Source organism: Salvelinus alpinus, chromosome 1, assembly GCF_045679555.1.
Source record: "Salvelinus alpinus chromosome 1, SLU_Salpinus.1, whole genome shotgun sequence".
Lineage (NCBI taxonomy): Eukaryota > Metazoa > Chordata > Actinopteri > Salmoniformes > Salmonidae > Salvelinus > Salvelinus alpinus.
In genome coordinates this window covers 44,055,743-44,259,910 of record NC_092086.1, presented here as the reverse complement: position 1 = coordinate 44,259,910, position 204,168 = coordinate 44,055,743, and the positions used below count along the sequence as shown (strand labels likewise).

General features: G+C 44.4%; 4 protein-coding genes across 12 annotated transcripts; 2 read left to right on the top strand and 2 right to left on the bottom strand.

Moving 5' to 3' along the window:
• The first annotated feature begins 11,905 nt into the window (after positions 1–11,905).
• LOC139577160 (E3 SUMO-protein ligase ZBED1-like) lies at positions 11,906–14,816 on the top strand. The gene is made up of 3 exons (XM_071404046.1): positions 11,906–12,043; positions 12,604–12,948; positions 13,065–14,816. Exons 2-3 carry the CDS (start codon positions 12,612–12,614, stop codon positions 14,672–14,674), a joined length of 1,947 nt encoding a protein of 648 aa, XP_071260147.1. The 5' UTR covers positions 11,906–12,043; positions 12,604–12,611; the 3' UTR covers positions 14,675–14,816.
• A 4,275-nt stretch (positions 14,817–19,091) lies between these two features.
• Positions 19,092–20,047, bottom strand: LOC139577156 (gamma-crystallin M3-like). Its single transcript, XM_071404034.1, has 3 exons — positions 19,984–20,047; positions 19,568–19,807; positions 19,092–19,412 (listed from the first exon to the last, which is right to left on the bottom strand). Exons 1-3 carry the CDS (start codon positions 20,008–20,010, stop codon positions 19,137–19,139), a joined length of 543 nt encoding a protein of 180 aa, XP_071260135.1. The 5' UTR covers positions 20,011–20,047; the 3' UTR covers positions 19,092–19,136.
• Positions 20,048–38,922: 18,875 nt separating this feature from the next.
• LOC139577113 (protein TANC2-like) lies at positions 38,923–176,643 on the top strand. Of its 7 annotated transcripts, XR_011675213.1 has the most exons (30): positions 38,923–39,312; positions 78,887–78,987; positions 107,735–107,831; positions 132,791–132,973; positions 150,897–151,042; positions 152,908–153,103; positions 153,473–153,730; positions 160,120–160,245; positions 161,521–161,556; positions 161,985–162,266; positions 163,134–163,255; positions 165,022–165,253; positions 165,459–165,709; positions 165,914–166,111; positions 166,277–166,608; positions 166,799–166,907; positions 167,036–167,158; positions 167,257–167,493; positions 167,711–167,896; positions 168,011–168,104; positions 168,201–168,334; positions 168,498–168,621; positions 168,840–169,015; positions 169,229–169,361; positions 170,005–170,034; positions 170,883–170,974; positions 171,094–171,240; positions 172,225–172,325; positions 172,843–175,990; positions 176,206–176,643. XR_011675213.1 is itself a non-coding variant. In XM_071403945.1 (29 exons), the coding sequence occupies exons 3-29, from the start codon at positions 107,768–107,770 to the stop codon at positions 174,803–174,805; spliced, it is 6,075 nt and encodes a 2,024-aa protein (XP_071260046.1). In that variant the 5' UTR covers positions 38,923–39,312; positions 78,887–78,987; positions 107,735–107,767; the 3' UTR covers positions 174,806–176,643. The 7 variants fall into 7 exon arrangements, 6 of the variants coding, with proteins under 6 accessions (XP_071260046.1, XP_071260077.1, XP_071260068.1 ...); XM_071403945.1 differs by having other exon boundaries at positions 172,843–176,643; XM_071403954.1 differs by lacking the exon at positions 38,923–39,312 and adding an exon at positions 74,777–74,911 and having other exon boundaries at positions 172,843–176,643.
• Positions 176,644–176,708: 65 nt separating this feature from the next.
• LOC139577141 (transmembrane ascorbate-dependent reductase CYB561-like) lies at positions 176,709–185,064 on the bottom strand. Of its 3 annotated transcripts, XM_071404021.1 has the most exons (7): positions 184,620–185,059; positions 183,862–183,884; positions 183,436–183,653; positions 181,746–181,844; positions 179,885–179,988; positions 179,518–179,675; positions 176,709–178,574 (listed from the first exon to the last, which is right to left on the bottom strand). In XM_071404021.1, the coding sequence occupies exons 3-7, from the start codon at positions 183,644–183,646 to the stop codon at positions 178,379–178,381; spliced, it is 768 nt and encodes a 255-aa protein (XP_071260122.1). In that variant the 5' UTR covers positions 183,647–183,653; positions 183,862–183,884; positions 184,620–185,059; the 3' UTR covers positions 176,709–178,378. The 3 variants fall into 3 exon arrangements, with proteins under 3 accessions (XP_071260122.1, XP_071260106.1, XP_071260113.1); XM_071404005.1 differs by lacking the exon at positions 183,862–183,884 and having other exon boundaries at positions 184,620–185,064; XM_071404012.1 differs by lacking the exon at positions 183,862–183,884 and having other exon boundaries at positions 183,436–183,649; positions 184,620–185,061.
• Between the last annotated feature and the right edge of the window lie 19,104 nt (positions 185,065–204,168).

The following is a 204,168-nucleotide window of genomic DNA, read 5'->3' as shown; positions in this document are numbered from 1 at the left end:
TAGATTAGGGTTTAATTAATCCATTTAAATTGGCTGATTTCCTCATATGAACTGTAACTCAGTAAAATCTTTGAAATTGTTGCATGTTGCGTTTATATTTTTGTTCAGTATATATTTTCTTAGTTAACATTTGCTAAAAAAATAAAACATTCTAACGAAGTTTACTTTGAAATTAGAAAGCTGTTAGTTTGTGGTGCGTAGTAGCCTAAACATACTGTACAGTAGTACCTGCAAACTTACTATTCAAGGTAGCCTAATAAGTCACAAGAATCTTGGTCCAAGTGTGATATGAATGCATTCTGGCAATGTGCCAAGGCTTTAGATGCCAGCTTTTGGTTTAGAATGTTGGATTTACTATCCTGTATATTGTGCTATACTGTATGCCTACTGTAAGGTAATTATTACGATAACAGAGGACAAGAGTCATCAAAACGTATATTAACTTAATAATAATAACTGTTTTACTGAGGTAATTGCTCCCAGGACAGGAGCTATCCACTTATCTGTGGTGTTGACTGTGGTGATTATCTTTAGCAATATTACATAATGTTGCACTGTGAACTACTTGAAATAGTGGGTAGGATACAAATGGAGATAATGACTACAGCAAAACGAATGAATCCATCTTAACGTCAAGTTGCAACAGACTAAAATTGCCTGGCAGCCTGCCATCCTTGCATTGTAGAAATAGGCTTCATCAAGAAGTCTGGATTAAGCCAAAGACAAAGATAGCTGACCATCTAAATCTAGGCTATACCTACCTAATCTCTTCAATAGGAAATTAAATCACAGAGACAAAAGCAATACAGATAAAGCTGAAAGAGGTTTCACTGTCTTATAAAATAGGTTTACAACAGTGTCCTCATCAGTCATGTATTTTTGTCTGATGATGAACTCAGTAATAGGGGGTTGGGTTGTGTGCAGATTTAGTCAAGGAAGGGTAATAGCATAGTGGTTATAGGAAAGGGTGTTTATTCATGTCTGTTTGACACATCTCACAAATTCTCATCAGTTACTTGTGATATAACACAGTAGTAGCATATCACTCAAAGCTTAAGAATAGATATGTAAAACACACCCAGTAGGTACATTATCGTCATCAGTCACTCTCCACCACAGACACACACATTTCCTCCATTCCAGGTTTAGCGTGTCAGGCCATTCCAGGGTTAACGTGAGCACCCTGACACGGACCGAGGCCTCATCTTAGCAGGTTTCCGGGATGAAGAGGAAGGAGCGGCTTAGCGTTGTGTGGCCAAGTGATTTCAGGTCACATTATCCGAGTGCCACACACACCTTACTGTTGACTTGTGCGATATACTGACCCCATTCCCTTCACACTAAGGATTCCAGCCAGGGAAGTTCCAGTCAGTGTCTCCCCAGCCAGTGAGAGCATGTGCTACGGCTTTGATTCCTGGGTAGACCGGGGTGTGTTGCCATATGCTTACAATCCCTGACACAGACACTGATGAAGGTGCTCAGCCTACCTCTGTAAAACACAAACAGCCCGACAGACAGACAGAGGGCCAGTGACTCTTTGTTTATCCCCTCCTCATGAGTGTGTGCGTGTACGCCTATGTGTGTGTGTGTGTGTGTGTGTAAGAGATTGCACCTTGGAGATAGATAGCTCAAGTCCGAGCACCTGATATAGCCCTCACAACCACTGCCAGGAGACTTAAACTAGCCGTCCCCCACCTGTCACATGAGCTTCACAGAGAGGCTGTGTGGATCAGGGGAGAGGAGCAGTCAGAGGGGGAGCTTATCTGCAGGAACACATTGCTCCTATGGCAGCAGACGGCCACCCACGAATGCTAATCACTCATGTTTGATGAGAGCTTCTGCAGAGTCATCTTTCCAGAAAAGAAGAGTAGCACAGAAATCCCCATGAAACAGCATGGAAATGGGTCACACGGTAGACGACGTGCTAATCGCAGCGCTCTTCACAATTCCAGCTAAAAAGCAGCGCGTCGTCCTCCCTTCTCTGTCTGCTGTCTCTGCTGCTGTATGGTTTGTTTATCTCCCGTCATGAGGCGGGCAGTGCAATACACTCTGTTCTTTTCTGCTTTAGCTGACACGGGGCAGGCGGCAGGGCCTTGACAGGGGAATAATAAACAGAGGTCCTATTTTTTGAAGGTCAAGGAAATTGATATGATATGACATTAAAAGCTTAGTGGCTTTTGCAACTTTTCCAAGGGCTTTAGCAATCCTCATAAATGCCTGCCATAAGTCTGTGAAAGTGTATTCCAACATACACAGAGGGAAGCTCACCAGTTGGAAAGCAACGTGAACTGTTGAGTGTGAACAGAATATTAAAGTGTGCACTTAGGTGGGATGATAATATGTAGCCTAGTAATAACACAATAATCCAGTTGTAAACAAGGCATTGGGTGAATATTGCCAGGTTGTTAACATAATCAATAAACATGGACAAGTAGCACGCCGGTCATACAATTTCTCAAGCAGGGCCCGCATGCAAGTACAAAAGCTACGGCTCTTTCAGACAGAAGAGGGATAAATACATTCAAAGTGAGTGGGCTTTTTAGAGAGGCCGCCTTTCGTTGGATGCTAATGACCATCACTATGCACATACCCTATATTATCCCTGGCCAATTCCAATATTTTTTCCACTAACTGGTATTCATCAGCTCGTTTCTCATCAGATCTTTTTCAGAGCTAACCAATTAGATCAGCTCTGAAAAAGATCTGATGAGAAAAAATCTGGTGTGATTGGTCAAAATACCAATCAGTGAAAAAAATATCATAATTGGGCTGCCTGTCTAAACGCAGCCTAAGGTGTCCATCGCTGTGTCCCAATACTCATAAATGGCTCCCAATCCTTGCCTCGCCTCCTACTGTAGGTCACCAACGCTCCAATAAAACTGAGTATGTGACAGCAATACTGTGAAATTCCCACTTAACCTACTCATGTGGTAAATTAAGGACATATGTTCCCCGCTCTTGTTAAAGTATGTAATGACATAGTACTGTAATGTAGAACTACACTTGTACTTGGAATGCATTGATGTTGCCACCTAGTGGGCTTATCTGGAACAACACAGACCCATGTTGTAAGGCTGCATCTCAAAGTCTGCCTACACTGCTCTGACAGAACAAAATAAAAAATGGAGTAGGGTCACATCTACAACTCTTCTCTTTACAGTCAACAAGTCACACATCAGCATGTGGGAGTGTGTGTCAACTCTGGAGCTACAACAACAGGGCTAGGTGGCTTTGTTGTTTGCTTTCACTGATGTATGAACTAACCATTAAGCCCTATTAACCAATGTTTTATACTGAGTTTAAGCAGTGCTTCATTTGAGCCGGATGGTTTGCGCAACGTTGTAGCCCAAATAGACCAACGCGTGGCCATTGCTGTGATGAGAGAGAGAAGTGCGCCTCACAGAACTAGAATGAGAGTCACTTTCTATTATCTCTTTCCCTGCTCTGATATATATCAGCATGCAACTCTCATCTCTCCAGCTTTACACTTAATAATTTATTTCCTTATAGAATCATAGCCGCGGGAAGGATGCTGGAGGTATCACAGATACATTTAAATACATTTTGCCAAAGTTATAGAATTACTGCTGTCAGCCAAAACAGGCTTTTTACGATATTTCAAATACAATCGCGGGACAACACAGATCCTGATGAATAGAGAAGACTATTCTGTCTGTAGGCTAGCAAGTTATCAACTTCCAAATAGACCTATTGAGCGAACAGCATTGTTTTACAAAGTAAAACAAGAGAGAGGTACGCTTTTGGCACGAGCGCATCGGCCATCACCGGTGAGTGAGCTGCGTATCGTTGAGTGAGTCAGTGAAACGAAAGCTTTTTTAGGACAAATTTATTTTGTACAATATGTGTGTGTGTCTCCACACACCTAGGCCTGGGCTATTGATGGATTCAAGACAAGGTCGTTGTCATTGATTTCAGATTCTCAGTTTGTCAGTGTCAAAGTACAGCCTGTCATTTCGATAATTTGTGAGGTATTAAAAAATATTCGGCTAAAGTCTCCAGTCATCTAAAATCATGTAGAATTGTATGAAATGCGTTTAATGAAGGCCATTTTTCCCGGACCCTAGGCCACTAAACATTTCCCCAAGTGTGTAACTTCTGCAATCGCCTCTCTATACTCTACTGCTCTATGCCAGTACGCAAAGGCGATGATAATGCATGCAATGCTTTATTATAAAAGTGATTTTTATTTTCATGCGTTCTTGAGCTCTTGGGCTACAACGTTGCGCAATTTACAAATTAAGCAGTGAGCTTAAGTTAGTAAAAGTGTGCTTATGTTCCTAGGGAAAATATATCAAATGTGTGAAAATAATAAGTATGTTTTTGTGGAGGCAGAAATTCACAAGACTCCATCCAGATTGTGACTATATTTTGGATAATGGTTCCCTTTCTAATGAGACAGGAACAAACCCACATTCAAAGGAGGGAAATTGTTATTCTGTTTTGTTATTCTGATTAGCTTTTGCCTAACTTGATGTTGACAAAATAATCAGCTGACAAGCGAACATGGCAAACAAGTCATATTTGATCACAATATTGTTAGATAGACACTAAACACATGTCTCACTGGTGATTTCTGTCAGTGCCTGCTTTGAGTCTGTATGAAGCACTATTTTGTGTCAATCTCGTGGGAGGCCGTCATTGTGTGTTGTTTTCAGTAGGCTTACACACTTCAAGACTCTTGGCATACATTAGGGACCCATCACAGTGGCTTTCAGGGCAAAATGTGAGCCAGAGTCAAGGGTTACCAACTTACCATCTTGAACATGGCCATCTGAACATCTTGGCCATGTTCTGTTATAATCTCCACCCGGCACAGCCAGAAGAGAACTGGCCACCCCTCATAGCCTGGTTCCTCTCTAGGTTTCTTCCTAGGTTTTGGCCTTTCTAGGGAGTTTTTCCTAGCCACCGTGCTTCTACACCTGCATTGCTTGCTGTTTGGGGTTTTAGGCTGGGTTTCTGTACAGCACTTTGAGATATCAGCTGATGTACAAAGGGCTATATAAATACATTTGATTTATACCAGGACCCTGACGCAGGTGATTGTAAATGTAGGCTACTGTCAGGGCCACTGTCCAGAGGGAAGTACTTACATTTTAGTCATTCAGCAGACGCTCTTATCCAGAGCAGCAGTTAGTGCATTCATCTTCAGATAGCTAGGAGGGACAACCACATATCACAGCACAGGCATAGAAAGTACATTTTTCCTCAATAATGTAGCTATCAGTAGAGAGCTAGAAAGGGGCGGGGTCAAGTAAAAGTGCTGTTTAATTTTAATACTTCATTTTGGGGTGGTGGGTCGAGGTGAGGAGGAGGATTATTTAAGATACTGTTTGAAGAGGTAGGGTTTCAGATGTTTTCAGAAGATGGGCAGGGACTCTGCTGTCCTAGCTTCAGGGGGAAGCTGGTTCCACTATTGGGGTGCCAGGACAGAGAATCAAATCAAATCAAATTTTATTTGTCACATACACATGGTTAGCAGATGTTAATGTGAGTGTAGCGAAATGCTTGTGCTTCTAGTTCCGACAATGCAGTAATAACCAACGAGTAATCTAACCTAACAATTCCACAACTACTACCTTATACACAAAAGTGTAAAGGGATAAAGAATATGTACATAAAGATATATGAATGAGTGATGGTACAGAACGGCATAGGCAAGATGCAGTAGATGGTATCGAGTACAGTATATACATATGAGATGAGTAATGTAGGGTATGTAAACATAAAAGTGCATAGTTTAAAGTGGCTAGTGATACATGTATTACATAAAGATGGCTAGATGCAGTAGATGATATAGAGTACAGTATATACATATACATTATATTAAATGGCATTGTTTAAAGTGGCTAGTGATACATTTTTGATCAATTTCCATCAATTTCCATTATTACAGTGAGCTGGAGTTGAGTCAGTATGTTGGCAGCCACTCAATGTTAGTGGTGGCTGTTTAACAGTCTGATGGCCTTGAGATAGAAGCTAAGAGTGGGCTAAGCGGGAATTGCAAAAGACCTGAGGTGGCAGAAGTGCTTGGATTGAGGTGTAGGGTTTGAGCATAGCCTGAAGGTAGGGAGTGGCAGTTCCTCTTGCTGTTCTGTAGGTAAGCACCATGATCTTGTAGTGGATGCGAGCTTCGACTGGAAGCCAGTGTAGTGTGTGGAGGAGTGGGGTGACATGAGAGAACTTGGAAAGGTTGAACACCAGGCGGGCTGCAGTGTTCTGGATAAGTTGCAGGGGTTTAATGGCACACGCGGGGAGCCCAGCAAACAGCGAGTTGCAGTAGTCCAGACGGGAGAGGACAAGTGCCTGGATTAGGACCTGCGCCGCTTCCTGTGTGAGGTAGGGTCGTACTCTACATATGTTGTAGAGCATGAACCTGCAGGAGCGGGTCACTGCTTTGCAGAGAAAGACAGAGGGTTGTCCAGGGTCACACCAAGGTTCTTTGCACTCTGGGAGGGCAACACTGTGGAGTTGTCAACCATGATGGAGAGTTCTTTGAGCGGGCAGTTCTGTCTTGTCGAGGTTGAGATATCTGCCAGGCACGCAGAAATGCATGTCGCCACCTGAGTGTCAGAAGGGGGGAAGGAGAAAAGTAGTTGAGTGTTATCCTCATAGCAATGATAGGAGAGACCATGTGAGGATATGATGGAGCCGTGTGACTTGGTGTATAGAGAGAAGAGGAGAGGGCCTAGATCCGAGGCCTGTGGGACACAGTAGTGAGAGAGAGTACGTGGTGCAGACACAGATCCTCTCCACGTCACCTGGTAGGAGTGGCCTGCAAGGTAGGATGCAATCCAAGAGTGTGCAAAGCCTGAGACGCCCGGCCCTGAGATGGTGGAGTGGATGATCTGATGGTTCACGGTGTCAAAGGCAGCGGATAGATCGAGGAGGATGAGAACAGAGGAGAGAGAGTCAGCTTTGGCAGTGCGGAGAGCCTCCGTGACACAGAAGAGCAGTCTCAGTTGAGTGACCCGTCTTGAAGCCTGACTGGTTAGGGCCAAGAAGATCGTTCTGAGAGAGATAACGAGAAAGTTGATCAGAGACAGCATGCTCAAGTGTTTTGGAAAGAAAAGAAAGAAGGGATAGAGGTCTATAGTTGTTGACGTCAGATGAGTCGAGTGTTGGTTCCTTGAGGAAGGGAGCAACTCGGGCCGTTTTGAAGTCAGAGGGGTCAGGGATGAGTTGATGAGGGAAGTGAGAAGGTCTCCAGAGATGGTCTGGAGGAAAGAGGAGGGGATGGGGTTGAGCGGGCAGGTTGTCGGGGGGCCAGACCTCACTAGTCGCAGGATGTCATCTGGAGAGATAGGGGAGAACGAGGTCAAGGCGTAGGATAGTTCTGTGTGAGGGAGACCAGGGGACTCAATAGGCTGAGTGAATGAGTAGCGGATGTCGTCAACCTTTTTGGTTGTGGTTGACAAAGTCGTCCGCAGAGAGGGTGGAGGATTAAGGTGGGAGGAGAAGGTGGAAAAGAGTTTCCTAGGGTTAGAGGCAGAAGCTTGAAAATTAGAGTGGTAGAAAGTGGCTTTAGCAGCGGATACAGAGGAAGAGAACGTAAAGAGGAGGGAGTTAAAGGATTATTTTTATTTATTTTATCTATTTAACCTTTATTTAACTAGGCAAGTCAGTTAAGAACAAATTTATAATTACAATGGCGGCCTACCAAAAGGCAAAAGGCCTCCTGTGGGGACAGGGGCTGGGATTAAAAATACAAATACATTTAAAAAATATATAGGACAAAACACACATCATGACAAGAGAACACAACACATAAAGAGAGACCTAAGACAACAACATAGCATGACAGAAACACATGACAACACAGCATGGTAGCAACACAACATGGTAGCAGCACCTAACATGGTATAAACATTATTGGGCACAGACAACAGCACAAGGGGCAAGAAGGTAGAGACAACAATACATGACGCAAAGCAGCCACAACTGTCAGTAAGAGTGTCCATGATTGAGTCTTTGAATGAATAAATTGAGATAAAACTGTCCAGTTTAAGTTTAAGTGTTTGTTGCAGCTCGTTCCAGTCGCTAGCTGCAGCGAAATGAAAAGATGAGCAACCCAGGGATGTGTGTGCTTTGGGGACCTTTAACAGAATGTGACTGGCAGAACGGGTGTTGTATGTGGAGGATGAGGGCTGCAGAAGAAATCTCAGATGGGGGGGGGGGGACGGGGTGAGGCCTAAGAGGGTTTTATAAATAAGCATCAACCAGTGGGTCTTGCGACAGGTATACAGAGATGACCGGTTTACAGAAGAGTATAGAGTGCAGTGATATGTCCTATAAGGAGCATTGGTAACAAATCTGATGTCCGAATGGTTAAGAACATCTAGCTGCTTGAGAGCACCCTTACCTGACAATCTATAAATTACGTCTCCGTAATCTAGCATGGGTAGAATGGTCCTCTGAATCAGGTCCTCCGGAAGTTTCGTTTTCCTCGCTCAGCTGCCCGCAGCCCTGTTCTGTACCCTCGCAATGAGTCACTCAGCCACAGAGCAGGAGGGGAGCGTAGAACTGGCAGGAAGAAAAGGGGACAGTGCGAGTCATAGGATGCAGAAAGGGAAGAAAGTAGGTTCGAAGAGGCAGAATCAGGAGACAGGAGGGAGAAGGATGGAGCAGAAGGGAGACATGATAGGTTAGAAGAGGACAGAGTAGTGGCAGAGAGAGAGAGCAAAGATTGCGACGGTGCATGACCATCTGGGTAGGGGTTGAGTGGTTAGGGTTGAAGAAAAGGGTGACAGAAAAGGAAACAAAGTAGTGATCAGAGACCTGGAGGGGGGTTGCAGTGAGATTAGTAGGCGAGCGGCCTCTAGTAAAGATGAAGTCAAGCGTATTGCCTGCCTTGTGAGTTGGAGGGGATTGGGAAAGGGTGAGGTGAAAAGAGGCAAGGAGGGGAAAGAAGGGCAGCATAGGCTGAGATGAACTCGGTGTTCTTGACCGCAGATCGGCAGTTCCAAACGCTGCCAGAGACCCAGAATTTTACATGTGTTGTGCACGCAGGGTACACTAAATTAGAAGGGTTGAAGCCAAGGGGTGGGGAGCGTCTTTAACGTCTACAGAGATTTTGAAAACACACACATAGTTGGCAAAGCTACTAAAGAGCAAAATGAGATCATCTGTAAATAACTAGCAAAAAGACAGTACTAGACCACAACAGATAAAGACAAAAAATAAATATACTTATCACTCCTGGAGATATCAGGAGTCCTCTAGATATAGAATGAAGCACTTGACTCTAATAGGTAAAACCTTGTTTGAAGAGTTGTGTACTGTGCTCAAGTGAGTTATGTATGGAATAGCACTGTGTAGGTGTATCTCATAGGTTATTAGAGTATGCAATAAAAAAAATATGATTTTGATAGCGCAGTGAGGGTGGGGGAGATTAGTCCTCAGAGGGAATCCTGAGCGCTGCCTCCCGAACTTAGCCTTAAGATGCTTTTGCGAAACGGCCCAGGTTAGTAGAAAAATATAGGGCAGCGTTTTCCATTAGCCAATCTGTAACGTTGACTATAGAGCCATCATATATCGGCCTTACAAGGCGTAGCTTTAGGGCATATCCATCTAAAAGGACCCATGAGCACCAACATGTGAAGTTCATAGGAGCATATCAAATTGTGTGTCAAATGAAAGCTACACTACATGGCCAAATGTATGTGGACACCTGCCCGTCGAACATCTCATTCCAAAATCATGGGCGTTAATATGGAGTTGGTCCGCCCTTTGGTGCTATAACATCCTCCAGTCTTCTGGGAAGGCTTTCCACAAGATGTTGGAACATTGCTGTGGGGACTTGCTTCCATTCAGCCACAAGAGCATTAGTGAGGTCGGGCACTGATGTTGGGCGATTAGGCCTGGCTCGCAGTCAGCTTTCAAATCAAATCACATTTTATTAGTCACATGCACTGAATACAACGTAGACCTTACAGTGAAATGCTTACTTACGAGCCCCTAACCAACAATGCAGTTAAAAAAAATACGGATAAGAATAAGAAATAAAAGTAACAAGTAATTAAAGAGCAGCAGTAAAATAACAATAGCGAGACAATGTGCGGGGGCACCGGTTACTTGAGGTAATATGTACATGTGGGTAGAGTTATTAAAGTGACATTCATAGATTATAACAACAGAGAGTAGCAGCGGTGTAAAAGAGGGGGATGGGGGGCAATGCAAATAGTCTGGGTAGCCATTGGGGGTAGAAGCTGTTTAGAAGCCTCTTGGACCTAGACTTGGCGCTCCGGTACTGCTTGCTGTGCGGTAGCAGAGAGAACAGTCTATGACTAGGGTGGCTGGAGTCTTTGACAATTTTTAGGGCCTTCCTCTGACACCGCCTGGTGTAGAGGTCCTGGGTGGCAGGAAGCTTGGCCCCAGTGATGTACTGGGCCGTTCGCACTACCCTCTGTAGTGCCTTGCGGTCGGAGGCCGAGCAGTTGCCATACCAGGCAGTGATGCAACCAGTCAGGATGCTCACGATGGTGCAGCTGTAGAACCTTTTGAGGATCTGAGGACCCATGCCAAATCTTTTCAGTCTCCTAAGGGGGAATAGGTTTTGTCGTGCCCTCTTCACGACAATTCATCCCAAAGGTTTTCGATGGGGTTGAGGTCAGGGCTCTGTGCAGGCCAGTCAATTTCTTCCACATCGATCTCGACAAACAATTTCTGTATGGACCTCGCTTTATGCACGGGGGCATTGTCATGCTGAAACAGGAGAGGGCCTTCTCCAAACTGTTGCCACAACGTTGGAAGCACAGAATAATCTAGAATGTCAATGCATGCTGTAGCATTAAGATTTCCCTTTCCATAATAATGCTTTTCTGTATTGTACAGATCAGGAACCCATGATGTAATTCTGTTACCTTAATTCCGTTACCGGATGTAAATCCACTTCACCTACTGTAATTCAATAACCAAATGAAATGTATTTAAACTCAAGGTGTCATGTCATAGCTGACATCCCATTCTTTCTACAGACATCTTTGAATTTTAATTCGGAGCAGATATATATTTTTTAAACATGGTCGCATAAAAAAACTGAGGGAAATTTTACCATAATTCTGTTACCAAACTTTGCATCTGCACAGTTCTTCCAGTGAATGTGCTTTTGTGAAATGTTCTGTGTAAATTGTTAAAAGTAGTCATTGTGCAAAGAATTGTATGGTTTGTTAAACTTTGAAATCAATGTTTTTTGTTAGGAATACATTTTAAAGTGAAAAATCTTAGTCAAAGCCTAATTCCCTTATCGTGGAATTCCCAGCCTATAGGGTCTGGGTTGAGCAGTCCCAGCACATAGACTAACTGTGACAAAAGTTTACAATACAGACTGTCAATAGATGTCAATAGATTAATGAAAATTAATATACTTGAAACTAAGATTTGAAACAACTTTTTCTAATGTCAGAAAAGACATGGGACACGTTTGAGTAGTAAGGCAAAAGACAAGTCAAGGAGTGAAGTCGGTGCATCTGTGACATCCGAAAGTTGGACACTAATGTGGTATTCCAACAGCAAGGCTCAGATCAACATGGAAGTGTTGATAAAGAAAGTTTCATTACAATGTCGAAATAAACATGGTTCCAAACCCCATATTACACACTCACAAACTGAAATCATATGTGTGTTCATTGTACAATCAATTACTGTTTCAGTCATGTCTTTGGTCACATTCAGGTGGGTCAAACAACACTGTATTGACTGGTTGACACTAGAGCCTGCCATAATTCAGGCGATGGCTGCAGGATGAAGTTGGTGAAGAGCATATGCAGAAACTTGCTGTCGACTGCAGTCAAAACTTAATGATCTTTGATCACATGATTTCTGTAAAGTTAATGCAGTCGACATGTAGGCGCTAGACGGACAATGTTATCCCCATAATGTAACTCACTTTGAAAGGCGGTGACCATCGGACTTGACATAAAGTCGGAGGTGACGTAATTCTGCGACGTACATCATCAAACCGCGCGCTCAGAAGCACACAGCGCTCAATGACTATATTTTACATTCATACGAATAATCAAAGAAGGTAAGTTAATATTTGCAACCACGCACTCCTGTTGTTTTAAAATAAAATGACGATGCCAAACACAGACACAACGCTAGCTACTTGTCCGACATTTACCTTGTCCAGCAGACCTAAGCCTTGCTCAACATACCCACACAGTTAGCTAACGTTAACTAGTTACTAGCACCATAGCATTAGAATGGATCTCTATGGCTAGTACAGACCTAAACGTGTGAACCCCATCATGTCAGCTGAAGGTGTAACGTTGTGATTTCCAATCCTGATCCTTTTATTTCATTTTCTGCCATGTTTGAGGTTTATGTTTGTCATGTTTGAGCTAGCTACAAACAAGCGCTGTTCAGATTAGTAGAAATGTAACGTTAGCTAGATTTCCAGCTTTTCCTTCGTATTGTAAATCACGCCCACTACACATTTTCTAATAACGTTACACGTAGCCCACACAAGCCTAATTATTTACACCTAGTAACAGTTGTTTCCCATCAGCAACCAAAATAATTTCGATCTGTTTACTACATTGCTGCGACAAGATGATTGATGAAGTTGTTTATTTTATTTTGCAGGCCAGACGATGACTGAGTTTAAGAGAGCCTTCTCACTGGTGTGGGACCACTTCACTCTAGTGACACCCAATAAGGTCCAGTGCGCCCTCTGTTCACAACGGCTTAGCTTCAACAAAAACACCTCCGCCATGTTAAGGCACCTACGATCAAGGCACCCAAGCGAGGCTTGGTACAGCAACTCAACATCTGGAGCCCACTCAAGCACAAGCAACTCAACATCTGGAGTCCACTCAACGTTCTCTAACTCAATAATTAGTAGTTCTGGAGTCCACTCATCGTTCTCTGGTACTACAGGACTAAACTCAATGTTTACAAACAATGCTGCTGCTGGACACCACATCCAAGGTATGTTTCCTTTAGGATTGATGGTTTCATCCTGTTTCAATCAATTATTATATTTAGATTAGCATTCATTGTACATCTAATTCAATTTGAATTGATTATACTGTTTTATTTCACAGTCAGGACCACCAGACAAGAGGACCTGGATGATGCCCTAGTCAACATGTTGGTTAAAGACACCCAGCCATTTTCAGTAGTCGAGGAAGAGGGATTCGCTGCTTTCGTCCAAAAGCTAGACCCAAGCTACAATCTTCCAAACAAGCAAGCGCTGAAGAAAATGGTGGGGTCTCGGTGTGAATTCATCAATGATAATGTTGTTTCTCAGATGGTAATTTCTGACTTTGTCAGCCTGACTTCGGACATGTGGACATCTATAGACAAGCACAGTTACATTTCAGTGACAGGGCATTTGGTAGCAGAAAATGCCCAGTTATCCACTTTCCTCCTTGGGATTTCTAAGCTGCCTGAAAACCACAAAGTGATCCACATTGAGGAGGCCAAAAACCAACTGGTGGCGAGCTGGGGTCTCCACAGCAGGGTTGCTGCATTTGTCACAGAGAACAGCGAAAATATGGTAGCCACGGTTCAGAAACTAGGAATCCTCCAGTTGCCCTCTTTTGCACACGTCCTGAACCTTGTGATTAAGAGGTCCATGGAGGCTACTTTGGAGCTGCAGGACATCCGCTCCCAAGCGCGAGCTATCGTGGCTTTCTTCAAGTCGAATCAGAACGCAGAGATGAGGTTAGCCGAGGTGCAGGGGCAGCTAGGCAGGCCGGAGCAGAAGCTGATCCAGGAAGTGGACTCGAGATGGAACAGTAGCTTTTCTATGCTGGAACGTGTCTTTGATCAGAGGGAGTCTGTGGCTGCTGCTCTCAGCACCCTGGACACGGACATCATCCCTCTGGGATCTGCTGACTACGAGGTCATCCACCAGTGTCTCGGAGTGCTGGGTTCCTTCAACCAGGCCACAGCTGAGCTCGCCTCAGAGAAACGCGTCTCGGCCTCCAAGGTCATTCCTCTTGTCCGGATGCTGAAGATAACACTTGAGAAGAAGCACGGTGCCATCATACACCCTACGGCTACACAGCTGGCGTCTAACCTACAGAGGGAGCTTCAGATGAGCTGCAGTATGGTGGAGACCGAGCCAATCCTGGCTCTCTCTGCTCTCCTAGACCCGCGCTTTAAAATGTTGGCCTTCGGGAACCAAGGCTACGCTCAGGAGGCGGTGAAGCTCCTCACCTCCGAGTGCGCCTCGTTAATCCGGATAAATCCGGACAAGGACGACACTCTGCCGCCGTCCACCACCGGGTCGACGACGCCCTCCACGACATCACCCCACACCTCCTGGGCAATGGAAACCGCTTCCGTCTCCATGGCAACATCTCCGTCTAAGTCCCACGATGGGGGTCTGTGGGAGATGTTTGACAGTAAAGTGGGCGAGACACAGAGTGTTCAGAGCAGCACGGCAGACGCAGCGGTGGAGGTACAACACTACCTCAGTGACCCGTACCTGAACCGAGTGGAGAACCCCATGCACTACTGGGAGAAGCACTCCAAGGTGTACCCGCACCTGTTCCAGCTGGCTCGGAAATACCTCAGCGTTCCCGCTTCGTCTGTGCCATGCGAGCGCATATTCACCAAAGCTGGAGATGTGTTCAATAAAAAGAGGAGTTGCCTCAGTATGAAGGCTGTAGAGCAGATAATGCTGTTGAATAAAGGTCTAGTATAGCGCAAGCAGCATACTATCCACAGTGCTTCTCATGCTGTTTGGCCTGTATGTAATGGACTATTAAATGTACCAAATGCATTGTAATGTATTGTTCCTGGTTTGTGTATAAAGTATGTTAAAATATACTTTTTTTTAAAGAGAAGTGGTCTTCTACATTTTGAACATTTGTCAGTAGGCCATTTATCCACTAGAGGGCAGTGCTGCACTGGCTAACAACCGGGCACACTTGGGTGTACATTTCAAATCAAAGTTTATTTGTCACGTGTGCCGAATACAACAGGTGTAGACCTTACAGTGAAATGCTTACTTACAGGCTCGAACCAATAGTGCAAAAAATGGTATTAGGTGAACAATAGGTAAGTAAAGAAATAGAACAACAGTAAAAAGACAGGCTATATACAGTGGCGAGGCTACATACAGACACCGGTTAGTCAGGCTGATTGAGGTAGTATGTACATGTAGATATGGTTTAAGTGACTATTCATATATGATGAACAGAGAGTAGCAGTAGCGTAAAAGAGGGGTTGGCGGGTGGTGGGTGGCAGGACACTGCAGATATCCCGGTTAGCCAATGTGCGGGAGCACTGGTTGGTTTATGGCTCTCAATTACATTTTATTTATTACTGGGTGGACTGAATTCAATATTGCCTATACATCACTATAAGTGTTAAAAAAATATTTTAAAACATATTTAAAAATCACTGAATACTATTTTGCATTGTCATGTAATCGTGATGGTTGTTGTGCAAAGTGCAATTGATGTTATTTTACATTCATATCATCACGTATGGAGTTCTCTTGATGCTTTTTGAGTGCTTTTTAAGGTCAAGAAAATATTATTTAACTTCTGATGGTTTATCCAATGCATATTGATGCAGTTGGGGATGATGCTGAATGGCATTTTCACTGGAGGTACCTTAGTGATGTATGCAAGTCAGACAAGGAAGTCTGTAGCTGGTATACGACTTACAATTGACACTTATAAAGGGCAATGTGCGTTTGAAAAGGTTCGTGTTTGAAAATTAAGAGGGGAAAATTGCTTGGAGGCGTTCCACAGTTTTTTTTATTTAACTAGGAAAGTCAGTTAAGATCAAATTCTTATTTACAATGATGGCCTAACCCAGACAACACTGGGCTAATTGTGCACTGCCCTATGGGACTCCCATTCACAGCCAGATGTGATGCAGCCTGGATTTGAACCAGTTATTGCAGTGATACCTCTTACACTGAGATGGAGTGTCTTAGATCACTGTGCCACTCAAGAGCCCAAGTTTGAAATAGCAACAGGTGAATAAATGAAGTGGTTGCCAAGGAGACCTCAAATGGCTACCCAGACTATTTGCCAAGGGAACTGTTGTTGAGCCAGTCATTAAAAAGTAAGGAGCACACATTAATAATGGATTTTCAATTTACTCTTAAAACGATACATATTTCACAGACCTTTACTGTAATATGTAAGCACAATGGGAAGGCCATTGTAAAAATGTGTACAAGAATACTTCATATTTGTCAGTGACAATAGCATTTTGGTTGGGATGACAAGTTTTTACTATGTAAAAATCCCTGAAGACTGCTCTGAATGCTGTTGAGCTTCTGCCTTTCAGTCTTATCAGAGATACTTCTTGGCTTGTTGAGTTTTTGCAAATGGTGTGCCTGATATCGATGCAGCAAAAGCTTGTTATTCTGCCCATTTTTTAGGTTATCTACATAACACGCACGTTTTTGTGGATTGAAATAAGCTCTATTTTGAGCTAAATTCATTAAATGCTTTTTCTTTACTTGGACTGAGAAGAAGTACACCGTTTTCCAATGAGGCAAGGCCATTAAACATCAGCATATTGCTGCGTTGGACCCACAATGAGTGCTGCTTGGACCCACAATCAGTTGCACGGTGGTGATTTCAACTAATGGAGCACGTCCTTGTGTTTTGTATGTGAACACAAAAACAATGAAATTGCCACTGAGAGCTTTTGGAAGTCTTCATGAATTGTAAACAGAAAATCTAAAATATGAAACATGTAGTGCAACCACAAACAAAGGCTGTCATAAGGATTATGTTGAAAACATACAGAGGGGGATGTTTTCCCCCTCTGTTTTCCCCCATATGGTTTCCATATGTGTTATTTCTGTCACGCCCTGGCCACAGAGAGGCTTTGATTCTCTATTTTGGTTAGGCCAGGGTGTGACTAGGGTGGGCACACGGGGAGTGTGGCTGAGTCAGGTTGGAGACCTGAGCCAACTCCCCGTGCTTACCGTGGCGAGCATCGTACTGGTCAGGCACCATGTTATGCGGTGGAGCGCACGGTGTCTCCAGTGCGCGTGCACAGCCCGGTGCGCTACCTTCCAGCTCCCCGAATCAGCCGGGCTAGAGTGGGCATCCAGCCAGGTCGGGGGATGCCGGCTCAGCGCATCTGGCCGCCAGTACGTCTCTACGGCCCGGGATATCCTGCGCCGGCTCTGCGCACTGTGTCTCCGGTGCGTCTGCACAGCCCAGTGCGTCCTGTGCCTGCGCCCCGCATCTGCAGGTCGAAAGTAACCATCCAGCCAGGACGGGTTGTGCAGGCTCCTAGCTCGAGACCTCCAGTGCGCCTCCACGGCCCAGTGTATCCGGTGTCTCTGCCTAGGACAGTGCCTCCTGTATGTCTCTCCAGCCTGGTGAGTCCTGTGCCTGCGCCTAGAACTAATCCTCCCGTATGTCTCCCCAGCCTGGTGAGCCCTGTGGCAGCTCAACGTACCAGACTGCCCATACGTCTCCTCCCTCCAGTGATGATCCATGGCACGAAGCCTCCAGTGATGATCCATGGCAAGAAGCCTCCAGTGATGATCCATAGCAAGAAGCCTCCAGTGATGATCCATGGCACGAAGCCTCCAGTGATGATCCATGGCAAGAAGCCTCCAGTGATGATCCATGGCACGAAGCCTCCAGTGATGATCCATGGCAAGAAGCCTCCAGTGATGATCCATGGCACGAAGCCTCCAGTGATGATCCATGGCAAGAAGCCTCCAGTGATGATCCATGGCACGAAGCCTCCAGTGATGATCCATGGCAAGAAGCCTCCAGTGATGATCCATGGCACGAAGCCTCCAGTGATGATCCATGGCAAGAAGCCTCCCGTGATGATCCATGGCACGAAGCCTCCAGTGAGGAGTCATGGAACGAAGGCCTCCAGTCCGGAGCCTCCAGCAACGGCCCCTGGAGCCTCCAGCGACGGCCCCTGGAGCCTCCAGCGGCGGCCTCCAGCGGCGGCCTCCAGTCCGGAGCCTCCAGCAACGTTCTCCAGTCCGGAGCCTCCAGCGACGGCATCCAGTCCGGAGCCTCCAGCGACGGCCTCCAGTCCGGAGCCCCCAGCGAGGGTGCCTGGAGCCTCCAGCGACGGCCTCCAGTCCGGAGCCTCCAGCGACGGCCTCCAGTCCGGAGCCCCCAGCGAGGGTGCCTGGAGCCTCCAGCGACGGCCTCCAGTCCGGAGCCTCCAGCAACGTTCTCCAGTCCGGAGCCTCCAGCGACGTTCTCCAGTCCGGAGCCTCCAGCGACGGCCTCCAGTCCGGAGCCCCCAGCGAGGGTGCCCAGTCCGGGGCCTGCAACGAAGGTTCCCAGTCCGGGGCCCGCAACGAGGGTGCCCAGTCCGGGGCCCGCAACGAGGGTGCCCAGTCCGGGGTCCGCAACGAGGGTGCCCAGTCCGGGGTCCGCAACGAGGGTGCCCAGTCCGGGGTCGGCGGTGAGGGTTCCTTTCACCAGAGGCGCCACCAAAGTGGGGGGAGCCAGAGGCGGAAGGGGGTCTACGTCCCGCACCAGAGCTGCCGCCGTAAAGGAAGCCCACCCGGACCCTCCCCTTTAGAGTCAGGTTTTGCGGCCGGAGTGGGGAGGGGGGGGGGTACTGTCACGCCCTGGCCATAGAGAGGCTTTTATTCTATATCTTTGTTAGGCCAGGGTGTGACTAGGGTGGGCATTCTAGTTTCTTTATTTCTATGTTTTCTATTTCTTTGTGTTTGGCCGGGTGTGGTTCTCAATCAGAGGCAGCTGTCTATCGTTGTCTCTGATTGAGAACCATACTTAGGTAGCCCTTTTTTCCACCTGTCTTTGTGGGAAGTTGACTTTGTTTGTGGCACATAGCCTTAAGCTTCACGGTTTGTTTTGTAGTGTTTATTGTTTTGTTGGCGTATTCACCTAAATAAAAGAAAATGTACGCTGACCCCGCCGCACCTTGGTCCTGTTCCTTTGACGGCCGTGACAATTTCATAGTTTTGATGTCTTCACTATTATTCTACAATGTAGAAAATAGTAAAAATAAGAAAAACCCTTGAATGAGTAGGTGTTCTAAAACTTTTGACCGGTAGTATATATAATTGGCCTATATTATATCATACCTACAGATGGAAACACAAAACAACAAATATTGAAATGATGTAGCACACTCAATTTTTACGAATTACCAATCACTTTTATTTGGTCAACATAACATATCTAGCACATATCAGTGATACGCCTCATGCTCATGAACCTCATGCCACTCATGCCCATATCCCTGAAGTTCCTGTACTCTCCGGGCCTCATGTAAATCATCCTGCCTCTGAAGTGGGGCTGCTCGTACATCAGCCAGTGGCCATCCATCACGTTGCAGGACTGGCAGTCGGACATACGGTAACGGTCCATGATGGAGTCACAGTCGTCCATCATCTCGTGCATCTGACCTCCGAAGTTATCTCTCTCGTAGATCCTCATTCTGTAGGATCCTCTGTGCTGTTAGGAGCAAATAAGAATATGTTGAATGAATTACTGAGTACATCAGACTGTTGAAAAGCGTCACAGAGCCAATATGATTAGTGTGATTATGGACATCACAAAGCTACTTCGAGTGGGGCTGTTAACAGCAGACTAAATATCATATGGCCTACCATGGGGATCGTGCGGCAGGACCTGATATCAGTCATTCCCATCATATTCTGGAAGTCAGAGTACTCTCCCCTCCTCATGAAGTACTGGTTTCCCATGTAGTTGTTGCGGTCATAGACCATGAAGCAGCCGCTCTGAACCCTACAGGAGTGGCACCTGCTCAGGTAGGAGGACATGTCAGCGCAGTCGCTGCTGCACTCATAGGAACGACCCTGGAAGTTCCTGTCCTCGTAGAAGACGATCTGAAAATAAAAAGGGATAATTTCTATGAACTAAAATATTTTATGAAACAAACATTTTTGAGAAATGTAGGAACTTTAAAGAACTTTAATGTTGTAGTTGGGGGTGCTAGAACACTAGAGGTATTTTGCATAACAATTTATGAAAATGTAAGTATATATTTTGGTTTTAAACTTACCCTGCCCATGTTCATGCTGGTGGACATGTTTGCTAACTGTGCTGCTGGTTGCTGCTCCTGAACTGATTCCTACCTGGTTTAACCCTTTCTTTTATACCTGACCAAACCTAAAGAATTCCTAGCTCCGTTGTTCAAACCCCTGACCCAGCAACATGCTATAGAAGCCTGCAGAGGCCACGGAGGTTACATCCACATTTCCAGTGACTGGATCCCTCAGTGTCTTTAGAAAGACTGTTTCTCAATTGTCTGTTTCTCAAACAAAGTAACATATAGCCTTTTGAGAGTTTACAACAGCTAGTAACAGCCTTGAAAAGGAATGTTCTCCATACAGTACATGTCACAATGCTTTTCTACGTTTTGTAATCTTATTTGAAAGATACGATAAAATATTGGTGATACATGACTCAATGTTATATTGTAAGCTCATTTGGTTTAAGACATTTAGCAGAAATCACACATATTGAATGAAGAGTGAAAATCTGGGTTTAACCTGTTAGTTTAAAATATGTATTTATATCTCATCTTTTGTTCAGTGGGCTGATTTAACCGTTCTTAAACCTCAGTGGACTTCACGTAGACCGGCATTCCTAAAAAATCAATACATCATCAAAAGTGAGTCGAACTTAACTAACATTTATGGTTCATAACATGATACTACAGAAATTGTTACAAAACGTTAAATTGTATTGAAAAATATTTCAAATATATACATTTGTTCATTTCTCTTGAGTTACAAAAAGAAAAAAAAGAGTTGACATTTATTTTAAAGAAGCCTTTATGAGGGATTTATAAAAGGGTTGTAACAGTCCTGACCTGTTTTATGTTGTTTTTTATGTGTTTTTGGTCAGGGCATGTGTTTTGGGTGGGCAGTCTATGTTATTCGTTTCTATGTTGGTTTTGGTTTGCCTGGTATGGCTCTTGATTAGAGGCAGGTGGTTTGCGTTTTCCTCTAATCAAGAGTCATATTTAGGTAGGGCATTCTCACTGTTTGTTTGTGGGTGATTGTCTCCTGTGATGTCTTTCGTCGTTGTCGATGTTATTCACTATCGGGACTGTTTGGCTGTTCGTGTGTTTCGATGTAACGTTCCTGTTCGTGAGTTTACGTTTGTCATGTGAGTTTATGTTCAGGTTCCGTTCTACGTCGTTTTGTTATTTTGTAAGTTTTGTAAAGTGTTTGTTTTCGTGTCATCAGTTTTCGTATTAAAAATAAAGATGGCATATTTCCCTGACTCCGCATTTTGGTCCGAAGATCCTTCTCTCCTCACCTCATCCGAGGATGAGGAAAGCGACAGCCGTTACAGAATCACCCACCAACAAAATGTGACCAAGCGGTATGGGAATGCTCGACGGAGCAACAAGGACTTTTGGACTTGGGAGGAGATCCTGTCTGGTAGAGGACCCTGGGCGCAAACTGGAGAATATCGCTGCTCTCGTGAGAAGAGTGAGGCAGCCACAGCCCAGGAGCGGTGGTTTAAGGAGGCAGCTAGGAGACGTGGATGGAAGCCGGAGAATCAAGCTCGAAACCGGAATTATGAGGGGACACGTCTTGCACGGAAGCCCGAAAAGCCCGTGAGTAACTCCCAAAAATTTCTTGGGGGGGGGCTAAAGGGTAGTGGGCCAAGGGCAGGTAGGAGACCTGTGCCCACTTCCCAGGCTTACCGTGGAGAGCGGGAGTACGGGCAGGCGCCGTGTTACGCAGTAGAGCGCACGGTGTCTCCTGTACGAGTGCATAGCCCAGTGCGGGTTATTCCACCTCCCCGCACTGGTAGGGCTAGATTGAGTATTGAGCCAGGTGTCATGAGGCCGGCTCAACGCGTCTGGTCTCCAGTGCGTCTCCTCGGGCCGGCATACATGGCACCTGCCTTACGCATGGTTTCCCCGGTTCGCCTACATAGCCCGGTGCGGGTTATTCCACCTCCCCGCACTGGTCGGGCAACCGGGAGTATTCAACCAGGTAAGGTTGGGCAAGCTCAATGCTCAAGAGAGCCAGTACGCCTGCACGGTCCGGTATTTCCGGCGCCACCTCCCCGCCCCAGCCTAGTACCTACAGTGCCTACATTACGCACTAGGCTACCAGTGCATTTCCAGAGCCCTGTTCCTCCTCCACGCACTCTCCCTATAGTGCGTGTATCCAGTTCAGTGCCTCCAGTTCCGGCCCCACGCACTAAGCCACCTGTGCGTCTCCTAAGTCCTGTACACACTGTCACTTCTCCCCGTACTAGTCCTGAGGTGCGTGCCCTCAGCCAGGTGCCACCAGTGCCGGTACCACGCACCAGGTATAGAGTACGCTTTGAGAGTTCAGTGTGCCCTGTCCCTGCTCCACGCACTAGTAGGAAGGTGCTTATCATTAGCCCGGTGCCTCCAGTTCCGGCACCACGCACCAGGTCTACAGTGCGCCGTATCCGGCCAGAGCCATCCGTCTCCCCAGCGCCATCTGAGCCATCCGTCTCCCCAGCGCCATCTGAGCCATCCGTCTCCCCAGCGCCATCTGAGCCATCCGTCTCCCCAGCGCCATCTGAGCCATCCGTCTCCCCAGCGCCATCTGAGCCATCCGTCTGCCAGGAGCCTGCAAAGCCGCCCGTCTGCCATGAGCCTGCAAAGCCGCCCGTCTGCCATGAGCCTACAGAGCCATCCGCCAGACAGGAGCCGCTAGAGCCGTCAGCCAGACAGGAGCCGCTAGAGCCGCCCGCCAGACAGGATCTGCCAGAGCCGCCCGCCAGACAGGATCTGCCAGAGCCGCCAACCAGACAGGATCTGCCAGAGCCGCCAACCAGACAGGATCTGCCAGAGCCGCCAACCAGACAGGATCTGCCAGAGCCGCCAACCAGACAGGATCTGCCAGAGCCGCCAATCAGACAGGATCTGCCAGAGCCGCCAGCGAGCCATGAGCAGCCAGAGCCGTCAGCGAGCCATGAGCAGCCAGAGCCGTCAGCGAGCCATGAGCAGCCAGAGCCGTCAGTGAGCCATGAGCAGCCAGAGCCGTCAGTGAGCCATGAGCAGCCAGAGCCGTCAGAGCGCCATGAGCGTCGAGAGCCGTCAGCCTGCCATGAGCGTCGAGAGCCGTCAGCCTGCCATGAGCGTCGAGAGCCGTCAGCCTGCCATGAGCGTCGAGAGCCGTCAGCCTGCCATGAGCGTCGAGAGCCGTCAGCCTGCCATGAGCGTCGAGAGCCGTCAGTCTGCCATGAGCGTCGAGAGCCGTCAGCCTGCATGGACCTGCCAGAGCCGTCCAAACAGGACCTGCCAGAGTCCTTCAGCCGGGATCTGCCCCTTGTCCCGGTGTTGCCCCTTGTCCCGGTGCTGCCCCTTGTCCCGGTGCTGCCCCTTGTCCCGGTGCTGCCCCTTGTCCCGGTGCTGCCCCTTGTCCCGGTGCTGCCCCTTGTCCCGGTGCTGCCCCTTATTCCGGTGCTGGTCCTTATCCTGGTGCTGCCCCTTGTTCTGGTGCTGCCCCTTGTCCCGGTGCTACCCCTTGTCCCGGTGCTACCCCTTGTCCCGGTGCTGCCCCTTGTCCCGGTGCTAGCTGTTTATTTAGGGGATGGTAGTGTTAGGGTGGTCAGTAGAAGGGGTAGACAGAAGAGGGGAGTGACTATGGTGGTATGGGGACAGCGTCCTGAGCCGGAACCACCACCGTGGTCAACTGCCCACCCGGACCCTCCCCTGGACTTTGTGCTTGTGCGCATCTTGAGGGGGGGGGTACTGTAACAGTCCTGACCTGTTTTATGTTGTTTTTTATGTGTTTTTGGTCAGGGCATGTGTTTTGGGTGGGCAGTCTATGTTATTCGTTTCTATGTTGGTTTTGGTTTGCCTGGTATGGCTCTTGATTAGAGGCAGGTGGTTTGCGTTTTCCTCTAATCAAGAGTCATATTTAGGTAGGGCATTCTCACTGTTTGTTTGTGGGTGATTGTCTCCTGTGATGTCTTTCGTCGTTGTCGATGTTATTCACTATCGGGACTGTTTGGCTGTTCGTGTGTTTCGATGTAACGTTCCTGTTCGTGAGTTTACGTTTGTCATGTGAGTTTATGTTCAGGTTCCGTTCTACGTCGTTTTGTTATTTTGTAAGTTTTGTAAAGTGTTTGTTTTCGTGTCATCAGTTTTCGTATTAAAAATAAAGATGGCATATTTCCCTGACTCCGCATTTTGGTCCGAAGATCCTTCTCTCCTCACCTCAAGTGAGGATGAGGAAAGCGACAGCCGTTACAAGGGTCTGTAAATAGTTAATAAGGGTTAATAATACTTTATAGACTGTTATAATACTTTATAGATTTTACAGTATAGTTAATTCACACACAATGGTACTCTCTGCCCTCTAAAGTCAATATTAAGATAGTTTTTACAATATTGAGGTTATGAAAACATAATATTTTCCTCTGATCTACAATCTGGGCTCATTTAGGCAAAGCAATCATACACGCAAGCAAGCACGCACGCACGCACGCACACACACATACACACACATACACACACACACATCTCTCTATTAACCACTCCCTTCTTAGATATCCCACACACATTGTGATGACAGAGAAAGGCATGCTAGAAGGGCTATCTGCCATGGCCTGTATCTTTCACATATCCTCTGTGGGAGCTTTTTATAGTGCAGAAATGTTCTGCTTTGCATCAAGTACCAACTATTTTTAACATCGCACATTCCCAAGATACTTTGGAGTACCAGGCGTGTTGCATTTTACCGCGGAGTCTGGGTTACCAGCTGGGAAGGTTCTTATGTAAAAACACCCGCCTGGATTGACCCGGTGCTAGGCACCGATCCAGTTAGAGATCCAGTATGTAGATACTGTAGATATTTAGAGGTGTGGTGTGGAGCTAAATTTGGCACCTATTGTTTTGTTATGCCAGGTCAGGTCATCACTCTACTGTGCTGATAGAGGCCTCATGCAGTCCTTCCTCTTCGTCTGAAGAGGCAATTCGTTCACAACTAAATCAATTACCTGCTCGCCGGCCAAAAGCAACATTCTTCCCCAGTAAGGTAATCAATGTTTCTTTTTTGTTTTCTTAATTTTTTTGATCTCTCTACACAATCAAAAAATAGCTCCATCCATGATTTTCCCTCTCAAACAGAACCCCATGTTTGGATGTGGAGCTTGATGTCCAGATAGGCTTTTACAAGAGCCTTTTCATGTACCTGACTGACTCACATACGGTTGGTTGAATGTGGTGGAGAAGTTTTCGGCACCTGTTCCTCTTCTTGCCAGTGGAGGCCAGCAAAGGGTCACCACTTCTCTCCTCCTGTTCTGATATAGTGATGACAATTGTCCTCTTACCCTCCTACCACTGACTGTAGTCAAAACTGAAACAAGACTTCAATGGTAAATGTACTGTACCACCAAACAATCAGTGGTTTGAACCTGTCTAATAAATGCATATACACTGACACTACTGTATGTTTAGAGGGAAAACACCAAGGGGGACTGGCCACCCCTCATAGCCTGGTTCCTCTCTAGGTTTCTTCCTAGGTTTTGGCCTTTCTAGGGAGTTTTTCCTAGCCACCGTGCTTCTACACCTGCATTGCTTGCTGTTTGGGGTTTTAGGCTGGGTTTCTGTACAGCACTTTGAGATATCAGCTGATGTACGAAGGGCTATATAAATACATTTGATTTGATTTGATTTGATTCAGAAAGGACAGCCCTGTAGATAATTCACTATTCTCCGTGTTGATCCAAAAATAAACCCAAATCCACCCGGCTGCTGTCCTGACATTTGCACAATAATTGTTATCAGTGTGAAGTCAGATGTGCCAATGGAGACTGGGTGGTACCTAGAAAGGGTGTCACAATTACCACACCCTCACTTGTGTGTGTTGGCATCTCGCCCTTCAATGAGACAGACGCCCACATCCTGCCCCCCTCCAGGACCCTCTTCCACTGAAGCTAATGGTCCCCGTCGTCTGTACCGTCAACCTCCACATACTGGTCACCATGGCAACAGGTTTGTGGCATGCGATAGCCCACTGTCACAGGGGAATTCCTCCTTTTAACGGTTCACTTGCCAGAGACTCACGTCAACACCACGGGGGGGGGGGGCGCCTTAGCCCCAGTCCCTAGCAACTGGTTGCTATGCTACCCCGTTGCCATGCAGAGAGTGCCATGTTTTTTTAACAGTTGGTGATGATCACCTCTCCAACACACAGAATCACACACACAGTGACCACACACACCGTCACTATTGCATACCATTCAGAGAGAAGACACCTTGTCCCTCTTTATTCTTGTGTCACAGTAGCAAGACAGCAACTACAGTTCCACTGATCAAGTTGAGAAGACACAAAGTGACTGTGAGAGACTTATGGACCAGCGTACAGTATGACCTGACCGAACACTCTTCAAATGAAACCATTTTTGCATGCCTTATTGGATGATGATGTAAACTCGGACAAAACAGAGATGCTTGTTCTATGTCCCAAGAAACAAAGAGATCTTCTGTTGAATCTGACAATTAATCTTGATGGTTGTACAGTCGTCTCAAATAAAACTGTGAAGGACCTCGGCGTTACTCTGGACCCTGATCTCTCTTTTGACGAACATATCAAGACTGTTTCAAGGACAGCTTTTTTCCATCTACGTAACATTGCAAAAATCAGAAACTTTCTGTCCAAAAATGATGCAGAAAAATTAATCCATGCTTTTGTTACTTCTAGGTTAGACTACTGCAATGCTCTACTTTCCGGCTACCCGGATAAAGCACTAAATAAACTTCAGTTAGTGCTAAATACGGCTGCTAGAATCCTGACTAGAACCAAAAAATGTGATCATATTACTCCAGTGCTAGCCTCCCTACACTGGCTTCCTGTTAAGGCAAGGGCTGATTTCAAGGTTTTACTGCTAACCTACAAAGCATTACATGGGCTTGCTCCTACCTATCTTTCCAATTTGGTCCTGCCGTACATACCTACACGTACGCTATGGTCACAAGATGCAGGACTCCTTGTTGTCCCTAGAATTTCTAAGCAAACAGCTGAAGGCAGGGCTTTCTCCAATAGAGCTCCATTTTTATGGAATGGTCTGCCTACCCATGTGAGAGACGCAGACTCGGTCTCAACCTTTAAGTCTTTACTGAAGACTCATCTCTTCAGTAGGTCATATGATTGAGTGTAGTCTGGCCCAGGAGTGTGAAGGTGAACGGAAAGGCTCTGGAGCAACGAACCGCCCTTGCTGTCTCTGCCTGGCCGGTTCCCCTCTCTCCACTGGGATTATCTGCCTCTAACCCTATTACAGGGGCTGAGTCACTGGCTTACTGGTGCTCTTCCATGCCATCCCTAAGAGGGGTGCGTCACTTGAGTGGGTTGAGTTGCTGACGTGGTCTTCCTGTCTGGGTTGGCGCCCCCCCCTTGGGTTGTGCCGTGGCGGAGATCTTTGTGGGCTATACTCGGCCTTGTCTCAGGATGGTAAGTTGGTGGTTGAAGATATCCCTCTAGTGGTGTGGGTGCTGTGCTTTGGCAAAGTGGGTGGGGTTATATCCTGCCTGTTTGGCCCTATCCGGGGGTATCATCGGATGGGGCCACAGTGTCTCCTGACCCCTCCTGTCTCAGCCTCCAGTATTTATGCTGCAGTAGTTTATGTGTCGGGGGGCTAGGGTCAGTCTGTTATATCTGGAGTATTTCTCCTGTCTTATCCGGTGTCCTGTGTGCATTTAAGTATGCTCTCTCTAATTCTCTCTCTTTCTTTCTTTCTCTCTCTCGGAGGACCTGAGCCCTAGGACCATGCCTCAGGACTACCTGGCATGATGACTCCTTGCTGTCCCCAGTCCACCTGGCCGTGCTGCTGCTCCAGTTTCAACTGTTCTGCCTGCGGCTATGGAACCCTGACCTGTTCACCGAACGTGCTACCTGTCCCAGACCTGCTGTTTTCAACTCTCTAGAGACAGCAGGAGCGGTAGAGATACTCTCAATGATCGGCTATGAAAAGCCAACTGACATTTACCCCTGAGGTTGCACCCTCGACAACTACTGTGATTATTATTATTTGACCATGCTGGTCATTTATGAACATTTGAACATCTTGGCCATGTTCTGTTATAATCTCCACCCGGCACAGCCAGAAGAGGACTGGCCACCCCTCATTGCCTGGTTCCTCTCTAGGTTTCTTCCTAGGTTTTGGCCTTTCTAGGGAGTTTTTCCTAGCCACCATGCTTCTACACCTGCATTGCTGTTTGGGGTTTTTAGGCTGGGTTTCTGTACAGCACTTTGATATATCAGCTGATGTAAGAAGGGCTATATAAATACATTTGATTTGATTTGATGATTTGGGGAGAAATCTAGCCTCTTCTCCATTCACACTGTGAAATGACACAAGATTGTCATGATGAAAACCGTAGTAAATAAATAAATCATATAGTCAATAACTGCATTCACAATGACCTTCACAACGGCAAAGTCATATGCATACACAGGCTACATAGTGCATACCATACCAATGAATATGAATTGAAGGACAATTATTTTTTTAAATTACAAGACAGTTCCTGCTGAAGAGAGATAATTTAGCAGTTATATCCATTTCAATCACAACTTTTGATGTGACACTGATGGCTGGCCCAAATTCCTCCAAAACAGATATACCAGAGTGGGATAAAATGATTAGCAGGATCAATTGGCATGTGCTCCGTCTCTGATGGTGCTTAGCTGGCATGGACCAATAGGAAGGATGCTGCCTGGAGCTCAAAATAAGCCTTCTATCTCCAGCACCCACAAAGGGGGGCTCCACCAATGTCATCTTAACCACCCCTGAGGTTGGTTCTTCCAAGGAAGAAAGAGAATATCAACAGGATAAGCAACATCCGAAACTCCCCAAAATATTCAACCTTCCTTCTGCTATCTTGTGGCTAATGCTGCAACATGTTGTAAAACCCACTCAGTTCAACATGAAGAGTAATGTTGTCATGAAGATTCAACCTGATTGAATTGAACTGATTTAATTTTCCTGATTAAGGGCACACAGCCTCAATACAGTGAGCTAGGAGACCTCTTGTTCCTCTACTCATCTGATAGACATGTCTTAAATCCCCTAACTAGATATTGGCATAAGATCTATAGTTTATGGGAATGTTTATATAATTGTTTTAAGATTTATATTCATAGCCCTCAAATCTGACATAGAAACATGACAGATGATGTTAGACACATGACAAATCATTGACAAATAATGAATCCAACTGTGCTTGAGTGAGCCTTAAGGTTTGTTTATATTTTGAGCCTGTTACTAAGGCTACCATACTGTTTAATCATGGACTCAGGAGAGGTTCAACAGGGGACAGGAAGTAAACAGCAGCAACTTGCTTTGCCATGTTGCTTTGTTGAATCCATCCAGGGAGGGCTGGCAGGGTTTCCTCTCCAGGGGCCAGGGCAAAATAAATGAACTGGGCGGGCTAGATTAATAGATAGTCAGACACCCAGGGAGATCTGACTCGGAGGGTATGAAACGTGCAGCCTTGAGGAAAGGAAATCCAATTTAGATTATTGCAGCAGTCCCCGATACCCACCTGGGGGACCTAATGGTGCTAAAAATGGAAATGCTGAAAAAAAGAATAGACCTTAATAACGTGTGTGTAATGGGACTGGGGGTCTGGAGCATGTGTAATCTATCCTGTGATCAAAGGAACCAACAAACGTAAACAACTTAATCATTTTGTGTGTTGCAGATATGTCTCAGAGGAATGAAGAGGCCTACTGTGTGTGTGTGTTGTGTTGTGTTGTGTGTATGTGTGAGGAGACTTACATGTAATTCAATTTGGCCTCAGGTTGTATTGATGTGGGAGGATGGGTCGAAGATTCCTTAAACAGCCCATTCAATTTTTCCATCAGAGTTTGCCTTTTCATCCCAGGCAGGTGGGAAGTGACATTTTGTTAGGGCTCCCTTAACTAGATATATGGGGCTCGTGACCTTCTCAGGTATTACTTTTATTAAGAGAAGCAACTTAAACCAGTAAGTCAATGTCAACCGACTGACGTTGATGGAACGGCTGCCTACTGCATGCTGGCAGCCATTGTCTGTTGAGCGGAGTTGGACTCCAGGAATTTCCAGTATCAATTTCAAATCAAGATAGGTTGAATTGTGGACCTTATACAGTAAAACGGAGAACAATCTATTGAAATCTACAGGGAAATACACAATGTTTAACATATCCAACAAATAATATTTAAGTAAGCACGGTTCATTCCCTGTTCTCTCTATTTCAGTCACTACCATGTTATGGGTGTTTTTATTTATTGTAATTATCTGCCTGCCTGGCTCCACTGTCATATTTAATGTGTTCCTCTTTTCTATAACCTCTCTGTACTTGGCTATACTCCAAGTTATAGAGCAGAGATGCAAATCATGCATTGACATCGTAATAAACAGAATTTGACACATTCAATACAATGTTTTGGGTGTATAGAAATGTTAAGATATAGTGTAGGCAGCTAACAAACAGCACAGCTTGGTAATCATAAACACAATTTGAAGGCGCTAAGAGCTGATTTGGGACTTTCACAAAGAGGAACTGGTCATCAGTCTTTAGCAAGAAATGGTTTGGAAACACTGCGGTAAAGCATTAAAATCCCATCCATTCTTTCAGGCCAGTTCAAAGCCTCAGCCAGCAAACCCGACTTATCAATCACCGCTGTTTTATTCAATTAAGCATTGGCACTGAACAACTGGGAATCTAATCTATTTTGCGTTAGGCTTTTTCCTTACTTTGTCCATTACTTTGGCCTGGCACAGTCTTTTGACTCAACACATTGCATTTCAAAAGGAATGTGTCTTTCTTTGTTAGTCTCTGTATGCATGTAAATCACAGATGGAAGGATGTGTGTGGATACTTTGACCAGACATGTTGTCACATGATTCACTTGATTTACATAAAGAGTAAGTATGTAGGCCACGGTATTGTTGACGGTTAATTTGTGTGCTGAAGAACTGGTTCAGTGGGTTTGCAAAAATGGCTTCAGTAAGCTATAGTATCTATTTTTTGGGACAGCATGGCATGTGTGTGGTCCTTGGAGGACTTACAAAAATAGAATAAATACATTCTAGAACATAACTATCTTTTGTTTGAGTCCACTGAGAGGGAATAGGCCATTGTTAGGTAATTAATGTCCAACCCCAGATGTATTTCGTACACTGTGTTCCCATGAACGATTGGCATCTCTCAAACATAGTCCAGAGACCAAGAGAAATGGCATTCCTATCTCTGGTTTGTGATAAGGGAATCATACATTTGCATTATGATGAGAAGATAGCACAGAAATGCATCCCAGCCTCGTCTGCATGTCTCTCTTCACCTTACCTCCAGGTGCAGGCCTTCAGAAACCGTTGTTGTTTGATCAACCCCTAGGACTGATCCAGATGTTTACATTCTTTCCAAAATTAAAATAATTTGATTTATGTCTTTTAGATCTGTAGGCTACACTTGGCAGCAGGGCAAGGATCATTTCTCTACCCTCTGTCAGAAGGTGAGTGTAGCTGGTGCATGAAGTCAGGCGCAGGAGAGCAAAATGAGTGAGCAACGTACTTTACTCAAACAATGAAGGCACAAGGTAAACAAATACACTTGACCAAAAATCAACGGTAAATATTACGCACGGGTGAACACAGCACCCGTCGAAAAACCAGCCATAATGAACCGAACTGAACATAGAAATAATCACGCACAACAAACATGGGGGAAACAGAGGGTTAAATACATGAACATGTAATTGGATAACGAAAACCAGGTGTGTAGAAAATAAAGACAAAACCAATGGAAAATGAAAGATGGATCAGCGATGGCTCGAAGACCGGTGACGTCAACCGCCGAATGCCGCAAGTACATGGAGAGTGACCGACCTCGGGGGAAGTCGTGACAGTACCCCCCCTTGACGCGCGCCGACACCGGCCTCGGGGGCGACCCGGAGGGCGAGGCGCAGGGCGATCCGGATGGAGACGGTGGAACTCCCACAGCGTCGATGGGTCCAACACGTTCTCCACCGGCACCCAGCATCTCTCCTCCGGACCGTACCCCTCCCACTCCACGAGGTACTGAAGGCCCCTCGCCCGACGCCTCGAATCCAGTATGGATCGAACTGCATACGCCGGGGCCCCCTCGATGTCCAGAGGGGGCAGAGGAACCTTCCGCACCTCAGACTCCTGGAGTGGACCAGCCACCACCGGCCTGAGGAGAGACACATGGAACGAGGGGTTAATTCGATAATCGGGGGGAAGCTGTAACCTGTAACATACCTCGTTCAGTCTCCTCAGGACTTTGAATGGCCCCACAAACCGCAGGCCCAGCTTCCGGCAGGGCAGGCGGAGGGGCAGGTTTCGGGTCGAGAGCCAGGCCTCACTGCGGTGGCAATCTGCGCAGGTTTTCTGGCGCCTCATGGCCCGCTGAAGGTCTCAGGTCTCCTCAGCGCGCCTTAACCAGTTATCCACCGCAGGAGCCTCGATCTGGCTCTGATGCCAAGGCGCCAGAACCGGCTGGTACCCGAGTACGCACTGGAAGGGGGAGAGGTTAGTGGAGGAGTGGCGGAACGAGTTCTGGGCCATCTCTGCCCAGGGCACGAACGCCGCCCACTCCCCCGGCCGGTCCTGGCAATAGGACCGCAGAAACCTACCCACATCCCTGTTCACTCTCTCTTCACTCTCTGCCCGTTACTCTCGGGGTGAAAACCCGATCTAAGGCTGACCGAGAACCCAGACGTTCCATGAACGCCCTCCAGACGTGAACTGGGGACCTCGATCAGATACTATGTCATCAGGCACCCCGTAGTGCCGGAAGACGTGTGTAAACAGGGCCTCCGCAGTCTGTAGGGCCGTAGGGAGACCGGGCAAAGAGAGGAGACGACAGACTTAGAGAAACGATCCACAACGACCAGGATCGTGGTGTTACCCTGTGATGGAGGAAGATCCGTTAGGAAATCCACCGACAGGTGCGACCACAGCCATTGTGGAACGGGTAAGGGTTGTAACTTCCCTCTGGGCAAGTGCCTAGGGGCCTTGCACTGGGCGCACACCGAGCAGGAGGAGACATAAACCCTCACGTCCTTAGCTAAAGTGGACCACCAGTACTTCCCACTAAGACAGCGCACTGTCCGACCGATGCCCGGATGACCAGAGGATGGTGACGTATGGGCTCAATAGATCAAACGGTCGCGGACAGCAGACAGAACGTACAGACGCCCAGCTGGACATTGGGGGGGAGTGGGCTCTGTACGTAATGCCCGCTCGATGTCCGCGTCCAGCTCCCACACTACCGGTGCCACCAGGCAAGAGGCCGGGAGTATGAGAGTGGGATCCATGGGCCGCTCCTCTGTGTCATACATCCGGTACAGTGCGTCTGCCTTCGCGTTCTGGGAACCTGGTCTGTAGGATAGGGTGAAAACAAAACAGGTAAAAAAATATGGCCCACCTTGCCTGGCGAGGATTCAGTCTCCTCGCCTCCCGGATGTACACCAGATTGCGGTGGTCAGTCCAGATGAGAAAAGGGTGTTTAGCCCCCTCAAGCCAATGTCTCCACGCCTTCAAAGCCTTGACGACAGCCAACAACTTCCGGTCCCCCACGTCATTGTTTCGCTCCACCGCGCTGAGCTTCTTCGAAAAGAAGGCACGGGGCGGAGCTTTGGTGGTGTGCCCGAGCATTGAGAGAGCACGGCTCCTATCCCAGCCTCGGACGTGTCTACCTCCACTATGAACGCCAAAGAGGGATCCGGATGAGCCAGCACGGGAGCCGAGGTAAACAGAGCCCTCAGCTGACCAAAAGCCCTGTCCGCCTCAGCTGACCACTGCAAACGCACCGGTCCTCCCTTCAGCAGTGAGGTAATGGGAGCCGCTACCTCACCAAAGCCCCGGATAAACCTCCGGTAGTAGTTGGCAATCCCTAGAAACCACTGCACTTCCTTTACCGTGGTGGGAGTTGGCCAATTACTGTCACGATGTTCGTAATAATGAAGGTCGGACCCAAGGCGCAGCGTACGTTGAGTTCCACATAATTTTAATGAAAGTGAAACTTAAGCAAATACAAAAACAAAATAAAGAATAAACGAACCGTGACGACAATGCAGTTGTAACGATACTCTAAATCCTCCTCCTCCTCAGACGAGGAGAGGAGAGAGGGATCTGAAGACCAATGTGCAGCGAGGTATGATGACATGATTTATTTAAGACACGACAAAACAACGAAGACAGAAAACGAACTATACTTGAATAAACTACAAAACAAATAAACGATGAAAACAGACCTGGACACGAACTTACATATAACGTGAAGAACGCACGAACAGGTACACGACTACAAACAAACGCTACAGTCCCGTGTGGCACGAACATACATACAGACACAGGAGACAACCACCCACAACGAACACTGTGAAACAACCTACCTAAATATGACTCTCAATTAGAGGAACGCCAAACACCTGCCTCTAATTGAGAGCCATACCAGGCAACCCTTAAACCAACATAGAAACAGACAACATAGAATGCCCACCCAAACTCACGTCCTGACCAACTAACACATACAACAAACTAACAGAAATAGGTCAGGAACGTGACAGCAGTGCTAAACAGGCAACTACACAGAAACATAAATAATATCCATAACCCACAGGTGGAAAAAATGCTACTTAAGTATGATCCCCAATTAGAGACAACGATAACCAGCTGCCTCTAATTGGGAATCATACAAATCACCAACATAGAAAATCAAACATAGAACCCTGCATAGAAAATATAAACTAGAACAACCCCCCAGTCACGCCCTGACCTACTCTACCATAGAAAATAAAAGCTTACTATGGTCAGGACGTCACAATTACGCATGGCTGTAATGTGGTCACTCTCCATCTCCACCCCTGAAGTGGAAATGCGGTAACCTAGGAAGGAGACGGACTGTTGGGAAAACAGGCATTTCTCAGCTTTGACGTACAGGTCATGCTCCAACAGTCGACCAAGCACCCTGCGCACCAGGGTCACATGCTCGGCGCGTGTAGCGGAGTATATCAGAATGTCGTCGATATACACCACTACACCCTGCCCGTGCAGGTCCCGGAAAATCTTGTCTACAAAGGCCTGGAAGACTGATGGAGCATTCATCAACCCGTACGGCATGATGAGGTACTCATAGTGCCCTGAGGTGGTACTAAATCCGTCTTCCACTCGTCCCCTCCCGGATACGCACCAGGTTGTAAGCGCTCCTGAGATTACATTTTGTAAAGAAGTGCGCCCCGTGCATTGACTCAATCGCACTGGCTATGAGAGGTAGGGGGTAACTGTACCTCACCGTGATCTGGTTGATGCCTCGATAGTCAATACACGGGCGCAGACCTCCATCCTTCTTCTTCACAAAAAAGAAACTCGAGGAGGCAGGTAAAGTGGAGGGCCGAATGTACCCCTGCTCCAGGGATTCGGAGACATATGTTTCCATAGCCGCCATCTCTTCTTCTGACAGGGGATACACTTGACTCCTGGGAAGTGCTGCGTCAACCAGGAGATTTATCGCACAATCCTCCCCGTGGTGGTAATTGAGTCGAGAGCCAAATCGGCATATTCAGAGGGGAAGCGCACGGTGGAGACCTGGTCTGGACTTTCCACCGTAGTCGCATCGACGGAAACCCCTAAACACCTCCCCGAGCACTCTCGTGACCACCCCGTGAGGGCACTCTGTTTCCTCGGAATAGTCGGGTCATGACATGCCAACCAGGGTATACCCAGCACCACGGGAAACGCGGGAGAATCAATAAGGAAAAAACAGATTTTCTACTTGTGATCCTCCCGCGTCACCAGGCCCAGTGGAGCGGTGGCCTCCCTAAATAGCCCCGACCCCAATGGTCGACTATCTAGGACGTGAACTGGGAAGGGCATATCCACTGGAACAATAGGGATCCCTAAACTATGGGCAAATGATCTGTCAATAAAGTTCCCAGCTGCGCCTGAATGTACGAGCGCCTTATGCTGGGAATGCGGGGAAAACTCAGGAAAATTAATATACACAAACATGTGTTTGAGGGCTCTAGGTGAGCCTGGTGCCGACTCACCTGGGGTGACAAAGGAACCTCTCCAGCACCGACCGGCAGTGTGCCCTCTGCGGCCACAGATGGTGCATGGACCGGGCCCTCCTCCGATCGCCCTACGTGCAGCACATCCCAGCTCCATGGCCGTAGGAGCTGTGGTGCTGGAATCGACAGACCCCAATCTGGACATCCGCGGGTAGCCAGCAGGTTATCCAACCGGATGGACAGGTCCACCAGCTGGTCAAAGGTGAGAGTGGTGTCCCTGCAGGCCAATTGCCGACGGACATCCTCGCTCAAACTACAACGGTAGTGATCGATCAGGGTCATTCCATCCCGCGCTGGCGGCCAGGGTCCGAAAGTCCAGAGAGAACTCCTGTGCGCTCCTCGTCCCCTGCCTAAGTTGGACGAGCCGTTCACTTGCCGCTCTACCCTCAGGCGGGTGGTCAAAAACTGCCCGGAAGCGATGGGTGAAATCTTCTAATTGGTCCAACACCGCTTCTCCTTCCTCCCATACGACATTGGCCCACTCCAGGGCTTCCCTGAGAGACAGGAGACGAGGACGGACACACTCTCTCAGCCCGAAGGAGCCGGGTGGACGGTTGCTAGGTAGAGCTCCAGCTGGAGTAGGAACCCCTGACATCCCGCAGCTGTCCCATCATACTCCTTCGAAAGATTGAGCTAAATCCCACTGGGACCGGGTGAGGAGGGGTGAGTAGTGGTGTCCTTGGTGATGATGGTGGAGGCACTGGAGGAACTCCTCTTCTCTCCCAGTGGTCCAGATTCTGCAGGACGCGATCCATGGCGATGCCGAGATGTTGTAACATGGCCGCATGCTGCTGGACGCGCTCCTCGACCCCTAATTCGGGGTTGTCTGCTCCTGCTGACTCCATATGGTTTGGTGTGTGATTCTGTCAGAAGGTGACTGTAGCTGGTGCATGAAGTCAGGCGCAGGAGAGCAAAATGAGTGAGCAACGTACTTTACTCAAACAATGAAGGCACAAGGTAAACAAATACACTTGACCAAAAACCAACGGTAAATATTACGCACGGGTGAACACAGCACCCGTCGAAAAACCAACCATAATGAACCGAACTGAACATAGAAATAATCATGCACAACAAACATGGGGGACACAGAGGGTTAAATACATGAACATGTAATTGGATAATGAAAACCAGGTGTGTAGAAAATAAAGACAAAACCAATGGAAAATGAAAGATGGATCAGCGATGGCTCGAAGACCGGTGACGTCGCAAAACCAATGGAAAATGAAAGATGGATCAGCGATGGCTAAAAGACCGGTGATGTCGACCGCCGAACGCCACAAGGAGAGGGACCGACCTCGGCGGAAGTCGTGACACCCTCATTATCTTATCACATTCATTCTGGTAATATACAATAGGTAAGAGGTAGTTGAATCAAAAGAAAAAGGAAATAGTTAGGAAATAGTTAGCTTAATGTTCCAACTTGTGACTGGCAAAGTAAGCATTTCACGGTAAGATCTACACCTGTTGTATTCGGCGCATGTGACAAATACAGTTTGATTTGATGGGTGAGAGGATGTTAATTTGTTAGATTGTACATTGTAGTGTTCCATCTCTATAGTATGTGGGTATTGCGATATGTGAGTATTATAGTATTTCCCACACAAAGATTCACAGAGATTACACACATGTAAAGCAGGAGTAAGCAAGGTATGTGGATCTCAGACAGATATCATCATCTTCGCTATGAGAAAACTTTCCTAGACAAAACAAAACTCTGAGATTGCAGCAGTGTGTGTGTGTGTGTCAGACGAAGCCAGCATGACTCATTCCGAGATTGGAGACACTGGCTACGTAACCCACAAGACCTCCCTCCACTTGTGTAAATAACCTCTATTGCAATTACATAGCAGGTTCTATGTACCTACAATGTTGTTACTACAGAGTTATTCCGTAAATAATGTACATTTGATTGACATGACCTTGCATTTTACAGTATGCTACTTTGACAATGCTGCATTCATAACCAAGTGGGAAGGTGGAAATGACCAGTTATGAAGTTGTAATTACTAGTTGGATGCGTGCACATGCTTTGAACTCATTGAGATACGCCGATTGACTAATGGCCAACAAGCTACGTCAAGCATAAACTAAAAGCACAACTATCATGCTTGTAAACAAATTATAGTGTTCAAAAACCATATTAATAGATTGGTTTTAATAAATAATATTTTGTTGTTGCATTTAACTGCCAAAAATGCTGTTATCGAGGTATCCTAATTTTCTTAGTAGGTGACGTGAGGTCAGCATGTGGGAAAAGTTGTAGCTCAGGGATGATAGAGTTGGAGGGGCGTTCAAGTGGACACTGTCAAAAGCACAGCATAAGGGAGGCTAGGGCGACACCGTGTGCTAGCTAACAAGCTAACTTGATAGTTAGCGACACCATGTGCTAGCTTGCTAGTTAGCTAGCACACGGTGTTGCCCTCGCCTCCCGCCTGCTGTGTACCGGAGTCCTCCTTAGGACTAGCTGGCTAAACTAGCACACAGTGTCCTTCACTCCCGCCTCACGAACACCTGCCCTCGTTTCGTCAACAGAACTGCGAAGAAAACAGTGCCCGACAGGGGGGGGGGGGGGGGGGGGCGAAGGACGCTGTCTACCACTGGTGTACGGCTAGCTAGCTACCATTGTCGCCCCCGCCCCTTCTTCTGTGGGGTTTATCGGCAGCTGATATCCAAAGTTATTGTGCATTAACGCCACCTACTGCCTTCCACCTGTCCTAACTTAAAAATGGACCAATAAAAGTATAGGGAGGAGTTCCTGCAGATTCAGGAATGCCCACGTGCAGGAACGCCCCCACATTGTGGGCTGCAATTGCACCCTTCTCGAAAATATCACCTTCCCACTTGTTTTTGAACGCAGGATCTGAGCACCCGCCCCCTCATGAATAATTCAGCAGCCCCTCGAGCCTCATGCGACATTATGATAGCGTTTTCAACAACACACACAAACATCTTCGTAGCAATGTTTGGTCCTTCTCATGCAGTCGCATAATGAATAGTATATCGTTCTTCTTCACTGGGTGGTTATTATTGGAGGCAAATTGAGCGCAATTCCGGGATTTTATCCTCCCTCAAAATCTGGAGTAGGAGGTGCCTCAGTGAGAGAAGGACGGAACGATCGAACACGTCGAATCTTTACGCACCCTCGCGAAGGCTGTGTTGTGGTCCAGCTGCTTACTGGAAATCTTGCTGAAACGTTAGCTAGCCATTGCACTGACGTTTATCTACGATACTGACACGGGTTTAATGGTCAGTGGGACGTTCTTGCCTCGGCTTATTTGACAGTGGAGGAGGTGAAAAAAATCAAGGTACGTGACAGCGAATGACAATGCTACATTTGAAACACGAAATTCGAATGAGTTGGCTGAATAACGTTAGTCCTAGCCAAATAATGTGATGTTCTTTAGCGTTCGGTGTCTTCTGTGCTGCACTGTCTTAGCTAGCTAGCGCTTGCTATATATCCGCATCGCAGAGTCCCAATCATCTATTGTATTGCAGGTAGCTAGCAAACTAACATAGTTAGCATTCGCTATTTGACATCCATGTAATTTTCGAACATGTTTTTTACTGTAGTTATATTTAGCTGCACAACCTAAAGCCACACAGTGAACAATGTGGCCATTCAGTTAAACAAAGAAACCCCTTTTGTGTATTTTTTATTGACGAATATCCCTTCGCCATACGCCTCAAACTGGCTTGCTGAACATCTTTGAATTTAGAATGACAGCTACCTCCCTGGCTAACGTTAGTTAAATAGAGAAGATGTGTATTAAGAGTCATTATACCCTTGGTGAATTATACCATGGCATTTGCTGAATGGCTCTGTAAACCAAATGTATAAATGCTTAATCTTAGTGCAGTCAATGTCCTAGCGCCAGTTTACTTTAAAATGCATGGGGGTTGTGAATGCATTACTGCCATTATGGGTTATGTGTTAATTACATTTCCAGTGGTGACAGAACTGGGTCTGGTTTCCCAAAAGCATCTTAAAGAGAAATGTAATCTCTAGCACCACACCAACATCAATATATGTCAAATGGCGTGTTTCTAGGTTTTGTTGATGTTGTGGTGGTGCTGGAGATTATGAAGTTGAACAATTTAGAAATGGCACTTTAAGGTTAAATTCGTCGTTAGAACCTTCGTAGGAGCATACTTAAATCTCTGAGCTATTTCCCTATTTCCCGTTGCACTTGAAAACGATTAATCTAACACACCGCATGTGTGTTTGCGCCATCGCGCCCATGTTGATTTTGCCCCTCCACACCAGATGCGATCAGGACAAGTTGAAATATCAAAACAAACTTTGAACCAACTATTAATTTGGGGACAGGTCGAAAAGCATTAAACATGTACGGCAATTTAGCTAGCTTGCTGTTGCTAGCTAATTTGACCTGGAATATAAACATTGAGTTTAACCTAAATAAAAAAAAAAAAAAATGTAATAAATATTTTACCTTTATTTAACTAGTCAGTTAAGAAAATATTCTTATTTTCAATGACGGCCTAGGAACACTGGGTTAACTGCCTCGTTCAGGGGCAGAACGACAGATTTTTACCTTGTCAGCTCGGGGATTCGATCTTGCAACCCTTAGGTTACAAGCCACTAGGCTACCTGCCGCCCCAGTAGCACACAAGGTCCTCTACTCCGACAATTAATCCACAGATAAACGGGTAAACCGAGTTTGTTTCTAGTAATCTCTCCTCCTTCAGGCTTCTTCTTCTTTGGATTTTATATGGCTGTTGGCAACCAACTTTAAGGTGCATTACCACTACCAACTTTGCACTACCAACTGCACTGGAGTGTGGACCTTAGTTCATCTTTCAATCACCCACGTGGGTATATGCTCCTAAAAATATATATATACTTAAGATGAAAACCGAGTTGACTGCATTAAAATATAAATACAGTAGGCTATAAGCTTATTTCAATCATATGTGACCCGTTTCAAGAAGCTAGGCGTATGTCTCATGTCACTACTTCATGGGAGGGGCATTTGAACTTATTTTTTTCTAAATAAATAAAAATTATATTAATTTTTTGGGCAGAAATGCCTTCTGGAATATGTGAACTTTCATTTGCCTTAATAACAAACTTGTATGCCGTCTGTAATCAAACATTGCATACAAAATAGCATGATAAAACACTTAGAATACATAACATATGGCAATCATATAAAACGAAGACTTAAACACATACAGTACATTCGGAAAGTATTCAGACCCCTTGACTGTTTCCACATTTTGTTACAGTACAGCCTTATTCTAAAATTGATTAAATAAATAAAAATCCTCAATCTACAGACAATACCCCATAATGACAAAGCAAAAACAGGTTTTTAGTAGTTTTAGAAAATGTATTAAACTTAAACAGATACCTTATTTACATAAGTATTCAGACCCTTTGCTATGACACATGAAATAGAGCTCAGGTACAACCTGTTTCAATTGATCATCCTTGAGCTGTTTCTACAACTTTATTGGAGTCCATGTGGTAAATTCAATTGATTGGACATGGAAATTCCCATTCCTGTCTATATAAGGTCCCACAGTTGACAGTGCATAACAAAAACCAAATCACGAGGTCGAAGGAATTGTCTGTAGAGCTCCGAGACAGGATTGTGTCGAGGCACATATCTGGGGGAGGTTTCCCAAAAATGTCTGCAGCATTGAAGGTCCCCAGGAACACAGTGGCCTCCATCATTCTTAAATGGAAGAAGTTTGGAACCCCCAAGACTCTTCTTAGAGCTGGCTACCCAGCCAAACTGAGCAATTGGGGGAGAAGGGCCTTGGTCAGGGAGGTGCCGAAGAACCCGATGGTCACTCTGACAGAGCTCTATGGTTCCTCTGTGGGGATGGGAGAACCTTCCAGAAGGACAACCATCTCTGCAGCACTCCACCAATCAGGCCTTTATGGTAGAGTGGCCAGACGGAAGCCACTCTATAATAAAATGCACATGACAGCCCGCTTGGAGTTTGTCAAAAGGCACCTAAAGGACTCTCAGACCATGAGAAACAAGATTATTTTGTCTGATGAAACAAAGATTGAACTCTTTGGCCTTAATGTCAAGCGTCACGTCTGGAGGAAACCTGGCACCATCCCTACAGTGAAGCATGGTGGTGGCAGCATCATACTGTGGGATTTTTCTTCAGCGGCAGTTACTGGGAAAGTTGTCAGGATCGAGGGAAAGATGAACGGCACAAAGTACAGAGAGATCCTTGATGAAAACCTGCTCCAGTGCGCTCAGGACCTCAGACTGGGGTGAAGGTTTACCTTCCAACAGGACAATGACCCTAAGCACACAGACAATGGAGGAGTGGCTTCGGGACCAGTCTCAATGTCCTTGAGTGGCCCAGCCAGAGCCCGGACTTGAACCCGATCGAACATCTCTGGAGAGACCTGAAAATAGCTGTGCAATCCCCATCCAACCTGACAGAGCTTGACAGGATCTGCAGAGAAGAATGGGAGAAACTCCCCAAATACAGGTGTGCCAAGCTTGTAGCAATCATACCCAAGAAGACTCTAGGCTGTAATCACTGCCAAAGGTGCTTCAACAAAGTACTGAGTAAAGGGTCTGAATATTTATGAATGAATGGAGAAAAATATATTTTTGTGTCAAATTGGCAACCCATCCCTTATGGGATTAATTGACGCATAAACAAACATTATAATAATTCACTATGGTAATTAAATGATAATTCTTCTTCCGGTGTTCTCTGCATTGCATATCGCATATTTTTTTTAAAATCAATACATAATTGTAAGGTTATCCAAACAATAATTGCATCCCTAGAGCAGTACAATAATATACACATACATACATACCATATACAGACATACAGAAATCATATTTACATTTCTATTTAATTTTTTTGCAAAAAACCCCCCTGCTTTGTCATTATTGGGTATTGTGTGTAGCTTGAGGGGGGGTGGACTATTTGAATCGATTTTAGAATAAGGCTGTATTGGATCGAATGGGGGAAAAAGTCATTGGGTCTGAATACTTTCCGAATGCACTGTTATAGGCTACAGAACATTTCTTCTCTTGATGGGAAAACTGTATTGATGACTTTGAATAGCCATAAATCATTTAAAGAGCTACAGCGAGCTGTTGAGCCTATATTCTGGAATAATTTTCAGCACAGAGCAACTATTGTAACGACACATCGTTAACACTCGTAAGCCTAAATTCCATCGCTATTGGGAAACTGGGCCTGATCTGCCCTGGAAAGCCTATGTAAATTACGATCGCCAGAACGGACATTTTTTGGGGGGGGACTGCCATTTGTGCTCTAAAATTAGAACTGGGTCTGGTTTCCCAAAAGCATCTTAAAGAGAAATGTAAAAAAAAAAATCTACTTCATAGTCATCATCTCCAGCACCACTCCAACATCAATATATGTCAAATGGCACGTTTCTATGTTTTGTTGATGTTGGGATTGTGCTGGAGATTATGAATATGAAGTCGAACAATTTATAAATGTCCCTTTAAGGCTAAGTTCATCGTTAGAACCTTCGTAGGAGCATAGTTAAATCTCTAAGCTGTTTCCCAAAACCATCATTATCAACGTTGCACTAGAAAATGCGTAATCTAACACCCTGACCAGACCGCACGTGTGTCTGCGCCATCTCACGCATGTTGATTTTGCCCCCCCCATACCAGAAATGATCAGGACAAGCAAGTTGAAATATCAAAACAAACTCTGAACCAATTATATTAATTTGGGGACAGGTCGAAAAGCATTAAACATTTATGGCAATTTAGAAAGCCTATGTAAATTACGATCGCCAGATCGGTCTTTTTAAAAAATATATAGGACTGCTGTTTTGGGCTCTAAAATTAGTTTGATCCCCACAGTGAATTATTTTATATTTCGTTACAAATCGAGATATTCAATGAAATATTGATCTATTCTGACTACTACATTTGTCGTCACACAGGACCACGTGCTGACACAGAACTATTACGGACTGGCAGGCTACGGGGAGGCTCACGCCCCCATGCACGCTCTTTGCATGTGCACCCAGCAGCGTTGGGTTGACTCTCTCAAGCAGGATGAAATCGACTACATCGACCATGATCCTTTGCTAGTTACTACCGCTTTCACCATAATCCTTAGCGTTTTTTGTTGTTGTTGCCATTCAGTTCAATTCAGCAGTATGGCGCACTTCAAATTCAAATACTTCTGGCTTCATGCGTCATCGGGAGTTTTGCATAGCAATACGCGGATGATGTCAGCTCTATCACTATCTACTGGTTTTAATGTCTATGCTTGCAGGTGACAGTGGTTCAAATGATTGACAGGTGGAATGCACGCTCAACAGTGAATTCACCTGCGCACATGCTTGATGGCTTGACCTAGCAGCTGAGAATGCTTCAGTAGGCTACTGTACAATCATTATTTGACATTCAGTGATCAATTATTCACTCAAACGACTCTTTGCGACCTCCTTTATTCCCAAAACTTTTCCTCAATCACTCGTCACAACTTTTCCTCAATCACTCCTCAATCTTTCTTGAAGTGACCGTTATGGATAGGCTACCTACAGTGGAGTAGTCCATGGACACTGACACAGGGACCCAATATTTGGGTTTGTTTACTTATTCTGCTAATCCAGTTTCCTAACAGCAGTCTCCAACAGCATGCTCAAATTGCCTCATGGTGACGCCATAAAATGAGGTAGCCTAAAATCAATAAGATAAAGTGAGTTTGTGTTTTGGGTGAACCATCCCTCTAAACAGCTAAAGCCCCCTTTCTCCTACTTATAAACATTGTTGGGCCATGAATCAAATACTGTCAGACAGCCTACTGGCTAGGCTATCTTAACTAAAACACAACCCAGATTAAATAATCACAGTTGGCCAGTGCCTCCAGGGTGAGATTTTTTATGACTGACGCGTAGCAATTTCTTTAACTTTCATTCACGTGCCGGAGGGCGGCTGTGGAAAAGTGATTAGGGAAATGGATGTGCAGTTTGGGGTCTAGGGTTGGGGGCTTTAACAAGGTACTTCACAGAAATAGGGCCAGCTGTCGCAGCAGACAGCAGCAATGATGAAATTGTCCCAGATTGGGGTGTCTGTTGAGGAAATGACAAAATCATAATTCAGTTCAGCCAATTGATTTACCGGCTGGAGTGGCTGCTTGGATCTTTATGATGAATGAGTATGGAAGGGCCTTAGCAAAACAATAGTGAACTGGGACCCCACTAGACCAAGTTTTATGACATTGACTTACTTTTATTAATTCTACCTTTTAACATGCAATAAGTGAAAATATTTTGTACAGGCTGCTGAGGGAAGCCATCTGATGTACAATAAATAGCAGTCCTGAGCAGTGTAATTTCTCAAAGTTGCTAGTCTTGATGCCATAGGCCTACTTGTATACTTTCTTTCTTCTTATATATTTGATCATGTTTTCTCACCAATTTTGTGGTATCCAATTGGTAGTTACAGTCTTGTCTCATCGCTGCAACTCCCATACGGGAGAGGTGAAGGTCGAGAGCCGTCCTTCCTCCGAAACACAACCCAAGCTTCTTGACACAATGCCCACTTAACCCGGAAGCCAGCCCCACCAATGTGTCGAAAGAAACGCCGTGCACCTGGCAACCGTGTCAGCGTGCACTGCGCCCAGCCCGCCACAGGAGTTGCTAGTGCACGATGGGACAAGGACATCCCTGCCGGCCAAAACCTCCCCTAACCCGGATGATGCTGGGCCAATTGTGCGCTGCCCCATGAGTGTCCAGAGCCTGGACTCGAACCAGGATCTCTAGTGGCACAGCCTTAGACCACTGCACCACTCGGGAGGCCCTCCTACTTGTATACTTACAGGTTTACAAGGTTACCTTAGTTATGTTGAATACACAGATTTTTTTTTTCTCCCTAAGCTTATTGCTCTAATAAGCTCTTCTGACTGAGGTTAAATGGGTTTTCCTTAAATGTCTGAAGAGAATGCAGTCTCAGGAAGCACCTCTCCTGTGAAGAGTGCACTACCACTAACACCTGGCTGCTACCAAGATATACCGCTATGATGGGAAAGTAAAGTCAACACAACTGAGACTGTTGTGCCAAGCAATTTAATGCATCCTTTTAAAAATGTCTGAAACCATTTTCCAGTAGAATGTTATGAAACAATGTAAGATTGATTTAGATGTTTTTTTTATACCTCAGTTGCAGCCCAATCATATAGCCTAGTAGAGTATTTGATTGATAAATGGATTCTTTGCACAACATTATAAAGGGGGGCATTGTTATGGATTTGTCACGGCTGCTATTCTTCGTTTAGGGGAACCTTGATTATTAAACAGTCACACAGTCTGTCTGCAGTCAGATATGTAAATTTAAGTCTGTGCTGCGTGCCTGGTGAGCTACTGTGACTCTCGCATGTAGTAAGTCCCCATAACTGCCACACCTCCAATGCTTAGAGGAAAACTTGAGCTGCTGCCATGCCTTTACTGCAGGGTCATTAAAGGCCATGCCATGAAGTGAAGCTGCATTCACTAACACCATCTCAATTCATCCCTTTGTCCCAAGCCTCCCACCTCAGGTTTATCTTACTGGCTGCCTGTTTGTTAGACTCACGCACACCTTTCTCCCTTTGCTTTGATTGGGATGAGATTATCAATGGTCACAGCTGTTTCACCTTTTGGTGTTTGCTGCAGCGATAAGATGGTTGAGAATCTGACATGCAAGTAGATTTTCCTCTTGAGTCACATTTGGAGATGGCATATTGCTGTGCTCAGCGCAGTATGACGGACTGTATGTTCGAGCAGCATGTTTGGCTTGTCCTACTATTCCGAAATGGGCTTTCAATACATTTAGCTGAATACTGTGAAAGGACAGTCTTTCTCAGAAGTTTTCCCATTTATGTCATTTATTACATAATGTTATTACGGAATTGGGTGCCTATGCATCCAAACTATGGAAAGACAATTGACATCTCTCCTTAAAAATGTTTGTGTGGAATCACAATAAAAGGATTGTAACCGACTGTAACCATCAACATAACCTAAAGAGGTCCTTCAAGTTCAAAAAGCAGGAAGTTGTTGTAAGTGACCGTTTTTTGTAGTTGAATCCAGGCCAACTTGTGAGAGAGCCTGACCCCCTGACTCTCAATTACCCACAACCTCCTACAGGTGGGCTCTCTGCTGTCGCCTGGCTCTTATCTCCATGCCCAATTTGACTTCCTACAGGACACAATTCAGCTGGCCCCATAGACAGAGTGGGAGGAGGGAGGTTTTTGGCGTCAGGCACTTTTTTTCTCTCTCGTCTAGGGCTATGCAGCATGCAGTCCTGTGGGCTAGATTTAATTGTCAGTGCCACTCAACTAGCGCTAATAATATCGAGGAGGCTAAAAGTTCCTGTTGAGACCACACATCAGGGTCAGTAATGCTTTGTTTGCTTTGGCTCTGTGGTTTTGTGTGTGTGTGCGCGCGCACATGTCTTCCGTTTGTTGTTTCTTCTATGTGGGCCAACGTCAATCTGGTTCCAAGATACCAGCAGACAAGACTTTTGGTTACAATGCTGTATTATTTCCTGATATCGAATCCTGAGTCACCATCCTGAGTGAGAGAGAGAGAATGTTTGGATTATTTGGGGTTACTAAAGCACAGACCAATACCCCTCCCTTATAATAATATGATAAGAACTGGCCCTAGTCAACCAAACTCGGTTTCTTGTTTCAATTGCCAAAGATTTTTGTGTTGCCACACAGTTAAGGTGGCATTTCACAGTAGTAGAGATGACCAGGGACGTTCTCTTTATAAGTGCGTGAATTGTACCATTTTCTGTCCTGCTATGCATTCAAAATGTAAAGAGTACTTTTGGGTGTCAGGGAAAATGTATGGAGTAAAGAGTACATTATTTTCTTTAGGAATGTAGTGAAGTAAAAGTTGTCAAAAGTATAAATGGTAATGTACAGGTACCCCCAAAAACTACTTAACTTCACTAGGGTAGGGGGCAGCATTCGGAATTTTGGATGAAAAGCGTGCCCAAATTAAACTGCCTGCTACTCAGGCCCAGAAGATAGGATATGCATATAATTAGTAGATTTGGATAGAAAACAATCTAAAGTTTCCAAAACTGGTAAAATAATGTCTGTGAGTATAACATAACTGATATGGCAGGCAAAAACCAGAGGAAAATTCAACCAGGAAGTACTATTATTTTGAAAGGCTGTTTTTCCATTGAAAGCCTATCCACCATACAAAGACTTAGGACCCAGTTCACGGTCTCTATGGCTTCCTCTACACGCGGCCAGTCTTTAGGCATTGTTTCAGGCTTTTACTCTGAAAAATGAGGGAGATACAGCACTTTCAATCAGTGGCCAGTGGAAATTTCCATTCATCAGCCATGTGCCTGATCGGGAACGTGCCTTTCTTGTTTGTCCTTTCCTATTGATGAAGCTTTTCTCCGGTTGAAATATTATTGATTATTTATGACAAAAACAACCGGAGGGTTGATTTTAAACATCGTTTGGCATGTTTCTACTAACCTTTTATTGTACTTAAAAAAAATTTTTGTCTGGACTTATTAGTGCACGCGCCTTAAGCATTCGGATTACTGGACAAAACGCGTGAACAAAAAGGAAAAGTCATAAAGAGGGACATTATCGAACAAAACAAACATTTATTGTCTAACATGGAGACCTGGGAGTGCCACCAGATGAAGATCATCAAAGGTAAGTGATTAATTTTAATGCTATTTCTGACTTTTGACACTCTCCTTGGCTGGAAAATGGCTGTATGGGTTTCTGTGGCTAGGTGCAGACCTAACATAATTGCAAAGTGTGCTTTCGCCGCTAAGCCTTTTTGAAATCTGACACAGCGGTTGCATTAAGGAGAAGTTTATCTTTATTCGTATTTTTAACACTTGTATCGTTTATCAATGTTTATGATGAGTATTTCTGTATTTTGATGTGGCTCTCTGCACTTTCACCGGATGTTTGTTTGAGACGATGCATTTCTGACCATAACGCGCCAGTGTAAACTGACATTTTTGGATATAAATATGAACTTTATCGAACAAAACATACATGTATTATGTAACATGAAGTCCTATGAGTGCCATCTGATGAAGATCATCAAAGGTTAGTGATGAATTTGATCTCTATTTCTGCTTTTTGTGACTTCTCTTTGGCTGGAAAAATGGCTGTATGGTTTTCTGTGATTAGGTGCTGACCTAACATAATCGCAGTGTGCTTTCGCAGTAAAGCCTTTTTGAAATCAGACACTGTGGTTGGACTTACAAGAAGTTTATTTTTAAAATGGTGTATAATACTTGTATCTTTGAGGAATTTTAATTATGGGATTTCTGTTGTTTTGAATTTGGTGCCCTGCAATTTCACTGGCTGTTGTCGAGGTGGGACGCTAGTGTCCCACTTGTACCAGAGAGGTTAAGTAGTACTTTAAAGTTTATTTTTTTTACTTAAGTACTTTACACCACTGAACTCTGCTAATTGATAGTCACATTGTATGCACAAATTTTACTTGGGGGTCATGTTGTGGACTTCAAGAGAATGCTGAGTTACCTTGCATGTTGACATATAAGTGGTTCCATTGTATCCTCTCCTTCCTCAGTAAGCAATTTCAAAACAACTTGATTTGAAGAAGTGTTGACTTGCACCATAAGAGCTCAGCTGAATGATGGGGGGGAAATAATTCAGCTAGCGTCAGACAACCAAGTCTCTGGTGCAGTGCAATTTTGTTTTTAGAAAGAGTTAAAGAAATACATCCCTCTATTTATTTTTCTGTCGCACAGCAGTTTAATTTAAATGGACCACTGAACAATACTGTCTACACTACAGCAAGCAATGTGTCACCTGCTATGCAGAGGAGAAAAACAGCTGTGAATGCAGCCGTTTTCACTGGACCACAGCGTTTGCCTAATGGAATAGATTTGTAAATTCTCATATGTTATCGGTGAGGGATGACTGCAGTCACTCCAGGAAGCGGCACTTGTCACCGCTCATCATCAGGAGGCCAGTGTGATTCAACCATGTCAAGGTGACACGGCTGCCGGCTCCATCATGGAATTAGCCTAATTTACATCAGCTCAAACATTCATATCTTTCAGTTTCACAAATTATCCGTTTGCTTATATTCTACTTTTTGAGACCAATTTAATTCAAGTCTCCTCATTAACAAAGCCATAATTGTTCTCCTTTTTGTCTTTTTTCCATGTTAAAATTAAGCCGACTCAAGCTCAGGATTAGAACAAAAATAAACGGTAGTGTCATCTGGCGTATGTTGCACCTAGCACTGCAGGTAGACTGAAACTGAAGAGGAGTATCTTACAGATCCTTTCTGGCAACCTCACCCCCAGGTTTAAACAAAAATCCAGAAAATCACATTGTATGATTTTTAAGTAATTAATTTGCATTTCATTGCATGACATAAGTATTTGATCACCTGTTCTCATCGGTCTTTCTAAGTTGTTACATTGGACAGTAACCTCTTTTACCAGACATATTGCTGTCACCTCTAAACACCTTTGCCCGAGGGGGTACAGATTGTGGTTTGCATGGTGGTTGGCATTGACATAGTCTATCTGGTCAAGCGACATATTTTAATATGTTGGATATTATTTATAAAATTACTGGAGTGCATAGAATTTGCTTCTAGATGTATATTGGCCTAGCCTACATTTGAACTGAAGCACTTCAGTGCCTTCCTTTCTCCCTGCACTTGAAAATACAGCCTCTCCATGGCTCGGAATTACTTCCATTTGAAAAGCTGATTTCTAGATAATCTGTTATTGATTTCAGAACATCATGCACCAGGTAAGGCTGTGTGTGTGCGCACATTTTATGTGTGTGCTTTTGTATGGTTGTTTTTTTAAAGAGCCTAGTCAGACACTCCGCTTCCTGGTAGAACCAATCAAGACTGACCATTAAAGAGCAATCTTGTGCATTCCTGTGGAAGGCTATCTGTGGTGCATCTGGAGGCTACACTAATCTGTGATGATTGGTCGTACTCAGTATGAGAACACAATCCGTTTTGATTGTTCTAGAGAAACATCTAATCCAATAGGCTATTTCTCTTTTGGGTGTAAGTTTCAATCTCTAATATCTCAATTTGTAAATATGTTCTCCAAATGGGTAATTATGAGCTCATGTATTGATTCTTTCATCTGCACCTCTCTAATTCTCTCTGATGGATAGGCCTAAACAGCAAGCATCTAGCCCATGTTTGTTGGTGTTTGCGGTCTTCGAAATCTGAGCTTTTCGACCTTCACCCGACTTTACATCCCCTTCAACTTCTGAAGTAACAAAAAAAAAAAAAAAAACTTCAAGATGGCCATGATTTATTTTCCCCTCCAGTTTTATAGAGTAGACCCTGAATATCTGTTTTCAAATCAAATTTTATTGGTCGCGTACACATTTTCCAGATATTATTGCAGGTGCAGTGAAATGCTTATGTTTCTAGCTCCAACAGTGAAGTAATATCTAACAATAGACACTGTCTCAAAACACTGTCTCCCTTTATTGATGTCACCTGTTAAATCCAGATGAAGGGGGGGAGACAGGTTAAAGAATGATTTTTAAACCTTGAGACAATTGAGACATGGATTGTGTATGTGTGCCATTCAGAGGGTGAATGGACAAGACAAAATATTTAAGTGCTTTTGAAAGGGATTCGGTAGTAGGTGCCAGGGCAAAAGGGGGTGCAACTCAATAATAGGAAGGTGTTCCTGTTTTGTACACTCAGTGTATATGTAGATAATGGTGTGTATGGACAGTATATGAGTAGAAAAGGTGTGTACGGCAGTAGTTATATAGGATGAGCGTTTTACCACTAGACATCTGTTTCCTTTTGCAGATAATCAGAAACTGACATGATCCCCAAACAGACAGCTGTTATAGTTTTCGGTAGCACCGTCCGGGTATCTGCTTTAGTGGTCCCCTGCAGGATTGAGTTGTAAAGAGCAGGGCTGGACGATACATCTCTATATTACGGCATACGCTGCACTATGCTAGACACAGTGCACACATGGGATTCTTGTCTGTTCCATGAAGGAAAACCATATCATAGTGCTGAAGACTGGATAGAGATAAAATGTCTTCAAATCAGGTTCAGTGAGTGGATGCGCCACCGAGCCATGCTGTTTTAAGGTTTAATGCCTCACATGGGCATGGAACCTAATTGCTTTATACGGCGGCCTTGCGAAAGCGACCACCACTTTTAGCCCATTACCCTGCATAGAATGGTTGATTTTTGCCTCCTATCTTTCCTCCCACATCTACATAATGTGTCCATTTGTGCGTGGTGCTAGGAGATGGCCATTGTCCATATACACTGGCAACCCGCAGTGACCACTGCTCCCCATTCCCTCCCCTCATTACAGAGGTAATAGCATCAGCCTCTGTCCCCTGAGCACACAGCCTTCCATACGTTTCTCATCAGCTCATTCCCACCAAGCCTTCCATAAGCCTCCAGTGATCATTGACTTTGAACTACCTCCAACGAGCCCATGTGATCAGCACGGGCCTGTTTATTATGCAGGTTTATAGGGGGGGTGAGCTCCACCACATCCCCATTCTGTTGCTTCCGCTGGAGACAGGGAAGGAAAAAAGGAGACAATCTACTGAAATTCAGAGTAGAGGGAGGATCTGGGCTCTTTCAGAAGCCTTTGTTTTTATTGCTGCATTTCTCTCTTCATACCATCTATACCTAACACTAGATTACAGAGGAGTGCTGGTTTTAATCTAGGCTATATAACTGCTATAGCTAACGTATGTAGCGTCTCCACCGTTTGTCTATATGAACGGAGGAAAGCCAGCCAGTTCTGTATCTCCTACTGGTGGAGTGGAGCAGTGACCTCCCACTGGGGCTGGTGGATTTCTGCACTCTGCTGTATAATTAATGAGATTGTAGCAGAGAAAGGGCAGGGACAGGGAGGGGGCCAACATACAATACCCAGACAGAGATACAGAACAGAGAGGGACAGAGAGAAGACTGGCAAATATGTACTGAAAAGAATGGGAGAGGGTAAAAAGAAAACACTCCCAAAAACATGGTGGAGGAGATGGAGAGCTTAGTGCTGTAATGGAGGATCATGGGCTGAGTTACAATTGGCCTACACTACATAGCTCTTTAAACAGTGGAGACTTCTCCTCCATAGACTGCAGGCAGGTCTGACCACAGCCAGCCCCATAGGCAGAACACTATCTTAAAGTATTCACCAGGTGTTTATACAAGAAGACACCATTCTGTGTGTGTCACCTGTTTCTGTTTTAGGGTGTGGCCCTCCTACAATAGGAGAATAGACAGATGTAGACTATGCCCTCTGTTTACACGACCTGTTCCTAAAACCGGCTTCTGGTGCACTTCTTCTACTGTTTACGTAACAGCTGCTGCTTTATCAGTCATTTATCTAATTTATTCCCATAAATAGCCCATAACCTACTTGGAAAGAAACATACAGATTTTCAAAGAAACATCATAGTATGTACCATACTACCATTGTATGAATATTAACAGTACTACAGTAAAGACTGTGGAGATTGGCCAACAGGCTGTGGAACTACAGTATAGACCAGGGGTAGGCTACTAGATTGAACCACGGGACAATTTTTGTCGGTGCGGCTGTTCAGGGGTCCAGGACATGATTATAATATTTGTACACTGCAAATTCACCACAACTAAGTCCAAAAAGAGTTTGTATTTGAAATAAAAGTAATTTCATACCTTGATTATGTTGCTATATACAGCTGTAGTCAGAAGTTAGAAATACACCTTAGCCAAATACATTTTCAACTCAGTTTATCACAATTCCTGACATTTAATCCTGGTAAAAAGTCCCTGTCTTAGGTCAGTTAGGATCACCACTTTATTTTAAGAATGTGAAATGTCAGAATAATAGTACAGAGAATGATTCATTTCAGCTTTTATTTATTTTATTACATTCCCAGTGGGTCAGAAGTTGACATACTCAATTTAGTATTTGGTAGCATTGCCTTTAAATTGTTTAACTTGGGTCAAACGTTTTGGGGAGTCTTCCACAAGCTTCCCACAATAAGTTGGGTGAATTTTGGCCCATTCCTCCTGACAGAGCTGGTGTAACTGAGTCAGGTTTGTATGCCTCCTTGCTCGCACACACCTTTTCAGTTCCAGCCACAAATGTTCTATGGGATTGAGGTCAGGGCTTTGTGATGACCACTCCAATACCTTGACTTTGTTGTTTCTCAATCAACTGGCCCGCGGCCGGTCTGCCCAATCAGCTCTGAATCACCAGGTTTTGTAACTCTGGGCTACAGAGTGCCCTGGTGCATTTCCCTCTCTTCTGGATCAATATGGCCACTACTGTTGTTATGAAAGGTACCACCAATGAATATCCTGCTGGTGTTTATCAGATCCTGGTCTTGGAGGCCTGAGGCTGAGTTTAAGATGTAGGTCAGCAGCATCAGAACTACAGTTTGAAGGGATATTTTCCCAAAACCATTATGTAAATGAGGTATGGTCAATTCAGCTGAAACAGGCTGCATGTTATTGTTTTGGATGAAGCGAGAACAATACTCCTTTTGAGGCATCCGAAACTAGGTTGCACCAATAATTCTACTATTTGTGTTCATTTGCATCACTGTCAATGACATACTTTTATTTTGAAGGCAATCCTCAAATTCCACTATTGTGCCTAATCCTTATTGTGGCTAGCTTCACAACACACAACCTGATTTGTCATAACCTGATTTTAAACAACTCTGGTTTAAAACCACCTCCAAACAGAGAGATGGGGATGAAATTAAGATTAGAGAGGAGAGGTAGACAGAGAGGACACCGCCAGTCACGGGCTGATCCTTCTGCCTGGACTGGAATCAGTAGGGTAATAGCCAGAAGGGACCTGGAAGGCACCAGCATGGAGCCTCTGCAGCCTGTACTGGAATTGATCTCCCAATATTTATTTAATCTCTGCTTTATGGTGCTGGCTGTGTCAAACCTTGGTGAATTTGCTGATTCTGCAGCGTGCGCACTTCATCAACACTGTAGTCAAACAGCTGACCAATCTCTGATACGAAGATGTCTTTGCCAGCCCGCATTGGACCTCTTTGATATGACAATACATTAACTTTGAGAGTATGCATTTATCATAACTATAACATAGAAACGGAGGGCTCTACCGCAAGCTGTCACTAGGAGTCTTTGATGGCTTTCTGTTGTAGGCACAACATATTTTTTGATATAGTGCAAACACCCTTAGGCTTATGTGCGTTATGGGGGTACATTTGTTTTGGCTTTTTCGTAGCTGTGTGTAATGTGTTTTACTGGTACGACAAGAAAAATACAGACATGCAGTGTCTGAAGCCAGCACTACAAACAACACCCTGTTGGCCCTCAGACACATTGCTCCGATAGAAGCAGAGCAGAGACATGGCGAGCAGCATATCTTTGTGTGTGTGTGTGCGAGAGTGCACTTTAACAAGATGGTAAAACTGGAGTTTCTTACCAAGGCTTACAAGCAGCATTAGCCCCAGGGCAGATAACATCTGTAGTGGCTCAAGTCACCACTCAAAGGCTGCCTTATATTCTCTCTCAAAACAGTGGCTCCTAAGAAGCTCTGGCTAGGGTGCTGGTCAGGGGAATCGACAGGCTAACATGAGGCCAGGGCTTTTTCGTTTGGTTTTTACTCGCTTTAGGCTACATCCCTCATTTTCTTGGCTGTTCTCTGAGCACGAGTGAGGGATTGTTCAGCGTTGTACCCAAGGGATTTTAAAGCTTGGTTTGACTAGGAGTCAAAAAATGAAATTATACAGGAGGACAAATGATCTGTTATGAAGGCAGATGGATGGAGCTTTCCAACCAGGCAGACACAGAGGGCCCTGATGATATTCTCTGGTCATACATAATAGCTAGGCCTATTTCCATTGATATGTAAAAAAACTGTTTTGTCCTGTTTTGGAACATAGACTAGTATTAGATTAGTATTACTGTTGCTTTGTTCCCTCAGCCATTAGCATTGGGCACAGGCTAAGAAGGCGCTTAGAGGCGCGATCCTATCATCCCTACTCTCCTCTTGTATGCAGAGATTAGCACACTGACACACATTGGTGGCTTGCCTCGTTTCAGCTATAAGCTCAATCAATGAGGGCTGTTTACCTTGACACACACTCTCCTACGTATTTATTTGGACAGTGAAGCTAAAACCTTTTAATTTGGCTCTGTACTCCAGCATTTTGGATTTGAGATCAAATGTTTTGAGGCTACAGTACAGAATGTCACCTTTTTATGTGAGGGTATTTTCATGTATATCTGTTTTAGAAATATCATAACCCCCCCCAATTTTTTTTTTTTTAACCTCCCCTGTTATTGTTAATGGTGAGGTTAGCATGTCTTGGGGGTATAATTTTGCGTTTCTAACTTTTGCACTCATCATTAGCCAGGATTCATTCATTTATTTATTTAACCTTTTATTTAACTAGGCACGTCAGTTAAGAACAAATTCTTATTTACAATGACGGCCTACCCCGGCCAAACCCTAACGACGCTGGGAAAATTGTGTGCCGCCCTATGGGACTCCCAATCACGGCCGGTTGTGATACAGCCTGGAATCTAACCAGGGTCTGTATTGAGATGCAGTGCCTTATACTGCTGCGCCACTCTGCATTCATGATTATAGCATCCACATTAAGTGTTAAAAAACATTCTATTCACAAAAAAGTGACTCCAAAATGAGCTAACTTCAAATGGATCTAACAAGTTTGTAGAGTTACAAGCTTGAAGTAGTCATTGCGTGTTAGGAATATGGAAGCAAATACTAAACTTTCGACTACTTTAATACACGTGAATTTTTCCAAATACTTATGACAACTTCAGAAGGTCAAGTGCTTTCATTTGTAAATGGTAAAACAGATATGTATGAAAATACCCTAAAATAAAAGGGGACATTATGTACCCTCATATGAAACATTTGCTCTCAAATCCAAAATGTATGTTTTTGCTTCGCTGTCCAAATAAGTACGGAGTGTATGAACAGACACGAGATGCACTCAAATATAGAAAATGGGTTGCTGGAGACTGATATTGCAGCTTTCACTCTTGCTGATGCGCAAGTGTGTGCTCTCATAGGCCATTTATTTATAGACATATTAGCATAAGATATTTCAGACTTCATGGCTCTTCTCAGAATGGTTTAAACATTAGAATCAAGGCATAGGCAGATAATGCAATTTATGTGTGCCATTTTGGAGGCATAAATATAAATTGGATTAGGCCTACATTTTCCTCTTAGAAAAAATGCAGTTAAACATCATCCTGGACAGAATATTAGAGATAAATGTATCTTCATCTTTATCGGTGTCTCTAGACGTGACACCGGCTCCCCTCTTTAAAGCCTTTTCCTCAGGGGCTACAGAAATGTAATTTTCTTCTGAATATATATTTTTTTCTCTCTATTCCAATCTCTCTCTCCCTCTTCCGGATGGTGGATTTTGTCCTTGCTAGGGCACAGGACTCTCTGCTGTTTCAGCACACGGTGCTGGCTAAAAATACCCCTCCGCCCCTCTGGTCCAGCATCCAATCCTCAGCGTGGGACTAGGAAGAGAGATAGAGGTAGAGAGAAGCGATAGAAGAGGGTGCGGTGGAGGGAGGGGGAGTAGGCTGCGTTTCGCCCTGGGTTGCACCGGAGTACAGAGACACTGAAGCACCTCCAACGCAGGAGCTCCACAGCCTACTCTGCTAAAGCTCTCCTCTCCGTCATCCAGAAGCTCAGGTCATTATAGATGTGGGAGTGGAGAAGGGATTGGCCACTTCCATGAACAAGTCAGTATACACTGTGGATGTGATACAGGCTGCTACTTCAGTGCAGCCATGCAATCAAAAGGATGTTTCACAAATGATTTAAAGCTAACTTGTGTCATTCATGTTATTCTTGCCACACTAATATACTCTTATCTGCTTTTCCACGTCCTAAAACAAACCTCAGACCATTGCAAGAAAATAGGTAGATGCACTGCAACTGAGCTCTCCCTGTTCTTTGATCTTGATGGCTCACTCAGCAGCAGCTATTAGAGCAAAGATCTGCCAGGTGATCTTCTTTGATTGAGATCTTCCTGGTTGGTACAGTAGGCTACCCCAAAAGGCTTCTCCCTCTAAGGTCAGGGTCATTAAGTCAGGAGAGAGAGTCTTACACCTTGGTTACACCGGGTGTGTGTGTGTATTTTTTTTCTATCCCCACTAGTTGTGATCATGGTACACAGGTTCAAATACCAGAACCAACTACACAATTTTTTATTTAACCTTTATTTAACTAGGCAAGTCAGTTAAGAACAAATTCTTATTTACAATGACGACCTACCCCGGCCAAACCTGGATGACGCTGGGCCAATTGTGCACCGCCCTATGGGACTCCCAATCACGGCCGGATGTTATACAGCCTGGATTCGAACCAGGGACTGTAGTGATGCCTCTTGCACTGAGATGCGGTGCCTTAGACCGCTGCGTCCATGTTATGTGTTAACTGTTTAACTGTACTAGAATGCTTAAAATGCCGCAAAAATATATCGGTTATCAGTATCATCCAAAAATGTATTCAATACATCACTAGTCTGAGAGTCTTTAGGTGCCTTTTGGTAAACTCCAAGCGGGCTGTCATGTGCCTTTTACTGAGGAGTGGCTTCCGTTTGGCCACTCTACCATAAAGGCCTGATTGGTGGAGTGCTGAGGAGATGGTTGTCTGGAAGGTTCTCCCATCTCTACAGAGGAATTCTGGAGCTCTGTCAAAGTAACCATCGGGTTCTTGGTCACCTCCCTGACCAAGGCCCTTCACCGATTGCTCAGTTTGGCTGGGCAGCCAGCTCTAGGAAGAGTCTTGGTGGTTCCAAACTTCTTCCATTATAAGAATGATAGAGGCCACTGTGTTCTTGGGGATCTTCAATGCTGCAGAAATGTGTTGGTACCCTTCCCCAGATCTGTGCCTCGACACAATCCTGTGTCAGAGCTCTACAGGTAATTCCTTTGACCTCATGGTTTGGTTTTTGCTCTGACATGCACTGTCAACTGTGGGACCTCTTTATAGACAGGTGTGTGCCTTTCCAAATCTTGTCCAATCAATTTAATTTACCACAGGTGGACTCCAAGCAAGTTGTAGAAACATCTCAATGATGATCAATAGAAACATGATGTACCTGATCTCAATTTCGTGTCTCATAACAAAGGGTCTGAATAGTTATGTAAATAAGGTGTTTCTGTGTTTTTAATTTCTGTTAAAAAAAAGTCTAAAAACCTGTTTTCGCTTTGTCATTATGGGGTATTGTGTGTAGGTTGAAGTAAAACAAAAAAAATTCATTTTAGAATAGGGCTGTAACGTAAGACATTTTGGAAAAAGTGAAGGGGTCTGAAAAACCTTCTGAATATACTGTATATTAATTTATGGACATTTAGCTAGATAGCTGTTGCTAGCAGTTTGTTCTGGGAGATGAACATTGGGTTATTATTTTACCTGATCATGCATATGGTCCCTTTTTTATCTGGTTATTTTTTTTTACACACAGAGAGCGTATATAGAGAGAGAGGGGGCCTCAGGGCCGATGTCCGCTAATGGATGGGCTAATGAGTTCTTAATTGACTTTTAGAGGAATGGCTCCTACTTTCCCACTCCAATCTAGTGCCATCTCCAGGAGAGCACTGGTGAGGCCCGCTCAGCAGATGTCCCCCTGAGGTTACTGTGGGTTTCATTAGGAAGATGCACCTAGGGAAGACATGCCAACCATATCCCCATGCTTTAGGGGCAAAGGAAATGGATAAGACACTGTTTCCAGGAGATGAATTAGGCCTAGTAAAATCTCTTAGCAACATTGGAGCTCAGCTCCAGCTCAATCTCATTTTTAACCATCATTGAAGCTCACTATGTGTCTGTCTACCACAGAGTTAACAAAGGTCAATGTTTCTGAAGATGTCATCCATTTCCCTTTCCCTCCATTATCCTCACCTTTACAGTGAGAAAAATGACAGTGAGTGTTTCATGGTTTTAATTGTTATTTTACCTAAAAGAGTAGATTCTATTTATCTTGTCTATTAAAAAAAGTTAAATGCTTGAGCAATCAAAGGGAAAATGAAAAAGCTATGAATATCTTTCCACCATTATTTTTGGTTTGTTTGTACGCGCTAGCATGAACAATGCCTTCTGGGGATGGTGGCAAACAAATTGTCATGCAAATTAAAGAAACAAATTCATGCACCTCCTTATCTCGTTCAGTGGGTTAGGCCTCACATTAGGGGTGTGAACGTTAAAACGATTAAACGAAATCAGGATCGCCCCACAAAATTACAATCACAGTGCAGTTATCACACAACTTTATTTTCCTTGTTATAGCCTAACTAGATGATAGGCTATAAAGGGCTGGGGAAAGTTGTGTAATTTAAATAAAACCAGAGAGGAAGAGGAACTTTAGGCTACTTTGGTGAATTTGGGAGGCATGCAAGACAGATTACCAAGACGGATGCGCACCACGTTTCTTCAGCCTTTTTTTTTTTTTGTCTTCTTTTTTTTGCTGCTAGATAGTCAGAACCATGCACTAGGCCTGTCTGCCTGGTGGCCGACCTGCCTATACTGTACCTCTCTCTCTCGTCCCTTACTAGCTCGCTATGAAAGATGCAAGTGTTTTGATTGTTCTCGGAAGTACAGCAACTAGTCTCTTCCTTTCCAAAAATATGGAATTTAAGAGTCGATTCCTAGTGGATTCTAATCTTGACACTCCGAAATGGGAGTCGACACTGGTAGTCGACATGCAAGGAGTCAACTCTCCACCATTTGTTGTTAACCTCTCTGGGATATGTGGGACGGTAGTGTCCCACCTGGCCAACATCCAGTGAAAATGCAGAGCGCCAAATTCAAATAAATTACTATAAAAGTTAAACTTTCATGAAATCACACATTCAATATACCAAATTAAAGCTACACTTGTTGTGAATCCAGCCAACGTGTCAGATTTCAAAAATGCTTTACAGCGAAAGCAAACAATGCTATTATCTGAGGATAGCACCACAGCTAACAATCACAGACCATCATATTTCAAAACTCCCGGCGCGACACAAAATGCAGAAATATAGATATAATTCATGCCTTTCCTTTGACGAGCTTCTTCTGTTAGCACTCCAATATGTCCCATAAACATCACAAATGGTCATTTTGTTCGATTAATTCCGTCGATATACAGTGGGGAGAACAAGTATTTGATACAATGCCGATTTTGCAGGTTTTCCTACTTACAAAGCATGTAGAGGTCTGTAATTTTTATTATAGGTACACTTCAACTGTGAGAGACGGAATCTAAAAAATCCAGAAAATCACATTGTATGATTTTTAAGTAATTAATTTGCATTTTATTGCATGACATAAGTATTTGATACATCAGAAAAGCAGAACTTAATATTTGGTACAGAAACCTTTGTTTGCAATTACAGAGATCATACATTTCCTGTAGTTCTTGACCAGGTTTGCACACACTGCAGCAGGGATGTTGGCCCACTCCTCCATACAGACCTTCTCCAGATCCTTCAGGTTTCGGGGCTGTCGCTGGGCAATATGGACTTTCAACTCCCTCCAAAGATTTTCTATTGGGTTCATTGAGATGCTTCTTACGGAGCCACTCCTTAGTTGCCCTGGCTCTGTGTTTCGGGTCGTTGTCATGCTGGAAGACCCAGCCACGACCCATCTTCAATGCTCTTACTGAGGGAAGGAGGTTGTTGGCCAAGATCTCGCGATACATGGCCCCATCCATCCTCCCCTCAATACGGTGCAGTCGTCCTGTCCCCTTTGCAGAAAAGTATCCCCAAAGAATGATGTTTCCACCTCCATGCTTCACGGTTGGGATGGTGTTCTTGGGGTTGTACTCATCCTTCTTCTTCCTCCAAACACGGCGAGTGGAGTTTAGACCAAAAAGCTCTATTTTTGTCTCATCAGACCACATGACCTTCTCCCATTCCTCCTCTGGATCATCCAGGTGGTCATTGGCAAACTTCAGACGGGCCTGGACATGCGCTGGCTTGAGCAGGGGGACCTTGCGTGCGCTGCAGGATTTTAATCCATGACGGCATAGTGTGTTACTAATGGTTTTCTTTGAGACTGTGGTCCCAGCTCTCTTCAGGTCATTGACCAGGTCCTGCCGTGTAGTTCTGGGCTGATCCCTCACCTTCCTCATGATCATTGATGCCCCACGAGGTGAGATCTTGCATGGAGCCCCAGACCGAGGGTGATTGACCGTCATCTTGAACTTCTTCCATTTTCTAATAATTGCTCCAACAGTTGTTGCCTTCTCACCAAGCTGCTTGCCTATTGTCCTGTAGCCCATCCTAGCCTTGTGCAGGTCTACAATTTTTTCCCTGATGTCCTTACACAGCTCTCTGGTCTTGGCCATTGTGGAGAGGTTGGAGTCTGTTTGATTGAGTGTGTGGACAGGTGTCTTTTATACAGGTAACGAGTTCAAACAGGTGCAGTTAATACAGGTAATGAGTGGAGAACAGGAGGGCTTCTTAAAGAAAAACGAACAGGTCTGTGAGAGCCGGAATTCTTACTGGTTGGTAGGTGATCAAAAACTTATGTCATGCAATAAAATGAATTACTTAAAAATCATACAATGGGATTTTCTGGATTTTTGTTTTAGATTCCGTCTCTCACAGTTGAAGTGTACCTATGATAAAAAATTACAGACCTCTACATGCTTTGTAAGTAGGAAACACTGCCGATTTTGCAGGTTATCAAATACTTGTTCTCCCCACTGTATATCCAAAATGTCAATTTATTTGGCGCGTTTGATCCAGAAAAACACCGGTTCCAACTTGCACAACGTGACTACAAAATATCTCAAAAGTTACCTGTAAGCTTTGTCCAAACATTTCAAACTACTTTTGTAATACAACTTTAGGTATTTTTTAATGTAAATAATGGATAAAATTGAAGACGAGATGATCTGTGTTCAATACCGGAGGAAAACAATGTGTAGCATGCTTTCTGGTCACGCGCCTCTAACAAACAGTACACTTCACTGGAGCCTCATTCTGAACATGGCTACTTCTTCATTTCTCAAAGGAAAAACCTCAACCAATTTCTAAAGACTGTTGACATCCAGTGGAAGCGATAGGAACTGCAGGAAGGTCCCTTAGAAATCTGGATTCCCAATGAAAACCCATTGAAAAGAGTGACCTCAAAAACAAACAAAAAGTCTGAATGGTTTGTCCTCTGTGTTTTGCCTGCCAAATAAGTTCTGTTATAGTCACAGGTATGATTCAAACAGTTTTAGAAACTTCAGTGTGTTCTATCCAATACTAATAATACTATGCATATATTAGCATCTGAGACTGAGTAGGAGGCAGTTTACTCTGGGCACGCTTTTCATCCAAATGTGAAAATGCTATCCCCTATCCTAGAGAAGTTAACAGTTGGAAAAATGGTGGCGAAAGGCAAGCGACAGCAGCGAAGTCCTATATGGCAATACTTTGAGCAGTTAAATGAGAAGGAAATGTAAACTTTATGGTGGAATTGAGGTACAGTAATGGTAGTACAGGTGCAATGCTTAACCATCTGAAATGGATGCACATTTTTCATTTGACACATCCCTAACACACACACACACAGTCACGGCCACAGCTTCCCAACATGTGTGCTGCCATCTTGGCTCACAGTGCTACAACTCTCTATAGAGCCATGCATTGGATTGCTGCAATAATAACCAATCACTGTGTGTAAGGTCATCTATCTTGTACTGTCGTTCTCCCGGTATGTCCCTGCGTGCTTAGAATGGAAGCATGCACGGGTCTGAAATACAAAAGGATTCTATTGAAGAACCACATTATGTTCTTGAGATCAGGAGATCACACTCTGGAGGAGGTTGCTTATCCTGTTCCACAGAAGAGCCACTGAAATACTTACATTTGGAATGGTGGAGAATAGGGCTGGGAATTGCCATGGACCTTACAGTACGATATTATCTCATATACTTGAGTGCATGATATGTACTGCGATTCTCACAATTCTATATGTATTGCGATTTGGTACTGTGATTTTATTGTGATTCGATGTTCCAAACATTGTTCTCCTTGTCTGCTGCAGACGGACAAGGGCCGTGAAAAAATCATTTTTGCTCAATCATGGAAATAAAAGTGCTGTAAATAAATTGGCTCCCTATTGTAAAAAGAAGAGGGAGAACAAGCTATGAAGGAAAAATAATTGAGTTTTGGTGCTGGTACAGCCAACTAGCGCAAAAATAGTATTGTGATATTCTCAAAACGATACAAAATATCAAAAATAATATCCCGATATGTTACTGTATTGATTACCATCACTAGTGGCGTAACAGTCTAAGCCTATATGAAAATAATTACATCTATCATAGTTTACTGATACCAAAAACCATTACAATAGGCTGTTTTAATAACCTGGATGACTTCAACCTCGAGGAATGAAGAGAAATCAGAGAAATGCAATGACTCATTTCATTCACTCAAGTTTCAGTTTAGAAGGACATCACGGAATAGAGTGATATCATGACGCTCCAGTTTAGAGTAACTGAGAGCTTGTTCCTCATGGGGGAAAAAATGACATTTGAGATTATTCAGTAGAATACACTTTTTCCCCTCTAAGGGCTTTGCATGTCAGGAAATGAACACCTCCCAGTTGGAGGGATATCATTAATTTGTTTGGGCTTAGCTTGAGTGGCTTTAAGCCTAGTGGTTAGAGTTGGGCCAGTAACCGAAAGGTTGCTGGATTGAATCCCTGTGCTGACAAGGTAAAAATCTGTCTTTCTGCCCCTGAGCAAGGCAGTTATCCCACTTCCCTGGGCACCGAAGATGTGGATGTCGATTAAGGCAGCCCCCCGCACCTCTCTGATTCAGAGGGGTTGGGTTTATTGCAGAAGATACATTTCAGTTGAAGGCATTGAGTTGTACAACTGACTAGGTATCTCCCTTTCCCTTTATATGGCCAGTAGATTTCTTGGCAGCCTCCCCTTTCTTATGCAGCCAGTCTTCTCCCTGACCCAGTTGTCAGACACAGACCATCAGGTGTGAATCCCCATCCTCTCACACTTCCTGTGGCAACGTCTGACTACAGTACTGGCGTCTTCTGCCACCTTCCAACACTGACTTACTATCCCCTCAGGCTATTCAGAGCAAGACATGTCAAAATTCTCCAGGCTTCTATGACTTTCCTCATCCTTGACTGCTCACACTGAGACTTCAGTCTCGCCAGGCAGAGTGCTACTCCTCACAGTCCCAAGGGACTGACTGTGAAATTGCAATTTTCCGCTCTAGTGGCACGCCGATGTGTAATTGACTTAATGAGATGGATTTTGGAAGGGATGGTAAAGGATGTGGGATGGCTAATTTTAAAGGAGGTGCCAGTAGAGCTCCTCCAGCCCAGATAAGGCTCTTATCTCATCATACTCTGGTCCTTCTCTGGCACATCCTGACCCACAAAGTAGTCTCACATAATTTCTAGTGTCCTATTGTCTACTTGACATCTTTGGACTGTTGGTCTTGAGGATCACTCAAGGAATGACCCAAGTCCTCAGGATAGACCAGGGATATGTGTTGTTTGGATATGCCGTCAATGTCATGGGACGTTTCTGGTCTGAACACCTCACTGCAAATTTGAGACTGGATTTATAGAGATATCAGATGCATTTCTGACCTCAGAACATTTTTTTTGCTGTACACTGGAGAACTGGCAACAACTCAGAACCCCACAGATGAAGGTCCAGGTCTCTGCTTAGGCATCAGACTTATATGCACGAGGCAATTCACTGATTTTGAGGTATCTAAATAATGTCTTTATATTAGTTCAGAGCAAACAATGTGTTGTTCAGCAACTCCTGAAATGATTTGTTTATGATGACTGGTGCCATATGCTATCGGAGCTGGAGAGAATCATTGTTGCCCTGATGGGTACCTCCAAGCTCCCGGTTGGTACTTTCTGTGTTAACAGTAATTAAGTTTGCTACTTGCAGTCTGCTATTGCTGGGTGTGAGAGAAAGATGCTTACTAGTTGTTTTTTTTATGTAGTGTTTTTTTTGTGGGATTAAATTTGCAGGACTGAGCTGTGGTAACTCTTATACTGACAGCCTTTCTCTAGGGATTTGAAACTACATCTAGCTTTACAACCTCAGTGTAGTTAAACGTGGTAACACTAAATCAAATCAAATCAAATTTATTTATATAGCCCTTCGTACATCAGCTGATATCTCAAAGTGCTGTACAGAAACCCAGCCTAAAACCCCAAACAGCAAGCAATGCAGGTGTAGAAGCACGGTGGCTAGGAAAAACTCCCTAGAAAGGCCAAAACCTAGGAAGAAACCTAGAGAGGAACCAGGCTGAGAGGTGGTCAGTCCTCTTCTGGCTGTGCCGGGTGGAGATTATAACAGAACATGGCCAAGATATTCAAATGTTCATAAATGACCAGCATGGTCAAATAATAATAATCACAGTAGTTGTCGAGGGTGCAGCACGTCAGGAGTAAATGTCAGTTGGCTTTTCATAGCCGATCATTAAGAGTATCTCTACCACTCCTGCGGTCTCTAGAGTTGAAAACAGCAGGTCTGGGACAGGTAGCACGTCCGGTGAACAGGTCAGGGTTCCATAGCAGCAGGCAGAACAGTTGAAACTGGAGCAGCAGCACGGCCAGGTGGACTGGGGACAGCAAGGAGTCATCATGTCAGGTCGTCCTGAGGCATGGTCCTAGGGCTCAGGTCCTCCGAGAGAATTAGAGAGAGCATACTTAAATTCACACAGGACACCGGATAAGACAGGACAAGTTCTCCAGATATAACAAACTGACCCTAGCCCCCCGACACACAAACTAATGCAGCATAAATACTGGAGGCTGAGAAAGGAGGGGTCAGGAGACACTGTGGCCCCATCCGATGATACCCCCGGACAGGGCCAAACAGGAAGGATATAACCCCACCCACTTTGCCAAGGCACAGCCCCCACACCACTAGAGGGATATCTTCAACCACCAACTTACCATCCTGAGACAAGGCCGAGTATAGCCCACAAAGATCTCCGCCACGGCACAACCCAAGGGGGGGCGCCAACCCAGACAGGAAGAACACGTCAGTGACACACCCCTCCTAGGGACGGCATGAAAGAGCACCAGTAAGCCAGTGACTCAGCCCCTGTAATAGGGTTAGAGGCAGATAATCCCAGTGGAGAGAGGGGAACCGGCCAGGCAGAGACAGCAAGGGCGGTTCGTTGCTCCAGAGCCTTTCCGTTCACCTTCACACTCCTGGGCCAGACTACACTCAATCATAGGACCTACTGAAGAGATGAGTCTTCAGTAAAGACTTAAAGGTTGAGACCGAGTCTGCGTCTCTCACATGGGTAGGCAGACCATTCCATAAAAATGGAGATCTATAGGAGAAAGCCCTGCCTCCAGCTGTTTGCTTAGAAATTCTAGGGACAATTAGGAGGCCTGCGTCTTGTGACCGTAGCGTACGTGTAGGTATGTACGGCAGGACCAACTCGGAAAGATAGGTAGGAGCAAGCCCATGTAACGCTTTGTAGGTTAACAATAAAACCTTGAAATCAGCCCTTGCTTTAACAGGAAGCCAGTGTAGGGAGGCTAGCACTGGAGTAATATGATCAAATTGTTTGGTTCTAGTCAGGATTCTAGCAGCCGTATTTAGCACTAACTGAATTTTATTTAGTGCTTTATCCGGGTAGCCGGAAAGTAGAGCATTGCAGTAGTCTAACCTAGAAGTAACAAAAGCATGGATACATTTTTCTGCATCATTTTTGAACAGAAAGTTTCTGATTTTTGCAATGTTACGTAGATGGAAAAAAGCTGTCCTTGAAACAGTCTTGATATGTTCGTCAAAAGAGAGATCAGGGTCCAGAGTAACGCCGAGGTCCTTCACAGTTTTATCTGAGATGACTTTACAACCATCAAGATTAATTGTCAGATTTAACAGAAGATCTCTTTGTTTCTTGGGACCTAGAACAAGCATCTCTGTTTTGTCCGAGTTTAAAAGTAGAACGTTTTCAGCCATCCACTTCCTTATGTCTGAAACACAGGCTTCTAGCGAGGGCAATTTTGGGGCTTCACCATGTTTCATTGAAATGTACAGCTGTGTGTCATCTGCATAGCAGTGAAAGTTAACATTATGTTTTCGAATGACATCCCCAAGAGGTAAAATATATAGTGAAAACAATAGTGGTCCTAAAACGGAACCTTGAGGAACACCGAAATGTACAGTTGATTTGTCAGAGGACAAACCATTCACAGAGACAAACTGATATCTTTCCGACAGATAAGATCTAAACCAGGCCAGAACTTGTCCGTGTAGACCAATTTGGGTTTCCAATCTCTCCAAAAGAATGTGGTGATCGATGGTCTAGTAGCACGAGGACAGATGCAGAGCCTCGATCTGACGCCATTAAAAGGTCATTTACCACCTTCACAAGTGCAGTCTCAGTGCTATGATGGGGTCTAAAACCAGACTGAAGCATTTCGTATATATATTGTTTGTCTTCAGGAAGGCAGTGAGTTGCTGCGCAACAGCTTTTTCAATTTTTTGGGGGAGGAATGGAAGATTCGATATAGGCCGATAGTTTTTTATATTTTCTGTGTCAAGGTTTGGCTTTTTCAAGAGAGGCTTTATTACTGCAACTTTTAATGAGTTTGGTACACATCCGGTGGATGGAGAACCGTTTATTATGTTCAACATAGGAGGGCCGAGCACATGAAGCAGCTCTTTAAGTAGTTTAGTTGGAATAGGGTCCAGTATGCAGCTTGAAGGTTTAGAGGCCATGATGATTTTCATCATTGTGTCAAGAGATATAGTACTAAAACACTTAAGTGTCTCTCTTGATCCTAGGTCCTGGCAGAGTTGTGCAGACTCAGGACAGCTGAGCTTTGGAGGAATACGCAGATTTAAAGAGGAGTCCGTAATTTGCTTTCTAATGATCATGATCTTTTACATTTACATTTAAGTCATTTAGCAGACGCTCTTATCCAGAGCGACTTACAAATTGGAAAGTTCATACATATTCATCCTGGTCCCCCCGTGGGGAATGAACCCACAACCCTGGCGTTGCAAGCGCCATGCTCTACCAACTGAGCCACTTCTTTTCCTCAAAGAAGTTCATGAATTTATTACTGCTGAAGTGAAAGCCATCCTCACTTGGGGAATGCTGCTTTTTAGTTAGCTTTGCGACAGTATCAAAAATAAATTTAGGATTGTTCTTATTTTCCTCAATTAAGTTGGAAAAATAGGATGATCAAGCAGCAGTGAGGGCTCTTCGATACTGCACGGTACTGTCTTTCCAAGCTAGTCGGAAGACTTCCAGTTTGGTGTGGCGCCATTTCCGTTCCAATTTTCTGGAAGCTTGCTTCAGAGCTCGGGTATTTTCTGTGTACCAGGGAGCTAGTTTCTTATGACAAATGTTTTTAGGGGTGCAACTGCATCTAGGGTATTGCGCAAGGTTAAATTGAGTTCCTCAGTTAGGTGGTTAACTGATTTTTGTCCTCTGACGTCCTTGGGTAGGCAGAAGGAGTCTGGAAAGGCATCAAGGAATCTTTGTGTTGTCTGAGAATTTATAGCACGACTTTTGATGCTCCTTGGTTGGGGTCTGAGCAGATTATTTGTTGCGATTGCAAACGTAATAAAATGGTGGTCCGATAGTCCAGGATTATTAGGAAAAACATTAAGATCTACAACATTTATTCCATGGGACAAAACTAGGTCCAGAGTATGACTGTGGCAGTGAGTAGGTCCAGAGACATGTTGGACAAACCCCACTGAGTCGATGATGGCTCCGAAAGCCTTTTGGAGTGGGTCTGTGGACTTTTCCATGTGAATATTAAAATCACCAAAAATTTGAATATTATCTGCTCTAACTACAAGGTCCGGTAGGAATTCAGGGAACTCAGTGAGGAACGCTGTATATGGCCCAGGAGGCCTGTAAACAGTAGCTATAAAAAGGGATTGAGTAGGCTGCATAGATTTCATGACTAGAAGCTCAAAAGACGAAAGCGTCATTTTTTTTGTTGGTAAATTGAAATTTGCTATCGTAAATGTTAGCAACACCTCCGACTTTGCGGGATGCACGGGGGATATGGTCACTAGTGTAACCAGGAGGTGAGGCCTCATTTAGCACAGTAAATTCATCAGGCTTAAGCCATGTTTTAGTCAGGCCAATCACATCAAGATTATGATCAGTGATTAGTTCATTGACTATAACTGCCTTTGAAGTGAGGGATCTAACATTAAGTAGCCCTATTTTGAGATGTGAGGTATCATGATCTCTTTCAATAATGGCAGGAATGGAGGAGGTCTTTATCCTAGTGAGATTGCTAAGGCGAACACCGCCATGTTTAGTTTTGCCCAACCTAGGTCGAGGCACAGACACAGTCTCAATGGGGATAGCTGAGCTGACTACACTGACTATGCTAGTGGCAGACTCCACTAAGCTGGCAGGCTGGCTAACAGCCTGCTGCCTGGCCTGCACCCTATTTCATTGTGGAGCTAGAGGAGTTAGAGCCCTGTCTATGTTGGTAGATAAGATGAGAGCACCCCTCCAGCTAGGATGGAGTCCGTCACTCCTCAGCAGGCCAGGCTTGGTCCTGTTTGTGGGTGAGTCCCAGAAAGGGCCAATTATCTACAAATTCTATCTTTTGGGAGGGGCAGAAAACAGTTTTCAACCAGCGATTGAGTTGAGACTCTGCTGTAGAGCTCATCACTCCCCCTAACTGGGAGGGGGCCAGAGACAATTACTCGATGCCGACACAGCTTCAGCGTGTAAATCAGCTAGAAAGATATGTTGCGCTTGGTGACCTCTGACTGTTTCGTCCTAACATCGTTGGTGCCGACGTGGATAACAATATCTCTATACTCTCTACACTCGCCAGTTTTAGCCTTAGCCAGCACCATCTTCAGATTAGCCTTAACGTCGGTAGCCCTGCCCCCTGGTAAACAGTGTATGATCGCTGGATGATTAGTTTTAAGTCTAATACTGCGGGCAATGGAGTCGCCAATGACTAGGGTTTTCAATTTGTCAGAGCTAATGGTGGGAAGCTTCGGCGTCTCAGACCCCGTAACGGGAGGAGTAGAGACGAGAAGGCTCGGCCTCAGACTCCGACTCGCTGCTTAATGGGGAAAACCGGTTGAAAGTTTCTGTCGGCTGAATGAGCAACACCGGTTGAGCATTCCTACAGCATTTCCCTCCAGAAGCCATGAGAAAGTTGTCCGGCTGCGGGGACTGTGCGAGGGGATTTATACTACTAGCTGTACTTACTGGTGGCACAGACGCTGTTTCATCCTTTCCTACACTGAAATTACCCGTGCCTAACGATTGCGTCTGAAGCTGGGCTTGCAGCACAGCTATCCTCGCCGTAAGGCGATCGTTCTCCTGTATATTATGAGTACAGCGACTGCAATTAGAAGGCACCATGTTAATGTTACTACTTAGCTTTGGCTGTTGGAGGTCCTGATGAACCGTGTCCAGATAAAGCGTCCGGAGTGAAAAAGTTGAATGGGGGGAAGAATTTTTTTTTTGCATAACTTTACGCAAAATTAAGTAGTTATTATTGGACTCTGAGAGGAGCTCTTCCTTAATTACGTCTTTATGAAACCAAAGCACAGATGGATATAATGCACAGATCACGCTGTGATCACGCAGAGACAAGGATCCAGGAGAAGGGAGGCATGGCTAAAATGTGGGTCTAAGCCCAGGAACAAGAACCCCCTGCTGGGAAAGACTGATATTAAATGTGCTCGGTACATACAGACAAGGAAATCTGGTGGAGCGACCGCAGGAAGGTCGGTCCTGACTGACACATCTGACACACCCTTGGCTATGTGTTGGGTCCTGGCAGAATGCTAAGAGGATGGAGGACTGGGTGTCTGCCTGTCACCTCTCCTTCCCTTTTTTTCTGCTTGTCCTCGTGCATCAGCCCTGACAGGGTCTTTTTACTGACCTGTCACTGACCACAGAAAGAACCGGGCTTGCTTCTCGCCAAGCCCTTCCCTCGCCACAGACCCCTTGCCCCTCTGCCTGTTGTGTTAACCCTGCTAAGCCCCCCTGGCAGGGGCACAGCAGGCCAACAGGAAATAGGAGCAGATCAGGCTGCTTTTAAGGGAATGAGAGATGAAGTTGGATGGCTGAGAGGGGTGTCAGGGGGAACATAAGGGGTAGGAGTGGGGGGACCAATGTTATTTCATACTAAGGGATGACAAATGCAGTCTGCCAAGGGGGCAGTGGGTACTGAATAGCAGCGGTGCTCTGAGGAGGAAGAGAATCTGCTTCATTGAGTTTCATTCTGTGTGGAATGAGTCTTCTCTTATTTGTTTTCTTGTCTGGCTGTCACCTCCGGTCTGATAGCCAAGAAGGCAAGCAATAAATTAAACCCTTTTGAAAAGAAAATCATGCAGTCAGAACATGAAAAATAGAATGAGGAACCAGAATATTCTGATGGCTCATCTCGCCAGAGATATTAAAGCTTAGTGTCTCTCTGTCCACCACAGATATTTAGTTTTGTTTTTAAGTTGCACAGAAATTATACTTGGCTGAAGTGACTGCAAACACTGGCCTATGTGGCTATTGTGACAGCAAGGACGGGGTTTTGTACTCCCCTCAATTCTTCATCCCCATATATATTTATCCATGTCGTGCTTGTCCTCTGACCTTCTGTTGCCCAGTGCCCTTGACGCAAACAAAGAGTGGCCTAAATATATATACTATGGGTAGCAAGTAGGGGGGCAGGCATTGGGTCAAGTACCCTGTTAAGGAGATACAGGACCATTTAGTGATTTATTGATAAGTCTAAAATCTATAAATTTCAAAATGGTCAACCAGGACACATCGAGGGCCATTTAAAATCTGAAGTGCACTTCCTGGAGAAAGGATGCAAGTTTTTGGTGTACACTACAGAGCATACTATCCTCTCATCACAAACATGAATGGTACACAGGATGTATCTGTTGAATGCATCCTATGACCCATGCGTTGTGGGTTATTCAGTAGTGTTTAGGATGAATATCCTAAAGATGCAGGCTATCCGACTCCCACTCCACATCATCTTGTAATCAAGATTTTGATCAGCTCGAAGACAGATGGTTTGCCTGAGAGCCCCCTCCCCCCTTCCCTTCCTCCGATCCTGAGCTTTAGTGTGCGTGTCTAGACCAGAGTTATCCAGACTTACGGAATGACACCCACCTTCCCTCCATCTCCACCTCCCTCTCTCACCCCCCCCCCCCCCCCCCAACTTCACTGAGCCTTGGAGTCACCAGGGAGTTGGGGTCATCCATCTAACACTCGAGCTGTGCTAAAATTAGTGGAGCACTTGGGAAACTTAAGCTGGCAAAGTGCCAAGTCATTGTGCTCTGCTGAAACTGTGATATCTATTGTATCTACAAGGTGTTGGGTTTTTCAGCACCTTCAAAATGTTTTTAACACAAATATATCTAATCCTGGTAACATCTCATTACTGAGCTGTTTTTTGTATCAAAACACAAATGGACCGATAAGGTTTTTGCAGCGTAAAAGATCATCCCGGCTTCATTTCACAAAAAAGACATCCAAATGTAGGCTAACCATTGCTCAGCTTCTGGAGTGCCACATAATGCTACATCTGGGGACCAGGCCAGATACTGGAAACAATTGACTCTTTGCCTCTAACGTCTCTATTCTTCAGTAAATGTCCCCAGTAAGAATGAGGATCTGAATGAGAATCTATTCACTGTTGGCTGTGTGGTTTGGTTTGCCGTACCTCATTATCCTTCTGTCTGCATACCATTATACAACTCACTTCAGCCAGCTCTACTCTGAGGAAGCAACAATCGAGGCTTTCATACCGTAAGTGCAATATACACACTGCCACCCAAACGTCTGGAGCTTAGAAGTTATTTTCATCACTCTGTGTAGGAGTATGGTGCCCACGCAGAAAGAGGTTTGGATGTGGCAGCCCTAGAACAGCCTCTAGTCTCCTTTACCTCAGGACTGCTGATGACAACTCAAGAACTGGATAGCCTTCCATAGCCATGTCCCATCTCGTGATGTTAATTAGCTAGTAGGCCTACATTTGGTATGTAGCACGAGTTGAAGCTGCTTTTGTAAGAGCTATTTGATTCCGTTGTGAAGAGACTGTGACTAGAGTTGCCACGCTTCACTGACTTGGAGGTCTTTGGTGCCCTGTGGTCGAGAGGGGCTCTGTTAAACACAGGACAAACAAACACCTCAGAGCTTCTCCAGTGTGGAAATCCCAGTGCTGTGCTCAGCGACTCCAAACCCTCACCCCCTTCTTTCCAATCCTGTCGTAATGGCAGCGTGACCCTGCGGTTGTGCTCCCTGCTCAAATCCCAAATCCCAGGGTGCTCAGTCTCACAACATGTTTTGGATTCCTGATGCTGTCGTGTGTGTGTGAATTGTACAGTATGTGTGGATTGAGTATCTGTCTATGGGTGGGTGGAGATTTTTTTTCTCCTTTTGACTTTGTCCATTGTGCTGTGTGTGGCTTGTCTCATTCTCTGTGGTTTCTTTGAGCATAGCGTTTGTGTGTGTGTGTGTGTCCAGGTGTGTGCGTGTCTGCCCCTTCATCTGGGTCTTTCATCTTCATGTGCAGCCTGTTTTATAACTTCCCCTCGTTTTTTTGTATTTATCTCCACTTCACTCATCCTTGCTCTCACCACCCGAATCTCCCTCTCTCTCTTTCCTATAAACTCTTCACATAATGTCTGTATTGTTCAGAGCGCCCAGCGACTCGTAGCCAGGATTTGCATATGTGACAGATCCCATATTCTCTCCTCCACGCCCGGGGCCAACACCCGCCAGAAGATGTAGGAGTCAAGGGCTGCCCTCTCAAACAAAGTGAATGATCTCTCTATCGCCTCTCAATCCTTCCCCAGCAATTCAGTTGCCCTCTCATTCAACTGATTAGGGACCCACGGATCGCAACCCACCAACACATCGGCCATTTTGTGGCTTGAGTAAGAATCAGTATGCATTGTCAGAGTGAGTATTGGTTGAAGCATTCACTGTAATATGGCTAACTCTGGCCTTGCTATTGTCTAGTGGTGGGTGGATGATGGTGTAGGCTACTTGAAGTTTTGCTGCCAACCTGTTGTACGTTGTCCAGATTTCAACTCGATACAACTCAATTGTCCAAGCACCTTCCTTTCCTTTGTCTGCGCTGATGTGTGGAGGTGAAAGATAATTTCCAGTAGCTTTTAGGCTAAATTCTTTAATCTTTTCTGCTTTTTAAATTCAGTCAGAGAGCTACTTTAGACTATGGAGATGCATCCTCTTACTTTCATTCTCTGGTTTGGATGACTGAACTTGTGGGTGAGTGGAGGGGCTCTAAGCTTACTCCCTCAGCCAAAGACAAATAACCTAACTGGAAAATCACCCCATTCCCCTAGTGGATTCAGGGTATTGAATAATATCCCACTGTGTTCGCCTGTGCATGTGTGTTGGTGCGTCTCCTTATATGTAACTTATTTCTTGGGGGAAATATCTCTTCACTTTGACTAGTATTGGATCACTCTGCACTGTCAACAGCTATAAAGCATAAATAACAAAGGCATGCCTCTCTTGCTCTGTCCTCACTTTTCTCTCTCTCCCTTCTGCTCTCTGCCTTTCCTGGCCAGTTTAATAGCCAAGAGTACTGCTAAACATTGTTTGAATTCGACTAGTACCTGAATGCGAAAATACCACATCAATTCCACATGAGATGTCAGCCAGTACAGTTTGTGCAAGCCTCTTGAGTCTGAGCATTGTGTTAGTCTTCCACATGTAGTTATATTTCACTCGACCATACATGTGTAACGCAGCCTTTCTTTTGTTATCATAAAAGCCAGTGCTGCAAGAGATTGGGACCTTTGATGCCTTGGGGGAAATCATGACATCATAGAGGATGTGCAGCTTTCTTGCAGTTGAGCAGGTTCGGGTGTCACTTACTTGAAATCCCTTGACTCGCTCCAGTCTACCGGGCTGCTTCTCAGCTGTCATCTCTGGTGTTTTGGCTATAGCTCAGTCGTATCTGTATCACACACCGCAATAACGTGTTGCATGCACAAAGGAGCCTAGCGTTGCCCGTGAGTTCACTTTTAGAAACCTGAGGTAAGGCCCCTTATGAATGTCTCCTCTTGTGCGGAACATTTGGAAACTTTCCATGCACTGTAACACCGTACCCAAACCGGCCCCGAGCCATCGAGCGCAAGTTGATTTTGTCCCCCCACACCAAACGCGATCAAGACACGCAGGTTAAAATATCAAACAAACTCTGAACCAATTATATTAATTTGGGGAAGAGTCGAAAAGCGTTAAACATTTATGCCAATTTAGCTAGCTAGCTTGCAGTTGCTAGCTAATTTGTCTTATTTACCTAGCTTGCTGTTGCTAGCTAATTTGTCCTGGGATGTAAACGTTGAGTTATTTTACCTGAAATGCACAAGGTCCTCTACTCCGACAATTAATCCACACATAAAACGGTCAACCGACTCGTTTCTAGTCATCTCTCCTCCTCCCAGTCCTTTTCTTCTTTGGACTTACAGTTGAAGTCGGAAGTTTATATACACCTTAGCCAAATACATTTAAACTCAGTTTTTCACAATTCCTGACATTTAATCCTAGTAAGAATTCCCTGTCTTAGGTCAGTTAGGATCACCACTTTATTTTAAGAATGTGAAATGTCAGAATAATAGTAGAGAGAATGATTGATTTATTTCAGCTTTTATTTCTTTCATCACATTCCCAGTGGGTCTGAAGTTTACATACACTCAATTAGTATTTGCTAGCATTGCCTTAAACAATTAAACCTGGGTCAAACATTCCGGGTAGCCTTCCACAAGCTTCCCACAATAAGTTGTGTGAATTTTGGCCCATTCCTCCTGACAGAGCTGGTGTAACTGAGTCAGGTTTGTAGGCCTCCTTGCTCGCACACACTTTTTCAGTTCTGACCACACATTTTCTATAGGATTGAGGTCAGGGCTTTGTGATGGCCACTCCAATACCTTGACTTTGTTGTCCTTAAGCCATTTTGCCACAACTTTGGAAGTATGCTTGGGGTCACTGTCCATTTGGAAGACCCATTTGCGACCTAGCTTTAACTTCCTGACTGATGTCTTGATGTTGCTTCAATATTTCCACATAATTTTCCATCCTCATGATGCCATCTATTTTGTGAAGTGCACCAGTCCCTCCTGCAGCAAAGCACCCCCACAACATGATGCTGCCACCCCCGTGCTTCACGGTTGGGATGGTGTTCTTCGGCTTGCAAGCCTCCCCCTTTTTACTCCAAATATAACGATGGTCATTATGGCCTAACAGTTCTATTTTTGTTTCATCAGACCAGAGGACATTTCCCCAAAAAGTATGATCTTTTGTCTCCATGTGCAGTTGCAAACCGCAGTCTGGCTTTTTTAGGATGGTTTTGGAGCAGTGGCTTCTTCCTTGCTGAGCGGCCTTTCAGGTTTGTACCTGTTTCCTCCAGCATCTTCACAAGATCCTTTGCTGCTGTTCTGGGATTGATTTGCACTGTTCACACAAGTACGTTCATCTCTAGGAGACAGAACGAGTCTCCTTCCTGAGTGGTATGACGGCTGCGTGGTCCCATGGTCTTTATACTTGCGTACTATTGTTTGTACAGATGAACGTACCTTCAGGCGTTTGGAAATTGCTCCCAAGGATGAACCAGACTGGTTTCTTTTGATTTTCCCATGATGTCAAGCAAAGAGACACCGAGTTTGAAGGTATGCCTTGAAATACATCCACAGGTACACCTCCATTTGACTCAAATGATGTCAATTAGCCTATCAGAAGCTTCTAAAGCCATGACAATTTTCTGTAATTTTCCAAGCTGATTAAAGGCACAGTCAACTTAGTGTATGTAAACTTCTGACCCACTGCAATTGTGACACAGTGAATTATAAGTTAAATAATCTGTCTGCAAACAATTGTTGGAAAAATTACTTGTGTCATGCACAAAGTAAATGTTCTAACCGACTTGCCAAAACTATAGTTTGTTAAAAAGAAATTTGTGGAGTGGTTGAAAAAACGAGTTAATGACTCCAACCTAAGTGTATGTAATCTTCCCGACTTCAACTCTATATGACAATTGGCAATTAACTTTCAAAAAAGGTGTATTACCACCACCGACCTCCATTCGTCTTTCAGTCACCCACATGGGTATAACCAATGAGGAGATGGCACGTGGGTATATGGTTCAATAAACCAATGAGGAGATGGGAGAGGCAGGACTTGCAGCGCGATCAGGGTCACAAATAGAACTGACTTCGACTTTAGCCCTTGGCAACGCAGACGCTTGTTGGTGCGTGCAAGCAATGTGGGTGCAATAATTTAATAACATGCAGGTCTAAATTAATTTTGCAACGCGAGCGGTGTAGTCAGCATGTAAGGGGTCAAGGTGCGCCTTCGAGGAAAAAAAAGACACGAACACCAAAATGGAGGGAGGAGAAAGAGTAAAAGAACGAAGGATGTCCAGGAACGGGGCCAGAATGTTGAAAAATGATTCTGACAGATCTGAGTTTTTATTTTCTTTACGATGTTTTTCATGGCTCGGCCTTGGCAGAATCTCTCCCTCTCTCTTCTCCCAGGGGAGGAGTCAATCAATCAAATGTATTATGAAGCCCTTTTTTACATCAGCAGATGTCTCAAAGTGCTATACAGAAACCCGGCCTAAAACACCAAACAGCAAGAAATGCAGGAGTCTGTGGTGTGTGTCCACATGCTGACTTCACCATGTGTTACTGTGCCCCATATTCATATGAAGCTAATGTCTTAATTAAAAATCCTAAACTCCTATGTTGTCTGCCATGCAGTCTGAGAATATAAACTTTAATCGGAAATGAGACTTGTGTTTTTCAGTTAGCGGGTTATGCAAAGGTTGGCTGTAATGCTGACAGTTGACACTGAATCACTGACTGATGTTTTCTCTTTTGCAGATACACCAGAGTGCATCAGTTGGGAGATGGGAGAAGGGCTTAGGCTTGAGCCTGTCGCTGCCCCACCCGTCTCACTGTGAGGCCTTTGTCTCCCACTCATGGTAAGTCCCCACAGCCTACATCCCAGAAACTATTTTTTTAATGTAATGTGCGTGTCATGTGCTATTGTTTAGATGTTATACGACAGAAAAAGTCTTGGGACAGTCGCTACAAACAATGGCAGTTTTGTCTGAGCACAGGGACAGTGTTCATGACTGTGAGAAACTGAATATCTGGTTGAAGTTGGTCCATTGTGAGTAGCCTAACTGTCCATCAAACTGTCAACTCTACAAAACCACGTTTGACATTTTTGATAGGGAAGCAACAGCAGGGTATGGCCCCATTTTATATGGTCTGGATGAAACTGTTCAACTTCTATAAATGTACATCCTCTCTCAGGTCCAAACTTCTCTTTCTCTACACTGTTCCAACTACGACCAAGAAATGGTAGAAGTTCCCCAGATAGAACTGTTGGCAGTGGTAAGGTAGGCAATGGTAATAGTTCCCCAGATAGAACTGTTGGCAGAGGTAAGGTAGGCAATGGTAATAGTTCCCCAGATAGAACTGTTGGCAATGGTAATAGTTCCCCAGATAGAACTGTTGGCAATGGTAATAGTTCCCCAGATAGAACTGTTGGCAGAGGTAAGGTAGGCAATGGTAATAGTTCCCCAGATAGAACTGTTGGCAGAGGTACGGTAGGCAATGGTAATAGTTCCCCAGATAGAACTGTTGGCAGAGGTACGGTAGGCAATGGTAATAGTTCCCCAGATAGAACTGTTGGCAGAGGTAAGGTAGGCAATGGTAATAGTTCCCCAGATAGAACTGTTGGCAGAGGTACGGTAGGCAATGGTAATAGTTCCCCAGATAAAACTGTTGGCAGAGGTACGGTAGGCAATGGTAATTCCACATGTGTTGCAGTTTTATATTCCTCGTGAAAAAGAATGCACTATTTTTTGCATTTAAGCCTAAATACACTTTACCTTAAATTCATAAAAAGTTACATTCTCTACAGAAACTTCAATGTCTATTGGAAAATTGGAGCAGTCAAAGATGATGGGTCAGTTGTATATCCAGCCATACACTTAGCCCATCTCTCACAAATGTACACATGCTATGTCATTTACATGTACCTGGTATTTCAAAACAGCAGCAAGGCAGGTACTTAACAAAGCTCTCCTTTCAATGTTCCTATAGCCACAAGCTAGAATTCATTATCAAACGATATCAAACGACTCCAATAACACACAAAACTGCATGGAGCAACAACCAGAAAGACGAAAGAATTGCCACACATCCCTTACTCATTTAATGCAATAAAGCGACAAGTGAGACCCAAACAAAGCCAGCCCTGTGTTGAGCTCAGTAGCCCTCTCCCTAGCCTCTCTTTAGAGAACACTGTCTTGTTTTCTTCTCACAGAGCTGAGGCGAGCGTCACCATGTCCACTCAAGGCTCATCTAATTATCCAGTGGCCGCCCAGCCGTGAAATTGGTGTTTTGCTGTGAAATGGAGCCAGTGTGGCTGGAGGAGACCTTGGCGTTTTGAGAGACCGTCGCAAGGTCCCTTTTCTTTAGAACGGACAAGGGCCGGGCGAGGAGGAGGATACAACGAATGGCGTATCCAGCCCGGCCAATTCAAGGCGGCCATAATGAGCATAACAACAGCGATGGCAGGCGCACCACAGTGGATTGGCAGAGGATTATTACCTTTGATCTGTTATGAAGAGGGAGGAGCTAGGTGAAGGGCAATTAGCTGAGAGGCAGCCGACTGACTTCTTTCTTTTGTAGCTGTTGTCAAGGGGAGTAAGAGATACGGTGCTGTTTGCATAAGACGTGATGGCTGAATGGGGTAGTGTGAAAGAAACCGACAGGGACTGGATTTTCATGATGGTGGTGCATATGTAGATGGAAATCCATAAAACAAAGACTGTTTTGAATGGTTTCTGGTGTATTTCTATCTTAAATGAATATGTATTAATGTAACAATTCTGATTTCTAGAGGCACTTCTGTAGTAGGCCTATGTTTTATATAATCATACCGGCTAATGGAGAGAATAATTGGAAAAGTCTTTCACTGTGTATTTTCAGTGACTCGTTTTATTGACATGTCAAATGAACAGACAGGCTGGTGCCTAGCTAATTGTTTGACCATTTCTTGGGGATTCCATGAGATTAGAACGTAAACCTCGCATGATTTGCATGTGGTTTGATCTGTTTGTTACTCACGAGGACATGATGGGGCATGGAGGGATGAAAACATTACCAATGTTTTATGTGAAGGTTTAGATGCGAGTGTCGGAATTGAAATTTTCTTTCGGCCTTTCTCAGTTTAGAGGCACGCCGTTAACAGTAGCAATTTTTTTTCCAAAATTCCATTTGGAAATTCAAATGTTGAGTTGATTGAAAATTCTGAGGAAAGTGGGTAAATGACGAGAAACGAAGCTACAAGTTGAAATTTTAAGCGACGGGTATAAATTTGACATCGGCGCGTTCGGAATCCATTGAGGCTCGATAAAATATAAAAAGTTTTTGCCTGCGACCAAAAATGAAAAAGTTAAATTTGGGGGTTTACACCGGCTAAGGTGTAAATTTTCCATACAAAACTTATGGGCTCATATGAAAGAGGAGGTCAAATAAATGACAACTGGGGTCAAAGGTTAAAAGATAGAACTGTTGGCAGTGGTAAGGTAGGCAATGGTAATAGTTCCCCAGATAGAACTGTTGGCAGAGGTAAGGTAGGCAATGGTAATAGTTCCCCAGATAGAACTGTTGGCAATGGTAATAGTTCCCCAGATAGAACTGTTGGCAGAGGTAAGGTAGGCAATGGTAATAGTTCCCCAGATAGAACTGTTGGCAGAGGTACGGTAGGCAATGGTAATAGTTCCCCAGATAGAACTGTTGGCAGAGGTACGGTAGGCAATGGTAATAGTTCCCCAGATAGAACTGTTGGCAGAGGTAAGGTAGGCAATGGTAATAGTTCCCCAGATAGAACTGTTGGCAGAGGTACGGTAGGCAATGGTAATAGTTCCCCAGATAAAACTGTTGGCAGAGGTACGGTAGGCAATGGTAATTCCACATGTGTTGCAGTTTTATATTCCTCGTGAAAAAGAATGCACTATTTTTTGCATTTAAGCCTAAATACACTTTACCTTAAATTCATAAAAAGTTACATTCTCTACAGAAACTTCAATGTCTATTGGAAAATTGGAGCAGTCAAAGATGATGGGTCAGTTGTATATCCAGCCATACACTTAGCCCATCTCTCACAAATGTACACATGCTATGTCATTTACATGTACCTGGTATTTCAAAACAGCAGCAAGGCAGGTACTTAACAAAGCTCTCCTTTCAATGTTCCTATAGCCACAAGCTAGAATTCATTATCAAACGATATCAAACGACTCCAATAACACACAAAACTGCAGGAGGTCAAATAAATGACAACTGGGGTCAAAGGTTAAAATTTGGCGTAGTTCGTGTGAGGCTGTTGAGACTGACCTAATGCCTTTTAAAGGGGTTAATAATGACTTCTCACAACCTTTAGAATCAGGTAAGCGTGATAGATCCCTAGGGTCCACTTCCATGGATAAAATCGCTCCGCAAGATTTCGTAACCCATGCTCAAGTGGTCCAACTCAGCGCCACTGCTGCATACCTTTCCTTGATGACATAGCTACTGCGTTACTCATACGAATAACCTAGTAAATGCTTTCAAGCTTTTGCTAATGATGTGTTTATGAAAAGTATCAGAAGGACTATTCATCTGCTCAGCATTTAGCATTAGCCTTTAAAACATTATGGCGCATTAAAATTGTTAAAATCGCCCGCCGAGAACCACTGTGACGTCTCATTTTTGAGCACCGCTGTGATTAAGGTGTTAGCTCGCCACCTGTGATCAAGTGACAAAGCTATTGTGTGTTATTTTAAGCTCAGGCATCTGTTTCTCAAATGTCTGCTGTTTTTAATTGTCTTGAAGCAAGTCAGCCTGCTTTTATGCACATGAATTAATTTAGACTTAACTGTTCTACCCTTCGCTGTTGTCATGAGCAGTTCAATTTCAAATGCTGTCAAACCAAATAATCTTCACCTATGACCTGCATATCTTGTAGGTTAAGTGAATTGTTTTCTCCCCTGTATGATTTGCAAAACAAGCCGTCCTTGACGCATACTGTATTTCCCCCAGCATGATTGTGCTGTCATGTACATTCACTACAACTAACAATTTATTTAGCTCCGATAGCCAATTAGACTGTCTGCATGAGGCCCGGTCTGTTTACTCAGACCCACTCAGGCGTTGGAGTGCTTATTAGTTATCGGTCTTCTTGGGGGTCTGGGTGGACAGCAAAGCATTTTGGATTGACAGAGCGCCTCAGCCCTCGTTTTCCAACCGTTTACATTGTGTCATTGGATGCTCATGTCATTGGAAGCTCACACTGCCACTCAAGATTAGACAATCCTTCCAGGTCCAGGATTGGTGAGATGTCACTCATCGGGCCGGCAGCAACATGAGCAATTATCATGTTCTTTTAGTTGCAAATCGGAGCAGGCCAAGCCGCTGTTAAACTGCCTGCCTCTCGCTTCATACAGCAGGAACATTACAACTCTGGCTCCTCAGGGATAGGAGCTCATGGTGGACATTTTGTCTGACAATTCGTGCCATAATGGCCGTTGACATAGTCACAGCCCTCCCTCTCTTTCTCACACATCTTTCTCGGTATTCGCTAACACCTCCTTCCATCTCTCACGCTACTTCTCATGCTGTAACTCGCTAGTTCTCGGTTCCTGTTCTCTCATTCCCTTTTTATCTTTTAATATCCTCCCTTTCTCTCTTATTCTCTTCACCCAATCACTGAACATAACAGCACAGACACAAGTGAGGAGAGATGATGGAGAGGAAGTGCGGAGAGGGAGAACGAACATACGATTGGCGTAATTACAGAGCACCCTGTTTTTCATGGTCAGGAGGACTGAGTGTCTGAGTACAGCAATAACAGTAAACCGGCTTTGTATACAGAGAGCCGCGGCATGAAGCAGATTTGTTTTCGAGGCGGTTGGATACACAGTGGAAGCAGGAGTGGGCGGTCGCTCGGCGGGGGTCTCACCTGATGCAGACTGCAGCAGATCTGTCTGGCGTTATTTCACGTCGTTTACGTGACTGCTTAGTTGATGGGTAAGACATATGTACTGTCAGGAGGTTTATCCACTCAGGTGTGTAGTAGTACACTCCCACGAAATATACACACCATAGACAAAGCCCCCCCACACCGGCACATTTCCAAATGGATGCCGTTTCCCCCTCCTGTTTGATCGCTTGAGTGATGAAGCCAATGTAATCCCACTACCACTCTTTTCAAACCCCCTCATCACCCTCCACACCCACAGCCCTTATGCATCTATAGGCCACTCAACACCCCCTAGGGGAGGTATAGTAATCCCCTGAATTCCCTCATCTCATTGTACATCTTTCCCTTGAGTTCAGTGCTCACAAAGAATGTACTTTATCTACTTCAGTTGTCCAAGATCAGTCACTATTCTAGGTCTCTTCTACTGCTTCTTTCTCTACCCCCCCCCCCCCCCTTTCATCTCTCTTTCTGTTTTTCACCTTACCTCATCTTGTCCTCATGCATCATTCTGACCGGCTGCGTAAGCTGAAACCTTGGCTTCTGGTCCTCCCACAATGCCTGTAAACTCCAGAACACAACTGTACTGAGATGATCTGCCAGGCTGCAGAAAACAGATTATTTTCTGAGAACCTGGGCATTCTGTTACGGGTTGAACGGGTCTGATGATGATAATGTGGATGATGTTGATGTTGGTTACATTTGTTATTGATGATGATGATGGGGGATTATGATGAATATACTCTCTGCTCTCTACCAGTGTATGGGTACAGAAATATCTGATTTGACAACCCACTGAGCACCTAAACCCTCCTCCACCTGAAAACAAAAACTCCAGCAGCGAAGAAGAAGAATCGAAATCTATGAATAATTTAAACTAAAAATAGAACCCTAGCTGTCAGATATTTTTTGTATTTCCTTCTAATGCCCTCGTGTTGCAGCGGATTGAATCAGCCAGTGTCTGGTGTTGATAGTCAAGTCTTACTGACAGACCTGACATGCATTCCTACAGCCCATCTAGTATTCCTCAAAGACCTCTCAATGGAGTGTCCAGTACCTCTGTCACTCCCACTAACTTGATCTGCCGGTCAGTCACCTGTGCCTACGTGTCATTTTAGTCCTTATGTTTCAGTGCCAGTACTTAACCCCTGTAACCAGTGCTTAATTTGTAAATCATTATTATTGACATTAACAAGTCCAATACAGCAAATGAAAGATACACATCTTGTGAATCCAGTCAACATGTCCGATTTTTTTAAAATGTTTTACAGCGAAAACACCACATATATTTATGTTAGCTCACCACCAAATACAAAAAAGGACAGACATTTTTCACAGCACAGGTAGCATGCACGAAACCAACCAAACTAACCAAGAACCAACCAAACTAACCAAGAAACAACTTCATCAGATGACAGTCCTATAACATGTTACACAATAAATCTATGTTTTGTTTGAAAAATGTGCATATTTGAGGTACAAATCAGTTTTACATTGCAGCTACCATCACAGCTACCATCAAAAATAGCACCGAAGCAGCCAGAGTAATTATAGAGACCAACGTGAAATACCTAAATACTCATCATAAAACATTTCAGACAAATACATGGTGTACAGCAAATTAAAGACAAACATCTTGTGAATCCAGCCAATATTTCAGATTTTTTAATTGTTTTACAGCGAAAACACAATATAGCATTATATTAGCTTACTACAATAGCCTACCACACAACCGCATTCATTCATCAAGGCACGTTAGCGATAGCAATAGGCACGTTAGCGTTAGCGAATAAACCAGCAAATATATTAATTTTCACTAACCTTCATAAACCTTCATCAGATGACAGTCCTATAACATCAGGTTATACATACACTTATGTTTTGTTCGAAAATGTGCATATTTAGAGCTGAAATCAGTGGTTATACATTGTGCTAACGTAGCATCTTTTTCCCAGAATGTGCGGATATTTCTATTAGACTCTCACCTATTCTGACCAAATAACTATTCATAAACATTACAAAAAAATACATGTTGTATAGGAAATGATAGATACACTAGTTCTTAATGCAATCGCAGTGTTAGAATTCTAAAAATAACTTCTTTACGACATAAGGCTTACGTTATGGCGAGATAGTGACCAAAACCTGGGCGCAAAACTAATAGTACACAGTTCGACAGATATATGAAATAGCATCATAAAATGGGTCCTACTTTTGATGAGCTTCCATCAGAATGTTGTACAAGAGGTCCTTTGTCGGGAACAATCGTTGTTTGGTTTTAGAACGTCCTTTGTCCCTCTTGAATTAGCAAGCACACTCGCCAAGTGGCGCGAAGCTCTCCTTCCTGAACAAAAGCACCCAACGCAACACGCCTAACGTCCCGAATAAATTTCAATAATCTAATAAAACTATATTGAAAAAACATACTTTACGATGATATTGTGACATGTATCAAATAAAATCAAAGCCGGAGATAGTAGTCGCCTATAACGACAGCTTTCCAGAAGGCAATTCCAGGTCCATCTTCGCGCTTTCCAGAAAACAGGAAATGGGTGACTCGTCGTGCCAAGAGGATTTATTCCACCTCAGACCAAGATAAACACTTCATTTCTTCTCTCACTTCCTCTTGACATCTAGGGGAAGGTGTATGACGTGCATGTATACTAATACGTATCATGCCCATTTATAGGCAGGCCCTTGAACAGAGCATCGATTTCAGACTTTCTACTTCCTGGTCAGGAAGTGTGCTGCCAAATGTTCTGTTTTACTCACAGACAAAATTCAAACGGTTTTAGAAACTAGAGAGTGTTTTCTATCCAATAGTAATAATAATATGCATATTGTACGAGCAAGAATTGAGTACGAGGCCGTTTAAATTGGGCACGATTTTCCCCCAAAGTGAAAACAGCGCCCTCTGTCCTCAACAGGATAAATATTCAATAACGTTCCAACCGGAGAATTCCTTTGTGTCTATAGAAGTAATGGAACGCAAGTCGATATCATGTGGAATGCGCATGACCAGGACCTGGCTCTCTGCCAGACCACTGACTCAAACAGCTCCCATCCGGCTCAACATCACAGTAGAAGCTTCATTCAACGTTCTACAGACTGTTGACATCTAGTGGAAGCCGTAGGAAGTGCAACCAGATCCATATCCCACTGGGATTTCAATAGGCGATGAGTTGAACATCGACCAGCCTCAGAATTCCCACTTCCTGTTTGGATTTTTTCTCAGGTATATGTCTGCCATATGAGTTCTGTTATACTCACAGACATCATTCTAACAGTTTTAGAAACTTCAGAGTGTTTTCTATCCAATAGTAATAATAATATGCATATATTAGCATCTGGGACAGAGTAGGAGGCAGTTCACTCTGGGCACGCTATTCATCCAAAGTGAAAATGCTGTCCCCTATCCCTAAAACGTTAACCATCTTTTTCAGGATTTTTGGACTTCAAAAATGTCATTAAACTCGATTGCCTTTTCTTATCTGTTTTTAATTTGGCTTTCCCACGATTCAAATTCAGTAGAGAGACGACTAGCCTCGGCTACATAATATGATTACGTAGGGACCTCTTCACTAGTTGACTACCAAGACCTGCTGTGTCAAGATCAGTTAATTACCCAACCAGCCCTCCCCATAACCTCTATGTACAAATAAGAGACCAGGTCTGAAATCAGTGTGTTAGGAGAGGATGATTACACAGAAGGATAGGATCACTGTGCTTTTACATGGTCTTTCTGGGGGTGGGATAAATAATTAGAAGGCAACTTGATTTAACGCTGATTGCTTTCATTAGAATGTCTACAGTACAAACAATTAATAAATCATGAGATACCGGATCCGGGCAAATAGGTGCCGGAATAAAGTAAAATCCGAGAGGTGCCGGATCCTGTTTGATCCTGATCCGGCAGGATCCGGCTTAAATTAAGCACTGCCTCTAAACCTTTATCTTGGTCAGGGTTGTCTCCCTATTGGTCCTCTCGGTGACTACAGGGAGTTTGTGACTGTTGACATGCTCATATAGATGTACTCGCAGGGGGAGAAGGAACACATTTTACCAGGTAGAAAGGCATTGACTCCACATCAAAGGACATACGATGGCAGCTAGAGGATCCTGTGAAGCTCTTGCTAGGTACAGAACCTTTGTTTAGTTCCGCATCACAGTGGTAAAAGTAATCTGTTTGTAGTCAAATAATATTTAGGCTAGCTAGGAATCCAAACAGTCCTTGTATCTGTGTGGTTTTTGGCTCACTGTGTCTATTCCTGCCAAGGACACTTCATTTTCGGATAAACACATGGTTTCCATTAGGAGGTCCAGAAGTGCCAGTGTCAAGCAAGGTTGTTTATCACCAAATGAAGATAGCAACTAGGCTACCTGACAGCCAAGCTATGTCCAGATGGAGACACACCAATTCGGTACAATCAGTTGTTCCAAAATCTAAGCTTCTTCTCCTTTTTCAGATTAGAAAGTAAGTCATTTGTGAAGGCTTCTGGTTGCTATTTGCATGTTGTAAGTTATAACATTAAAAGTAATTAGTCCCCCTCCCAGTGTTGTCTTTAACACTTCTGAGTAGGGTACTTTGTAAACAATGTAGCATGTATTTAGCGCTTAGAAGCTCATTAGTGAGAAGTTGATTTTGGAAATTGTGCCAATTTCTCCCTGTTCATCTTTTTGTCCACTGGGTAAGCATTTAGTAACATCATTTCTTATTTCCTTACCCCAAATAGCTTCTGGATCTTATGCTTAAGGCTAATTAATTGATGGCTAATTAGCGTTGCATTAACCTCTGAGATTTGAAACCTCACTAACGATATGTTACCAGGAACACCCAGACTCTTGAGTGATCGACCAAAAAGCAAGGCCCTTTCTGTACCTCGCTTCCTCTTCTTTTCAACGAGCTTAATGTTTTAGTGCTGCTTAACTTTAATTAGAGGTGCTGGCTGGCCTCGTCTGGTTCCACTCAGTCACTACTCTGTCACACAGCCAGACAGAGCCAGGTCTCTAATAGCAATATTGGAGCAGCAGTGAAAGGGTGCGAGGCGTTTTACATGCAAACAACATGGTTTCTTCCTCTCCCTCTCTTATTATCCCTCTGCCTCATGTTTTGAATGTGTTTGTGGTTAGCCTATTGTTTGTATCCACACAAACCCGCGCCCATGTTTGGCCTGTAGAGGAAAGAGTCAAGTTCTCAGTCAATAAGCCCTTCAAACTACAGTATGTGGGGGTGTGTTAATCTGTTTTGGACGGTTGCTCCCTCACCTCTGAACCATGGTTACCTTGTCTGACTGCAAATGTAATTATAAGCAAGTTAAATGCAGTTTCCTAAGCAGAAAAGCCAATTCTGTTTCAGAGAAACACAAGAGCGGGAAAGCTGGCGTTATAGTCTTAGCAGTAGATGGTTTGCCTGTGGACAGACATTTTTCTCTTTCCATTTCCTGAGCTCCAAAGGACTGTGTTTGCTGGGCTACTGGACAGAGGACGGAATGGGGGATTGCTTTTGGAAACTAATTTCACCCCTGCTCCGCTTTCAGAGATCCTTGAATAACGGCTTCACTTGCAGCCCCACTCTTCTCATCATGTCAGTGGCCTGCTTGTTGCTCCACACAGACATCTTGTAAACATGGGTGTCACTCGCTTGAGCAGCAGTGTTCAAAGCAGACCCCTCACTAATTGCTGTATGAATGCCTAGGTTTTTCGCCCCAGGGGCAAGGATGTGGGAAGTCAATAGTTTCAGAGAGAGGGCTCATTAGACTGTACAGAGTTTACGACAGAGGCCCACAGAATTTAATGCTGCAGTTTGTTGGGGCTACAATTACACCTTGCACACAACGAAGGCTCCTCACCATCAACCTGCTTCTCTCAGAAAGAAAGGAACCTATTTGCTTTTGACTTCAAACCATTCTTGTTGGTAGGCCACAACCATAGTAAGTGCAGCGAAGACGGTCCTTATCCCATACTGTCATTTGTCTAAGCTGCTGAAATACACACACTCATGTGGTTCTGCTGCAATCAGGCTGAAGGTTCGGTCTCCTACTTCACCTCTGGGATGCCTGTAATAGTTAACATTTAACCAGGGCTCACCTCGTAACCACAACCTCTCCAGAGCTCACTGCCATCGGGTTCAAGGGTTTTGCCTACAGCCTAAGCGGAGGCTGTCTCACGTAGAGAAGACTCATCCTCCTAATAGGGTTTAACATATCTCTCAGGGAATGGACACAACCTTTACCAGGCTGTAGGAACCATCTACAGACCCTTCTCTACCCTTGCATTTCTTCTTTGGATCAAGGCCTGATGGAGGAGCACATCAGACTGACTTACATCTAAATGATGCATCCATTGTTCTGATTACAGTACGGCTAGTGAAGAAATTCTATGCCAAGTCATCCTCAAATGAGACGAGACATTACAGTATTTCTAATGTTATAATTAGCAAGTAGCCTAGCATCTGAACATTTGACAGATTCCATCGTCACCGTAATAACAGACACAGCAGTGATGAGAAAGATCCTCTGTATTCCAAAGCTCCCAATCTGTACATTATCGACAACACTTGCCTCAAACCTTTCATATTTTTTTATTTTCCATTTTCTTGTTCGCTCTTTAAAAAATATATATATATTCTCTCTCAGCCCTCTCTTGCTCCATATCCATAGGTCTCTGTCTCGCTCACACACACACATATATATATATATATATATATATATACACACACACACACCCTCTATCTCAGCATCGTCACATTCTGTGAGATGTGGGTTTGTGTGTCTGTCAGAGCCTTGAGAGACACGCCGTCTGGCCCATGTGATTGATTAATAGCTAGTGTGTACTAAAGCCCCCCTGGGATGTTGTGGCCATCAGTGGTGTTTTATATAGGCCTGCTCCCTGAAGACATCAGATTTCACATAGCTTTTCACAATTTACCGAATCTAATTTGATTGAATGTGAGTTCACTACTCTATGAAAAATGACATGAAATCAGGCTATAATGGCACACAAACTGCCTCAAATTGGTTCCCTTTGATACGGTATTAATTGAACGTTTTTTTTCCCTTCTTGTAAATCAGTTCATATTCTGGTATACAGTATAGCACGAGGGTCTAATGCTGCTATGCACCTAGTTTCTCACTAGCTATACACCTATTTTGTTAAGTGTTATGGGAATCTTTTTGGGGCGATCTTACAGGCATTGTGGATGGTAGGTTATCCCCCTAAGGCCGCGCTCCCCCATGGAAATTCAATTAGCATAATAACAAATTGTCAGTTTAAGCTAGAAATCTCTTCTTTTTGCATTGGATGCATCGCAATCTACCACATCCGCCAATGTCGCACTTCCGCAACTGCGGTGGAAGGTGACAGAGCTAGAGCGGTGTTTGTCAGACCATGAGACATCCCTAAAATCGGTCTTCTCACAAAATCGTCTGAACTGTTTGGCCTACACACTAATATGAACCATCTGTGGAAAGGTGAGACTCTCACAAACACGTCAGTTTAGGACGTCCACGGGGCTCACAAGACTCATCTGAGGTCCCCCGGTCCCTGTTGAAAAAACATGTGGAAGCATATATAGAGTTTGTTTAGTGCCAAAATAAGGGGTTAAATACATGTAAAAAATAAAATTAAAACTATGTTTCCTGATCTTTCTTATATCTCTCAGATATAGGACAGACACTTCAGAACTAACTTCCTTTAGTCCCCCCAAAAATCTGTTGTTCCATGTAGTGAATCTGTTATTCAATGCATTTGTATGGGCTAATAGCATAAGTCCCCCAACATTTTTCATCAAGTATTTTTTTAAATTGATTTTGGGGGATACTTCAAGGGGTCTTAAAATTCCAAATCAAATAGCAACGATTCCATATAGCATAGTAGTACCCCCAGCTTAGACAGGTCTTAGACTCTTATGGGTTATACACAGAGCAGCTCTCTCTCTGTCTCTCTCTCTGTTTCAAATCCACTACGGTTCTTTGTACTTCGAGTGTAGACTGCTAAGCCTGTAATAACAGGGCCCCCCTGTCTTTAATGTCGCGCTTGACAACAAAAACTATTCTGGCTGAAAATCAAATGTTCTATTATCTGCACACTTCTGAGACATCCCCATGGCGATGACACTTTTCATCTGCACCTCATTGTTGGTGACAATATAGCATTCCATGATGGGATTCTAGAAGCCCCACAGGAGTTATGGTGTGGATGTGAGGGACACGCAACGTATTATCCTTGATCTTGTTTAATGAGACACAGTGCAGCAATCAACGTCACTCTCTTTTTACAGTACAGGCCTCGGCTACTGCAGATCTGTTGATCTGTAGGGCCACTCTGACAGGGGTAAAGATGTTGCCAAATGGCTTTACAAGCTGTCAATGCAATACACACCATAGCACTGTAATGTGCGCAGTGAAGGTGGTTTTTACTCTGCTACTGTATCTGATAGTGCTGTGCTCTGCCAAAGGGTGCTAGACTGGATGGTGCCAGACTCCAGGGTGCTTTATCAACCTATTTTGTCAATGCTGGAATAAGGCATTTTATAGCACATTCTGTGGTAGTGGTTTTGTGTTGATGGCTTGACGAGACTTTAGTGGTTCAAGACGCTTTGTGTTGCCACCAGACTGCTTAGAGTTCTGAACATAACGCACAGAATTTCCCCTGCCGTGCTCCGTCTCGCCTTACAGATCAAGATGTAAACGGAGAAATACTAAAAACCATACAATGCTAAATGGAGTTATATTGCCCAAAGTGTGTGGTAAGTCGAGCCATTCTTTGATAACAGCTCATGATATTATTATCTTGTTCTGGCCAGTGCTGCTGGCCTTCCCTTGCTTGGCCAGGTCTAGCTTAGCTGGAACAGGGTGTTGGCTCAACAAGTCAATCCGCTAAATAGATCACAGCTGAGCCACCAAAACACACCTTCACATTGAGGATAAAGCAAGTGACACTTGGGGGTCTGAAAGCGAGCAGACATCTACTGCCGCTATCGTCAGATCCAATGAGGTTGTCTACCTGTTTCCTGTCCTATCCTTTCTATCAGGGGCTTGTGTCAATTTATTTTATTTATTTATTTTACCGTTATTTTACCAGGTAAGTTGACTGAGAACACGTTCTCATTTGCAGCAACGACCTGGGGAATAGTTACAGGGGAGAGGAGGGGGATCAATGAGCAATCCAGACAGCCTGGCTAAAAGGACCTGTTTGCACTGCCTCCCAACATCACCACCCCTACTGACTAGTATCCCAGTAGACACTGGTTTGAATTACATTATTTCAATCCAGTTTTGCCCTCAGGGAATGTGCTGACCCAGCATAATGTAAAATGCAGCTTTTTGTTTACCTCTCCCTAGTAACTACAGCACACTGCTGCCCATTTATCTTGCTAGACCAAATCACATTATACATCAACCCAGATGATAAAAGGACCATACCACATTTTATTCCAAACCCCTGGTTGTCTTGGGGAAAATATATATTTTTTGTTCTGGTGTAATGAATCAAGACAGTATTATCAATAGCCCTGGATCTGCTGGTTTCCGTGAAGAAAAGAAAGTAGGTCAGGCTCCAGAAAATGATGCATTGATTCTGGTGACTGTCCATTTACAGCCATTAGCTGCGGGGGGTGGGGGTTGTTACTGCAGGTTAGTTATTACACACATCACCTTGAGGCCACTGACAGCCTATAAACTCGCTTGCGTCCTCACAAAACGAACATCCTCGTTGACTAAACAATTACATTTTACTTTCCTTGTTTTCTTAGAGCTACCTTACAATCTAGTACTGGTAAATTACTGCGAGCCATTAATGCTTTCTGTCTCATTACTGTTATACAGTAATACTGTTAAATTATGTCTAATCCAGGGGTTCACTACACCACTATTGCATTTGTGAGATCAGAGTACGGGGAACCTTCAACCGTCAAGTGTTTCCTGATTTGGTTTTAGGACGTGGTCTTTACTTCCATGTTCTACATCCGCTCGACCAACTGTAGTAAAAGGGAGTGCAAAAGACCCCCAGACCCCCCATACATTCACATACACACCGCCATACTCCCACTCTCCTGAAGGATATCCTGTCCTTGTGTGTTAGAGGAATGGCCTCATCAAAGAGGCAGCTGTGCCGGGTCTTAGCAGTGTGAAAGGTAAAGAAAACACACAGCAGTTTGATTCAGCGCCAGGCCTTCACCCACTTAGGCTCAATTCTGAATGCATTATGTCAGGATTACAGTGTCTAAAACCCTCAACCTCCTCTGCCAACGACATTAGTTGTGGGCGCCGTGTTGTATCTGTTAATTGCACTCATAAAAGTATCTGAATTTCTTCCTGTACGATTGATAGATCTCTGATTTTCACCCTTGTGTTGTGGTGATGGTAGGTTTAAGTGTATCGCTGCACCATCCTGACAGCATGTTTAATGGTATAATTCCTCAAACTCGCTTTAGTTGTGTGCTTGGCTTAGAAGACAATGATGCACAGCAACAATCTTGTCTGGGTGGTACAGACTAAGCTTTAAATGGCTTCCCCCATCCTGGAAATCGAAGGTTATATCGATGTTGAGTGTTGCAAGGTAGCACGTCACATTGGGGTTTTGAGGATGGTCTGGTCTGTGTGTTTTTAACCTCATACTTTAGGCATGATAGTGCATTGTGTGTGGATTGATGTGCACTTTAATGTGCCAATGTGTGTGAGTGTGCAGTGCACACACAAAGCTGTGTGTGTGTGGGTGGGACTATTAAAGTGATCTGCGCCATCCCAAAAAACGATTGCGCTGCAGAATCTCTCATCAGTCCGTTTCAATACATTCCCAGCCCCTCGGCCCAGCCAGACACACCTATATAAAACACTGTCCTCTCCCTTTCATAATCCCAAGGTTGATTTTGCAGTCCTTTGTCATGCAAAGCGGAGGACAGGAGCACGTCAGAGGAATTACTCCCCTCTAAAGACCTGGAGCAGCACTCAGGATTCAGATGGATGCCCAGGGATAATGGAACTAACTTATGTGGATTTGAAACACACAGAGAGAGAGAGAGAGAGAGAGAGAGAAACAAAAGAGTACAAGTGAAAGAGCACACCACACATAAAGAGAAGTAATGAGACTTCTTGAAAAAGTGCCTACACTTCATTAGCTACTTCAAATGGCTTTAAGTGTTTGTCGGTCACAAGTTCAGCGGTTCAGAACCTGAAACATGGATAGATGGGTGAACACATACATATATGCACAAATAAATGTAAGTTATTATCCTAGTAATGGAAAATGTAGTTTATCAGAGCCATATAGGAAGTTGGGCCACTGTGGTTTCTTCATTATGATGCATTTACATTATACTTCAACATTCTATGGCACCCATGTTAGCGCCCCATTAACATTACATGGGGAATATTTCAACAATGCTATGTCACTGAATTTGTAGAAATAGTCCAACATTCAAAATTTTAAAAGTTGGCCTAACTCTATTTAAAAAATATATATATATTCCGCCTTTATTTAACCAGGTAGGCCAGTTGAGAACGAGTTCTCATTTACAATTGCGACCTGGCCAAGATAAAGCAAAGCAGTTGCAACACAAACAACAGCACAGAGTTACACATGGGATAAACAAACGTACAGTCAATAACACAATAGAAAAAATCTATATACAGTGTGTGCAAATGAGGTAAGATTAGGGAGGTAAGGCAATAAATAGGCCATAGTAGCGAAGTAATTACAATTTAGCAAATTAACACTGGAGTGATACATGTGCGGATGATGATGTGCAAGTAGAGATACTGGTGTGCAAAAAAGTAAATAAAAACAATATGGGGATGAGGTAGGTAGTTGGATGGGCTATTTACAGATGGGCTGTGGACAGATGCAGTGATCGGTAAGCTGCTCAGTTAGCTGATGTTTAAAGTTAGTGAGGGAGATATGAGTCTCCAGCTTCAGGTATTTTTGGTATTTTTTGGGGGGGGGGCGGCGATTCTATATGGCTCTGGTTCTCATCTGGTGTGTTTACTCTTGCTAAACAAACCTGTCACGGACATGCACACACATTCATACACATTCATATACAGTGTAGCCTGTATCTCCCTCCATTTTAGAGCAGGCTGGTACCGCTGTTGCTATGCAACCATCCACTGTCGCTAACTGATGCATTAATTCGAGTTTCAATTTGAATACAATCGTTATCGTCTCCTGGAATTGCCTTGGCTGGCATATTTGTAGGTTTTGCCACGGTTGCCTTCCACGGTAAGCGTGTTATGAACACACCCTGCCCATCTACATCTACTTCCATCCACTGCTTTGTAGAAATGCACCAGCTCATACTCTGTCAGACATGCACTGCTTTCACATTGCAAGGAAAAGAGAGGACAATACAATATCTTGTGGAGTGAGAAACCTATCACAAGGATGGTATAAAGATGCTTTTTTTGGCATCGTCCCAACAGGAACCTTCACGTGGTGAAAACCGCAGCGAAGAACAAACCCATCAAAACGTATTAAACCAAGACATTCTCGGTTTCCACCCCCTGCCATTTTGTTTGGCACAGAGGCTTGCTCTCCTGCCATTGTAACTGATCACTCTGAGACCTCACAAGGTTGGGGAGCAAAAAGCAGCTCCCCCTCCGCCTGCTACAGTAGTCAGCTGCTACCGTGTCAGGACTCAGGGGGCATGAGGGGCACAATGCTGTCATTGAGAGAACGATGGTGTCAGAAAGCTGCGTGCTGACATGACGTGTCCCTGTGAGTAAAGCATGGGTTTGACATGTCACATGAAACGCTTCGGCAGGAAGGTAATGTCATTACAACTGTCAGACGTTGTCATCTACCAGAGTATGAGTTAATCACAACAGCAGGAGGATTACGAGAGTTCTTCCTGTTGGAGTGTCAGGAGCTGCAATGTCCGATATTGCTGACATTTTTCCCAGCCCTCCTTTTGTTTTCTGTAGTCTAGACAATTCTAACCAATACCTTTGCTTTGGGGAAGGACGTGATACTGATGCAGGAAGATAAACTGCCTATTCTAAGTCCTTGGTCATGTACTAACATCATTACCTGGCTAGACGGCATTGAGACTAGGGGTGTGAACTTTTTAAATGTTAAAACGAAGTTGGAATTGTTAATGTTAAGAAAGAAAACTTTTTAGTTTTTCCCCCCCTACAAAATTAAAATCACAGTGCAGTTATCACAAAAAATATTTTCTGTGTCATAGCCTAACTAGACGATAGGCTAAAAAGGCCTGGGGAAAGTTGTGTAAAATAAAGGTAGACTCACTCAACGATATGAAGTCGATGTAGAAAGTAAACCTCATAGTGGGTCAATTTCCACAACAACTAAGAGTGTTGAAGTGCAAGGTCAACTTCTCCAGGGTTTTGGTGCCCTGTCTACCACGCTGTGAACAGCATGAAGTGAACCCGTAGATGCGCGCAGATGCTGTGTGTGACTGTGAGAGCTAAGTGTTGCATCTGTACCATTGCAACATACAGCTTTTGATTGCCGATAGATGGGCCAAGTACACGGTTCTGACTGTCTGCGTGGTGGCTGACCTGCCTATGCTGTGCCCCTCCCCTCTCTCTCCTGTCCCTCGCTAGCTCGCTATTAAAGATGCAAGTGTTTGTTCTTGGAAGTACGGCAGCTACTCAGTCTCCTCCGTTTCAAAAATAACGAGTCTTAGGAGTCGATTCCTATTGGAATCAAATCTTGACACTTATAAATGGGAGTCGACAACAAGAGTCAACGTGCAAGAGTCGAGGAATCAATTATTTTGGCGTTGACTCTCCACCACTACGTCATCGTCGTTAACATTTGGAAAAATGGCAGAGAAAGGCAAGCGACAGCAGCGAAGTCCTGTATGGGAATACTTTGAGAAGTTAAATGAGAAAGAAATGCAAGGTGGAACTGAGGTACATTAATGGTAGTACAGGTGCAATGCTTAACCATCTGAAGGGGATGCACTGTGAAACCCAAACTGTTGCTGGCAGCAGCGCAGCTGCATTGTGAATTCGCATGGAATTTTATGAAAACCAATAAAATAAATGGCAGTTTAAACGTTAAGAAACATTTTCCATTTGTCACATTCCTAATTCAGACTACACATGACTACTTACCATACAATCAACATGAGATTGCAGAAACTGATTGCCATTAGCAACTTGAGGTCCCTCTAAAATTACATTCTCCTATCAGCTTTACTGTTGCTCACTGGATCAGGGCCCAAATCCCTGCGCACCTTGATCCTCCCCAGAGCTCATTCAAAAACCAAACACAGGAAACGGTGCTATGACCAGTACTGTAAATTCTACCGCTCTTCGTTTCCCCTCCCATTTCCCTGGACTCTGCACCCACAGCTGATTTATTGTTTGAGGTTCCCGCAGAATAACAGTAGAGGGCCATTTGTTGTTCCAGTGTGCTCCTCAAGCCTGTGGGCTCTCATTCACCACCTAGTGGCTTCAAAGGTGGAAGTGTGAAACCTGATGACACGATGAGAAGGCTGAAGCTCAATCTGTTCAGGCTCTTTTCTCCTCTAAAGAAAATTGAGCATTCAAATCCAGGGCGGCACGGTAATGTGTTTCGCTTCAGCTATTGTCAGTACAATGAGAAAATGTCTGCATTCTTCAGAGCCGTCATAAAAAAGACCATAAATATCCGAAAATATGCAGTAGAGCGTCCTCTAATTAGATGAAGCAAGTTATATTTAGACACTTCCTTACTGCTATTGTTGTCATCCCTTTGTGCCAGCATCACTTTGGTTAATTGACAACCTTGTTTTTATGATGGTCCTCGGCAATGCAGATCAAACTGAAACTTTGCACGCCTATGTTATACAGCGGCTGTAGCTGGGCTGGACGCAGGAATGCAATTATGTGAAATGCACTAAAATCAAAAGGATAGAGATGTGAGATGTTGGAGCTCTTTGAAACCTAACCGAACAAGCACACTCAGTTATTTTTGAAGAAGTGAACCCTTTGATCGCATGCTCTCCATTAAGCCTGCACAACTCAGTGTGCTCTAGTCTACAGAGACAACACCCCCAGTCCCCCACCTAGTTGGGGAGCCCTGTACTGTAGAATAGTTGATGCAAGTTGAGGCCGCTCTGCCATCATATCTCCCCGCAAAGATGTGTATGGTAACTGCTACAGTGCGGTTAAGATGAGATTTAAATTGCATTCTAGTGTAAACGTCAGCACATTGATTCTGTATTCAATTGTATTTACGTTGGGATAACGATAAGATGACTTCATCATCCGTGTTTTTGGTTGTGTGCACAAGTCAAAGACGCCAGATAAAGGAGAAGAGGCAGCATTACCCCATTTGTACAATACCTGAACCTTTGCACTGAAGTGTCTACACCCCCCGATGACACCCACCCCATTCAGTGCATAGAAACAGAATAACCCATGAGCTCAAAAAGCAAACAGCGTCATGTTGCGACATGCGAGACCCTCCAAAGGGAACAGATCATACGACACACCACAGCGCCTCCTGGGCATAACAATGACCCGCCGTTTCATAGGGCGAGAGGTCAACAGTGACATCTTGTTTTCAGAGCTCAAAAAGGCCCCCACTGGAGAGAGAAATTAATGGTGTCAGTGCCAGGCTGTTGTCATGGGGATCTCTATCACAACCCGACACACAGCCTTGACCCGCTCTGCTTCTACTCTGCTTCTACAGCACACTGTGGAGGCTGTCCGTTGTTACTTCCTTTATCCTGAACTACTCCTCTCTTGTAACACTAAACCATTTACTGTTTGGATTTCCTTAACAATGAACTAATTTAACACCAAGATGGTGGAGGTAATTTATTTTCATAACTTGTTTTTATAATGACTATATTCTTATAGAGGAATGGGATGAGGAGAGTAAGTGTATTAAGTTGATTTAATGCTGGTCCTCTTTCTTGGCTGTCTACCAAGCCTCCTGTAAAGCTTCATACTCTAGCTGCACTACCTCCTCCCCCTCTTTAATGTTATGAGTCGGTGCTTCTCTCCCGGTCTGTTGAAAACAAACAACTTAAGATTGCTGTAACACTCCTGTTGTACTCCCTATGTTCTGCCGTGGGAAGTGGATTGGCAGTGTGAGACGGTCATGCTGAGATAGCAGCTGGGTACTGCAACACACACTGACTCTCTCCCCCACTGCTGTCACAGTCTCTCTGAATCACTTGGCTATGCTTGTGTGGTACAGCTTTAGGACAGGTAAGCTATCTAACTATATAGCCAAACTAGTTAGCTATCTGTTTAGGAAATGTGATTTTAAAGGGAGTACTGCACTGACCACTACAAGAGCATAGATAGTCAAATAATTATGCAAGGTTGTGATGCAGGCAGCATACTGGCATGATCATTTCTTGTTTTATTTTCAGAGTCCCTGGGATCCAGCTAGTCACAAACTAAGCTAAATGAGCCTATATGTTTGACTGAGGCAACAGTATGTAGCACTCAACCACAAAAATAGGCTTTCAGGGCTCATCTCCATGAGGAAAATCATATGGCTTAAAACTTCCTCTTCAACCAGGGAGGACCCATTCATTTTGATAATATCATATATATTCACATTAGCCCCTGATCCATGATAGCGGATTATCATAAATACTTCTCACCTCTTGTAGACCGATAAACACAACAATGCTCCACAGTCTGTTATAGAAGTCAGATTTGAGTTTGGAGTATAAAGGTCTTATTCAGTGCCTCCCAACTCTGAGATAAAAGCTATATAGAGTTTCGGAAAATGGAATCCTTGAGCTGAAACTAATTTTCTCTCTTGAGCAATTGCAGCATTGAAACCAAAAGCTTTCATCCCATCGATTAGAGGTGATTGTTAGTCACCACTAATGTGCCCTGTACAAATGTGGTGTTATCAGAGATGTAGCCTACTCTGATGGGAGGAAGCAAATGTGTGTGCACTTCACAGCACACTGGCTTTTGTGCAGACTCCCTGTGCTTCTTCTTATTCTTAATAATTTTGGATATACTAGTCTCCTCAGACTGGAAAGAATCATATTTTTAGGACATTCTGAGAGTTCAGCATCAAGTCATCCAGCGCACTCAAAGAAAGCGGGGTAGGACTGCAACTTTTTAAAGGGAGAGATGGGGGATCCTGTCTCAGGGTTTGTAACCTTCTCTATGTATGACATGTTTTATACCCCGTTCAAAAATGATTACTATTCTCCGAAACCAAAGCCTTACTGAAAAACGTACTGTAGTGAGTCTGATGTGAACTCATTGTGCAATACCATCCATTCCATTACTTTCGTTTACTTCAGTCCCTGCGGTTCTGCAGGAGTCCCTGCCCTCACTCGGTCAAGTTTAAAGCTTGTTTTCTCTTCCCTCACCTGTCGAGTGCAGTGGAGCTCGCTATGCTTGACTGGCAGGCAGGTAATGATCGGCGAGCCAGTAAGCCAACTGTTCAAACCAGGCAGTGGTATCGACCACTAGCTCTCCATGGGGGGAGAGATAGGTGGTGTCAGGCGAAGCATTGTCTGGCCCTCAGCTAGCCTCTAAAGCGCTTTCCTATTAGTGTGAGAGAAACAGAGAATTCCATAATCAGGTATAGAGTGGGAAAGATGTGACGCGAGTTAAGCCTAATCGAAGAGGCCGTGTGAGGGGAAAATCTACCCCCCCAGTCCCTCAGAGGCAGGGTCTCCAGAATTCTAAAGAGATGCAGCGGCGCGACTGAAATGGGCATCTGAGCGGTTGCCAGTGTGCGTGGCAGCTTAGGGACGGACCCTATGTAGGTTTAGCCCCATCCCTCCCACCACCCTCCTTCTGCTTGTCCGTTAAAGTGGGGGATTTACCACAGAGTTGGATGGGTTGTTTTTGTTTCTTTATGTTGTGGTGGTCTAGTCTGGAACTAGGGGGGATTTTTTTTTAAATATCAGATTATCTTTTAGGTAAACATGTTAGTAGTGTATGTTGAGCATATGTGATGTCCCGTGATTATCATTCGAAAATGGTTGCAGGTGGACACAATGCCCTACAACTATCTTCAATCATACAGGTTATCTGATGGTTTTGCCGTGGCCTTTGTGATGTCGTAAAGGAGCAGATACGTTGAAAAACCAACAATGACTAACGTTAATGACTGCCTAAACGGACAGTTCCGATGGGCCTCTGAGCGCGATTAGTGGATGTTGATGTTGTAGCGTGTATTTGTTAGGATAACAGGGATAATTATGACCACTTCTAAAACCTCCCCCTTTAGTTTTCTACAGAGGCCTGTTAAAATGTTCAAATATGTACCCTTTCAACCAACGTGGTAGTACTGTACTCCTCCCCCTCCCTTCACTTTTCACACCCATATCAGCCCTGTTTTGTGGCAGCAGCAAATCCTAAAGAATAACAGTAGCGATTGCACTATGGAGCAGCGGTGAAAACACAGTCAGCCCGGTCTAATGCCGTTGGTGCTACTGCGGCACACGAGTAAGCCTCTTTGAGCAGGCCATGCAGCACTGGAAAGATAAACCCTGCCCAGTTCTAGGGCAGTCTTAGACAATTCTTTCAGCTCCAAGGATGCTCTGTGCCCCTCAGCATGGGCTGTGTGGATGGGTTGTTGTCTGAGTGAACACAATAGCGTTGATAAAGGTTCAGCTACCAATCGCCATTTTCTAGAACATATGCCTAGCACCTGTGATCAGGCCTCCAAGGGGAGGAAAGGAGGGGCTGCTGATAGCATGTTGCTGAGCTTTCAGGGAAGATGCTTCCTTCTGTACCGCAAACAGAAGCTACCAAACAACCAAGCAGGCTGGTTATGGTCTTGGATTGCTACTCTCTTGCATGTAAATTACCAGTCACTCATTTTCACTCGCCCAAATGCATCAGTTTTAACTTTTCACTTGTTGGGACAGATTGTCAAACTAGCCCCTTTTTTTCTCTTCTCGGATGCTATGCCATTTGGATAAGGTCACCCCACGTCCTAATCTGTATTCAGCGTCAGCTCTCATTTCTAGTCCCTGTAGCCTTGTCGACGACGGTGCACGTCTCTGACAGGCCCTGATGCCGGGCCTGTTTTTCTGCTGATGCTGTTAGCGTAAGCCGCGAAGCTGCTGTGTAAGGTCATGGTGGAGGGCTGCGCCACCACGCTGCGGCTCATTAATTACACAGTACCACGCTCCAGTGGGCACCCGGGCCCCCTTTTCCTTTCCCACATGAAGAGCACAACGGCAAGAGGAGAGAGAAGGCAACACATACGGCATAGACTTGGCTAGGAGGACCATGACATCACATGGCAGTTGACTTAAAGCCTAGACGGCGCTTGGAGGTGTCGAGGTGTGCTTGTCATGTAGGGCACCAGATAGTGTTCTTGTAACGGGAGGATTGTGTGAAAGTGCTTCTGAATAAACTTCAACCAGTGTGCTTCTTTTGGAGTGTGCCAAGGAATTTGCCTCCTTTCTCCCCACTCTTCCCCTGTGAAATAGGGAAGCAGGGCTGGGTCATTGGATTGTTGAATGAGAAAAATGGTTTGATTTACTACAAAAATGTGTAGATATTCCCTCTCTCCACCTACCACCCACCAACCCATCTGTTTTGTATTTGCTGGGCTTCTGCCAGAATCAGGCCCGACTAATACCTTGACCAACGTGCCGCTAAAGGCACTAGGCTATTGTAATGTACGTAATATACAAGGTTTCAGACATGGGCCTACGGTTTAGTAGACTGACAAATGACTCAGTAAATGCACAATGCAAATTACATTTAAAGTAATGAAATCACACACACATATGTGTAATTAATATATATATATATATGTGTGTGTGTGTGTGTGTGTGTGTGTATGTATGTGTGTGTATGTATGTATATAAATATATATATATATACATATATTATATATATACATATACACACATTATATATATATATATATACACACATATATGTGTGTGTGCATATATATATATGTGTGTATATGTATGCACACACACACGTATACACACACACGCATGTATATGTACACACACACACACACACACACACACACATACATGTATATGTGTGTATATGTACACACACACACACACATACATATATGTGTGTGTATGTACACACACACATATGTGTGTGTATATGTACACACACACACACACACACACACGTGTGTATATGTACACACACACATATGTGTGTGTGTGTGTGTATATGTACACACACACATACGTGTATGTGTGTATATGTATATACACACACGCACACACGTATATGTGTGTATATGTATATACACACACACACACACACACACACATATATGTGTATATGTACACACACACTACAGTATGTACTTCCTATTAGCTTTGCTCTTTCAATTGAACATGTGTAGGAAAAAAATAAAGTTTACTCGTTGTGAGTTCCCTCCTATACCTGGCACCTGCTAGAACTGACACTTCCCGGCGGCGATTGAAGATGTATCTCTGCCCGTCGAGATGATAAAAACGTTAAAGGAAGTCTGTTCGGCTCAGAATGGCTGCCTTTGTTTAAGCCAGCCATCCTCGCTGTGCTTTAAGTCCGATCTGGCTCGCTTTGTGGGTTGTTTTTTTAGACACCGAGAGAGAGTGAACCAGAGGAGCTCTGGATTGTATCGAACAGATTAAAGGAGTCAAAGTGAAGGAGGCTGTTGGTTTTTATTTCTTCTGCCACGTCACGCTGCTACAGTCATGGGGGTGGTGGTAAAGTAGAGGGGCGAAGCAGAGGCTTCCAGGAAATGGCACCAGGGAGAGCCGACTGCGGTCAGACCACGGCCACAGACCCCCTGTGGGGGAGAGAGAGAGAGACAAAGGGAGGGGGGTCTGAGTTACAGTTGGAATACACAGACATATGGAGGGTACATGTACTGTTAGCTAACATGGAGAAAGAGTGCGGAATGGAGGATAAAAAGAAAGGAGGAGATGAATAGACCGTGTCTAGAACAAACTAGACACTAGAGATTGAAAAGAGGATTGACTAGAGTGAGAAACGGGGGGGGAAATGAGGATTTGATGAAAACATTGGAAAAGAGAGGCTACAGGTGGGGGTGGAGGGAGAAAAGAACAGGATAGGGTAGGAGAGAGGAGGTCGGGGGAGCTTCACGCTGGCTTGTCTTTGTTGATGTTGTTTGGCATTGTGGGCTGCCAGAAGAAGCCACAGGGCCCAGTGTCTCGCTGAGTCATTCCCCAGCTTTAACATGGAACATCTGTTACTGTACAGTTACCTTCCCCCCAGCGTACAACACAAAAGCACCAAGCCAAACTGAAACAGAGTCCTCTCCCTTTGCCTCTATTGCACTGACTGGCTGACACCAGTTGAAAGAGTTTTTAAAGGTCTCTGGTTTTCCTCAAATATCAGGAACACTCCCGCTGCTAATTGCCTCAATTTGGTGTGCGCTCAGCTCAGGACTGGTTGTGTGTCGGATAGGCTTAGTCCATACAGCGTATACCAGGGTATTTTTCAATACCGTTAACTATTTCTTTAGATTTAAAAAAAAAATATACATTTCAATATTTCTTGCTACTTTTTAAGTAAATACCTGCAGTTAACTTGTGCAGTACTTTAGGAAATAAAGAAGATTGCGTTCTTCATTTCACCTGTCACATAATTTTTCATTATGAAGCTTACGGGTAGTCCCCAGTCACGTGGTGTTTGTTTACAAGCACACAACGACGAGAGACCGGTGCCTTGTGAGTCACTCACTGTTGTACAGCATTGCGCCAGGTGATCTAGTTACAATATGGAATTCACAACTAAGTGTTTGCCAGATAGATGTCTTATAACTATTAAGTTAACTGTCTAGAATTTGCTGAATGCTCTGCATTTGGTTTGCAGAGCTAGTTTAATAGCTAGTTAGCTACAGTATCTAGTGGTTAGCTTCTTCCAAAATTAAGCTTTGCTTGGTAACAGCAGAGAATCCCCTCCAGGATCAAGAGCCTTGTGGTCTAATAGTTTGTTTTGTGCGTGCAGCAAACTGTGAGTAGCATTTTTTAGTTACTTGTTTAGGTTAAGAGACTGTATAAAATGTTAGCAATGCACTCGTTAGCATTCTTTATGGGATGTTACATGTACTTGTTCTCATTGCTAACCTTTTGCAGTACAGAGTCTGTGGGGTTTGAAAACAGCGCCCCTTGTTCAGTGCCGGTATTACCGAAATATCCAGGTATTGCGCAAGGTCAGTATGAAGGTATGACAATTTGGATACCGCCCAAGCCTAGTGTCGGCTCAAAAAGCGCCTTGTCTTCTGCCTCGACCTGGAGTAGGCGTGGTCCTAGTTATCCATGTTTGACACCTTGTGTGAAAAATGTATGACATTAGTCAAACACGAGAGAATACCTGAAAAGCCAAAATGGCTAATCCAAACTTTCTAAAGATGAAGTTGAAGAGGATAAGTATGAGAGGGAACCACAGTCGGCTCTTTCTAAAAGCTGTAATGTGACCGAAGAAAGCAGAGGAGGATTTTAACAGCGTGGTACCAAAGATTCCCAAGACACTAAACGCGTGGGTCTACTCGATACTTAGTAAAGGGATTGCTGTTCGAAGCTCAGGCGGCATTTTAGGCCTCTATTTGCGTTGAGAAGAGACAATGTTTCCACTCATTCCAGAACTGTCTCTTTCTCCTGCTTAATTATCATGCAGCGTGGCAGCAAGAGAAAGGAAAGGCAGGCGGACACAATCTTTTTCTCTCTTTCCTTTTCTCTCTCTTGGTCTTTCTCTCATATACTCACACAAAAGCACCCGGATGCAAGCTAAAAAGAAGCTCAAACATACATACATATGCACTGATACTACTTTGCACATTACAAAGGAACATGATTTCAAAGCCTGTTGAGCAAACTTACACCTATACGTTCACACACACCAGTAATTATCAGTCATATGGGTGTGAACGTTGTTTAACTTAGGTACTAAAATATTCCACAAGTAAATCAGTGAAGCATGCCAAATCTCATGAATGAAGAGTTATTATAACACACAGGAAGGAACAAGATCCCCCTACCAGGCTGATAATGTTATATTCACCTTTTCCTCATAGAGACTACGAATATGTCATTAGTATGTTTAAGAGGATGAATAATTTACCTGTGAGAAATTGCTGTTGTTGTTAAGTACCTGAATTCTCTAAAACCATTTACTAGGTGACAGAATACTACAATTACCTTCTGTACCGTTGTGCTGTTCTGTGGTGATCTTTCTGGAACTTGCAATATCTTTAGCTCATCTGCTCCTTGCACTATCCCACCACTTGCAATTTAAATCAAATCAAATGTTATTAGTCACATACACATGGTTAGCAGATGTTATTGCGAGTGTAGTGAAATGCTTGTGCTTCTAGTTCCGACAGAGCAGCATTATCTAACAAGTAATCAAACAATTCCACAACTACCTAATACAGACAAATCTAAGTAAAGGAATGGAATACGAATGTATACATATAAATATATGGATGAGCAATGACTGAGCAGCATAGGCAAGATGCAATAGATGGTATAAAATACAGTGTATACATATGAGATGAGTAATGCAAGATATGTAAACATTATTAAAGTGACTAGTGATCCATTTATTAAAGTGGCCAATGATTTCAAGTCTGTATGTAGGCAGCAGCGCCTTAGTGGTGGCTGTTTAACAGTCTGATGGCCTTGAGATAGAAGCTATTTTTCAGTCTCTCGGTCCCAGCTTTAGATGCCAAGTGAATACTGCTGATAACAAATAATAACCAACATCAGTAAATATAGCCTACATTAAAAACACTCCCTTTTTCTTCTGCAGATTTCTCTATAGCCGCTGCAGACCGGTGCAGTCATGTTCAGGAACAGCTTGAAGATGCTGCTTGGCGGCAAGACCAACCGCAAAAATCGCAACAGTGGTAAGTCAGTCTGACCAGTGTTGTGTATGTGGTGTGTCTGTCTGTATGTGTGTAAAGCTTGCTCACCCACAGTTTAACTATGTGCTTCAATAATACAACATATGACTTACTGTGGTTATCACCTGCTATAGAAGTCACTGAGATCTACCAGTGATGTCTCTCTTTGCCACTATGAACCAAGTCATTAATCTAAGCACTTATACTTGCTTCCTTTCACAAGTTGGCATCTGCCTAGCTTTTTTTACGTTGATAAAACGTGACTCGCGGTACAGGAGGCATTGCGCTGCTGCTGGGTTCAGAGCGAGATACCTGTGACTACACAGCCAAGGCACCCTCTCCAGGGACTTTGAGTGGAACGTGCCACACGATCAGTAGAGACTTGTCAAGCTTGGTAAGGTACGTCTTTGGGATGCAGCTGGTTAGGTTCACGTCTCTAAAAATCGGTGCAGAGTCAGCTATACAGTACACCCCAAACACTCTCTTCTCTTACTCAAGTTACTCATCTCCCGGAAACAAAGATTTGAGGTCATTCACAAAGGGTTTGTCCCCATGAAACTGGAGACGGGTTGTTTCCCATCATTAACTTGAAGAAACTTTATATGAATGTAAGTTACACGATTCTATTACTGCCCTTGTCTGACCAAGGACATGTTTTGCAGCATGGTGAATATAGTTTTGCAGTTTCATTACAGTAGTTCCTACAGGCTCAAAATGTTAGCAACGTAAAAATTAGGGATGCACGATATATCGGTGAACATATCGGAATCGGACGATATTAGCTAAAGATGCCAACATCGCTATCGGCCCGATGTCTAGTTTAACGTCTGTGCAAAGCCGATGTCAAAGCTGACGTGCATACCTATATAACATAGGTACAGGACGTGATGACGCCACGTAAAATGTTGTACTACACGTGCAACACAGCATTCCTAACCTAGCCCACAATGTCTGCTGTGTGGATTGAGCAGTCAACAATGTGAGCAGTCATTTGAAAGAGTAAGAACATTTCAGCGAAACAACTCAAAGGCGAAATCCATTAATGCCAAGGTAATGGAATTCATTGCCCTTGACAATCAACCATTCTCTGTCGTGGATAATGTTGGCTTTCGTCGACTGGTCGAGCACCGGTACACACTACCAAGTGCGCTATTTTTCAGATGTTGCCCTACCGGAATTACACCGTAATAGCGTCACTGCTATTAGCTTCGCGACTGACATTTGGAACAGCGATGTCAGCCCCATGATCATTATGAGTCTGACAGCACAGTGGGTCCACGAGGATTTCCTACTGAGGAAAGACGTATTGCCTGCTCATGATTGTGCTGTTTGTCATACCGCTGCTGCCATTTCAATGGCATTTGATAACATGTTTGAAACTTGGAAACATGAACACGCTAGCTCCATTCAAACAATTGACTCAAGAAATACCCTCTGTCATGGCATTAAAACGCCTTCTCAACAAAACTTCCGACACAGGCTGTGAACCAGCGATTCGGTGGCATTCTCTCTTTACTGTGTCGCCACCATGCTCAATGCTATGTACATGGACCGCTACTTCGATGCAGACAAGAAACAGGGTTTACGTGAAATGTTACATACACAGCTGGACAAGATGGAAACGTACACGGTGACAGTGCGTACCGAGGAAGAGAGGCCACGGACAGACAGAGCTGAAACTTCACTGCTTGACATGTATGATGAAATCCTGGTTGAGAGTGAAACGACGGAACAAATTAACAACGAAACAGCACAGCAAGTAAGTGAAATAAATAGGTTTTGATTATGATTTACTGGTAATGGGCACACGCAAATGCCAACAAATTACATTTTGGCTTAGTGTGGTGTGTGTGTAACCTTTATTTAACTAGGCAAGTCAGTTGAGAACAAATGTTTATTTACAATGACGGCCTACCCCAGACGATGCTGGGCCAATTGTGCGCTGCACTATGGGACTCCCATTCACGGCCGGAAGTGATACAGCCTGGATTCGAACCAGGGACTTTAGTGACGCCTCTTGCACTGAGATGCAGTGCCTTAGAACGCTGTGTCCATGTGTGTGTGTTAACTATTTAACTGTACTAGAATGCTTAAAAGGCATCACTTGTAAAATGTGTTACATTGTGCTCTAGGTTGGACAGTACTGTCAATGGCTTGACGAAGTAAAGTTGTACCACCATTGGACTTTTGAACTATTTTATCATCAACTGAGTTGCTTTTCCTCAAGACTCGAGATTCACTGGTGTACATTTCTGATACAATGTAGCAGTAGGCTCTGTAGGCTCATAAAAAATGACCTGAGAGAACCTGAGCCAACCAAACACACAGTAACAAAGTGTTTTAAACCATGCCACAGTGTCAAAAGACCCTCTGTTCCACACAAGCCCACAATGTCCACTCTTGACACTTTGTCATTGCAATTGAGCTGAAAGATCGCTAATACCAAAATTTAAAGGGCCAGAAAGGTTTTCAAGGCAGGGGTCCAGCCAGCGATAGTACCTCACTTTTAATTCCATGTCCCTGTAAGTTGTTAAAGTTGCTAATAGCAACGGCTGTCATCGTGGCAACGTGCAGCCTCAGTCATGACTGTGTTCTGCACCTCAGTGGGGAGGTGTGGTAGATCTTGGCCACTACTCGTCGGGTGTATATGTTTTTCTTCCTAAAGCCAGCGCTGAGAGGAAAGTGTCCGGCTCTACGCTATGTTTACCCTCGGAGCAGTGCCACCCCAGTGTGTTCAGAGCTCCTCCGTTCCATCCAAACAGAATGAGAAACGTGATTCATCAAACAGGCGAGTCCATTCAGAGCGGCAAGTGTAGTCCAGGCTCTAAATCTGAAGCAATGGTTTTCATGTTTCATAACCTCTCCCTTTATCCAGGGTAGTTATGGTAATTGCGCTAAAAGCCTGTGGTATCTGTTTTACCGGAAAGCCATTTTGGATTTCCTCAGTTACTTGTCTTGTCAGACCACAGATAGTTATGAAAGGCCATAGAGGGATAATTAGGGTAATACAAGGTTATTAGGGGTCACAAGATACTATGACTGTGTACCACAGAAGTCTCATGTTGAAGGGCCTGAAAATGAACTCATTGGCCTTACTCTTGAGGCAGAAAGTACTTTTGGAATACTGTTGAAATAGAGAGAGATCACGGATTCCAATTCAAACAGAAGAAGGTAATGAACTGTGGGAGATGGGCCATTGTGGTTTTGTCGTGGGCTGGCAGAGGGTAGCAGGCAGGGGGCGATGAGGTGGGGGGGACACAGAGCCAGAGGTGTTTGGGCTCTGTACCAAGCCTGGCGTTGATGAGGTGCACTCCTGTCTACTCATTTTCCCTCTTGAGATGTTAGGGGCTCAATCATAGCCAGCTGTTGACCAGAATGCTGTACTGCTGCCAACATCGAAGAGCATTTAGAATACAAGATTGTTATGTGACACAGAATCTAACGTGACACCAAACTACCACAACAGTTGGTCTTGGTAAAGCAGTCTTTTTTTCTCCAAGGATGGTCTGTTTCACATTTCCCTGGGATGCAGTTGCTGCTTTTCTCTTGTTATTTATATAAAAGACCCCCCACTAGTTCTGGCAAACCATTTATGACTAGCATTCTCTCTTCCCCATGTCCTTGTTATTTTGTTAGTTTCAAAGACATATTGTTTGTCCCTCAACCTGTACGCAAATGAAAGGGAAAGGGGGATACCTAGTCAGTTGTACAACTGAATGCATTCAACTGATATGTCTTCTGCATTTAACCCAACCCCTCTGAATCAGAGAGGTGCGGGGGGCTACCTTAATCGACATCCACGTCATCGGCGGCCGGGGAACAGTGGGTTAACGGCCTCGCTCAGGGGCAGAAAGACAGATTTTTACATTGTCTGCTTGGTGATTCGATCCAGCAACCTTTCGATATCCTCAGCATATGTTTGGCTTAAATTAAATCCAAGCCACCAGCAACTTGCCAAGTCAACATGAACGATCTCGCGACACTGGAAAACACATGATGTCACCTTGGGATTGATGGTTACTTGCCTCCAGATTCCTCAACCTCTTGGATAACAATCAAAGCTGACGTTAGCGACAGCCAACTGCAACACTGTGCGATATTGTGTGCAGAGCGAGGGAAAAAACGTAATCTCCCAAACCTGCACAGACTGCGGTAAACATTTAGAACATGTCATAACACGTGTAGATTGTAAGGCAGATCCGCAGGGTTTCCTGGAACAAGCCAAGGCAGTTCTGTATTCAATGGCTATTTCTACACTGCTGTAGAGCTCAGTGTTCAAGTTAAGAGTCAGACTAACTGTCTCACCTCACCTACCCCTTCAGATGAGGTTCGGTCACCCAGTATATACCACTACAGTTGAAGTGGGAAGTTTACATACACCTTAGCCAAATACATTTAAACTCAGTTTTCCCAATTCCTGACATTTAATCCTAGTAAAAATGCTCTGTCTTATGTCAGTTAGGATCACCACTTTATATTAAGAATGTCAAATGTCAGAATAATAGAGAGAATGATCTATTTCAGCTTTTATTTCCTTCATCACATTCCCAGTGGGTCAGAAGTTTACATACACTCAATTAGTTAGCATTGCCTTTAAATTGTTTAACTTGGGTCAAACGTTTCGGGTAGCCTTCCACAAGCTTCCCACAATAAGTTGGGTGAATTTTGGCCCATTCCTTTTGACCGAGCTGGTGTAACCGAGTCAGGTTTGTAGGCGTCCTTGCTCGCACACGCTTTTTCAGTTCTGCCCACAAATTTTCTATAGGATTGAGGTCAGGGCTTTGCGATGGCCACTCCAATACCTTGACTTTGTTGTCCTTAAGCCATTTTGCCACAACTATGGAAGTACTTGGGGTCATTGTCCATTTGGAAGACCCATTGTGCGTCCAAGCTTTAACTTCCTGACTGATGTCTTGAGATGTTGCTTCAATATATCCACATAATTTTCCATCCTCATGATGCCATCTATTTTGTGAAGTGCACCAGTCCCTCCTGCAGCAAAGCACCCCCACAACATGATGCTGCCACCCCCATGCTTCACAGTTGGGATGGTGTTCTTCGGCTTGCAAGCCTCCCCCTTTTTCCTCCAAATATAACGATGGTCATTGTGGCCAAACAGTTCTATTTTTTGTTTCATCAGACCAGAGGACATTTCTCAAAAAAGTATGATCTTTGTCCCCATGTGCAGTTGCAAACTGTAGTCTGGCTTTTTTATGGCGGTTTTGGAGCAGTGGCTTCTTCCTTGCTGAGCGGCCTTTCAGGTTATGTCAATATAGGACTCGTTTTACTGTGGATATAGATACTTTTGTACCTGTTTCCTCCAGCGTCTTCACAAGGTCCTTTGCTGTTTTTCTGGGATTGATTTGCACATTTCGCACCAAAATACGTTCATCTCTAGGAGACAGAACGAGTCTCCTTCCTGAGCGGTGTGATGGCTGTGTGGGTCCATGGTGTTTATATTTGCGTACTATTGTTTGTACAGATGAACGTGGTACCTTCAGGCGTTTGAACATTGCTCCCAAGGATGAACCAGACTTGTGGAGGTCTACAATTGTTTTTCTGAGGTCTTTGCTGATTTCTTTAGATTTTTCCATGATGTCAAGCAAGGAGGCACTGAGTTTGAAGGTATGCCTTGAAGTACATCCACAGGTACACCTCCATTTGACTCAAATGATGTCAATTAGCCTATCAGAAGCTTCTAAAGCCATGACATAATTTTCTGTAATTTTCCAAGCTGTTTAAAGGCACAGTCAACTTAGTGTATGTAAACTTCTGACCCACTGGAATTGTGATACAGTGAATTATAAGTTAAATAATTGTTGGGAAAATGACTTGTGTCATGCACAAAGTAGATCTCCTAACCGACCAAAACTATAGTTTGTTAACAAGAAATTTATGGAGTTTTTGAAAAACGAGTTTTAATGACTCCAACCTAAGTGTATGTAAACTTCCGACTTCAACTGTATATACACATTCTGGTGGATGCTGATTCCTCTCCAAAAATGCAGCATACGACTACAGCACTGGGACACGCGGTGTGCTATGGCTAAGCAGCTTGTATGGATGCAGCCTTGAAAGCGGATGATGGAAAGGGACCAGGGGATGTGTGTGTCAGCTGCAGCAATCTGAGTTTGCTGGCTAACGCCACTCAATGGCTCTGGTGACTGTCATTGCCAGCCAAGACCGTTGTGCCTGTCCCAGCACCGCCTGCTAATTGCAAGCTTTTTTTGTCAGCAGCGTCAATGAAATCCAATCAAATTTAGAGGCTCATGCAACCGAGACCAATCAGGCGCAGAGCCACGCGTTATGTAAGGAAGCTGTGCACATCGACAAAATTAGAGATTTTCACTGCAGCTGTGGGCCTTAGTTACTAGGCAGGCTGTCCCCTCCCATCATCCCCACCATGTTCATTCATTACTTCCTGTTTGGCGATGAGGTTATTTTCCGCAGAATTTAGTTTACCTCTTTAAATAGCACTTGTGGGAGTGATGGTGCTGAAGCCGGCAGCTTGTCAGGTATGATTTTACAACCAAGACATGCAGCTCTACTAATTGTTTCTGTTATTGAGGAGGTGCACCATGTTAACATTGTCTGAATCAAATGCATTATTTTTTTATCCAAAGACGTATCCTCCTCTAAATGATTGTGCTAGTGGAGTTGATTTTTGTAATTCAGTGTCCTCATGTTTTCCCACCAGAGTAGTAGAGTAGTAAGACTATGGGACAGTTTATTTTATTTATTTGCTCTGCCAAATCTCTGGCCCTAATGCGTTTATCTACCTCAGCACTCACTCTTATCAGTCCACACTCCTCCTTCCCCTTCTCCCTCTCTCCACCTCCCTGATCTGCATATCTCCATGGTTCCCTCTCTCTGTCTCCCTGCCCATGCCCGCTGACAGGCTCTGGCCCACTGCCCAGGTCCTGGGTGCATCCAGACGGGTTCTGTTCATCTGGCGGAACGGCTGGCCCCCACCTACATTCCTCTATCCCTCCTACCTCCCACTATCCCACTCTACCTCCCCAGCCATAATCCCCCCCACCCCCCCAGAGTCCCCGCTGCCTGTGGAGAGAAAGCATCCCTGGAGCGAGGCCAGGAAGATGGGGGCTACTGTGCGGCTCAGGCGCTGCCTGCAACACTACAGAGGGGCTCAGCTGTAAGACAACCTCACTACCCTTCCTCTTCTCCCATCCATCACATCAGCCTCTCTCTGGGGTACCCTTCATTCCACCTTTGTGTGTAGAACCTTTAGATCCCTTGGAATGATGAGTGACAACGTAGAGGAGTGTGGGGATTATAGGAGCTGAATGCTTCTCAAATACCAGGTGTTGCTTCAACACAGGGATCACCTTATGTAACTTGGCAGGTTATCATTGCACATAGCTCACTCAAATCCCCAAATGAGCAAGCTACAGGAGAGGACATAGGAGTGCACTGGTCACTGCAGTCAGTCTACAACAGAGAGAAACTATATTGTAAAAGAATGGGTTTCATGAGAGTCAGTGCCAGCTACATAAAATGGGAGGACTTAGTACAGCCCATTCCCCTGCTAACAATGCCCTCTCTGGGCAGTCTCCACCCTGATACAATCTTGCACCAGGAGTCTCCCCTTCTAAACCAGTCTAAACTCAGTTCAGTAGTAACAGCCACTAGACTCTGGCATGGAACTCTGCACCAGGAGGCCCAGTGTGTGACTGATGTTACACCCAGCCCTCCATGCGACTGATACAGTCATTAGAGACCTCATCTTTCCTTCCTTTCCCCAGCCGAGGCTTTACACAGTGTCACGTGGCTCCGAGGCTGCAGACGATCTTGCCCAGTCTCGCTTAGCTCACTGGTTTATCAATGTCGTCAACCCTAACCTCCTCACACCCAGCCAGTAGCAAAGGGGTCGTAAGCCCTCACAAAAATTGACCAAATGGTACCCCTGTAGATTTGTGTTTCAGATCTGTCTCCATGATTCATGCATAGGTGATTCACACTTGTGTAGTAGATGATTCAGATCTGTCTCCATGATTTATGTGTAAGTGATTCAAACTTGTATAGTAGATGATTCAGTAGATAAAGACCAGACAAGCTGCTGTTGTAAAAGTGTTATTCCCCTTCTCTATTGGTAAAGGTAGAAGTTGCCCTTAACCACAGATCTAGGATCAGAGGATTAGGAGGATTGAGTCCTTTTGCTTGGCAGTTTACTTTGCTGTTGTACTATTGACTCTGCTGCCAACTACCTACCATTGTAATATTGTGGTCTGGTAGAATGCCTATAGTTTTCAGTAGGTTACGCATGGCCAGACTACACAAGTAGCGTCTTTGTGTGGTGTTGATGCATTGCAGATTTATAGGGTTGTTTACAGCACTACAAAGCTCCACCATCCGCTTGTGTGTGTGAACCTGTCCTCTTTGGAATTCAGCCCTTTGGGAAAGTGTCACCTCAGATCATCGGATGGAACTCTTCTTGGAGTTTACGGATGGATACGTATGCAATCCATATTCACTTTGTGCACATACACACGCTAAAACACATGTTATCACACACACACACACACACACACACACACACACACACACACTCAGAGACACACACACACACACACACACTCAAAGAGACACACACACACACACACACACACTCAAAGAGACACACACACACACACACACACTCAGAGACACACACACACACACACACAATCAAAGAGACACACACATACGCAAACTTTTTAAGCTAGGGAACTGTCATTTATACTTGCATTCAATGTATAAGGTTCACAGCAGACATACTCTGTGTGTGTTCATCACCATTGTGCCTGTACAGAAACAACCTCTAGTTCAGAGGAAGAGCGACCTGGAGAGGAAGGAAAGGCTTCACATTTTAAAATAGCATTTCATCTCAACACCTCTGAATACCCGGAAATATGTTTTTTTAACCTACTACCACTCCCTAGTTCAGTAGAACTGTATTCCTATTAGAAGTCGATCGATTAGGATTTTTCTACGGCGATACCGATTATTGGAGTACCAAAAAAAGCCGATACCGATTAATCGTCCGTTGTTTTTTTTTTTTTATTATATATATTTTTTCATATATATATTTGTAGTAATGACAATTACAACAATACTGAATGAACAATGAACACTTTTATTTTAACTTAATATAATACATAAATAAAATCTATTTAGTCTCAAATAAATAATGAAACATGTTCAATTTGGTTTAAATAATGCAAAAACAGTGTTGGAGAAGAAAGTAAAAGTGCAATTTGTTCCATGTAAAAAGCTAACGTTTAAGTTCCTTGCTCAGAACATATGAAAGCTGGTGGTTCAATATTCCCAGTTCTTCAATATTCCCAGTTAAGAAGTTTTAGGTTGTAGTTATTATAGGAATTATGACACGTCGACTATTTCTCGATATACCATTTTTGTATTTCATATACCTTTGACTATTGTATGTTCTAATAGGCACTTTATTGCCAGCCTAATCTCAGGAGTTGATAGGCTTGAGTCATAAACAGCGCTGTGAAGCAAACATTGCTAAGAGCTGCTGGAAAACGCAGTAAAGTTTGAATGAATGCTTACGACCCTGCTGCCGCCTTCCACCGCTCAGTCAGACTGCTCTATCAAATCATAGACTTAATTATATAATAAACACAGAAATACGAGCCGTTGGTCAATAATGTGGTAAAATCCGGAAACTATCATTTCGAAAACAAAAACGTTTATTTCATTTAAATACGGAACCGTTCCGTATTATATCAAACGGGCGGCAACCCTAAGTCTGAATATTGCTGTTACATTGCACAACCTTCAATGTTATGTCATAATTATGTAAAATTCTGGCAAATGAGTTCGCAACGAGCCAGGCGGCCCAAACTATTGCATATACCCTGACTCTGCGTGAAATAAACGCAAGAGAAGTGACACAATTTCTCTAGTTAATATTGCCTGCTAACATGAGTTTCTTTTAACTAAATTTGCAGGTTTAAAAATATATACTTCTGTGTATTGATTTTAAGAAGGGCATTGATGTTTATGGTTAGGTACATTTGTGCAACGGTTGTGCATTTTTCGCGAATGCGCTTAAATCATGCCCCTTTTGGCAAAGTAGGCTGTGATTCGATGATAAATTAACAGGCACCGCATTGATTATATGCAACGCAGGACAAGCTAGTTAACCTAGTAATATCATCAACCATGTGTAGTTAACTAGTGATTATGTGAAGATTGATTGTTTTTAAAAAAAAAGATAAGTTTAATGCTAGCTAGCAACTTACCTTGGCTCCTTGCTGCACTCGCGTAGCAGGTGGTCAGCCTGCCACACAGTTTCCTCGTGGAATGCAATGTAATCGGCATCCAAAAATGGCCATTACCAATTGTTATGAAAACTTGAAATCGGCCCTAATTAATCTGCCATGCCAATTAATCGGTCGACCTCTAATTCCTATTCACGGCTATTCTGAATGTGCCCTCACTTGGATTGAAGGTTGTGTTCACAAACACCGTTCCCTCTGATGTGACGAGTTGTTTTGTGAATAATCATGTTTACTTGATTATACTTGTGTGGGTGGGTCTATCTATGTATCGGAGTGGGCTTACATAAGGATGCATGTATCAAGTATGTGTCTGTACTATTGTCTATACAATTATTAGGATTTCTGTGTGTTTTGTGAGTGTGATGCTTTTATGTGGTTGTTCAAGGAGGACATTGCAGTCAGTGTGCCTTTTAGAGCTTCCGAGTGTTTTCTGTGTCTGGGAGAGGGGAAGAGGGAGAGAGAGCCAACTTGCCGCTATCGAGTGAGAGATGGAGAGAGGAGGAGGAGGGCGAGTCCGCCCGCCTGCCTGTTCCTGTGTGTCTGTCCTTGTATGTGTTCCTGCGCGTGCGCCAATACCTGCCACTTGCTTTCAACACTGCAGAGCTCACTCTCTGTCTACAGCTCTCCATCTCTCTCTCTCTCTCTTACTCCTCTCCTCCTCTTCCCTCTCCTTTTTTATTCCTCATAATTTGTGTGCCTCCATTGCCATATCTCTATGCCACGTCCTTCAAGTAGTTTACCATGGTACAGGATTTTACTAGCTGGGGACGCATCCTTTTCCTACTAACTAAGGTGAGACTGACTCAAGCTTTACCTGGCTAAGGTACTTCCATAGGAGGGTGGCATCTAGAGGTTGGGGGAGTCTAGGGGCCATAGAGAAGGTACAGGTAGTTGTGGTCGGGTTCAGAGAAGTACATGTTTACTGCTGGGATGACTGTTCTTTAGCTGCTCTGTGATGCACACACCTCTGAGTACTAGCTAGCTAGTCTAGCACTGCCCACTGGATGTCAATCAGGATGACTGCCAGTTCTGATCTTTTCGGTGTGATTCTATGCTATGAAATTCGTCTCTCTCGGTTTCTGATTCTGCCTCATGTACTACGCTGGCTTTCTCTCTCCAGCCCATTATGTGCCTGCTCCCCCTCTCTCTCTGGTGTGACAGGTTATGGGCGGGGAAGGGGCTGGGGTGTGGAGAACATGGAGCCTCTCTCACACAGAGTTATGTGCGCTGCATGTATGATTTCTCTCTCTGGCGAGTCGCAGGCACAGGCAGCATAATGATGCGAAGTAGCCGTTTCCTTCCCTCCCTAGCAGCACAGGGCTCCTGCAGATAAAGGCAGAGCACACACACACATACGCGTTACTCATGTTACACACACACACATATGCGTTACACACACATATGCATTACACACACGTATGCGTTACACACATACGCGTTACACACACATATGTGTTACACACACACACGTTTTACACACACAAACATTACACACACACGCGTTACACACACATACGCGTTACACATGTTACACACAGACGCGTTACACGCAGACGCGTTACACGCAGACACGTTACACGCAGACACGTTACACGCAGACACGTTACACGCAGACACATTACACACTCACGTTACACACCCATACGCGTTACATGTTACACACAGACGCGTTACACGCAGACGCGTTACACGCAGACACGTTACACGCAGACACGTTACACGCAGACACGTTACACGCAGACACATTACACACTCACGTTACACACCCATACGCGTTACATGTTACACACATACGCGTTACACACCCACGCGTTACTCACGTACGCGTTACACACACACACGCGTTACACACATGCGTTACACACACACATGCGTTACACACACACACACACGTTACACACACAAACGTTACACACACACACACGTTACACACACACGTTACACACAGACACGTTACACGCAGACGCGTTACACACGATACACACACACACACACGTTACACACACACACACGTTTACACACACACACACGTGTTACACACATACGCGTTACACACACACGTTACACACATACACGTTACACACATACACGTTACACACACGCGTTACACACAGACGCGTTACACACGATACACACAGACGCGATACACACACACACATGTTATACACACACACGTTACACGCAGACACGTTAAACAGGATACACACAAACATGTTACGCGCGTTACACACAGATGCGTTACACACAAACGCATTACACGCGTTACACACAGACGCGTTACACACACAGACGCGTTACAGAAGCGTTACACACAGACTCATTATACACGTTACACACACATACAAACTCACACATACTGAGTATACAAAGCATTAAGGACACCTGCTCTTTCCATGGCATAGACTGACCAGGTGAATCTAGGTGAAAGCTATGATCCCTTGGTCACTTGGAGGAGACAGATTTAAAGAAGGATTTTTAAGCCTTGAGACAATTGAGACATGGATTGTGTATGTGTGCCATTCAGGGGGTGAAGGGGCATGACGCAAGATGTAAGTGCCTTTGAACAGGGTATGGTAATAGGTGCCAGGCACACAGGTTTGTGTCAAGAACTGAAATGCTGCTGGGTTTTTCACAGTCAACAGTTTCCTGTGTGTATCAAGAATGGTCCACCACCCAAAGGACATCCAACTAACTTGACACAACTGTGGGAAGCATTGGGGTCAACATGGGCCAGCATCCCTGTGGAATGCTTTCGAATGCTTCCGAGTCCATGCCCTGACGAATTGAGGCTGTTCTGAGGGAAAAAGGGGAGGGGAGAGTGCAACTCAATATTAGGAAGGTATACAATTACTGTCTGACACGCATCCAATCACGTACACACACTCATCCCATCAACATGCATTATTTTTCTCTCTATTACACAGAGAAACACATTCACTCACACACACCCCTCACTCTCCCATGCACAGTCACACACTGTCATTCTTACCCATATTCCCCCTCTCCTTTTCTGCCTCTCCCCTCTAAACACACACACACACACACACACACACACACACACACACACACACACACACACACACACACACACACATCCCTCCACTGTCAGTATCTCTCGCCCACTCTGGGTTCTCGAGAGGGAGAGAGAGAGAGGCAGGGCACAGTGGGATCAGGTTGCTCTGCCTGTGAAGTTTCTCTGCTGCTCTTCTTATTCTGCTTTAACTCTGCTCTAATGCCTAGCAGCAGGGAAGCACTGATGGCTTCTGAATAGAGAGGAAATGACTTGCTTTAAAATCCTCACATTAACCACCCAGAGAGAAAATACAGCTAATGGTATTGTTCTCTTCTGGCCAATCCATAGCCCAGTATGAGTGTGTAGAGTATGTGGGTAATGAGTATAGTGGGTGGCTGGTGAAGGTGGGCATGGTTGAGTGTTTGCTGGGGGCGGCTGGTTAGATAAGTGCTCAGCAGAAACATTACATTCCCAAACTGTTCTTGCGCTTGCACTCTCACAAAATTTCTGTGTGATTCCTCACGAAACACAGACAAAAAAAGACCATGATTTGGGGGATTTTCATGAAATGTAAGCCATAGAATAGTGCTTTGGAGGAAAGATTGTTGACATACACTACTGTTCAAAAGTTTGGGGAAATTTCTAAGTGACCTTGTTTTTGAAAGAAAAGCATTTTTTTTGTCCATTAAAATAACATCAAATTGATCAGAAATACAGTGTAGACATTGTTAACCTCTTTTGGGTACGTGAGACGTTAGCGTCCCACCTCTTCAACAGCCAGTGAAACTGCTGGGCGCCAAATTCAAATACAGAAATTCTCATTATAAGAATTCAGAAAACAAAACATATTTTACATAGGTTTAAAGATTAACTTCTTGTGAATCCAACCACGGTGTCAGATTTTAAAAATGCTTTATGGCGAAAGCATACCTTACGATTATTTGAGAACATAGCCCAGCAGACAAATCATTACAAACAGTAACCAGCCAAGTAGAAGAGTTACACAAGTCAGAAATAGAGATAAAATGAATCCCTTACCTTTGATGATCTTCATATGGTTGCACTCAGCAGACATTCATTTACTCAATAAATGTTCCTTTTGTTCGATAAAGTCTCTTTATATCCAAAAACCTCCGTTTTGTTCGCGTTTTGTTCAGTAATCCACAGGCTCAAACAGTCAAAACAGGCAGATAAAAAAAAATCCAAATTGTATTCGTAAAGTTCAAAGAAACATGTCAAACGATGTCTATATTCAATCCTCAGGTTGTTTTTAGCCTAAATAATCGATAATATTTAAACCGGACAATAACGTCATCAATATAAAAGGTAAACGAGAAAGGCACTCTCTTGGTCGCACGCATGAAAAAGCTCTGTGACACTTTAGGGTCCACTCATTCAGACTGCTCTTACTTCCTAATTTTTCAGAATACAAGCCTGAAACAATTTCTAAAGACTGTTGACATCTAGTGGAAGGCATAAGAACTGCAATTTGAGTCCTAAGTCAATGGATACTGTAATGGCCTTGAATAGAAACCTACAAAACCAAAAAAAAAAAAACTACTTCCCGAATGGATTTTTCTCAGCCAAATCAGTTCTGTTATACTCACAGACACTATTTTAACAGTTTTGGAAACTTTAGAGTGTTTTCTATCAAAATCTACCAGTTATATGCATATCATATCTTCTGGGCCCGAGAAGCAGGCAGTTTAATTTGGGCATGCTTTTCATCCAAAATTCCGAATGCTGCCCCCTACCCTAGAGAAGTTAATGTTGTAAGTGACTATTGTAGCTGGAAACGGCTGATTTTTTATGGAATATCTACATAGGCGTACAGAAGCCCATTATCAGCAACCATCACTCCTGTGTTCCAATGGCAGGTTGTGTTAGCTAATCCAAGTTTATAATTTTAAAGGGCTAGTTGATCATTAGAAAACCCTTTTGCAATTATGTTAGCACAGCTGAAAACTGTTGTTCTGATTAAAGAAGCAATAAAACTGTCCTTCTTTAGACTAGTTGAGTATCTGGAGCATCAGCATTTGTGGGTTCGATTACAGGCTAAAAATGGCCAGAAACAAAGAACTATCTTCTGAAACTCGTCAGTCTATTCTTGTTCTGAGAAATGTTGGCTATTCCATGCGAGAAATTGCCAAGAAACTGAAGATCTCGTACAACGCCCTGTACAACTCCCTTCACAGAACAGCGCAAACTGGCTCTAGCCAGAATAGAAAGAGGAGTGGGAGGCACCGGTGCACAACTGAGCAAGAGGACAAGTACAAACTTAGTGTGTCTAGTTTGAGAAACAGACGCCTCACAAGTCCTCAACTGGCAGCTTCGTTAAATAGTACCCGCACAACACCAGTCTCAACGTCAACAGTGAAGAGGCGACTCCTGGATGCTGGTCTTCTAGGCAGAGTTGCAAAGAAAAAGCCATATCTCAGACTGGCCAATGAAAAGATTAAGATGGGCAAAATAACACAGACAGAATAACAATTTCCTCCTACAGCAGGACAATGACCCAAAGCACAGGTCTGAACTATTTAGGGAAGAAGCAGTCAGCTGGTATTCTGTCTATAGTGGAGTGGCCAGCACAGTCACTGGATCTCAACCCTATTGAGTTGTTGTGGGAGCAGCTTGACTGTATGGTACGTAAGAAGTGCCCATCAAGCCAATCCAATTTGTGGGAGGTGCTTCAAGAAGCATGGGGTGAAATCTCTTCAGATTACCTCAACAAATTGACAACTAGAATGCCAAAGGTCTGCAAGGCTGTAATTGCTGCAGTTGGAGGATTTTTTGACGAAAGCAAAGTTTGAAGGACACAATTATTATTTAAATTAAAAATCATTATTTATATCCTTGTCAACGTCTTTCCTATTCATTTTGCAACTAATTTCATGTATGTTTTCATAAAAAACAAGTACATTTCTAAACCTTTTTGGTAGTGTATATTTGACGTAATTGAGACATTGATCAAAGTTGACATATTTATGACATTAAGGCCTTACCCAGACTCCATAGTGTTTCATCTGTAGTTGCTACAAAGCAAACATTGGTGTCATATGAGGCGTTACCGCTTGTTCTGTAATATGAGTAGTATTTTGATTTCAACGTTTGATTGCTATATATTGTTGAACATAATATATTCTACCGGCTTTCAAAGTTCCAGAGTAGGATCTCTCCTACTTTTAGAGTTAGGATCCAATATGTAAGCATTAACAACAGAGTGAATATGAAAATGTATTCTGCTGGTGATTTACTGGATGTGCAATGATACAAGTAAGAGGAGGGCTGGATTGGTTACCTTGCCTACTGTGGCAATGTCTCTGTATTAAATGGGCCATAATTTAGAACTAGCAGAGAGTATATTATGTCTGGGTTTTGTGAAGAGTTATCTTCTGTTACACTCTGATACTGTGTCCATGTCCCGTATCTTATCATCTGGATGTTAATGTTGTCACAACTTTGCTTTGATGTTCTCACATTGTTTCTGAAGGGTCCCGCTAACTCCATATATGTAGTATCATGGTGCACAAGGTCACTGTGACTCGCTTCTCCTCCTTTTCTTTCCCCTCTTCTCCTCCCCTTAGTGAATTCTGCCGACGCTGCTGGATTTATGGGCTTTATCATGCAACGTCTGCCGCTGAGTACAGCAGGCAGCATACACTGTGGATCCACACAGCCTCTCACAGCATTCATCAGCTACTTACCACACCTGTTTACAGCAGTACAGGCTCATGAAGCTCTATGAAGCTCAAATGTCTCCCAATGTCATCCTTTGAAGCACAGGATTGCTCCCCCTGTCATTAAGCCATGGTTTCATCGATACTCCCATCAACATGTTGTAGTGTCCATTGAGGAAACCATCGTATGACACTGCCTGATGCCATCGTCTACACCTCTGCCATTAGCTTTAGCCTGTTGCTAACAGATGCCTTCGATATAAACTGAATGTCTGGTTACTTCCCTCTGTGTATTTTTAGGAACAGGTCAGGTCGTTGGGAAAACCTCTGGGCCCTATTATAAACTTGTTGTTTTCATTGAAGTGGGATAAACAGTGCTCTGCTAGCAAAGCCTAGCTTGTAGCAGACGCCACCAGATGAACTTTTGTATGCTTTGTTTGGAGAGCGAGAGAGAGCCCAGTGGAGCACTTGCTGAGAGACAGACGGACAGAGAGGAGGAACAAAACAGAACCGATAGAAAACAGGAGTGGAGGAGTGGTGGCTCACAGCCTGGGGTTTTGTCTTGTCTCCTCTCCTCTATTTTCTCCTCCTCTCGCTGGCTAACCCACTCCCTCATGCTCTCGCTCACTCACAGCCCAGAAGCACGCATGCACACACACAGCCCTCCCCTTGACCAGCCAGAAAGCTGAATTATTCAACAACGCAAGACTACGCCCAAGCATCGCTTCTTTCTCCAGGCCAGAGACAGACACACACACACACACACACACACACACCTTAACTAGCATCCCGTAGCACGTCACACGTTACAACTGGAAGTGCGTGTTTATAATGGCTGCTAGGCTGTACAAGGCTTTAACATCTGGAACCATGTGGAACACTTAGCTTCTCACATGCTCCAAACAAGCAGGCCAATATTCCCCACAGCAAAGAGAAAACAGAGGATTGGAATTGTATGTTTAGGTATGGTACCTCAGGTCTTGTTTCCCCCATGTATAATTCTATTTAGAGAGAAATAAGTTGTATTTGCAGTAACAAAATAAGCCTGGCAGGTAAGGTTATAGTACGGTACCTCTAATACGATGATTAAAGATGGTGTAGCTAACCCTGGGCTAGGAAAAACTCCAGGCCCTATTGGTGAAGTCTGGTCTATTGTCTCTGTGTCCCACTCAGAGGGACTGCAAACAAGACCGCTAAATAGCTAATCAAATGACTACCTGCATTGGCCCTTTTTGGCACAAACTCTCTTGCACTGACTCTATGGACACACACTCACACATACAGTACTTACACTAACACCCCAACACACACATACACACCACAACACACTACATACTGTATGCGCACACATGCGTGTTGACGCCGCACCCATGCGTGTTGACGCCGCACCCATGCGTGTTGACGCCGCACCCATGCGTGTTGACGCCGCACCCATGCGTGTTGACGCCGCACCCATGCGTGCTGACGCCCCACAAACACTTTCACACTCACCACATACGCTGCTGCTACTGTTTTATCTATCCTGTTGCCTAGTCACTTTACCCCTACCTATATGTACAGTACATAGCTACCTCAATTACCTCGTACCCCTGAATATCAACTTAGGACTGGTTCTCCCTGTATATAGCCATGTTACTTTTACTCCTTTTTATTGTTCGTTAGACAATGTGTATTTATTCCTCCTATATTTTCTCATCTAACTCTGCATTGTTGGAAAAGGACCCGTAAGTAAGCATTTCACTGTTAGTCTACACCTGTTGTTTATGAAGCATGTGACAATTTATTGGATTGATTTGGAACTGGAGAAACACAGCTGGTCACCTTCAGCTCAGAGTAGACCAACGTCAGAGCAGACATTTGTCTTCGTCAGGGGTCTCTGGCCCTGTTCAAATAGGTATAGGTTCACTCCTAATGTGCATATTGGATACATTAGGTGTAAACCTCTACTTCTGAGTACAATTCATCAGTCCACATAATTAGAATAGATTTGTCTTGCATACTCTTGCTATGATGAGTACATGCATTTATTACAAGTTCTGTTCTACAAGGTTTGATTGACTACTTTCAGACACGATGTACACAGATGTAGGGTTACTGCAGGTATTGGACATTTCTTAGAGGAATTCATGCAAATGTTGGTTTCACCCATTTCAAATAGAGACTTCCTGCAGTTTACTAGTATCACATTTACAGTTATTGAATCCCACCTGTCTTGTAAATACGTCATACATAAGGCTTCCACAGGGCCCAGAGCCCCTTTATTGCCTAATTAAGAATGTGAGTGAACACCCCGTCAGTGTAAAGTGTCTGCTTCGTGGATGTCAGGGCCGCTCTCTTATTGATCCATGTGGTGTGTCTCACCAGACAAAGTGGAGAGAACTAGAGAATGTCTCTGAATATTAAGCTAGCCTAAATGATGTGAAGAGGCACCAGGCATGTTGAATTATTCGAAGTGCCAGAAAGTAACCATTGATACCCCACTATAAGTGTGTAAATAAACTACTAGGTGCCAGCTGAAAAATAGTGTTACCAAACAATTCTTCCTGCCACAGCCCAGTCTTAAGCTGCAACCCAGTGTAATTGGTTGGGATCCACCATGTGGGAAAGGCTGCCATAGGGTAGTGCTCCCAGGCACGTCGGTTGGTTATAGGCAACAGCCTTTAGGGAAGGCTCCCTGACAACACAGGATGGAACATGTGTTCCCATGACACAAGCAGCTGTCGTAACCGCCCCCTCTATGCCGTGTGTGTCTGACTTGGAAGAGTTGCGTCATGTACGTGGCTTTATGCCAGAGCACCGTATGGCGCTCCACTTTCTGCCAATAGCTCTCTGTGGTCCTACTGTTGGCTATGGTGTTAGCATGCTATCATTAGCATGCCATGGTGTTATACTATGATGTTAGCATGATAGCCCCCCCCCCCCCCCCAAATCATCCCAGCTGGTGTTGGGGGTGGTTGTTGGGACTTTGGGCAGTGCCACACAGAGCAGATTTAGGCCATGCTTTGGGCTTAGGACCCAAGCTGCTGGGTTTTGCGTGGGGGGGAGGTAATGTACTAGAACAATTGCTTTTCAACATGCTGGACCTGATATAATCAAGCCTACAGGAGAAATTTGTATGGAACTTTTCCAGTCAAACCATATTGTAGGTAATTAGCCTAGATAATTGATTTAACTTGTCCATAGACGACAGGGAAATATTTGTTAAACTGTGAGGTTTAGGCATATCACTGCTGGCTTGCTTCTGAAGCTAAGCAGGGTTGGTCCTGGTCAGTCCCTGGATGGGAAACCAGATGCTGCTGGAAGTGGTGTTGGAGGGCCAGTAGGAGGCACTCTTTCCTCTGGTCTAAAAAATATCCCAATGCCCCAGGGCAGTGATTGGGGACACTGTCCTGTGTAGGGTGCTGTCTTTCGGATGGGACGTTAAACGGGTGTCCTGACTCTCTGAGGTCATTAAAGAGCCCATGGCACTTATCGTAAGAGTAGGGGTGTTAACACCGGTGTCCTGGCTAAATTCCTAATCCGGCCCTCAAACCATCATGGTCACCTAATAATCCCCAGTTTACAATTGGCTCATTCATCCCCCTCCTCTCCCCTATAACTATTCCCCAGGTCGTTGCTGTAAATGAGAATGTGTTCTCAGTCAACTTACCTGGTAAAATAACGGATCAATAAAAAATAAACAAGTTAAAAAATGTTAAAAAAATTATAGGATCAACATTTCTTTATTTTCTTCATCTCTTTTTCCCTTGTTCTCTTTCCCTGTCCTCTGCCTCAAAATACTGCTCTCCCCCTGCTACGGTAATAGAGCATAGAGAGGGAGGAAGATAGAGAGGGAGAGAATGATGTGGGATGATGCTGTAACCCCTGTCCTGCGCTCCATTTCAGACTCAAGGACACTAGGCAGATTGCTACTCAGATTTAGTGGAGTGATTTTTCATTAGATGAGCAGTCGCTTTACACACTACATAAATTGAGATCTCTGCCACTCTCTATCACTAACTTACTCCCCCATCCTGGGGAGTCATTGTTTTCAGGGCATTGTGTGTGTGCGCACATGTTTACCTACATTTTCAGGACCGCAATGTCCTAACACTTCACCTTAATGTCTTGAAAAGGTAGAAAAACTAACTTTTTTGAAAAGTCAGGTCCTGAATTTGTTCAAATGCTATGCTAAGCTTATAGGTTTTGGGTTTAGGGTTAGGGTTTTTGGGATTCATGTTAGGGTTAGGTTAGGGAAAATAGTATTTTTAATGGTGAAAAAATATTACGCCAAAATGTCCTTACATTTCACCAAAGTGTGTGTGTGTGGGGGGGGGGGGGGGGCAGTGCATTATGGGCCTTGGTAGTCAGCTAGGCCTAATTCTAATGCACATAAATTCATCTGACAAAACCAATTCTAAAAGAGGAAATGTGTGACAATGCTTAGGCTACACAACACAACCTGACAACCAAATGATCAAATGCATGAACAAACACTCACAAACTAGCCTCCTTTCCCCTGCTTTCAACTGCTCACTCTTTGCTGTCCGTTGCCTCGTTTTTTTGACTGCTTCCGAACTGTGACCAATGTTCAGTACAGTATGTATTTGGTCAGGGTGACTGAATGTCCTTTCCACTGTCACCCTTTTAAAATTCACTCAACGTAAATGTTTCCCCATAATCACTTATCTAGTTAGGATCAGATAAAACAAGCTCAAATCTTACCCCTAACCATTAGGGACATTATAATATAGCTGATCCTGGAACATTCGTTAGGGGGAAAGCTCTCCTGCCACACCACTCTAGAGTCCATTTGATCTCCCTGAAGGGACAGAAAACACCTCAGTCACAACTAGTGTTTTAACACTCTGTCATACCGCAAATCCGATTTCCCCTGACATCCTTTGCCGTTTGTGTGGTTGGATTTTGATCAAAGCAGCGTAAGAATTCCTTCACACAGTCTGTTGCGGTTCCGCTCCGGTGACACTTTTTACCACTTTTTACCTCCTTCCCTCGTGGCAGTTCTCACTGGTGATTAGTCTGCTCCCTCCTTGCTCTCCCAGGCTTAGAGCTGCCTGCCTGGGACTCTGAAGTCATTTAGTGACGGGGTGCATTTCCTATCATGTCTCTGCTTTCATCCATTCGGGTGGTTAAGGCTCTTCCACATTGTGAGAGAAGCTCCAGAAGGCATTTTCATGTGGAGCAAAGGGTGTGACATTTTACCTCCGCAGTAAAGTTACAGAGTGATTTATATTAATTGCGGACATGGGCATATGGTGAAAATTGTGGTCTCCATCTCCCCCCATCTCTTTCTATATCTCTCTCACTTCACTTCACTCACTCACTCTCACACAGAGACACACACACCACATGGCTCTCCCTCCCTCTTGTGTAACTGGCCATCCGTCCACTCGGTCCATCTGTTGTTTGGAGGCCGAGCCGTTCAGTAGACGAGCTCAACACAACAGGCCAGCTTCCTGTCTGACGCCATCTGATGCACGTGTGTGTGTGCATGTGGTCCCTTTTACTTTACCTGCCCATGCAGATGTACTGAAGAGATCTACAGTAGTAGCAGCCTTAAATAACAGAACATGATGGCCACAACTCCCTCTCCTCTCCTCCCCTCTTCCACTCCTCCCCTCGTCCTCCCTTCCTTTCCATCTACTATTTCATAACCGAGGAGTGCAACTGGAGCTCAAACATTAAGACAGTTCTCGCTCTCTCCCTCCCTCTTTTTCTTTCTTTCTTTCTTTCTTTCTTTCTTTCTCCCTCTTCATTCTCTCTTTCTTTCTTTCTCCCTTTTTTTCTTTCTTTCTTTCTTTCTCCCTCTTTCTCCCTCTCTCCCTCAGGGTCGTATTAACTCTAATCTCTGTCATTAGAAATGCAAGACTAAGTGTCTGGACCAACCCTCCCCTGTTCACTGTGCATTCGAGACACATGGCTCACTTTGCTCATAATCTACAGTATGATCTCAAAGAAAACAACTTGTGGAGCTCATCGTTGTATCTCTGTGATGGTGTGGCCTATTGTATCAATTCATCTGGTGGTTATGTAGTGCTGTCAACATGGACATTCAGCATGGTGTAGTGTACATACAGTGCTGAGATGGAGTCATTGCCCAACCTGTTTGATGTCTCCATACCTTTAACTCCATTACCCTAGAGAGACAGTCATTGCTGTTACATACCGGTAAGATACACTTGGCTCCCATAAGGTTAAAGCTATGCTCTTTATTACACTTTTGCAGCACTGCAAATTCCCCTGGCTGGCAGATTACCTTTCGTGACATTGAAGGGCGCAGCGACATCATCCGTATCTTATTCCCCCTCCTTTGCCTCAGGCCTCGCTCGGGCACAGGGACTGATATACTGTCTCTGAGGGGCCAGAGGGCTAGGTGGGGACACGTAAGGGGAGGCCTGTTGTGCTTAAATATACTGCTGTAATATCTCGTTACAGCAGCACAGTAATAACATTACCAGTTTAATTGGCTGTGAATTGAAACGCTCAGAATGGCATTTCACCCCCTTAACACCACCCCTACCCCCTTTCTCTCAGCCCCCCTCACCATACCCACTCCTCCTAGTGATGTAGAAGCGGTTAGATTTGGGTTAGCCAATAGGCACAGATCCAGACATAGATTGAGAAGGTGAAAGGCATTAAGGCTGCTGGGAAGGGAGTGGCAGGTTGTTGATGCTGTACGCAGGATGACTCATACAAAGTCTGAAAAGACATCTAGCACAGTCGAACACAGACACACTTAGTCACATCACACACAATTAAAACATCAACAGACGCAAAATGCTAAAACATAATCCAAGCGTGGTGTGTGCGTCTGTACTGTGTATTCCAATCAAACTGCTGTTCCTCTGTGTATAGAATTGTCTGTGACAGCCTGTTTTCACCTTGCTACCCACCTTCCCCTCTCCAGGTCTACTAATACATGTTCATTAGTGTGGCCTTGTGCTGTGTCACATGGGTTGCCAGTGACACACTGCTGCTGGTGTCATCAGCCAGTGTGCCTGTCTGAGGTGCTTGTCACCTGACATGGTGGCACTCAGGTGCTTCTTGACTGAAGAGTACTGTGATTCCTGACATTATTCATGTTAATTCTGTCCAGTCACGTTAGGGAAAGGGGGATACCTAGTCAGTTGCGCAACTGCATGCATTCAACCGAAATGTGTGTTCCGCATTTAACCCAACCCCTCTTAATCAGAGCGGTGCGGGGGGGAGCTGCCTTAATGCACGTCATCGGTGCCCGGGGAGCATTTGTTGTTGGGGGGTTAACTGCCTTGCACAAGGGCAGAACAGCAGATTTTTCCACCTTGCCAGCTCGGGGATTCGAACCAGCAACCTTTCCACTAGGCTACCTGCTCTTGCCAGGGGAAACGTCTAGTGTGCTGTAGAAAGAAGGAGAGGGAGGATAGAGTAATGCCACATTCAGTCTTTGCCTTTATTCGTGATCAATTGGATACATTTTTATTGATCATCAGTTTCTGCTATATTTGGATATCTGGCACAGTCAGAGCTATTGAATGTTCCAGCTGACATTTTCATTCCACATTTTCAAGCATTCCAGCATCCCTAGTGGCTGTGCTATCCTACCCTATCCTAATTAGCCTACTGTTTCACTACCAGACAACAGGCAGGTGCTTGTCTGAGAGAGAAACAAAATGGGCCCATCCTTTAACACTAGGATGACAGTTGCAGAGGTTTGCCAGCTTGTACGGTGAAACTACAGCCTCAACCGTGTCTAAAACTGGAGGTGTTGACACGGTTGGAGATGATACTGAGTGTGCTGTTAATGAAATGTGTCAGCGAGCGATGTGTGTGTGTGTCTGCACTATATTGTGAGTGGTGATAATGTAATATGTCAGTGTGTTGGTTTTAGGTCTCTTGTGAACAGTAGTTGATGTCAAATGACAAATTCTGTCGGTGTGTGGGAATGTAGTATACATGACTATATGACACCTCTCTGTCTCTCCTTCCTAGGCGGCAGCTCCACAGAGGGTGACGGGCTGTTTGAGGGCGACTACGGGGGGCCTCCTCTCCCGGTGACCGAGGGCATGCAGCACATCCGTATCATGGAGGGCGTGTCACGCTCGCTGCCCTCCTCCCCCCTACTCTCCCACCAGGCCCTCAACATGAGACTGCAGCCCACCAAGAGGCTCCCAGGTAGTTACTCAACCACTGGTACTAGTTCAGTTTTGGTCTGTAGACTCACTAGGGGAGGTTTGGCATAAACAAACTTACTGCTGTTCTTAGTTCAGTACTACTGCGTGGACAAAGCGAGAAGTATCAAGGAGCCTTGTTTGGTGCCTGCTGCATGTAGATTTGGTATTGAAGGTGAAAAGATGGTTGCTTAACGCTGACGACATCTCCCACTTGATTCTGACTCCATTTGAACTGTATTCAGGGTCTCAGGAGTCAGACATGTCACAATGAACTGAATTACATTTCTGGCCAGTTCATCCTATTCAAGTAGCACACTGTGGCTCCCGGCCCCTTTGAAGATGAACCAATTAGATTCACAGAGGGCTGCTCTGCTTATATCACAACACTTTCATATTATCTGAGAATTGTCCCCACAATACAGTATGACGCCTGTCCTCATAAGGCTGGTTTTGCCTCCCTGCTGACTCCTCATTATGGTCCTGAGATAAAGCCCACTGGGTGAACGAGGACCTGTCACCCCCTCGCTGAGCCCCCCTCTGCTTTACCATTCCACTGGGGTAAACTCATACCCCCCTCCCCACCCACCAGGATGGTTAATGCCAGGGTGTTTGCGATAGGGGAGCGGCTGTGTGTAATTCCGAGGTAGAGGAGAGATGGTGTGTGATGGAGATAGGAGTGTGTAAGTGATGGTGTGTATGAGAAAATGAAGTGTGTGCGAGAGAGAGAGAGAGATTGGAATGGCATGTTTTTGATGGCATGTCATGTGAATGTGTGACGTGGGACTATTTGTCTATGAATAGCAGGGTGCATCGTAATATGACTGAAAGGTGGGAACGTGTGTGACAAAGAGACTGGCATATTGGGTCCTTGAAAAGCACTATAAAAGTACCTATAATTATTATTATTATAGCAATGTGTTGGTTTTTCATGTGCAGGTATTTCAAGTGAGAGATTTCCATGAGAAGCTCTTGTTAGTTCTTGTTTTCCTCAGTATTATTAATCTCCCTGCAATGTCATAGTTAGGAGGCTTTCAAGAAGCCCAAAAGTTATCCATGTCAAATCCTCCATCCTTCTCACAAATAAGCGTTGGCCCATCTCCCTTTTAGCCCCCATAACCCTACATCACTTACCCCACCCCCGGTTAGTTCAGGGTGCATTGTGGGAAACGCATAATGTTGCATCTCGGCGGGAAGCTGTGGCTGTTAAAGAGGCTGGTAAGCCGACTGTGACATCACTCCTCGACACTGTCTGGCCCAGATAACATAACAAGGCGTCTCTCTGAAATCTGCCCCATAGATGGCAACAGGCCACCATTTCACAAGCTGGCCATCAAAACAGGCGAGGACCACAACAAGCTTGTGAAGATGAAAGGCTCTAATTGGATAGTTTTTTCAATACAGCTTCTCCACCAAGATACGATGGAGCTCACAGTGTAGTTCTCTGTTCAGGCCACCAGGGTGTACTAGTCTGGGTTTTCCCTTTATTCTTTATCACTCTCCCTTTTCCCTCTTCCATCCATCCTCAGAGAGGGCGAGACAGCTGGTGGATCATTATGTGGTGGGAATGTTGCAAGCACTCTTAATTGTCCACCTTATGAAGTGACTGGTCAGGGTGTTTCACCATGCTCATAGAGGTAAAAAACAAATGTGTGAGAATGTCAAAGAAGGGTGTGAAGTGTATTTGGACGAAGTGGAGCAGGACACAGATTTGAATATTAATATACAGTATATATATGTCTTTAATTTCAACATTCTCGCTCTCTAGCTCTCTTTCTCTCCCCCTGTTCCGCTTCCTCTGAATCCACCAGTTATTGGCAGGCACCCAACATCTACATTTTTCCCTGACCCCTTATCAAGACTCATTGTTCCACTCCAAACTGTTGTTTCTGTTGGGCTTTCCCCCATAAACACTCTCCCTCTTTACAATGACTTGTTTTCAATTATGTTTTGTAAACGTCATGGGGGCTCCCGAGTGGCGCAGCAGTCTAAGGCACTGCATCTCAGTGCTAGAGGCGTAACTACAGACCCTGGTTCGATTCCAGGCTGTATCACAACCGGCCGTGATTGGGAGTCCCATTGGGCGGCGCACAATTGACCCAGCGTCATCCGGGTTAGGGTTTGGCCGGGGTAGGCCGTCATTGTAAATAAGAATTTGTTCTTAACTGATTTGTCTAGTTAAATAAAAAATATAATAAAATTGTGTGATGTTGCGTGTAGCCTTTTCCCACTCGTCTGCTAGTGTGAGTGTGTGTGTGAAATGGTTGCTGCCTGCGTCATAACTGATATGAACTGTTGTTTTAGGATTGTTATGGCATGGAAGGCTTTCTCTGCCGACTAATGTATATTTGATTATTTAAGAAACATACAGTATGTGACCTGATAGCTCAGTCACAGATATCATTCATTTCATCTGGTATTTATTTGTTCAAGTCTTTTTGTTGTACATATACTATCCTGTATCTATAGGGATTGTTGACGTTTGGATTGTTTTGAAATGATCTTGTTAGGCTAAACTGAGGACAATGATCCTATGTGCCCTAGCCTTTGTTAGGGGTTTCATTTTGCCTTGTTTTCAAGGTCTGTTTATCTGTCTACGGCTTTCTGTGTCCATCTGTGTTTGACAAACAAAAAAGCCTAGTCATATTCTCAAAGCGTATTATCTCAAACTACCTCCCATGCGTCCATATCAAATCTAGCTTTATTCTCTCATGCGTGTCCAATATGCTCTGGTGGACTTAAGATAATATCATCTCTTAATGTCTTTGTCCTGGGTCAGGCCTGTTAGGGAGGGAATTAAGCAGTGATTACTGATTTAGGTTTTAAGTGGAGCAGCTCTCACTGGACACCAGCAGGCAGCTGAGATGGATGGATCCTGATAGCCAATTGGATTTCCTATCCGTCTCGCACTGAAATGTTTTCGAGGCATTATTCCCGCATTTTTCACCTTGGAAACAAAAGGGTTGACTATATGGCGTGCTCAGACACGCTAATGATGGCAATCAATGGGAAAGATGCCTCCTGCCAGGGACTGAATATTGGCTTTTGACCTCTTATCCCCTGAAGTTGACCCCATTGATTGAATAAAGGCTTTGTCTGTGGTTCTGTTTCGACACAGAGACACACAGATAGAGGAGAAAGAACCGAGATAGAACAGCGTTGTTTTGACTATAAAAACAAAAATCATTCTTCTTACCTCCCTTCCATGAGGTATCTTATAACCACTTCCCTGACATGACTGGAATCGGTGAAAACAAAGCTGAAGTTCCTTTTTACTTCATGTTTGATTACTTCAAGCTAGAGAAGAAGGATGGATGCACAGAGGATGTATCTAAAAGAGCTCAAGAGAGAGAAATGAGAGCACAAAGAAAGACATGTAGCGAGTGTGAGATTCAGAGATAGTGGGTGGAGAGAGATGAGGAGACAGGGAGAACTACTCACCCGGACACCATTAGTGGAGCGGCCGGGTTAGCTAATCCAACAGTGTATGAACGGAATAAGGGCTGGAGATTCAATTATGAGCCTGGCAGCCAGTCAATAGGCGTGTGGTGCAGACCGCTTGAGTGCTCTCGCTGTTGGTGGCAGTCAGTCACTATGGTGTCGCCGTGTAGCCTAGCCATTCTACTCCCCTGGGAGCTGGTAGACCACACTCAACACAGGCCTGGGTGCCCAGAACGTGGCAGTGTTTCCCCTTAGTCTAATTTAGGTGGGGCGAGCCTCCGCATGTAGCTATGCTGTCGTCCCTATTTTCCTGTTGCCATCCACCTAAGGAAAAATGGTATTGGGATTTTGTCTTGAATGTTCTCTACTCAGTGGTGGTCTATTAGGAATAATCCCTGAAGATAACCTATTGCTATGAGACTGATTAAGTGCTTGAGGAAAGTGAATGACGAGAGAGACTGAGAAAAGAGGGGCGTCATGTTCCCCTGGTAACCACATTAGCCTTTCTAGTTAATTATCTTTGCCCGGCTCTCTCTTCCCACCTTCCTTCCTGTGCCTGCCATTGGCTATAGCTTTCAGCATTGTTTACTCACTAATTGTTGTCCTTTACACTCCCCCCTTTCCTTCTGTCTCCCACATTGTTACTGTGACAACAGAAGTTCAACGCACACTTCTTTTGCTGGATTTAGGCATACAGTTCCTTCAAAGTATTCATACGCTTTTTCCCACATTTTGTTGTTACAGCCTGAATAAAACATGTATTACGTTGAGACTGTCACTAGCCTACACACAATACCCAATAATGTCAAAGTGGAATTATGTTTTTAGAAATGTTTTAAAAATTCATAACATTTTTAAAACTGAAATGTCTTGAGTCTAAGTATTTAACCCCTTTGTTATGGCACATTTAAATAAGTTCAGGAGTCCTGTTTGCAATAAGGCACTAAAGTAAAACTGCAAAAAAATGTGGAAAATAAATTAACTTTATGTTCTGAATACAAAACGTTACGTTTGGTGCAAACACAACACATCACTGAGTACCACTCTTCATATTTTCAAGCATGGTGGAGGCTGCATCATGTTATGGGCATGCTTGTCATCGGCAAGGACTTGGGAGTTTATGATAAAAAGAAACAGAATAGAACTAAGCATGGGCAAAATCCTAGAGGAAAACCTGGCTCAGTCTGCTTTCCAGCAGACTGGGAGACAAATTCACCTTTCAGCAGGACTATAACCTAAACCACCAAGGCCAAATATACACTGGAGTTGCTTACCAAAATGACATTGAATGTTCCTGAGTGGCCTAGTTACAGTTTTGACTTGAAATCGGCTTGAAATGGCTGTCTAGCAATGATCAACAAACAACTTGACAGAGCTTGAATAATTTTTTAAAGAATGTGCAAATATTATACAATCCAGGTGTGCAAAGCTCTTCGCCGCCAAGGTGTTTTGACTTGGGTGTATATACTTATGTAAATTCGATTTCTGTATTTCATTTTCAATAAATTTGCAAAAATGTCTAAACATGTTTTCACTTTGTCATTATGGGGTATTGTGTGCGTATATGGGTGAGGGGGAAAAAACGATTTAATCCATTTTGAATTCGGGCTGTAACACAACATGTGGAAGGCTCTGTATACTTGTTGATTGTCTCTCCCTCATTTATCCATGCCCTGTACAAACACATACTCTTTTACCACCACCACACTAATGACAGCAGGCTCTGGAAATAAAGGAATGCTTAGAGGACGAGTTCCTTTCTACCCCCACCTTTCCCTCCATCACCGGCTGGGGAGCCTGGGGGGTATGACGTGATTGGAGGGATGCTACTGCCTCACTTCCTCCCTCGCCTCCCCTGTCAGGTGACTGCCATTAAACATGCTCTACTCCTCTCCCTCTCTCTCATTCACTCCCTCTGTGTCCACGTCACACGTCATCTGTGAAGGGACACAGAATTAGGCTTCAGTTTGAGAGCGGAGGAAAGACGCTGCTCAGAGCTGAGGATTGGTTTGAATGGAAAGTTGATTATCCTCCTCTCCTGGGGTTGTTTGTCAACAATTCATGCAGAACGGAAGAAATTTGGTTTTTATTTTCTCAAGCTTTACTGAGGGAAGGATTTAGTTAAATGGTGAGAACCCTTCCAATAAGTCTGCTTTTCTCTTCTCGTTCTATCTCTCTCTTACTCTGGAGGGCAGTGTGTGAAGAGATGCCGTGATTTTTATTTAAATATGTTATAATTGCATGTTAGTTTGTTGCATGTCTTATGTATGTATATTTCTCTATGACTGTGTGTTTTAAAGAAAACATACTTGTGTCTGGGCCTTTGCGAGATAATGTACTGTAACCAATAGACATTCAGAGAAGCCACCACCTCAACCCACAGGTGTATTCCCCTGGGAAATCCTATAGCCAAGCCAAAGCCAATCAGAACCGGTGTGGGCGGTCATGGCAACTCAGGACACACTCTGAGGCACCTCTCGGTCGTCAAGGAAACCGCTTACATAAGAAGAACCCACGCAGAAGAAGGAAGTCAGTGGCACCCTCAGGGACACGGGCAGCTGTCACTTTCACACACGTAAAGGAACAGTCAGTCCTCGTTAGGGAGACTAATCACGCTACACCATCTCCACCACTACTCCATTTAATCTCAGATGTATCAACAGTGACACATACTACTGGCAGCAATGGACTGACCAGATGTCCACGGTCAAATGTAAAGAAGACTGTCCAAAAGGAGGTTTAATAAGAAAGAAATGTGCTCTTTATTAAAGTCCTATGCTCAGACAGAACAAAATGCAGACAGTAAGCAGGTTTACATCCAACCTTTTTTATGCAAGTAAAGTACATGTCGTGAAAAGAAATTTGTCGGTAAACTTTCCAAATGTCGGCATAACAAAATACGCTAGACAAACTGGGATCTTTTTATGTCTAAAGTTAATTATGCGAGAAATGAAGGATGAAACGCCTTTTTATGTGCAGATTTTTATATAATAACCATCATATCGAAGTAAACTTGGATTCTCACGATGATATGTTGTGGTCCTCCCACTACGACTCGGCAGTTTATTAGGCTACAGATGAGTTAAGTTATGATGAACTTGACAGGGTGGTGAAAGTGCAAGGTGATGAGCTTCATGCGTCTTTCCAATAAATATCCAGAGTCTTATTCTGGTGACGTCATCATCGATGCTTGGCTGCCGTTTGACAAATAAAACTAATCAAGCTCTTTGGTCCATAATAATCTCATCCTGTAGGCTATGCCCGCACTGTATCTGCAAGCTGTTGGCTAGAGCGCACGTGGGAACATTTGCTATATAACACATTTTAGGATACACATCAGTAGAGTTGAAAATACAATAAAACCCCATTTAACTTGTATTTTTTGTTGGGTTCATGGGAATTTAACTGCAAAAGTTATTTGTATATGCACTATGTCATCACGCACAGCCTTTTATCTGCAACAAGTCAATTTGATGGAAACATCTCTGGTAGGAAAATACGCATATTGTTTTTATGCAGAGTTTATAATATTTGCATGAAAATCTGTCGCCTATTGGATGGAAACCTAGCTAGTGTTGGTCATTTTGCCACTGTGGAGGTCATACCCAACTGGGGTCTTATCACAATTTCATCTGTCATCTTTTTATATTCTGGAGTATTGCCTGTTTTCCATTTTTCACCTTATTGCTTTGGTCGATAAGGGTCTCGTAGTCTTCAATTAGTCTTCTCACTAGAAACTAAATCTGTAAAATGCACAGTACAGTAGATATTCTGGTATTTAAACTTGAAACTATTTACTCTTACTTTCCCAGCAACCCTATTGGAGATAGAAAACCATAGAAACGGGCCTCTAAAGTCCTATTGAAGTCATACAGTGCGCTATTTATGCCCAATCATAAATGTAAATAGCTGTGCCCCATTTTCCATAGTTTTTCTTCCTCTTTGTTTCCTGTAAACATTATTGCTATTTAAGTGAGCGTCTATGTCATTGTCACAGCATCCGTTTCTTATTGTTATCGTTGTGTTCTGTTTACATAGCCCTGCAATACCCCATAAATGATGACTCTCATTGTACCAGCCAGGGCTGTTCAATATGACCTGCCATCGTTATTGTTTTTGTAATATGACCTACCAGAGCTATTCCCGCTGAATGTCTTGTGCTGGTGAAAATGGCTCTTGTAAGTCAACCCGGCTAAGCATGCCAGCTAATTGGATAATAACCGCAACAATAGCAGTGGACTAATCGTCTGCACTTGCCATCTATCACCGAGCAGGCGCTAGTGACTACTCGCATGTTAGCGCTGCTCTCGTACTGTAGCATGTATGCTAGTGAGCGAGTTTATACTGTATTTACAGAGGCCATTATGGCGTTGTACAGTACACAATATGGCAGTGACCCTCAGTCAACTAGCCTGATGGATGACCCAATGCAGGAGGCTTCACCTCGTAGCCACCTCACGTGTGACAATTCGCCCTCTAATGGCTCAGTAATGGAATGTGGGGCGTGTGTTACCGCGGCTCACATCCCAGGCCTCTCGGAGATGATGGGTCAGTGTGTGACAGCGGAGGTGTGTAGATGGGATTGTGATAGATTTGCTGGCCAGCCCTGTCATTTTTTTTTATTTTTTATCTGCCGTTGTGAATGAGCAATGCTAGATCAAAGAAGTGGAGTTGCTTTTGTGGTGCAGTAGCATCACGTCTGCTTTTATGAAGTGCTTTGTTTTTGTCATGGTGTTGTTTCTTAGGATTCAAGACATTGGGTTTGGCGTTCAGCATGTCTCGTGGCTAATTTGATCCTGTAGCCCAGTGCATATGGCAGGTTCTAATTGTGCAATCTATTCTACCCCACCAGCTCCTGTTAATGAATGATCAAGACAAGACTCTTACTCCTAGGGTGTATTATGGATTCAACCCACGCCCTTCCAGCTATATTGAAGAGATGCACGACATATGATAAAGTATGTGCTGGGCTACATGTACCTATGCTGACATATTTATTCAGAGACACTGGCTTTTTAATCCATCTCTCAACTATGTCTTGACTATAGAAGTCACAAATAAGGAATATCCTACTCTCACACACGCACGATTGCACACGTGACCCGCTTCTCGGCCGGGCCTGTGCGTGCTGTGCAGACCGCTCGCTCACAAACATATTTTCTTACTCTGTAATCTCGTTAGCAGGATTTATGAATCCATCATAGTGACAGCCCAGCCCCCTGTAGAGGAGGGTATTGTAAAGCCCCTTCTCTTCCTGGAAAGTGCTGCCGCTGAGAAATGTCACATCTGTCCCTGGAGGGATTTTCTACGCCCATGATGCACTTACACCATCTTATTAATTCCCCTCGTATTGCCCCCACCTGCTAACCTACACACTCCTCCTTTCCTCTCATTGGCTTCCTTTGAGCGTTCCTGGGGGAAACCAAAGGGAACGGTAAGCATAAGCTTTAATAGAAGGTGTGTCCTTTGGCGTTCTGGGACGATGGGGAGGTTCTCTCTGGGCTTGACAGCTGGCGGGCAGAGTTAGCATCTCCATCCAATGAGGAATAGCCAGGAGAGAACAAGGATATAGCATTGTTAGCAGTGGTTTTTGTAGTAGTGCCTGTGATGCGACCCAGTGTTTACTGGTTCAACTCTTTGTGCTCTGCACCAGTGTATTCGCTGTTCGGCGGGCTTATGTAAGTTGTTGTTGCATGCCAGAAAGTGGTTCTTAACCCAATTCTCTGTCTCTAAATATCTCACCATTATAAATAGAAATGCAACATCTGGCATTCAGATCTCCTTTTTTGTGATTTTTCAGCTCTTCAGCCATAATGAGGTAGTGCTATTGCAGAGAATAGACACTAAATATGTTATCTTGGGAGTATTAAACAGATTTCTCACATGTCGTTGCCAGACCTTGAAGCTAGGAGAGAGCAAAGATGACAGACCGGATTTGTCACCTTGAAATGTGTTGGTTAGAGTGGAGCATGGAGGCATGTGCTAATCCACCAGGAAGACGTCTCCATGCTGTTCTAACCTGAGGAACGATTTTAATCCTAGAATGACACTTCCTCAGACAACAAGTAACCCTTTTCACAGTCCTCTCAGTAAACACATTGGTTTGTTCAAAAGCGAGGGGAGGTATCACTTTTTAGTGGATCCTGAGGAGAATTGTCTCACCCACTCCAAGAGCAGTGTTTTTACATGACAGGACTATGTTGTCTTCAAGCTGCAATCAGTTTTCTGGCAACGTTTACCTCACAGAGCCTCTCCTTAAACCCCTGGAAGGAGTTGAACTCCAGCTAAACTCAAGCAAGGGACCTTGAAACAGCACATAGTTCTTTGTTAGCTTTTGAGGAGTGTGGCTACTCTTGCCCAGACAACTACTGTAGCTCTCATGCCAGATTTCACAGTCTTTTTTTGGGGCCTAAGGATGATGGAAGTATATAAGCTCTAAACACTTTGAAGTCTCACCTGGGGGGGTAAACCATATTGCGGTGTTCTCCCATGTAATGAATGACAGCTCGTCCCAGCAGACAGACGGTTTGAGAAATGTTGTATACCCAAAAGCAGCTCTCCAGTCAAACTCCAGAGAGTTCACTGATCAACTCCGCTGTCACTTTTCAGGGATTCATACCGTCTACATGTCTTAAAGTAATTGTCCAGTGAAAATCTCACTTTTAAAAGTTAATATTCTGTTAACTTACAGTGCATTCGGAGCCTCGCGAATGACGCAGCGGTCTAAGGCTAGAGGCGTTACTACAGACGCAGGTTCGATTCCGGGCTGTGTCGCAGCCGGCCGCAACTAGGAGACCCACGAGGCGGCGCACAATTGGCTCAGCGTCGTCCGGGTTAGGGGAGGATTTGGTCGGCCAGGATGTCCATCTCCCATTGCGCTCTAGCGACTCTTGTGACGGGCCGGGCGCATGCATGCTGACTTTGGTCGCCAGTTGTACAGTGTTTCCCCCGACACGTTTGTGCGGCTGCCTTCCAGTTTAAGTGAGCAGTGTGTCAAGAAGCAGTGCGGCTTGGCAGGGCCTTTCCAAATCATGTCCAATCAATTGACCACAGGTGGACTCCAAGTTGTAGAAACATCTCAATGATGACCAATGGAAATAGGATGCACCTGAGTTCAAATTCGAGTCTCATAGCAAAGGGTCTGAATATTTATGTAAATAAGGTATTTCAGTTTTTGCACAACAACAACAAAAAAATCAGTTTTTTTGCTTAGTCATTATGGGGTATTGTGTGTAGATTGATGAGATAAGCATTTATTTAATCAATTTTAGAATAAGGCTGTAACGTAATTTTGGAGAGAGAAAAAGTCAAGGGGTCTGAATATTTTCCAAATGCACTGTATACCCAAATAATGTTGTTAACTCATCCTATACTCATATTTGTGGCCAAAGCAAAAAATGTAAACATTAGAAAAACCCCACCTCCAAACTTGTATCTCAAACAGTTTCAAAAATGCTCACTATTTCCTCATAGAGGAGGATTAGCTGGCCAATCGGCGGTCTACTCGCATTAATATTTTTTATGACCACACCGTTCTGTTGGAAGGGTGTGGGTGTACCCCAACAACACAGAAAAGCTGCTTTTTAACTAACTTAGTTAAAACATTTAGGAAGGAAAACTATTTCACTCATTGTAATTATCTATTATAGGTCATAGTTCATAGAAATCTGGAAAAGATGGACAGTTACTTTAAAAAGAGAGAAGAAAGGATGCAGTAGCACAGCTGGAATACTTTTGTCTTGTAGTATCATTCTGGAGAGGATGATGATGTCTCCTAACTGTTGCCCACTGGAAGCTTAAAGAGAGCGGGCTTTGACCATTAGCTGATATTCCTGTCTATTTTATTCCCTCATCCATTTAAACATTTTCTTAGGAAGCTGTGTTTGTCATGAAGACATGGCTCTCGCTCCGAATGACTCTCGCCTGAAACAGCTTCCCCACAGCCCAGAGTGTGATTCTCTTATAAGTCTCTCAACTCTCTCCAGCTCCACATAGTAGGCCAAGATTTGGTGCACTGGCTGGCATCTCCAAAAGCTGCCCGGTGAACTCACATAGTCTTCACATCTGCTTGTCAAGAAACAAACTGTGGAAGGACTGACTTTGTAATCACTTGTCCCATCTATAAATATTCCCACTGTTCTGCCGGACGAAAACCTGCTGTGGTCAGAATACTGCTACATTAAAACTCAGGGAGCATCTATTCTTAACAGTTTGTGGGCATTCCCCTTTCTTTTCACATGTCAAAGAGACCGACATGCTTTAGTTGGTTTCTTTTGTTTTTCAAAGCACAATTAATGGAATGCATGCTTGAATTGCCACCAAAATATGTCTTAAACTTTTCACTTTGAGTTTCATGTTTCCTAATTACTCCCTTTGTATTCCCCACCCCGGGGCAGAGGAACAACATATTTTTGTTTGAATTCCGTGTCTGTTCCTACTAATTTTATACTTGTTTTCAAGAGTTGTCTCTAGGCTTGTTGCAACAACATTTTATAGTTACCGTATTTATGTGTTGTGTGTTAACTTATACACGCAAAATCAGATGACACCCAGTGCTTACTGTAAGTGCAGCTGTTGTGGCTGGATGTAGATGTCTTGGTAAAGCTAACAAACAGCAGGTATGGTATCTTGTTGCATAAACAAGACAAGGCCATCCACTGACCCTACCAGACATGCAGGGATGACAGATTGGCCGTCTCTTAAAAGCAGTGACACATGACTCTGACCCACCCTGACTCTGACACCCCCTTGTCCGCTGCCGACGGCTCTCAGGGAGGCAAGGTCAAAGGGGTGATGACCCTGGGCCCCTCGTTTGACCATCCCCATCCCCGTGACCCAACAACAGAGTAACTCTACCCTCCCCCCGACACAGCCTGGGTTGACACACTTCCCATAAGCATTACCATCTGTGCTCTGGTCCTCCTCTTCACAAGCCAGCCCTCTCTCTCTTTCTCTGTCTCTGTCTGGTTAGTGGTTCCCTCTCCTCCTCTCTGTGGCTTCCTGCCCTTTTTCTGTCTGTCTTTCTTTCTCTGTGAATGTATGTGTGTGCTTGTGGGACCATTTTTGGAGGGGGGGTCCTCCCATTCCAGAATTGGAGCTTTCCCTCCCTACGTTAACCTCTCCCTGTGCCCAGAATACTGACCTGGATATGCACTGTTCTGGTAAGCCTGACCCCTTCGGTCTGTCAGGACCTGATCTGTCTGAGTGAGAGAGCGCGTGTGCGATGCTTCTCCCAACTTTAACAGCACTTTTTCATAAAGAAAGGCAGAGAGCAATGCTGAGGTCGCTGAATGAGTTTGGTGGTTTCTCGCTGGCCCCCCTCCCTCTCGCTCTCCCTCCTTTCTTCCCTTGCTCTGTGGTGTTTGGACTCCAACCCTTTCAGACTCCTTATGGTTTCTGTTGAAGTCTCAGCCAGTGGTATTCTCTGAAGCCTTACAGAACAACCAAACCACCAGCGCAGGCCTCGCCTCGCCTCCCCCCGCCACCGTCCCGTCCCAGCTCCAATGTAGGAAAAAAGAACCAGGACAAAGCAGCCCAGCTCATTTTACATCAGACTACTGGAACTATACAGACCCATTTTAGCAAGGGCTGCTTTTGCGCTCATTGTGGGGGTACAACACTCTTACCTATCATGGATTGCTCCGCATCAATGAGGAAGACGTGTGTCCGCACAGGGGTGAGGTGTTCGCGACAAAGGTGTTTGCGGCGGCGCCGGGAACAGGGTTGTGGAGGTGACGCTATGGCAACAGGAGTCGGTCATGCCTCCTCGTTACTCCGGAGATTGTTGTCGGATATCTGCTGTTTGTCCCATGGGCACACCTCAGAGCTGCCTCGCATTGAGACAGGCCACACTGAAGGAAGTGATGGACAAGAAATGGATGGAGAAGGAGGAGGTGAGAATAGAGGGAAGAAGTAGAGAATGGAGAAGAGGAGGGGAGAGTTATTGAATGCGGACAATCGCTGTCTCATTGTCCATCGCAGCCAATTCAATGCTCTTCTTTCTCTCTCTCCCCACCTGACTCCAGTAGACGATCCATAGTAATACTCAATGATTGACAGCACGTTTGACTAATAACCTCTCACTGTATACTGTAGTTCATAGGCCTCGTTCCTCCCCTCACCAGAGCAAGGTATCAGTGAGAGACAGGAGGGTGTGGATGATGAGGAGGCATGGCATCTGTCTGTAATAAACCCTGTGATAATGATATATATTTAACCTCCATTATCGCCTCTGTCAGCTCATTACATTTGATCCATTGGAATGCCTCTGTGTGGATTGTGTGTCACGAAGAGAGATGGAGATGGACCAGAGGCATGGCTAAGGTGTCATCTGTCTCGATTAAGGGAGATTTAGTTGGAGATGTGGAGACACAAATGGAGGGAGATCACAGCATAAATGGTGTTCGATGAGAGAGAGAGAGGTGTAAATTCGGATAGTGTCTCTAGAGAAGGAAGAATATTGTATTGAACTGAGGTTTTATGTAATTTCATTTGTGAGATATTGAGTACACAGTTTAACTGTAACACAGGAAGTGCAGCATTTCATTGTTTAATTGCTCAAGTTACTATCTCCACAACTGTTTTTAATACTGTCTCCAGCATATGTTGAGGGTATTTATTCCTGGATCTCCATACAGATAGACCCATCTCATTCATCTCCCAGCCTTGCCTCTCATCCACCACCACCACCCACCCCCAGAACCTCTGAAGCCACTCCACTCTGTGCAGCTCCACTAACTCAAACCAGCTTGCTGACTTATTTTCGGACATGTACTTTCAGAGCGTAGCGCTTACGGGCGTTGTGATCTTACCCCCCTTATAAGTCTGTCTCTCTCTGTCTGCTTCCGTCTGTCTTAAAAATAAAAGATCCAACTCAGACTCTCTACCAAAATTGTAATCCAAAAAATGGGTGACCTGCCAACAAGTTCAGTATGTGTTGTTGTTAAGATGACCCGCCACTCAAATTGCTGCCTATGATGGCATTTTATTTTCAATACAAAAGAAAAACATTTCTTCAGTTGCGTTACAAGATAGTTGTGATTTGTAGAAGTACAGTAATGATTGCTAAGCATTGGGAACCTACTCCAGAGGAGTTGGAAACAATGTGTCAGTGCCTTAGGAATGATAATAAAATTATTAGATTAAGGGTTCCTAGCGTCAGTCAGCGTTCTGTAGCTATTAAATGCACTGCTGTGTGGTGGGGAGTTCTATTTCAGTGCAACGTAAGCTTTTTTTCACATGCTGTTTCAAAAGGCTTTGTCACTACTGGCCTTGGAAGGAGGGCTCTACTTTCCAGGGGCTTTGCCATTCAAATGTTGGGGTTGAAGCCTGACCACCTCTGCCAGCTATGCTATCAAATCAGTCATTGGTTAATATGCCGTCACTCAAAAACCACTTAGCCAATTGCTATCACCTCTCCTGTTTTGAGACCGTTGCGCATTACAGCTGCTGAGAGAGAAGGCATGAGGTTTCCTCAACCTAACTGATGTTTTTTTTCTTCTGCCGTAAACACAAATAATTAACAGTGTCTCTTACGGGAACCACGCTCGGTTAGAGTAGAGCTTGCTGGGAGATGGAGGCAGAGACCAAGGTACTTTGGGATGTTTACGAGGGGTCCCCATGGGTCTTGTATCCCAGAGTGGAATGACTTTAACATCTGCTGAGGAGACGCTACCGCTATTATTGTTTGGATTAACTAGTGAGGAAAAGGTAGGCGTCATGGCAGACCAACAGAACATAGTTAATTTAGCTGTTGTGACCCTCCGCTGTCCAACTCCTTTTACTACAGACATGGCCAGTCACTAGTTAGCACAATGTTGGGAAGCTCACGAGGATGGGTTCTGTCTGACAATGCACTATATTGCCATTTCTGAGGTTTCTTGCAGTGACCCAAGCTTGGCCTAAACTGCCCAGAACAAGCTAGTTCCAGTCTGCAGTGTGTTCTCGGGACCACTGTAACTGTGTTTTCCTTGGCAGATGAATGCAACAGGGGTCATTCAAACAGGGATAACCTGTTGGTCATAAATCCATCCACCTCCCCTGCTCTCCTTTTAAAATTCATGTTGCTGAAATTACCCCCCACCTCTAACCCCCGTCAGTCTCCAGCCCCCTGCAGCCAGTCTGACCTATTTAATGGCCACTGTCTACATCTCTCTCCAGGAGGGGTTAACAGCGCACTCTAGTATAGATGTGTGTTCATGTGTGTGTCTCTTCTGTTCTAGGGGGGGACATTAAGTCTCAACTGTTATGCTTGTGCTCTTTTCTGTTCTAGTAAGGATCCAACGCTATTCAGCTATAAAGAATGTCATTGTTAGCGGCTGATACTGCTTGAGAAACCTCTGAACAGACATGTTTGATGAACAACATTTTCCAGCCATGTGCCTTGTAGAGATTTACTGTCATAATGGTGTCAGTGGATCCAGCAGTAATTATAGTCCACCAGTGGAAGAAAGACAAAGAAAGAGATCTTGAGAGCCGGTGCGAAAGGGCTAGAGATGGAAAGAAAGAGTCAGACGCCCTCGAGAACATTCCGTAGTGCACTGATAGTTCCCATGACGACCATCTGCATTATTGTACTCCTTCAGCAGGGTGAGATTCTGTGGCGTGAGGGAGAGAAAGGAGACCCACCAGAGCACTGTAATGTACGTGCTTCTTTTTCAGGTCCATATGTTTCATCCTGGTGAACGATAGCTGTGATCATACAGTAGTGTCAGGATTTGTATGTGTTTATTATAACAATTCTGTGCCATTTTTAGGCTCACGTGTTCTGAAAGAAAAGATTATCTCTAAAGAGCTGTTTTATGTGCTTGTAGTTGGCATATTTAGGTCGAGAGAATACATTAAAATGAAGATCAATGATTCTATGCAGTCTCTTTTCTCAGCTGTGGTGCCATCTCCCTCTCTCTTAGGCATAGGTGACTAATCAGGTATTTTATAGCCAGTGTAGGTGTGTGTTCCAACAGTGACAGTACTATGATGTGTTAAGTAAATAACACTCCCACCTCTCTAGAATGTGCACTGCTGGTGTATTTTATTTTATTTTTTAAATTTGGGGGAGCCTTTAGAAAAAACAAGTGTCTGTGTCTGTCTGTCTGTCTGTCTGTCTGTGTCTATAGGGGTGTGGTCAATTGCCTTGTGTGCCCATTGTTGAGCAGTCTTGACACGGAGTAGTCGACACAGGGTTGTCTACATTGATACAAATGTATGGTCTGTGGTAGTGTAGGGGCGGTGGCTGGTGGCCACAGGTCAAACAGACCAGGCATCCAGATGGCCGTCTCCTGTTTTTATTGGTTTCCGTTACTTCCTTTGACCTGCCCATAGGACCAACAACATGTCTGTCAGAGGAGCAGAAAGTGTCACCTAGCCTACTCCTCTTTCTCTTCCTTCTTTCTCTCCGCTCCACTCCTTCAACGAGACGGGGCGTTGGTCCTCTCCCATCTGCCGTCTTTGTGTTGGACTGACTGCTGCCTCATTTGGGTGCTAAACACGTGGTGATGATGAGAGCCGTTCTAGGGTCTTCTTTTGGCTCGGAGTGCAGACTACACTGACGCTTCTTTATGCTAATACAGCTGTCAGCTAGTTAAATAACATCACAGAGGATTAAGCACATGCTCGGAGCATTCCAGTAGCTTGATTAACTTGATTGCCTGATGTAATATGAACATGCTGTTTAATCAAGAAGATTAGCCAGATTGTCCTTAGCATTAAGAGACGTCCTCATGAAAGAGGGGGATATTTAAGCAGGGACAGCTCCTACTTGAACACAAGCTACTAATACGTGGCAGAAATTGTGCCTGGAAAGCTCATGACAGACAGCCTTAACAGTGAGGCGAAATGAAGTCATTTTTCATCAGTCTCCTCTCCCAGACTTATTTTTGTGGAGGGGTCCTGGTCTGAATAAGATAAATGGGTTCTTAATACTTCCAAGCCCTCCCCTGTTTATTCCGGTCTTCCTCAGTGTCCCAGAGCCAGTTTGATCTCCCCAACGCTGTGCTTCCCTCGCTCCATCCCTCTGCTTCTCACATACTGTAGGATCGATGTACAGTCTACCCGACGTCCTGCTGCAGGGGATTATGGGATAGCTTAAATTTTTTGTGAAGGACAGATTGATAGCCAGGGTGTGTAAGGGACAGTAACTTCCTCCAAGGGTATTTGTTGTAGGAACTGTAGTGTTGTGTCTGGGGGAATTGTTACGAGCTCTGTAGATTATTCTCTAAGTTATGTGTGTGTTGTGGTGAGAGATTTGGTGATAGAGCAGTGCACATGATTCTTTCAATTCAACTAAACTGAGAGCAAGCCAACGGCTCTTTGACTAGATTAAGGGGTTGCCTCATTATGGTTCTGGGTTGAGAATTGATCCCCTCAGGCTTAATCTGCTGCAGATCAATACATATTTCTCCTGGTATCTGTATCGCTGTACTGTGGAGTTGATCTGAATCCTTTCTCGCTCTCCCTCCCCATCTCCATCTCTCCCTCCATCCCTCCAGGTGAGGAGAGCCAGGAGCTGGGCCCCCCTCCCTCTGTGGACGAGGCAGCCAACACCCTGATGACGCGCCTGGGCTTCCTACTGGGAGACAAGATGAACGAGGGACAGCCGGGCTCACAGTACGACATGGACGACCACGACAGCCAGGTAGGTTACACACACGCACACTACACACACTACACACACACACTACAGTACAGTAAGAGCATGGACGAACACGACCACAGACAGGTAGGTTACACACACGCACACTACACACACACACACACTACAGTACAGTAAGAGCATGGACGAACACGACCACAGACAGGTAGGTTACACACCCTTCTGTCATGCACTGTTACAGTATATTATTATTAGTTTGTCAATACTTTGGCGTCTTTAAAGACCCATCATGGCATCAGGATACAAAGTACAGGCTTTCCCCTAGATGAGTGGTACTCCAATAGTCACTATTGTAGGTGGCCAGCACACAATGTGGTCCAGCTTATAAGGGCCCCACAGCTATAGAAGCACACCCCAAATCAGTGGGATGTGCAGATCACTTTCCAAGGCCTCTTAAGCATCGGAACCAAGTGGACCATTTTGTAGATTACGTCATTTGTTTATGGCAAACTCAATGGCCCCTGACACCAGTATGCGCTGGCTCAGAAGATGTTTGTGAAGATCTGGCCTGTTTGTAAAGATCAATCCTGTGAGTTATGGATAACCTAGCTCGGAGTGAGGGACGCTAGGCTCTCCTTTACTCCTGCAGAGCAGAACCAACAGACCGTGACACAGGGCAGGGGAAGGTAACCCGCTACCTCGGTCGTGAAAACTGCCCGCCGCATGCCACATTCTCTTGTCTAAGCAGTGTGCCTCCACAGAGGCCTATCCAATGGTGCTGGATCGACTCCCCCTTAAATCCTGACCCACTTTCCAAACTTCACACATTGGGTGCATCTTAACTAGTGCCTTCCACCTCTGGTGTCCTTCATCAGCAATGATCTGACTCTGGCCCATTTTGCCTTTGTCGGTCTTTCTGATCTGTTGAGGTGAGTGGAAGGAGACAAGGAGAGGAGAGCTTGTTTAGACTATTGAGATGCACCCCTTGTTCTACACAGCTCAGCAGTATGCCTTTGGTTCGGTCTTTCGTGCCAAACTGCAGTGGTAACAAAAACCCAGCCCTGGTTTTCTGAAGTCCCAGTTTAGATGCCTGCCACTCCCGCGCAAGCAGATGCAGTCTGGGTAGGCTAGGTAGGCGGGAACCTCCCGTTCTATATTCATGTCTACGGCGCCTCCCTTAAACACATCCGAATCACAACAGAGTTGTTATCATGACCAAGGAGCATTCCACACTTGGATGCCCTCTGTCTTGCGCCAAACCTTCCCTAAGAAGTCACTCACACCTCTGCTCATATCCTGGTCTCCCGGCCACTTCTGTGTATTTCTATGCTATTCTGACTAATCTCCCGATTTATTTTCAAATGACTGTCCAAATCAATTCGTTTTTCGTTTAGAGCCAGGGCCATGGATAATTGATGAACAGATTGTCTGGAATAAGAATCCAGCATGCCCGGAGGTAGGCCTGCCTCTCTCTCTCCCTGCCCCTGCTCAATAGATCAAAGTATAACTGAATCTATTCTACTTGCGTGGCTCACTCAACGTATTGATATTCTACTGAATTAGAATTCATTATATTGCAAAAAATAGTTCACTCATGAAAATAATTGCATGAGTCATCAAAAGATATTAAAAAGAGATGACTCTACGGTTACACATGCACTGGAATAATATGACCGGCAAGGACTGTATCAATGAGAAAGAATGCTAGGATCAGCAATCGTCTTGTCGGTCTATGGTGTGCGTGCACGTGTGTGTGTAGGCTACTTTGTAAATGTGATATGTCAACTGGCTGTGCCTTATCATAATTTAATCATGGCTAATTTACCTGATCATTTCTCATGGGTTGTTGCAGTCCAGTGTATCAGTGTACTTCAGTATAGACCTGACCCTTCCTCCCTCCCTACTAGGGCATGATGTCAGTGAACCAGCGGATCAGCCCCTGCTCCAGCCTGGCCAGCAGCACAGCCTCCCCCCCTGCAAGCAGCCCCTGCTCCACGCTGCCCCCAGGAGGGGCCCCCGGGAACCACGCTTCCGGAGACTGCGCCTATGGTTCCATCACCAGCCCCACCTCCACTCTGGAGAGCAGGGACAGCGGCATCATCGGTGGGGGACAGACGCTCACTTATTTTGTGGAAATTATGTAATGTTTCCCATGTATTTCCTGGCATGCCAAACGTTAACACTGAAAGCCATGTTTTCTGTAACAATTTGATATACTCATGTTTTAATTCTTTACATTTTGGAAAAGCCAGGTGATGGGATTAGCTGCATTTAAATACATTTGCTTTATATCCTTATGGGCTCTACTGTTGGGAGATTTTCTTATTGTTATAACATTTACTTTGAGGTGTGTAATTGAATGAAGAGTAAACTCGCCTTGCTCCATGGGCCTTAATCAGTTTTAAACTAAGCAGAGTCTCTAAAGAACTGTAACACTGCATATATTTGTCTAAACTACCTTTTATCTGACAGCCACACTGACAAGCTACTCTGAGAATGCTGACCGGGGTGGGGGGAAGCACGGGGACGGCTCGCGGGGTAGCCTGAAGCTGTGGCAGACCCAGAAGTGTTCGGGCACAGACTCGTTCCTGTACCGCGTGGATGAGAACATGGCTGCCTCCACCTACAGCCTGAACAAGATCCCAGAGAGGAGCCTGGAGACGGCCCACTCCTCCCATTCTGCCCACTCCATCCCCCTCTACCTCATGCCCCGGCCCAACTCTGTGGCAGGTGAGTCACTGTGCCAGCCACACCTCTTGTCTATTTGTTTACCACATTTCATTGCACACTTTTACGCCAAAGTAGCACACAAGTGAATGTGCCGCTAAAGGTAGGAGATTCATTACCCTTTGGAAGTTTTGGTCTGTTCTATATCAATTTCCATTCAGACAATGACCTGAAAATTAATTGAAAATCCTTATAGGGTTTGGCTATATTACTTTCATAAATGTGTGATATCTAGTTACCAAGTTGGAATTGACCCCCTTCTCAGCATCTGAGACTGACTGAGTGTTCCCACCTTATTTAGGTGCTCTTATTTAACCCCCTGTGCCCCTCCAACATTAACTTTAAGGGAATAGGAAACGTTAATGTCCTCACAGTACCTGAGGATGAGGGGGTGAATACCACGGATGCCAGGGTAAAACATTCCTTCAGGGTGAGGAAAGCCCCACAGATCCCCCTAAAAGTGTTCAAACATGTGTTTTCAATGTCCTCTCTATGTCAGGGCATATAAAAGCAGCATAGCAAGCTGGTTCTAAAAAAGCCTGTAGCTCCTCACCTCTGACTTGGCCTATCCAGTGGGATGAATGGAGCTGGGCTAGCAGTGTTTAAGGGATCGATCATACAGGGGTTTACGTTGTTTGGCCTTTTTCTTTTGACTTCTGACACATGCCCTCTAAGAGGCCACTGAGAGGAGTGCAAACAAAGCTTATTGAAGAGTCAGGGAAGAAAGCTGGGCATGGTGGGAGAATGGGGGAGGAGACTGATATAGGAGAGAGAAAGGGAAAGGAATAGAGATGTAAAGAGAGGGAGACAAACTGATAGAGGAATACAGAGAGAAAGGGCTACCAGCAGATGGATATACAGTAGGGCGGGACACTGATCAAAGGAGAAAGAGGAAAAGGAAAAAAGACAAACGGATATAGGAGAGAAGGGGAGAATGTGTGGCATAGATTCCAGTCATCAGTAAGATGGAAGGAATGAGCAACATTAGTTTAGTAGAGAGAGAGGGGAGTCTGCGTAAGAAAGATGGATAGGGAAAAGGAGGGAGGATAAACCGCGCATGGAGAGGCTTGGCCCAGGCAGCACTGAAACATCAAAGCCATGGGCATAGTCCCTCTGGTGACTGGGGGGAGAGACGGAGGGGAGATGGAGAGAGAGAATCACACACAGAGAGAGAAAGAAAGATAGGAGGAAGGCACCCTGGTAACGAGGGAGCGGAGCGAGATAAAGAAGGGTGAATGTTGGAGAGAACGAGTGCTGCTCCCCAAGTCCCCCACTGCAGTATTCAAATCAAATTGTAGTAGTCACATGCGCCGAGTACAACAGGTGTAGACCTTACAGTGAAATGCTTACTTACGAGCCCCTAACCAACAATGCAGTAAAAAAAATATATAATACAAATAAGAATAAGAATAAGAAAAAGAAGTAACAAGTAATTAAAGAGCAGCAGTAAAATAACAATAGCAAGACTATATACAGGGGGGTACCGGTACAGAGTTGATGTGCGGGGTCACTGGTTAGTTGAGGTAGTATGTACATGTAGGTAGCGTTATTAAAGGGACTATGCATAGATGATAACAACAGAGAGTAGTAGCGGTGTAAAAGGGGGGGATGCAAATAGTCTGGGTGGCCATTTGATTAGATGTTCAGGAGTTTTATGGCTTGGGGGTAGAAGCTGTTTAGAAGCCTCTTGGATGTAGACTTGGCACTGGTGCCGCTTGCTGTGTGGTAGCAGAGAGAACAGTCTATAACTAGGGTGGCTGGAGTCTTTGGCAATTTATAGGGCCTTCCTCTGACACCGCCTGGTATAGAGGTCCTGGATGGCAGGAAGCTTGGCCCCAGTGATGTACTGGGCTGTTCGCGCTACCCTCTGTAGTGCCTTGCCGTCGGAGGCCGAGCAGTTGCCATACCAGGCGGTGATGCAAACTGTCAGGATGCTCAAGATGGTGCAGCTGTAGAACCTTTTGAGGATCTGAGGACCCATGCCAAATATTTTCATTCTCCTGAGGGGGAATAGGTTTGGTCGTGCCCTCTTCACGACTGTCTTGGTGTGCTTGGACCAGGCAGGTAGCCTAGTGGTTAGAGCATTGGGTCAGTAACCGAAAGGTTGCTAGATAGAATCCCTGAGCTGACAAGGTAAAAATCTGTCGTTCTGCCCCTGAACAAGGCAGTTAACCCACTGTTCCTAGGCCGTCATTGTAAATAATAATTTGTTCTAATCTGACTTGCCTAGTTGAATAAAGGTAATAATAATACTTTTTTAAAAGTTGAAAGTTAGTTTGTTGGACACCAAGGAACTTGAAGCTCTCAACCTGCTCCACTACAGCCCCGTCGATGAGAATGGGGGCGTGTTCAGTCCTCTTTTTCCTGTAGTCCACAATCATCTCCTTTGTCTTGATCACTTTGAGGGAGAGGTTGTTGTCCTGGCACCACACGGCCAGGTCTCTGACCTCCTCCCTATAGGCTGTCTCATCGTTGTCGGTAATCAGGCCTACCACTGTTGGGTCATCGGCAAACTTAATGATGGTGTTGGAGTCGTGCCTGGCCGTGCAGTCATGACGGAACAGGGAGTACAGGAGGGGACTGAGCACACACCCCTGAGGGTCCCCTGTGTTGAGGATCAGCGTGGCGAATGTGTTGTTATCTACCCTTACCACCTGGGGGTGGCCTGTAAGGACGTCCAGGATCCAGTTGCAGAGGGAGGTGTGGGAAAGGACAGTGTGGAGTGCAATAGAGTTTGCATCATCTGTGGATCTGTTAGGGCGGTATGCAAATTGGAGTGGGTCTAGGGTTTCTGGGATAATGGTGTTGTGAGCCATGACCAGCCTTTCAAAGCACTTCATGGCTACAGACGTGAGTGCTACGGGTCAGTAGTAATTTAGGCAGGTTAGCTTAGTGTTCTTGGGCACAGGGACTATGGTGGTCTACTTAAGATGTTGGTATTACAGACTCGGACAGGGAGAGGTTGAAAATGTCAGTGAAGATACTTGCCAGTTGGTCAGTGCATGCTCGCAGTACACGTCCTGGTAATCCGTCTGGTTCTGCGACCTTGTGAATGTTGACCTGTTTAAAGGTCTTACTCATATCGGCTGCGGAGAGCGTGATCGTACAATCTTCCGGAACAGCTGGTGCTCTCATGCATGTTTCAGTGTTATTTGCCTCGAAGCGAGCATAGAAGTAGTTTAGCTCGTCTGGTAGGCTCGTGTCACTGGGCAGCTCTTGACTGTGCTTTCCTTTGTAGTCTGTAATGGTTTGCAAGCCCTGCCACATCCAACGAGCGTCAGAGCCGGTGTAGTACGATTTGATCTTAGTCCTGTATTGATGCTTTGCCTGTTTGATGGTTCGTCGGAGGGCATAGCGGGATTTCTTACAAGCTTCCGTGTTAGAGTCCTGCTCCTTGAAAGCGGCAGCTCTAGCCTTTAGCTCAGTGCGGATGTTGCCTGTAATCCATGGCTTCTGGTTGGGGCATGTACATACGGTCACTCTGGGGGGGGCGTCATCGATGCACTTATTGATGAAGCCAATGACTGATGTGGTGTACTCCTCTTTGCCATCGGAGGAATCGCAGAACATATTCCAGTCTGTGCTAGCAAAACAGTCCTGTAGCTTAGCATCTGCTTCATCTGACCACTTTTTTTATTGATCAAGTCACTGGTGCTTCCTGCTTTAATTTTTGCTTGTAAGCGGAAAACAGGAGGATAGAATTATGGTCAGATTTGCCAAATGGAGGGCAAGGGAGAGCATTCTCTCTGTTTAGTGTGGGAGTATAGGAAATAATATGAGCTACAATCCTTTGGCCTTCGGGACTTTGTGGTGGTAGCTGGGGAATAGGCCGCCACAGTTCCTCATCCAATTAGAGGCTGTGTTCTGTTGGACGTCACCAAAATTCATCTAGGGATAGATGATTGTTGTGATTATGTTCTGCCCAACATAACTCAGTCCAGTTGCAAGCCTGGAAGTGATAATGGGACAACAGTCATGTCAAATATGACAGTATGTCAGCTTATAAATACAGCCCTAGCCTGTGGCATCTTGTAAACTGGGGACATTGTGAAATGGTAGATTGAATGACTGTATAGAGAGCTTTGATCATCACACACACGCCACTGACAGGAGAGGAGTGATTCAGTGAGGGTCATTGCTCAGAGGGAGCAGGGGAGCACTAGGTAGGGATGTTCTAGTCTGCTGTCCTTCTACACGCCTCAGGAGCAGAGCAGGGGCAGCCACCCACACTGGGCTCTGAACGAGAAGCTCTCTGCTCTCACTCCATATATCCTCTCTTTCTTTACCTCTACCTTGCTCCCTCCCCTTTCCCTCTAGCTTGTCTATTTCTCTCCTCACCTCTCCTCTCTCTTGCCCTCCTCTTCCAACCACCTCCTCCTCCATCTCTACCTCCTGCCTCTCTCGTCTCTGTCTGCTCTCTTTCATCCTATGTAGTCAAGCTCACTTTCAAAATGGCTCTGATCTCCTGGTTCAAATGCACTAGATTACTCCAACTGACAGAGAGGCTACCTTATGAGCCTTGACATTATGTTCTGCAGAAACGCACGCCTTCCTCCCACTTTCCTTCTCTCTCTCTCTCCCAGCACATCTCTCACATAGCAATGACTATTAAAAATACATAAAACACAAACCCAACTCCACCTAAGCAATGTGGTAGTGTGAAAATGTCCCCATAGCTCCACGTCAAGCCCTATGAGCTATGGCAGTGGCTACCCCCATGGACATTTATCATTGATCATGTTTTAAATATGTACAGTACCAGTCTAAAGATTGGAAACACCTACTCATTCAAGGGTTTTTCTTTATTTTTACTATTTTCTACATTGTAGAATAATAGTGAAGACATCAAAACTATGACATAACACGTATGGAATCATGTAGTAACCAAAAAAGTGTTAAACAAATCTAAATATATTTTATATTTGAGATTCTTCAAATAGCCACCCTTTGCCTTGATGACAGCTTTGCACACTCTTGGCATTCTCTCAACCAGTCACCTGGAATGCATTTCAATTAACAGGTGTGCCTTAAGTTAATTTGTGGAATTTCTTTCCTTTTTAATGCATTTGAGCCAATCAGTTGTGTTGTGACAAGGTAGGGGTGGTATACAGAAGATATCCCTATTTGGTAAAAGACCAAGTCCATATTATGACAAGAACAGGTCAAATAAGCAAAGCTAAACGACAGTCCATCATTACTTTTAAGACATGAAGGTCAGTCAATCTGGAAAATTTGAACATTTCTTCAAGTGCAGTCATAAAAACCATCAAGCGCAATGATGAAACTGGCTCTCATGAGGACCGCCACAGGAAAGGAAGACCCAGAGTTACCTCTGCTGCAGAGGATCATATATTATTATTTGTATTATTGTTTTATTCACTTGTATTTTTGACCTGCACTGTTGGAGCTCTGAGCTTAAGAATTTCACTTTACCCTGCAATTACATCTGCGACCCTGTGCGTGTGACTAATAAACTCATCTAAAATCTAAGTCTAATACAGCTGCTCTCCCACACCAAGGTCCCCGCAAACCACCGTAAATCTGAGATCCCACTCGCCACATGCCTGCTACAGTTTTAGCTGTATTGCATTGGAAAGGTAGTAGTCTGGGAGGGATCCCTGCCATAGGTAAAACAGATCACGGGTTGCAGTTTAGGTAAGTGGTGGATAGAACTTATTTTCTTCCATTTAATTGTTGTTAGCGCCAGCTAGCCCAGTGGTTCACAACTTTGTGGTATGTAGGGTTTTATTGAATCCCATAAAAAAAACAGGATTACACTCTTTTCCTGACAGGAAGGAAGGAGGTGCGTTGTCAGTCCCTTCCTGTAGCACGAGGTTATCTCTGTCATTCTCCATAAAGCTCTTATCTTAATGCAGTAAAGAGTTTTTATCTTTATCTTCCTACTCTTTTTTGAGAGACTGGTTTTTGGGACAACTGGAAGAGCTCCAGACTTGGGTATATTGTTAACAGAGAGGGGAACAACTAAACAAACTATCTGGAAAAGGGGTCGTCCGAGGAAGGAAATGTGTTTGGTGTGTATGAGGTCACACGCTTTCACACAGGCTCACACACACATACACTCTACCACGCTATAGCTACACACATTAGTCTTGGACACTGACCAGTTTAAACCACTTCTGTTTGCTTGGAGATGGATTTCAAATGGGTCTGGTTCGTAGTGGATCTCAATGGGGAGGTATGGAACTGATATGTTTGTCTATTTCCAAGGGTGTCTGTCGTTAGCATTAGCAATTTAGCATTCAGTTTTAGGCGGTTCAGTGATTCCTGGCTTAGTTTGACTAACTCTGTTTTCTTCTCTCTCATCTGTTGCACACACACACACACACACACACACACACACACACACACACACACACACACACACACATTAGCCACGAGTTCGGCCCACCTGGAGGACCTGGCCTACCTGGATGAGCAGAGACACACTCCCCTGAGGACCTCCCTCAGGATGCCCCGTCAGAACTCTGGGTCCGGGCGCTCCGGACACGACCTCAGAGGTAGGCCTCATATCACTCTGGGTGGGGGTGTGGTGGATAAGTGGGCAGGTTTAGGATCTGAGTGGGCAGGTTTAGGATCTGAGTGGGCTGGTGAGGGTCTGAGTGTGTGGGATACTGATGGGGGGTGTAGATGGATGAGGAAATGGGGTTGGGGGCATTTTGGTGTATGGGTCAGGGAGTGGAGGTGGGGTGATTTAGGGACTGGGTTTGTGAGGGGTAATTTTGTGGTGTGTGCTAAATCTGCTTCATCTTCCTATTTACTCCCACTCTACCTTGACCATGCCCAAAATCTGTCTAGGTGTGTATGTGTGTTTGAGAGAGAGATTGTGTGAGTCTTTGAGTATACATAAGTCAGTATGTTAGTAAGTATGATTTGTGAGTGAGTGTATATCTTTGTAGACATACTTGGTGCACTCTGTTCCTCTAAACCCCTATCCCTGCCTGGTATTGGGTGATGCAACCCTCCCTTTGGGCCTGGTACACCACACACGCGCACACACACATCCTGGTACACCTTAATCCGTCTCCCCTCCCAGATCAATGTTATTGACTTTCCTCCTCACCACTCCCTGGCTCATCTGTCACTGCAGGGGTCCTGTCTGAGGTCCCATCACTCATGGCCAAGGCTTTATAAGGCTTAAATCACACTCACACCCACAAACACACACACAAACAGACTTGCACATGCACACACACACACAGATATTCAGATGTATACACACAAATGCACAAACCCTATCTTTCTCCAATTCTCTATACCTCTCCCTCTATTCCTCCCTCTCTATTCCCTACGCTCTCGCTGACTGTATTTTTAGCCCCCTACCTGCCACACTATCATGCTTACCACAGCACTTTCTCCCTAAGATCAGACCACACCGGGAATGAAAACTCATACAGAGATATCGCCTCACCTTTGCCTTTCTTACCCCTCAGTACAGAACTACTGGACGCACACACTCTCACAACCTCAGCTCTGAGGCATATACAGAAAACATGGGCTCCAAGAACAAGAAATATGCTCAAACGATATTTGTATGTGCTTGAGGCTTCATCCTAGGATCAGGGATGAAACATTGGGTGTGGCTCCCCACCACCCTGCTCCCTCCCTCTCACCATCCCCTCTCCTCTGCTAGCTAGCTGCACCAACCCTCTCATCCATCTTCCCCTTTCTCCTCCCCTTCCCCTGCCCTTCCATCTCTCTCTCTCCCTCTCTTTCTCATGCTTTGTCTCTCTCTCCTCTCTTGCGTTGTCTCTCTCCTCTGTCCTCTGCCTCAGCTTCTGCTTACAGCCATGCCTGGCAATCTAACTCACGTAAGTGATGCTCCTCTCTTTCTTTTCTCCCATTATAAGGCATTGTACTGTTCTACATCAGTTAATGCCACGTTATAATGATGTGCTTATTAAACTAGTGGTGCTGTATTAGTAGGAGTACAGTATCCCTCTACTACAATATCTTATCTAATCCCCTGTCCCCCGCTCTGCTAACAATATGTACTTATTATATACAGGCAGTATCTACCCATACACTTAGAAATTCTGTTTCATTATGTAGTTCTTAGTATGAAGCCCAATGATGGCGTTCACCCATGGTGTGTGTTATTTTGATGAACATCCCCCTCTATGGGTGACAAGCTGACGTTGCACTGAGGAAATGACAATGACAGTGCAGTGTACTCTACACATCAAGTCCTGTGTCTTTTCCCTCACCTATAATCTGTCCCCTTCCTCTCTCTCTCCAGTACGCTTTGCCCCCTACCGCCCCCCGGATATTGCCCTCAAGCCCCTTCTGTTCGAGGTGCCCAGCCTGACAGCTGATTCGCTCTTCACCGGGAGGGAGTGGCTCTTCCAGGAAGTGGACGCCCGTTTTCACGGCGACGACTCGGCAGCCAATCGAGGTGTGGTTGTCGTGGGAAACGTGGGCTTCGGCAAGACTGCCATCATCTCCCGCCTGGTGGCACTCAGCTGCCATGGCAACCGCATGAGGCAGATCGCCTCGGACAGCCCCCACGCCTCGCCCAAACGTACGCTTATACTGTCCTGCGTGTGCGTGTGCGTGCGTGTGCGCGTGTGTGCGCGTGTGTGTGTGTGCGTGTGTGTGTGTGTGTGTGTGTGTGTGTGTGTGTGTGTGTGTGTGTGTGGCAATGATCCATGCTGGCTGCTGCTAGAAGGGCCTGTTGTACTGGCCAGTGGTGGAAAAAGTACCCAATTGTCATACTTGAGTAAAAGTACAGATACCTTAATAGAAAGTTACTCAAGTGAAAGTCACCCAGTAAAATACTACTTGAGTAAAAGTATTTGTTTCTAAATATACTTAAGTATCAAAAGTAAATGGAATTGGTAAAATATACTTAAGTACCAAAAGTAAAAGTATAAATAATTTCAAATTCATAATATTAGGCAAAGCATATGGCACCATTTTCTTGTTTTTAAAACTCCAACTCCATCACTCCGTCACTGAGACATAATTTACAAACTATGCATTTGTGTTTAGTGAGTCTGCCAGATCAGAGACAATAGGGATGACCATGTGTTCTCTTGATAAGTGTGTGAATTTGACAATTTTCCTGTCTTGCGAAGCACTCGGCATGTAACGAGTCCTTTTGGATGTCAGGGAAAATGTATGGAGTAAAAAGTACATTCTTTTTTTTGGGGGGGGGGTGTATTGTAAGTAAAAGTTTTTCCAAAATATAAATAGTAAAGTACAGATACCCCCCAAAAATACTTTTAAATGATACTGAAGTATTTTATACCACTGGTACTGGGTGTGTGTGTCTTAAGATGCGTGTAAAAAGCATCCTTGTGTCTGTGTAAATAATGCACACAGTAGATGCACTCAACTTGATCTATAAACGTACTTCTCCCTCTTTCTGCTCCCTTCTCTCTCTCAGATGGGGAGACCCTGCCCCTCACCCAGCCCCAGCACTCCCATGGCACCCTGGGGGGCAGCTGCCCTGGCACGCCCGAGATGAGGAGACGCCAGGAGGAGGCTTTACGGCGGCTTGCCTCACAGGTACAGTACTACTACACCACGGCTGCATCTCAGTAGTCTTAAGTACCATTCAAGACCACCCTGACCAGCTGGGTGAATCCTTGCTCAGAGGTACATGTTTGGTTTACACTATGTTCTATTTTTATTTGAATGTTCTACAACGGTGTGCCTTACTGAACGTGGCCCGGTTTCAACTAATTAACTGGTCATTGAGACATTGCTAAGGGGGAAGGTGTGTTGATGCTGGTCTGAAATCAAAGCCTGCACATCTGCTCCTTTGTTCTTCAGTGTCAGCAGCTCTTTCCTACAGTGTCTCTGGTCTGGTAGCGGTCTCTGCCCTCTCACCTCCTTGTGGCCTTGTCCTCTCCCTTCTCACTCTATTATTCATTCTCTCTATCCGCTGCCGCTCTTCTCATTCTCTCCGTTATCTGCATTCCGTTCATTCTACATCCTTTTCTCTCTCCATGCTCTCTCCCTATGTCCTTAACCCATTCTGTCTAGCAACACTGATGCTAATGTCTTCCTTTATTCACTTAGCACTCTCTCTCTCCCTCTTCCTCCATCCACTGTCAACTCCTGCTATCCAATCTGGCTCTTCATTCCGTCTCTCTTTTTCTCTCTCTGTCTATCTCTCTCTCCATTCCATTTTCATGACTGGCGGTGTTGTGCAGACACAGCAGAAAAACAAAGGGAAGCTCTCACCCCCCCCCCCACTCTTGCTGTCTCTCTCTTGTTTCCTCTGTCTCTGTGCTATGACCTAATGAAATATGCATAGGCCCAGGGAGCAGTGTTCCAGCCGAGCCATTAGATCCCCTTAGCGGCCACATGCATTCTTAATGATAGCCTGCTCCAGTGGTTGACCCACACACACACACTTTCTACACATACTTTACACTCACACTTTACACACACACACCCACACTACACACAACACTAGCACACACAAGCATCACAAATACTACACACATCCCTGTGGATGTCAGTGGCCAGAAGCATATGGCTATGAATATGTGTATGACCTTCTGAGTGAAGCTCTCTAGTCTGGTCTGAAATAATCCTGAGCGAAGCTTTAAGTTGGAGCCAGTCTGAAGCCTACTGGCTTTCCTCAGCACTCCAAGTCCACTCTATCCAAGGCGGCGCTGTATTATACCATATATTAAACTACAGATCTAGGATCAGACTACCTAACCTTATCCAACAAGGGGGTTAAAAAATTATCTGATCCTGGACCATTTCACCACCCCCAGGGTCTTAGTGCCAGTCAACTCCTCTGACACACTAGAGACAAAGACCTGACAGTCACAACAAGCTACACAGCAGTCATCAGTCTTCAATGAACAATGTAACATGGTATTGTTTTTCAACAATGTTTTAATGAAGCCTCAATCTGTAGCTGTGCTTCAGTCTGCTTTAACTCTCTTGTGTCATAAAGATAATAGTGGTTAGTTGGCACAGAATGTCACCTAGGCCTGTTTGGTTCATGTTTTATTTGATTGTTACGTGCTGAAGATTCAAGATGGAATATATTTGTGTGGGTTGATTTGCGCCCTCTTCAAATGTTTTTGGTCACATACACGTGTTTAGCAGATGTTATTGTGTGTAGTGAAATGCTTGTGGATTGTTAAATGTACCTCTCTCTTTGGAAAAATAAAGTGTGATAATCAGATATCTAGATAAAATATAAAATATATTTTCAATTTCAATGGGATCACCTATATAAAAGTCATCTTTTTTTATTTTTTATTATCTCTGCCACCCCACTCACTTCCACTCTCTATTGCCCCCAGGTGGTGGCATACCACTACTGCCAGGCGGACAACGCCTACACGTGCCTGGTGCCAGAGTTTGTCCACAACGTGGCGGCTCTGCTGTGCCGGGCACCCCAGCTCATGGCCTACAGGGAGCAGCTGCTGCGGGAGCCCCACCTGCAGAGCACCCTCAGTCTGCGCTCCTGTGTCCAGGACCCCCTCAATGCCTTCAGGAGGGGTGTGCTGGAGCCCCTCGACATCCTGCACAAAGGTCAGGGGTGTTCAAGGTTTTATGGAACTGCATAGGAGCTGGTCATTTGATAACTTGCTATTTTCTCTCAGGGTTTGGGCAAACTTCATTCATGTTTTCCAAAAAACAACTACATGTCCTACTGAGATGGGACATGTAGTTGCTAATAGTTAATTATTTCCACTCCTTGTCCTGATAAACAACCTTGTGTCTTTGTGTTCATCAGAGAGGAAGATAGCATGTGAGGAGGACCTAATCATTCTGGTAGACGGGCTGAATGAGGCAGAGTTCCACAAGCCGGACTACGGCGACACCATCACCTCCTTCCTGTGTAAGACCATGGAACGCTTTCCTCCCTGGCTCAAACTGGTGGTCACCGTCAGAACCTCCCTACAGGAGATCACACATCCCCTCCCGTTCCACCGTATCTCTCTTGACCGCCTGGAGGAGAATGATGCCATAGACCAGGACCTGCAGGTAGGGTTCAGGTTTACACCAAACCATCTGTCTGACATCTTTACTCTCTGATAGTCATCTCTCACTTCAACCTCAATCATTGTAGTAAAAGTAGTCAATCGTGATTTAAAACGATTATCATCAACTATTGTGATAAAAGCAGTCATGGTGATAGTATTACCGAGTTATCATGATGCTGAACTCCTTTCTCTTCCCGACCTGCAGGGCTACCTGCTGCAGAGGATCCAGGGCAGTGCTGAGATCCAGAGCAACGTGTCTCTCAACGGGCGTCTGGACAACGCAGCCTTCGCCAAGCTGAGCACCCACCTCAAGGCCCTGAGCCGCGGTTCCTACCTCTACCTGAAGCTGACTCTGGACCTCATCGAGAAGGGCTATCTGGTGCTCAAGAGCTCCAGCTTCAAGGTGAGTCGGTGTCTCGGTCCTGGAGCTATATACTGTATGTCTCTCAAGGTTTTTGCTTGTGTTCCATACTCTGCCTGTTTGTGTGTGTTTATCTCTCTCTGTGAAAGTTCATATGATGTTTCCTTACAAAACTGACCCGAGGTGTTTCTCCATGCCCCCCCCCAGGTGGTGCCGGTGAGCCTGGCTGAGGTGTACCTCCTGCAGCTCAACATGCGTTTCCCCACCCAGTCGTCCTTCGATCGTGCCCTCCCCCTGCTCAACGTGGCCGTGGCCTCCCTCCACCCCCTCACGGACGAGCAGGCGTACGGGGCAGTGAACGCTGGCGCCGTGCGAGGCCCTGCCCTGGATTGGGAAGACTTCCAGGGGAGACTGGAGCTGCTATCGCCCTTCCTGGTGCGGAGGAGGGACGGAACACGGATGTTCACACACCCCTCCTTCAGGGAGTGGCTCATCTGGAGGGAGGACGGGGAGAAGACCAAGTTCCTCTGTGACCCGAGGTAGGAAGACACTGGTCCACTGAGAGGAACAAACAGACCCTCTGCAAAGCCAGTGTGTACCTGGAACATTAATGTTTACAGCTTGAATTTGTGGAGCTTTCTGTTCTTAATTTCTCTCCCTCTCTCTACATCAATCTTTCTCCACTTTCACTCTTTTCTTCCTCCCTTATCCATCTCTCTCTGACTGTAGGAGTGGCCACACTCTCCTGGCCTTCTGGTTCTCACGTCAGGAGGGCAAACTGAACCGGCAGCAGACCATAGAGCTGGGCCACCACATCCTTAAAGCACACATCTTCAAGGTAACGACACACCACCACCAAACAACACATCACTACAGCACGCTAACAAACGTCCAACATCTGGGTCAATGGCTTCTACCCACTGTGCAGTAACACTGTTGTTGATATTACTGTTATCTTCTCCACAGGGCCTGAGTAAGAAGGTTGGGGTCTCCTCATCAGTCCTGCAGGGGCTGTGGGTCTCTTACAGCACAGAGGGGCTCTCCACTGCTCTGGCCTCACTGAGGAACCTTTACACACCCAACATCAAGGTACTGGACACACACGCACACCAGCAGTGGCCTAACCAAAGCACTATTGCATTAAATGTTTGGTGTATTGGTTATATGTCTGACACTCCTCCCTCTAGGTGAGCCGTTTGTTGGTCCTAGGCGGAGCCAACGTTAACTACCGTTCTGAGGTTCTGAACAACGCCCCATTGCTGTGTGTCCACGCCCACCTGGGCTACGTGGAGACAGCCGGCCTGCTGCTGGAGAACGGAGCACACGTAGACGGAGAGTCGGACAGCGGCCTCACCCCGCTGGGCTACGCCGCCGCCGCTGGACACCTGTCCATCGTCACTGCGCTCTGCGCCTGCAAGGCCAAGGTCAGGGACCAACCACCACTACTGTGCATACTGTCACTTTGGCAGTTGAGGTTTATTACAACAGCATTATGATGCATTTACACAACACGATATAACTCTCTGGCAGGCATGTTGGAACCTACTGGGCAAAATGTACCAATAGGTATTTTTGAACAGTGTCTGCATGTGACGTCTGTGTGTATGCATGTGTATAATGACACTCTCTCCCTGTGTGTAGGTGGACCACCTGGACAGGAACGGTCAGTGTGCACTGGTGCACGCTGCACTGCGAGGACACCTGCAGGTGGTCAAGTTCCTGATGCAGAGTGACTGGAACCCTGACGGACAGCCCCAAGGAGCCTTCACCAAGAGTCACGCTGTCCAGCAGGCCCTTATAGCAGGGGCCAGCATGGGATACACAGAGGTACACACGCATGTACACACACACACACACACACACACACACACACACACACACACACACACACACACACACACACCGTACACACACTAAATCTGAATGTTGTCTCCTGTACAGATCGCCTCTTACCTATTGGACCTGCCAGAGAAGGATGAGGAGGAGGAGGAGCGAGCACAGATCAACAACTTTGACACACTCTGGGGAGAGACTGGTACGTGTTATTTTGGTGTGTTTGTATATGACTGTATCAAAGTCTATCGAATGCTTTTACCTGCACTGACTCCGTCTTCCCCCTCTCCCACTGTAGCTCTGACTGCAGCAGCAGGCAGGGGGAAGCTGGATGTGTGCAGGCTGCTGTTGGAACAAGGGGCAGCGGTGGGGCAGCCTAACCGCCGGGGCATCGTGCCTCTCTTCAGCGCTGTGCGCCAGGGACATTGGCAGGTGGGTGGGCACTTTTTGAATTTCGCACCCATTCATTATTTCAAGTCGCAAAGCCATACAACTTGAATTGGAAATATTAAAATACACTACTGGCAATGATAGAGAACAATGGTGACAAAAAATACTAACGTAGCTACGTACTATTTGGTTTCTTCCTCCTCAGATAGTGGACCTGCTGTTGAACCATGGAGCTGACGTCAACATGGCAGACAAGCAGGGCCGCACGCCCCTCATGATGGCCTCCTCAGAGGGCCACCTCGGCACAGCAGAGTTCCTACTGGCACAAGGTCAGAGTTCAGTTCACCCTCAACATCACCACCACCCACTCTACTACTCTCATTGGTTCAGAGTACCTAGTGTAAAAGTGTAGGTTTGACTTCCACATGGGCAACATGTAGCAGACATAAAGTATGTGTAGTATTTAGTAATGGACAAAACAGCTGCCAAGTGGCCATGTTATGACCCTGGCTGCCATGGAAACATGACCTTTAACCCCCTCTTGCAGGTGCGTCTCTGGCCCTGATGGACAAGGAGGGCCTGACTGCTCTGAGCTGGGCGTGTCTGAAGGGCCACATGCCATTGGTGCGCTGCCTGGTTGAGAGGGGCGCGGCCACCGCCCACGCCGATAAAAGTGGACGCACCCCCCTGGACCTGGCCGCTTTCTACGGAGACTCAGAAGTGGTAAGTGGTCGCTGGTCGCCACGTTGATGACCTCCCCATGGCAGTGCAGCACAGAGAAAGTTTTCACTGTTGTTGATTGGAATAAGTACCTGAAGGTAGAATGCTCTTCTGTTCTTTCTCTCCTCCTCCTCTTCATTTTCCCCCTCAAATTTTCTCCATCCTTTAAACTCCCATCTTCCCTCTCTTATTCCCTGTCCGTCCGTCTGTCTCCAGGTGCAGTATCTGGTGGACCACGGGGCGATGATAGAGCATGTGGACTACAGTGGGATGCGACCTCTGGACCGGGCCGTGGGCTGCAGGAACACCTCTGTGGTGGTGGCTCTGCTCAAGAAGGGAGCCAAGATGGGTACGAACTGACTAGAGGTCACTAGTCACACAGATTTAAAAACACTGGTATATAGGACTGTCTTCTAATTTTGCAATATTGTTCTACATTAGCTTCAGTGGTTTAGCTACAACTTTAGTCCCTTATAGTTCTATTTAATATACTGGTTTTTCCCCTCGGTAGGACTATAGTGGCCATTGACTCCTAGAATGTTGTCAACTACTGCCTGAATCTCTTCCCTATGTGGTTTGGTGCTCACCAAGGCTTCGCCATGCCTTTCTCCCCAGTCACCACTAACCCCCCTCCTCTGTTTCCACCATGTTTATAATGGTGGATGTGAGGCCCCTCCCTCTGCTCCTACTGCTGCTGGCATTGCTGTTGCACCTTTTTCTTTTGCTGACACACTTTTTTGGCCACAGCTTCTCACTTCTGCCTCTTTCTGTTCTTTTCTTCATCTCACTCACTCCCTCCTCCCTGCTCACTCACTTTTCACTTTCTCTCGCTCACTTTCTCGCGCACACACACACACACACTCACACTCTCTCTCTCTCTCTTGGTTCCTCTTATTGAGTTGGTTCCATTATGTTTCCTCTCATTTCACCACCTAACTCCCTTCTCTAACCTTTCACTCATAACCCTGGCTCCGCCCCCTCTCCGTAATCAGGATATCAGACTCTTCCCAGTCGACCCCGAGGTAACACACAGTTTGCCCTCTCTCTATATACATCTCTGCTCTCACTCTCTCGTCCTCTTTTTTTTTACCCTCCTTACTCTTTATATGTGGCTTTGTGAAGTAAGCTAACCATCCAAGTCATCCACTGCCCGATAAGAGATTATGACACAAACACCACAAGGCCCACAGTCCATGCCTTCCCCCTGGTGGTGGGAAGCCATAAATGCATGTGTGAACCCCCTCTGCTCTGGCATGGCTTGTGCTTGCCTGTCCCCCCCTACACAGCATGCAGAATAACACAGAATAACTCTGGCTAATAATGAGATATTATTGTGTATTCATGTTGGGTGAGATTGGCATTGGAACATAAATAAGTTGATCGTTTTCCCAGTGGCTTTACTAGAGATTAAGTTACTGATTCTGTACTTGAGTCAGATCCTTCCTGCACCAGGTATGACGTCAATATCTATGTATCCATCTGTTAGCTGAGCGCTTAAATGGCACATGCAGGGGCAAAGAAACCCCAAACCTGTCTGTCTCAGTAAGTCACGCCATATTTATCTTGGGTAGAGCTTCATCATCATCTCGACCTGTCAACTGGTTTCGCTCCACTCCGAGGTGAAGTTGCCCCTACCTACAGATCTAGGATCAGTTTGCTCTCTCCAAATGCTAACTTAAACCATTACTGGAGGGGATAAACAAAACAGACCTTAGATCAGCGTCTAGGGGCAACTTCACCCTGCTCCTTTCTCTCTTGTCCTTCTCATTGTCGGTCCGTTTACTCTGAGACACGCCCCCTCTTCCTGTCATTGCCACTCTCCTCCGGCCATTCCCCGTTACCCATCATGCCCCCTGCTGTCTTCCACCAGGTCCGGCCACCTGGGCCATGGCCACCTCCAAACCCGACATCATGATCGTCCTGCTCAGCAAGCTGATAGAGGAAGGAGATGGCTTCTACAAGGTCAGCCCTTCCGAGAATATAGCAATATAGCACAGCTGTCATTGAGGGTTACTGTTGTGGTGCCAAACCGTGCTAGTCTCTCGCCTTTCTGAGTGTTTTTTCTTCTACCCGTCCTGTAGAAAGGTAAAGTGAAGGAGGCGGCCCAGCGGTACCAGTACGCCTTAAAGAAGTTCCCCCGCGAGGGCTTCAGCGAAGACCTCAAGACCTTCAGAGAGCTCAAGGTGTCCCTCCTCCTCAACCTGTCCCGCTGCCGGAGGAAAATGAATGTGAGTGACACCCCAAGGCACCCTCCTCTATCCCCTCACCCCACCTGGCTGTGACTGGAGCTGCTTTTTTTTGCTTACACTCAACAGCATTACCATCTGCAAGGTTTACCAAGACATTACAATACAAAACAACTTTATTATCCCTCATTGGGATGTGTGCTTGTTCATTGTGCTTACAATACAAATATATTTAGCTCTTCTGATAGATTATAAAACCGCACGTGGATTTAAGCAGTGTAAAAAATATTGGTTTCAAAAGGTTGATGACAGCAATATCATTGTACAAAAATGTACAGTAGATCAGACTTCAACATAATAGCGGAAGGTAAATCTCCCTCAACTCTAGCCTCATCTAACCTAGGCCCATATCCCTGCATCTTCCATTCCCTCTTATAGTTTGCTTGGTTTTGGTTTGTGTTTGTAGCTCTGGTAACTTTAGAGGAGGTGCAAAGGGAGGTTGGTTTGGGTCAGGGCCATAGTGGCCAGGTGAGGTTCTAATGACAGAGCAGTGCAACAGCGGTTTCTGTGTGTGTGAATGTGTGTTTGTCTTTTGTATTTGTATGTCTCTGAAAGTCCGTGTCCTGTGTGTGTTCATATCAATGTTTTTAATTGCTCAATTTACATGGTATCGTCATGGACTTGTGTATTATTTTTTATTTGTCAGTGTCGCCCATTTCTCTCAGTTTTTTTTTCTTGGGTGTCTTCTATCTGAACCCAAGTTTCCATCGATCTCATTGACTCAGTTATTCACTTCTGTATTACTCTGTATGGTTATATGTATGACTGATACAAGACTCCTGAATGACTCTCATATGACTCATGTTTGACTCTGTACATGGTTCTATGTACGATTCATCTATAACCTTTTTTCCATTAATCTCTTGACTAATTTTTGACTCACCTCTGACTCATTTCTGACTCATGTACCGCTCCACGCGTGACTCTGTGAATGACTGTCGGCCCTGTTGCTGTTGTTGCTTGCAGGACTTTGGGATGGCTGAGGAGTTTGCTACCAAGGCGCTAGAGTTGAAATCCAAATCGTACGAGGCCTTTTACGCCAGAGCCCGCGCCAAGCGCAGCAGCAGGTAACCGTAGCGACGGGGAGAACAGGGAGGCGGAGGCCTAGCGCAGAGTGAGCTCAGCCTTAGGATCCAATTGGGCCCTCTCATGTCACATGATCACCAGGTTTCCAATGCGCTGTAGACAGATGACTACAGGGGGACATAATAGAGTTCATGAGCATTTTGGCCATGTTTTTCACCCTATGTCATGTTCAGTGGTTTTTATGTCTGCTTACACATCCTGTATCCCCTTAGCCCTATGACTTGTTCATTCTCTTGCTCATTGTCATGGCAAATGTTTTAGCGTAAGAGTGTACTTTGTCTGACTACTATGTGAGGGCAAGTAGTTTGAGCAGTTGTGGTGTTGTCATTTTGACCACATGCTACTCCCTCACGGTCTTTGGTTTCATGCTTTGTCATGTTCATCTGTACCCCCTCCACCTCTCCTGCTCCTCCCTCATTAATGCTTTCTCTTCTTTCTCAATCTCTCTCTTTTCCCTCTTGATATTCCCCTCTTCACCCCCTCGTGTATCCACCTCAGGCAGTTCCACGCAGCCCTGGAGGACCTGAATGAGGCCACCCTCCTTTGCCCCAACAACCGGGAGATCCAGCGCCTGCTGCAGAGGGTGGAGGAGGAGTGTCTTCAGTTCGAGGAGCAACAGGAGCTGGACCCTCCGCCATCCCCTCCCAGAGAGCAGGCCGCGCCCCCTCCCCAGTCCCTGGAGCCCCGCCTGGAGGACATGCAGCCAGTGCAGGACCTGTTTGAAGAGGACGAGGACTACCTGGAGCGCCTCCCCATGGGCATGACTCCCGAGCCCCGCTCAAGCCCCTCTGTCCTGCCCCTCATCCAGAGCCTGCCCCCCTCTCCGTGCCACCGCAACTCGCCCTACCTCTCCGGAGGCCCCTCCATGGTCCAGGCTTTTGAGCTGCCCCCCAGCCCCCCTTCCATGTCCTCCCCCACGCGCCAAGGCTACCAATCCACCTCTCCGTCACTTTCCCCGACGCACCAGAGCTCCCACTACCGGCCCAGCCCTCCGCACACCTCCCCAGTACACCAGGCTTCCGCTACGCCGTACAACTTCAGCCCACCACCTTCGCCTCTCCGCCGGGGGCCTCAGTACCGTGCCAGTCCCACCTCAGAGAGCGGAGGAGGTTTGTACCGGCCACAGTCGGCCTCAGCCCGCTACCAGTCGGAGCAGATACCCGGCCGGCCCAAGTCTCCGCTGTCTAAGATGAGCAGCCAGCGCTCCTTCCAGCTGCTCTCCCAGCAGCAGCCTCCCCAGCAGGGCCAGTGGCTGCAGCCTGCCAAGGCCCAGATCGTACGCACCAACCAGCCCAGCTCTGCTGTGCACTCCAGTGCTGTGCTGGGCACCAGTGCCTACAGCCAGATGGCCCACTCCATGAGCACCCGCCTTCCCCCCGACCTGGCCGAGCTGGGGGACGGTGTGAATATATACCCCAGTGCCCTGGAAGGGAGGCCCACGCTGCAGGTGCAGGCCAGCCTCAGTGCAGGAGCACTGTACCAACATGGTGGGATCCAGATGGTCCCAATGGAGGACGAGCTCCCCCAGCGGCCCTCCTCAGCTTACCGGCCTGGAGGTCTGCGCTACGGCCAGGCCCCCCAGATCAGCCGCAGCCAGTCGGCAGCGTACTACCCTGTCTCACCTCAAATGGAGATGGAGTTAGAGATGGAGCACCAGGCGGCGCTGGGATCACCGGAGAACCCCCACGGCCTGCGCCGACCTGTCAGTGCCACCAGCGCAGAGCCAAAGCCACACGCACCCACTCCCCGGCCCCTCATGCACTCCCAGAGCGTAGGCCTCCGCTTCTCCCCCTCCAACACAAGCCTGGGTGGGGTCTCTGCAGCTAATCTAGCCCCAGGCTTCCGGGGCTCCACCTCGGCCCAGCAGATGGAAATCCCTCTACAGCTGTCCTACGAGGATGGTAGCGTCTACTGCGACGACCTCTCGCCTGTGTCTCCTCCGCAGGGTAGCGACATAAGGGTGGTGGGAGGGACATACCCAGACAAGGCGCTCCGCTCCAGAAACACACCTTTCATGGGCGTTGTCGACAAGACGGCGCGGACTCACCAGTACCTGCCACCGCAACCGCAGACAATAGGGCGCTCCTGGGCCATCTCTTCCCTGGACACGGTGGTGACAAGCTCCGCCACGTCTCCAGGGAACATTGGCCCTCAGCATGGCTACAGCCAACAGCCCAGCCTTGGACACATCGCCTACTACAACCGCACCAACAACGCCCACAACGGACACCTCCTGGACGATGACTACTACAAGCCGCCAGCTAACAGCTCACGGGACGGCAGGGCAGACGGCATGGGCCGCGTGAGCCAGGCGCCCACCTACCCAGACGTCAAGGTGGCCCGGACGCTGCCTGTGGCCCAGGCCTACCAGGACAGCGAGTACATGCAGCACTCCAGGGACAGGCAGGGCCCCACGTCCCCTATCAAACCAAAGAGACCTTTCGTGGAGTCAAACGTGTAGGGAGGGACTGAGGGAGAGGACTGATAAGCCTGCAGATATTTTGATTTGGAATGACTTAGAGACAACACCAAGGGTATGTGATGAGATTGGGAAGGCAACACTACTGCAGACAAACACATTTAAACTCTCCTCCCATGCATCTTCTTTGCCTCTGTCCTTCACAGCCATTTACTATGGATGAATACAAGAAAGCATAAAACTGCAGTTTGCCAGGTGAATCCAACACCTCCAGTACTCCAGAATATGTTGGCCTTCTGTTTGCAGAGTAGTTTGTATAGTCAAAGTGGAGGGGACAGGGATGATCCACAACTTTAGGTACTTGAGTCTGTTGGAAAAGCCTGTAGGAGGACTAATACCACACACCCTGAACTGGAAACCCCCAGATCTCAAGCAGGGGAGACTGCTGCCTGCCGTTTTCTCCCTGCCCCTGAATGCCTGTCCTGGTCAGACTCAAGCCATGGGCACTTCCCTGCTTAACCTGTTGAAGTCCAAACTCTCAATGCCTTCTTCAGAACGACTCAATAGAAGGCTGCCCTTCACTAAGATGACCATGTTCTCTGCTGTAAATGTGACTGAAAAGAGACTTCAACATACTTGTATATAGGAAAAGCAACAAAAAAAAGTAATATTTATCATTTAAGTTATGTTTGTAAAATACATTATATATTATTTCCATTGGATTTTCTTTGCTTTTGTGTTTTTTTTTGCTCAAGAAGTGACATGCAGCAGGTTTTGTGAAGCTTTTGGGAAACGGGCATTTCTTATTTTCCAATAACTTGAATGTGTCCATTTACAGTTGAATTATCTCTACCAGCCAAAGCTGCAGTTATTCAAACATAACACTGTACTACATACAGTTTTGGCCACTAAAGGGTCAAATATGTTGGCAGCATGCACACATGACCGAAGTGGTCATTGAAGGACTATTTTTATCCATCCACAAAATGCTTTCCATAAAACAATGGAATTTAGGTGGTCAAACATTGTCTTCAATATAGAACAGAAATGGGTCCAAAGCTAATATTTAGGTTAAGGATGTAAACCGAGTTATAGGCTGACTACAACAATTGATATATTCAGAAACGTACAAAACCATCCAATGTCTACGCTTTCTTTTACAGTGCATTTTCATGAAACTAGATATGTTTTGAAGAAAGTGGTGTCAAGACTAGGCTACATTACAAGGTTGTCAATTGTGATGGATTTGATGCAACACAATTACAGTGCAGTTTACCAACACCCTTTGGCACTTAGTATGAACATCAGCTGAAAACAGATACTTATCTTACAAGAACATGTGAAGTTTACATTTTTATTTACTGTAATTTTCATTCTTGTCACTTAAAAATGTCAAACATTTAGGCTAACAGTTTTATTTATAATTGTGTGCTTGGTAATAGGTGGAGCCTCGCCGATCGGTTCATAAACACCAACCAGGACCTTGAAGGAGCCAGTTGATTGGATGCACCTCTTAATATCAAAGGTTAACACTACATCTGAGCCTGTTGCAGGAGAGACTTATCCCTACAGTCAATGAATAACATTTATTTTTAATAGTTCGTGTAAATAATTGTACATGCTGTGCTGCATAGAAATGCATGTTTGTTCTCTGCTTACTCCCATGCTGATATAAACATGTTTGTATAGCAGTTTATCAATATTTGGAGAGGGAGGCAGAGTACAGGGTGGGGGAACAGCCATCTTTTTTCTCTTGGGCTTGCTGAGCAGAGTTCTGTAAATGTGAGTTGTGAAGGTAATAAGAAACATGCGATTGTAAAATGTACTTATTTAAAAATGGTTACCACTTCAAGGAAAATAAATGTGGGTCTGCTCCTTTACTTTTAGCTTGTTCACACCATCAGTAGCGACGTTGACACAGACTATATCAAACAAAACACACCTATTGAGTCATGCATCTTTAATAAGTGATAGGAAGGCAATAGGTTTTAATAAGTCAGTCAGCAGTGCCTATTGTATAGAACAAGTTTCCACAAGTGAAAATAGAGGTAGCGATATTGAATCTAAAGTAATCTTAGTTACATTATGCTTTAAACTGATTAAATATGAGGACAAGTAGATGCTTAGAACAAAGCAAATTACAATACAACATTCATACACTAAGAGAAGATGTAACAGTCAATCATACGCAGCAAACATGGATACAGCTTATTGTACAATTAAATCCAGTTAAGGCACACATACAATAACGCTCAGAGCATTTTACACTTACCACAGAAGCATAAAGATCTTTACCGAATCGACCCCTTAGCCCAGTTAAATTATCCCGATTCTGTAACCCCATATTTTGCAAATCAAGATCAGCTCAATTGAGCATTTGTTTTTAAAGGATCAGATCCTACAATATTAAGATCTCTGGATTTTCAGCGCTTTGAGTAGACCTTCACCTTGCCCTCCCTCTACTGGACAGGTCATGACTACTTCTACACATTAAAGTAACTAAGATGAATGTCTGCATATCACAAGAGAACATGCATTTATTTGACACGTCTCAATATAACTGACCACATACCTATACTGCAGTCGATTTAATGTAAGAACATTTGTACCTTTCTAAATCCACCAAGTGTGATTAAGATTGTGAAAATTTGCTATTTAGCAGACGCTTTTTAGTTGTGCATACATTTGATTTCTTGTTTTACATATGGGTGGTCCCGGGAATCGAACCCACTATCCTGCAAGCGCAATGCTCTACGGAGTATTCTAATCACTACCTTTGAGAATTTGATTGGGTATTTCAAAACAGAAAATTACCCAATGCTAAGATTTAATCTGATCAGAAGAACTGGGCCCTGAAACTATTGGATAGGTTGTAGCAGGTTTCCTAGGGCCACCCCAGACGTTTCACATGTTAACTGGCACACCTGATTCAATTAGTCACGCAACCATCAAGCCTTTGACTTGAGTCAGGTGTGCTTTAGGGTTAAACTAAAATATGAAACTTCTGGGGGGGCCGGGGAGACCCTGAATCAATGGTGAAAATTCAACAGCCAAACATAAGGAATGGTGAAGAAACTGCTTCTTGAGTGCCTAGGGGTAATTTAGAATGCAACCCCAAAAATCCAGGCATCGTTCAGTCACAACTTTGTGCATATGTTTGGTCCTTTATCATAAATTCAACACTGCCAACAGATTAATTCAATATTATTTTGTCACAATGAACATATCCCTGAATGAACTGCAACTTCTAAATTTATCACAAGCTTGAAAGTTGTTTGTTAAACAAGGAGTAACTTCCAGTATTAAAGTATAACCCTTCTGCCCTTGAAGGCACAACTAATTGGCTTGGACACATGGCTTTGTCCTCACTGAACACTTAGCAAAGGCTATTTTGTTTTTAAGAGACCTAATATGGCACATTGTGGCAGCGATCATAGACATTGGTCAAATCAGTCCTGTCATACCTCCATTTCACCACAAGGGGGTGTAGAACAGCTCTTGATGTGACATGAAATAAAGACAACATACCAGCTGGACCTGGAGAGATACTGGGTGTGCAGGCTTTTGTTCAAGCCTGAGCACACAGTAGCTTTTCAGACCAGAGTGTTTCCTGGTTTAAGGTGAGGTGGGGCTCCCTCCCCCCTCAGTCAGGGTCTTAAAGTGCACAGATAAGGCCTCCTCCTCTGGGTGTGGGGGTCTCCTGAAGTCCTCCCGTGTCACCACGTAGCCTACCAGAATCCCAAATGCTACTAGCAGCAGTCCTAGCATGTTACCAAGGATCCCCTCTGCGACAAACTGTGAATATGTGTGCCTGGGAAGAAAAAGGATTTCTGTATTATATCAATGGAGTTTCTGTTGTGATACAGTACAGCCTAATGTGAAATAACATTTGTAAAGAATCATTAGTTATAATATTTCCGTGTAACTCATCAAGATGACCTTAAGCATAACATATGGCACCAAACAGGAGAATGATTCATAATGTGCAAAGACTCATAATTCAAATCCATGTCTGACCACTGTCATAAAGATAGCCCAGACAACAAAAGCCCAGCTTTCCCCAAACATACCCTGTACAATAATTAACTCCCCTATGATTTAGCAGGGTAGAGCTGGGCAAAGTAGTAGCACTTCAACATCATCCAAAGTGACAAACATACCACTGACTTGAACATCTGGCACGTCTCTTAACAAATGCCTTTTTTTAACCCCGTTTTCATGGTATCCAATTGGTAGTTAGTCGTCTCGTCGCTGCAACTCCCGTATGGACTCGGGAGAGGCGAAGGTCGAGAGCCGTGCGTCCTCCGAAACACAACCCAACTAAGCCGCACTGCTTCTTGACGCAACAGCCGCTTACCCCTCGGAAGCCAGCCGCACCAATGGGTCAGAGGAAACACTGCACACCTGGCGTCAGTGTGCACTGCACCTGGCCCGCCACAGGAGTCGCTAGTGCACGATGGGACAGGAACATCCCTGCCGGACAAACCCTCCCCTAACCCGGACGACACTGGGCCAATTGTGCGCCGCCCCATGGGTCTCCCAGTCGTGGCCGGCTGCGACAGACCCTGGACTCAAACCCAGAATCTCTAGTGGCACTGCGATGCAGTACCTTGCACCATTCGGGAGGCCCACCAAATGACTTTTCACCCAATAATTATGTGCATTTGTGTATTTTAGCATGCCATTTGTATACATTTCTTCATTGTACGTGCTGGTAGGATATTGGAACTGATCCCCTGCGTAGTAATACTCACTGGATACTGAAGAACAATTTCTCTGAAATGCCCAGTAGGCAGGTGGCTAGGGACATGGCGAGCATGGCCAGGCCAAAGAAGACATGTAGTGGCAGGTACCAGCTCCGCAGCGCCATTAACGTCCCAGGGAAGAGGAAGAAACCAAGCCCCATCAGCCACTGAGGGAGTAGAGGACCAATGTTATTAAACAATTATGCCTATTAGAATGTAATATGAGAGCTACTGCCTGTATACAGCTAGGTTCTCAGTGCAAACAGTACATTAATTGTAATTCTGATACAAGGAAAAAGGAAGTTGAAATTATTAGCTTGATTTGTGTGTGTGCACGTGACTGCATGTATGCACAGAAGGAGAGGCGAGGGCTGACCTGTACACAGAAGAGAACAAAGGTGAGCATGCCACACCAGCTGTGGAGGGAGTACATGTTGGGGATCTTGTTATGATTATGGAAGTCAAACACAGCCACGATACCTGAGGAGATACAATGATACATGCTGTCAATCTTTCCCATTCATTTGGTATAGAACAATGTTGATCAATTATGGATTATATATATATATATATATATATTATATATATATATATATATATATATATACAAATAATGACAATTACAACAATACTGAATGAACAATGAACACTTATTTTAATATAATACATAAAGAAAATCAATTTAGTCTCAAATAAATAATGAAACATGTTCAATTTGGTTTAAATAATGCAAAAACAGTGTTGGAGAAGGTAAAAGTGCAATATGTGCCATGTAAAAAAAGCTAACGTTTAAGTTCCTTGCTCAGAACATATGAAAGCTGGTGGTTCCTTTTAACATGAGTCTTCAATATTCCCAGTTAAAAAGTTTTAGGTTGTAGTTATTATAGGACTATTTCTCTATACCATTTGTATTTCATAGACCTTTGACTATTGGATGTTCTTATAGGCACTATAGTATTGCCAGCCTAATATCGGGAGTTGATAGGCTTGAAGTCAAACAGCACTGTGCATGAAGCATTGCTAAGAGCTGCTGGCATATGCAGTAAAGTTTGAATGAATGCTTACAAGCCTGCTGCTGCCTACCACCGCTCAGTCAGACTGCTCTATCAAATCATATACTTTATAATAAAAACACAGAAATACGAGCCGTTGGTCATTAATAGTCAAATCTGTAAACTATAATTTCGAAAACAAAACATTTATTATTTCAGAGAAATACGAAACCGTTCCGTATTTTATCGAACGGGTGGCAACCCTAAGTCTAAATATTGCTGTTACATTGCACAACCTTCAATGTTATGTCATAATTACGTAAAATTATGGCAAATTAATTACGGTCTTTGTTAGGAAGAAATTGTCTTCACACAGTTCGCAAAGAGCCATGCGGCCCAAACTGCTGCATATACCCTGGCTCTGCTTGCACTGAACACAAGAGAAGTGACAATTTCCCTAGTTAATATTGCCTGCTAACATGATTTCTTTTTACTACATATGCATGTTTCTTTTTTTTCCTTCTTTTTTTATACTTGTGTATTGACTTTTAGAAGGGCATTGATGTTTATGGTTTGGTACATTTGTGCAACGATTGTGCTTATTTCGCGAATGCGCTTTTATTAAATCATCACCCGTTTAGCGAAGTAGGCTGTGATTCGATGATAAATTAACCGGCACCGCATTGATTATATGCAACGCAGAACAAGCTAGTTCACATTGTTAATGATATTACTAGGTTTAGTTAACTAGTGATTATGTGAAGACTGTTTATTTACAAGATATGTTTAATGTTAGCTAGCAACTTAGCTTGGCTCCTTGCAGCCACAAGGTCCTTTTGATGCTGCACTCACATAACAGGTGGTCAGCCTGTCACGCAGTCTCCTCTCAGATTGCAATGTAATCAGCGTCCAAAAAGGCTGATTTCAAGTTTTCATAACAATTGGTAATCTGCCCCAATTAATCGGCCAAGCCGATTAATCGGTCGACCTCTAGTCTGAATGACTGATCTGGCCCTAGAGAACCTATTTATGACCCTCCGATAGTTAAGTCCACTTGTTTGTCCCACCACGCAAGACATGTCTGTCTATATACACACACATATATTCAACTAGATAGGTTAGGCATTTTCCTTTTATATACACAATAGCTACAAATTTAGATTAGTTTAGAATGTTTGGGTTCAAGGGGAAAGGGCCAAAACAACAAGTCTTGCCCTTAGACACAGACACCCACCCAGGCCTTACCCACTATGCTGATAATGAGGGCGAGAAGGTGGAGCACAGCATGGAGAATCTTGACGTTGCGTTTGCTTTCATTCCTAAATACTCTGTACACCAGGATCGCTGTGAGAGACAAACAAGTCTGGTTAACATTCACATAAGACTCTAATCAAATAGAATCATTTCCACAAGAAGATGATAATAAACTCAAGCCTGTCTAAATATACAGTGGTCAGACTTGACATAATAAAATAAAAAACTGTTCACCTTCAAACATTGCTTTTGCACCTTAATCTGCTGTAACCATTTAAAAGGTTAGTCATTACTTTTGTCATTGTACCATAATCACACCCAACATGACACCAAGGGCAATAACAGGTATGAAGCTACAAAAGAAAGGGTGAATCAGGGTAGTTATGGGGGTGTTTTAGTCCCAGTGAGCTTGAGGTGAAGGTTAAGTAAGGTGGGGCTTTGAGTGGGGCAGAAGTCATTCAACAAGACCACTATAATGCATTTTCACAAACACTTGACAAGTAGCTGCCACCAAGGTCTCAGCAACACATAGGGTTGGTTAGCATAAAAATGTTACAGAAATGCTATGAGACAACAACTGTTCAACTGAGTTCTTGTATTATTACAATTATTTAAAAAATGATATTAACCTTGCAGAAACACTGAAACAATGTTCCAGGCAATAGTATTTGCTGTGTGTCTCCTGATCCCACTAAGGACAGCTGGTTCCCCTGGAGGGTGTTCTCATCCCAGCTCCATTTGGACTGACCGCTAACACTAATGGCTACGAGAACATTAGTTTAATGTCCTAATTCAATTGCTGTAGCAAGGTTAGGAATCGAAAGGCTACAGCTGACTTAACTTAATAACAAGCAGCTGTTTTATTTGACACCACAAAGGAGATTTTATTTACATTGTCAATTGCTGAATAACTTATTTTTCTCATTACAATCACGATTCAGGGACCAATGGAAAACCCTTTGAAAACATTTGCTTTCATTGCAACTGTTTTCCAGTAAGTGTTTATCATAGTACTATTTATGGGAACAAATCCCTGCATTACTAATTTCTCTCACACACAGAAGGGGAGAAACACAATGACATAGAAACAAACAAAATAAAGTCTTGGCTCCTCCCACCCTAATAGCATTAGGAATGTATTCCTGTTGCAGTGTGCCCTTAGGCCTGTGCTCTGTGTAGCATTAGCATCACACTAATGCAATAGGTCAGAAGACCCCTAGGCTAACAGAGCAGACATCAGAGAAGACAACTGCCATTGTGGCTCAAAGAAGACACTGTGGCTTCAGCTTCCCTTTGTTCATCTACCTCCATCGCTCCATGCTACCAGTAAATCAAATTGTATTGGTTGCATACACATATTTAGCAGATGTTATTGCAGGTGTAGCAAAATCCTTGTGTTCCTAGCTCCAACAGTGCAATAGTATCTAACAATACACACAAAACTAAATATAGAATACATATACACCGGACTCGACATTGTATACATGTATGATGGGAGGTGTAGACAGTACATGGATAGAATAAATAGTATATCTGAAGAATACATTGATATTAATAGTGTATGTACAGCAATAGTTAAATAGAACAATGAGCCATTAATTGAGGCGATTTATAAAAAGTTTTTTAAATTGCTGGAGGAATGGTTTTAATTCTAATTTTAGTTGGTTTAATGCTACCCTACCATCTCCATAGAGAAAGACCAGGCCCAGGACCATGCAGAGGGGATGTACATTAAACTCCTGTCCCGAACCGTCCCAGGCGTAGCCTCCGTGATAGCTGCCCATCCACACGCCCGTGATCACCACACAGGCCAGGCCCAGAACCTGAGTCCCCCCCACATACCACGGGAAGGAGCCCAGCCCTTGCAAGGCCCGCTGAGGGCTATCTTCCATGGTCTGTCTTGGAGGGGGAGGAGGGATAGAAAGAGGGGGAGAATGGTGGTTTAGTCCAGTGGTTCAAAACGGTATGTGTTATGATGACTAGTTTCCTGACTTTTTCTTACTGAACCAACCAGGAAAACCTCCAGGCCCATGTTAAGACCCACCTATAGCTTTCTGAAAAGACCTTTGACTCATGGATGAACAAAACCTGTGATCTGAATCTTTACCTTGTCTCTTACCAGTCACCACCCTAAAGGAGTCAGAGAAATAACCAAATATTGGATCAGTCTAGTCATGTCTCCGGGATTGAGATAAACAGAAGCGTCCTTTTCCTGCGCTGGGCTCATGTGATGACGTGCGTGAGAGACTGCAGAGCGCTACACTGGGGAAACTATCACATCCATGTGAAAAACACTTACATGGCTAGGTGTTTGCTCTTCAGTTGAATAGCAGTTTGTTATAGGCTATGAGTGACTTTATTCAACGTGATTGTGTATTCAGTTGAATATTTGTTCTAGGAGTATGACAACGTTTTTATTCAAAGTGTGTGTATTCAGTTAACATTGTGTTGCTTAGCCTAGCCTACACCACCTTGTTTTTTACTAGGTGGTATACAGCTACAGACGAAAGTTACTTTCGTTGGTAAGGATAACTTATGCAGCAGGTTAGGAGAATTAACCTAGCAGGTTAGAATAATTAGGTTAAGAAAATAGTTAACTAAAAAGCTATCCTAACCTGCTACGAAACGTCACAACCCTTATTTTAGGCTACTGATTGGATTTGAGATGGATGCATGTCAGAAACAAGAACCAAATCTCGCGCATGTTGTGAGAAATGTGATTAAATGTACGCAAACTATTGACAAACAAAACACTATTTATAGGCTATCCTCGACTATAATCTTGGATACCACACTTCTAGGAGCTCTATCCTATCATACAACTTCAAGCGCAAACATCCGTAAGGTAGGACATGTTCCACTTACCGTTGGTCCTCAAATAATCTGTTTTCCCAGCAAGTCTGAGAGGGAGTGGATATCCTTGTTCCGCTCCTTTTGTGTGTTTTGGACTGATTCCTAGATACGCCTACAAATTTCGTAGTAACCTCATTACTAAAGAAACGCAATAAAGTCCTATAGCCTAGGCCTGCCACTAAATATTTCACAATAAGCTTTATCTTACTCCTCACACGCGCGCTTCACAAAAACGTCGCGGGTGGGTGGATCTGTCGACTGGTCGTGACAGAAACAGTGGCGCAGCTAAACGTTGAGTTGACAGAGAAATACGTTATACACTCCCCTTCAATTAGCACCAAACGTAGAGGAGGGAGGAGCACAAACAGCCTTCCGAGAGGATGTTGTCTGGCACCGCACTGACGAAAATGTCCAAAGGTCTATTACCTTGGCTACGCAGGGCGTTCTTGCAGATGCAGACCCGGCATTGAATCAAAGCAATTAATTAAAAAGGCATAATGACCAATTAGTTGACTGCTTTAATTGATACTGATGCATATTGGATAAAGATGGACAGTGCGATCTTGTCTGCTCGTTTAGACTGACAGCCCATTTCTGAACTTTTTAAGCTAATTGGTCTTTTGACTTTGAAAAAAAGAGTTGACGTGAAAAGATCGGATGTGATTGGTCAAAATATCAATTAGTAGAAGAAACTATCAGAATTGGTCTGCCTGTGTAAACGCAGCCTAAATAGCCCAGCTCTATATGTTTGTGTTGAACAATAAAGATGCAGGAAAGAACAGTTGATTTAATTCAAGTAGGCTAACATTTAAAAGTAAGTTTTTGCCCATGCTGCATGTGGCTATATCAGTCCGCTAATACAGGACTATTAAGGCCTACTTTTATTAGAAAAAAAAATTATCCAAAAAATAGATATATTTTTAGATATATTTTTTAAAATTGTATTATTATTATGATTTTTAAGGGGGTGCTGCAGCACCCTCAGCATCCATACTTCCTGAGGCTATGAACCTACGGTAAAATATGGTGGTAGATCTTTAATGTTATTGGACTGTTTTGCTTCCACTGGACCTGGGGCCCTTGTTAAGGTCAACGGCATCATGAACTTTACCAAGTACCAGGACATTTTAGCCAAAAACCTGGTTGCCTCTGCTAGGTAGAGGCCAAGTGGACCATCCAGCAAGACAATAACCCCAAGCACTAATAAAAATCCACAAAGAAATGGTTAATTGACAACAAAATCAACATTTTGCAATGGCCATCTCAGTCTCCGGGCTTGAACACCATTGAAAACCTGTGGTTATGATTTGAAGAGGGCAGTCCATAAGAGCAGAGGAAGGATATCAAGGATCTGGAAAGATTCTGTATGGAAGAATGGTCTAAGATCCCTCCCAACATGTTCTCCAATATCATAAAACATTTTAGAAAAAGGCTCAGTGTCATTATCCTCGCAAGGGGAGGGTACTAGAGTATTGAAAACAGGGGTGCCAATAATTATGACTTCTATCTTTTTTAGATTATGATACTTGTTAAACACATTTTACTTCTCTGAGCAACTATATTATTATAAATTAATATGATTTCCAAAATGTTTTGAGCATACAATACAGCCTAGCTCAGTATTTGTTGCTCATCTTTATCAAGGGTGCCAATAATTATGGACATTACTTTATCTGAATAGTTTGGCAACTTAATCTGCTAGGCTTAATGTTGAAAATCTAGGTTTAGCCCACAAATCGGTCTAAAAAATATTTGGTCTCTTTGCATAATATTAATTAGGACATTTTGTTAATTAAAGGTAGACTCAGCGAAATGATGTTATCACGAGGAGCACAACAGATATTGAGATGAGCGAGATGCAAGACTTCTCTCTCACGCAGTCACACACAGTATCTGCGCATGTGCAAGCGTTTGCGTCAAGGACTTCACAACGTGATTCGCCAGGGCACCAAAACAGTGGAGAAGTTGATAATCGCGCTCTTAGTTGTGGAAATTGACCCACTATGCTGTTTACTTTCTGCGGAAATTCACCCACTATGCTGTTTACATTCTGCATCTACGTCATATAGCTGAGTCTACCTTTACATCACACATCTCAGCAAAACACCACACCAAAACACTTGATGGCAGAACTTGGAAGCTCCGCTTGTGAATATACCACTTCCCAAAATTATCCATAAGAGGGAGACAAAGACTTCAGGACTTCGTGACCAAAGGCCGCGTTATGCTTGATAGTTCACGTAAGGCAATTTGCCGTAGCCCTAAAGTGATTTCCCAAATAGGCTAATATAGAAGCAGACACTTTCAAAGTTTTGTAGTAAAGTGTTCACTTTCTGAAGGACAGCAAATTGGCCAGTGTTACCTAGTATTGCCTTTTCAGTGCTGATTCAGGTGTTATTAAGTGTTTAATTAATAGTGTAAATAGTCCCAGTGTTGGTGTTAATAACCAGTGTTAAACCAAAACCACACCAATCATTATCATATTTTCCAGCATGCTCTATTGCAGGTAGATTATTATATATTTTTTAAATATCCATGTTTTTGTATATACATAGATTCATTTATTTTATACTACTCAAATATAGATAACATACATTTTTCTAAACTAATCCAATCTGTTACGTGGACTTATTGCACCGGTTACTGAACCCAGCAGTCAATCAAAATGTTGGATATCCCTGCTCTGGCTGGATTACAATAGGAATTACACATCACTTTGTAAATCATCATAATGTGACTTGCAGGCCTGAAAACCTTGCGTTTCAGGCCGCTGTATTAGAGTAAAACGATGCCCTCAAAATAAGGCCTCATTAAATACTTGTTGTATTGTGTTATTAAATCATTTTAATTTTAACGATAACATTTTCACTTAGAATCTCACTTGGTGAAGGCTACAGGACTGAAAATGGATGAGTGCAACAATCATGTTGTATTAATCCATGTCTCTGTCACTAACAAATATAATCATGGGTGGTAACTCTACAAGTTACTCGAAAGGCAAGGCACTCTGGGAAATATACAAATAAGGCTTTACACTAAGTAAGTAAGTAATTTAACACTGAAAAATGTGGACCCATACAGACACTCTCAGTGTTGATTTAACACTGTAGAATTTGCTGTGTACTCATTTTGCCATGGGGCAGAGATATTTGTTTTGCAGTTTTACCGAAAATTTCCTGCAATTTAAACCATTTTGCCATGGGGTGGAGAGAAATGTTTGCAGTTTTAAAGCCAATTTCCTGCAATTTTACAAATTTTGCCAAGACGTATGCCATGTTAATGATATCTGAGGGAGAGTGAATAACAAAATTAATGGGGACTTCTAGAAGTCAGGGCCTCTAGGCACATGCCCTGCCTGCCCGTTCGGTATTCAGTCATGGTTACTACAAGTTTAAATAGCTGGCTAGACTCATTTATATATCCAGAACACAACCAAATTTCTAAATTGCACTTTGTGTATTCTACTATTGTAACTGTAGGTTAAGACCCCTACATAGTAAAATGGTTTTTGTAAGAGTTTTTTTCTGGTAAGCAATTGCTTATGTCGCTTATTCCTGGAGCTGGCCCTGCTGCTCTTGTCCAGAGGTCTGGGTTATTCTGGCATAGTCCGTTATAAACTCTCCTCTGTATGCTACCGCAGGAGCCACGGTTCAAGTCCCAAAAATTTGAGTAGAACGTTGGGTTCATTAGACCTATTGGGCCAGGTATCAGAGAACTGATATTGCGTCACGGGGAACTAACCATTGTAGCCTATGTGAAGGTTGCACTCTATGGTTGATCTCCCTCTTTAGTAGGCTAGTGTGCAGACAGACAGACTGATCATTCCCACACTCTGTTGATTGTTCTAAAAAAACTATATTTGCTGACCGTATCATGTACTGTAGCGTAGATAGTCATAAATGGGAAGGTACAAAAATAGCCAACTTTTGCTTTACTGAAACTCAGTTTGACGTGTCTAGGCCAATGTTTGACTTATGACATAATTTGACTTTATATTGTAAGTGGGGCACATTTCATATTTCAATTGAAGATGGCTCTCTCTCTTATTAGGTGTGTGGATGAAGGCACTACCACCACGATGCTGAAAAAAACTGATAAAGAGACAAACATCAGTAAGTTAACTAATAGCCATTTGTTCCTGTTTGAACTTTTTTACTTGTAATGGAATGAAAATGAGAGAAAGGTGTTGAATGGACATGCACATACTGCATGCTGTGATGGGGCTTCATTCCGCCTCAGTCCACCTGAAAACAGACAGAAAGGGAACATTTTAGCAGAGTCACCAGATGTATCTCTCCCTTTGCTCAAGAGCCCTGCCAGTAATTCTAACGAGGAACTAGCCATGGCCCCCCTCTCAGTAAGGGCTCTAGTCACATCTCCCTGCACACAGGAATGAGATTGATATTACATTTTCCCAGGCTCCAGCCATGGTTCAACCAGCAGAACCTCCCTGGTCTCTGTAAAATGGCCTTCCAGCCATGGCTCTACCAGCAGAACCTCTCTGGTCTCCCTTAAACAGAACTCTAGCCATTCAAACAGCCACACCTCTCTAGTCTCTGTAAAATAGCCCTCTAGCTGTGGTTCAACCAGCAGAACTTCCCTGGTCTCTAAAAGAGCCCTCTAGTCATGGTTCAATCAGCAGAATCTCCTTGGTCTGGAAAAAAGCCCTCCAGCCAAGGCACAACCAGTAGAACCTCTCTGGTCTCCCTTAAACAGAAATCCAGCCATTCAAACAGCCAAACATCTTTCATCTCCTGTAAAAAGTCCTCCCACCAGGGCTTAAACAGCAGAGCCTCCCTGATTTCCAGTGAGGATCTAGCAATGGCCATACCTCTTAGCCATGGTTCAACCAGCAGAACCTCCCTGGTCTCTGGCAAACTTTCAGACAATAGAAATTAGATAAAAATTCCTGGTTCCCGTATTGATGGCTCCATTGCAGCTGCTTGTTCAGACCATAGCAGCCCTATGCAGGAGCTTCAGACAGCTGTGGAGAGGGTGTCATTGTGCTTCAGTCAAGCAGAATCACTGGATATATCTCCCCCTATGAGCGTTGAGGCTCCCCTACTTCCTCTAAAGACTCATCTTCCACCAAGCTTTTTGTCAGCCACTCCAGGACCAGCCCTCTTGGAGAAGATATGGTGGATTCAACATTTGAAAATGTCATCTCTGTGTTGAGATTTCAGGGGACTTTATCCTCAACTCTGTTGGAAGAGGAACAGGATGACCATTCTTCTAATTAGTCCACCTCTTTCAGTCAGAACCCACCACGCTGTGTGTCAGTTGGGCCGGTTGGCAGTGACTGAAACTCTCTGAAAACTCCTTGGAAGTCATCCTCTGTTTACCACAACAGGCTTTGGGAAGCTACTCTGATGAAATACTTGATATGATCATGGTAAACATAGTCATTCGAAATGACGATGACAGTGCCAGTAACTCCTCTAATGCTGCATCACCGCGCATGTCCTCCCCTGACCTAAACACACCTGACAACCGTGTCGGACCAGGACGGGAGAGTCCTAAGTGCAATACTGCAGATGATCAAAACTAGGCTCAGCAGTGAGGATATCCTCTCAGGTGAGAGAGCAATCTCCCAGCAGGTCAACACCAGAGTCCTGGAGGTGGTGGAGAAGATGCAGAGGCAGCTTAAGGACACTGCATCAGAGCCCACTATTAACATGACATCATCTCAGGACTCGCGTCTACCAGCTGCCATCTGTACAGTACAGTCTAGTCATGTATAGAAGTCAGTCAGAAGGACCTGAAGGCAGAGCAAGTGAAGGGAGTGTCTTACCTCTAAATGCCTGAGCTCCTCAATTGACCAGCCCATTCAGAGACAGTAAAGAATTAATAGTGAACTTGTCTGCTGCGGCTCAGAACATAATCAGTTCTTTTTACCTGAACCTTGCTGAGATATCCTGCACTGGTGAGGTAAAAGGACTGGATAAGTGCCATCTCAACCAGGACATTGGTCTTCGTGGTATCAGATAATTTATCCACTTTGAGGGCTTTGCAGGCCCTCTCAGGCAGCTGGTCTGGGTGAATATCATTGGCCATAACTGCTTCTAAATGAGTTGCTGATCCATTTGGTTTGACTTGGTTCAGGGAAAGGAAATCCATAATATATTTATCCAGAAAAGGATAAACCTTTGAAACTAGTTTGTACTTTTGTTTAATTTATTCTGTCAGATTTGTGGTCTTTTTGGTGTGCCACTCAGGAAAGTTGAGGCCCTGTAGGAGCATTTTCCTCATCAGTTTCTCAACAACTTTCACAAGCAGTTGATTATAGTGGCCTGTGACCTCACTATCATCACCCTTAGAGCAAACAGACTTTTTCCCACTGGCAAAGGAAAGTGACTGTTCTAGCTTTCCTGGTTCAGGATTGGACTTCCTCTGGTTATGTGGCTCTTTTTTGGACTCCAGCAGACACAATACAGACTTTGAGAGTGAATTTTGGAACTCCTGGAGAACCACATCAAGCTCAACCTCAAATGGGCTGAGGCTGTGGCTGATTTTGTGACAAGGCTCAAGATAGATGACACCTACAATAAAGACAATAAGCTGGTCATTGGTGTCATCAGGGAGAACTATATCATGGCCTTTAAGAGCAGAATACTCCTTTGTATTCTTCAGGATCGCTCTCAAGGCTTGCCTCAGGTCAATCCAGTGGATGGTGTCCCGGGAAACAGAAATAGCTTCCTGACTCAATAAATGTTTTAGTTGACTAACTACAGTTGTAGCCATCTCCTTTTTGACATTCAGCACAAGTGCACAATTCAGCACAATGCTGTTGCCTCACAAGTTGACAGTGTCAGAGCCTTGGCCAATGATAAGCTGCGTCTTAACTGGTTAACTTCTTAAGGCTAGGGGGCAGTATTCGGAAGTTCGGATGACTGCCGTGCCCAAAGTAAATTGCCTGTTACTCAGGCCCAGAAGCCAGGATATGCATATAATTGGTAGCATTTGATGGAAACACTTTGAAGTTTCTAAAACGGTTAAAATAATGTCTGAGACTATAACAGAATTTATATGGTAGGCGAAAATCCGAAGAAAATCCAACCGGAAATGTTTTTGTTTGTTGAGCTCCCAGGCTCTTATAATGGAAACCTATTGTTTCTATGTAAAGCCGTCTCCCAGATTTCAATTCCTATGGCTTCCACTAGATGCCAACAGTCTTTATTCAAGGTTTCAGGATTGTTTTTTGAAAAACAAGCAAGAATTTGGAGTTTTGGTGAGAAGAGCACCGGAACAATATCACTCCCTCGTGCGCGCTTACTAATTTTCCTTTCCAATTGAACTACTACTTTCCGTATGAAATATTATCGTTTATTTACATTTTAGAGTACCTGAGGATTAAATAGAAACGTCGTTTGACTTGTTTGGACGAAGTATAGTGGTAGCTTTTTGGACTCCTTTGTCTGCATGTAGAACGAGTGATTTGCTGAAATCGATGGCGCCAACTAAACAGACTTTTTGGGATATAAAGAAGGACTTTATCTAACAAATGACAATTCGTGTTGTAGCTGGGACCCTTTGGATTGCAAACAGAGGAAGATCTTCAAAAGTAAGTTATTTATTTAATCGCTATTTGTGATTTTATGAAGCCTGTGCTGGTTTAAAAATATGTTGATGTGGGGCGCCGTCCTCAGACAATCGCATGGTATGCTTTCACTGTAAAGCCTATTTGAAATTGGACAACGGCATTAGATTAAAAAGAATTTAAGCTTTTAAATGATATAAGATACTTGTATGTTCATGAATGTTTAATATTACAATTATTAATTTGAATTGCGCGCCCTCCAATTTCACCGGATGTTGTCGGCTGGTGTCCTGCTAGTGGGACGCCTATTAACCTTTATTTTTCTAGGCAAGTCAGTTAAGAACACATTCTTATTTACAATGGGACTCACAATCATGGACGGTTGTGATTCAGCTTGTGTAGGTGAGAGTAATCAAAACATGAAGCAAGGCCAATGTCTGCCTTAGGGCAATGGAGATATTAGAGTTTGTGTTGTTTGTGCAAAAGCAACTGCTCCACCTGTCACGCCTGCTCCCGCTCTCCCTCTCTGGCTCTAGAGGGCGCCAGGCTGCCCTTCATTACGCACACCTGTCACCATCATTACACGCAGCAGCGCTCATTGGACTCACCTGCACTCCTTCCCTTTGTTGATTGCCCCATCTATAACTGTCTGCTCCCCTGTTTGTTCCCTGTGTCTGCATTAATGTTGTTATGTGTTCACGTCCAGACGCTGTCCTGTCCTGTTCCATGTCTGTCGCCATTAAATATTCACTCCCTGTACCTGCTTCTTGTCTCTACCAGCGTCGACCCTTACACAACCATCATGGTACAGAGGATAATATAAAGGAGATGATGTCACACAGGGCTCAATTGGATGAACTTGTACCCATCCTCCTTAAAAAGTTCCATCCAGGGGATTGTAATGCTGACACCTATATGAAAGAGCTGAAGTTGCCCACAAGTTAAATAAAGGTTAAATTAAAAAAAATGTAAAAGAACAAAGCTCAACCTCATCACTCTGGATGTGATTGATAAGACTCACGACCTGCTCACCAGAAATCCCGATGTTGTCATGGTGGAAAAGGATGACATTATCCTGGAATCCTCCCTTGACAAATTGGCCTCCAATATCCAAAGCCCTTTGTTCAAGAGGGCAGGTTCTCAGGAGGCTATCCAACAAGCACCAGCAGAGAGAAGACTGGTTGTTTGAGGCCATCCCTGAGGTGTTGATAAAATAAGTCCAAAGTCATGATTTATCTGTGTACCAGACTACACTGCCACGTGATAATGTTGCCACAGTCATCATGGACAACACTGAGGTGCTAGCTGTCCTTGCACCTTCAGAAGCTATCTCAAATGATAGCAAGGCCTCAGGACTTGAGTTAATGTATGAATCCATGATCATCAATGAAGTGGAGCAGGGAAAACCACATGAGTTGCTCCGTGCGAAGGAAAGACAAGTATACAATTTATTATTCAACTCCTTTTACAATTCAATCAGACTTTTATATTCAGTATATTTTTATGAAGATAATTTCAAGGCAAGTTTAATTTAATGTTTTAAAAAATATATATTTTCACAGTCTAAAGTGAGTTTAGCCCTTTCTGACCAACCAGAGGTGGACATGATGACCAGGAGAAATATGTACCCAGGGGAATAAGATGTTTCAGTTAGACAGTATAGTGAAGATGGATCTCAGTGCTGTGTAGTGGCGACCCGTCATTCAGGGCAGGTTGGGCAGGGATTGCCTGTTTTGCATGTTATTTTGTCATTCATTCGTGTCAAATCAAAATTTATTTGTACAACATGTGTAGACCTTACAGTGAAATGCTTACTTATAAGCCCTTAACCAACAGTGCAGTTCAAAAAATAATAAAAAAAAGTAACACAATAAAATAACAATAACGAGGCTATATACAAGGGGTACCGGTACCGAGTCAGTGTGCGGGGGTACAAGTTAGTCGAGGTAATTTGTACATGTAGGTAGGGGTGAAGTGACTATGTATAGATAATAAACAGCGTATAGCAGCAGTGTACAAAACAAATGGAGTGGGGGGGTGTCAATGTAAATAGTCCGGTGGCCATTTGATTAATCACGTATCAGTTTGCAAACAATGTAAACACTTTTTTAAATCATTGAGTTAATAAAGCCGCATACAAACATGGTCTCTTTTTTGCTTTCTTGAGTAAGGCAGCTCCAAGATGCAGCTGTTTCAGCCTAGCTCAGTGCTTTCTGTGCTGGTGGGGCAGCCAGTGGAAAATACGAAGTTGGTAATGTTCTCTAGTTGCGCCGTGATTGGCTCAGTGTTCTGTCACTCATGGGGACACTACGTCACCGCAGAGAACTCGAAAATTAAAGCCCCTTGGGCGCTGCCATAGAGTTACATTAGAGGTGCCCATCCAAGAAGGATCAAGGTCATTGGCCAGAGATAAAATTACGTAAAATCACGTTATATCTACAGTTGATTTGATTGGACTGATCATATCAACATCATACCTTAAAAATTTTAGCTAGTATTCATCATCATGAATCAAGTCGACAATCTACTGGCAAATACTTTTTAATCCTTGTCATATGAAGAGAAATTATAGATAAAACGTATTGGTGCTTATCGCTCATTGGTGAGTTCAGGGAGCTCGGGGAAACGAGCTCCGACTGGGAAAATACATTTTGAACGATCATCGAACTCGAAATTGTAAATCGGGAACTCGCGCTTCTTTCTAGAGCTACGACCTGAAGATCACTGACATCATCATGATTCGACCTTGTTTTTTCAGAGTTCCCAGTTGTCTTGAAAGCACCATAAATCCAAAGAATGACACTTTTATGACAAAGTTTGATGACAAAATTTGCCCACGAAGGACTGCCACGCCACCTTCCTATTCAAGTGAGCACAGCACAACAAGGTGAGTCCAATTTTTTTTTGTATGCTGCTGCATAAATTATGTAATATGCCAGGGAGAAATGTATACTGTAGCTAAGAAAGTAATACTAAGTGTATGTTGTGTATTAAGCTGTTAATAGCCTTAATCATTTGGTCTATTGTCTCCTCTTAATTTCGCCTACTGTTCTGACTTGGTGGTGAACATGTAGCCTACAGTATAACCTGTTTTAGAGAAATGTAATCATCGAATATTGTAAGAGTTTTCATTGTGTGCTTATACGCCCCCTTTATTTATCCTACGGTTCTGACTTGGTGTACAGGGAAAACACTAAGAATGGCCCATGTTCTGAATTCTGTCACTGTACATTTCAAAAGTGCTGAACAAGTAGTTATACTGACTACGCCCGTCCTAGCTTGCTCATTAATGTCTTAATCGAAATTACGTATCGCCTCTTATCTGCTTGTCATCCCCTTATTCCATAGTTTGTACATCTCAATTGTCAGTAGAAACCATGTTTGTTTAAGCAAGTCAGCCATATCAGCTATGTTTTTTAAAAGGCGGTAAATGAGGCTAAATGAACTGTTTCGCTGCCAGACAAGGCTCCGCTGATAGCCAGGTGTAGAGGTGGTAAGGTGTTGGGACTGCTGTTTGGTGAGCTTTATATAGGCCCCAACAGTTTGTGGGCACTGTTTGTCACCATTATAGTGTAATTAAATGTATTGTGTTGTGTTATGTAGTGTAGTGGCTTTGTTGGCATGCATCCCCCCCAAAACAATTTGCTTGCCCCACCAAGATTTACATGCTAAATCGCCACTGGTGCTATGTACTTGTCACGATCGTCGTAAGAACATTCGGACCAAAGCGCAGCGTGAAATCGGTTCGACATTTTTTATTATAAGTAAACCGCACAACACAACAAAACAATAAAAAATAAACGACACGTGAAGCTATGGAGTGCTCACAGGCAACTACACATAAACAAGATCCCGCAAAGCACTGTGGGGAAATGGCTGCCTAAATATGATCCCCAATCAGAGACAACGACAAACAGCTGCCTCTGATTGGGAACCATACCATGCCAACATAGACATAAACAACCTAGATTAGAACACCCTCCCTAGTCACACCCCGACCTAACCAAAATAGAGAATAAAAAAGGCTCTCTATGGTCAGGGCGTGACAGTACTCACACTCCACATGTATGAACTGTGACACTTTCTTCCACTTCTTCTCAGGCAAAGAAAAGAAGTTCAGTCCCATAAAAACAAGGACATCCGTGGGTTCTTCAGGAGAGCACTGAAGACTCTGAGACGCTGCGTCACCTGTGGCTGTGTGGCCCACAGGAAATAGGACGAGGAGTAGAATCCAAAAATCTCGTTCTTCTCTTTTTTATTTGACTTTTTATTTAACTTTTTCCAGCATTTTTCTTCATCTCCACTATTTATTTTCTACTATTTCATTATAAATTCCCCCAAGTGTTACCAAATTTCACTGAGGCTTTGATAGTGAAAATGTACCCAAGATTTAAGTCCAGCTCCTACTACTTATCTGAAAGGTGGCTTTAAGTACTCACTCCCCATGATTGGCAGAGGCGGAGAAAAAGGGGCCGGAGGGCGGGCTGCCTTCTGAGAATTTGTAGGCGATCAAATAAACCCCCACTTCCTTCCATTCTGCAAGCAAATGTGCAATCTTTGGACAATAAAATAATGACCTACGCGGAAGATTAAACTACCAACGGGACATTCAAAACTGCAATATCTTATGCTTCAAGGAGTCGTGGCTGAACGACGACACTATCAACATACAGCTGGCTGGTTATACGCTGCACCAGCAGGATAGAACAGCGACGTCTGGAAAGACAAGGGGTGCCGGACTATGTATTTTTGTAAATAACAGCTGGTGCACGATATCTAAGGAAGTCTCGCATATTGCTCGCCTGAGGTAGAGTATCTCATGATAAACTGTAGACCACACTACCTACCTAGAAAGTTTTCAACTGTATTTTTCGTAGCTGTTTACACACCACCACAGTCAATATGTTCTGCGATTCCTCCAATGGCAAAGAGGAGTACACCACATCAGTCATTGGCTTCATCAATAAGTGCATTGATAACATCGTCCCCACAGTGATATACATACCCCAACCAGAAGCCATGGATCACAGGCAACATTCGCACTGAGCTAAAGGCTAGAGCTGCCGCTTTCAAGGAGCGGGACTCTAACCCGGAAGCTTATAAGAAATCCCGCTATGCCCTCCGACGAACCATCAAACAGGCAAAGCATCAATACAGGACTAAGATCGAATCGTACTACACCGGCTCTGACGCTCGTTGGATGTGGCAGGGCTTGCAAACCATTACAGACTACAAAGGGAAGCACAGCTGAGAGCTGCACAGTGACACAAGCCTACCAGATGAGCTAAACTACTTCTATGCTCGCTTCGAGGCAAATAACACTGAAACATGCATGAGAGCACCAGCTGTTCTGGAAGACTGTGTGATCACGCTCTCCGCAGTCGATGTGAGTAAGACCTTTAAACAGGTCAACATTCACAAGGCTGCAGGGCCAGATGGATTACCAGGACGTGTACTGCGAGCATGCGATGACCAACTGGCAAGTGTCTTTACTGACATTTTCAACCTCTCCCTGTCCGAGTTTGTAATACCAACCTGTTTTAAGCAGACCACCATAGTGCCTGTGCCCAAGAACACTAAGGTAACCTGCCTACGCGACTACGGACCCGTATCACTCACGTCTGTAGCCATGAAGTGTCTCGAAAGGCTGGTCATGGCTCACATCAACACCATTATCCCAGAAACCCTCGACCCACTCCAATTTGCATACCGCCCCAACAGATCCACAGATGATGCAATCTCTATTGCACTCCACACTGGCCTTTCCCACCTGGACAAAAGGAACACCTATGTGAGAATGCTATTCATTGACTACAGTTCAGTGTTCAACACCATAGTGCTCATCAATAAGCTAAGGACCCTGGGACTAAACACCTCCCTCTGCATCTGGATCCTGGACTTCCTGACGGGCCGCCCCCAGGTGTTAAGGGTAGGTAACAACACATCTGCCACGCTGATCCTCAACACAGGGGACCCTCAGGGGTGCGTGCTCAGTCACCTCCTGTACTCCCTGTTCACTCATGACTGCACGGCCAGGTACGACTCCAACATCATCATTAAATTTGCAGATGACACAACAGTAGTAGGCCTGATCACCGACAACGACAAGGCAGCCTATAGGGAGAAGGTCAGAGACCTGGCCGTGTGGTGCCAGGACAACAACCTCTCCCTCAACGTGATCAAGACAAAGGAGATGATTGTGGACTACAGGAAAAAGAGGACCGAGCATGCCCCCATTCTCATCGACAGGGCTGTAGTGGAGCAGGTTGAGAGCTTCAAGTTCCTTGGTGTCCACATCACCAACAAACTAACATTGGCCAAGCACACCAAGACAGTCATGAAGAGGGCACGACAAAACCTATTCCCCCTCAGGAGACTGAAAAGATTTGCCGTGAGTCCTCAGATCCTCAAAAGGTTCAACAGCTGCACCATCGAGAGCATCCTGACTGGTTGCATCACTGCCCGTTATGGCAACTGCTCGGCATCTGACCGCAAGGCACTACAGAGGGTAGTGCGAACGACCCAGTACATCACTGGGGCCAAGCTTCCTGCCATCCGGGACCTCTACACCGCTGCTACTCTCTGTTGTTATCATCTTTGCATAGTCACTTTAATAACTCTACCCATGTACATATTACTGCTGCTCTTTACTTACTTGTTACTTTTATTTCTTATCCGTATTTTTTTTAACTGCATTGTTGGTTCGGTGCTCGTAAGTAAGCATTTCACTGTAAGGTCTACACCTGTTGTATTCGACGCATGTGACTTAAACAATTTGATTTGACGATTGAGTGAACCACTTCATTCAGGCGTATACAGCTTCTAAACCCCTACCATTAGGAAGATTGGTTGACAAGTTTAACTCCTATGGTTAGGTGAGCTGTTAGTTGATGCCTTTCTCCCCATGCCTGTGGAATTGATTGATGCATGCCCTTTTAACTTTCAACAACTTTTTTGGCATTCCAATTTTTATGATACGCAGGAAGATGTTTAACATTTTTTGACCTCTAGTGGATATATGCATGGGAGTCGACCCTTCCCATGCATGTATCCACTCAGAGATTTGATTTGCCCTTTTAGTATTTCTGCAAATTATTCTATTTTGCTGTAGATTTTTATGGATAGATTTGTTCTTAGAATAAATTGCTGCCTTCCAGAGTTTGTCTTTGAGTTATCATTTATGTTATATGGTAAGTTATATTACATGTTATAGGTTAAGATTGAATGATATGAATATGTAAGGGATCATAGAATGAACAAGAAGTTGTAGGATTATTGTCGGATTAATTGTAGGTTTATATGATAATTCAATGGCCAATATAAACTGAGTGTACAAAACATTAGGAAAACCTTCCTAATATTGAGTTGCACCCCCTTTTGCCCTCAGAACAGTCTCAATTTGTTGGAGGCATGGACTCTACAAGATGTCGAAAGTGTTCCACAGGGATGCTGGCCCACGTTGACTCCAATGCTTCCCACAGTTGTGTTAAGTTGGCTGGATGTCCTTTGGGTGGTGGACCATTCTTGATACACACGGGAAACTGCTGGCACCTGCTACCTTACCCCGTTCAAAGACATTTAAATATTTTGTCTTGCCCATTCACCCTCTGAATGGCACACATACACAATCCATGTCTTTAACATGTCTCCTCCCCTTCATCTACACTGATTTAAGTGGATTTAACAAGTGACATCAATAAGGGATCATAACTTTCACATGGATTCACCTGGTCAGTCTATATCATGGAAAGAGCAGGTGTTCCTAATGTTTGTATGCTCAGTGTAGTATGGCCACAACAATTGTATTCCAACAATTCTAAGAGTGTATTGTTTTTAGTGATGCAAGAACAATATAAAGAGTATGAAATGCCATTATTTAATGTCAACCCCAGTAACTTATGTGTAAATGCTTATGTGTATGTTAGCTAATCTATAATGACTGACAATAACCTCAGAAACTGATCATCTCTCTGTTTTATTATTTATAGCGACATACCCTAAAAGATCCATTAATACACTTGAATATTCATGTCAGTAAAAGTAATATATGCGTTCTCACACTTTCTGTTTTCCTTTTCATTTCCTGTCTCACAACCGGGGGTGGGAGGGTATGAGAGTAACGGAGATGACATTTGAGTATGACTCGGTAACGGCATGACTCATTTATGACTCACCGCTCGTTGCTTTGTTTACAAATTTAGCAGCCCAGGGTCCATTCACAGTTTCACACACAGGGAATAAACCAAACCTCTCCTCATATCAGCTCCTCTGACAGCTCCTCTGACCCTGAGGCCAAAGGCAGGGCAGAGAGGGATGCAGCAAACCTGCACGCACACCCTGAATGACATCTAGACTAAAAAGGTCACTGAGGTTAGGAATGAGCCCATGCAAGCTCAGTATATTGTGTGTGTGTATGTGTTAGAGAGCAAGAAAAAGACATTGGTGGTTGATATACATTTTTGGTCAAGGCAAGAAGCCCTTCTAATTGGTGAAAAGTGTGCAATGGTTATCAAAATTCACCTGGAATGTCTATGAATATGTTAATGAAAACACAAAGTCTGCAGTGAATGCTGCCTATGAGTAAGCCTACTCCGCATTTGCGGGTGACGTGACAGCTCTATCTGTTTCCAGTGCACGCCGACGCTAACCCGTGGCATAGCAAGTGCGGTATCACCATGGTAACAGGCTCTTCATCGCTGTGAAGGGCTGGGGTAAGTGGTGACTGGCTAGAGCTTGGGGAGAATGATCACCAGAGACAGTGTTGATTGGAACCACAGACAAGATATCATAAACATACCCAGTCAAGGGTAAAGAGACTGCGACGGGCAAAGCATAGAAATAGCATAGAAATAATCAATGCATAAAAGTTATTACAGATCCCCTTTAAGATTTCTAAATTAAGAAAATATTTCAATATAGAATAGTTATTTCCAAAACGCTATATTCACCAAATGTATTGAAAATTAAATACAGAAATATAGAATTTTCATAGGTATTCACACCTCTGACTCAATACTTTGTAGAAGCACCTTTGGCGGCGATTACAGCTTTGAGTCATCCTGGGTATGTCTGTATCAGCTTTGCACATCTGGATTTGGGGATTTTCTCCCATTCTTCCTTACAGATTTTCTCAAGCTCTGTTAAGTTAGATGGTCTTTCCACAGATTTTCAATGGGATTCAAGTCTTGGCTTTTGACTCAATTACTTTTACATTCTTGTTCTGAAGCCATTCCAGCATTGCTTTGGCTGTATGCTTGGGTCATTGTCCTATTGGAATGTAAATCTTCTCCCTAGTCTAAATTTGTTTGCACTCTGAAGCAGGTTCTCATCAAGGATTTGCCTGTATTTGGCTCCAGTCATTGTACCCTCTATCCTTACCAGTCTCCCAGTCCCTGCCATTGAAAAGCTGATAATAAAAATAGTTGAAAGGTATTTTTTCTGCTCATACAGGAATAATAATGGCCTAGTGCACTAATTTGGTGGGGGGGGAAACAATTTTCATTTATATATACAGTACCAGTCAAAGGTTTGGACACACCTACTCATTTAAGTTTTTTTCTGTATTTTTAAAATGTTCTACATTGTAGAATAATAGTGAAGACATCAAAACTATTAAATAACACACATGGAATCATGTAGTAACCAAAAAAGTGTTTAACAAATCAAAATATATGTTATATCAGAGCATATCTGAGTTCTGTATTGCAGTTTTATCAGGTATTTTTGATTTTGTACACGGTCATATGATACGTGGTATAGAAAAGTACAATTTTAGGTGAGTACATTGGGAGCTATATCTCTTCAAATGATCTGTCTAGCTGGTTGAAATCTCAGATACAGGTCCCCCTCCACCCTCTGGTGGTATGATAACTTGTTATTATGTCTCCAGAGAAACCTAGATTTAAATAAATGTCCTATCTATCAAATCACGAGAGGTGGAATTGGGTGTTTTTTGCTGGGGTCAAAATGAGCCTAAAGGACTTGAATTTTGTTAAAGTCCATATTTATACATAAACACGAAACAATTATTTAGATTAAGAACAAGTTGATTGAGAAAGTCCTGAAAATGTGGAAGCATTTAATAAACCACATTTGAGCTATGATAAAAATATGCCTCTGGAGTCAAAATGACTCCAGTCAGTAGTATGAGGGTTAAGATGACTGCACTAACTGTAAGTGAAAAATGTAGTTATTTGTTACATTTGACTGTGTAAAACCTAGCAGTACTATTTATTGTTCGGAGAGTGAGGAAAGTGTTTTGCAAAAAAACATGATTATTTTTCTCTCTGAAATAAAGCTATCAAGTGATACATTTCAAATAAATACATGTCTGTCATTGAACAACCCCATGCCATGATTAGATAGTGAAAAAACACAAAACGTTTTTTTAAACAAAAGCTAATTTACCAACATTTCTGAAAATGGATATAGCGTTTTGGAAATAAACTTTTCATATCAAGAGTCACTTAACCCTAGTCATGAATGCCTGAATCTTGACTGAAGCTTGTACAAACAATCACAACATCCATCTAACCATTTCCTTGCAGCTGTTATATTTAGAAATGCAAATGACACTGAGGCATATATTGCTATGCTTTAGCATTGTCTCATTCTCTTCATTCTTTAGGCGGTCAGAGTACACACTGTGCATGACTCGTTCTGCATGACATTGAGTTTTGATTCCAGATTCCCTTATCCTTTCTTCTGGTAAGGTCACCTGCTGTAGATTGGGATGATAACTTGACTGTAGGGAATCTCTGCAGGTTCTATGCTTGTAATGTGGAAATGTAAGATAACTAAAGTTCATGTTTAGATTTAATGATCAACATTTGTAGCATATTTATAACCCATGACATTGATTATAATGTTGATATATAGGGCATCATCTGTATATCATAATGGAGTAGAACCACTGTCATCCTATCCCTACCCCATTGTACCCCCAAGTCCTACGGAATCGACACGCTATCTGATGTAAGACAATGCATCTACCCATATCTCTCTATCTCTGTGCAATCATAATGAGGTAATGATGAGTCATTGCTGCTGTCTTCATATATCTCTCTATATTTCTCTCTCTCTGTCTCTCTCTTTCTCTCTCGAAGCACATGTCAATCTCATCCTTATTGTCCTTCATAGGTAGAATTAGCTGGCTATTTTCCACTGAAAATGCAGCCTCGAATCTCTCCAACTACTTTGTGTGACCTCACAAATCAAAAGCAGGCAAATACACCATAAAATCACAAAAGACACCTGTGGGTCAGGCCAACATGAGTAAAAATCCCTGTCAGAATATACTGATTTCCTCTATTTTCAACTTTCTTCTCTCCTCCACTCCCTTCGCTCTCTTTTGCTGTCAGACCAGTGGAACAAACAGGATTGCTTTTGTTCGCTTTTAACTTGTTTTGCAGCACTGCCTGTGTTATTTTTAGCTGCTATCTTGTCTTTCAACGTGAATCCATCGATCCCACCTCACCATGTTCACACACATGGCCTTTTCTGACATAAGAGAGGCAGCAATTGCTGGCTCCCTGGGAGGTATGACGTCTTTTCCCACCTCTGCAGGAGGGTTCACAGTACTGTCAATATTGGTTTGTGACAGACTGACTGACGAGACCCCTCTTAAAATGAAATAAGCAAGGGAGAGAGAAGGATGAGGGAAAGAGAGAGGGTGTCTGGTAAACCGGTGGGGTTGGGGTAAGGTGTGGAGCCGTGCAGTCAGGTGCATCCATGGCAACTAACTACACATGAGCACACAGGAAACTAAACAGTAAAAGTGAGAGTGTAGGGCAATCTCTCTCCTTGTGCAGTAAGACAGTGTGGCCAGAATAGAGACTGTGAGAACAAGAGTTTGCATGTATAAGGGGACATCACTGTGCAAATGCAAGGTCTACCACACTTGTGCAAGTGAGATTAAGTCTGAGAGAGAGAGAGAGAGAGAGAGAGAGAGAGCTGGTAGTCCACCAAACTACCAGGTGTGAAACAAGGAAGAGACTCATTTGGGATAGAGCAGACCTAACCCAC

Coding starts and splice junctions, on each gene's coding strand:
- LOC139577160 (XM_071404046.1), top strand. CDS start 12,612: ATGACTGAGTTTAAGAGAGCCTTCTCACTGGTGTGGGACCACTTCACT. Junction 12,949..13,064: donor TGCTGGACACCACATCCAAG/GTATGTTTCCTT, acceptor TTTATTTCACAG/TCAGGACCACCAGACAAGAG.
- LOC139577156 (XM_071404034.1), bottom strand. CDS start 20,010: ATGTCCACCAGCATGAACATGGGCAGG. Junction 19,808..19,983: donor CCAGCATGAACATGGGCAGG/GTAAGTTTAAAA, acceptor TTTTATTTTCAG/ATCGTCTTCTACGAGGACAG. Junction 19,413..19,567: donor CCTGCCGCACGATCCCCATG/GTAGGCCATATG, acceptor TGCTCCTAACAG/CACAGAGGATCCTACAGAAT.
- LOC139577113 (XM_071403945.1), top strand. CDS start 107,768: ATGTTCAGGAACAGCTTGAAGATGCTGCTTGGCGGCAAGACCAACCGC. Junction 132,974..150,896: donor GCCCACCAAGAGGCTCCCAG/GTAGTTACTCAA, acceptor CCATCCCTCCAG/GTGAGGAGAGCCAGGAGCTG. Junction 166,908..167,035: donor TTAAAGCACACATCTTCAAG/GTAACGACACAC, acceptor TCTTCTCCACAG/GGCCTGAGTAAGAAGGTTGG.
- LOC139577141 (XM_071404005.1), bottom strand. CDS start 183,646: ATGGAAGATAGCCCTCAGCGGGCCTTGCAAGGGCTGGGCTCCTTCCCG. Junction 179,676..179,884: donor TTGTTCTCTTCTGTGTACAG/GTCAGCCCTCGC, acceptor CTACTCCCTCAG/TGGCTGATGGGGCTTGGTTT. Junction 178,575..179,517: donor AAATTGTTCTTCAGTATCCA/GTGAGTATTACT, acceptor TTTTCTTCCCAG/GCACACATATTCACAGTTTG.